At 39.3% G+C, this 253,680-nt stretch overlaps 9 protein-coding genes, 1 long non-coding RNA gene and 1 pseudogene across 19 annotated transcripts; 4 read left to right on the top strand and 7 right to left on the bottom strand.

Annotated features, from left to right (window-relative positions):
- Nucleotides 1–1,977: 1,977 nt before the first annotated feature.
- On the top strand, nucleotides 1,978–5,289 carry LOC120721493 (annotated as a pseudogene).
- A 17,379-nt stretch (nucleotides 5,290–22,668) lies between these two features.
- On the bottom strand, nucleotides 22,669–67,343 carry LOC120721006 (thrombospondin type-1 domain-containing protein 4-like). Of its 2 annotated transcripts, XM_040010992.1 has the most exons (18): nucleotides 67,006–67,343; nucleotides 66,204–66,258; nucleotides 65,892–65,961; nucleotides 64,400–64,722; nucleotides 62,591–63,024; nucleotides 61,680–61,782; nucleotides 57,962–58,098; nucleotides 31,277–31,481; nucleotides 28,590–28,765; nucleotides 28,304–28,400; nucleotides 27,939–28,130; nucleotides 27,403–27,532; nucleotides 26,772–26,976; nucleotides 26,378–26,551; nucleotides 25,469–25,642; nucleotides 25,171–25,350; nucleotides 24,292–24,436; nucleotides 22,669–24,120 (listed from the first exon to the last, which is right to left on the bottom strand). In XM_040010992.1, the coding sequence occupies exons 5-18, from the start codon at nucleotides 62,837–62,839 to the stop codon at nucleotides 23,978–23,980; spliced, it is 2,310 nt and encodes a 769-aa protein (XP_039866926.1). In that variant the 5' UTR covers nucleotides 62,840–63,024; nucleotides 64,400–64,722; nucleotides 65,892–65,961; nucleotides 66,204–66,258; nucleotides 67,006–67,343; the 3' UTR covers nucleotides 22,669–23,977. The 2 variants fall into 2 exon arrangements, with proteins under 2 accessions (XP_039866926.1, XP_039866927.1); XM_040010993.1 differs by lacking the exons at nucleotides 57,962–58,098; nucleotides 61,680–61,782; nucleotides 62,591–63,024; ... (2 more) ...; nucleotides 66,204–66,258; nucleotides 67,006–67,343 and adding an exon at nucleotides 42,378–46,494.
- LOC120721009 lies at nucleotides 67,337–70,312 on the top strand. The gene is made up of 2 exons (XR_005693101.1): nucleotides 67,337–67,523; nucleotides 70,216–70,312. It is a non-coding gene; the product is annotated as an uncharacterized LOC120721009 (long non-coding RNA).
- A 20-nt stretch (nucleotides 70,313–70,332) lies between these two features.
- On the bottom strand, nucleotides 70,333–106,223 carry LOC120721005 (leucine-rich repeat-containing protein 49). Of its 5 annotated transcripts, none has more exons than XM_040010986.1 (19): nucleotides 106,148–106,223; nucleotides 105,919–106,040; nucleotides 105,729–105,794; nucleotides 105,585–105,633; nucleotides 104,928–105,131; nucleotides 104,708–104,798; nucleotides 103,969–104,172; nucleotides 103,089–103,155; nucleotides 100,060–100,203; nucleotides 95,801–95,862; nucleotides 92,897–93,044; nucleotides 90,890–90,973; nucleotides 89,418–89,593; nucleotides 88,401–88,496; nucleotides 81,427–81,661; nucleotides 80,689–80,874; nucleotides 79,988–80,097; nucleotides 76,468–76,621; nucleotides 70,333–73,888 (listed from the first exon to the last, which is right to left on the bottom strand). In XM_040010986.1, the coding sequence occupies exons 2-19, from the start codon at nucleotides 106,000–106,002 to the stop codon at nucleotides 73,673–73,675; spliced, it is 2,376 nt and encodes a 791-aa protein (XP_039866920.1). In that variant the 5' UTR covers nucleotides 106,003–106,040; nucleotides 106,148–106,223; the 3' UTR covers nucleotides 70,333–73,672. The 5 variants fall into 5 exon arrangements, with proteins under 5 accessions (XP_039866920.1, XP_039866923.1, XP_039866921.1 ...); XM_040010989.1 differs by having other exon boundaries at nucleotides 106,163–106,211; XM_040010987.1 differs by lacking the exon at nucleotides 106,148–106,223 and having other exon boundaries at nucleotides 105,919–106,129.
- A 9,377-nt stretch (nucleotides 106,224–115,600) lies between these two features.
- larp6a (La ribonucleoprotein 6, translational regulator a) lies at nucleotides 115,601–121,793 on the top strand. Its single transcript, XM_040010994.1, has 3 exons — nucleotides 115,601–116,435; nucleotides 118,115–118,313; nucleotides 119,721–121,793. Exons 1-3 carry the CDS (start codon nucleotides 115,669–115,671, stop codon nucleotides 120,813–120,815), a joined length of 2,061 nt encoding a protein of 686 aa, XP_039866928.1. The 5' UTR covers nucleotides 115,601–115,668; the 3' UTR covers nucleotides 120,816–121,793.
- A 2,769-nt stretch (nucleotides 121,794–124,562) lies between these two features.
- Nucleotides 124,563–129,202, bottom strand: tm2d3 (TM2 domain containing 3). Its single transcript, XM_040010995.1, has 6 exons — nucleotides 129,057–129,202; nucleotides 128,535–128,621; nucleotides 126,973–127,127; nucleotides 126,665–126,839; nucleotides 125,980–126,055; nucleotides 124,563–125,863 (listed from the first exon to the last, which is right to left on the bottom strand). The coding sequence occupies exons 1-6, from the start codon at nucleotides 129,160–129,162 to the stop codon at nucleotides 125,698–125,700; spliced, it is 765 nt and encodes a 254-aa protein (XP_039866929.1). The 5' UTR covers nucleotides 129,163–129,202; the 3' UTR covers nucleotides 124,563–125,697.
- Nucleotides 129,203–130,667: 1,465 nt separating this feature from the next.
- Nucleotides 130,668–143,742, bottom strand: tars3 (threonyl-tRNA synthetase 3). The gene is made up of 19 exons (XM_040011233.1): nucleotides 143,404–143,742; nucleotides 143,048–143,134; nucleotides 142,749–142,936; nucleotides 142,435–142,558; nucleotides 142,066–142,190; nucleotides 140,455–140,572; nucleotides 140,312–140,376; nucleotides 140,108–140,186; nucleotides 139,233–139,379; nucleotides 137,914–138,012; nucleotides 135,342–135,508; nucleotides 135,038–135,200; nucleotides 134,738–134,875; nucleotides 134,247–134,324; nucleotides 134,033–134,133; nucleotides 133,460–133,564; nucleotides 132,706–132,778; nucleotides 132,463–132,577; nucleotides 130,668–131,176 (listed from the first exon to the last, which is right to left on the bottom strand). Exons 1-19 carry the CDS (start codon nucleotides 143,725–143,727, stop codon nucleotides 131,028–131,030), a joined length of 2,445 nt encoding a protein of 814 aa, XP_039867167.1. The 5' UTR covers nucleotides 143,728–143,742; the 3' UTR covers nucleotides 130,668–131,027.
- A 247-nt stretch (nucleotides 143,743–143,989) lies between these two features.
- On the top strand, nucleotides 143,990–161,769 carry ulk3 (unc-51 like kinase 3). 4 transcript variants are annotated; one of them, XM_040011234.1, is made up of 17 exons: nucleotides 144,003–144,185; nucleotides 144,753–144,895; nucleotides 145,911–146,051; nucleotides 147,089–147,209; nucleotides 147,436–147,531; nucleotides 147,667–147,810; nucleotides 151,283–151,365; nucleotides 152,669–152,824; nucleotides 152,983–153,088; nucleotides 153,230–153,270; nucleotides 153,467–153,569; nucleotides 154,305–154,369; nucleotides 154,733–154,811; nucleotides 156,264–156,304; nucleotides 159,224–159,271; nucleotides 159,414–159,477; nucleotides 161,614–161,769. In XM_040011234.1, the coding sequence occupies exons 2-17, from the start codon at nucleotides 144,791–144,793 to the stop codon at nucleotides 161,628–161,630; spliced, it is 1,410 nt and encodes a 469-aa protein (XP_039867168.1). In that variant the 5' UTR covers nucleotides 144,003–144,185; nucleotides 144,753–144,790; the 3' UTR covers nucleotides 161,631–161,769. The 4 variants fall into 4 exon arrangements, with proteins under 4 accessions (XP_039867170.1, XP_039867171.1, XP_039867168.1 ...); XM_040011235.1 differs by having other exon boundaries at nucleotides 144,121–144,185; nucleotides 144,711–144,895; XM_040011236.1 differs by lacking the exons at nucleotides 156,264–156,304; nucleotides 159,224–159,271; nucleotides 159,414–159,477; nucleotides 161,614–161,769 and adding an exon at nucleotides 155,893–156,257 and having other exon boundaries at nucleotides 143,990–144,185.
- Nucleotides 161,770–165,914: 4,145 nt separating this feature from the next.
- LOC120721136 (growth arrest-specific protein 1) lies at nucleotides 165,915–169,417 on the bottom strand. Its single transcript, XM_040011238.1, has one exon. It carries the CDS (start codon nucleotides 168,628–168,630, stop codon nucleotides 167,881–167,883), a length of 750 nt encoding a protein of 249 aa, XP_039867172.1. The 5' UTR covers nucleotides 168,631–169,417; the 3' UTR covers nucleotides 165,915–167,880.
- A 3,176-nt stretch (nucleotides 169,418–172,593) lies between these two features.
- cplx3b (complexin 3b) lies at nucleotides 172,594–178,825 on the bottom strand. Its single transcript, XM_040011239.1, has 3 exons — nucleotides 178,307–178,825; nucleotides 175,567–175,654; nucleotides 172,594–175,218 (listed from the first exon to the last, which is right to left on the bottom strand). The coding sequence occupies exons 1-3, from the start codon at nucleotides 178,462–178,464 to the stop codon at nucleotides 174,994–174,996; spliced, it is 471 nt and encodes a 156-aa protein (XP_039867173.1). The 5' UTR covers nucleotides 178,465–178,825; the 3' UTR covers nucleotides 172,594–174,993.
- A 26,393-nt stretch (nucleotides 178,826–205,218) lies between these two features.
- LOC120721065 (tyrosine-protein kinase CSK) lies at nucleotides 205,219–253,452 on the bottom strand. 2 transcript variants are annotated; one of them, XM_040011089.1, is made up of 13 exons: nucleotides 253,125–253,452; nucleotides 225,850–225,933; nucleotides 221,938–222,051; nucleotides 221,067–221,179; nucleotides 217,496–217,715; nucleotides 212,698–212,791; nucleotides 212,126–212,191; nucleotides 211,913–212,012; nucleotides 211,628–211,718; nucleotides 211,155–211,228; nucleotides 210,420–210,615; nucleotides 209,375–209,461; nucleotides 205,219–209,046 (listed from the first exon to the last, which is right to left on the bottom strand). In XM_040011089.1, exons 2-13 carry the CDS (start codon nucleotides 225,862–225,864, stop codon nucleotides 208,864–208,866), a joined length of 1,353 nt encoding a protein of 450 aa, XP_039867023.1. In that variant the 5' UTR covers nucleotides 225,865–225,933; nucleotides 253,125–253,452; the 3' UTR covers nucleotides 205,219–208,863. The 2 variants fall into 2 exon arrangements, with proteins under 2 accessions (XP_039867023.1, XP_039867024.1); XM_040011090.1 differs by lacking the exon at nucleotides 253,125–253,452 and adding an exon at nucleotides 226,374–226,595.
- Between the last annotated feature and the right edge of the window lie 228 nt (nucleotides 253,453–253,680).

The raw sequence follows: 253,680 nt of genomic DNA, 5'->3' as shown, positions 1-253,680 counted from the left end.
GAGACCTTCAAAAAGCAGCTAAAACCATTTTTATTTCAAAAAGCTTTTAATTAGACCAGGGTTTTTATGATGTATTTATAACTGTATTGTGTTTTCTTACCTTTCTTGTAAAGCACTTTGTGACACATGTCTGTGAAAGGTGCTATATAAATAAACTTTATTTACTTATTTACTTATGTGTATCTGTGCATCGTGAGGATTTATTAATTGATCCATTACCTGATTTATTTCTAAGGACTTCATACAAACAAAGACAGTACAGATGTACCTGCACTTAGATCAGTCAAATGCTTGCAATGGGGAGAGGGGTCTCTACATCATTTAAGTCAGCCACAGCCACTTCTGTTTTGGCACCTGTTTTTCTGTTCTGTTCTGTTTTTGTATGGTACTACATAAACTGAACATGAAAATGGGAGCCAGAGCTGCAGCAGCTCTATATGCATGAGTCCTTTCATATTAGTTTTAATTAATTATATCTGCTTTATGTCTGCACCAAATGTGGCACTCTAAGACAGACAAAAAGTTAGCCTTCAGTTTTTAGATGATGCCATGTTTGTTGAGATGCTTGGGCACAACTGGTGCAAAGTTTAGATTTCACTTTTGGACCATCTTTGTCAACAAAATACAGCCACACAAACGACTCCTCAAATATAAAATCTATTAATCTGGAGAAGATGTTTAGTAAATATAAACATGAAATAAATTGGACCATTTTAGGTTAGGTTAGTTAAAAAGGTATTTTCAGTCTGATCCTCCTGGTGCAAAAATTAATGAACAAAGATCATTGATGTAGTGTTTTTGTCTTTGGGAGTCTAATGTCGGTGATTGTAGCATATTGATCAAACATTCGAGCAGCTGACCCTGAGACCATAGCCCTAGGCATTAGAGCACCACATACTGTGTTCCTTTGTTCTTTCAGAGCACAAAATGCTGCGTTTATGACATAGTTGAGCAGGCTCCATGCATCTCTTCCGTATCCCTGGTGACTTGTTGGCAAAACAAACCGTGCTCATTAAAAAAAAATACATTAACATCCCCCCTTTAGCTGTGACCTAGCAGCATCATTATGGGTGAAAAATTGGGAGATGTTGTTAATCATGTTCTGGCCTTTTGTGTTAAAGGCCATGTATTGTGAACATTGTAAGGATTAGTTGCCCGTAGATGAAAGCATTTTTCCTGGTTAAACTAGGAGCTTAAAACAAGAGACTGGAATCTGTTTGATGCTTTAATGTATTCTCTTCTTTGAAGATTAATAGTTATTTATGTTTTATTACTAGTTGTCTTTTTAATGTATGCATTGTTTATTCCCACCAGTGTCATTAATCCGTCTGTCATCTATTATGGTCATCCTGGGGCTCCTAATGACAGGACAATTACAAATGGAGATATGTGGTGAGTACCTTTTTGGGGGGTGGGGGCTTTTTCTCCTACATGAGGAATTTTTCCACTCAACAATATTTAGTGAAGGCCATCAAGTGACATGGTTACTGTTCTTGTGACCTTTAGTGACTTCTGAAATCTATACACGTTTTTGCACTCAAGCATGTAAGATATGCAGTCTGTTTGACATGGGTGGAGAGTGCTATTGCTGTCCTCAGACACCACCTGCTCCTTCCCAGCTAACGGCAGGTTCAGAGGACCATCTATGAGGCCATCCTGAAATCTTCACATGCTGTAATGGCCGCGATCAGACCAGGCTATATTATTTTCTATTCAATTATGGAAATGGTCATGTAGAAAAACTTAAGGGTTACATGATAATATATTATAGAAATATGCTTTTGTTTTTAAGTACAAATCATAACTGTGATGTCTTTTTAAAATCTTTCAGTAGTTAGAAAAATATACAGTTGGAGTCTTGAAAAAAATATCGTTGTGAATTACACTGACAATTCAGTAAATTTTAAATAACATGCATAGTTACATTTTTAACACTTTTTCTGTTTATTGACAAAAATGTGTATTTCGAAGGTGTGAAGTGAACCGACATGCACATTTTTGGCTGACAGGGTTCACCTGGAAGAACTTGTAAAGATTGGCATCCTACATGGCAGCGTGGAGGACATGATGAAGGTCCACCTGGGCTCTGTAATCATGCCCCATGGCCTTGGACATTTGCTGGGTATTGATGTGGAGGATGTAGGAGGTTACCCTGAGGTTAGAACACAACTCATAAATTCTTAAGGTGGCCTACAACATAACAACTAGTCAGCAGTTATTTCCAGGACAGTCTTAGACTGGAGACAGTAGAGGATCAAAACGTTTCTGTTCCTGGAATATTGATGTGTCATCAATGATAAAGAGACCAATGGTGCAGACGTGAGAGAGGAACAAAAAGAGGCAAAGCTGTGAAGAACAAGTTCAGGATGAGGGCAGCAGTGAGGGGAAGATAAAATGTTGTTTGAACTGTGAACATAAATAGTTTCATGCTGCAGTGGAGGGATTTGTACTGATATGCAGTAAATAAAGAAGACAGTTAACAGTATTTCCAGTAGAACTGCTAAATCTTCACAAGCTAAAATCAACAGTAAGAGAAACACACTTGGGGGGGGGGGTCAGCTGAATGCAATCAGCTTGTGGATTAACTCTCGCTAGTTAGTTAGCTACAGTCAACTGACCAAATACTTCAAACCTGATCATCCCTGGGAAAAAAAGCTTTCTACAATTTAATAATTTAATAGATGGGGTTTAAAGTTGTTACACAGGTATCTACATAGAGGTATATACTAGATACCTATACTATATACTTTATCAACAGAAATAATGAAGCACACAATTTGATGAAAAATCATTTCTGTTGATGATCCAGCAACAGAATTCCATTTTCCAGCAGTAAATGTATCAACAATAGACAGTATAAAACATGCAAAGATCAGGAAAAGAAACCACAGGAAAGTTTTAAGCCTAACATTAAAAGTAGAGATAGTGTCTGTCTCCTGAATCTAAATGGGAAGTTGGTTTCACAGAAGAGGGGCCTGAAAACTGAAGGCTCTGCCTCCCATTCTACTTTTAAATACTCTAGGAACAATAAGTAGGCCTGCAGTGCGAGACCGAAGAACACTAATAGGGTGACATGGTACTACAAGGTCATTAAGATAAGATGGGGCCTAATTATTTAAGACCATGTATGTGAGGAGCAGGGTTTTGAATTCAATTCTGGATGTAACAGGGAGCCAATGAAGGGAAGCCAATACAGGATAAATCTGCTCTCTCTTTCTAGTCCCTGTCAGGACTCTTGCTACAGCATTTTGGATTAGCTGAAGGCTTTTCAGGGAGTTTTTAGGAATTCCTGATAATTACAGTAGTCCAGCCTAGAAGTAATAAATGCATGAACTAGTTTTTCATCATCACTCAGAGACAGGATATTTCTAATTTAAGAGATGTTGCGCAAATGGAAGAAAGCAGTCTTACATGTGTGTTTAATATGTGCATTGAAGGACATGTCTTGATCAAAAATGACTCCAAGGTTTCTCACAGGGTTACTGGAGGCCAAGGTAATGCCATCCAGAGTAAGAATCTGGTTAGATACCATATTTCTAAGATTTTCAGGGCCGAGTAAAATACCAATAATTTACAATAATTTCCTTCTCTCACCCCAACTAGTCGCAGCATGGCCCCGCCCCTCCCTGAGCCTGATTCTACCTGTTAAAAAGGAGTTTTTCCTTTCCATTGTCGCCAAAGTGCTTGCTCATAGGAGGTCATATGATTGTTTTGGTTTTCTCTGTATCTATTATTGTAGGCTCTACTGTATAATATAAAGCGCCTTGAAGCGTCTGTTGTTGTGATTGGCGTTATATAAATAAAATAGAATTGAATTGGAAAAAAAAGAAACCGAGTGTGGAAATACCTTAAATCTGCGTTATTTCTGACAGCCGCCAGATCAATCCTTGAATGACAGATCATTCTTAAATGGTTTGACAAACAAACAAAAACTTTCTTCTGAAAATGAGCAAAACCACCCAGAGAAAAGCTTTGAATTCTTTCAGGAATCCTGGGGAACTACTGCTAAAGACCAATATAAAAACTACAAGAAAGTCTGGTTTCTTTACTGTACTGTAGCTTAAAAAAAGCCTCAATTTAGTCAGTGTACATTCACCACTACTGTTATTTACTGTTTAGGGCACTGAGTGAATTAACGAGCCTGGATCGAGGAATCTTCTGATGGGCCACCTGGTGCAAGAATGGATGGTTCTCATGGTGGAGGCTGGCATATACTTAATCAGCCACCTGCTGGACCAGGCTGGCTAACCCTGCCCAGAGCTCCTTCATCAACAATCAAGTGCTGGCTCACTTCTTTGGTTTTGGCGGGGTTAGTATGCTTCTTTTTGTTTATGTTGGACCAATATGGTAACAGAACATAGGGCCAACTAATACAGAAATGAATTCAGCACAAAGTATGCACTTGATACTTGTACTGCAGTATGTCAGGATTGGTATTCTTTCATGATTTGCTAAAGGCCACATGTGCAACTTTGAAGAAAAAAGCTATAAAGACAGGATAATGTCACTTTAAGCATGAATACATCAGCGAGTTTAAAATTTAAAGCCCAACTATCTCTAAAATATGTCTATCAGGCCTGACTTTCCATGTCTTTTTACTTTGTCTTGTCTTTAAACACACACTTGCATATAATCACTTGCTTTGGGTGTGGACAAGTCAGACACTGTTGCATGTAGTGAATGAATTGAATAACTAACATTTTAACATATTTTTGATCAATTCAAAGTCATAACAGAACCTAGATTCTTATAGATTTTATAAACAACTTTATGAGCTGGAAATGATTATGGAGAATCACAAATTAGCTTTAACTAATGATGTAAAACTAACTTATTTTTGTGTCAGAACCATGTTGGGAAATTTCAATTTCATATTGTGTTTTCATTGTCAATCTTGTGTGACTTTTTTGTGCAGTAACTGGACTTGGTGATGTGAAGTGAAATGCCATGAGCCATGACATCACTATAAATAACATTAGGGCCTTCAGTTATTCTATTATTTGTAACTCATGTTAGTGAGAAGAATTAATATTAAACTAGTGCTCAGACCTTGCATAGTTGAGCTAGAAGTCAATCAACATATTTTTTTTTTACTTCATTCACCTATTAATTATATAAGTAAATAATGTAACCATGGTCAAGTTAGAATCAAAAATGCTATGCTCAAATTAAGCATCAATATTAACTAATAGGCGACCGTGACTCAGGGGGTTGGGAAGCGTATCTGTAACCGGATGGTCGCCGGTTCGATCCCCGGGCTCTCTGTCCTGGTCGTTGTGTCCTTGGGCAAGACACTTTACCCTACCGCCTACTGGTGTTGGCCAGAGGGGCCGATGGCGCGATATGGCAGCCTCTCTTCTGTCAGTCTGCCCCAGGGCAGCTGTGGCTACAACTGTAGCTTGCCTCCACCAGTGTATGAATGTGAGAGTGAATGAATAGTGGCATTGTAAAGCGCTTTGGGTGCCTTGAAAAGCGCTATATAAATCCAATCCATCATTATTATTAATAATAAATACAAATTCACTTTAAACTGCGGTGTGTTTTGGCCCAGTAGTCGATGACTGCAAAACACTTCATTTTTCTACTTTTTCCACTGTAAGTCATGAAGCATGTGAAACCTGTACTAAATGATTATGAAACGTGAATGAAGCAGTGGAGAATGGGAAAACAAACTATGTCTCTACATGGCTTTGCTATGGTGTCAACAGCCACAAAAGTGTTGGTGTGCTTGACCATGTGATGATAAAAGATCAAGTGTTGAATGAAAATTTTTAAAAGAAGCAGGAAGACTGATAGTTATCAATTTTCTCCAATTTGCTAAATTTGTTTAATCTTTTTTTAGTACCTCTGTTGTATCCATGGAACATAAGGTTTTTAGCTGTCAGCGCACAGCATTGTTATGGATGGAGTGTTTTCAGATGTTGCTTCTAATTTCGATTTAACCTTTTGGTATAAAGGTCACGTGTAATGAATAGTTCCTGGGGGTTTTATTCCTGATCCAAGCAAGCTTAAAAACGAGGACCTGAAAAGCACAGAAGAAATTATCTAGGTTTTATATCCATCCATTCATCCATTCATCCATTCATCCATCGATTATCTTAGCCCCTTATCAAATTCAGGATGGGGGCTAGATTTTCTATTTTCTGCCATATTCACTTTTTACATGTTTTTATAGTTTTTTTTTATTTATTGTTTTTGGTAAATAATAAACACTCAAACTATGCGTGAATATGGATAGAACATTTGTGGCCATAACTGTACAAATAGATAAATTACACAATTATTGAAACTATTATGTGTGTTAGATTATTAACTATCATAGGTTTCAGTACAACTTAGTGCTGAACAGTTCATACACAATGTACAATGTTTGTTAGTGTTTATGGCTGATCTGTTCCCTGACTGGCCCTTGTTCCAACAATAAGTTGCACCTTTGTCTTTTGTGTTTTTCTTTCAATACCCCTCTGCTCCACCTTTTCTTTTTTTTACATTTCTATAACACCAGGAGTCTATTCTTCAGGAAAAGTGGGTATCTTGCATACATAAAGGATAGGTGAGCAAAAGAGAGCAGGCAAATTGATAGTCACATATGATGCATGGATTCTGAGAGCTCCCTCAGCTCTCCTTTAGCTATATTATAACATTGCTATTCAAGCCTTTTGCTTTCGAGACATGCTCTGGATTCTGAAATAGCTGGAATATTGATGTTATGTCAAATCAGGATACAGCCACATTCATCGGTTTAACATTTTTTTTTTTTTTGACAAGTCTGCCTGTGTCTGGTAATTTAAACACGCAATTGTATTTTGCATTCTCTGATGTTCATGGACCAAAGCTGGTGCAGGTCTTTCTGACAACATTAATGAAAAGGTTGTTTTTACCTTTCTGGCTTTGCACCATTCCAAGAGACAAACTCTTGAGTTGAAAAATAAAGCCAACAGAAATGCCCCAAAGTGTTTTTCCTCTAGTGCCAACTTGAGTTAGATTTGTCTCTTTATTAATTTATTGTAATTTTGCCTCTACAGCAGATTTTAAATCAAACAATCAGGCTCCGATTAAAGTGTAGTGTTTCAGCCTTCCCTAATGCGTTCTAACAAATTACAAAGAATTACTGTTTATTAAAGTCTGAAATCAAGTGAAAAAAGTATATATATTTAAAAAAAAAAAAAAAACATTGTCACATTGTCCAGAAACTTATAGGCTTAACTGTAGATGCCAGTTATCTGTGAATTAAATGATGCCAGATAAATCTACCATCACTAAACATTCAGACCTTTCTAAACTATAGACACAATGTGTATTTTATTTATTGTCTATAAAAGTTAAATTTTCAGAGCAGGTCAAACTGGAAGCATGTGAAATATTAATTTTATTTTCTGAAACTAAAACTTGGAGAAGAGACACAAACTGCTGCATCAGATGGTGAATTTTCAAAAATCCAATAAAAAATGTGTATGCAATGAGTGTGACCCCTCAAAACATTTTTTTAAAAACATTTAAAAGTAAGGTTGAAGAGTTTATGGAATTTTAGCATTTCACAAAAATGAAGCAAGAAATTTCACATTGTCATTCTCTATCATTTTTGACACCTCACATCTATCTTTGGAACACTTCAGGGGTTCATAGAGAGTATAGGAGATGTAGCTACTGTAATAACTATCACTGGTTTTGGACTCTGCATTTTGAAGTGTCGGGACACCTGTCAATCAATGTGGCCCTGCCCCTAACTCAATTATCAAGGTGGATGAGTTATAAAATTGAGGACAAAAACTATCCATAGAGCACCAACTATTTCTAAACCAGGATTTAAATCTTTCTAATGCTGTAAAGTTGCCCATTTACACAAGGGCTCTATGGGGATTTATTTCATTTTGCATCTAGCTTCTAGTCCCACTCAGAGAAACTGCAGTTTTTAACACTCCCACATAGGCTTCAATTTTAAGATGCATTTTCCCCCTTGGGGTAATCCTAATTCGAAATCTATAAAGAACTTGAAAATACAGCAGTAAAATGCAGCCTTTTTGCAAATAACAGAAGAAATTAATGCTGCAGAAAATCGTTAGCTCAGCGGTGAAATAAACATTTTAATTTAAGTTTATTATTTTAACACTGAGTGTGCTCTCGCTGCTGTGTATTTCTAATTTGAGAACCGCAGAGCTCTGAAATGAGATTCATTTAAATATTAAAGGTTGCTGTCCCAGAGCCTAATAAAGAAAATGTGAAAATTGCTTTAGACTGTCAGCAAATCAAAGGGGAATTAATTTTATTGACTGAATCCTTGGTGATAAATAACCTGATCGATTTTCTATTGGTGTCTTTGCACATTGGTTTTTTTTGTTGTTGTTGTTTGTTTGTTTGTTTGTTTGTTTGTTTTTGGGGGGGGGTTCAGGAAAATAAAGTAACCTGTTTTTGGTAATTCAGTTATACACTTTTAATTACTCAAAAATGTATTTTCCTGATTTCTAGGCTATTACCATGAAGGGTGGTTGGGTTACTATTTACTACATTGTTGTGTCTACCTTGCTTATTAACGGAGGTCTGTTCTCACAGACGTCCAAACTCATTCAACCCAGAATTACACCTAAACCTGCCAGCCATGAAATTCTATGAGAACATATATTATCCTTTTGAATCAGATATCAGGCAAGATCCAGTCAGACACCAAGATTTATATTTACAACCTCACCTACCTGCTTGTTGATGGGTCCATATCTTGTGTCTTCACTCTTCATGAAGGAAGGTCAGACATATTGATTGTGGAATGAAATGATAACATCACATAACATCTATACCAGTCAGCCAAAAGATTAATATCACTGCCAGGTGCAGTGAATAGCAGCGATCACTTCTTTACAGTGCAGTTTCTGCTGGGAAATCTTGAATTCTGGTATTCTTGTGGATGTTACCTTGACATAAACTAACCACTTAAAAAATGTTGTAGACTAACTCCAAGAACTCCCAAGTGGCATCTACATGCCCAGCAGTGTTTGAGGAAAACAATAAAGAGCCCGGGGCACTGATGATGCAAACTCCCTGGATCCCAATCCGATCAAGCATCCGTGTTATGCACCAAAACAAGCCCAATCCTTGGAGGCCCAGGCCCACAACTCAAAGGACCCAAAGGATCCACTGGCAACATCCTGGTGCCAGAGAGATATGTCACTCTCAGAGGTCCCCTGTCCATGCCTCAGTGGGTCAGAGCTGTTTAGTTGACCTCAAGGGAGATCTACACAACATCAGGCAGGTGGTTTTAATCCATCTACTAGATTAGCAGATTGGATCATCAGGACATTTACCAGTGACCAGGTAAGTCAGACATTAGCTGAGAAGATAAGAATTAAAATCCATTCAGAAGTCAAGGAGGTTCACAAACAGTTCAATTCAGAACAAATTAATTCATTTCACTGAAATCTGACAAACTCTAGAAGGACTAGCAGTTCTTGTGAATTTTGGAGGGACAAACAGATGGATGACTGGCCGTTGCAGAACCTCATCAGTCCTTTGGCAGGATGACCAAAAAAACAAAACAACCAGAAAAAAATATTCTATTGACATCCAGAGATATAATTACAATGAATTCTTTTTGGACACAAGAGTCAGGTAAAGAGCATCAGATGTCTGTGTTTTCTCAGACTTATCTGCTGGCTGGTTATTGTCATGTCGATGATAACTGCGCCACTCAGAGGTTATTTTATTAGAGTGCACAACGATCTCACCTATTCAAAGTCAGGGTTTGAAAATTTCCTTATGACTCATAATCGCCATACTATACTCTGAAACAAAATTGTAGGCCAGCCTGCACACTTTGCATTTTGTTTTGACCAGAAATATTTTGGAATATTAAAGGTTCATTTTTATTTTCACTTGACATACAGTGTAAAGAAAAAAGCATTTTATATTTCCTATATTATGCAATAAATACAAGAAATGTCTGTCATGATCTTTAAAGCCCAGCTGTTCTAGTGTGACCTTCTTTTCTGTGCCATTACTGAACCTTAATGTTAATATCTTAATAACTTAAGACATATCTTAAAGGATATCAGTGCCTTAATAAGCCTTTTTAACACTTGCGCCGCATCCTTGAACTTTTCTAGACATTACCCTACATTCCACCAGAGACATTATAAGAGAAAGAAATGGCACTCAAAGAATCCAAAGTTGAATTCTGTTGTGGTAGACAGATAACTTCCGGCTGAAGAAAGCTTTCCCCAACAATTATTTTTCCCAAAACATTATTTTGGGGAAACTGAGACAATATTTTAAGCAGTTTTTGTCAGATTTTACTGGTGAATATATACATCAGTTTTTATATCCTGGTGACTACTAAAATTAAAGTTAAACTTAGATAACTATGGCCTTATTAGCAGGGCTGCCAAGTGACTAGATCTGCTTCTAGCACACTGACGATAGACTATCAAAAAAAACAGGAAGCATGAGACAAAAGCAGACTTGACACAGAGACGTGGACATGACAGGTTTAACACCAAGCACATAACGTAAAACTGAACAGACTAAACCTTCTCTAGGGATAAGACACCAGGCATACGAGGGAGGCACAGAGACAAGAGTGACAAAAAAGACACCGAACAGAGGGAGCACGGAATCAAAACCTAAGAGCTAAACTCTTAATGGGAATAAAACAGAAACACCAGGTAACAAAAACAGCAATACTAGAGAATCAGAACAAAACCCATAATACAGAATAACACCAGAGCTTAAAACATTGGGTCTCCGACCCAGGACTATGAAAATAATTTTGATTAAATTGTCTTTAACCTGCTAGCTCCGTATTACCTGTATGCTCTACCAGATTCTAAACTACATTTCCTTTGGTGAGAATGTGGTTGGCACAAGTCATCCTATCCTTTGATGGAGGACAACTTCAAAAATTCTCCCAATCTGATTGGCCCAACATTATCCAGAGTTCATGTTGGAAAACAGTAATAGTGTTTGTAAATATGAAAGTGGCCATTTCAATTGTACCTCTTTGTAACAAAAAAAATTATCTGTGGCACCAGATATAGTGTTTGTACTACAATCTTCTAGAAGTTGTGATTGCACGAATCATTAGTGTAAGTCCTGTTCCATGTGCATCTCTTCAATAAAACACGTTTTTTAAAATTTGAATGAACATTCATGAAAAGTCATAAACTTTGATTTATTGGTGAATATATTTTATGGAAGTATGTAAAACCTCAACAGGAGTACATAATGTAGAGATGACATGTGGACAGTGCTTTGGGGTTACCCAGCTAAGAAGCTGGTATTTAAAAAGATGAAAGTATTTTACATTATAAAGTCCATATTTTCTGAACATAGGGAACAGATGCATTAACTCTACAAACACTTGACTGCTCAGAATTTGATAAGAAATAATGTTTGCTTGTAAAGCAGCCCTTCTTTGGGTATCTGGTTTCTCCAGTTCTCCCCCCGTCTCACTAAAGATTCCACCCTTTTGTAAGAATGTGTAATTATGGACTGATCTACACAGACTGTGTTAGTCATTACGCAAATATAAATTGCTGCATTGTTAGTAGATCGCTCTCAAACATTTTCACTCCCATTACCTCTTTTTTGTGATGTAGTGTGAGAACAAATGTAAACCACTGATTCCTGTAAACATTTGAACGCTCTTGATGGGGACACGATGACTTGTTTGCATGTTTGCATTCTTGTTCTGCAGTGACGTCAAAATACAAATAGAGGGAGCATCTGCCATGAGAACTCCTATGATGGGATTAGTTAGTATGTTTAATTGGCATCAAATTGCATAAACATAATTATAATTTGTTTGCTGATCTTGTTTTTCTATTTATATTTAAGGATGCAGCAAACTCTTAGATGTACTGAGTATTGATGATTAACATAATTTCATATATAATTAAATTAAGCAAGCATTTTTACTTTTGTTTTATTTGTTGATTAATAATAATGTTACTGTTGTTTTCTTTGCACTAGTATTTGTTCTTTTGTTAACTGTATGTGCTTACAATTTTAAATCAACCCAATCTGACCCTAAACCCTTTTGGAAAAAAAGTCTGAGATGGTTGTTTTAAACGAAATGTAACCATTTGTACCATATTGCATTTTTAAGTATAATGTGATCCTTTGTTGTTTTTCTGTTATTATTTTTTTGTACTAGCTTCTAAGTAAACAACACTCTTACACACCCAGTCATTGTGGAATGGTAAGTAATTAAAATGTATTACTAAGAAAGCCCATTTGCGATAAGAGCAAAATGGTTTTTGCCTAAGAGGTTGATCAGTCGGATTCTTGCAAACCTTGGCAATTAAAGGAGCCCGGTCAGGTATTTATGTGTCTGCCATCATAATAAGAAATAGAAGCTTCTCTTTTGGTTGTTGTTGTCCTTTTCCCCCCCTCCTCTTAGAATAAGAACTACATAATGGACTCTGTGCTCACCTGGTTGTCCTTGGCATTATTGGACTCTCCAGATGAATTGATGTTTCCTGCCTGTGATGAGGAGAAATGCTTTTCAGGCACAGCTCATGTGGAGCGAGGCTTGACTGAACCCTCTGACCCCTCTTCCTGCAGGGTTTTTTTTTGTTGTTGTTGTTGTTGGTAGGCTTTAATTAGTTAAATGTTTCTTATGAGTGCCTTGTACTAGTTGTGTGGTTTATTTGTGTAGAAATCTTGAATCACAAGTGAACACAGAAACAAATAAGAACAATATGGAATGATAGCAGTTGAAAAAAGCAAAGTTTTGATTTAAGCAAAAAATACTGGTACATTTTATAGTGGATTGAAATATTTCCAGCTCCCCACCAATCAATATGTATTTACTGGGATGCCAAGAACGACATGACAATATCTGTCTTTTCTGGCTATATCAGTGCATGCATGAATTAAAGCAGTCCTTATTTGACTTGACTTTCAACTAGTCCCGTTTTATACAACTTCAATGCAAATGAAGTTACCACACTTTCAATGAAGCATATTTTATGTAAATGCATCTACTGTATGTATGTATAGATAAGTAGATAGATAGATATATTACTAATACCATATTACTAATATTTTAACTACATTCAAATAAGTACTAATTGCCGTGCTTATAGGTGTGGTACAGTATTATGTAATATGTGGCCTGTAATGTCTGTGATAGATCAGGAACTGCCAAGAATACATGAAACAGAGAACTGGTCAGGGATTTGATCTAGATTCAGAAAATGGTTGTGGTCATGTTGGACTCATTAGCAGACATATAACAGACACAGGCTTATAACATTTAGTCAGAGGCTTGAAATAGAAAATAAAAAAAGGATGACAAGGTTAATTATTTCAGTTTGATTTGTTCATGTTTTTAATATTGCTATGTCAGAGCGGCTTTCCATCATGCTCACTTAATTGCATGGAGGAACCATTAAACATCTTACACAGCTTGATCCACGAAGGTGTTTGATGGGCTTGACAGTGTGATGATTTAAGACTGTGTGCAGAATGAATTCTTAAAAAGCAGGGAGTCAGAAAAAGGGCAACAGAAGCTGATTAGTGTTTTCTCTTCTTTCTTTGCAATCTGTTACAGCACTACTGACACACCTCATAACCCTGCCTCTGTACAATGTAATGGTTTATCAGTTAGTTCATTGCCTGTTTTATTTCGGTTGACATCAGAGAGGTGTGCAATCAAATTAAAACTGACTGAAGTTATACTTACATTTTGCAGTGGAAGTATGTACATTATCTGTACATACCTGCTATCCCTATTCGTCTTACTGAATTATAAATAAAATGTCAGTATTTGCAGCATATTACATTTTAACTCCAAGTTGACGAGCTGTACCTTTTTAATTTACAAATTAATTCCAGCAATTGTAGCATATCAACTAGTCTCCAAGACTACAGCTCAATGTTAGAGCACCTTATACATACATTTTCTGTTTCACTGGGCACTCTTGTGAAAAAAAATAAATACTTTTTAGCATAATGCAGAATATATTACAAGTCTCTTTGTTACTCCTACCTTTAGAGAGCACTGTGTTGTTGTTTCCAGGTGAGTTGTGGTCAAAACTAAATCTTTATCACTACAACACTATATTAACATCCTCCCTTTAACAGGGTACCTGGATGAAAAAGCATCAGGATGAAAAATTGTGAGGCGGTGCTAATCATGCTCTGGCATTACTGTTTAAGTCCATGCATATGTACATTCTAGGGATTAGTGGTCAATATTTGTAAATGATTTCCCTGTTTAAAATAATAGCTTGAAACATGAGATTGGAATACATTTGCTGCTTTAGATTATTCTCTCATTTTGAAGAAAAATTGTTTTATATTGTTATTTCTCTTTTAAATTTATTTATTCCCACTAGGGGCAATAATTTTCTATCATATGGCTATCAAGGCTCTCCCCACTGACAAGACAATTACAGGTGGAGATATGGTAGTACTTTCCAATGATTTTTACTTTCAGCACTCCAGGCTTCCAGCTTTAAACTTAAACATGATAAAGATTCTCCTAAATGAGGAACTATTTTATTACTGCCAGACATTCCAACCAGCAGTCTTTTTAAAATACCCTTCAGCAAATCCCTTCAAGTGCTATTGTTACTGTTCTTGTGCTGTTAAGTCCCTTTGCCATCTATTTACATTTCTTGCCCTTAAAATAAAGTCTGCTTAATGACCTGATGTTTTGTGCCCAGCAGTCTGTTTGAGATTGTGGAGAGTACTACTGCTACCCCTCTGACATCATTTGCTCCTTCCCAACCAACAGCAAGTTCAACCCTGACCAGAGGACCATCTAAGACCCCATCCTGAAATCCTTAGACACTGTAATCACTGCCGTCAGGTTATATTCTTTTCGGTTTTACTAAGGACACTTCGTTTAACAACCAGATTTAAGGAAATGTCATTAAAAGTGAATCTTTTGTCCTTCCCTAGAGGGGCCAAAATTAGTCTTTATAGTTCCAAGATTATATTTTCAGGATTTAAGTTCAGTTAAATATGTATTATTTTGTATTCATAAAAGTTGGAGTGATCTGAAAAGTAACGTCTTTGCAAATTACAGTCCTAAGTAACGTGTAAAGCTGCCTGTAGCATGGAGGACATGATCAAGGTCACCATACTGGGTCTGTATTCGTGCCTTGTGCCGTCAGACACTTGCTGGGGATGTGTATGATGTATGAGGTTACATGTGAACAGAATTCTTAAATTCTGAGATTGCCCACATCACAACAAGTAGTCAGTAGTTGTTTCTGTAGCATTCTCGAGACAGTAGAGAATGAAAGCGTTTCTGTTCCTGGAATATTGATGCAGCATCAATAATAAAGAGCCCAATGGTGCAGAAGTGAGAGGGGAACAAAAAGAGGCCAAGCTGCAAGGAACAAGTTCAGGATGAGGGCAGGAGTGAGGGGAAGATGAAATGTTGTCTGAGCTACGAATCCAAAAGATTTCATGCTGTGTTGGAGGATTTGTACACAACACCTCCCATTTGACAAGTAAAGATAGAAAAACAGCTACTCCAGTGAAGCTGCATCAATGTTCACCAACATTTTATGAAAATTGTGAAAATAATAATATTATTTCACCTATTTTTAGGGGCATCAAGCATATTGAACTGGCACTGTTTTGATGGGCCACCTGGTGCAGGATCAGAGAGTTATCAGCATAGCAGAGCCTGGCATATACTTCAGACATCAACTACCTGCTGGATTAGGCCCCGCTAACCCTTCCCTGAACTGCTTCATCAGCAACCAAGTGCTGGCTCACTTCTGCAGCTTTGTAGGGGTTTGTGTACAGTTGTTCCTAAAACCCTTTATGAGCTATTCATACTTGTGTAATTCTCTGTCTGGCATGTTATCAAAGTGAAGGAGAGAAAAAACACTTCAGACATTTCAGTCTGGGGGTCTGTCATTTTTCAATTAAATAAATTATCAAAACCCACAACCTGCATTTTCTTGTAAAGTTTCCCTAAAGCAGCTTCCAAGCAGTTTTGTTGATGGCTAAACCGAAATGTCAGATATACAGAACTGTGTATAATTGAATCCATCACAGAAAGCACTGATCAATATCCTCTTTGTCATTCTGAAACTGAAATTAAATTTATTTGACAAAATGTCAGACACCATGCTAAGTAGGACACATCTGACATTAAATTGCAAGCTTGATTATTGAATTTCCAGGGTGTCAGAGTCCAAGACAAGTTGATAGTTCAGAATTAATTTGCAACCATTACAAGTGTAACTCAACCACTTCAAAGTTAAGTCAATATTAGCTTGGAAACAGTGAGTTCAAGTATTTTCTGGTGTTTAACAGCTTATATGACCTTCATTTTATATTTCTTTCATTTTAGAACAATCACACCAACAGTTGTTACCTTCTCGCCAGGTTCTTGCCCATTCCAGCTTTGTGCAGATCTGCAATGCCCTTTGACAGCTTTTTGGTGTTGCCCACAATGATGGAGAGGTTAGAATGTTAGAGGTTAGAACTAATTCAACAGAATCAGAAAACTTTATTAATCCTCTAGGAAATTATTGTCTATGTATTTACAGTTGTGTTTTATATACATAACGAGTTGGCAGGTCCACGGGAGCCAGACTTCTGGCTGGGTTGTAGGGCATCCTACAAAATTTAAATAGGTTAATGTTTTGCTGATTTAAAAAACAATATTCTGAAATATCCTGAAATCCAGCTGTGTGTACTGTTTCAACATTGGATGTTTCAGGTTGGTGGAAAACACAAGTATTAATAAAATCATCTTTCTTGGGATACAGTTTTTATGATTCAATCAATGGATTCACTTATCTACTCATTCCCTCCCTGTTAGCACAAACACTGCTAAACACTAAGCTATCCCCCCTCAACACATTATTTCCCAGCATCTTTATTTAGGTTTCTGTCTACACAGTGAAGTTAACATAAGATTTAATACAGAAACCCAGACAAGTGGACTAAACCATCTGCTGAGCCATTATAGGAAGAGGAAATAGGTTTCCTTATATTGAGACTGGCATTCTGTTTAGGCCATCTCTTTTATGGTCCACATATTTCTCATTTTCTTTCTCCTATTTTCTTTCTCACACACACAGCACTTTTTGACAATTATGACTGTTTTACTACTAATCATGTTGGTTGGCCCCATCTAATATTGTAGGATATTTACTTTATACTTTAAAGCCATTTGGGACATTTGGATCTTTTACTTGCCTATTAATATCCTTCAAAATGTGAATCAGCAGTACTGCAGTGACTGAACATGACTGCTGAGGAGCCACTGACGGGGCCTCTTGGAAATCCATCCTTTTGGTTTAAAAAAAACTGCATGAGAGCTGTACAATATTGATGAAAGTAAGTCACACTAATCCCCCAAGAGCTGTGTGCACAGCCAGTAGTCATCATCAGCTAGTCCACAGATGTCAGCTGCGAACTAGCTCAAAGGCAAAGTCTTTATGTTATCACCCAAATAATCTCATGACATGTTTGACTACACATGCTGTAAATTTAGTTCATCTCCTCACACGGATCCTTTATCCCCCCATACTATCACATGACCTCTTTTAAAAACAAGAATATGAAACTAAGCTCTTTCTGTAGTTTATTGCACTTTTATCAGTTGTGTTTGCATCTTTTGACAGGATCATTCCTGAAGAGCACTTCAACATGAAAAAGGCCATTTATGAGGTGCAGCGTGATGCAAGTCTGTGTTGGTTTTGGTCTTTACTGCAGGTCTGATGTGACCTTTTTTTCTGTGCAGTAATTGAACCTTGATGATATGACATGAGCCATGACATTTCTACAAAGGACAACAAGGGTGGCTGTGGCAGGAAGTAGAGGAGGTCATCAACATTTGGACAGGCTTCTCTAGCGCACATATTGATGTACCTTACTTGAATCCTAAATTAACCCCAAACTATGTATAGGTGTGTGAGTATGCATGATATATAGATAGTAGCTACAGGAAAATAGTCACGAAGACTCACAAAATACAATATGAATTTCAACTAAATTCTAGGTGAGTAGCCAGACCTTCAATCCATTTTAATCCATTTACTTCATTTCAATTACAAAAGTGAAATTTAAAAATTAATTGCTTTTAGCCAAATATATTTATCACAGCATTTCATTTAAATTATACACAAAGCTGCAGCCTTTCAGCACTCAGGTGGCAATGCTGCCTGGAAAAGACCTTAAAACCATTTTGCTCCAGTCCCAGTGAAATCTCAGATCACACGCTGCAATTCAGCCCTCATTTTTTCTAGTCGTATAGCCATATCTTTGTGCAATTTTAACAGAACTGAACTGACAAATTCATAAAATGCCAACTCAAAACACTAAGCTACCAGCGCCTCCAGGACAACTTTTGCCAGAATAACGTACACACTTCTGCAGACAAACTCACAAGTTGAAAATAGTACCAACTATGCTGTCAAAGCTGGCAATAATATATCTTTGTTGAAAATGTTTCATGATTTTTTTTTTGAATAAAGCTGTCAGTGTACGCTGAGCATTGCCTCGATTAACTTGTAACTACTTTCTATTCTTGAATTCTGTCATTTTTAACGAGTAAGAATCCAAATATTTGGTTTCCCATCAGAAACCTTCCTAATAGCTACTAAAACACGGAATACCTTAAATGAATCAAGATACTAGGATCCCATAAGGCTGCAAACTGTTTAAGTGGTATTGATTTGAACTTGACACAAGTGCTCAGAGCAGAGCAGTTAACACAATTGCCTTTGACCAATAAGCTGTAACATTAGAGCAATATATTTGCAATACTGTCTCACGAAATTTCAGTTATGACCTCTTCTGGAGCTGTGCAATAATAAACAGTAAATCAGTTAGTGCCTGAGGGCTTACTCATTGACTTTCTCAACTTTTTGAAAACTCTGCTCAGGCTCCTCAGGGTTTGTACTTTCTGAGTTCCTTGAAATGTTTTATGTTTACTCTAAAAAATCTTAACCACACATGAGATAAGGACTTCACTTGGCAGGCCACAGTTCTCCCCGAGCCCCACATTGCATCTGAATGTTAAAGTCTCGTGTGGCAGGGGCTTCACTCCAGGAGCAAGGAATCCACTTTGAGGTAAGGCAAATCAGGCTGACACTGGCGCCATCACATGGTGATGTTAGGAATGACATCGTAAAAAGTCTGTTGAAGCAACATACACTATAGCCTTCATCAACAGGATGAGGATATTGTGCTAAATATTTTTTAACAAAGCATTTGAGTCCAGGGCACAGCTTTCTGATAAGACATTTAAGGCCGTTCATACATATTATTAATAAGTAATAAATCATTTCCTAATGTTTTCAGAAGTGTAACTTTATTATCTTTATGAGAGTAAACGAATGGACTGTTTAATCACGTGTGTAATAAGACAAATCCTGAAAAAACAGAGACTAATATCACTTAAAATGGGGCACTTTATGCTCTATAATAGTACAGCTCAAAGACAAAATTATATTCAATGTAAAAAAAATTCTTTGCAAACATTTATTGTTTTAGGTTTGGAAGATTTTTATTTATTTTATGCTGAAATTCACTTAATTCAGATATAGTGTTTTGATAGAAACATGACTTTTTGATTGTACTGAGTGATGATACTGCTATTAAAACCACTAATGAATGTGGTTGTGCTTCTAAGTTTCTAATAATCCCTTAGCAGTGAGAATTTTGTTGTTGTACTGAACATATTAAAGAGCTCACTACAAAAACAAGGAGGATTTTCCATTGTAATAATGTTGGCATCAATAGGTTACAACTGAACTATAATGTAACAGTAAATTGTTTAACAACTAATAGCAAATACATCACCTTATAAACTCATTATAGACTGTGATTTGTTCAAATCTAGTATTATGATTGCATTTTCCCCCTACAAAAGAAGAAGCATGTGAAGGCTAGACAAATAGAGTATTACAATTGATAATAAGCGGTGTATTTTACCAATGGAAACTAATGAGAAGACAATAAAACACCACACGTTGCTGTCAAGAGCCATAAAAGTGTTTGATGTGCCTGACCGTGTGATGATAAAAGATTGAGTAGTGAATAAATTTTTAAAAAGAATGGAGGCGGAAGAGGACAGTATAAATCCTTTATAAAAAAAAGAAATGTGTTCTCTGATCTCTCCTTTGATAAATTATTATTATTTATTTTTAGCTTTTTTTCTACCTTTCAGCTTGTCAGAAAGCTGGAACACTACTGGAGGGATTTGTCGTAATCAAATATCTGTGGGACATAAGGTTTTTAACTGTCAGCACACAGCATTGTCATGGAAGAAGTGTTTTCAGATGTTGCTTCTAGTCATAGTTTGGTCTTAGAATGAAGGCCACAAGTAATGAATATTTCTTGGAGTGTTTTTCTCGGTCATGGTGAGCTTAAAAAACAGAGGCATAGTTGTTGGATTTTTTTTTTCTTTTCTTTTTTTTACTAAAATCTAAGAAAGACTTAAACACTTAAAGGACTGCAATCCATATGATTATGGACTGAAATACTTTATTTAATTGTTTTAATCCCAGAACACATTGTCACTTAGTGATGTGGAAAATTATTCAGATATTCATTCAGATTTCAGACAAATGCTGACTCGACCTCAGTAATGAAATGATCTGGGCAGGGCTACTGTGACCTTGCAGAACACATTTTTACTGGGAACTCAAGTATTAATACGCCAGTTATAGCAAAATTTCACACAGTTTCATGTGCCAGTTAAACTGTTCAAAAGAAAAGTTGTCTTGCATCAACGTGGCATATTTGAGTCCAAACAAACAAAACATCATTTTTTAACTGCTTATTAGCTAAAAATTGATTTGAAAGAGTCCTGCAAATCACATTTTCTTAATAAATGCCACTCTTTTTTAGAGGCATACAATTCTAAAAATGTAATATGCAACTTAATGGAAATCATAACTTTTGTTTAAAAAAATAATTTGGACAATATTTTGATTTACAACAAAACTGTAGTTAAATTAAATAGTTAATTATAACTACTACTGTGCCATTTACAGTTAATATCTGTGTGTATGTGTATTAAATATCTGTAAATTTATATGTTAATGGAGTTATACAACCAAATACATGTAACAAATTGTAAGAAAGGATTTATGATAGGGTGGGGCATGAACAAAAAGAAAAAGTGGGTATTATTTACTGAAGGAGCTGGGATTAAAAGAAAGTATAAATAAAAAATAAATATTATATTTTCTATATATATTGTTGTATTATTTTTAAAATGTTCAAAATAAAGTCATACAGTATATTACAGTAATGTACAGTCTGGTAAAATTGTATTACGTATTTGTTTGTCTTATCAAATTTTTATACCTGAGGTCATTATTATCTTGTCAACTGTATTTGTCAGCAGCTCCCCTATGATACTATGCACTGGTTAAGCAAAGATTTAATCCCTGCATCATGGTCTATATATGAAATAATTTAATTATATTTTTTTTTTCAAAGAAGTTAAATGGGTTTCTGCTCTTTATTTAAGAAGTTTGTAGTCTGACACGCAGCACTTGATTAAGAATTCACCTGGAAGAGATTGTGGAGACCATTATTCTGTATGGCAGTTTGGAGGATATAATGAAGTTTCACCGTGGGCTCTGTATTCATGCCCCATAGTCTAAGACACCTACTGACCGCCAATGTGCAAGACGTAGGAGGTTACCCTGAGGTTAGAACAGAACACAATTCTATGGTTGTCTGCATCACAACATGTAGTCAGTAAATATTCCTCTAACAGCCAATGTCTGAAGACAGTAGAGGATGAAAGCACTTTTCTGTTCCTGGAATTTTGATGTGTCATCAATAATAGAGAAAAGATTGGTGCAGAAGTGAGAGGGCAATAAAAAGGGGTCAAGCTGCAGGAAGAAGTTCATGATGAGGGCAGGAGTGAGGGGAAGATTAGATGTTGTTTGAGCTCTGAATACAGATGGTTTCATTCTGTGGTGATTTTTGCACACTTCCACAATTTCGACAGCTAAATACAGAAACGCTGTCGCTCCACTGGAGTTACTGAATGCGTACTAGCAGAAGACAAATGCTGTGAACCAGGGCTAAGTCAGTGGATATATTAATGGCTCATATTGTGAGCAATAATTTGCTTCACTAATTTTATTTACAGTAATACAATAAATACAGATTAGATGGCAGAGTGAAATGTCATTAGTTTAAACCTGTTAATCTTTTCAATCGACCAGAAACAAAACAAAAACACTTTTGCAAGTTCAATGCTTATGCTTAAGTTCAATGTTTTAAAGTGTTAATATCTTCATAGGAAAGACTATAAGTAATTAGTGCATTGCTCCTTCTCCATCACTCCAGGATCTACCACAATTTCTGTGCTGTGCTGATTATATTTGTTGGGAGTGATGAGCTCAGGGTCTACATGCCAAACTCTAACTGCTGCAAAAAAAGAATGCACAATGTGATGTGAAACTGATTCACAAGGAAAAGCTGCTGAAAAGTCTACTGCCTATTAGAGGAAATTTCCTCAAGAAAATTAACATCGGAACAGCTGGGATCTAAAATAAAGCAAATACAGATGTTTTATTAGTTGCAGTCATATATTGAATACTTAATTCAGTTGTTTCATGATTGAATTAAGATATTTAAAAAAAAATCATGCCATCATGTTGGCACTTCAAAATAGTTATTTCTCTGATAGAGGAGAATATCTGCAAAATATCTGGATACAGTACTTATGAATCAGAGGTAAGTTAATCTTTCTTGGAGGGAAACAATAATAGCTTTTACAACAAGAGCCGAGCATTTCAGAGGTACTGTGTGCACTTTTGTACAAAACTGAAAATGGCTGTTTTATGGTAGAAAAAGATTGGTCACTAATAAGGATTTACTATAAATGCAAACCAGATGTACTGTATGTATCACCATATCAAGAACTGTAAAACACTGAAATGATTTCTCTTTAGAGTCAAATGTAAATAATATATTATAGATAATTCAGTATATTTTTTTCATAGGAATTACACAGTGTGGAATGATCATATCCCACTAGAAATAAAGAAATATGTACAGTTAGTTTCAACTCTCCAAAAATGCAAAAGTTTTCTGATTATCTGCTTCTGTCATCCAGCAGGCTGTGAAATGCCTACACCGAGTTCAAAGTTGTGACTAGTTTAAAGGCAACAAAAGTTTTATCACCACAGCTAAAAAGAGGCCACGGGTGGTTCATGTAACAACAGGGAACCACACAAATAAATAAAGAGGGAGATTTTTCTTTCTCTTCAGTTACTGGCAGAGTGTTGGGCTGTCCAAGAAGCCTGAAAACCATTTTTTTATCATTCACATTGTCATACATACATTTATACATACATATTACATAGGCTGCTTTTGGACCTCGTAGCTGTGTAGGGAGAAAAAGACATGGTTTGCCAGAAAACAGTCAAATATATGCAATCGGCAGCAGGGAAGGTGCACAGTATTTGTTTTTCAGGAAAAGGTGGTGATCTGCTACTGTCGGCAGTTTGGTGAGGTTACATATCTTTGGTCAGCAGTGGATGCGAAATAAGTGATAACATGTGCGATTACATTAACTGCCATAAATCTGAGTTCTGCTGTGTAACCATATATGGTCCATGTTACACAGTCAGCTCGTGCTCTCCTCTTCATAAGTAATCCACAAGAGCCATTGTCAGTAAACAGTACCTGCAAACTGTTCCCACTGAAGCAAAGAAGAGGGATTCTTTGAATAAGACACAGATCAAATCCTTTAAGTGTTTTAGATTCTCCACTTTGATACTGATGCCTCTCACCACAGCTGACATCTGCAGTGAGTGGATTCTTGGCACACACCATTTTCCCCTCATAACAGCTGTCTTCAAATAAACCAACAAAAATGTCCCTTCTTCACTTTCCACAGTTGGCAAAAACAACAAGTGCCTATTTTAGGCAAGGTCCAGCCAGTCTATTCTTCCCAGCTGCCACAGGACCAGAGGGCCTCCAGGGGGTACTGACTCTGGACCACCATGGAGCGGAGTGACCCTGGTAGAGAGCGCTAGCTTTGTCGGCGATAGGTCGACTGTTTGTGGGCCACCCGGGAACATGAAGCACAGCATGTTGTCTTGTAGTAATCATACACGCAGAGGCGAGCCTGGACCACCACATTGCAGTTGAAGTATTTGTCTCTGCAGTTCTCATCTGAATACAAAATAAGAGTTGATAATATAATTCAATAAAGATATGGCAGTGGAGCCACAGAGTTTTCAGGGAAACTGGGAGGACATTCCCTTTATTATGCTCACAATGTGTTGATGCTAAAAATCATCAATAAATATTCATTCAGGTCAATCGTATAAAAAGTTGACTGACCTATCAGAGGTATGCAGGGCTCTGGGTTGCAGTCCTCCTTCTCTTCTGGTTTCAATTGCACATCGCAGCCCTCTCTGGACAGCATGTCATCAGACAGACAGCGCACCTCTCTCACACGGAAACCTCCTTCACATGTTTTGGAGCACTTGAAGAGCAAGAGTCAGTGACAGTAATCATTCTCATATGCTTGCCCTAAAGTCAGTGAGGATATCACAGCGAATATTCTAAACATTACGATCAAAATTTGATCAACTGTTTCAATTACATTTCTAATAGGGAAAATGGGATAATCTGGTTTTGAGGTGTCAGATGTAAAAAGGTGATGCTAGGCACCAATCCGAGTTTAGTGGGCTGCTTGGGTACTATCAGTTAAATCTGACCAGTCAGAATCCTGAAAACCTGCAATCTTTTTAATGAACAGCAGGGAGCGACTCCTCTGCTTTAAAAAGACAGATAGTATAAAAGCCAAGAAAAAATAATTTATAAACTCAAAATCCTGATGAGTTTGCAATCTCACGGGCAAGTTTCAAGAAATTTTAATAAGGCTTGACATTCATTATTATTTAGAGTAAAATAAATGACAAAAATAGGATTGGCTTTAGAGCAGGGCTATGTGTGATTGGCAAGTCGCTGCTATTGGCTATGAAGTCTCCACAGAGACAGATCTACCAGTTGTGATATGCGGTTAAAAAAGTACCTAAGGCTTCAAAACAAAGTGCCCACAAACCAATGAGTGACATCACAGTGCCTACACCACTTTTATGTACAACTCAAACAACCATCTACAATAGATTTAAAGTGATTTCTTATCAGTCGTTTTAAGCACTGTGAGGATTCTAAGCATCTAAACTGTGATAGAGGCTTTTATATCTTACTCACAGCACTCCAGTCAGTGTGGTACCACTTTGCTCCACAGGCCTTGAGGCTACAGCTCTGCTGCCTGAGAGGTTTGTCCAGGGATGAGCACTCATACGGTGGCATGACAGTGAATCCTTCATTTGACTTCATCAAACACACCACTGACCTCTGCTGGGTGCCGGTGCCACACTCTGCAGAGCACTATGTTCAGTTAAACACAAAATCAAGAAAGAAAAACCCACGTGACATATTAATGTAAAGTCCTACATATTTGACAACTTCCCCGTACGTACAATGTAACCTCCAGTTGCGCTCATACCTGGCTCCAGGGTCCTGTGAACCACTCAATTCGATTCTCACAGGGACCGTTGTTGCAGACCTGAGAGTCTGTGGGCCGTTCGCTGCCACATCCTTCCAGAGGGAGACTGCTGATTTGGTTGGTCAGGCAGAGAACTCCCCGTGTCCGTACACCCATGCCACATTCAGCTGAGCACTGTGGAGCAAAACGTGTTAGAGTTTAGGTCAAATTAATCAAGCCAATAAGAAAGTGTCTATGTTTTTATTTTTGCACAAAGTAGAAACATAGGGTGAAAAATACATTAAAGAGAGCGCACACAAGTCAAATGTGTGCAAAAGTGGTATGAGTTTGTGAGGAGGAAATGGAGAACCTAACTGTGCCCACTTTGAAACTTCATATCTTAGCTGGCTTTGTAGTTCATATGTTTCAAATCTAGAGGAATCTAGGCAATGTTGCAAAATTAAAGTCATTCACTTTCCTCTTTTAGTCCTATTGTATTGCCGTAAAGTTAAACGGTATCATCACTGTAAAACAAAAAACACGTGCCCAGTTCTGTTGGATTCTCATGTCATCCACTGAGGTCTTCCTTTCCCTGCAAGAACTTAATATTTGTTCATGGCTAATCTGTTCTGCTGCTTACAAAAGTCATGCAATGTAACCTGAAAGCAGGAACAGCCTAAAGCACAGCCTATGATCGCGTGGCAACCACTGTCTTTATTGATTTTATTTTCTCATAGTTTTCCTCATAGGCATGAAAGTTTCTATCTGACCTTAGTTGTATGTTTCCCTGCCAAAATCATCAAAAGGTATCTATATCAGCTGGCCATCAAGAATAGCTACTTGAGTGATGAAGACAAACCTTCTGTATACAAAGACTAGCTCTGTTATTAGAAATGAATGAAAGTTACTTTGTCTCCTGCTGACACTTACCCTGTTGCCCCACTCGGTGTAGAACCAGCTCTTGGCACAAGCTCCCATATCACAGTTCTCCACATCATTGGGCCGCAGATTCATGTTGCACTCCTCATCAGGAACAAAGTCGCCCACATTGCTGACACAGTGTACCTCTCGTGACCTCTGACCCAGCCCACATGGCACAGAGCACTATGAAGATACATACTACATGGATAGTGTTGTACTATGGAGGTATGTATAGCTAAGGAGACTGTACCATTTTCTTTTCATGAGTGTGCTTATTTGCTCCATTTAGATATAAGATATAAGAGTAGAGAACAGGAGTACAGATTCAAGATAACTTTCATAACTTCAGGGTCAGTTCAGAAAAGTCTTGTAAGTTAAATTAAGTCTGACTGCTGCCACTCACAGAAGTCCACTCTGAGCGAATCTGCCACTCACTGCAGATCTTTAGCTGGCAGGTACTGGCAGTTTCAGGCCGCTCCAGGTGTCGACAGCGGCTCGTGTGGACATTGAGGGTGCGGTTGGCGTAAACCTGGCGACACAAGACCTGCCGATGCTGCATGCCCAGACCGCAGGTTTTGCTGCACTCTGACCATTCTCCAATATCCCAGCTATTAAATAAAATGAAAAGCATTAGTGTCCAAAATGCGACATTCATTTGTTGTATTTTCTGTGATTTGTTCCTTTAGGGACAGAAACTGTACAAAATTAAGAGGATGTAAAAAACTTGGTTCACCTGCAAATCAGCAATTTCTATATTTTAAAACAACAGTTTAAAAAAAAAATTGTATGAATATTTCCACATGGATGGTAAAATTTAAAATACATTCTTCCTCGTCATCTCTCAGTGTGATCTGAAATGCCTGGATAGAAAATTTGCTTAAAGGATCGAACCTTGGGGTGATATTTACAGCTTATATTAAGGCTTCATTGCGTACATGCATACTATTAAGTCAACTTGCATGTAGAATAAAAAACACTTTTTAAATTTAGACGTCTGCAATTTGCACTCTAGAAACAGAGGAGAAATTTCTCACAATGCTGGGCAGGGCTGCAAGTTGCAGGCCTCTTCCTGTGGACTTGGTCGGCTGCTGCTGTCACACAAAGAGTCCGATACCTGGACCTGAGTCAGCCGGTTGACACATTGAAAGATGGAATATCTGAAACCTAAAAAGTAGAAATTTAGGCACTAACTCCTGAAACAAATTTTGATTGTTGTATATACCGTATGGGAAAATCTTTTGTGCAATTAAAAGTTCAGTAAAGTCATATTTTACTCAATGTCATAAAGACCAAATGATTAATGTTTTAGCAATGCAACTTTTGAGTTTTGACTTTAGGTATAGTTTAACATGCACATGGAGACACATAATTTTTACATAATTGATAACTGGATGTAACATAATTTTAATGCCATATAAATGCAGACTTGCATCACAAACAGATATATATACACACACATCAAAAAAACTGTAAAACCTCAAGCAAACTTTTTTCACTGTTTTGTTATTTTATTACTCTCTCTGTAACTAAAAAGAAAAAAAAAAGCTCAACATAAACTTCTTTAACTGACCTTTACCACAGGAAGCACTGCACTCTGTAGCACCAGTCAGTTTCCAGTTGTATTCTCTCTCACGTCTGGGTGGCTGTACGGAGGGTACCTGGTTTTCAGTGGGAGGAGGCGAATATCTTCCACTGCCAGCTGAATTAAAGTTTTCCTGATGATTCTGCTGGTCGTATCCATCCTGTCCATTCACAGCATTCCCTAAGATGTGAAGTGTCATCAATTTGATATACTCTATGGATAGATATAGCTAGCTATATATAGGCCTGCAACGAACACGCACTTATTAATTTATCTAAAAGTTATTTTCTCCACTGGTTGTTTGCTTGGTCGTTTGTACACAGTAGGAGGGGCCAAAAGTGGGTCTTATTTACCTCCCGGCCTGCGGCTTGGTTGCTGAGGGCTCACGAGCTTCTCAGATGGGAGAATGTACTCATAGTGAACACCAGGATTTGGCTGCTGGAAGATCATCTGAGTGAAAGTAGATGAGACTTAGACAACAATTTCAAAACAGAACTGTAAGCCTTTCAACATTTGCACTTTCAAAATTTTACGCCGTTTCTCAGGTCAGCAAAAAACAAAACAAACAAACAAACAAAAAAACCAAGGAGACCCACCACCGTAACTTTCTTGGGATTCAAGCTGATTTTTTTTACTCACATAAACGTCCAGAATCTCATTTGTGGGGCCTTCAGCGAGAAAGGATTCCCCAGCTGTGCTACTGATTTCATTGGGTCGGCGGTAGGTGAACATGGTCCCTGCACCCTCATACTTTCCTGGCCGGTCAATTGCCCAGTTTCCATTAATGATTGATCGCCCTGATCGGCTTCGCAAAGCTGGTAGACACAGAGAGACTGACAATCAAGACTGACAAAGACATGAGGAAAAACATGTAACCAAAAAGCTCTTCTATATACAGGTAATTATTGTTTAATATAAAACTATTTGGCATAATGGGATCTGTATTCTTTTTAAAAGTGGCTCAAACCCAAAAAGGTAATTACAGTAGCTAACTGAATAAAAGCTCTCACATGCACTTTCAGAGCAATGTCTTTTTCAAATGTGACAATCTGTTTGTGCTGGCAAATCTTTCATGCAAATCCTGTAACAAAATCTCCCAAGAGGTTTTTTCCACTGATTTCATGGATTAAATACAAAAGGGCCATTAGAAAGACATTAGAAGTGTAACATTAGACAGGCTTGTAAAAGAGTGTTTGGACAACTAAAAGCACTATTAGAGATGCAGAGCGTAGAACAAAGGCCTATTGAAGGGAAAATCAAGGACGTGATGAGGATATAGTTGATGGCTCCTGCCTGATTCTAGTCTCGTTTGCATTTTAAAACATATGTTGCTCCCTGGAACTGTGTAATCTTTTTATAAATTCAATGCATAACACTTTCAGATCATTCCTCTTTATTTTATCTTTATAAATGTGCCACAGATTTTTAAACTGAAAACATATCCACTTAGAGAACACGTTTTTTTTCTTGCTATGTGTGAATGAAGAATGAAGAGTTTGTAAATGCTGTATAAGGTGCAGCAAAGTTTTTCATATAAATACTAGTATTTTTTGTCTGTACATAACTCTGTGTACTTGTGTATATAAATGGTCAGTTCAAATTAAAGAAAGCTGAGCATACTTGGCATCTAAGCAGCTGGGGTTTGAAAGACAGCCACTGAATTCGTTGTCTTAATGTTTCCAGTTTTTTATTTTTTTTATTGAGTGGCGAAATTCCGCACTTTAATTAAAAAAGATTGTGAGTCCTGAAGGGTAAGATCCTCTGATGAAAGCATGTTTATGCACTTTCCTCAGGGAAAGCAGTTGCGGGTGGGTGGATGGGGGGTGGTGGACTAGAACTGCTCTCCTCTTCCTCTAAACCCAATGCTGAGTCAGGGCAAGGTTCTCATTAAACAATGTCTGACATTCCAACAGTCATTTCTGAATAAATAAGCCTCTACTGTCCCACTGTTGCACCTCAGTAAAAAGTGTGGGTCACTCAAAGGCTCCACTAAACAACAGTAAGACACAGTGGGTGGCGATATAGGCCAAAGAAATCCTAAAAAGCAAAATGCTGTTTAATAAAACAAATGTAACAAACAGCTCCTGTCTGCTCAGGCTTATTTAGTGCTAATGTAACAAACATTTCTCACATTCATCATTTAATGATTTCTTTTCATGACTTTCTTTTCACTGGTGTCATACATGTAACACTACGCATGGCAGATGGAGGTTTTCTGACGTATGTTCTGAGCTGCTGAAAGCAGAACTCTGCAGCAAACTGTGACTAATGAAACTGTAAACCAGGATGGAAACTAAAATGCTCTATTTGCTGCGAGACAGCTAAATTAGCAGTTACCAACGACAAGCACTCTTAGAGGCCTCTTATTTAAAGTATATGGCCAACATTCAAGCATTTCTATACTGTTCACACAGTTTTAGCAACTAATACCTAAAACCTCTTTTCTCAAGCAAACTAGCAGATGTCAAAATATTATTATAGTATGACTGATGTGCTGCTAAGAAACGATCTCTGTTATTTTTTTCCCAAACATAATTCATTTAGCTGTCACATATGCAATGAAATATAATGTGATGTGAACGGAAACATTTTTATATTTGGCATCTGCGTTTAAATAAAGAATATGCCCAGCACAGCATGGCAGAGAGTAAAGACTGACTAGGAGTAAGCACTATGGAGGGAGGTGGGGCTTTTAGATTACAGGTCATTGAGGGCCACTGTAGTCAAAAGAACATTTAAATTACTGTAGAAAGAAATAACACTCTCTTTGGCTCTATTAGGAGAGCACACGTCTCCACAATTCCACAAAGCCAGAGGAGGAGATACCAGCTGTAAGACTGTACAGAACATCAGGCTTCAGTGACAACAGGTATGGCCCCGAAAGAACATGAAAGGAAGATGGAGTCGAGGGGAGTTACAACGCGACTTCAGGCACAACTGTAGTCAGGCTAATGCAGCTTAAAACACAGAGTGTATTAGTTGATATAGAGCATGGCTGAGATCCACTGAAGATTATGACTGATCTCGACTGCCTGAACGAATGCTGAACTAATAAAGAGTATCAAAAAAGTGGGAAAAAAGGGTGTAATTTTAATTTAGGTGCTTTAAATTACTTGTTAGTGCTCATAATGAAAACAGTGAAATGCTAAAGCAGTTCTGTTGGCTAAAATGCTAAACTCAACTAATACATTCACCCAGCTGCAATACAGCAGCTAGAATAAAATTAAGGAAACCAGCCATGAGCAAGAAGACTCAACTGCACTAACTGGCTATTCTTCGTCAGTACAGCCACAGCACAGTATCCTGTGAGTATGTTTACCACCCACCTAGGTAGTTTCTGCTCTTCACCATCTCAGTAACATTGATCTTGGTGGCTCCTTCTGGGATCTCCACTATCTTGTGATAGCCGATCTTGGATAAACTATGTTTGAACACTCCTGAAACCAGCCTACAGGTTGTGTTGTCACCTCCACACACGCCACACTTGTCCACCACCCTTCCTGATCCGAGATACTCATCGCATCCTAGACTCTGCGGGACAGAGAGAGAAGTAATAATGAGGTAATGAGATATAGTGATAATCTTTACTTAGTGAAACAGCAGTAAAGTGGGCTAATCATAAAACATTTTTAGTGAAAAAAATAGGAATAACAGAGATTATGTAGAATAAACACAGATCATATAGATCAAAAAATCTGCTAAATAAACACAATGAAGTCATTTACTTAGCTATAACATAAGAAAGGCTAATTAGCATGATCATCGTTACTTTCCAGAAGGCATTGTTTTGGAATGACAGCCTCTGAATTGATGGCAAATTTCCTCTCGACAGTATGAGGTTTCTTCATCACACTGGTGGCAATAAATTACAAGATACTTGGTCACAGTAAAAATAGAACAGTTAACATCAGCAATCCATAAATTGAGTCAAACCGGCAGTAAAAGTCTGTCGCTGTGCAAACAGGTGGCCCAGAAATCAAAACTGGTTGCAGTGCGCTACCGTACAGTCAGACATGCTAAGCTTTAGCATGTCTGACAAGCTTAAGTCCAGTACAACCACATTTACCAACATAACGGTAGGGAAAGAAATTGTGACATGAAAGAGCCACCTTCAAAACCCTAAATCAGATTACAACTTTCACCAGGCGTTAATGTAAATTCACAGATGCAGCTGATGCATTCCACTTGGTGTAACCCCAGCATACTCCACTCAGCATAAAAAACTGTTAAATATAACCCTCAACGAAGAAGACCAATACTGGTCGATTTCACCATTTCACATATGTTCCTGTAGTGAAATGATCTAAACAAAAATAAAGGAAGTATATAAGAAAAAAATAGGATCATCCCCTTGGATTTTGCAGAAATAGATCACCATAAATCAGTTGCAGAACAGTGAAAATACAGAAACACAGTGGAAAATGGAGAAACAGGTGGAGAAGGGTATAAGAAAGTGATGAAAAGAGAGAGAACGGAGAGGTGGAAGAAGAAATAGTGGCCATGGGTGGACTAAGGGGGTGAACTCTAAATGAAATTCTTGCTCTCTCCCACCCATAGCAGGCCAGTCAGCTCTTGGCCAAAGCATCAGCTGGGCCAAAGCAAACATGAAATGCCTTCTTCAACACAGGAAATAAGTGATGGGAGAAAAGAACAGCAAACTAAGAGTGCTGAAAAAAATTTTAAATAAAACTCCCAAAAGCTTTGGTGGTCAGCATGGAATTATGTTGGAAACTCTGTATGAAAATCACTAAACATAACAGAATAACATTCAGAGAAGCACCGTTGCACTTTATGATCTCACTTTACAGATCGACGAATACAGAGCAATTCAAAAGCTACAATCTGGCTGTAACGAAATGCATAATATATGGTAAAACGCATCCGAGGACATTTAAACTGGCTACAGCACAGCATATCTACCATGGAAAACAAATTAAAATGGAGTCAAGTAAGGCTGTCTGTTTAAATGACTACCAATGAATGAATATCTCCTCTGCATCTCCATTTTCATCGCAAATCCCTTCAAACTAAAACAACACCATTATAGAAGCGAGGCAGCATTTGCCTGAAAAAGGGAAAAAAGTTCCTCTCATAAAACAGATGCTGACATGGTGAGAGGTTATCTGTGGACGTTTGGATGGGAAAATGTTTAAACCAAAACACGTTAATGTAGGAGTGGAGAATTTATTGACTTCAAATCTGAATAGTTAGTGTAATATATTGTGACTGTGGATGTAAAAACAACCAGGATTTTCATTCTTCTGATATGAGGAAGGGCCAAGAGATTCTACTCATATTAGAAAGGTAAGGAATTTCTCGATATCGATATCTCGATTAAAATCAAGTTTTTTTTGGTCTTGTAAGTTGTACAAAGCACTAACATTGCTCTGCATACTTTTCTGACAAACGTGAGTCCATCAAAATGATGTGAAGACGGTGACATTTTAATACATCTTTAACATCTATATATCACTAGCTGCTACAAGTTAAACTCAAACACAAATCTCAGTGTGGTTGTTAAAAAAAAAGAGACAACTTTTAAACCTCACCCTAGTTTCTGAGAACACGTCAATGTTTTTTTCGCCTTCTCTCTGTGGGTGGTTTGTGCCATCTGTTGAGGAAAACCACCCTGTTTTTAGTGGAACTGTAACAGGATTTTGAAAATGTCGCTAAAGCCCACCTTCATCTGGAAATGGTTACATGTGTCGGGACAGTGGAGTCGACCTTAAGTTAACTCATGAACACTGAAAACAGCATCATCTTAAAGCAGATCCTGATGATATTTTCCCACGCAATGCAGCTGGGTTAAAGTCATCACATTGCAGAGTTTTCTGTAACAAACTGAATTCTACACAGTTTTGCCAAAGGCACTTGTCACTGGAGATATCGTCTACTCCCAGAAAACACAACAAGACATTTAGAATTAGACACAGATATCCTGAGAAGTGAGCCTGAGAAGTTAGTCTCTTTCTTATTGAACAGCAAGTCTATCCTTAGTGGCCTATATTTCAATGTACTTCTCGCTGCAGCTTTAATATTTGAATACTGAAAAACAGTAGAGCAGGGACCTCAGGACCCACTGCTTAGTATTGTGGTCATGACTGAAAATCCTAAAATAATTTAATATAAATAAATAATAAAACACTAATAATGACATCATGTAAATGCAGAGACATTAACCTCTTGAACCCAATAATCTATTGTACTCCTTTGCTTTAATGCTTTATTGCATAACCAATACATGTCTTCTTCTTACGGCCACTCATATATGACACTGTTTGTTCATTAAAAGTAGTATTATTGTTCATATTCCAGCTTTATAACTTTGCTGTCATCAGATGATTATTTATGTTTTTAATAGGTCAAGACAATATATATAATTCTATTTTAGATTTGTTATTAAGTCGATTTTGTAGTAGAAGTATGTAAAATAGAAACGTTACAGTGTGTAAAATCTCACCACTAGATGTCAGTAGACTGCAGATTGCAGTCACCTAAGTTCTGTTTTCCCCTCTCAATTAAAGTGCATAATCCTAGCTATGGTGGCGTCTGTAGAGCTCTGTTTATCTGTATTGAGGGAAGGCTTTCGATCTGCTGTCAGCTGTCAATGTGTGTTCACGTCTATTTACTTTGGACAGACGGTTCAAATTGTTTAAGGAGTCCAATGCTCTTCAATTACACCTTTACCTTTACCTAGAACGTTTCTACCTATCTAGTCACATACATAAAGAGCCATTAGGCAGAACAATTCAATTAAATTCAGTTTTAATTATATAGTGCCAAATCACAACAACAACTGCCCTGAGGCACTGTATACTGTAAGGTTAACACTCTATTAACAGGGATAGCTCAGTAGGTAGGGTGGAAGCCCCATGATCAGAAGGTCGGTGGTCCGAATCCACTGAATGGCTACCCTGAGATACCCCTGAGCAAGGTACCGTCCCTACACATTGCTGCCCACTGCTTCACTGAGTGAATGGGTTAAATGCAGAGAGGAAGTATACTTTCTTTCTTTCTATAATAATACAACAGTGATGCTCATCTCAGGCACTGATGGTGGGCAACGTGGCACAAACCAGCACCCCTACCATTGTATTTTTAATGGATTCATTCCAAGTTAATGAGAATGGATCAATTAATGCATCATTTTGTTGGAAGCCATAATTAACAATGTACATTTATGAGTACAATATACTTTTTTTTTTAAACAAACCCAAAAATGGCTTCCTGTGACTTAAAGTATTTCTTAAACAATTTTTATATTAATTATCTTATAATTATTGACCTAAAAAATTATCAATTTTAAACATCAACCACGTGATAACAGTGACTGTAGACCACCATGATCAGCTGCTTTTTCTAATATTCCAGTTTATCTAAACTCCCGTCAGTATACAGTACTGTATAGAGAGTATACGAGGCCAACAAGGGAGTATGTCCTGATCTATAGTTTAGAGCAGGACATTACTAGATATACTATTATATATATTATTTTTGGATGTTTTTTGTACACTGTTTTAATTAACTTAACAACCAGACGACTAAAAAACTGGTGACAGTCGAGACTTAAAAAGGTATACATCTATGTCTGTAATTGACTAATCCATACATATTTGCAGAATTTGAGAACCAAAATGAACATTTTGTAAAACAAAAACAAAAACAAAACAAAACCAGAAGCCATTAGTGTAGCTAGATTAAAATTCAAATTTTTGAACTACAGCAATAAAATTATTTTATGAAGTTAAATATTTAAATCATTATTTAAAATAATTACAGAGCTGCTAAACATTCTAGTCTACAATTTGGCACCAGGGTGATAATTTGCAGTGGATTTATCACCACGCAGTGCTGGATCTTTGTTTCAACAACAACTTCCTAGAAATTAGGATAATAACAAGAAAAGAAAACCAGTGAATGAATTTGAATTATCTACAGTTTTGGCACAGAAAACCAAAATACAAAGTGAGCAAATCTGTACACTGTACTGCAGAGACACGTTGTGCACTGTTAATGTAAAATAATGATTATTGAAGTTATAAAGAGTTTAAAAGAGTCAATATGCAAATCTGATGTCACATGTGCTCATATACACTACTCTTTATTGTTATTGTAACTAAAACCTTTATCAAAACATTGCAACTAAATTCTTATAAGTCTCTTAATGAGTTTAACATTATATTAAAAGGATATAAAGGGACAATACAGTAAATGATTAACACAGCGCCCATGATCAGTTTGTTGCAATTTTGCTCTTACAGAGGCCACGCAGCTATAAGGGCAATACATGTTTAGAGGGAGCGAATGAATAAAATATCAGATTTGCGAAGAATGCAAAGAAATAATATTTTCTTCCTAATAGCAGCTGGCATAATTTTACAATTACCTTGCAATAATATCCATGCTGGAGGCCTGGTTTGTGGCTACACATTATGAATATAATCATGAATAAAAAGTTAATGCTCTGAATGATATCATCCTGAAATTAACAACAGTGCTAGATGTAGCTCATCTCTACTGTAGTAAATCAAGTTAGAAATGTCATGGAAAACAGGCACTCCTTGGCAGAGGAACCTCTCAAAGCAGAAAAACACTGTAACTGCTGCAGAAACTAAATCTTTTGTGAGGTTTCGCCAGGCGGGGTTATTTGTGTTTTTGCACTTTGAAAGTTTGCCACATATTAACAGGAATAACAGCTCTTTGTGACACATGTCTGGAACCTGACAACACATTTAAAGCAATTTAATCCTTGGTTGAAATGATGCTTACTTCTCAACATCATGATTTACTCACATGAAATAAATTCTTGACATTAACAGGCTCATAGAAGGCAGTGGCCTACATCTTATTTCTTACAAACTACAAAGCTCCAAGCTTGGGAAAACAAAGGCACCAGTTTCTGCACATTGTCAGATGGTGTTTAGGGTGCTGAGACAGAATCATCTGCAGCTGACAGACACATCCAGTCCTGGGGTGACAGACTGACTTACAGCAGCACATGCTTGCGGCTAGACCACCGAGCTACACTGCAACGTAGCATCCAGATGTGGGCAGCTGCACTATACCAACAACTAGGAGACTACACGAGGTCCATTGATGTGTTTTCAGTTTTAGGCTCAACATAACACAGTGATTTACATGTTATGCATTGCCAATAGAAATTTGCATATTTCAGCTTCAAAGACTTGTTTATTTGTTATGTCCAGATATAAGTAAATTCTGTCCAACTGTCTTACACAGATAGCATGGACACAGCTACTGCAAGTATGATATTTATGTCATTCCTATAGCTTTCTTCTTTCTGTTTAATGATATGAATGCAGTAAAGCATTTTGACTTCAACAGTACATAAAAGGGTCGGTAGAAAGCACAGACAGCTGGCAGCAAGTTATAAGAAAAGAAAGCGAAAAAACCTTAAAGTGAGTAAAACTGCAGTTCCTTGAAATAGCAGTGGAGACTGGTTTCAAAAGCTAGCATTAAAATAACGATATGACAAATAATTTGTCACACTGTGTAGTCAGGCGGTACAAGACCCCTGTGCTCTGTTTTAGTGAGTAAAATTCTAGTGTTTTATATGTTTTATTTGTACGATACACACGCCTGTAGGACGCACCCACAGTCGATATATGTACTGTGTTATTGTTTTAAGCTATAGTGTTAGTTGATAACGGAGAACTCCATTTGAAAATATGTTTCCTCCAGGCTTGAAAAAACCCCCATAAAACAAATAAAAAGAAATCAGAGCATCAAACAATGACGGTCATAAGCCAGAGGGTGACATAGTGGCTGTATCACATTGTTCTGCGGTTGGGTTTTTTTTATGGCAATTTGAGTTTAAAATGACAACTCTCAGGTTTGACTTTCTTACCCTGAATAACTCACATGTTGCTGGGCCAAACTCTGCAGAGAAAAAAAATGTAATGGAGGCGGTTATGAATAAAAGGATGTTTTCTCAGTCTGGAGAGGCTGCGGTGGTTAAGCCCCCCCAAGTCTTAATCCACATGAATCCACACTGGATCCCCACCATAACCTTTTAACCTGTGTTTTGGCAGTTTTTCCCTCAGCTTTCCTATCAACCCCAAAAGAAAAGCAAAATAACAATACTGTGAGCCATGAACTGCTGTCTCCTTTTCTCTATTTTCATTATACCAAATATACCAAAGCAATATTACTAACACTTGTGTAAACAAAACTGACACAAAAGTGGAGGTTTTAACTCTTTAACGGACAATGAATTAGACATCGTGCTTTCCACCAAGACGCTTCTCACAATAAAACTACTCTTACATAAAACTGCATCCTGTGATGGAATTAGTCCAGTACTGTAAAACATATTTATGAGCATAAGGTTAAAGGAGCCTGTTTGGTGCACATGTTGGGCATTTCTACAGATTCACACATAGAAAGGTTGTAAAATTCTTTGGAAAATGGCCAATGAAGTGATCATGACTTGGTCAGCTGTGACGCTCAAGTTCATCTGGAAATTCAATACAGCCCCGACTTGGCTTCCAGGTTGAGAATACAGAGGCAGTATCATCCCAACGACAAAGAATTTACAGTGGAAGTAATTTCAAGACGTGATGTTGTGTCTGGAAATTACATTATGGATATTGTACAAACATTTCTAGGACCAAAAAACAAAAAATCAGTAAAGATTGATATCAAATATGGTTGGAGGTTTGGTTTGGATTTAAATAAAATACACAAAGCGCACATCAGAGCATAGTAGCATCTGTCCCCCACATGTTAAGATGCTATGGAACTTTAATTGGCTTTAATGAGGAAAGGCCTGCGACACTGCTTTTATCTCAGTCAGCACTTCAAACACATCTGTATCTGTGGAGTTAACATTACTATTGAGCTCTCGCATGACAATCTTAAACATAAACTGACATGACCGAATGATTTACAGTCTTTCCTGTGTAAACAATTTAGTTTAACAACAGAGAAAGAAAATCCTCCTTCACTGTTTTGCAGATCACATTAACCTTTATGCTAATTTCTATATTTAATAATAAACTTTTCAGGAAGTAAATCAACAATATGACCAAAACTTGCAGATTTATTTTAGTTTTAGAAATCTGGTTTACAAAAAAGAGATGACTTTTCTCTAAGCCAGTCCTCTAAACAATGTTTGCCTTGTTTTTATTTTTGAGTTTGTCCACATGTCTGTGTCCTTGGGGTTGTAGTATTTCAGACAAGAATTTAAAGAGACTGAAGGATAGTCTTTTCTGTGTCCTTTAAAACCCCAAAACAAAAAGCTGTTATTGTTCAGCTTATTACCAGCAGAGCCTTAGTTAAGGAGGACAAGGAATATTAATTGCATTAAAATATAAAGCAGCAAGTTACAGTTAAAAAAAAGACCCACTCTGATACCTCAAACACTGTTTACTATTTCTCCCTGCGGTGACAGCTAGTGCTGGATGATAGCATATTCATTAAATACCAAAGTTACAAAAGGCTGCGTAAACAGACTTCCAGCAAACACTCTTTATCACACAGCTTTGCACAAAAACAAAAACCTGCAAAGGTCACCTTATAAGGGAAAGCTAGAGTCTTTTAACACAATATAATGTGTCCAGCTATCAAGCTTATGCAGTATTTAAGAGTTCGTTTACAAGTTTCTCCTTTAAAAAAACAAAAAACACTGAAAGCCCGTCTTTAAGCTTAATTAAACATTAAGTGTACATGGTAGAAAAGAAACAAACTGAGATTGTCCACTGACTCTAACCCTAATTATTTCAAGATAACAATGATATTCAGTTCTGTTTAATTCAATTACATTTATATAAGCACCAAAACACAACAGTTGCCTCAAGGTATTTTATATTGTAAGGTAAAGACCCTACAGAGAAAACTCGAACAATTAGCCCCTAAGAGCAAACACTTGGCAACAGTGGGAAGGAAAAACTCCTTTTTAACAGGAAGAAACCAGGCTCAAGGAGAGGCAGCCATCTGCCATGACAAGTTGGGGTTGACGACTCGTGCAATCAATGTGTTTTCATTATATAGTTACACCAGTCACCTAGAAAGTGCATGTTCTTAGCAATTGGTCAGTTGCCACTATATATATATATATATATATATATACACACACACATACCGCAGGTAATTTCAGCTACATTTATACTTTTAATTTAGCCAAGCACATTTTGGCTAAATATATAGCTAAATGATTTAAATCTGCCATCACAAATGAAACATATTATGAGAAAAAGAATGATGCCAAAATAGCCTAGAGTCTGTTTATGAATGTATACATGAAAATGCCACTTCATCAATATCTCAATACTTGCAGATTTGATCAGTTTAGAACTTTTTCTCAGATTTTGCTTCTATCTCGAATATGCTGGTTTGTAGCCATAAATAGAAACCAAAGCTCTAGTGGGTTTTTTTTTTATGATAATCACTCAGCCTTCCACTCTCCAAAACACAGCATGTTTTGAAATCAATAGCAAAAAAAGTTCAACCAAAATGGGCTGACAAGCTGGAATTAAAGTATTTACTGTAACATTGGATAAGCAGTAAGGACAAAACAGCTGTGGTTTAAAAAAAATACAAATTGCATTGCATTTCTGTTTCTGCCGATAAAATAAACAAATAAGCAACTTACCAAAATGTTATTTTTGAATTTACAAGGTTCCACACTTGATTTCAGGCTACTGCATGAAAGCACATCTGTAACCTTTTATGTACAGAGAGAGTGGCAAGATGTTTGATCCCAACAGTAAAAAAGAAGCCTCATCCAAACCACAAAATGCCCTCACAGACTATAGAGCAAAGGGCACAGTTACTCTTAACTTCACTAAAGGCATCCATGCTTGTAAAACACTCAGAAATAGAAGTGTGATCAATCTACAGCCATTAAAACGTGTAGAGTTTCTCCTGACTTCACAGCCCTGATCTAGAAGAACTGCTTTGGAAAGAGAATCACAGACTCTGAACAGCTCCTGCTGAGAACATCCACAAAAAGACAGAGACTAATCACAGGGGCTGAACAAACTAAATACTGCCAGAATTTTGCAGTGTGTGCCAGTAAAACGTATGTGATATAAACCACAATACTGCTGTAACCATAATATTCTGTTTGGGGGCCTCTGAGACTTCAGGTGGCCTTTAAGAACTCAAAAACTGAATATGAGCTGATTGCTCTGTTGTCTCCATCTGTCAATTACTGTCCCAGTTTTAACAAAAATCAGCCTCAAAACATTCATTACGCATTATATATGCTTCACAGTGGGTGCTTAATGTAGCCAGTATATTTTGGGGTTTCCTCAGCAATACATTTATCAGCCAGTTTTATCAGGATGAAACTGACAATTGTTTTGCAATTATCTGTGAATGGCTTTGTGGCAAGTAAAATCATTGTATTCTACTGTTTTGTCAACATATCTGGTTTACAAAAAAGTCAAAATAAAACTATCTAAAGGAAAACTAAATATATGAATTGAGTTGATTTTAAATGTTGTGTTTGCAAGTAGAGCAGTGGGGTCAGTCTAATATCATACAGATATTCACAGAAAATACAGGCAAATAGTAGATATAACAGAGTTATTCCTGCACGAGGCAGTGTCAGCTGTCTTTATCCTGTAGTTATTGAGAATGTAAATGAACATCAAAGGGGTTTTCATCAATTCAGCCACGTCTTACCAACTGTTTATGTACTGATATATTATAATGTTTATTTCAGCTTGATAGGCATGTAGTTTAAAGTCATATAAAATTTGGAAAGACATCCTCATCAAGCCTGTTGGCACATCATGAGTTTACATTAACACCCGCAGGCATCTCACACTGGCCTCATTAATTCCAGGCAAATACAGGTGATGTAAAACCAGATGAGCTGATGCACAAGTGGTGACAGGCTAATGCAGGATGACAGTCTATCCTTAATAGAGCTTTAAGTACATCTTTATAGTCCCAAGACAGGCCTGACTCACTGAGTCTTCCACTAGGAGGGAAATCTAACTCCACAAGCAGCCAGTGAATGTGCTGTGGAAAAATAAACAGCCCAGAGAGCAAGCAGAGCCACAGTGAGAACAGCAATACTGTAAATACTTCCACTCAGTAGTTGGACCACAAGATCATGGGGCTATAATGACAGTTCAAGTTATGGAGTGACACTGCCCAGTACTAATTGCAACCACAGGACACTAGATGGAAAGAAGTACCAGGCTTACTTGCAACTAACTCTATAGATTTGGATGTTTTACTCAGACCTCTAATCAATAAAGTAAATAGCATTTCTCATGGTGACAGGCATGAAGCCACATATCAGCAACATATCAGCAACTGTAAAGAGTACATAACAAACTGAAAAAAATGAAGAAATCCCCCTTCTGTCATGGCCAGAGTATTGGTATCAATGAAAATCGCCCCTCTCTACCAGGTTCCCCCAAGACTCAGCAGAGGTGAGGCAGATCCTACCTGTGACCGCAGCTTCCCCTGCACACGCATGTGGAGGCAGACGAGCAGCAGAAGAGCCAGTCCTGACAGCATTCTCTCATGTGGGCACAGAAATGTTCAAGCGGTCACTGAGGCGTCCACACGGGTCCAGTGGCTGCTCCCGTCAGCCTCTTCTGTAGCTCAGAGAATGCCAAAAGAACCCTCTCACTATTGAACTGATCTCTATGAGCTCCCCTTGTAAACTGAGCTGGGGGAGGTGCAGCTGGGGGAGGTAAGGGGGACCAGGTTTTTTTTTTTTTTTTTAGAGGAGGGAGGGTGAGCGGTAGAGAATGAACTGGAGGGAGAGAGAAAAGAGATGAAAAGCAGGCAGAGTGTAAGAGTGTGGCAGCTACAACTACAGTAAATTGGAAGTTAGAGAGGAAGTTTTGAAGACGTTTTTTCAGTTTGGCAAAAAAGAGAGGAAGGAAATTCTTGAGGGTCTAAAATGAAAGTGTAAGATAACCCGCAGGGTTACGTGCTACTACAGGTAGGCATGCAATCTTCAAAAGATGCCAAAAAAAGTCAATTACAGAATTACACACTTAAGTAGAAGTTCACCTTCATGCTTGTTGCTAATACTACAATGACACAATGCAGAAAAAACTTCACCTACAAGTGAAAAAGACCCCATATGAAAAACACATTTTGTTCGCGAACAACAACTCAAAAACAATAAGATTCTTGTGTCCTATTGGAGCCACATTGCAGCGCTGGAAGGATAACTGCTGCAGCCAAGAAGACCTGACTCATCATATGGTTTTCCTATATTGCACCACCATTGTTTCCACAACATTAAATCCTAATTCACCAGGACATTTTGAGGTAAGGAAGACACTCTTCATCATACTATGTGACAGTTGGTTTTCACATAATATAATATACACAGCACAAGCACATTGGGGCCGTTGTGGCTGGACCTATCGGAGCACAAAGAGACCCTTGCAAACACAGGCCAGAAATAAGCTTAAGATAATTGAAAACTTTTCTATTTTGAAAAGGCACATGGAAACCATGGAAACATGCTGCTGCAAATGGCTTATTGACTATAAGGTTATACCTCTGATGAGCAAACAAAGGTCAGACATTCTGTTTAATAACAGAAAGAAAAACTAAACTGATAAAGCCCTTAAATCTTGTGCCCAAAGTTCAGCAAGTTATTTCAAGACTTTATGTTTTAATATCTAACATATTGTCATTTATGTTGTATTGTGAAAGTGTGTGGAGACTGTAGGTATAAATAGGTTGTAATTACTACAAACGACCAGTGTCACTCACTGATTCTTTGTTTTCAAAGATTTTGACAGTGATGTGTATTTGTGATCCTTGTGATGAATACCATGTGACTACTTTGAAAACATGATATGTTTGCAAGAAACGGAATCAGACATTTATTCAAACAATCGTATCGTTGTGTAACACAGCATTTTTTTCCTCAATAGAAAATAAATTTAATTTAGTTCACAGTAAGGTATCACGCACATACCAACATTCACAATTACATTATGACTGCTGCACATGACTTGTATTTTGTCCACTCACATCAAATGTTTAACTGCACAACGATTAAAACTACAGACTCTGCAATTTATGCCACTCCTTTTTGGGAAAAACCATGACACCTTAAGCTGAGGTGTGATTCTGCCTCACAACTGTGTAGTGTAAGGTGGTCATATTCAGATTCAGTCACAGCTGACTTGAGGCAGTTTCTGTCTCTTTTTTTTGTTTCCGAAAATGGTTAGAATTACTTTAACGGGGGAGGGGGGGGGGGGTGGCTATGTATATAGTAAAACTCAGTGACATGAACATTTTCAACAGCCATTAGGTGTGCGCTTTCCGTTCTGTCAGCCAGTTTCTTGTCCACATTATGCCGTGTGTTCTTTTTCTTTTGGTTTTCAGAACAAAGCACTCCAACATGCAGCTGTAGCCAAAAGCCCCTTCTGTTTCTGCTCCACTGTACAACAGTTTTGCTTCCTGTAAATTTCCACCAGGGGCAAGAAGAGAAAGAGCATTGTAATATGTTTAGTTATTCTCTACACTGATCACTTGGACTAGTGACATGCTTTCCTCAGAAGTGAAAGTCTTTTTAAAGCCTTTCAGTGCTTGATAGGAAAGAAATTTAACCAAATACATATATGTAACTTGTTTTAAAAGACTACTACAATCTCAGGAAATAGGAACAGGATAAAAAAAACTACACAGGTTTACACAGAAGAACTGAAAATGTTTATTTAATAAACTGAATAACCGGACACCAAGACTCGCTTTGTCTTGATACAACTAACTGCAAATTTGAAATGCTTTCAACAGCAGCTCATGCCTAATCTGCTTCCAGTAAAACTATTAGCTACTATGAAGCTTGGAACCTAAAATTTATGTGTGCAGTCACATGTTTTAAGTGAGCTGAACAGCGTGCCAAATATTTGCTTGGTAATGATATGTATTTTGGCAGTATTCTTAATAAATCACACCCTTCCACCTTCTTTTAATATGCTGTTAAACTGTTTCACAGAGCTAGGCACTGAGTGCAAGAAGGAGGACCAAGAAACAAATATCTGCACACCTGCATCTGGCTTCGATTGTGTTGGAAGCATGTCAGCAAACACACACATGCACAAACACAAACACACACATACACGCACACAAAGTATTTTATTGAACCACTCTAACTGTAAACACAGCTACTACTTCCCTAACCTTCCCCTTTAGTTAAAACTTATCTTCTCCTTAAAACTGATCGATTTCCAGACTTGCTTTTTTTCACCATACGGACGGCTTGAGTACTACCTGGGCCACACACATACAGTACATACCATGAACCAGCATGTACATCTTGCACAGTAAGCAACCAAGTGACAATAATCTCTCCAGTCAAGCACAGCTGCAGACACATAGGATGGGAATGGCCCCTTTCAGCAGCACATCTGTCATGATGAACATACAGACATCATCTTCTTCTCCCTTGAGGTTTCTCTTTCATTACGGAGGCATAGCCCAGAGGTTGGACAGAGCCAGACTGATTCTCCAGTATATCCCAGGATCCTTCCCTCTACAAGTGGGTCAGCTCTGAAGCAAGCTTGGCTTAAGGCGACTGATTCCTCCAGTTTCCAGCCCACACACGCCAGAGTCATGCTCTACTGCAGGTGGGTTCAACATTACTGTATACTGTCAGAGTCCAACAGACACATGCTCATATAACCCTGTATTCAGCTTCTGTTCTTATTCTCTGTCATGTTTTTATTTTCTTGCCATTTACTGTTTGGGTGGTATTTAAATCTAAAGTTAAGTAGCCAAAACTTGACAGGAAACATTTTTAGCAAGTGTGTCCTCAGGGACTGTCTACCTGACAGCTGTAATATCTTTGTTACTACTCTTTTACACTTACATCATTCTTTCCTTGTGTTACTTTAGAGTAGAAAGAAGAATACCTGCAGAAATTCAACCCCTCCAATGATCTTTATAGACCTCTTGTAAACACTTTACACTGATTTTAATTTGGTCAGTAAAAGTCAAGAAAAGGCAGAAAGTAGGAAGGAGAGAAAACATCATCATTTTGGTGCATCTGGGATACATATTAGTCAGCAAGGCCAGACATGTAGGTCCCATGATTGTTCCCTTCAAGCAATGTGTTTGACTGAAGAAGGCAGGTTTGGAGTGGAGGAAGGCAAGTTAATGAATAAAGCAGGCTGAGAAGGGAGTTAGGATGGGAGGGGCAAGGTGTGGCTGAAGTAAGCTGCTGCTTCTATTTGTCCTTGGCCTGTGATGGACAGACTCTGCAGCTGAAGTTATATTCCTGCCACGAGCTGTGCAAAGCCAAGTGTAAAAGTCATGAACGGGAGGTTTGTTCTTCACTAAACACTATAGCAGCCATTGTCAAACATTAGTCCCTCATCGTTGCCTGTGCTGTTTGAATTAGCATAATGGACTACGTGTCCTCCTACGTGGCTATCACTGTAGCTTGATGCTATATTGTACATCTACTGTAAATGTCAGAGGTAGTACCTGCATTCATGTTACAGGTTCATCTTCTTTTGACTTGCTCAACTCCAACCACTTTTATAGTTTATAGTTATAGTTTATTTATTTATATAGCACATTTTATTACAACAGGAGCGTTGACCAAAGTGCTGTACAAAAATACAACACACCTAATAAAATAACTGTACAAGAATACAACACACCTAATAAAATAACTGTACAAAAATACAACACACCTAATAAAATAACTGTACAAGAATACAACACACCTAATAAAATAACTGTACAAGAATACAACACACCTAATAAAATAACTTAGAGTATTGAGATAGCAAAACACCAAATATGAATTAACAAATAACTCTCATGCTGTATTAAAAGCCAGTAAGTACAAATGTGTTTTAAGATAAGATTTAAAAAGATTGACAGTAGGAGCTTGTCTGATGTGTAGGGGTAAATTATTCCACAGCTTAGGCGCTACGACTGCAAATGCTTTTGTGTAATGAAATAAGATTTGATGTGATAGAGTCAAAGTTTACTTTGATTCTTATAGGACTAACCTAATGACATGTTGCCATACTAGATGACAATATCAAATTGTAGTAAATAATATTTCTGCAGATATATAATAATTTGAATTCAGTGGGTCAGTAAATTCAGTAGGGGGGTGGGGTGGGGGTTGGTTCCCTGTATTTTCTTACGGAGCAATGGGAAGCCTCTGCATGAGCAATCACATTCCAAACAAATACCTTTTTGCTTTGATAATATCAGTACCTTTATCTGAGACAGATGAAGATAAAACAGAAGCTGCAGACGGAGGAATGTAACGTAGGAATGATGTATTTTCATAGTTCTTAATTAGACCCTCCCTGTTTACATCATTCAAATGCAACAGCCCAAAGTCTCTAACGAAGGATTCCGTAAACAAACTTCACAACGATATCATTTTTTAAACCAGACTTTAAATTACAAAGCCTGAGGAGATATTAAATCAAAACTCTTCACAATATGTTCACATAAACTACCTTTCTAAGGGCTCCCACACACTGTGAGATTTCATGCAACATCGATGATTTAATGCATGCTTAGTGTACTATAATAATACCTAGTGAATCACACACTACAATAACAGTGACAGTTTGTCTTCCTGCTTTGTTCTCATCAGTACAGTCACGACAACAGCTGCTGTCAAACATAAAAACAAAGTTCTGCTGCCGCAACTACACTAGACTTCTTTACTTCTTTACTTTAATGGCAAACATGTTTTTTTTTTTCATATTTTGTTTGTTGTGGGTTTTTTGCTTTTTTACAATTGAATTGATTGTTCAGTCTTTTCACATGAGTATCTTCATTTTTTGGCTCTGTCATAATTTTTTCCCAGATAATCTTTGGTGTCAGTGTCTTTAAACAACTTTGAACCTCTCTCACTAACCTGGTGATTATGATGTACCATGTAAGATGGACCACAGTTGTGAAACCACAGCCAAAGATATTACTATAATTCTTTTATTGTCTTGTCTTTTGTATGAGGCAGCTCAAAACTGCACAGTGTTTATCCTGCTTAAGTGATAAGTGAAGAAAGTGTATAAGAGTTTTTGATAGCTAATGTCAAAGTCAAATGAGTTTATACATCTGCTGGCGGTGTTTAATTAATAAAGCTGTTAGAATTAAATGTCATCAGATAAAATCGTATTCACGGTGGAGTTTGACCCTGAGCAGCAAGAACCTGGAGGAGAGCACAGAAAACCCATACATACCTATTCACACCCGCAGTTCTTAACTTATTTTAAAATAAGTCCTCCTGACCACATATTGAGTGCTTGAGATCACTGACATTCCAAACAAACCGATGAGGCATTAAATGTCCTCAACTGTCTCTTCATTTGACAGCCACCCAGACAGCAGCAAATTACTGTCAACCGCCGTCTCTCTGAAGAAGACCTCTGTGACTCCTGAGTGCTAAAAATACAGTTTTGTATCCATATATAGTATACCCTCATAAACCTGTATGGGAGACTGGGAGATATTAGGAGTCATTGCTCCATTTGTAGTTCAACAGGTTGTTTATCATCCATCTAATGTACCATACATTAGCTAAAGCCCACTCATTGCTGTTAATCTGTTGCATCAGCCAATTATGCCCCTACTTCCAACAGCCTTGTTTTCCAGCTATATACAGAAACTCCAAAACTGTTCAAAGCTATTTAGAAAGGTTAGTTTCTATCTGGTGTCCTCCTTAACCAAACATGTTGAGCCCACAGCTTAGCTGCAGTCACACAAACATGATCATCAAGGCAAGAGAGGGATCCACTAAAAGATGGAAGGTAAAGTGCCAAACTGTGACAAAAAAAAGCATCACAGGCTGAAAAATGAGACCAATATTAAATCTACAGCTCAGTAGATACAGAGAAACAATGTGGTTCTATAAAACCAATTATGTAACTATTTAGTATATAAATGATAATTTCCTCATAACAGTCAACGTTTTCCTTAGTTTTTGGTTGCTTATCATGTAAAGTTATTTATCTACCAATATCTAGGGAAGGTATTTTAAGAGGAAACGTGCTTGTACAAATAGTTTATTTCTGCTGACACCCATATTTAATGTGCCAGCCCAGATGTTGTTTAGCTGAGCTGTGAGAATATGATCAGGAAATGGAAGTTCAAACACTTTTGCTCTTCCTGTGGTCATATAGCCCCATGTGGAGGCTAAAGACTCAGACAACACAGCAACAAAAGTCTACAGCTAGTCCAGCAGCTCTTACAGTAACCTTATAGCACTGACACTGATGTTTACTATGTTCAGCTACTCAGTTTAATGTGTTAATATGCCAACTTCTCTTAATTTGAAGTAAACAAAAAGCCCTCGATTAGCATTCATTGACATTTGATCATGAACTAATGGACAAATTGAAATGTCGATATAATAATGTTACCTTGTAAAAGTTAAGGAAACCTATTATATAATAAAATTGTCCACAGTAGGCATTAATGAGTATACCAAATTTAATGCCAATCAAAGCAACAGTTGTCTGAATATGATGGCAAAACATAAAAGAATCACGAACCACAAAATTATTAGTCACTCTAGGTATCAGCCATGTAATTAATGTAATTCAATAACTGCCAAGACATTTTCTTATTTAAAAAACAAACAAACCTGACCCCACAAATGGAAAACCGAGCTAAGGTTATCAAGATTCTATCTGAAAATGTCATTGCAACCCCTCACTTAACCAAAAGTAAAATACAGGAAATACATCAAATGGAGATCCCATCAAATGCAGACACTTTTCTTTCTCACAGCTTGATTGAGGCCCAAGGTTAAATACCCCCCAATCTCCCGAGGAAAGACTTTATGAGCTGTAGCAGAAACCAGCAGAGACCAGGAGAGACGTGATGGAGCAGAACATGTTTCTGACCCCGAACCTAAAGTGCTGAAGCCTGCTGAAGCTCCACAGGTCACACAGAGGCAGTAACCAGGCCGATGTGGGCCAGTTAGAGCCGGTGGGGGGCAGCAGGGGCCCATTAAGATCCAGGAAGCTGAGGCCTGACTAAGACATTAATCTTTCATCTCCCTCACATCTTTATATTCATTTGTCTTAACTGTCATCCAACTGGAATTTCTATATCCAAGACCCCTGACAGCGACAAGTGCCATAACAAGTGTCTCAGTAACTCTGGTAGGTCCAGTGCTGCGGCTGTATACATGAACCTGACTTTCCATTCCCTGTATAATAGGGCAAGAACCTGTGTCTCAGGAATTTTGTAAGAAATTTGTGTCTTGTTTTCTGTACATTTTATGCTACATTTTGTTTAAAAAATTGAAAATGCAGAGTTAAAAATGGAATTACAAGCACATTTCAAGAGCTTTGTGTCTGTGTTAGGAGAGACAACTAACATAGAGCCTTGACAACAAAGGCAAGATGGACCACTATACACCATAACGAACTGAAATACACAAAGAAGTAAACGCAGGCCCAACCACACCAAAGAAACAAACAAAACAAAAAAAAACATGGATACAAAAACTCAGAACTGGTTCAAAGTCCCAGGAACTTGACAGAAGCATCAAAAAAGCAACACACCATGCCACAATCTAAAGAAACAGCTGACAAGCATAATTCACACCTATCAGTCTGCAAAGGGTTTGGGACTCCAGTGAACTACACTGAGAGCCATTATCTACACATGGTTAAAACTTCAACAATGGTGAATCTTCCCAGGAGTGGCCGACCTATCAGAATGATTCCAAGAGCACATCAGCGACTCATCCATGAGGTCACAATAGAACCCAGAACAACATCTAAACAACTGGAGGCCTCTCAGCTCTCAGTTAAGGTCATTAAGGTAATTCTGTTTTCTACCAGAAAATCCTGGATGATAGTGTCCGGCCATGGGTTCATGCCCTGAAGCTCAAGCAGTGATTATAAAGACACTAGGAAGTCCACTACTGAATGAAAGAAAATTCAGGGTCCAAGTGATTGTCCATAATCATATCCAATTGTGATGCTTTGAAAAGACATTTAAAAACTTAATGTGCTTTTTTCAAGTTTTATATTAAACACTTTAACCTCCATGCCAGGTCATACACCATGCTGAAGTATCAGAAGAGCTAAAAGTAAGAATTTCATATCATATCTTTTGATGTATGTCTATTAGCTGAAGACAGGCTCTGTAACCATGCAGTGAGTGATGACGGGGAACACCCTATGAGTGTGCAGCTGGGGCTTGTACTGACAGAGATGGGATTGAGGTATCTCCGCCAGTCTGTGCCAGGTTGGCAGCATTGCAGAGCTCTCATCCCCTTTTTAACAAGTCTGTCTGTCCACTACAGTTGGGGATGCATAAAACAGATGCAGCTGTCAGAGTAAAGAAGTGAGGAGTGGCCTTGGCTGTTGTTTGATGAGTTTTGGCCTGAGCCATGCTCTGGGATCTGGATGCTGGGAAACATGCCAGTCAGGGAGGAAGGCCATTGCTAAGACCTCACCATTGCACCGGGTTGGATATCCCATAATTCTGTCATCTTCATTAGGAAAGAACAATTCATCAAAACCTGTACTGGAATCTGCCTGGTCAACCTTTCAGTTCTTATCAGCAAACATTAATCCTAAGAGAGACCAAATTTAAAACATTTTAAAGACCAATATGAGACATAACCAATTTATTGTCCACACAGATCAAGAAAATTTAAACTTCAGCTTTCAGAACTGGATTTCCTGATTTAGATGGTTCCTGCCTAACTGTGTTGAACGGCAGGGAGTAGTGCAAATCCACTACTGCCTCTGTAATAGTTTGGAAAAGATAGATTTTCTTTCCTCAGGTGGGCCCACCACCATCAGAAGAAAAGTGTGTGGTCAGTGATCGCCCTTTAAAAATATACACACCCTTCTCAAATGCACTTCCTCAGTATAAAAAGGAGAGAACTCACAGCTGCACTGAATTCCCAACATAAAGGGATCTTTCTTTCACTGTTCATCTGAAATGTGTAACTACATTCATAGGACCTGGACTTTCCCATGTGCACGTTGCACATACAGCTCATTGGAAATATTAAATGTTTCGGCTTTTAAAAGATAAAGGTGTTCGTACAAAAACTTATCAGTCAGGATATTAAATGTCCTTAACAAGTCAAAAATTCTGATCATAGAGACATAGTCTTATAATTTTACCAAAATTGTTAACCGGTTTCTTAAACTATTATATATGTCACATGTAAAGTGTTAAACAGTCTAACCTAATCCCTATGGAACCAAAAGAACCTTTTGATTACATGTCCATAGCCATTTATGTGTAATGTCCTGAACAATGACTAACTGTTTAGCTTGACTATTCTGTGTGGAGTTAGCATGTTCTCCTCATGCATGAGGACTCCTGGAGCCCAGCTTCCTCCCACAGTCTAAAGACACACACGTTAGGTTCACTGGTGAACCTGAACTAGCTGTAGGAGTCAATGAGAGCATGAATGGTGGTCTGTGTTTCTCATTTATCTTCTCTTTCCCATAGTTTGTATTTTGTCTTTTTTTCTTTAATGGTCTCATTTTTTTTCTCCTTCTCTTACCCCTCACCCCAGAGTGATCACAGTAGACAGCTGACCCATCATCCAATTTAAAAGAGGTTATTTCTCACTACTGTCACCTGATGCTCGATCATACGTTATCATCTGATTGTTGGGGTTTTCTTACTAATATTGTGGGGGGCTCTAGGAATGTTGACCTATCAAGGATGAATGAGATGAGAACTGGAACTTAGGCTAAGTAAATTGCTGGATGGATACTGTAAAAACAAATGGAAAAGCAAGGGCAAGAACAAGAAAGTAATCCTGAAATCTGCCAAGCACTTTACCATACAGAACAAATGATCCATGTGAAGCCACCAACCAAAGGGTCCAATCTCTGGGGCATGTTACCCACAATAATAGACTGACCACTAAACCCACGAGCGGCATGTGTTAAGCCTGTAACCAAGCACATCTCCAAAATGTTATGCCATTTTAAGTGCACATGCAGCAAGAAATTTCAATATAGTCAGTGAATTGAGAATAAAATACCATAAATTTGTCCAATCAGAAGAAAATAAATCATAATCAATTAGGTGTCTGTCCATCAGGTTAAAAAATATGTGACCAAGTCCAAAGGTCAGAGGAAGAGAAAGAACAGAGGAGGGCAGTTATATGCATAATATTAAAGATGTCATGGACCACAGTAACTATGAACTGTGTGGTAAAAGGCCATGTTTTCTCTGTAATCAGTAACAGATCATCACCACAGCAAGCGCAGAACTTTTATGGTTTGAATATGGAGAGATAAAATAACAAACTCATTGAGACACATTTCCTCCTAACCCAAAAATATAGTCCAAATGTTATGAATTAATTTTTCATTATTATGATTAAGTGTCAAAAATTTGCTTGTGGTCACAGTTGCAAACCACAATGAGACCAATATGAATTCCACAGCTAAAATTACGTCCAGACACTAGTGCAAAGGTTTGTGGGGTTTGTTTTTAAAAAAAAAGAAGAAGAAGAAAAAAAAAAAGAAAAACAGCTCAAGATTTAAAGAGATATTAAAGAACTGTGAGGTAGTGCTTGTAACATGAGACTGTAACAATGATTTAAACTCATGACTTTGTTCCCTTGCTCTTCCTGACCGCTCATCTCTGTTGTTACATGTCAGGGGTGGGCAGCCTTTTCCTCCTGCGGGCCACGAGGATTTAGATAAAGCAAAAAAGCCATAAACTGGATGAATCAAAATGTAGGTAAAGGTTACACTGAAACTGTTATTAACGTTACAATAACCCAAATGCTATTTTGACAGTTAAATTGCCCTACATCTTGCCAACTATCTCATGCACTACTGAACAGGTCACATATAAAACACATTGTACTGGAATCAAACTACCAGCAGCAGAGTCGCTGCAGTAATCTCCCTAGAGATTGCTCAGTATAATGTTGCCTTGAGCATAATGCTAGGGGTTATTTTGATCCTTTTTCAGTACGTGTGAGATGGTCTAGTTCCAGCACAATGATGCACACATATTCACACACAGCTTAAAAAGAGAATTTCCAACAGAGGGAAGGTTCACTCAGTCAGAAAATAGACTATAAGCCTAATAATAATTAATTTTAAAAAAAATCACCTGAGGCAATAATTTGCGCTCCTCATTCTACAAAACGAAGAGCTTGATGTATAAAACACCATGTATCATTTGAGAAATGTTATATTAATTTATCTTGTCAGGTGTAAGAGAACGTGTTGGGGTAGTCAATCAATACTGTAAAAAAAAAAAAACTGCCTAAGTTATCCAGTAACAATCCATATACAACAACGTATGCAAGTACTTTTAATCAAGCATCATATTTAATTAAATGTGTTCTTCTTATCAAGCTTTATTCTATTAGAATTTAAAGGAAAATAATGTACTTAGTAGGGCATGACAATTATCTAACAGCTCCAGTTACAAGTACAATTATTTATACAATAAAAGTAAGAAAAATTCATAAAATGTAATGATTGGATATAAATTAAACAATTAACTACATGAGTTAAACTAAAAATAATTAATCTATTAGTTATCTGAAAAAAAATGGGATAACTGTTTGAGCCCTTGTTTAAAGGAAAACATAGTTTTAGATTTGTCACTTTTCATATTTAGTTTAATTTTTAAAAAAGTAAAAAAATTGATACATTATCTAAAAGATCCATAAAAATGATCCTACAGTCCTGTATGAAACATTTGCTCCAACTCAACTAAATACAACAACAATATTCGGCTTTCACTTTATCTCACGATTAACAATAATTTATTGATCTAATCATTGGTGTAATATGCATGAACCTTGGACTTTTAGTGATATTTACCGATGCCTCCCCCTTAATGAACCCATTTTTAATGCAGGACTTGAGAGTATTTATAGTGCTTCAGGAAACACTCTGAACCCCTCTCTCATCTGTGGTATCATTTGCTAAAATGATGAATGCTTTAAATATTTACTTTGGAAACATGATACACAAACACTAACTATAAACAGCAAACGTTACACATAACAATTTTTTCCTTCTCGAGAATAGCACACAGTTGGACAAATACCTTTTTTCTCTGGTAATGTGCTTTGGACGTGTTGAAAAATGTACAACAGTAGTATGTGCTATGTACAGACGAGCTCTGACCTGCTGGATCGACTAAGTTTGAATAACTGGTGAAAAATTATTGTATGATTTGGCTCTCATCCAAATACAGAAGCATCAGAGTCTCTGGCAGAGCTCTAGGAGTATATCCGTAACACTTCTCTGTGCCTTGGGGACAGTTTAACAGTTTGTGCAGTAGCTTTGTGTGAGATATCTTCTGATTAATTTGGTGTCAGAGTCTTTTTCTTCACAGAAATGTAATAAGTATTAAGTTGACTTTATATTAATTTAGTCTAGTCTAGCAAATAGCCAACGAAAACTGTTTGAGGCAAAAGAAAGTACGCAGATTTTGATGAGACAAAGAGAACACTGAAAACTGCAATTAAAGAAACACAGAGCTTTAAGTGGTGCTATAACAACCATCCAAACACAGACCAAACTCAAATTTTTAGAGCCAACATTTCCCATATGAGCTAAAAAATAATAATAATATCCATCTTGGCCTGCCATTGTTGTTGTCTTTTTGGCCTTCCCATATGGAAAAGAAATAGAAATGACTTATGCCAAACATTTGGGGTTTTTTTTTTATGTCTTATAACATTTACTTGTCTCTTTCAAAAATTTCTAATGTAATTATCAGAATTAAGTATTTAAAAAAAAAGGTTTCTGTGTTTTTCTATTCCATGTGGATTACCATGGAGAAGCAACTGAAAACAGCAATGAATGTATGAAACATGTCGTAAAATACAATCTGGTATTTAACTCTGAAGCTGCACCCGTTGTAACTTTCAATCAGAGCAGCTTTAATCTCCAAAAGAACTCAGCAAAGTGGCAATAACGTTATGTATTTCAGAGGTAACACATTACCCACTATCACACCAGCACGATTGACATTTCCTCTCCAATAAAATGCCAGAAATAGTATACATTATAATGCGTTTTAACAGGAAACAATGCATGGATATCCAAAATAGACATAGAGTGAATGGCAATAAAAATATCATTATTATCATCACCAATCTGGGTTTTAGGCCAGTTACTGGTCAGGTCAGGTATGGAAATGTTACTTCCATACTTGACCTGACCTTGCAGTACTCTCTGCTCATCCATAGAGCATAGTAGTTGGTTGGCTCCTGGGTCCAACTGGGCTTTTAAAAGCAGAGCAGCAGCAGAGCAAACTAAATCACTGAGTAATTTGGTATTTTGATCTGTTGCTCGCGTTAAAAAATAGATGAGTAGAAAGTTTTAAAATTTTATGTTGAGTGGGACTTAATATCCTGAGCAAACCACTGAATATCAGTAGCTATGATACGTGACTCTAGAAGACAAAGATCAAGTTAGAGGATCACATTTATGTCAGCAGGACTAATCCTGTGGGGATCAATACAATCTCCATCAGAAAAAGTCTTATTATTGAAATACTTGACACCACTAATACATTTGACTCCACAAACATTGTGCTACTGATTTGATTTTTAATGTATTCTACTTAAAGGTTTTTAGGTTCGTTTTTTATTTTTTTTATCAATTAGTTATTGCAGCATTTTGACAAGCTACAGGGTATCATGTGGGTCAAGCAGAGTGCATCAAACCAGCTGACTATCAGCTGATCCAAAGAGGTACCAATGATGACTGACACTTCAAACAGTCTGTTCAAGCAGCCAGCTTCCCCGCGATTCCTTCCTGCTCGTTGCTGTTGCTACTTATGATTGGATCTGCTGCTTTTCCCCTCTACCAGCCCTGCCTCTTTCTACTGTGGTCTTTTTTTTTATCAATATAGTTGCAATGATATCTCTTGTTTTAGAGATTATGTATATTCCATATGTCAGGTATATATCTTCAAGGTCCTGTAACCTCCAGGAGGGGAGGGAAAACCTTCAGCGTCAACTGCAAACATTTATAAATTCCCACAATAATATGAAATTCCAATCATGGCTCTGATTAAATTAAATTATCCAGATGTTTTCACATTATATCTTGGCTTGTAGCTGGGGGGATGTCCTGTTCAGAAGCCTGGACCAGCTGAGAAAATCTCAGTGGAGAAAGAGATGCAGAACAAAATCTCCTTTTCCGGAAAAACTTCTTATGAGTTTCAGTTTTTAAATAATAAGCCAGAACATGAGAAACTGGAACATAAATGGGCATTTGCAGATTAATCATTTTTTGATTCAGACACGCAAAACACAATTTATTTTTGATGATTCAACAGTACCCATGTGAAGGATGACAATGCCGATGAATAGTGTGCGTTAGCAGTGAAATGTGAGATCAGGAGGCTTTCTGTCTTGATTAAATCTTAATGTCGCAAAGACTGTTGCTGGATTACAGTTCATGGGAAAGACACTGGGTTAAAAGAGTAAGGTCAGCACAACCAATTGTAATTGAGCCGTGTTTTAAACACATTTCTTGGAGTTAAACCCTGATCAAACAACAGTCACAGTGAATCCAGCACAATGAATACATACCTAACTATAAGCCCACACAGCAACAGCGTCCTGTTTCCAGTAGGGTAATTTTTTATTTTTGCTGCTTTGCGTCACAGATACTGTACAGTCATGATTCTTATGCTGTGCTGCCCTCTGGTGCTCAAAGCCATCTTTACACCAGTGCTACCGCCTAAGTGTGTAAAGGTTTACTTATATTATAAATGTTTTACACTCCATCTGTACATTTGAATCACTGCTGCTTTACCCAAAAAAGAGGTCATGAAGAAAAAGTGAAGCTCCACTCTAAGGTCATGAAGGATGCAGCAGAAATGCAGCATGACAACATACAGAGCTTGATGATGACATATTATGTTTGATACAAGTGAGAACAGTTAGAACAAAATGTTGCCCATCTCAGCAAAGCCCTGCAGGATCTTGTAAATAGATGTAATCATGTAGCATGTAGCATTACAATAAATAATACAAAACCCTTCTCTTTTCTACAGTATGTCAGAAAAAGGGTCAGTGTGTGGCCTACCGTACACTTTCCTGCCACACAGAGAGAAGTTTCATTCTGTCCACATGGCGTCCCGTCGATCGCCCTTTCTGACTGTCGCACGTAGAACCTGAACCCTATGGCCCGGCAGTTGAGTTCACACTGCTGCTCAATAGGAACTGTAAACAGATTTAGGTATCATGATATAAAGACATATTTCAAGATATGAAAATATGCTGGTTTCACAATACACACAAACAAAAGTAAATTAAAAAAAAACATCAACACATCACAGATGAATGTGCTGACATCCATCTTTAAATATGTGTAAAAAATTTGACACTATCATTGTGTGAATGAAATAAACGTAGATTTTACCATTAAATGTATTATTTTGTAACTACATGAAATCCAGCTGGATTTAAAGACTGAATCCACATTGAAATAAATTGCATATGCATATATGATACATGGGGAGTAACTGTACTTTGATCATAAATTTAAATTTGCTAATCTTTTCAAGCACATATCCTTTTGGACACTTTCCAGGCACCATTCTGACCAGGCATATTAAACTTGAGCAGAGGACAAATCAGCCATCCTCTCTGACGTTGTCCTCTTCCCCAGAGGAGTTCCAACTGTTAAGCTGCAGTTTTGATAAAATGGAGAATATCTAATGAACACTACATTTGCACAATTGGTCAAAATAGGACTTAAATCAAAAATAGCAGGCACTTTGGAAGCAGCTTAAAGGGGAGGTCATTTCTAAATCAACCATATCTAAATCAAGTGCTGTTTTTGCCTTTTATGGTCATATTCACCAAGTTTTTTAAATCATAAGAGTTGTTATGGTCATAACAATATAATGTTTAAGCGCATAATTTACCAAAACATTAGAGTTCTGTGAAAAAAACAAGTGTTACAGTTTTACCCTGTGGCTGTATTCTGAAAAGAACTAAAACAGCACTGGACTGGCCTTGGCTGCTGTTTTAAAACTAAAAGGAGAAATTCTCTCTCTTTAAAATGTTAAACATGTTCTACAAAAAAAGATCTTTAATATTGACAAAGGATTAGGTTTGATGCAATAAAAGCTGAAAAGTCTAACCTCTGCTTTCCTTTATTCGTGTGCTTTACCAATTAGATATGCTACAAGCCCAAAAGCCAGGCATTTCTTAAACAGATGTACAAGAGTATGTTTAAGCACTGCTCAAGATGGGTGTCAAATGACCCAGACTTAACCTCGTATGTGTACCTGAGGTTATTTAATCTTTATATCTGTCTTATCCATCAGTTAAGGCCACAGCACACAGACAAGATCTCACAATACACATCTGTTTGACAGGATATTAACTCTGGAGGCTGGTATTTCCATTAGCTCAGACAAATGACAGATAGTCAGTTGTTTTGACTGTTGCCTGGATACTTCAGGTGAGTACGTTAAATGAGTTCGTACGTATGAACATTCATCAGTAAGCCTACGGACAGGTGGCATACCGTAGTCCTTACATCAAGCTACACATCAGTTTAAATACGTCATGGGTCAGGCAGCTGAAGGTGTAACACAGTGTGAACATGCAGTTAACTGTGAAATGTGTGACCTCAGGGGGTTAGGTGAAGCTACTGACTTTGAGCAGCATTTATTACTTCTTCAGCAACACTTTACAGGTATTTAGTCATCTCTGTGTTTTAAACTGAGGTTTAGGTTTGCTTTTTTTCTTTTTTTTTGCCTGTCCTGTTTGGATCTTTAGCCATCAGAATTGTTGTCTGAAGGCCAAGAAAGATGCCAAGCAGGTTTAACTTTACCATTTGGATCATCATGGCCTTGCCATATTGGTCCATTTGATTGACCTTTATTGTAATTATGTATTTATTTGATTTGATTTTTGGTTGTTACAGACGGGACAGACATGACTGGCGGATAGGACAGGGAGAAAAAAAATGAAAGAAAGAGAGGGAGAGAGAGAAAAAATAGAGGGGAGAAGAAATGGTGAGAAAGGGGGGGGGAGAGAAAAGAAATGGCCAGCACCTCCTCCCAGCCCCTCAGCCCTGACGGTTCACAGAACAGGGGTGAGTGGAGACCCCAAACCTCCCTCCGCCCGCTCATATGTAGTGTTGCTGGGTGTTGTTCTAAAGTGCATTTAAAACACAGGAGGGCGTGGTGCTTCCTGCCAGAGAGCAGCAGGCTCCTCCCGAAAACCCTCAGTGCATTTAAAATTGAGGGTAGGGCACCAGCACCAGAGGTGGGTTTGAATACACAGACCATCCTGTGGATGCTGTATAACGTGTCCACCCCCAAGGCCCTATATGTATATGTTATGAGAGTATGAGTAATGCAGATGTCTAGGTTGTGGATGGTGTAACACAGTGTGAACATGCAGTTAACTGTGAAATGTGTGACCTCAGGGGGTTAGGTGAAGCTACTGACTTTGAGCAGCATTTATTACTTCTTCAACAACACTTTGCAGGTATTCAGTCATTTGTGTATGTGACATACATACACAAAAGAAGCAAAAAATAATCCTAATATTGACAGCGCTAAAGGCCTGCTTTAGTTTTTACGGGGGATTAATTGAGTACTGTCAGTCTCAAAGTCTGAAACGTTTGTCTCTGTCAAGAGATTTCATGGCTCAAGCCTTTTGACTTAATCATGCCACCCTCAGGATGAACTGTTAGCGGCCCCTCAGCTTTTCATCAAGTGGCATCATTAACTCAAAATTTTTAATAGTAAAAAGTCAGACTTAGTATTAGAATATTTTTTATCTACCTGCAAATTAGGAGAGTGCAAGGGCAAGACCATTACAGTGACGGTAGCCCAAATCAATACTGACTGCAAAATTGACATATGTGAGGAAATTTTTCCCTTTTTGCCCTTTTTGCTCAGTTAAAGACAGTAGAGACACAGTGTCCTTGTTATATGCTATCTGTTATTCTGGGGTAAATATGCATTTAATTCTAAAATAAAGTGAAAATTTATTTATTTGTATCTCTGGCTCTATATACCACTACAATAGATTTTAAAATCAAATCAGTTATATGACAATGAAGCCATGAGCTTTGAGCTTTATTTCAAGGGGTTTAACAAAAACTCTGCATTAACTGTAACTGTCCAAAGTTTTGAATTAGTGTTTTATAGGATTCCACTGTAATTTTAAATATGAGGCCCAAACAGATGCCAGTGCAAGTGAAGGTGCCATCATGAGATTGAAAGACCAAAATAAGCCTCAGAGAGAGAACAAAAAACTGTAGGACTAGCCAGATCAGATCAAAAATCTGGTATATTGTTAAAAAGAAGGAGTGCTTTGGCCAACTCAGTACTAAAGAACACAATGACCATTATTTTCATGGTTAAGAAAAATTATTTTACAACTAGTCAATTAGTCAATACTGCAAGAGTTTCTCAAGGTAAATAAATGGGATCAGTCACCTGATCTCAATCCAACAGAGTATGCTTTTCAGTTATGAAATATAAAAAAGTAGCAACTGAGGGCAGCTGCAGAAAAGGCCTGGCAAAGAATCTCCAGAAGGGAAACACAGCATTTCATGATGTCCATGGGCTCTAGGGTAACACAAAGTTATGTGACAACTCTGAATTAAAGCAGAAACTCTACATTTTGATCATATATTGACTGTCTGATTGACTGTCAACTATGGTGGTGTACAGAGGCAAAACTACAAGAAATTTTGTCTTTGTCCCGCAGATTATGAACCTAACCATATATACAGTTTATGTATGCTCACACTGCTCGTAAATGTAACCTACCCTCATTAAAAGGTTCCCACTCGTACAGTCTGCCCATGAAAGGCTGGTTGTTGTAAGATGAACACTGGACAGCCCGGATGTGCCTGCTGGATGGGGGACAGGCCTGTGGAAGGACCAGTGAAATACAAACATGCATTTATTTTCCATGAAAACACCAAGTCTGACAGGTAAATCCCTTTGTAACTACAACCGCGTCTCACTGTCACGCTCTGTAGCCAGTGATTTACTGATTGCTACAGTGAGCCTTCACTGTTTTAACTGTTTCCACTCCTCCACTTGTAGCGCTGTCTTTTTAACAAAAGCACTTAGATTCCAAGCATATATGAAGGCTCCAGAGTGAAACCCAACCTCCCTTAAGTCTCCATACATTATATCATTTGTCTAAACAAGACTGGTCTGCTTTACTTTACTTGAATATCTGTCATCACACAACATAGAGATAATGTGCAGAACCAGAGGTTGTTTCAATTCATTTTAATGCACAGAATCAATTCAATAACCTAGAAGATTATCCACATATTCATGCATTTAAGCTCTGGAAAAGTATAAACTATTCACACCCAAAGCTAATGAGTCCACTACAGTGCAATAAATAGCATAGGCTTTCTAGTTTCTAATTAATATTAGGTGTTCTTGTTCAATTCTTCAACTCAGTCAATGACAATTTGACTAATAAACTCTAAACACATTTGAACCAGGTCTGATTATCTGAATTAAACTGTTATGGTAGTAGAGGACACATCTACTACATGTCTAAACAGTATAGGGCTTCAAAGTTAAAACTAATGGTTTATAATTTGAATGCTAGCTTTTCCTTTGCACACACAAACAAAAGGAGCATTAAAAATAATGAAAATCCGTATTACTAACAAACCAGTCTGAGAATACAAACAAAACGCAGACTTGCATACATTACTGTTGCAGATCCTGTAGCGAGCATGCTCCCCAGCACAGAGGGAAGAAGGCAGAGGGTTGTAAGGTCTCACTTGATGCTGCTTAGGATTGGACATGTGGCTGCCTGTATGGTGCTCCTGTTGGACCTCAGCCTTGTTGGCTGAACTAGGCTGGTAAAGGGGAGCCCAGACTTGGTTATTTCTGGGATGCTGTGTCCTGGCATTAATGTCAGGGTCTGCTGTAGAGATGGAGATTGCTGGAAGCATTAGGGTTGTTTAACCTGTGGCTACCATGGCCTCTAGCTGTGGGGTGGTGGGAATTAGCTGCAGCAGAGCGTCTGTGTCTGTGTGGGCGAGGGATCTTAGAGCCCTGGCCTGTATCCGTCTGCAGTGAAGCAACATAGGGCGCCCTTCCATAGCCATACTTCCCTGGGATAATGTTTGTTACCCTCCTGAAAACACAAACATATTAACACTTAGTGTGCAAGTGTAGTTATCACTTCATCTCTAGGCTACACATGTCCCTATCGAATACCACAGAACTGAATCCAGTCTGCTACCGTATTTCTACCGACAATGTTTTAAACTTGAATCAATATCTTTTTTTATTGGAAAGGTTTAGGTTTAGCGAAATGCCATCTTTTATTGAAGAAAATGTCAAGGCCCGTCTTCTGAACTACAACTTTTGTGATGCACCAGGATCTCATTGGCAGAATTCTGGGAGCTTTTGTTGTTATTTGGCTCCTTCGACTCCAACTCAAACAACCCCCCATTACTCAGCTGTCAGTGCTATTTGTTTAAAGGCAACCACAACAGGAAGGAGGTCACAAAGCTGCCAAGCACAAGCCGGGCTTTTGATTCCAACCATAAAAGACTAGTTTCCACTGCAGGGCAGTCAGATGTGCCCACAATGATGGCTCCAAAGAGTCACTTTTAGGCTGCGCTGCTCAGCATGCAGCACAGCCATACATGACTCACTGAAAAAGCACAGAAGCTGAAATACTTTTATTTAAAAAAGGCTCATTGTGCCTTATAACACATCAACATAGTCGCATAAAATGCATAGATATAGAAATATGAATTGCAATATTTGTTCAAATGTTAAACATTTTGTATTTTTCAGATAAAAAGTTTAGTAGTTTAAGTAGTCGCAGGGTCATGAATTCTGACAGTAACCTGGTCATAAGTCATAGCAGACTGCCCTTTTAACTAGTGTGTGGTTGTGGAAAAGGGGGTAGGGGAGGTTGTATACAGAAGACACAGAGGGGAAAGGATGATGTTAATTTCGTATAATGGTCTTGACCGATAACGTTGCCAAACAGTTATGAGTTGACTGAAATTAAGTAAAACATCCTCATTCACTCCACCATATTTACATAGTGTGTCTAACCATCAGTGTCACAGAGTATGTCACAGTCAAGCAAGATGAAATATGGAAAATAATTTTTGACATTGTACTTTTTGTCAGGATAGCTCAACCTGTGCCAGATGCTACATTAGTCATCTTCCACCATGACACGCTATATGGACTAAAAGCAGTAATTGCTGGGCCCAACGTCTTTTCATTTGCAATGCCCCTGTCTGTTGGGTCAGATTGCTATTGTGCTGGCAACCTGTAGTCTGTACTCTGTACTGGCATTTATTATTCATCATTTATTTATTATTACTACAGTTATATAGCCAGAGGACCAAAATTCTCCCTCATATTATTTTTCATTGTGGCCTAAACGAATGCCTGGGAATTACAAATACATCTATTAGATTGCTTTTGGTCCTACAATTAATCCCATGTCTCTGTGCAGAATAATATCTGCTAAAAGTGTGTACCTGCGCCCACCAGGCCTGTTCTCCTTCTCTTTTCTCAGCTCTCCACGGCTGCTGCTGTTGTAGGGTCTGACTGTGCTGCGGTGCAGAGGAACTGTAGGCCGAAGAGCTGAAACTATATGGCCTGGTTGATGAGGCTGAACACCAGCCCCTCTGGAGGGGTACTGAGATGGAGCGTACACGGGTAGGCACGGCCTAGTCTGTTCCTGTACTCCTTTTCCACAGGTCTGGGAGCAAGCTGACCAGGGACCCCAGACACCCCAAGATCCCTGAATTTCTCCATGCTCTGCCCTAACTTCCTCGTGGTGCTCTGCCCTCTGAGGAACCTGCATGGAAATGAAACATCAATTAAGGGCATCACAAAGTGCAAAGAAGTGGAAAAGTGCTGCAAGATCTGAATGCCAAAGATTTGTGGAAAGCCTCAGCAAGACTTTAATCTTTAAAGATAATGGCTTTGAATAAAAGCTTACATTGGGGACCTCATCACATCACCACAACTATCCTGCCTCTCTGCCCCCCACCAGTGCTCATGAAATAGACCTCTGTTCATGGGAATAAAGGCCTGATTTGGCTGATTAGTGGGTGTCTGTTTGTGGTCTATCCCCTATTGGCTACCTGTGCTTCTCACTATTGACTGTGTCGCTGTGCCAGGGACATATTAGCAGCGATCACTCTCTGCTCTCTGTTTGAGGAATTTGCCAGCAGGAGTCCTTTTCCAAGCTGCCTTTATCCGCAAAGTTGCGTGGAAATCCTGTCTTTAAGGAGTGCTTTGTCGCCTTTCACAACAACCTCTCTGGGCAAACACATGGCTGTAGTAAAAGCTCAGCTGCCTTTGACTTTTAGTGGATGGAAAGAGAATACAAAAGCAGTAGGGAGAGTTGGCAGGGAGCTTCTTCTGCTGTCAGTCAGCCTGTGCAGCTATTCAGGGAAGCCCTGGACCACCCCTCCGCCTCTTCTGCAGCTTCGGCTTTTGTAACCCAAAGCCACTGTCATCTCTGGGTCACCCAAAGGTCACACAGCTGGACCCCCAGTAGAAACACAAGGAGGCAATTCACACACACACCCTTCTTTCTGACAGTTCTGTTGGTCAGCCATCTTCCATTACTTGTGTCTCTGCGGGGGTCAAGAGGTGGATTGCTGACAACTAAAATCAGCCCTCTTTGTTTGGCTAAGGCCGACAGATGTTTTCACTTTCCGTCTCTACAAGTACAGATTATCACCGTGGTCAGGTTACCCCTAAGAATACGCTCATTCACTGTTTTGGGTGGCATTTGGCTGTGCTGGTGAGAAACAATCATGCATGCCATCTTTGGAGATGAGCATTCCTGTCTCTTTTTCCAACCAAGCAATTAGACTAAAAGATAAAACACCAAAAAGAAAAATTCCAGGAAACATTTGATGGAGGTCTACCATCATGAGAATTAGGACATCAAGCAAATCACTCAAGTTAGAACACTGACATATTTTTTCTAGTAGCTCCATCTCCCATGCTCACCTTTCTGTGGTCTGTTGTGTGCTGGCTGCCCAGGGGATCTGACCAAAGTAACAATAGCAGCATAGACAGTCTGTACGAACCAGAGAGAAGTAATTACTGGTCATATTTACAGCTTTACTCCAACTGGTTTATTGGCTTACAATATAAATTATGATTTGCTGATACTACTATTGAAATATTGCTGAAATACTGACATACTGTTATTCAGCTTCTATTAAGGATAATCAGAGAATGAGTCAGTCTCACAAAAAATGGGAACACAGACATAAATCTGAGGTTAACCACAAACGAATGCACCCGATATTAATTTACCTGACAGTCCAGACACAGCCTCCTTTCATACTTCCTGGTTTCTTAAAGCTGTACACTTAAATGTAAAAAGAGAAGTTGACATTAGCATGCACCTGAGTGGTGGTGACATTTTCAGCTCTGATATGAGGCTACAGTCCAGAAGCTTCAGAGAGTTAGATTCTGTCTAATCACGGTCCATCTACAGAACAGACTCAGTTTACCTTTTTAGCTTGGCATATATTCAAAGGAAACGTTGATTCTATCAAAACGGGTACCTTTTTTTTCCTACCACTTCACTCTAGAATCCATTTGAAAAAGACTTTTACCCACCTGACCCTGTGATGACCTCTTAACTTCTGGAATCTAAAAACTGCATCACCGCTGACAGCAGGTTTGAGTTGCAGTCAGAGAAGAACTTTCACCTGTCACCCCTTACCCTATGACCTAGGCCTTCGTGGCACATTTCCTACATGAATTTTATTGACACAAATGAAATGGTCAAAAAGACCTGAGAACTGCCACTTAGCAAACACCGGGAAAACACTGAAAGGTGAATGGGGGTGGTAGATAATTAGTTGTGCTGAATATCATAGAGTTTAACCTCAGAGCACACTTTTGGATAGAATAATGCTTTTTGAAGGTCGCCCAGCAGACAGTAACTTTTGATTAATTACTGCGATTCTTCCCTCAGAACGCAGGACGCCACTTCCCGTAATACACATTCACTTTACTCGCTGTGAGGATTCATTTATTATAGTTAAAGAAAAATAATAAGAAATGATAATAGTATGACAGAAAGGCCTATAGCATCATCTCCACCTACCTGTACTTTTAGTTACTGACGCGTGTATGGTGAAGTTATTTGCTGCCTCACTGTAAGCTCTAAGTAGTAGGTCCTATCAACGCGCAATCCTCATGGTCGAAACATTAATCCAGGTAGAAATGCAGGGCTTCCCTCTAGAAACCTGCTGCTGAGCCATGTAAATCAGTTAATCCGTACCAGAGTTGTGAAACAAATCCAGGCAGAGTGTAAACTCCAGCCTAATCATCACGGTGACTCCGGTGGTTCTACTTTTACGCACAAAGCCACTGAATGACAGAAAGCTGGAAACTGACACAACCCACAGAATGCGCCCTCTGCTGCGCCCCCTGCCGCTGTGACTACGTTGTCTGACTGTGTGTGTTTGTGTCTCGTGTAAATATTGAGGTGTGCGCCTCCTTTCCAATTCCGCGAAAGGTGGTGGCGAACTTGGATGTATTTATGTGTAAAGTGAAAGGGAAGTGGGGGGTTTATGTTCCTCTCCAAAGTCTTTTCGACACTCCTCTCGCCGTGAGCTGCAGGTAAACGATCTCCTTAATCAAGTCAAAGCTACTCCCATGTCTCTGACAGAGGTCACAAAAAGGATCTAAGTGCTGAAAAACTGAAATGCTGGTGTATTAGCTGCATTTAGCTTTTGTTCTCTAACACTACATAGAATAGAATAGAATAGAATAGAATAGCCTTTATTGTCATTGTACACAGTACAACGAAATTGGAGTGCCACTCCCTTGGTGCAAGTTCCAATAATAAATATAAATGTAAAATATAAAAAGTACAAAAAAAAAACAAAAAAAACAATCGTAAGTACTCAAACAATAGTATGTACAATATATACAGGATAGCAGCATTAATATAATGACAGTATGAATAGCAGCATAATATAATGACAGTGACGGTATGGAATAGGTTCAATTGTTTTTGTGCTTATTTACTACGGTGATAGCTCTGGGAAAGAAGCTATCCCTGAATCTGTTTGTCCTGGTTTTATGTGACCTGTACCGTCGGCCTGACGGTAATAGTTCAAACAGTTGGTTGCTGGGGTGAGAGTGGTCCTTGATGATATTGCCAGCTCTGCTGAGGTACCGAGAGTTTGCAGTGACCTCCAGGCTGGGCAGAGAGCAGCCAGTGATCTTCTGGGCTGTGTTGATGACCCTCTGCAGTACTTTCCTGTCCGCAGCTGAGCACCCTGCATACCATGTTGTTATGCCGTACGTTAGGATGCTCTCTATGGTGGCTCTGTAAAATGTCACCAGCAGCCTCTCCTCCAGGTTGTTCCTCCTGAGCGCTCTCAGAAAGTGGAGACGCTGCTGGGCCTTTTTAACCACCGCTGTAGTATTTGCAGTCCAGGAGAGGTCATCAGATATCTGCACGCCCAGAAACCTCATGGAGTGTACCCTCTCCACACAGCTCCCGTGAATGTAAAGTGGGGCCGGGTCTGCTCTGCCCTTCCTGAAGTCCAAGATAAGTTCTTTAGTTTTCGTGGTGTTCAGTTGGAGGTTGTTAACTGAACACCACTCAGTCAGTCTGTTGACCTCATCTCTGTAGTCCGACTCATCCCCCCTTGAGATGAGTCCAACCACTGTGGTGTCATCCGCGAACTTTATGATGGTGTTTGAGAGATGGGTAGGGGAGCAGTCGGATGTGTAGAGCGTAAACAGGAGGGGACTCAAAACACATCCTTGTGGAGACCCGGTGCTGAGTGTGATGGTGCTGGACCGGTGGGGGCCGAGTCTGACAGACTGTGGTCTATTTGTCAGGAAGTCCTTGATCCAGAGGCAGATGGGGGTGGAGAGTCCCAGGTGAGACAGTTTCTGGACCAGGATCTCCGGGATGATATGATTGAATGCTGAGCTGAAGTCCAGAAAGAGCATTCTCACATAGCTTCCTCGGTGCTCCAGGTGACTCAGCGCAGTGTGGAGCGCTATGGTGATAGCGTCCTCGGTGGAACGATTTGTCCTGTAGGCAAATTGGTGGGGGTCCAGAGTGGGAGGCAGACCGGCCCTGATGTGCTGACAGACCAGTCTCTCAAAGCACTTCATCACTACAGGCGTAAGTGCAACAGGCCTGTAGTCATTTGGGCTGGCCACAGCTGTCTTCTTGGCGATGGGGATGATGGTGGAGGTTTTGAGGCAGGGCGGGACGGTGTTTGATGACAAGGAAAGGTTGAAGATTTTAGTGAAGACTCCGGTCAGTTCGTCAGCACATGCTCTGAGAACCTTTCCATGTATTCCATCAGGACCTGCCGCCTTCCTGGGATTCACTGACCTTAGAACACACCTGACTTGGTGCTCCCCGAGTGTTGTGGCCAGGGGGCTGGGGTCGGTGGAAGTGAGTGTGGGCAGCTGGAGGCCTGGTCGTCTCAAAGCGGGCGAAGAAACGGTTTAGAGTCCTCAGCCAGTGAGGCATCAGTCCTAGATTTGCCTGTTTATTGCTTCTGTAGTTGGTAATTGATTGATCCCCTGCCCACATTTGTTCTGGGTCGTTGTCAGCAAAGTGAGCTTCAATCCTCCTCCTATAGGCACCTTAGCTTGCCTGATGCCTCTCACCTCAGGTCTGCCCTGGCCGCCCTTACCAGCCCTGTCCCCTGACTTGAAGGCAGTGTTGCGGTTTTTAGGAGGGATTGCACTTCGCTATTCATCCAGGGTTTTTGATTTGGAAACACCCTGACCCTTTTGTTGACGGTGACATTGTCAACACAGTTTCATACGACATACTACATACGACAACGCCGCAAGGACGCCAGTAACTCATATTTGTGAGGGTTATTTTGAAATACAACTTTCAAAATATTGCTCGAGTCTTTGTAAAACTTGCAATAGTTTTAATCAGCAGCAATTAAAAACAAACTCAATATATAAAATAACAAAACAGCAAAGTTAAAGGGCAGTTTTATCAAAATAATGTTTCCCCTTCTTGCCACAAATAAAATACAGCCAGGACTTATTAGATAATCTAGTTCATGCCTCTGTAACATGATCATTTTTTATCTAGCTTCTACAAAATGACATAGAGTCATTGAAGAAACTGTTCTGAAAGAAATGCAATTTGCACAGTTTTGTTTGCATGGATTTATTGTTTGGTCATCCAATAAACCAACTCATAGTGCTATATGTACAGCGTCACCTATACTGTTTCAATACTGGGAAAATGCAGAAAACCACAAAACAGTGAATTTAAACTATAATTCACAAGAATTGTCTTGATTTTTTCCAGGATGTCTCAAAGGAGCAGGCTTCATTAAGTGGGATTGGTACTCGGATGCAGCCAAAGCAAATATACAAAAACTGGATAAAAGACTTTTTAGCTAAATGAAAACTGGAGGCATTTTTATATGAGGTAGGTCACATGTGGAGTAACATTTGGCTTCAGGCTTGAATCACAGACATTTGCTGTTTTATTTTTGCAGAGTAAAAAAGCTCAGTGTATTGTTCTCTTCAGTCTGTTTATTTAGTTTGAAAAACAGAGCTATGCATAGCAGAGTGGTTTATACCACAGCAGCTTATTATAGCCATCATTCATAAACATGCAGCCTTTATTATAGAGTATAGCCAACATAATCTACAAATATTGTGAAATCAGTATGCCAATATGTCTGTGCAGCCTAAGTCTGTGCATAGAGATCCATCACCAGTGGTACTAGTGGCACTATGTACCACTGCACTGCAGTATGTGTCTTTGCAGTATGGGGAGTAAAGTAAAGGGAGCTTGCCCCCACTGACTTTTCTCACTAGTGCATAGATGCTGAGACTGCTCAGGCATTTAACCTTGAAGTTTTTAAACCTTTCTTAGACAAACAATACTGTTTCAGATGATTGGCTGACAGTCTGTCTAAACAAGATTTAAAGACAGTGGACACTACTGTCTCACACAAGGTGAACATGTATACTGTCTCTGGACAACACTCAAAAAAAGTTCATGAATGTGTCTAAAGGGAGCAGTAGAATGACAAGCTATAGTAAAGCACCATCTCCCTTTATTTATTTACATTTTTTTAAGGGTTAATGTAAGTTGATCTTCGGGGGAAATATATTTTGCAATCTACATCTAACTCATTATAATTCTGAAATGTAATTGATTAACTAACAAGTCAAACCACTGTTTCAGATCATTATTTTTTGCAGCACATGGCTCACAATAAACAATACACTTGGTTCATTCCAGCAGAAACTAATAGTTGGTTCTGTGAGGTGGAACGAATTGGCAGCCGGCTCTCCAGACTGCAGAAAAATCTATCAGAGTTGAGCATATCAACACTGCAGCTTCTAAACCAGCTCTTAGGATTTTAGCTTGTCATTCACCCAAACAGAGATTATACAGATAATATTGCATGGGTTTAGTCAACTATTTTATAATAAGTACAATAATGAATTCACTCTCATTTTACTCCCCCTTTTGGGTTTACTGTGACCTTCTACGTGTCTCTACATTATAATTACACCATTACACTCATAAACAGACAACTGTAAGCTTTAAACCACAGCTGAATCAATCAAGCCTGTAGCGTGGAGGTTTAAAGTTGTCTGAGAAATCAGAGGTACACAAGGATGGAAAGAAAGTTAGTCCATTATTTGCATTCTGAAAATGAGATTGTCTTCACAGCCTTGCAGAAATCCTCACACTAGTTTGCCTCTCATTATCCAAGCTCTTCTTGGCTGATGGCCACTGTGCATTGGCAGCTGAGACGTACAGTGCTGCTGTTGTGACAGAAAAAAAGTGCATTGATTTACTGTGAGCAAGGATCCAAGTGCTCAGTTTTCAGGCGTAGATAAAAGCTATTTTGATGATCTACTGTAGCCAGTGCTAACTGAGATAAATTGAAAACCTTATGCTTTAATCACCCACTTTAAGTATTACAGCTATTGATTACTATCATGTAACCAGACTAATCCTTGCTGCAAACACAGCAACTCTAATTGAAAAAAGAACTATATATATTTTAATATTCAGACATAATAAAATTGCATTTAATACACATTGCACATTTAATACAAATGTCAGTGTAACGTCCTATGATAAACAAATATGTATTTAATTTGTGCCGCAGATTGATTGACAGTTATTTCTCACCAAGACATATGGAGCACATATTCATGTGTGTAGCTTTCTAGACTGGATGGAGCTCAGGAAATACTAAACTGTCTGGACTTCTCTCCAGCGATGAGACATTGCTCTCATTTTGTGGCTCTGCATCTGTTTGCTGTCACTAGTCACAAAGTTCTGTCAGTCCTTTGGGACTAGACTTTTCTTGCAGTGTTGACACCTGTAGTCTCACAAACTGACAAAATATAACAACAGTGCATTGCTGATAGGCAGCAATGTTGCGCATCAGACGTGTTCAAAGTAAACAAGTTGTCGCTTTCTGATAGCAGACATTTGCACTGAGAGCTTTCCTGTCAAAGCAGAACAATGAGCCTTCATATGAAATCATCATGGGACAGTTGCCCCAAAAACAACACATTATACCGTGTTTCTTTTTATACAACAACTGCGATGTTCTGGTTCTTAGATTTAACTGCTCTATTAGAACAGATGCTGAACTATACTCTGTAGCATGGGCAGAAGATTGTTGTGGGAGAAAAGTAAATATGAATGTCACTCACATTACTTTTTTTTACCAGGAAATAGCCACCGGGCACGGATGTTCTTGCCTTCTTCAAGTCAAATACCCCAAGAAAGGCACTGATCTCCAGTGAGGTGGATGACATATGACAACACGACCCATCAGCTTGTGTGGGGCTGTTTGACACTCGTGGTGTTACTCCTCTGGCTTGGTGCCATTCCCTGCTGACTGTCAGATTAAATAAGGGTTAAGCATTTTTTGTAGGGTTAAAGAGCAGGTGGTGGGAAACAGGTGAAGCCTCTACACCTTCGGGGACATTCCAATCTTAGTTCATGCTACCTTCCTAGTTTTTGGACCTCCTAGCATGAATGTAGAGCCTTCGCCTTCTGAAATACCAATGGCTTGTGACTGACTTTCAAAGTGAGAATGGCATATTTTAAGAAATGATCTAACTGGATGACCTAGCCCCTTCACTGCAGTAGAAACATTTATCAGAAAAATAATTAGGCATACTATGCAGACAATCTCAGTGTTAATGCAGAATTGTTTAATACTAAGCACAATACAGAAATTCAGTGGTAAACAAAGAAAAGACCTTGTCCTTGTTTGTGCCCTTGCATTTATGTCCCGCAGGAAGAAATGAGAGAGCAATGGATGAGACAGGCTTTAAGACAGAAAAATCATTCTAGTCTCAAGAAAAGAGACACTGGTCATTTTCAGCTGATGATATTAATGGTGTAGAAGGGTCATTCAGATGGCTTTTAAAGTGCAGACAATGCTCCCTAGGGGCAACAATGCACATTGAGTCACTAAGTCTCTTTAACATTCTTCAAGTATTATTTACCTTCAAGCTCTGAAGAATCAAACTGTGGGTTTTTAGTGAAAAATCTACATTCAGACAATTTCTTCAGACACCTATAAAATAGTCTACGTACATTTCAAGCAGAAGCTTCCAACAGACTAAGGAAATACACCCTTGTGTTTCCAAATGCATTAAAACTGATAAAGTGATTACGTGTTATCCATTTTGAAATTAAAGGACGAAGATGCCCAAGAAAGCTCTGTCCACGTGTGCATGTATGTTGCCTAACAGTGAACCTTTGGTCCTTTTCACTTGGTCTCAGAGAGCTTTGCCAGGCTGGCTTGGCGGAAGGTCGCTTGGTCCCTCATCTCCAAGACACAGTCTCTCACCATCTCTGCAAACATGGAAGGCCAGAGCTTGTGTAAAGCCTCGCCCTTCAGGTTGGTGTCTGATGCACTTTGGACCAACTCCTGTAGGTACTGCTCTACCATAGTAGCACGCTCTGACGACTCCACACTGCCCTCCTGTGAAAGGAAAGAGAGCTCATTGTTATTGATTCTGTTTTTCTATGGCATGGGAACATGTGAAACCGTTGAGATTGTCTATTTTCTCTATGAACTGCTCACAATGGGCTGAAAAATATAATAAGTACACAAACTTCAGATAATAACACACAGACAGTAATAATCCTACATGTCTTTATTAAACACACCCATAATACAATCATAGTGCAAAAGTGAAACCTTAGATTCTTAGTTCACAAGGAAAATTTGCACTATTCGGATCGGATCAATTCTAATGATCTCTGGTGCAAAAAGCTTTCTTGTGACACTTTCTACTGCTGCAACACCCAACATCTACTAAGCTTTGTTTCAAGGACAGCTAACGACATATTATCCTGTAAGACACACTAATAAAAGATGGGAAGTCTAGAAAAACAAAGCAGCTTATAAATGACATAAAAAGTTGTTTTGTTTTTTCCTTTAAAGTTATCAAAATTTACCTGGCCTTATGCGAAAAAAGCTATTGCTCAAAAAACTGTTTGGCTCAAAAAACAAATTCAAAAACAAATTTAAGGTTTTGGAGTGCCTGAATCACAGTCCACACTTAAATCCTACTGACACACTTTGACATGAACTTAAACAGGCCACTCATGCTTGAAAACACTTCAGTGTGGTTGAATTGAAACAATTCTGCAAAGACGAGTTGGCAAAAATTCCTCCACAGTTTTTTTTTTTCACATGGCATAACTTTTTTCCCCTCAATAAATGAAATCATCTCTTAAAAGTGCACTTTATATTTTCTGGAATTATCTTTGTCTAACATTAAAATGTGCATAATGATCTGAAACATGTAATTGTAACAAATTTTCAAAAAAGGAAAAAATCACTAAGAGGGCAAATTCTTTTTCACAGCACTGTGGTTGAGCAGACAACTAATATGCCAAAGGCTATGCTTCTCTCTGCGGTGCCCTGTGTTTGAGTCTACTTAAGAGTATTTCCTGCAAGTCACTCTCACTCTCTCTCTTCATTTTACGGTCTACCCTACACTGTGTGTAATAAAGATCTTTCTTCATTGAGCATGCCATGCATCACTGTTGGAGATGTTAAGATGATAGTTTACTCCCATTCCACTAAGCTGTTTCTTGAGTCAACATTCAAATGATTTCCATACTTATTTAAACATACGTATAGACTGTGAACAGAACAACATAATTTGCATGTTTGCGTTACAAATTATAATGCATTTGGTTTGTTCATTTTTCTATCTTATAAATACATTTGTTTTTCAAACAGAAATGATAGGAGTGTCTTAGATTAGTGGAAACAGAGGTCTTACATATCGGAGTACGCTTTTGTTAAACATACAACTAAATTATAAAGTCAATGCTGGTGTTGATGTTATAATGAGATTGGGTAAAAAGCCTTTATCTAACTTTAAAAGAGCGGTGAAAGAGGTGACCTGAACATGGGGCAGAAAAGCAAGAGTACTGTCATGCCAAAACAGGTACTAGTGCCTGATCTGCACAAACATGTCAGATGCTCCACTCTGTCCTCAGTAAATGGAGGTTAAATTGCACCCAAATAAAGCAGGATGAAACTGCATTAGTGCAAGTGCCGGTTACTAAGAGGCTACAGTAGCTAGAGGCTTAGGCTTCTCCAATGTGCTGTTATCCCAAGTTCACTGTATTTATTGTTGCTGAATTTAAGAGAAAATAGAGATTTGAGTAATATTAAGTAATCCCAAGTGGAACCATGTTAACTGTATCTGGTTGAGGAAAGTAATTTTAAGATTTCAGAAATTGCTGTTTTTTCTTCGGCTTATAATGTGTGTTTTATAAGCTATGCCATCCAATGCAAAGTTTCTGCAAAGCAACACTGGTGGTATTAGTTGCACTTGTTAGTGAAACCTTCATCAATGATGATGATAAAACAGCATGCACAATATCTTTCCTTGCTATAATAGTTCTATGGAGATATTGCAGTGAAGACCAACTTTCAGCCCATCTCACCCATACTGCTCACTCCTGCTTTATCTGACTTAATCAATGCCTTAACTGTTGTAACAGAGGCCTGCTTTGTTCTCTGAATATAAATGACTGCAGATCAAGATACAAGTTTCACAGTACAGTAGTCCCGCATGAATTAGAAAGGACTGATGTCAAATACTGATTCCTGTTCGATGGTGCATTAATGACCTGTGTGTTATTTGTATGAATGACACCAGAAGCTGACTCCTCCCATATGGAAAAGATATATATATAAATCTTATAAAGTTTGTATCTGTCTTGTGTGAAACTTGTATGAAAAGCATATAAGAGTGAAAACAGATATAAGATCCCTTGAAAAATTATATAGTGAAACTTGTATGTTTTGGATACTTACTAAAACAATATATGAAAGTAATGAGAAAGTGGCCACTTTCATGAGTAAATCATGTAAGCCTTATATGATTTACTCATGAAAGTGGCCACTTTCATGAGTAATCACATATAAGTTTTTACTATTTCTTTTCCATATGGGCTGTTCAAGTCATTGTTTGTATTTTCTCTTAACCTTCTTTTGAAGATGAAGTACAGTCAGCACTATAAATAAGAACTAACCTCAGGGCTCTCTGCACTGCAGTCTCTGCTTGGATAGTTAAACAACGCTCTGCTCAGGCCTTCTCCCAGGAGTTTCCCATTATCACGCAGCTCCTCTGGACTGAGTCCTGCCCGCCGGCCACGCCCCTCCAACAGGAACTGCAACTGCCGCTTCCTTCAGGGTGAAGAAAGACAAGAAAGAAGAGTAAGTCAGATATAGACTGAAAAAACACAAAGACACCTGGGGAGAAACAGTGGCTGCAAGTGAGTGGCACCACTATAATAAAGGCATGTTTTTGTATCCATCACTATCTCAACTTAATACTGTGAAAACAGTTTCTTGAGAAATAAGGGAAAGGGCTCACTTAAGAAGTTGTCAGAAATGACAGCATTTAAACAAACACTGACAGTTCAGAAAGGTCAGCAACACTCAGATACTTTGAACAAAAAAACACCATAATGGATTAAATCCAAGCAAACAGGCAAACAATATGTAAAATGTTAATAGTCTTTTTGAACTATTTCCATAAATATTTTAATGTCTTTAACACAGAGAAGTACCATACACTTATTAAAGCAGTACAGCGCTCTAACATAAACTACATCAAATGTTGCTGTCTATCAAAAGTAAATGTCATGTGATACACTACTGCACCAACATGTACCACAGGTCAGTGCCAGGATGCTGAAACTGTCTTTTCAGAGGAAGCTGGAGGCAAACATTCCTTTTAAGATAAGACAGTTTGTAGAGTGTGAATGCATGTGTATGCCAAAACACATCAGTGTGTGTCATTCACACATTATAATGACTAACACAATAATACAGATGCGTGGAAGTTAGATCTGATAAAAAAATAAAAAATAAATTAAAAAAAAACTTGAAACAACACCTTGGGTTTGATATATGATCCCACAGTTTCAGCCTGAATTTTACAAACACAACGCAGATGGCATCTGTTTAATGCTGAGGAATTTAGTTGTATTTTGTCCATCAGAGACCTTAAGCAATATAGCAAGCATGGCCAGTTACAGCAGTAGTTTCCCTTTGATGTCTTCACTCAGACTGAAGTTAAAGAACCCTGACAGGTGTGGGTGGGGGAGGTAACTTAACTTAACCTAACTGATTAAAGGTACATAGATCAATAAATGGGCCATTCTCTCTCTCAGCTTGTTCACAGTGCATCAGTTCTTTATTACTATATTTTATACTTTATATTACTATACTCTATACTATATTCTATTATCTTTATTACTTATCCAGATAAATGACATTATAACTCTCTTTTTCAAGAAATGGCCACGAGGATATTACAACCATTATAAACGCATACAAACACAAATACAACTGTCACACACTACAAATGAGTGAAAATGAACAGTTGTTGAAAGCAGAGAATACACACTACTGAATCTTACACATGTAACTTTATACTTAGAGGAAGTATGAAATATGCTTAATGCAGGTATAACACATGCTATATGAGAAGGAGAAGCAAGGGACAGAGAGAGGACATTAGCACTTTATAAATGATTTTATAAATGAAAAAATATATATTATTGATTGGTGATAGCAATCTCTGTTCTGGTCCATTAAAGGACTACTCACATATATTACAGGAAAGACAAGAAGCACAGATTTTGTATGAAATTAAGGCAATTAAATGATTAGATAAGTAAGCGATGACTATAGACTGACTCAATGCCAAATTTTAGAGGAGCTCGTGTGCACAGAAAAATCAGATAGCTAATATATGCAATATAAACAGCATCACATGTGTTTCCAGTGTCAGCTCCTTATGATGCAAAACAAAGTGTGATAAACTGAAAGTGTTTATTATAATGAGATCATAAATTCCATAGTGTAGGATGATGTGGGTTTTTTGGGTTTTTTTTACTAGAACGCCTGTGGCGCACAGATAAGCGTAGTCTGAATGCATACCTTTGCCACGGCTACAAATGCTGCATGAATTGAGTCCCTGGATCCAGAGGCATATCTGACTACATAACAAATTATGTACAATAATTTTTAGTATTTCTATTTCTATTAGCTATTTATTTTTTGCAAAATGTGATGCACATGATTTTTTGCCATATCTTGCAGGTCAAATCAGTCCATAACTTTTAAAATCATTTTGCAAAGAAACCCATCAAAACATCTTACTGATGAAGGCACTGATGCAGAGTTATGCAGCCATACATAACTCTGCATCGAGGAGACGCTGCAGTGACAGAATCCCAGTGGGGACAAATCCTGAAATGCGCAGAATGCCTAAACTTACTGACCTCTGCAGGAACTTAATTCCTCACTAGTGTTTCAGGTAACCCCCCTAAACAAAATAGGCATAACAAGAGCTCAGCATTAATTTACCATCTTTTAATACTGTTTGCTCACTCATAATCGCTGTTTCCAGTAATTTCTTTTTTATTATTATTCATGCTGGGAAACTAAAACCACATTTTATGTGAGAAACAATCTACAGCAGATTTTTTTTTAAATAAGTGAGTCAGATGGATACAAATTATTCAAGATCCTGCATTCGGATAACAGTGAGTAAGATTTCTGCACTGATATGAAATTAATCTTTGGCCTTGGGCTGTTGTGTGTTATATATTCATAACAGACTCCATGAAGCAGAGGTGAGATACAAAGGATACAAAGGCAGTTGAAATTGAGTTCTAGGTTGTTTAAAATAAATTTGTTTACATTTTATTCAACGTGCATTAGTGTGCCCATCTCCTGATGGCTGTTTCCAGCAGGATAGTGTCACAAAGCTCAAATCGTGTCAAACTGGTTTCTTGAAGATGACAATGAGCTCACTGTACTCAAATAACTTACACAGTCACCAGATCTCAATCCAGTAGAACCAGATCCAGTAGAGATTTTCAATCTTTTTCAATCTTTTTTTTTTCAATCTTTTTCAATAAATGTTTCCTGTCAATATAACTAAAATCTATGAGGAATGTTTCCTTTGTGATCTATGCAATCAAAAATTAAGGCAGTTCTGATGTCAACATGGGGTAAAACCTGTTACAAGCAAGAGGTATTCAATTATCTGGGAAGTATATAATCCTTAATTTATTTATTATCCAGGTAGATATCACTGAGTTCAAAAAATGTATTTACAAGAAATCTGGCCAAAGTAGTCTTGTGCGTGACAAGCAGATTTCTTTTCCTTGTTAGGATGTTTTTTAATTGACCCTGAGAAACAGACCTCAAGAGTTTTTTGGCTGGGGAGAGAAAGGAATGTTTGTGTCTAAATGCCAAGTACCCACCCTTATCCTGAGACACATAGTCTAATTCCCCTGGCTCCTCAGTGCCAGCCTCTGTCTCACTGTTACTCACACTCATATACCCACAAAACGCTATGCACAGGCATGTACACACATGTACAGAAGCCTACATCTGACACACATTTAAGGATCCACACATTTTTGACATACTTAAACAAACAATCTACATGGTCCAAGACACAGCACACACCTGCCATTAATCTGTAGTTAATGCTATGTTATGGTTAAACATCTGGAATCAAGTTCTCACCTGGACTCCTCAAGCAGCAGAAGGAGCCGGCAACGTGGAGTTTCGGTGGCTGCTATATGGCCCAGTGTTCCAAATACACGTTCTGCAGCGATAATGTCATTCATGGTCACCTAAGTTGAATACACAAAGCACATACATACACACAGCACAATATATTTCAGTGACAAGCTTTTTCATGTATTTCCCAATACGAAATGAAGATTTACAACTTTATTCATGGGTTCGGCTTAGCAAAAAGGTTTGATACCATTTAACAGATGCAAGATAGGATAAGACATGAAAGTGGCAGCTAACACAGAGATAAGACCTTTGTTAAAGGTCATTTATCAAATCAAGTCTAAAATGGGATCTAATGTAGAGGCAATATCCTCAGGTACAGCATTCCAGGAGACACAGACCTATAATTTATAATTGTATCTATGAAGCACCTTGAGGCGACTTTTGTTGTGATTTGGCGCTATATAAATAAAATTGAATTGAATTGAATAGAATTGTATTCATTTAGGGCTGGCAACAGTAAATTAATGGTTTGACATGTTTTTAATTAATTAATTGCCCTTCTGTGAATCGCTACCTTATCATGGTGGAGGGGTTTGTGTGTCCGAGGGATTCCATGGACCATGTTGTCAGGGGGCTTTTGCCAAAATATCTCACTATCTATAAGCACCAGGAATGTGTTAACAGACCAAGCTAATCCTCACCTCCTGGCCATTTATCCTCTGCAGGTTGAAGTGGTGAAGACGATAGATGACAAAGGAGCGCCAAAGAGTCAAACTGACCACTGGGTTGCCGTCTGGGTGTATGGTCAGCTGGTCTAGGCGCCTCACCTGAGCCAGGGCTGCCAGCTGCGGCAGACGGCTGATGTTGGTTTCCAGGAATATCATATGCTACCGAAAAGAAACAAAAGTTGGTACGTGTTAAAGCAATAAGTAGTTGTTTATATCAATAACTCACTAAATTCAACTAGGACTTAAAAGATTGGCCTTTGGCAGAAAGGGTTTAAAAGATATAAACAATATATTAAAATATTAAATGATGTGATTTTTTTATACTGCCTTGATTTACACTGCCTCAACAATATACCTGTGAGGCAGCTATAAGTATAAATTATGAGCCCTACCACTGACTATTAAATTTATTTTTCTATTGTATATTGGATTAATGTGGCGCTCTACAAGATACATTACATAATAAGAGAAATTAACTAAAGGTTCAGGGACAATAACTATGTACTATGATCTGGCAAATAGCCACTAGCCAAGACCGTCTTTTGGTGTCATGTCATGGAACTTTGGTGAGTAAGGTAAATAAAAAATGCAATGAGCGTATTCCTTCCTTCCTTCCTTCCTTCCTTCCTTCCTTCCTTCCGTATTCCTTCCTGATTAATTAATTAATTAAGTCATCACAGCTGCACAGCTAATAATATAACATGGCCTCACCGACAGATTTGGGAACTTGACTCTTATTCGTGGCAGTGTTGGTACTATGGCATCAAAGTTGATGTAGCGGAAGGTTATTACAGTGACAGCACCAGCAGTCTGAACACCCCAGCCCCTCTCCAGGGCCTCCAGGGCTCCAAGTCCAAATAAACGCAGGGTGTCTCCATCCAGCTCTGCCAGGTGACTGTCAGACAAGGACAAGCTTTGAACACTGCCACTCCCTGCCTCCACAAGCCTGCAAATTACATACAAACACACACGAAAACACTCCTTAAGTTAGTTTTCTGATACTAAATGCGCAAATTGTGGGGTTTTTTGTGAAACTTGAAAAATGTCTTCATGAAAAAAGTGTATGCTACATTTGCTTGAAAATTCAGGCATTGTTGCTAAGAGAAGTGAAACACAAGAGAACACTCACTGGTCTAGTCAATGTCCTGTTTGTGCTGCCCAATTACTTTCTATACTCCTAGACAACAGTTGAAGTGCCCTTCTCTGATAAGAGAGTCGTGAGAGTAAAGAATCTTGGCGAGTCTCAAGGAGACATAATCTCCGTCTGGGTCTGCTGACACTCAAGGGACTTTTCAACATAGCAGGGCATCAGATGGCTACTGGCTCCACCCTATTCAACAGTGATCATCCTGACTTCAGGCCGCCAATAGACAAATCACCCCTATTCATGTTTCATATCCTCTTGACGAAATGCAACAGAAAGCCAAAGTACTTTTAAGATTAATCCCTTGATTACTGAAGTCTAATCCAAGATTACACAGAGACCAAACTTTAGAAAGTGTGAGTTTGAGTTGTGACCTTAGATAGGTTAAATAGATAGTCAGGGGCACAAAATATAATGTAAACAAAAAGAGTATATTTAGTTTTCCATAATGAGTCTGTCTCATATATAAGGCTTGTTTAAAAAGTCACCATTTTTAGAGAGTGGCCCTCAAACAAAAGCTTTTTCTATAGTCCCGAGTAGGTGCAGTTTCCTTTCCTAGGTGGAAAAAAGGTTGCCATAGATTTTTAAAAATCAAATAAGTACTGTCAATGAATAATTGAACTAAATCAGTAACATACCTCTTTAAAATGAGCAGTTTGCTACAGGAAGTGTTGTGTCTCAACTAGATTGACAAGCTTGACCAAGTAAAGGAAATGCAAACAAAAACAGGTTTGCACATTTTTGTGTGTATTAGTGTGTAATTTCATAGTTTCAAAATCTGTAACGTGTTTACTCTTTGGACAGAAATATTGGTATTAATATTTTATTTTTTTGTGAATCTGCAGTTTGTTGTCTCAATCTATTAACCACTGGTCTAAAAGCTGTTAAAACTAATAAACAGTAAGCAAATTGGAAGAAATGAAAATCATAAAGTCCATGTGTTGTCTACAAATTTCATACTTACAGAATTCATATGCTGATTAATTAACTGTGTAGCCGCACAAATAAGATGAAAAAAAATGAGACAGAACTACTACATGTTCTACTAATTATATTAAAAAGTGAAGACAGTGAGAATGATTATATAAGATTATCAGAGTGTCATAGTGAAACCTTATAGTTATCAATATAACATGTTCAGCCTGCTAGGGGAATAAGTGACACAACTGACTGACAATGTGCTTCTCATCAGGTGATGGATTGATCTTGGTGATGGATTTATTTTTGTGTTAATGTACAGTCGTAAATAAATACAGTAGTCTACATAAGACTTCTGTGAGTTAAACACAGTTTAATTAGTGTTAAAAATAAGCTCACTTGCTTCAAATTATGCTTTCCAGTAATCACAACAAATCAGGCACTGTGTCATTTCAGGCCGGAAATTTATAAATATATATATATATATATAATTTATATATATATATATATATATATATATATATATATATATATATAAATATATATATATATATATATATATATATATATATATATATATATATATATATATATATATATATATATAAATTCTTGCAGATGGAAGTAACATTTTCAAGCTATACTGTTCCAGGCTGAACTAAATTAATCATGTAATACAACCTGAACCTCTCACAATGCACCACTCACTGATGAGGAGTGTTCCCCTCAATCATTATGTTTTTACCCAGACATATTACTCCAACATAGCGAATGTGATCCACCACTCACTCTGTGGCTTGTTAGTCAAATGTCAAGGGACGGTCATGGTGTGGGGGATTCCACAGATGTATTAAAGAAATTGATATGTGTAACAGTCAGCCTTTCTGTCATTTTTTCCCCAATGGCCAAAAATTGAACTTACACTCAAAAGAAAAACCCTGAAAGTTTAAAAAGCATTTTCTTAAGTACAGTGATTACATCGTATTCAGTCATGTGAAAAACTAGGAACACCCCATCATGTAATAGCTTGCAGAACAACCTTCAAGCCTGGACATTGACTTGGCCATTCAAATACCTTGATTGTTTCCTTTTCAGTCATTTTGTTGTACATTTGATGCTGTGTTTGAGATCGCTGTCTTATACTGTCCAGTGACATGGCCTCACATAAAATACACTGGCATACAGTTCATAGTTGACTCAGTGGCTACATGGTACCCATGTTTTGCAGCTGTAAAAGGAACACAAATCTGCACTACTATGAATGTGCACTACTACAATTTGTCTGAGCATTGCACAGAACTTGGGGAAGATTTGCTAGGAAGGCCACTACTAGGAAAACTGTGGAATTCCGTTAACATGCACTTGAATGCTCCAAACCAGAAATCTGCCACAAACTCTACTCTTATAAAGGTGGTCACACGTGCTGATGATCAGTTAATTAGATGCATTTGATTAGTAGTATCTTCTTGCAACTTATCCTCCTAGTTCCTAAGAATGTTCTTAGTTTTGTACAAGACTGCACAGACTGCTGTGCAAATGTTTTTTTGTATTGTTTTTTTTTTCCACAACTGTTTATACAGTTGTGGAACTGTACAAAAACAGTACAAAAGGTCAGAATTATGCTTTTTATATTAGTACATATACCAACCTTACAAACATGGATGCCAACATGTACAAAGGGTTCAAATAATTCTTGCAACAAGTGCAGTAGAAGGAGTGCATCCATTTTTTACATTTTTATTTTAAAAACGTGTGTGGACATTGATAGATGACTATTTCAGATGACAAAATCTCACTGACTGCAAGCATATATGTTAGATAAAGTAGTAGCAAAGAAGTTTTAAAACCGTAAAATCCAAGTGGATCGTGTTTCAAGTGCACACATGGACAAAAACATGGAACTAGACGGCGAGACGCCAGACTCTGAAAGGCAGTTTAATATATTTAAGGAATATGCCACGCCTCCAAGATGCAAGAATGCCAAAGGCTATAAATCAGAAGGAGTTGAAGAACAGTGCAGGAGATGGAGTGTAGCATGTAGATAAGTCACATCAAGAATGAGAGTAACTTCTAAACACCTGGCAGCATGCCATCAACACAATCTGCACTGTCACATACTGTTCAGCACAGCTGAAGGCTCCCGGTGGCCCTGAATCCCCTTATGACATGAACCCATGTACACATGCTGAGAGAGGAAGAGAGCAAGGCGGGGAAGACGGAGTGAAGAATCTATCACAATTATACGGCTCCTGCTCGCTCAATGAATTATAGAGAACAACATTTAATTCAATTACAGCTATTTAACATAATCCAAAAGAAGTTTTAAAAGGGACATCTGTCATCTCTTAACAACTGAATCCCACCACAGAAACAGCTTGTACAAATGCCTAAATATTGTGAGGTAGTGACACATATGAAACTTTGAACTGAGCTGTTATTTTAACACGCCACTCCATCATTTCCATCTTGTAAAAAGTGAATGCAATTTATTAAGATGCAGGCTTACTGGGTACTTAGTGTTGCACAGAACAGTCCTGTTTCTGTAAAGTATTCCTACAGCTTGCACTGGTTTAAAACGTCTTAAGTTCTTCCTTCACTCATATAGCCCACTAAATCTCTTTCTCACCATTGTTCCGGTATCTAACTGATTTATGTGCCTCAAAAAAACAAACACCTGTTCAGGATCTCTCAATTTCATCAATGTATAAACACTACAAAGCCCCTTCCATCTCTTCCCAACTCAATTGCTGAATTTCTGGGTAATAACTCTTCTATTGCCATGCAACCCTTATTCCATCTGTCAGGGGTAATGAGGTTAATTAAATCTAAGATTTCACAAAAATGAATACAATCAAGCCTACATAACAGCCATAATTTGGCAATGATACAAACCATTGTCCCATAAATTTTAGGAGCACGATGATACTATCAAGCTAAAAGTGGCATCAAGATTTATTTCATTTGTTCCTTTCATTGGATAGGGGTGATTTATCTCTGTATTTAAAGAAAGAACCAGAGATGACATTATGTATCCATGCACTCTATGGGGGAGGATGTTGTAATTTTCTTCAGGGTGTAGTACTTCAACAGCTCTTCGAGGTAATCAGGACCACACTGTGTAGGCATTACAACATTCTGTACACCCACCCAGTGGTGAACAAAACAAGTTTTAAATTTCCTAATTCTCATATTTCCAAGCATTTTGATTTTTTACCCCTTGACCCTTTCATACATGTTGCTTCTCTTTCATGTTAGTAGTGGTGCCATGGTTTGTAAATTCCCTTTGTATTTTGTCACACAGTACAAGCCAAAGTAATTCAAGTCTTAGCTGATAAGACTATGGCAGACTTCGCATCACTATGACCTGTTAAGCCACGTTAGTAAAGTTATAATAGACCAGTAAAAGAAAACCGCTGGCACTGAAGATTTTGCTTTAGGGCCATTTTCATATCCTGGTGCAGGAAGAAAGGGCCCTCTTTGAAACATGTAATAATAGCCCTTAACACAGCGTACACATTCATCTCAACCCTCCCACTTACAGGGAGTGCAGAATTATTAGGCAAGTTGTATATTTGAGGAATAATTTTATTATTGAACAACAACCATGTTCTCAATGAACCCAAAAAATTCATTGATATCAAAGCTGAATGTTTTTGGAAGTAGTTTTTAGTTTGTTTTTAGTTTTAGCTATTTTAGGGGGATATCTGTGTGTGCAGGTGACTATTACTGTGCATAATTATTAGGCAACTTAACAAAAAACAAATATATACCCATTTCAATTATTTATTTTTACCAGTGAAACCAATATAACATCTCCACATTCACAAATATACATTTCTGACATTCAAAAACAAAACAAAAACAAATCAGCCACCAATATAGCCACCTTTCTTTGCAAGGACACTCAAAAGCCTGCCATCCATGGATTCTGTCAGTGTTTTGATCTGTTCACCATCAACATTGTGTGCAGCAGCAACCACAGCCTCCCAGACACTGTTCAGAGAGGTGTACTGTTTTCCCTCCTTGTAAATCTCACATTTGATGATGGACCACAGGTTCTCAATGGGGTTCAGATCAGGTGAACAAGGAGGCCATGTCATTAGTTTTTCTTCTTTTATACCCTTTCTTGCCAGCCACGCTGTGGAGTACTTGGACGCGTGTGATGGAGCATTGTCCTGCATGGAAATCATGTTTTTCTTGAAGGATGCAGACTTCTTCCTGTACCACTGCTTGAAGAAGGTGTCTTCCAGAAACTGGCAGTAGGACTGGGAGTTGAGCTCGACTCCATCCTCAACCCGAAAAGGCCCCACAAGCTCATCTTTAATGATACCAGCCCAAACCAGTACTCCACCTCCACCTTGCTGGCGTCTGAGTCGGACTGGAGCTCTCTGCCCTTTACCAATCCAGCCACGGGCCCATCCATCTGGCCCATCAAGACTCACTCTCATTTCATCAGTCCATAAAACCTTAGAAAAATCAGTCTTGAGATATTTCTTGGCCCAGTCTTGACGCTTCAGCTTGTGTGTCTTGTTCAGTGGTGGTCGTCTTTCAGCCTTTCTTACCTTGGCCATGTCTCTGAGTATTGCACACCTTGTGCTTTTGGGCACTCCAGTGATGTTGCAGCTCTGAAATATGGCTAAACTGGTGGCAAGTGGCATCTTGGCAGCTGCACGCTTGACTTTTCTCAGTTCATGGGCAGTTATTTTGCGCCTTGGTTTTTCCACACGCTTCTTGCGACCCTGTTGACTATTTTGAATGAAACGCTTGATTGTTCGATGATCACGCTTCAGAAGCTTTGCAATTTTGAGACTGCTGCATCCCTCTGCAAGATATCTCACTATCTTTGACTTTTCTGAGCCTGTCAAGTCCTTCTTTTGCCCCATTTTGCCAAAGGAAAGGACGTTGCCTAATAATTATGCACACCTGATATGGGGTGTTGATGTCATTAGACCACACCCCTTCTCATTACAGGGATGCACATCACCTAATATGCTTAATTGGTAGTAGGCTTTCGAGCCTATACAGCTTGGAGTAAGACAACATGCATGAAGAGGATGATGTGGACAAAATACTCATTTGCCTAATAATTCTGCACTCCCTGTATAATTCATCCAGACTTGTATCAGTCTTGATAGGAAAGAATATGAGGGCATTACTTCCACATTATACTGAGTCCACACTACTGATTTAAACTTTTTGCAATGTCATGTTGTAAATATTTGAAAGAAAAGAACTGTTTTCAGACATCTACATGTGCATCTGCTCATCTTACCAGAGTTCAGAGAGCTGAGGAGTAACCAAAGGCAACACGCCTGAAGTAAATAAAGGGGTAACTGTGCAGTAAAATAATATTTTAAGGTATGTTTCACACACCAGCTGTTGCAGTATCTGAATATATTACCAGAATGATCCCTACATGTTCTGTCTAGGCCATTCTGCCATCTGTTAATAAGTTAAAATGGTACAGCAGCTGCTAAAACACTGCATTTAAATGTGACAAACAGTACTTTGTTAATAGATGTTTCAAGAGGGGCAGGAGTCAAATTATGTGAGATTTTTTTCAGTGCCTGTGATCACTTTAAATATTTAAGTAAAATATATCATTGTGGCATTTTTGTCTTACTTGGGGTCTCGTGGGCTGTTTGGACGGCTGTTGGTCTGGAGTCTGATTTCTGTTCCCCCAGATGGCCGCTCTGGTCCTGAACCTGGGCTTACCCGCCTGATGAAAAATAAACAAAAATTTTCAACAACGGACAAAAACAATTCTTTCTAAAATCCTATAAGATAAAAAATAATAAGTAATAAAAGATAAGTAATAGTGATAATAAGCCAGAATCACAAAAACAATCATTGTTATATTGTCTCATCTTTCTACTTAAAAATATCTGCACACAGGATGAACTGTGACAATTATATGCAACACAAAAGTTTACACAGCAATGTATACAGTTCCCTCACTGTTGCATTTTTCACTTTTCTCTCCTCCCACCTACACACACGATGCTAATTTACTTCTATCAGTTACCAAAAAGACTACATTTTTCATTCATGATCACTAATTTAAGTATTAACTGCTCTGCTCAACTTCATTGAATTGTTTTTCATTGATTTGTTTTGTGTACAGTCAGGAAGAACTGCCATATTTAATTTTTTCTTAAATAACTCATGAATGATGGAAATGTTTTTAGTTTTGCATGTACTTGTTTATCAACCATAGAACTAGTTAAATGAAAATACATTTTTTGACTCAGTAGATGAATCATGAGCATAATTACTTTGGTAATTATGTAATTACCAAAGTAATTACAATTATTCCTGAGGGAGGCATGAATCACTGTGCCAAAATTCTGGCTCAAAAGGAAAATTAAAAAGTTGGCTAAAGGCAACACTGTATGTATCCATGAGTTACTTCATTCAAAACCAAGTTGGTAGATCGATCAACTGGAAACCAATTTCCATTGTGAAAAGCTAAAAAGGTAGTAAAAACAGTCAAAAATAAACCATGACTGAAACCACAATTCTAACTAGACCAGGAATATGTAGTATAACATAGTTTGCTCATAACGTCAGTATCTTAACCGGTCACTGTCTAATTTTACTTCTAAAATCCATCTTAATTTTCTGTACATGCTGTGTGTACCTCGGTTCATCAGGGGAAGGTTCCTGTGTAAGGCCATTGGTCTGGGCGGGGCTGTGAGCCGGGCTGTTCTCTGGACTGACTTCTTCTTTAGCGCCATTTGTGGATGGGAGCTCCAGGCAGGCCCTGACACCCTCCCACTGCTGTGCAGCATTACGGATTGCTAGACGCCGCTTCTCCTTGATGAACAGAACACACACACAAACATACACAGAACAAAGAAGGTTTCAAGTGTCAAATCTCCTGAGCAGGACAGAGCTAGCATGCTAATAGAACCTCTGTGTGTTTTCATCAGGTCACAGAAAATCATATCCTTCTTGCCTTCCTCATATATACATTTTACTGGGATACATTGTTAAAGAAAGCATATACAATGAAGTACAATAAACTAAGACATTTTACTAAAGCAGATGTAGAACTCAATTTATATTAGATTTGAAATTATATAGTGATTTCTTAGTCCAATTCATTTGCTTCTTTTGTCACACTACAGCATTATGGTTTAACAGTGTTTGCCTTTTACACCAGAAAAATGTGACATCCCACCCTGCAAGAGAGAAGATTTCTGCCTCTCTGTTCTATTTCAATTACTCTTTCTTGGACAAGCTGGAGTTGCAATATGCTCAGCTAAGGAATGTGCCACTCCTTGAAGCAGGGATGAGTATCAGTTCATGGTAAGTCCTTGGCCTTTGTGAACCCTTGGCTGTGGCATTCACTATAAAATTTTCTCAACACCAGGGATTAAAGAGAGTTAGGTAACAGAGACAATGAGTTTCGGCATAGGGTCCATCTAACAGTTAAAGCAGCAGGAGCTTTGGCACACACACACAAACATATTTACCGCAAAACAGATGCATGTGCAAAGCAGAACATCTTAGATCATTTAAAGCTATAAAGTGTAATTTACAGACTCCTTTACAAATACAGTACCCCTGTGAACTCTGTACAATACTCCAGATTCCATCTAAAAGAGTTTTTGTGTCATACAGAAGAAAAGAGAATGCATTAAAAAAAATTCACGTCTATGAAGCATCCAAAATATGTACACTATTAATGAGCTTCATCAGCCCCAAGACACATAGGTCAGAAGAAATAAATAAACTCATAAATAAAAATCCTTATCATGACCTAAATATTTTAGAGCCTTCTCATTAAATATGTTTTGAAGGGCAGACTGATGTCTGATGAGCTGCTTTCTTTCTCTAAATGCACATTTAAGCCTGAACCTGAATCTCATAATTATGGGTAATTCAGAAGATGAATAAACTACAAATCAGATATCATCACCTATATGTGGCATTTTAAGAATGTTAAAAACCTTACTGCTTATTATTGTCCTTCTACATACTAACTATATAAAGGGTAATTATGAGTTTATTTGCTTCTTAACAGACTGTTGTGTTGCTGTCGTCTACAACGTGCATTTGCATCCTGCCAGCTAAAGACAGCAAGAGTGAATCTTGTCAAACTGGTACCTTATGAATGGTCTGCTTGTGACTCTCCTTCTTCTTTTCCTCCTCTTTTCGAGCCTGTACACCTGCCATGCGCCGATCCTCGTCCTGAAAAAGAAAGCCGGTGCAATCAGAGTGTCGCTCCATTCAAGAGTTCTGAATTATTCAAGAGAGCGGGGAACCACAAAAGACCCTGTCAGGACAACTGTTCTCTACACTAGAAATGGACCATTATGGAGGCTGGTAGATAGTCTCACATAAACCGGCTGCATCACGGGATTATCTGTCTGATTTTCAGTCTCAGATAAACTGAGCCCAGCTGTTGGGGAAAGCCAAAACTCCCAGAATGCAATGCAGCCAACACAGTCTGAGTGTGCCAGCAAAGAGCAGGGGGATATTCAGCTGTCTATGGCGAGCTAGTAATGATGCAAAATGATGCTCAAGTCTGATAAAGACAGGCAAAATGCTGTCAGCTGGTAGAGACAGTTAAGAATCCAAACCCATATAACAATCCTTAAAATTAATTTTATAATAAAAACAACATATAATATCAAAATGAAAAAGCTGTTTTAACCTGATGAATAACTTCTTGACTGCAAAGGATGCTATTGTTCAGTGTCAATACATTCTTTGTTTGTGCACTTGCCAAAACAATGAATCTTTGGACAACAGCTGTCGGTTATGAGGCTGTTAAGATTTTCTATAATGTTCCCAGTTAAAATTTGAATGTTAAACATATTCAGGTATTTTTCTGAAACATAATAGTTGACTATTAATGCTCTAGTCTAGTGGATGTGTGTTATTTGAATTTTATTCTCATTTTCCGTTTTAATTCATAAAGAACAGTCTACCCACCAGTCACCCAGGCATGGGCTTTCACAGCATAGAAGTAGTATGGTTCCCTGGAGACATATATTCCAAATCAGTTATAATATGCTTAAAGAAATAGAAACCCCAATGCTAGACAAACATTTCTGTCATTAAGTCAATGCTGTGTGTCTCCCTAAAGTAAACTCTGAAAATGTAACTGACTTGTATCAGGAATTGGCAGCTGAAGTGTGGTGGAGGTGCTTTTATTGGACCACAATAATCCTGAAATTTGCTAATCCTGAAACCTCTTAAGATTCAAGTAAAAACATTTTGAAATCTGAGTTACAAGTTTTGTTTTTTGGGGGTTTGGTTTTACTTCATATCAGCACTATGTTTTGAGGGCAAGGTGTGTGGTACTTACAGATTCCTTTAAAGTGCAAGCTCAGACCTGGGTGCTCTCTGCCTGACAGCTTCTAAAAGCACGCTGACATTTCATGATAGCACATTTCTGGCAAACTGTACGACAAAAATGATTTCATGTTTTCTGAGAATAATCACTGTTTTGCTACATACACTGTGTGTAAAATATATGTAAACGTGTAGCTTAGAGTCATAACTTAGTCACTGAACCACTTTGCTTTTAGCATAAAACAGAGCATAATGAATGCAGTACCACAGTCAGACTCCAGAATATAGCACTGTAAAGTTGTTCATACAACTCGGTGATACAGAGTGACAGTGAATGGGAAACTATGTGGGTTCAAAATAAATTTGATGTGTGAAATCATAAAAACGTTTATTTCAAGAATGATTCACTCTCAAGAATCAACATGTACGCTGCCTTCAGGAACATCAGAGAGGGACAAAAAGTTTGGACCATTAGCTTAACATGAATGTGTAATGAGAATATGGCATAGGTTTATTAAATATCAACCACAGCAAAGTCATAAGCTGTGAAGGTTTAATCGCTTTAAGGCAGCTCTTTGCTTCTAAAAATATTTGTGAATATTTCTTCCCTAATTTTAATAAGCAAAATATAGCAAAACAAACAGTGTAACACAGTGTTCTCTGATTGTAGCTGTGCAATTTGTTGTAAGAAAAAAAGAAAAATATCTGAAAGGACAACAAAATATCTTAACAGTCACAGCTGAACTGGTTAACTGGTGGCTGGTGTCCTGTTTATCACTTTTAAACACACACAGTCGAACACGTCAGTCTTACTGTGATGCGCTTCATGTCCAGCTGTCTGAGATGAAGCACACAGCGCAGGACGGCCTGCTTGTACCATGTCTCCAGGGCTACAGGATTCCCATCCAGCGTGAGCTCAGAAAGGGAGCACGACTCTCCAAGGCAGGCTAGCTGGTCAAAACTAGAAACAAAGGATGAATGTTTTAAACACACTCATGAATTTCAGTGGGGGGGGGGGTACTTTTCCAGTACAAAGACTGACTACGCTAAATGCTTTACGGTCAGTAGCAAATACTGGGAAGTCATGCAAACACTTGAATTCCTGCACTCTGCCTGAGTGCCATTTAACTCAACGTAAGTTAGTCATATCCAAGTTTGATTCTCATATAGCAAAGAACTCTTATCAATTATAATTTGTTGTATTACACATTACAAAAAACATTGCAATTTACTACTACTGATCAGCACCTTAGCTAAGAAGTTAGACAATCCTTACCCTATGTTTTATGTTCTCTGTTACTGGTTGTCGAAATCAGATAGGCCACTGTTCAATGTGGAATATGCTGCTAAAAAGTGGCTGTCTCTGTATGTTTATATGCTTTTATACATCAATCTCTAATTTTCTGGTTCCCTCTCTGGTTCCCTCCCTTTTTTAAATGCATGTATAAAAAATGAAATTATTATGGCTTTAGCTCTCACAAAATTTCACCAGGATTTTTCCCCAGAGTCAGAACAACATTAGGCAAAAAAGCTTTCAAATATAAGCTACAGATGGACCTGAAATTGTACAGCTGGGAATTTGGGTACTCTTGGTCAATGGACTGCTCTCAAAGCTCTACTGTAATTTATTTGAAAATTGATCTATTTTTACCTTATTGCATTTAATTTGAATTTGTATGACAACTGTGCATGTGTTTTATACGATGTCCCCTGCCCTCAGGTCACTTTTGAAAAAAATTGACAATTTTAAATGAGACTTTGAGTAAATGATATTAAAAATATATATATAAAAATACATTTTGCAGAACCTGAATCATCCACCAGACAATCTCACTATCTTCGTTTTATTCCTGACACATTTTGTCTTGCTTCGTATTGACAGAATGGAGCCGGGCTAACACATGCCATGTTAAGCTGGTAATTCAGCAGGCACTCTGGCAGCCTGACATTACTCAGGGGGCAATGAAGAGAGACAAATCTGCTACACTGTTGATATCACCCTATGGCAAAAGGAAACATGAAAAAGCAAAGTCACGCCATGCACAGAAGGGGATATTCTATCATTGCTAATTTATGATAATAACCTTGATGAATCATTTGCCTGGAACCACTCAAAGTCCTAGTACACTGTGCCTGTTCCTAGCCAGAGGTTTAACTAAATGCTAAACACCATGCTGGAGATACCAGGGGTCTTCCAATCTCAAACACTTGCAGTAGCTTAGACCCTTTCTGATACGGAATATTAATTCCTACCATAAAAATATAAAAGAGACATAAAATAATAAACATAATAAAGAGGTGCTTGAGTGCATCTAACACATTCTGCCTAATTGGTGTATTCATAATAAGGAATAATAATAACATTAATGATGAAGACCAGAACCTTTACAAAAACAGAACTTCTAATTCTTGCACCATCCACCAGTTTCTGATTGCTACTAATGGTCCAATAAAAAGTGAATATCAAAACTATTTTTAAGATGTGAGTACAGAGTGCGGTGTGAATGAAAACTGTAGCTTCAGGCTTTATCTATACTAGCACTACCCTGCACATATTCTTCAATGACTTATTGGTAATTATTAGTTCTGCTTTGATCCTATTTTCATAGGGTGTCTTGTTTTGTTTTGTTTTGTTTTGTTTTAAAAATCAATATCAGTGTAAGCTCAAATGAATATTTCAGTCTTAATATTATTTCATGAGAGATGTTTGATCCAAGATCCTGAACTGGGTAAACTGACTCCATCAAGGTGATGAGTGTGCTCTGTCTCTTTACCTAGCAACAGAGCACAGCTGTTCTCCTATCAGCACTAAAGAGTTCAAAAAGGTGCACACACGCTAACCAGCCTTCTATACTGCCACTACATGAGTACATTAAAGACGATACATTAAAATACCCTATCATGGAGCAGGATAAATGATACATATATGTTTCGCATAATCGAAATTTACTTATATTTTTATTCACATATTATATCTGGAACTAGATGTCACTGTAAAATCAGAAGTTTAAGAATATAGGATTTTATTCCTTGCGACTATGTCATGATTCTCACAATGTGTGAAGCATGGAGACACAAGAACAGCAAAGCTGGTTTGGACTGTCAGCTCAGATCTATCAGAGCACAAGGTGACTATGGTCAAGGGAGCCAATGATCCCACAGAAATTATCCTCCACTAGGCAAAAATAAAGCAAATGGCCTCATTTAGTGCCAAGATGATGCTGTGTTAAGTTTATTCTATGAGGTTTTTACTGCTGGGCTCAGAAATGAAGAAGAAAAGAAAAGAAAGGAGGACAGATACTGGAAAAAAGTGTGTAAAGCTGTCTGACAGTTAGCACTAAGACAAAAAAAATCATACCTCTCATTCATCCTACATGCCCTTACCTAGGTATATTTTCCATTAATTCATCCAACCTCCAAATCTGTCATCAATAATTATCTTCTCACAACCTGCTTCTTTGTTGCCCAAATAACTTTAAACATTCTCACACCCATTTCTTAGGTAACAGATGATTAAATACTAACAATAAAGAACACATCGAGGATTTGTTATTTTCTAGGTTGCAGAAATTACCCACTACAGCAAATCTGTGAGTGTGTCTGGCTGTGGGTGTGTATTCTCTGCCCAAAGCCATGGGAGGGGACGTGGCACTGTCCGGCCACCATCCCTATTTCTATCCTGCGGGGAGGAGGGAGTTAAGCGGTACAAGCTCTTACCTGGTGATGTTGTTGCAGCTGAGAAAGAGGCGCTGCAACAAGGGCAGGCGGTCCACCTCAGTCTATAAAGAGAAAGAGGGAGAGGGAAGACAGAGAGATGGAGGGATGTGAAGATGAGAAGGTGCTCAGGAAGAGGGCACTGCATCGTCACTGTCGTCAAGGCTCTGTATCCCTCTCCATTCCCTCAGTCACCTTGCAGCTTTCAGCTCCAGCATGCAGCATCCCCATCCACCCTGCGCATGCACACACACATACACACACACATACAGCATGCTGCCTTGTCTGCACATGGAGAGGAGGGGCAACAGAGAGAGAGAGAGGAAGAGAGCGAGAATAGATAGACTATGAGGAGGAAAGGGGGGAGGGGAGGGGAGAGTGGAGAATGTGCTGCGCTAATGCAGAGATCCCCTGCTGCAGGAAGCTAACTTGAAATGCTCAGTGGAAAGCATAGTGATATAAAACGAGCAGCTAACTAAGGTAGTGCACCTCATCATGCAATAGCTGGAGAAAATTCAGTGGAAACTGACAGGGATGTGGAGAGTTTTACCATCAGGCAGGCTCAGCATCAAAAATCGATGCACAATTTACTGAGGGGGTGGGGGGAAAGCAGCAGCTGGGCAGCTGGCACGCTGAATTGGACACACAGGGACAAGTGCAATGTCATAATCACATAAACTATTTGGATGACAGCATGGGGTAAATCACATTCTCTAGTATCAAGGTCTGGGCTTTCTTTATGTGTGTCGCTGGACAATGTTGGCTATACTGGAAGCAAAGAGGACACTCCCATCAGCAGTCTGACTGGGCTGCGTCACTATCCACCCACACTGCAGCCAACGCCTCACAAACCTCCTTCAGTTTCCTGCTAGGCTCTGTTCTATTAGGAGGTTAGACTGGTGTTCAGGTCATGCTAGCACCCTTGCAGAAGAACAGTGCAGGCAGGTTTCGTCATTTAGAAATCCACAAAATTCCCTCCCACACAAGCATATAGATATAACACAGTTATGCAACACTGCGTTATCAACTGCATATAAGACCAACAAGCTGAGTACAGTATATTTACTACAGATAGAGTAGTAGGCTATGCAACATCAGCAGTAGTGCTAGAGATACTGATAACTGTGAAAAATTTCTACAGAAAAAACTGGGCTGGGTTAACCTTAGATAGGTCATCAGTCCATCACATGACCAACACAAAACTCACAAGGCCAATGCCAAAGATCATCTGTAGGAAGCTGGAGTACCGAGAGAAAATCCATACAGACACAGTGCTAACAATGGTAACCACTGCATCACTGTGCCGTTCCTCCCCTACAATTATACACATCAAAACTCAGTTAAAAGAAACATTTAATATTTACAACTTGGCTTTTTTAAGCTAGTAACAACCTACACATAATTTTTAAGTTCTGCATGAGATTTTAGCAAGATGTTTTAGCTTGTTTAACACATTAATTTACATTAGTTTACACTATGCCTCCTTATCTAGACTTCTGCGTCATGATAACCAAAAATGTTGAATTAGAAATATGTGCATGAAATAGTGGTGAGACAAGGAGTTAGTAAACACTAAATCAGGGTTGTAAACTCAAATTTCTAATTGGCACATAAGGTGGGTCCTGTGCGGTATATGTAATAAATAATCATTTATACTTTATTGATCCCCGTGGGATCCACCTTGCATAGGGGTACCTCAGGGTAGACGTTCAGTGGATTTGAACCCCTGACTTTCCGATCATGGGGCCAGCAACATCTAACAACACATACGAGAGCTATTGCTCAAAGGAGATAATTCAATAGAACTGAGATAGATAGATAGATAGATAGATAGATAGATAGATAGATAGATAGATAGATAGATAGATAGATAGATAGATAGATAGATAGATAAATAAGCAGGGTTTATTTCTTTCTTTCTTCTATGACAAATGCAAGTCATGCTATGCAGTGCTCAACCAACTCAACTCAACCATCAATCACATTTACAGTCTCTGTCTATGCCTGCTTTTGTATGGATGCTAGTGAACTAGCAGCCACTCCTGGCTGTCTGAAACTAAATATAGCAGCCCTGTCTCAGACAGAATGATGTCATCACTGAGCTGATGAGCTGCATAACAATCGCCCACCAATGTGGTCCTTTTTTAGGAAGTCTCATAAGAGATCAGCTTACAGGATCTCTTATGAGGCTGGGTAGAGCGGTGTGTGTGTGTATTCTTGTTTGCCTGTATGCCTGCGGGTGTGTATTTATGTATCTGTGTGCCCGTGCCTTCACCTCTTTATCCCAGCTCCACCCTCTCTTTATTGACAGCTTGCGTGTCTTCATTTTCACACTCATACTCAGCTCTGGCTGAGGCATTATTCAATAAACACAGAAAAACCTCTCATCACCGCTGTCTCATCTGCATGCAACACCAACACACCACAAAAGAGCAAGAAAGCTGCTCATGTAAACACAGGTACATGTGGCTGCTGGGAGGGTTTTTAAGACCGTAAGTTGGTGGGTTTTGTGGAAGTTCCTTCAATAGCACAGGCTTGAGATGTGATTTCATCTGCTTTATGCGACTGCGCATTATAACTGCAGATGCTGTGACATGGGGCACACTCCTGTGTTGTTCTTGCATGACCTTTGAGACACTTCACATGTCAGCCAAAACATTTTGTGGTCCTCACTTGGCTTTTAAGTTGTAGAAGTTAAGAGTTTCTCCCTGCAACAACATAACATAACACACAGTTTCCATGTTCCCAGGTCATACTGGAAAAACATAGAAATTACTAAGTTGCTGTTACTGTTTACTGACCTGTTTTGGGAAACACTTCAAGCTAAAAAAAAACTCACCTAATTAATTACTCTACAGTAAAACTACCAAAGAGCAATATAGAGTTTCTACATTTTTCTATGTTTTGATGATGGTGTAGTCTTTTGGCTCACAGACAAACCCTTCTGTTAATGCATAAAGTCAGTCTGCCAGTGCCATGCCTTTTTTTCTTAGACTGCTTTATCACTGCTCAAGCTGACTGCGCTCTTCTTTCAAACAAATCATCATTCCCACAGCCAAAAATATAAAATGGATCCCTTAGTGACATGCAGTGAATTTCATAATGGAAAGGAACACCTAAGAGGAAGGATGGATGACTGGGTGCAAAGTAATCAAGTTTAAGAGTTGCTTTCAAAGAAAGACAGTGTCAGTGTTTTTTTCAGGTTAAGAATTTCACTTTTTATCTGCTTACCCTTTCATGACAGAGAGAAAACCTGAGCACCTGGAACGTGGTTATTTAGTTTGTACAAGGTATAAGCACTTGGCAGCAAGCAGCAATAATGACAGAGACCAAGAAACTGCTGAGGGGTTGCATTTTTCCTCTCCTGTGTATCAAATAAAATACAACATCCGATAATTAGGACTGGAAGTGTTTTGTGATCAGAAATTGCAGGCAGACGGCAGGCTGAGTGACGGGAAGGGCTTTCAACTGATTCAAAATGTTGAAATCCGTTTTTATTTTCTATCTTAAAAAGCATGAAAGGGCTTAGGGGATTTGCATACAAATGAAGGGGCCTGTTTTGGCATGCACTGTTGTGTTTATCAGATTAAAACTATAGAAACCAAAGGGAGTAAGTTTCCGTGTTTAGAATATCCAGTTTCTCTTTCAGCGTGCCAGAAAGTCGGTGGGAGGTTGTGGGTAATGAGTTATGTCTCCCTAGGTAACACCAACAGTGATATACTTCACCACCACTTTCTCACAAAGGTTCCATTAATGTTATTTTTATTTTTGTTATTTTGTGGCTGTAAAAACTGATATGTTGATCCATAGCAAAGGTAACAGTAACCATCCAAGGGACCTGGTCCACAAGTGGTAATTTGAACATGAAAGATAAAGTACAATTGCTATTGCTTTCATCTTCAGAGGCACATTTTCTGAACAGTAATAAGAAAAAAAATAATTGGTAGCTGCAGGAACTTCAAAGAACCACAGGGTAGCTGTAGTGTTGGGATATAGCTGTGTGCTGCATCACACTAGGGTCTACAAGTCGGATATAGCTAAGTTAAATCAATGCACAATGTAAGATCTAAGCGTGCAAACATTTTTGTATTTGTACTTTCAAACTGATGGAAATAAGGGAACTGAATAAGGGAACAGAAAGAAAGGCCAAAAAGCAGGAAATGCTTTTGTTTTTTGTTTTTTAACATGAAGGAAAAGGACAGCACGCATGCAAAACACTTACATACAAAAATCTATAATTAGTTGGAAAAGAGTTCCCTCACCACAACAGAGATGCAATTCTGCCCTAGGTTCAGTTCAGTCAAAGAGTCAAGACCCTGCAAGTTTTCCATTTTGGAGATGTTGTTTCCTGCTAGGTTCAACACTCTTAATTCGCTCAGATGAGACACATTTTCTATCCTGCATATCTAAAGGAAAGCACAGTAAGACAAAATTAGTTAAAAACAAAACTAAAATGCATGTAAAAGAGCAATCATATCATATATTACCCAATTCTATGCAGTGAGGCACAGATTAAGGCTGGATTAGCAGAGTATAACATACTTGAATTGTATATTTGAATTTCTTTCTCTAAAATGACACACATGCTGTCTGGCTAACCAAATCATGAAAACAAAAGAAATAACTAAGAGTCAGTCAATGGTGGAATCTTACCCCACCTTCTCCATCACACTGCTTGGAGAAAAACATTTATAAACCTCTGTAAGAGTGACATTTTTAATACTTCACACAAATTCCCAGTGGCTGTTATCAAGATGGTGATGTATTTGCCTATTCCTACTGTGCACACTATAAACATTAAGAAAAGGCGGACAATGCTTTACGAGTTGATGATTCTGTGAAAACACAAAATCCAAACATAACTGCTGTTTAAATGGTAAACAGAACAGATGGATTGAAAATCTATATTGAATATGAGACTAAAAAAGTTCTTGTCTTTGTAGGATATCTTTTCAGATGGTCTGAAATATCAGTGTTTATAAATGTAAAAGCTAAAGAGACATTTATTTAGTAATATAAAGCAGAAACACTGCAGTACGATCTTAGTCAGCACCACAGCATAAATTGCATCTGATTTATATCTTGTTTTGGGAGCTTAGATAGGCGTTCATTAAAATAGAAATAAATAGATTATGAATTTTGGCCCAAAATACAGTCTGCACACTGTAAGTGTTCATCAATTTAAACAATCGAGCCACCATGATAAATGTTGCTGAGAATCATTAAACACAGGGGCAAGTGTAGACTTTTTACCTATATCTCACTTTGGGAATTGATAAAACTAATTGTTCTGTAACACGCATTTTAAAATCAAAGGACATAACCTTTACAACGGACAGACACATGGATATGAATTCATAAACTCTGTATCTCTGTACACACTGAAATAGATTTTGGATAGCCCCATTCTAAAATATATGAGAATCTTAAGTTACAGACTATGAATTTGGTGATTTCCAGTGAAGAAGGTCAGGACCCGGAGTTTGGCAAGAGGCTTCTGTCTCACAGGTAAAGGCCTGTTCTTCTACACTTGGTATGTTTATTTCAAATGACATAGGAAAAATAAGTATGTGTCACAAGTATCGTTGGTCACGGATATTCTTGTGGGGAAATCCTGTCTAAACTTCACCTCATCCCAGAGTGATGTGCCAACCAAACATGGCAGACAGAGTCAAACTTAATCAACATCATCATTTGTAGGAGCGAGAGTTCTACATGACTTTAGCCAACTTCTCTAAGAGAGTGATATTTTTTGTTTTTCAATTCAGTGACCCCACAGGGCATTCTCAGCTATTTCTTGAGAACATTTAAGTCAAACTGTTCAAGTGGAAAACATCACAGCCTAAGTAAAGAATTGGTTATTCAACAATCTCAGTTCACATTGTAACCCCAAGACTTGGTCACTGAGACTGAGTGGGTTGAAGGCCGACTCCCAGAGAGAATATCTCATTCTGAATAGCTCCAGCAAACTGGAAAAGAAACCTCTCGCTGGTACAGCAATAAATGGGTAAAATGGCTGAGTTTTAGATGTTTGTGAGCTTCCCAGCTCAAGGATGGGGGGGAAGAAAGGATAACAGTGATGCAAAGCTTGTGGTCAAAAGGGGGGAAAAAAAGACAAGCAGCTGGTGTTCTGTGGCCAAAAGTCACTAAACAACAACTATAATTCATCCACTTCATAATCTTGAATTATCATTATGCAGCAATTCAGAATACATTTGGGTGGTCAGATCTCTTGTGAGTTTGGAAAATGTGTTAAAAATATGACTGAACAGTTATTGAGCTGCGCAAAACAGAAGGTTTTAAGTTCAGTGTTTGAAAGACAAACTGGCCCTGTGAGAATGATAGATTTATCATCTGCTTCACAATAGATGTCTGCCAGAGTACGAGCCTAAATATAATGTGCTTGCATTACAAATAAGAGCAAAAGAGCTAAAGAAGTTTCATTATTAATTCAACTGCAAGATTATAAAAACTGCTAAAATTAACCATATAGATGTAGTTAGTAAGCACAAGTCAACACTGTTGAGGCAACAGAGAAATCTCTGTCAGGAAAAATAACTTAAAACTAACAATCATTGAATGGCAGCTGTAATGCTTGCTCATGTAAAGAGCAACCGACCTCAGAAAGAGAGCAAGTCTTACCAGAGCTCTGGAGTAGCTCTCTGAGGAGGCGTGTAGGCGGCATTCTGGCAAAACACTAATTTGACCAAGGGAAGCCTTTCTATGTTGTCTTCCTTTTCCATTAGTTGTTAAAATTCTCATTTGACATAATTTTATTTCTCAGGCTTTTAATATCATTAAGCAGGCTCTATTCTCAAGGAACAAAACAGTATAATAATAGATAATAATAGAATGAGACAATTTAGGAACACTATAATCTACAAGAGTTCAAAACATTACCCAGTGCTGAAAACATAAAAAAAACAGTTCCATCTGTTCGATAAATTATGCGATGGCTACTGAGGAAATTAATGTGGGAGTAGGTATTAGACAACAGCTTGTGGGTTCTGATGGTTTTCAGTGCTTTCTTCTCTTAGAGTGGTGTGAACTATGTGAAAAGCTGAAGTTAAGTGCCCAAAACAACGAGCCAGATTTCTGGCTTTAAAAACAAACCTCAGTATTAAAGTGAATTAACTGCTCCTAATACATGGTTTAGAACACGGAAGAGTCAATCCGCTCATACTGAACTTTGAAGCCTACAACCATGATCGGCCTTTACACCACTGGCAACTAAATTAACACTGTTTAATATACATGTCCTGTAGGAGGGATGACGGTAAAGGAACAGCACCTGATTGTCATGCAAATCCAACATATTCAGTTTAGACAAGCTGTCCAGGCAGCAGATTTCATGAATTCTGCAAAGTACAAGGAAAAATGTGACACATAATGGGAAAACACAACATGAAACAGAATTTGTCTGTAGAGTGGCAACAGTTACGTAACACGTATTATGTTAATTCTGGCTTAATGAAAAACCAACAGGAAAATTTAAAAAGGTTGCAGTTTTTGAGGGAACAGCAGCAGTACAGATAATATCCAGTAATATATTGTTCAGAGCTCTCCATGTGGATGGAGATCATATAACACTGAACAATAATTTGCTGTGGTCTTTTGAAAATGCCAACAAATAAAGTAGAGGAATTTCTTACAGTTCAGTTACTATGACCTCAGATACTGATTTGCAAAGACAAATGTCATGTTTGAAAGAAACTGGAAGAAATGACAGAGTTCACCTGTAAGATCTTTATGTCAAAAAGATGTGACTTTGATCCTGAACCTGCTGACCAAAAATGTCACTAAGATGATTGCTTTTCAAATGAAACTGGGTTTAATCATTTCTGATGCTGACCATGTAGCCGTACCTAGTTAATTCAAATGTATTAAATGCTAAATGTAAACAACATTTTCATTTCATGGCAGCACTGTTGAACCCCTTTTAACTATTAATAAATGCTGCAACTTTCATTGCATATTGACCATATTATTAGAGATGTTTAACAAAAGAACAATAAAGCTACTCAAGTGGTTATCTTGCATTAGCACAACTGAACTGCACATTGTCAAAGTCAATTAAGTTTTTATCATACTAAAAATAAGCTTCATAGTATCTATAATTGTACTATCTGTGCTGTCTTTGTTTGTTTACACTTCCTGTCATGGCAACTAACCTGTTCTTCCCCAGTATGAGGATCTTGAGAGACCTCAGAACTTCAATGCCAGCCATGTCACTGATGTGATTGTCATGCAAATTCAGTAAAACCAGCTGCTGCAAATGTGACAAATTTTGGATCTCTGTAATTAGATTGTGCTGAAGGTTGAGAAACTGCAGTTCTTTTACAAAGTCCAACTGTGGGCATTCCTCCAGAGATTGTCTAAAGTATTGGGGGAAAAAAACATATTACAAGATTTAGACTTTAAATAAAATCTATATGTGACAGAATTAATGAAACAAATATTGTCAGCTCAGGTTAATGATTCAAATAACTAGATCAGTTTTTCAATATACATATTAACTAAGTGATTTCTGCTCAGTCTGTCAGTAGAATATTTAGTCAGAATTACTGCCATTTTATCTGGAGATACTGGTTAGTTATTGAAAGAGACTCTGCTGCTCCCTTGTGGCAATCTTAAGCCTTTGCCATTTTAGTTAGTCTCATGGTTCCTACAGCAAATGATGACTGTGAAGGTCAGAATGAGTTAAAAAAAAAAATTCAGTGGCATAAGCATGTCAGAAGAATATGAATGCCTTTGCAGGTAAAAGATTCAAAGAACAGCTGATACATATGACATGTTAAAGATAGTTCAAGCTTACAGTGACTTTAAGCTAGACAACAATGTACTACAACTCTGTACTACAACACATACACTTTACAGACAATATAGAATACATAGGCAGATAAAGGGTACCTTTCCAAGTCAATTCGTTGAAAACTGGATGTGAAAGGTGGAGTGGAGAGAAAACCAGGCACAGCACTGTAATTACATCCAGGAAAATCACCTGAAATAGATATCACAAACTGAAATCAGGGTACACTTAAAAGCAAAGTGCACAACATAAAATATGTCTACAAAACTGTGCATGCAAAGGTTATCTTAATTCTATCAAATTTTTTTCATTGAATAGTACCTGCAGGTTTTGCATTTTTTAAGGCATTCTGGCCAAAAGTTTCCCCCGTACACTGGGTTTGTCTCCTTGCTTTGTGTCTTGCTTTGTATGCAGCATTTGAAACAGCAGCTCCACTGAGCAGCACTTTTTGATTATATGTACATTTGTCACTTGCAAATAGTTCCTGTACAACTCTTTTCTGGATGCCTGCATGTAAACTGTTTTCTACGAAAGATAAAATATAGTAAATAAGTGCAAAGAAAACATTTTTACACAGCAGCTGCATGTCAGTGGTTCTAAAACTGCGGAGCAGGCCCCACTGATTAGACTTTAAGCCACTGCAAGTGGGCTGTGGACAACCAGAGAAATGTGTGATGTAAACTTTGGTTAAATTAATATGACCCTGAAGGGAAAATGCACAAAACAGATTTTGCTGAGACTATTATGTTGACTTTTATTTCTCGATAATCCAAAATAGATACTTACTATTGTTGATGATTTATTTTAAAACTGTAGGATGGCAGATGACCTTTATTGTCGTCTGAAGCAGGGCATCTCCAGAGAAAGTTTGAGAACCACAGCCATGCCCAGTAATTAATATATGCCAATATGCTGCTGAATCACACAAAATCCTCTTGGGCGGTGAGTACTTGAATGAGTTAAGTGGGTCAAACCTACCTAGGTCAGAGTGGTTAAATGTTTCTTTTACATGATCTTGAGAGTCACTCTGAAAAAAGATAAAGAGACCAACCTCTAAACGCCTTGAAAACTATAAGCACTACATAGCCATTACTATTCCAGTGTGCTCTTTTAATGACTCACCATCGCTTGTGCTCTCGCTGGCACGAGAGATTTCACAGTCGTGAGGTGCAACTTGCAGCTGTTGATCTACAAAAATATTGAACAGTGTTTATCTAATAAGACAAGGCAAATATGCTCAGACATAACCGTGTATCCACACGTTAAGTAGTGTTTGGAAAGCGTCCGTAAAATTATTAAAAACGGTATTTACCATAGGGGTGAGAAACATCCATTTTTCGCTTGTGTTCTGTTTATGAGAGCTGATGATTTTACCCTCGGCCAAATCCTGCTCCATCTAGCTAACGTTTACTGAAGATGGCAGTTAAAGCACACCTGACAAAACAAAACAAAAGAAAACTCGTATTATTTATGAATGATTAAAATAAATATGTGAATTCAACTGCTACAGCTAAGTTATAGCCTAGATTCGTTTCTCGTACAGAATAGCTCTTCACCTCTGCAGCTACAAACTTCCCCGAGGGCAACACTGTTACCACGGCAACGACGGGCGTTGCTTGGTTACACTCACTTCCGGTGTCGCTAATAAGCACTGTGCAAGGAAATGAGAACACGTTTCCCGCTTCGGTGGTGTTTAATTAAGTCAACGTGGGTTTTTCTAAGTAATAAGACTTAATAATAATCGGGAATTTACGTGGGTCTCCTTACCCTTTTTCAAAAACTGATCCTGAATATTTCTTATTTAATATTACTGCTAGTGAGTCAAGATACATAGCCTATAGAAAACATCTACTGTGCTCTGGTGTCAGAGTGCATCCTGCCTGATTGATGCTTTTGTGTCTTGTGGGGGTTTTTTTTTTTTTTTTTTTGAGAAATAGCCTGCTGAAATATGTGCATGACAAGGAAAAACAATTCATATTACTTTATCAACTCCCGGTTTTTAACTGCTCATATCTGTTTCAGGAAGAATTCTGCCCTCTTTCAAGTCTTTCCACATATTTAAAACATGTCATTCCTAAGTTTGGGAATAATTTTAGGAATAAATATGATGTAGACTATGTTAGAAAAATGTATACTAACACAATAAGGGCAGGCAAAATTACCTAGAATTATCTAGAAAAGTAGCAACATCTAACAACTTGCTTACTATTTAGACTTTGAGGGAAAACTTCCTAATGGCAGACCTCCTTCTCCTTCTCCCTTCTAACTCCTTCTTAGCTATTATTCTGCTTTCATGCACATAGAATTACAGCAGAAGTTGTGCTGCTTCTGAATTTGATCGCAATACATTCTTTATCAAAATATGTGTCAGGAATAATCACAGTTTGCCACAAAAGGTTCAGCTGTGTTCATGTATTCATATTTTTGTCTTTTAAAAAAAAGCCCAGTTGTTGAAGAAGAAAGACCCGGCCATCATTTAGTGTTATGTAAGTGTTTTTGTCATTCTCCTGTTTAAACATATGTTTAAAATGTTTCCAAATCATTAAACATAAAAATTATAAATACAATTTTTAACTTAAAATCATATATCCTGATCTAGATACTTAAAGTTGGTAAAAGAAAAAGAAAAAAAAGAAAAAAGAAAAAGAAAACCCTCAAAAATAGCAAACAATGGATTCCATATCAAATTGTCATTTTTGAAAGAATACATAATATATATAAAGAACCAAGACTCTGTAACAGCTGACCGCATCAGTTCAGTTTAGCTGACTGTGGACTCTTTAAAAAACTGCTAAAACCTTTTCTATTTAATCATTCCTTCTGTCTACATTCTTTTGTAATTTCAGCTGTACAGTGCTTTGACTGTGAAAAACAATATATAAATAAACTTTACTTACTTACTAAGTAATCAAAATACAATCAAGTACTGTAACTATAACCTGGTCTCACATCTTGCAAATCTAATTCAGGCTAATTATGTTTACTTTTTTTGTATTTTGGGTTATATAATTGTGATTACATGTAATCCATTACTAAACACCCCTTAATTTGTTTATCTTTTAATACAATATATTATTGCCTTGTAAGCTATTATTTCATACCATGTTTACATCAAGGTTATGTCACAAGTTAATTTGTTTTTGGTCAAATTATCATGAAACAGTAGAACTGGGGTACTGAAAGTAGTATCCCAAAGCAGCAGCACTGGCTCTCTAAGCTGCTGTAATTAGTCTTTCACTTTATAAGCTGCATCTGACAAAGTACATACATAACAGAGAGTGGGCAGTACGAGGGTCACTTGGGGCTATCCATGTTTACAGAGTATTGAGTCTTGTTTCCATTTTACATCACACTGAAGATCATTCTCAGTTAAACAGGTCAGGGATAGCATTCAGCCAATCAAATATCCCCTCTCAGAAGACACCTATCTCAAAGTTAATGCAGAAGAAAAAAGCACTGCTTTGACATAGAGGTAGACCAAGCAAAAACTATTAACCTTTGCCCTGGTCAGTCACACCAACTTTTGAGACTGAGGTAGAGTCAGTGTTTTCAAGCCAGCCAACCAACAGAAGAAAGTTAGATAGGTCGAAAGAATATGAGCAGCAGTATCTTCCGCATATCCTAATTGTAGTGTAATGTGTAATATGTAACACAACTAAACAACATTTGCATATAAAACACATTAGCTGTGTATTGTATGCACTTCTCCCATCAAATTTCTGAATACAATTAAACCAAAGTATTTCAAAACCCTGTAATTACTTCGACCTGCACCTGTGAAAATATTGAGGGTTTTTTTTCACTACTTTATTGCACTCCATATAATTGATGCAGTGCTGACAAAAAATAAAATGAAACGCACATTAACACTCGTAGCAGACCTTCTGCACTGTTTTTCTCTGTAAGTATAAGAAAAGGCACAGGTGCAACACATAGCACTAATTATGTTCTATTTAGCTGTGTCGGTAAGTCATAGCTGCAATTTTGGAATTTCTCAGAATGCTGATTCATCCACAGCATTAGCTTCCTGTACCCTCTTAACATTTTATCTGTGCAGCTACCTGAATTAGAATGACAGTTAGTTAGTTAAAAGTATGTGGTGTATGTAACACAGGCCTAATAGATCTAAATTAGTTTATAGACATAGCCATACTTTATATGGCTGCTACAGAAAGTACACAACATGTATGAGTACTAAGCTGAAAACAAAAAAAACAAAAAAAGGGAACTGAATTAAAAACACAAATTGCTATACTGAGTTGATGACTGTAGAATCAGAATAAGAAAATACACTGGCCCTGTTCCCAAACTGCTTTTTTAGTGTCTACTTGACCATTGTCAAGTAGAGATGGAAAAATACTATTTCAAATGTATTATTATTGAGAGGGATTATTATTGATTGGTGTATTTTGGAGAGCATATGTACAGTTTTTTTCTCTTAAAGACAATGAACTAGATGACCTTGTGGTGCTCAAAGGCCAAAAAAAATAATTTTGAAAAACTCATCCACGGTGTTTCTTCTCAGAAATCATCCACTTGTTCACAGAAAATGATGCAGAACCCTTGCTGATAATCCAGTGAATGCTTCACTTCTTTCATCATGTTACAGCCTTATTCCAAAATGGATTCAGTTCATTTTACCTCAATATTCCATTCTCAATACCCCAAAATGACAATGTGTAGAAAGTTTGTTTGCAATTCTTGCAAATCTTTTAAAAATAAAAAAAAATAAACATTAACAAACAGTACATAAGTATTCACAGTGTTTGCCATGACACAAACAAATAGAGGTCACATACATCCTATTTCCACATTTTGTCAGATTTTTCTACAACTTGACTGGAGTCCATCTGTAGGATGCTCAGTTGATTGGACATGAGATTGGACATAGAACACACCTGTCTATGTAAGGTCTCATACTCGACAGTCCCTGTCAAAGCAAGGAAGGGAACAGAAAAATTCCTGTGGCACTGAAGGACCCAATAAGCACAGTGGCCTCCATCCTCCATCATCAAATGGAAGAAATTTGGAACCACTAGGTCTCTTCCAGGCTTGTATTGTAGAGAGGACTCAATAAAAAACACACCCTGTGTGGAATTTACCAGAAGGCATCTGAAGGACTCGACCATGAGAAATGAAATCTTGTGGTCTGAGACAAAGAATGAACACCTTGGAGTGAATGCTGAGTGTCATGTCTGGAGGAAACCAGGCACCACTCATCACCTGGCCAAAATCATCCCTGTAGTGAAGCATGGTGGTGGCAGCATTATGCTGTGGGGATATCTTTTTGGCAGCAAAAAGTGGGAGGGTTGAGTCAGGGTAGAGGGAAAGATGGGTGGAGGAATGTACATGCTTGATGATAACCTGCTCCAGAATACCCCATCTCCCAACAGTACAACAAGCCAAAGCACACAGCTAAGATAATAAAGGAGTGGCTTCAAGACCACTCTGTGAATGTCCTATCAGAACCAGAGCCCAGACTTGAACCTGATTGAACATCTCGTGAGAGATCTGAAAATGGCTGTGCACTGCTGTTCCCCATCCAGCCACATGGAGTTTGAGAGGTTCTGCCCCAAAATAGGTGTGCATTCTTGCATATAAAGCTCGTTGCATCATATGCAATAATTGTTGCCAAAGGTGCTTCAACAAAGTACAGAGCAAAGTCGGAATACAAGTTATATTTTTGTTTTATTCTTGTAATATCGTAAACAGAGGGTATTTTGCACCTTGTCTTTATCCATAGATTTACCAGTCTTTTCACTCTAAGAACCATTTAATCCAGGGGGTGGTTAGTCAGCAGCCTTGCTAAAACAACAATTGTCATAAAATAGATTATGATGTATTTTCAGCCCTTTTTACTCTGGCAGTAATAAGCTGTTGCTAAGTGAAGACAAGTCCAGATTCATCAAAAGGGACATCCCACACACTGCCTGTCATTGTCTATTCATGAAGCACAGGCTGACACATATGATGGGAGGTGATGAACAGTTTGAGTGGCAGGCCATATTGACAAAGTACTATTTAAATTTAGCTCTATATAGACAGATATTTGGTGCTCTAATTCAGATTGTTGTTTCCTGGACAGAAAACAGACACAGCACCAAATTTTTGTTTTGCAAATTTCTGCCATTACATATTTTGTTAATACATCAAAAGTTTAAATTGGCCAAAAAACAACTACAAAAGATTATAATTATAGTTAACAAAGATCAAAGAGGTAGATACGTCCACACATAAATATGAAATGAGTACAGCTTGCCCTCAAACATTTGAAATGTGAACCTGAAAATATCACATTCTGTATAGGTCTGACATACAACACAGCAAAAGGTACATATATTGTTGGTTGCCAGAGAAACGTATACCCTCGGGGGATGTGTTTTTTCATCATGAAACAACAAATAATCAAAATATAGTGTAATTGTACCAGCAGTGCTGATTTGTTGGCAAAAGCACAGTGTGGCCTTTGCCTTGACTGACAGATGAAATCTAGATATACAAACATCATTTCTAAACATTCAAAAGGAAAAAAGAAAGAAGTGTGTGTATGCCTGCATTTCTCATGCTGTGGGGATATAAAACAGATCCCCTTTAGTCATATTGAAGCGATCTGCCTCCCTGCTACGGACAAAAAGCAACCCCCATGTACGTTTACATGGTTACAGTGTAGGGCGAACATTTGGGTTAAAGACAGAGAGACAGAAAAAAAGAGAGAAAGATTGCAAGGGGGTGACTGAGTTCGCGCCAGTTTTTCTTGTCATTCAAATCGGTTAGCAAACATTTTTGGTTAACCCTTAATAGCTGAAACGATTTATGTCACATCACAGTTTGTGTAAAATTAAATGAACGTGACAATGAGGGGTTAATCATTTTAAACATTTATTTCCTTGTGCTTCTTTAAGTATAACTGTAATTCTGTCTTTTTGCCTACAGACAGATTGTATGATCCACAGTATCATTATATGTTACATAACAAGGTCAGTGTTTGAAAAAAAAGTGTAATAAGAGAAAACACACAGTGTAACAAAACTGAAAGAATTACTTTAATGTATGCATGCCCAAACAGCACTTTATTTGTCATGTGGATTGGAATAAGTGGGGACTAGCAGGGTTACAACCGTGACTCATTTCTTCAAACAGGAAAGTAAAATAGAAACATGAAGGGGAAAATTTGCCTGGTTGTTCAGCACCATTCTTTCGATCATGTGAAATCATACCAATAATGGCAGGGTCTGCTAAAGAGACGAGCATTAGTGTACATCCTTACATACTTAAAACAACAACAAGACAGCAACATCAAAAATAGCAAATAAGGTTTTCACAGTGGTACTCTTTCTATTTAAGAATCCTAAACTCAGCTGGATATACTGCCCATCTGAAAGCTTTCTCTGAATTAAATGAGTCATTTTAAGTGGTTCCTTTGCTTTTAAACATTTGCTAGTGGCTGTCAGGCTGCACAGCTGTGCTAACATAAATATAGTAACATTAGCACCAGCAACAAAGATAAAGAACAGGCAACGTGGATCCAAATGTCATAGATTTAGGGGAAAGGTCATGGGGTTACACAAGTTTTTAGGGTAATGTCAGTTCAAAATTTCATCATAACCCATCCTAGAGCTGTTGAGATGTTTTAGTCCAAAGTAATGAAACCCAGAAACTGACAAAACAACACTGACCAAACAGGAAATGTCAAAGTTATTGATTGATTGATTGATTGATTGATTGATTGATTGATTGATTGATTGGTTGGTTGGTTGGTTGGTTGGATCTTTATTTTGAACATGTTGAAAAAGTACAACAACATAGAAGTAAAAGAGACAAATAAACAAAGCAAAACAAAAGGAAAACGAGCAACCACAACTACAAATAACTTTCATGTTCAAAAAGGAGCAGGAAGAAGCACAAGCTTATTTAATCCCACCCCTTTTCCACTATCTAGTAATCAATAGACAACAGAAATACCTCCTTGCAATTACATTATATGTTATGTGTTTTTTTATTATAAATTTTTCATATATATACATATATGTTTCTATCTATCCATACATACGTATATACACATACACACATTTTCAATAACCCCAGTAAGACCTCAAAGGATACACAACCTACAGATATATATACCCATACCAACATACCTGTGCACCCGCACACACATGAAAATATTAGACAAGAACACCCTATCAAATCTCTACCTCCTCCCTGTACCCTGTAAAAACCATATCCTTAAACCGCTTTTTAAACTGCGCCATGCTCGGACATTGCTTCATATCTTTACCTAGTCTGTTCCACAGCTTCACTCCACACACAGAGATGCAAAAACTCTTTAATGTTGTACGGATACAAGGATGTTTTAAATTTAATTCCCCCCTCAAATTGTATCCCCATTCCCTTTTAGAAAACTGTTTTAGAATATTGTCAGGAAGCAGGTTTTTTATTGCTTTATACATAATTTGTGCAGTGAGAAAATGAACCAGATCTGTGAATTTTTGATTTTAATAGAAAGTTATGAGCATGACTGACCTCTGCTTTGAGGTCATAATACATTGATATATTTTAATAATATGGTAACATTTGTCTTCTGAAAGTAAATCTGTAAAAATCTAAAACTGAGAGGTTTCAGTCCTAATGACTGGTTAATAAGGACTCACACAGCATCAGGAATTCAAGCTTTATTTTATAAAATCAATGCCATATTGGGTTGGATTTAAATCAAAGGCTGGACAATTAATCATTGGTGACAGCACATTTGCTTCCTTACCAGAGCCGAACCTTTTCCTTTTCATTACTCTATAACTGAATACCAGAAAATTATTGTCTGGTTTACAAACCTGCCTGTGGGCATGCAGGTTTTTAAGGCCATGGCACCTGACCTATGGAATGCTCTTCCCGCTCACATGAGATTTGCTGATTATACAGACTTCAGAAAATTAGCTAAAGGCATATATGTTCACTGGGGTATTTCAGTAACATGTTTTATATCAAGTCTGCTATTGTGCAGTGCACATTTTGTCATTTCATTGTTATGCTCTTAATGTTGTTTTAATAACTGTGCAGTTTTGAAATCTATAAATATGTCTGTATCTTTTAAATTGTTTCCAGACTTTGTATGCATTAGATTACTTTATATACTCTGTTTGTGACTAATTTAAATGCCCAAGTGGGATTATACAAACAATCTAATCTAACTGAAAACAGAAAAGCTCAAAAAAGTGGGAAAAAAGGAGTGAAAAACTCTTTAAATTCCCTCTTTCATGGTTAATGTTCAGAGTTTTCTTGGTCCAAGAAGTAGAAAATACTCATCATGAAAGATGAAAGAGTAAGATGTGGACAAAAAAGGTGCCTCCAATCAAAGAGTTCTGATTTTTGAAACTCCCCATAGTTCTTTTTTACTTTGTTTTTGTTATGAGATGCAGATGAATCATACAGAGCCACTCCAATCACATAAACAAGATTTTTTTGTACCTCATTGTAAATTTTTTGTAAACACTATAAAGAGATGAACAGATGTTTGAAAAAAGAAATGAAAGTGGCTGTGGACTGCGGGATTATTTAGAGGTTTTTACCATGAACACAATCACCCTAACAGTGTTTTCTGACTTCTGTTTCACAGAAAACTTTTCTAATTCACTAGATTTACAAACCGAAAAAGACAGAAAACACAAATGCAATCCTGGGTATTTCTACAAACTGGCAGGCTCTCTCAGTTGATCCTAGCAGACAAGCATACAATAAAACACTAAATGCTTTAGATTATTTGTTGGCAAACTTTTCTTTCCTTTCTCTCACTCATTGTCTCTCTCCTTCCCCCCTTCTCTCCCCATGTTGCATTGTACACAAACTGGAGCACTGTATGGCATGTGGTGCAGAGAATGAGTCAGACTGCCCACCAGCTGTGAGCCTGGCTTGCCAGTGGGGAGGAGTAAAGATATTTCACGCAGGGCTGCATGACATCGATGTGGGTGATTTGCAGGGTTATTAGCTGAAAGCCAATGGCTAGCTGCAAAAATGGACCTCAAGTAAAGCCTATAAAAAAGTGACCATATGATTATAATTATAATATTCCAGCTGGACACCTACATACATTTCCTCTACAACAGTAATGAAATCAGTGACTCTGAAAATATACTTTATTCTTATTAAGGGCTCAGGGCCTAAGTCAAAGAACAAAAAGTTTCACTTTTATATTACTAGTTTCATTAAAGAGCAAGCAAAGTAATAATTACAACAGAAGTATGGTTTGGTAGGAAATGCACACATTTTAAATAAAAATGTTAAATATTTACTGTTTGTTCTTTTTACTTACATCAACAATGGTCACTGATATTGGCAATCATTTTTGGAATTAATATTCTTTGGATTAACTTATGGTAAATGGCCTGTATTTGTATAGCGCTTTACTAGTCCTTGAGGACCCCAAAGCGCTTTACACATCCAGTCATCCACCCATTCACACACACATTCACACACTGGTGATGGCAAGCTACATTGTAGCCACAGCCACCCTGGGGCGCACTGAAAGAGGCTTATTTCAAATAAAATTTAACAAAAAGTAAAAATCCTGACATGGCTTCGAAACAGTATATTGCAATAACTTAGCAGGAAAAAAATTCTATAACAAGAACATAAAACTGTTTTTTAAAACCTTAAACTGCCAGTTCAGGGTGGGTTTCAGTGGGCCCGTACATTTGGCCAGTTGCATACAAATCTTGAATACATCGTTTTTGAATAAAGTATAACAGAATAAAACAAATATAACGTTTAGTTATCTGTACTTTTAACCCCTTGCCGCCTCTACCGTTCCCGAGCGGCTACTGTTGTTCAACTTTCCTGCTTGCTTTGGGGACATGTACCTGTAAAACTTGCCTCCTGCTTGCCACTATACGCTAAAACCCTATTATCCAATTAGCAGCGTTAGCGGAGGGGTTCGTCCTTGGCACGGCAATTTTCCAATTAGAAACACGTGAATTTGCTCCCCTACTTAGAGACATGTGGCCGGGACGTTCGCGTTTTCGCAGACTTAGGCAACACTCTGTCTGGGGGGAAAACTAAAAATCAAAACATGTACGCTTTGGTGAACGCCTTCATGCGTTGCCTCTCCTTTCTCTTTCCTCCTTCTTGGCTTTGTGTCAGCTTTTGCTTGTGGGTTGGGAATGAGTGCGAAGAGACGCTACAGCGGCCCAATCCCAGAGCTCGTTTCAAAAGCAGAGAGCCTCTTACATATGAGGAAGTAAAAGCAGCAGCAGCAGCAGAAGCACAAGGAGGCTCCAGACCGTCGGTCTCACCAGGTCCAGACTGCGTCTCGCTGGCTGCTACAAGCCCCGCTGCTCCTAAGGGCCCTTCGTCGGGTCTGATTTGGATCGGGGGTCTCTGGCGAGCCGTGGAGCGCGTCTTCGGAGCCCCCTGGGTCCTTCTCCGCCATCACCTGTGCCCGAAAAGGCGACGTGCAGCTTTGGGCGCCCAGTATCCTGTCTGTGCCTTCGAGTCGGGTAAGATTAAAAGCTTCCAGAGAGGCGCTGCTGCTGCTGCTAAAATCGTGGACGTGAAGGGACCGGGTGAAACCACCTTTACTTATTCGAAGAATATGAGCGGGTCCGTGGGGGTACCCAGTGTGAACTCAACGGAATGCGCCTCGGATGCGTCGGCGGAGCAGGGCATCGATGAGGTAATTACCGTGGACCAGCTCTCGCAGGAGATGGGGACGGTGACGATAACAGTGGCCATTCAAGCGGCTGAGGACGAGGAACCCGAGGAAGTGACATCCAATAATGCTGACTTCCTCGGAGGTAGCTGTAGCGAGGACGAAATCGGAAGACATGACAAATCGAGGTTTGTGTTATTTGCTACTTTAAGTTAATTACCGTAATACCTAGTGCTGTGAAAACTCAAACTAATTAAATCATATCCTACACGTTTATGTGAAACCTGTTAGTTTAGTTGTTCAATTCCCTCCAAAGAAGTTCAGCAAGGTTGGAAGTAAAACAAGTGACTGTGTTAGTTCTTACTGGAGCCCCACGAGTGTCTTTGTGCTCTGAATTTTATTCTTAAGCTGATGACAGCACGGGAGCAGCTTTGGCACAGTTGGACTGTTTTGTTTCAGTATAAGAATGCCACTCACATGAAAGGCTATTGTAGAAATGTCACAAATTCCAACAGGTGCATCACAGGCACAACAAAACCCGGCAACGAGTGCAGTACGAGAGATGAAAATAGATGGTTACAATTGGGAGAGTAAATCCTCACAGACACGGGTGAGGGATATTATTATTTATTTTATTGTCTTTTGGGTTGGAAGTGTTTAACCACCTGTAGGCAGCATCATAGCTATAAAGCTAGACACCTGAGACGGAGAGATAAAGGATGGCACCTTCACTTTAATCTAATTCCCCTGCGTCATGGCCTGCTATTTTTATCCTCTGGCCTATAAGGTCCCTACTTGAACTACATGCGCAAAGAGTGAGTCAGTGATAGAAAGGCCAAAGGGGAAAATAAATCTCTTTCTTCATACCAAGCATTTGTTTACTTGGAGCTACTGAGGTGTGACCTGTGTGACAAAGGGCTCGGTAACGCCTGCAAGCTACTGCTTTACAGCACGTTTTTCACACAGCTGGTATTTTAATTGGTTAAGGTCTAGGAATCGTTTTTGGGACGTGTTAAATGTAAGCTGTTGGTTTGTTAGTCTAATATTCCTCCTGCATTCCTCCAGAGAACTTGTGTAGAGTGACCTGAAAATAAATGTATAACTATCTAATAATCTCTTGCGTTGTCTTTGCTCGTGCCTCTCGTCCTATTATTTGAGGAATGCAGGAAGGTATTCTCTTCTAAATTCTTGTCGTGCTTTATCTGACATCCTGGGGAAGATGTGGGCTCGTGCCAGCTGTATGGTCAGTGGGCTGGAAAGCTGCTGAGCGAGGGTGTGTGAGGGAGGAGGCTGGAGGAGGTGATGAGTCATCCACAAAATTTCATTCAGACCCTCACTCTAATCTGTAAGACTACCTGACTGTGCAGCTTTACGGCAGCTGTCAGGCTGCTGTCAAATTATGCCTCAAAGCTTCAGTTATGCACTGTTGATACCAGTTTTTGTAAACGGTGTGAAGTTGATGTGGTGAACCACCATATTCTATGTGGGAGGGAGAGCCTGTGTCTCTGGCCTTCAGATGGAGAGGTCTTGGCAGTTTCAGGACTGGCGGGACACTGGTGTAAAGGTCTGGCACTGAGGCATGGTGACTGTGGCTAGAGACGCAGCTTGTCAACTGCTGAAAGAAAAATCAGGAAGGAGGGAAGCAAACGGTCAAACGCTTCTCATGCCAGCATGTTGTTTGGAGAAATGACAGGATAAGATTGTATTACTGCCAAAAACTTGTAAGCCTCTGGCTTATTGTATTAATGAAAGTAAAATGTGTAACGGTTGTAATGTTGGTGGTTGAGGATATGAAACATTCTGCTATTTCGGTAACGCACTAAAAAAGGTTCTCTGGCCATGATGCATGTTATCTTCCCACACACAGTGGTGCCGGGACCAGCGGAGGAGAACTGGAGGAGGAGAGCTGGCAGCCCCCGGATCCAGAGCTTATCCAGAAGTTGGTTACTCAGATTGAGTACTACCTGTCTGATGAAAACTTGGAGCATGATGCCTTCCTGCTTAAACATGTCAGACGTAACAAACTCGGGTTTGTTAGCGTCAAGTTGCTCACCTCCTTCAAAAAGGTAACGGTGGCAAAATTTTGGGGTAGTCTAGAAACACGGGAAAGGTCTCATTTCAGTACACATCAAACTAAGGTGGGAAAGTACACACGCTCTTCTGCTGCTGGCTAAAACGTACACAGCACATACTAAATTTTATACTAGAGACTCAGAATTTTGTCTTGTATTACTATAGATTAGCCAGTGTGTGTTGCGTTGCACATTGTGATTTATAGTTGACCATAATGAATAAATTAACTTTTAAGTAATGCTGAGAGAAAAGGTAGTCTTAGAATTGAAATATGGATAAAGATGAAAGTCATTTTTATCTCCTAGTGACAGAAGCTTGTGAGAGCTGAATAACAATGACTGGCTGCTTCTAGTGTCAGCATGACTAGCTGTTGCTGTTTGGTGATATTCTCACGTTAATTCACAACAGCTTGTGCTAATTTCAGCTCAATTCAGCTGTGTTGGCGTTTTTAGATCTGTTTGCACAGATTAAACTTAGATTGTATTAAAGATCATTCACACATTTATTACTCTCTACTCAATATCTGTGTATAGAAGACTAAACTCTTGACAGATTACATTGGCCAGAAGAAAAATACTGATGTGCATTTTCTAAAAAAAAATAAAAAAAAAATTCTGAATTTGATAAATAAAAATCTTTCCAGGTCAATATTTTTAGACTCAAACAGAATAGTGCTACAGTTCAAAATAATTATTTGCCTTGCACTTGGTGCAGGCTCTGTTCTGAAAAAGCCAACTGTCATGACTGGTTGCTTCTTGCAAACAGTTTGAACAGCAGGTGGGTGGGACTGTCCTGATGACATCCAAAACTTGTACCTGAGAGGATCATATTGACATTGTTTTTTGTTTGTTTGTTTGTTTTTTTTAATGTAATAAGTATACACCTGTGCAACAGTACATGTGGTAGATGATAAAGAACGTCATACTCCTTACTCTAGTCAGTTTAATTTTTCCTTCAGTGCAGTATCAAGCAATGTACTCTATTTGGGTAGTGACAGCTGTAGACCAGTTTAAGGCATAGTCAGATACTTTAACAGAGTACTAGTCACTACACGTTTGGAATGCACTATATGGCAAGCTGACTATAGTAAGGGATGAGCACTTGCTGATTTAATCTGAGTCAACCATGAGCTCAGAATCGCTGAGCTAAAACATAACTTTGGGCAATATAGTAAAGTCAGAATTTTTGGCTTAAATTAATGGGTATAATTAGAGATTTAGGAAGTATGACTAACAAGAAGCTGTGAAACATTGTTAGTCTAGCCTGGTGACAGACTGAAGTTAGCATGGCAATTTTTACTGAAGCTTAATAACTCATAATTAAAGGTAGTTTCACTGAAATTGTGACCCGATGGTCACTGGGTATATGACTGTAACAAAGATTTTGTTTTTTTTCCCCAGGTGAAACACTTAACCCGTGACTGGAGAACCACTGCTTATGCTCTGAGACACTCAAAGATCCTTGAGCTGAATGATGAGGGGCGTAAGGTGCGACGTAAATCCGCAGTACCAGTCTTTGCCAGCGAGTCACTGCCCAGTCGCATGCTACTATTAAGTGATTTGCAGAGGTGGCCAGAGCTGGCTGCTCTCACTAAGGATAATGGAAGTGCTGAAGGAGGAGCCACTCAACAGGAGCAGCTGATGAAACTGTTACTGAAAGCATTTGGAACATACGGTGCCATTGCCTCTGTTAGAGTCTTGAAACCTGGGAAGGACCTGCCGGCTGACCTGAAGAGGCTGAGTGGTCGCTACGCTCAGCTGGGCACTGAAGAATGTGCCATTGTGGAGTTTGAGGAGGTGGAGGCTGCTGTTAAAGCCAACGAAGCTGCGGGGAGTGAGAACGGAGGACCCAGTTTACTGGGGTTGAAAGTGGTTCTGATTGGCACAAAGCCGCCTAAAAAGAAGGTACCAAAAGAACGACCTCGTGAGGAAGGAGGGATGCGGAAAAGCCGCTCTCTAAACAGCCGGGTACGAGAGCTTCAGTATCATGGGGACGACTCTGCTTGCAGCTCTTCGGAGACAGAGAGCACCCCTACATCTCCCAGATTGGCTAGAAAATCCCAGTCGTGCAACAAGCTCAGCCCCACCACTGCAGGCATTAGCTTCCAGAATAATCACCTGAGTCCAAGTATGTCCCCACGTAACAGCCCCTGGTCTAGCCCTCGTGCCAGCCCGTGTTCTCAGCGCAAATCTCCTCATTCCCACAAGTCTCCCTTAGCTGTTGAGGGTAGACTGAGCCCTGAGGCTGGACGTCGTTGGGCAGATTACTCCTCAGACAGTAGCCTCACACCTTCAGGGAGCCCGTGGGTTCAGCGGCGGAAGCAGGTGGCATCACAGGAAAGCAGCCCGGTCGGCAGCCCGATGCTGGGTAGAAAGATCCAGAATGCTGATGGCCTGCCGCCAGGAGTAATGAGGCTGCCAAGGGGTCCTGATGGAACTCGTGGCTTTCACTGTGTGGCGATTGAGAGGGGAAAGACTGCTGCTACTCAGACTTGATATGTGGAGCCTCATTATGTATTCGCTGACCCCCCCAGAAATAAAATGAGATATTGGAAATTTAAACAGTTCTTGGCCATGTTGCTCAAGCCCCACCCCACATTTCAGACTGTGTAGATATATGATTTTTTTTTTTTTTTTTAGTGCATCAGTTTTGAGTCTTTGTTATATTTTTATACAACATTTTGAGTTACCATGGTAACATTAGTGATTTACTAATGGAAATTTGAGTGAATGTAAATTAATATTGTTTTGAGAGAGAACTTTGAATACACCACTGACATGAACCATGCCACCTCCATTGTATGAGAGCTTGTTCTACTTGGGGTGACCTGGAGGAAAGAATTCAAAATTATTATTTTTTTTCTTTTACCTTTTTTTTTTTTTTTTTTTTTTTTCTTTTTTTTCTTTTCTTTTTTTTTTTTTTTTTTTAAGTTGGGGGGGGGGGGGGGGAGGATTGTCTTGTCCTCTTGTATGTGTTTAAAAAAGGAAAAAAGATCTTGTTTGTGGATGGCGTATAAATGTGCAAGTCTCACAGGCACATGGACTCGATAGAGATATCGCCATATGCCTTTTCTGTGTCTGTCTAATGTGAGTTCCATTTTTACAAACTACTTAAACTGAGGCCATAATTGCTCCACTGCCACAAAGATTGGAATGTTCAAATTGGACATTATTTTTGTAAATTTGTTTTATTTTTATTTTTGGTACACTTGGTTGGAAAGGTTCTCCTTATCCCTATACATGTTCAGCAGTTAGCTGCTTGATTGTTGCTGTGCCTTTTTTTTTTTTTCTTTTTTTTTTTTTTAAGTTTTACTTCTCCTTGCCATGTTCTCATCAGTCTAAGCCCACAATGAGGTTTGAGGGATTTTCAGGTCGGGCAGAATAGATGCTCTTATGTTCTTGCCTTTACATCTGAGATGGGGTATTTGTACACTGCAATTCCTATTGTACAAATAAATCACTAAATATGCACTCTGCCTGAGTTCTTTTTGTGACATTACTTTTGGTCATTTCAAATGAACACGACTAATCTTATTTTTGACTTCAATATGTGAGCAGGATTAAGTGAGATGTTGTTACTGTGCCCAGACTGTAGAAGCTATTCCAAACTTGGAAAGCAAAATTGGCTCATTCAAGTTGTTGGGTTTTTTGTTTTTTTAAATGAATTGCACAGATGGGAGGATGATGACATTTTTTGGATTATTTGATCCTATGACTTTATCATTGGATGGATATATAGCAAACCATCTGAGAAAAGGAAACATGGGGGGGATTATTTAAAAAAATGCAACATGTACTTGCAATAAATGATCAGTATTCTAGTATCTTGCTATGGTAATATGCAAACTATCCATTGAATTTAGATTAAGACAACCTTTCGTACACATACCATTCATGCACTTAACTCTGTCAGGTCGCACAGCGACTGCAAGTGAACGGCTGTTCTCGAGTCTTGCCGCAGCATCTTAATTAGATTGAGGTTTGGATTCTGAAGTGACTATTGGACAGGATCATTGTTTTAGTACATTCCTGTCTAAATTTGGCTTGGTGATTGGTGTTGTCTGCTGGGGAATATCACATCTGTCTTCTTTGTACACTGCAGCATGGTTCCCCCCCCCTGAGTTTGTGTGTTTGCTCAGTTTATGTAAACATTATTTTACAAGCCTTTCAGGGTCTGCTATGGAGAAGCATGTCCATGTTGCTTTCCTTATACATTTACATTTTTCCTGCAGATGTTCCTTTTCTGCATTTTACATACAGATTTTATGTATTTGAAAATTGCTAGCCACTCAATGACTACAAAAACAACTTCCTACCACAATAGTGAAATATCAGAACAAAGGAGGCCAAAACCAATTGTTTGTCCTCAATTCAGATATTTCAGAGCTTTGTTTTCCCTTTTGCACAGATAAATCATCTCTGCTCATTTGTATAAAACTAATTACTCCATTGTGATCCCATGTTGTTGCAAAGCCAAATGAAAAGATACAATAGTGGGTATTACTTTTTATGAGCAATGTAATTTGTGCCTTGTCCTCAGGCGGTTTCCAATAGTTCTGAGCAACCATTTAGATATGAAAGAAGGGACCGTGCTGTTGGATGCTCGTAGAGCTGTTACGACTTTTAAATTCATGTGGTTGCATCATTCTGTTGATCCACTTTTTTGTTAGAAATCTTATTTCCTGTGGGAGTAAGCACAATGGGAGGACACAAGCTCTTAGGCAGTGTTGGATGCAGAGGTTCAGGGACTATGCTCTAAAATTCAGAGATGCAATGGGACTAAGTGGGGTTGCGTAAGAGAGGGATGAATAAACTTTTGTTCTCTTTGCATGATTAGCAATTCAAAATTAGGAAGTCGTGATACTGTCTGCCTTAAACAGATAATATTTTGGCTCAACTCCATGTAACTGTTAATGTTAGCAGTGAGAATAATGACTGTTTGAGAAAAGTACCACAAGATGAAACTATTATTCTCATATGATGATTCTCTATAATAACCATTAGGGAGAGTTTCATACTTACACCAAATAGGATAAAGACAGATAATAGAAAAACCAACTATCACAGGGGCCATTATTTGTAATTGGGCAGTGTGCAGTTACATATGAATAAAATTATTTAGTAAGGTCATTACGCTATTTATTTAGGACTTGAGAGAATTAGAAGGATGTGGAGAGTACATTTGTTAAAGAATAAAACTTCACAGCTTTTCATATGTATTAAGTATTGTATAACTTTATGTAACACCACTGTGAATTAAGCAGTATACTGCTCAATTACTCCATCATTGCATTGCTAGTTATTTTACATGGTTTTAAAAGCCTGTACCATATAGTCATGTAGTCATATTGCACACATTTACACCATTACCTATCTATGCTAAACCCACTGACTAATTGTACCCATCAAGTTCACAGTCCAGATAAATCCATTAATGTGAGTATGTAACAGTACAGCATGATTCAAACTGAGGTAAGGCTGGAACAGTCAGTAGGAACAAATATTATCAAGAGTATATTATGGATGCAGAGTTGAAAAGCCTCTGGTTGGTGTTTAAATTACAGCTCTCCAAGAAGAAATAATCACTAGATGTCTCCTCCTCAACTCAGAGAAGATGACAAACACTTACATCAGTCTGTGGGAGGGAGCTGTAGTGACTACGAGTGGGTGGAGTAAAAATTGGGGAACTAGAATTAGGGTGGAGTAAATTTACAAAGCTCAGCAAAGGAACCAATTGGAAAAGTCGTATCAAAGCCCAAGAACCTGCTAGAAAGGAAATGTTTTTTTTCCCTTTCTTTCATTTTTTTTCAAACCTTGTTATGTAACATGGTGGCATATATATTTATATCAATTTTAGAATTACAGCCTAATGCATTAACTGAAATAACCATTACCCTCTGGATAAACATTTTAGCTACAGTCCCCTGCAGCTATTCAGTGCCTTGTTTATGGGCTCTTTAATGATATTTTATTAAAAGGGGAACATTGCCTGGGCACTGCATTACCCTCCTGGTGTCACAAACCTGTGGGTAATGAAGGTTACTGGCACCTTTCACTGTTTAATATATATATAAAGAAACTGTCCTGTTCAAGTAATTGTAGTTCTGCTGTAATCAACTGAGTATGTCAGTATATTTGTGTGACCCTTCAACTGACAATATTCACCTCTTATTTTTCTTTCAAAAATTCTCTGGTGTTACCATACACTATAAATACATTTAAAAAACACACATGCACAGTGAATTGGTTAGCAGTGCTGTGTACATTTGATAAACAAATATTTCACAATTTTATTTTCTTAACTAAAAAACAAAATTTACAGTGCCCTTACAGAGGAAAAAAAAAGCAACTTAAATTGACACATAAAACATATTTACATAATGTGGGTGAATTAAAAGATTTTACAGTGTTAGTACACAGACTTCTGTAAAGGATGATGACGATTTCACAGAAAATTGCCACTTAAATGCAGAGGATATCTCCAACACGGAAATCACAAGGAGCCGAGTTTGCTATTGCAGCACATTTCAAGCGTTTCAATATTTATCACAAACACAATCATACACCGATTGTTATCTGTTCTGCAACTGAAATCCAACTACATGCTGCAGGAAGAGACAGTTACACTACTTCCTTGTGGTTTACTACCCAATGCTGTTGTGAGACTATAGTAGCTTTCATTTATTAAACATATGAACTTTTATAAAATAAAATGTACCCCTGTTTGGAGAGTGTTCTTACAGTTGTGACCTGCACTGCTGAATGAATGTAGGTGAAGAAATAAAGTACATGCTGAAATAACTGTTCAGGTTGTCCACTGAAATGACAATCAATAAAAAAAAAAAAAAAACGCCTTAAATCCCTTCTGCACATTCATACTTTCAGGATATAAATATCACCTTTCAATTTGTCCTTTGTGTGGTGACACTATAAAATTCTGCATGGCCATGGTTACCATTTGACCCCTATTGAAGCATTTAACTTGCAACAAGAGAGAAGCAATGCACAACTCCAACGGAGTTGCTCCACAGGAAACCACAGCTACCTATCAGCAAGACAGAGCCTAACCACTAGTTAAGTCAAAGAAACTGGACAGAGGTAATTACCGGTTCCTTATACTCCTGCACAGCACCATCTGCGCAATCTCAACAGGACATGGACGCAGAATGATTGGGATCAATCTGATGGTTGTGTGGGTAGAATCATCGTTTGTGTGATGAGGAAAACACTTCCTGCTTGTTAGCAGATGGGATGAAGACGTGTTACACAGCGAGCTTAGCCAGCCAAACGTGCTAAGAACACAGCATCTCAGCTCTTCAGTCCTTTGAGAGTGAAGCAGTGTGAAGAGCAAAGCCAGCCATGTCCCCAGGGCTTTGCTTCAGATATAGAGAGAACCGTCAACGGGTCCTACATAACCAACCCCTATTAGAAGGACGTCAATCAAAGTCCAAATGCCTAGGCCTCCAAAGCTGAACAGTTTGCCCAGACCCTCTCTCCACTGGCCCAGGTAAAACCGGTCCGCTCCAAAACCACCAAGTGTAATGCTATGGAAGGAACCAGAAAAAAATAAGTTTCATCACATATCCTAATCAATAACGTGTCTTTACATTTCCATTATTTAAGCTTGTTGTAATGGTTTTAATATTACTGTCAGTTTTACCTGAGTGCTAACGCTGTTGACCATTTGTATCCACCAGTCCAGTTACAAAATAAACGTTTTGGAAAACGTCTTTTACCTAAAAAGAAGTGAAGACATAGTGAATGCTTTCATGCACAAACAAGCAACATTTAAACAAGCTGACTGAAAATACAACAAACATTACATCAAAGATGTCATGTGGAAATTTAAATAAATCCTCGCCAATCAGCTGATCTTAATGCCAGCTCACATCCGCTGATGTGTTTCCACCCTGCTGATAATTCGCATATGGGGCTATCCTGCATACATATGCTGCTGTGTCTGCAAGTAGCTTTGCAACCCACCCCAACCCCAGCTTCTTCACTTTATGGTGTTTCTGACTTAAATGTCTGCAGTCACAGATGTTTTATTCTGTGAAGAGGTCCTGCTCTGCTGCTCTACCTGCCTGTGCGGTTTCCACAAATGGCTGAGCAACCATAAGGGCTCTCTGGACAGAACCCAAACATAGCTCTACTGCAGATGAAATAACAATCATACTTTGACTAACATTGTCCTGACTGAATAGGAGTTTTCCTTTAATAGCAACCATGAATGAAAACCAGTTTAACTTCATACTGTGGACAAAACAGTTGCTGCTCTAGACTGCATGACTTTAACTGATGACTTTAGAACCTAATTAGGCTTTATAGTGGATCCTTGATCATACCTAAGCAATGTACATGATCTAAGACATCACAGGTGGCATTGTAGCGCTTGCGTGGGCAAGAGACTGTCATACAGTTGGTGGAGTTTGTGCAGCGATACTGGGAAGGGTCCAGCTGCCAACAGAACTGACAGGTGATATTGAGAGAAAAATTGGTTTGCTGCTGTCCAGACTCTCCCTGTAAATACAAAGAAGAAAATAAATTTCACTACACAGCAATTTCCAAATTAAAGCCTTACTAACCCTCTTAACAAACAGATAAAGATGGTACAGAATTACTACAGACAAGAATATTTGACAATATTACTCACTATGCAGTGAACGCCTTTTTTGGGTCTACAGGTAAATAAAGTTGGTTTGCCATATGTGCACTTGAGATGGTAATCGCATTGAATGCAATGAGCTGGCAGGCGGTGACACAAACCCCCACTAGGACATTTGGATGTGTCTTCATCTGCAGGAAACACTACAAAAAGTCCACCACAAAGTTGCATTATCTATTTTAAGACATTTTCAAGCATGAATAATAAATATTTTATGCAAAGTAAGCAGGCTTTCATTAAATCTGGCTGCTGGTTGTGGCAACAGGCCTGTGACTTTCAAAGAGGGCAGGCCATTAAAGAGTCCTTGAGCTAAGCTATTTAGTCTTGATTGCTACATTATAGCTGCATGCTGGGCAGTAAAGGGAAACTGTTGCTGCTGTTGTTGAAAAGCAATTAACTTAACAAATTCTGGTTGAGATCAAGACTTTACTTAATGATATGCAGGTTAACAAAGAAAAAAAACATGCAATACTTAGACAATGGAAATTAATTGTGTCTGAAGTAGGCAGTATTACTCTGATTTTGCACTGTATTTTATTCAGGTTCCCAGACAACATGGACATTCTTAAATATATATAAAAACCTGCAGTTTACATTCGCATTACATACAGGAAATACAAATTTATAGTGATGCTCAAGCATGGGAAATAACCAACTTCAAATATGTCAAGTCCATCACAATTGTATTTCTCCAAGCTTGGTTGTTTTGTTTTTTTAATCAGTGCTGCTATATTACAGCACAACTCAGCACCCCCAAGTCTCATGCTGTTTCCATCCTGTGTTCAGACTCAGAAATAATAATGTTGTATAGATGCTAAAAAGTGTCTAGGTCTACCCTTTTCCCCCCTTACAAATAAGACTGAATTAGGGAATTGATAAATAATCCTGATGTATGAGCAAAATCAATAGCAGCAGTGCTACAATGAAATCTTACCAATATCTTTAAGAAAATGTTACCTTTAAAATACATTTCAAATAATCCAGCATCAACCTGTGACAGGTGTGCCATGCTTTTTGCCCTAGAACAGCCCTAAGTCTCCAGCTTTTAGCCTTCATCCCTCTAAAGAAAGGGGTTTGAGTTCAATTCATGAGGCATGAACTGAAAGTCCTGGTTAACAGGTTATTAATGGAAAACTGAGCTTGCTTACTGCTTAATAGAGCCGCATTTCTTTGTTGTTAAGTGCTAGAAAAAATATTAAACAGAACGTCCTCTTGATGTACAAGTCATATCTTGTCACATAACTTCTTTATACAAATGAATCCTCAATTTCTATTTGAACCAAGCGAGGACTTGTTTTTCTAGCTTCATTTTGGACTACTATTCAAAAACTCACACTCAAAGATTTAAATTTGGAGTTCAGGAAACTCTAATATTAACCGTTGTGAATGCGGCCCTTAGTCAATCTGTTTTTTAGTTTACAAACAGTAAACTAAAAACCACACAATATATAAATTCATTATTAATTAAAAAAAAAAAAAAAAAAAAAAGAGTTAAATAAATAACGTTACAGTCAGTATGTTTAATTTTGATTACTGACTGCAATATTTACCTGAGGCTGCATCGGGGACCACCGGACTAGTGATGAAAGGTCCATCTCTTATGTAGTGGGTCTCAACATTAGTTGTGCTCAGGGAACCTGACAACAAAGCGGACAGGTCATATATGGTTGAACAGAAATTAGAAGTCTAAACACGCGTAAGCAGCTACAGACACTGGTTTTTCTTTTAATAAAACGTGCTAATTATTGCTTTACAATAATTTTAGGAAGCTACTACACAGAAGCTACTCGCTGACATGTTCTGTCATGCTACAAATTAGCATAAACAATGAACTGTTAATTGTCATAGCTTAACTTGCATACGACACAATTAACAAAAGGTGTTTTTGTAAAATAAATTTTGAATCCGTGTTGCTCACTACAGCCAATGTTTTCATTGCTACCTAGCTAAATAAACCAGTGTTATGCTAACTTGCTAGCTAACCACCTCATGCTAATTCAGTTGGGGAAAGGTAACGACCAAAGCGAGACATATATGCGAACAGATCTATAAGTGTATTATTGTAAGCATACCGTTAACACACTGTAACATAAGGTCCATAAACAATACGGCGATAATTCCGTAGCTTTTAAGGCACCGTCCTCTGTCCGGTCTCCAAATCTGACAGACAGTAGCCATTGTTACCGCAGAGCTAAAGAGAGCTGCATTCACGTCATGTAGGAAACTGGAGTGCTAATAGTCCTCTGATAGTTTCAAGCACGGAGATAGAGCAGTTTTTGTTTTGTTTTCTTTCTTTGTTTTAAATTAACAAAAATCACTAAAATAAAACCCCAAATAAGATCTGAAAATATTTTTCGTTTGAGGTCATTCTAATACAAATTAAAGGTTAGGCAATAGGAAAAAAAAAGACTACCGGTAATAATAATAATAAGAAGAAGAAGAAGAATAGCCACTTTAATGTAAAAAAAAAAAAAAAGTAAAAAGAAAAAAGCAAAACTATTATCAGGTTCTTTGGTTATTTAGTTAAAGCTGTGAACATGCAACGGAAATCATATTAAATCTCATATATAAAGTGTTTGATAGAGGACTGCATTAGTTTAATCCTTTACCCATGACAAAATACATTGTGTATTAATGCCATTCCATAAATGCAGGACATTTTCTGCCAACCCATGAATTTGAAAATCTTGAAAAATAATTTGAAAAAGGTCAGTCCTCTTTGAACTGTGTCAATGTGTCCAATTAAAGTGACCCTGTTATGTATATTACCAAAAGCAGACAAATTAATTTCAGGGTTTGCTGCCTTTATCTATACATCTACATTTTATTATTCAAAAGTCTCTGGAATTACACTGCTAGTATCCTTTTCTAAGAAAATACAAATACTCGGACCGATTTGCAGTCCTGTTACCAAACGTATAAAACAAACATTAAAAACATAACATATTATTAAACATCACATTTATATCATAATCTATAAAGAAATCCAGCCATTTTAACTTCAACCTTGTTACTGCATCATACCGATAAAATAAAAACAAGCCTTGAAATAGTTACAGTAATCTTCGAAACTAACTGATCTTGTGACCTTAGTGTAAAACTAGAATAAAACTAAAGCTAAACAGAAATGTGCTATAATAAAAGTTTGAACCTTTCCCATTAAGATTGATGCAGCAAAAACCTTTCCCGTCTTCATCTTGCTACCCCTGGTGCATGTTTTAGAAACAACATTTTGGCTCCGTTCTGTTTTATAAATTCTTAACGTTTTATGGAAATCACCTTTCTGGCGAGTCTATCACATTGTTCTGCATGCTGCGAGTTGTTAGAAAACAGTGAGTAAAACCATGGGTAAAATAAATTTTACCACCTGACACTGGTATGTTCCTGATTTGTTATTACATGCTGTATGAAGAGCTGGCTCAGTCTTGCTTATTACACAATAACAGCTGGAATTCCCATTATTGCCACCTATTAATCTACAGGCTTCATTCCAAAGCAACAGCATGATCAATAGTTATTACTTTGGAACAAATAAACTGATGAAGCATTAAAAAAGTAAAAGAAAATTAACAAAAATGTGAAGACTGTCTCTACAAAATAAACCTATTGTAGTTTGTCATGATATCAAACTACTTAAAGATTAACATCTTCTGTTGTGAAAATAAAGAAACAAAGAACCCACATTTGGAGAATTTTTTTATTATTATTATTCCTGAATTTCCAGGCAGATCTTGGTGAAAATAGATTAGTGTAAAATTCACACAACTTTCATGTCTTCACGTCGCTTCCTTAAGTTATTGAGTAACTTTTCTTGAGATACACTTAGATTTCCTTGACACAATTTCAAACCCACGCTACCTACAAACAGTTTTCCCCCGTTCACTGACGATCACAAGAGCACTGCAGAGTAGTTGTGCAGGCCCAGTCATTACATCCACTTACAGAGTATCAGTTTATTTTGTCTGCACTTTCCCAAAAACCATCTTGTGTCCCTTGTTGCCGTTTCATGTTTGAAGTATTAAAATCCAAGCTGTCTGCCTAGATCAGAACTCCTCTTCTGCATTTTGACAGCGAGACTGTTTGAGCAGGGTCAGGCGTGCCATCACCTCGGACACCGGTAGTTCTCCGTGGACTTTGTTGTCCCTTGTGCGCACATTGACACTGTTAGTCATCTTCTCCTTCTCTCCAACCACTGCCAAGACACAAGACAACAACAACTTTACACGGGCCAAGTTTCACCACACACTCCCACTTTGCGTGCTGAATTTGTCAGCTGTTGGTGGTTAACCAGCTTGGAGGTCTGTTTGGCTTATAATCAATCAATTAAGAATGTTTATTTTGATGACTTTGACAGATTTTCGCTTATTCTCTTCCTTCACTACATCCAAAAGTCTTCTGTGACACACCTCTTTTCTCCTTCCTGTTAGCTCCATATTCAAACACCCTTTGATAATGTATCCACTATCCCTCCTCTGAGAATGTCCAAATCATCTTAACCTTCAATCTTTCACTTTCTTTCCAAACCTTTCAATTTGAGCTGTTCCTTTGTTGTACACATTTCTAATCTTGTCCATCCTGGTCACTCCCACTTGAAATCTTGACTCTACTGCCTCCAGCTTAGCTTCCTCTCCTTTTTTTTTTTTTTTTTTTTTTTTGGGCCACCTATCTCCAAACCACACAAAATGGCCGCTCTCACTAACATCTTGTAAATATATCCTTCCACAAATCACCCCTGACCCTCGACTCCCTCAACTCTGCCAGCACTTTCTTCTTCACTTGTATTATGTATTGTCCATTGCTTTGAATAGTTGACCCCAGATATTTAAACACATCCCCCTTCACTACCTCTACTTTCCTTGCATCTTTACTGTTACAAAGGTCAAACTCCTGCCTGACCTCATTTGATAAAATGTCCATCACCAATAACAACAAGAAGGGCCTCAGAGCTGATTCCTGATGTAATCCCACACTCAATCTTAAACACATCTGTCCTACTCCTACTGCACACCTCACCAAGGTCTCACTGTGCCCATACATGCCCTGCACCTCCCTCACATAAGTCTCTAGTACTGGAACAGTAAAGTTTCAGGTATTTTATTTGAATTCTTATCCATTAAGCAGGATCTGATCATCACAAATTCATTCTGAAGCAAGACTATGACCTCAAGCATACTGACAAAGAACCACTTTTCCTGACCAGAAGAACAATGAGTCCTGCAGCAGATGGCCTGGCCCCCACAGGGCTCAGAACCAACATTACTGATTCAGTTTGGGAAAACATGAAGAGACAGAAGACACTGACACAGCCTAAATCCAAAGAACTGTGGAGAATTTAATTTACTTTGTACTGTGTTAAACTATGTACACATCGTTTTCACTCACTACAAATGTACAAGCATCCTCATTTACCTGTTATAGACCACACCTTTGTACAGTTTGTTACTTAATGATCTAACTTGGGGTTTTATTTTTCCTCACCAAGAATGAAGTTATACTGTGCCAGCTGAGCATTGCGGATTTTCTTGTTTAGAAGGCAGCTGGAGTCCAGATCAGCATCTGCCATAAAACCAGCTTCTGTAAACTGCTTACACACCTGACATGTAGACATTGTATTTGTTAATGTTCAGTACATTTCAAGAACTTTCCATACTTATTGTCATTAACTACTGCATTACAAGAAAGAAATAATCAGAGACTAAGGCCACAATGGGGAAGTCATACCTTCTTTGCGTAATCCTCACAGGATGGGTTGACAGGCACTAACATCACCTGACGTGGAGAGAGCCACAGAGGCCTGGTGGAGGGTGAAACATGGGTATTACAACTTTCACATAGTGAACAGATAGAAACATGACATGATCTGTTTCCTCAACAAAAAGGAGCTAAAATCATGATCTGAGGAGGTAAAAATCATGCCATAGTTGGACAGCTGTTAGTGACAATACAGGTAGAATTTTATAGTAAGCCAAGATGCCTACAATAATTATAAAGACCAAAAACTTATTTCTAAATAAAAGAAAGATCAAAGCAGTGGGTCATAATAGCACTGTATGTTAGTAGTTTTAGTAGGCCCATTGTGCTTATTGCCATCTCTATTTTGAACTCTAGTAAAATAGCTTTGCATAACTAAAATTGGGCTAAATTGGGCTTCATGAGAACCCCTTTAGATCATCATTTGCCTGAAATAAGCAGTTTTAGCTCCTTTGCCTCTTTTTTAGACAGCTTTCTCCAGATTGGCCCAATCTCACAAATAGCTGGTTTGAACATCAGGTAGGTGGGGCTTCTGGTCTTACAGCCAGATGTGTGCCTGGGATCACCACAGGACAACTGAATGCTTGAAGACTGAACTGCTGGCTCACCAGGACTGCCATTTAAAATTTTAACCTTGTTTAATATGAGCATCCACTATTGTGACAGAAAGTACCAAAAATAATGGGTGTTGAATACAAAAGTAACCAGAAAAACAACACATTACCATTTCCCTGCATAGTTCTCTGTCAGAATGGCAATCATCCTTTCCACTGAGCCTAAAATGGCACGATGGATAATGACTGGTCTGGATTTGTCATCCCCATCTTTTCTGTAATTGTAGCAAAAGAAACAAAAAAATAAAAACACTTATGTTAAATATGGTTGAATAAAAACATTTTTGATGTATTGTTATATACACACTGACTTAGCAGCTCAAACTGGTTTTAACGTCAAGCACTCTTTTATTATTAACCCTGCAATCATTCTCATACCTTCCCATTGTCTTTCCATAGACAATACTTTTCTGACACAGACGTCTATACAACTATAAACACCATTTATCCATGCACTGCCTGCTGTCTATTGCTGCACAGCACGTGTATAATTTTCCCCATGGTGCGTATATTAATTGAAGTTCCCTGTGAGTCTATAGCCTGCCACCTGCACACTGAGTTCAGATTTGCATACAGCAGCACAGGCTGAGACATCTTATCCAGGAGGGGCTTAATGCGTAATCCTTGGCGCTGTAAAGCACACAGACTCAGCAGTGTGTCAATATTTTTATTAGGTGACTCACCCTACAAAGGTCAGATTGAAGCGGATGGGCAGCTGGAAGTCCAGCTGAATGGTTGCACACTGGTGGTAACGTCCAATAGCATCTTTGATCTTAATGTCAATCTGCAATAGCACAGAAAGAATTATACTTCTTTCCAGACCACAGAAGGAGATTCAAACTGAGCCAGTGTTTGGAAGGAGTTTAAAAAAATGAAATAAAAAGATTCATTCAGAACCTTGGGTCCATAAAAAGCACCGTCACCAGGGTTCAGTCTCCATGGCTCTCCAAACTCATTCAGGCTGTTTTCCAATTGCTGTCAAGTATGAGGTAGAGGTTAGCATGTACTTTAAACAATACAAGGCAATTACTGTAAATCACGGCAAGTAGAACTACAGTAAAGTCCATACTTGGGTATAGAGTTCAGTTTTAATTGGTGCTCTTATGCAATTTATAGCTGGACACTTGAAGGAATCAAGCCAAGAAAATGAGTAATTCTTTTATTGACAACACACCACCCACAGACAATCATGAAACTTCACAGATTTGACACTACTACTGCATAATTACATGGCAGGAGACCGATACTATCATCCAGAGTAGTTCTGTGTCAACATGAGCTTTTATTTGCTTAAATCTCTGCCATCCCTTTAGATTTATAATTCAGTAGTTGGATTTCCTTTTTTCACACGATTAACTACTTAAACTGTGACTCATGACACAGTTTACCTTCTCAGCTTGATTCCACACAGCAATGTCACCCAAATACTTGTCTGGGCGAGTGGAGAGGTGAAGCTGGAATGAGAATCCAAATACATCGTAAACACAGCGGAGGAAGTCCAGACAGCCCTTCATCTCTGACTCGATCTGTTTGAAAAAAATATATATATATATACACACATATGACTCAGCATTTAGGAAATGACTCATAATAAGCAGGTACATGTTTTTAAAAATATGTTTTTCACATCTTGTTAGAAGCAAAAAACATCCCACAGAAATGTTAAAAACTATTGATGATGTTGTGACCTGATCCATTGTGCAGAAAATGTGAGCGTCATCTTGCTGGAAACGGCGCACTCTGGTCAGCCCGGTTAGTGTTCCTGACAACTCGTTTCTGTGTAGGACCCCAAAATCTGCCAGCCTCAGCGGAAGCTCTCGCCATGAGCGAGGCCTGTGGCTGAACATCAGACTGCAGGAAAACCAAATTAAATTACTTATATGCATGAAGTAGTGTGTGTGATTTTGATATACAAATCTGAGAAGGAAAATAAAAAAAAAAAAATAAAAAAAAAAAAATACAATATTTATTTCCTGAGAGCTCTACATTTACCAGTGCCCGGGGCAGTTCATTGGCTTCAGAGCAAATATGTCATCTTCCACGGAGAAGGAGAACATATTTTCACTGTAGTGCTGCCAGTGGCCAGATGTCTCCCACAGTTTGCTGTTATAAATGTTGGGGGAGGCTACTTCCTGAAAGCCTCTTCTCCAGTACTCATCCTAGAAAAACAACAAACCACATTGGCTAAACACACCATTTAGGCTGCACAGGTACTCAACTGAATCATGACTTCTGGCATGCAACCTTAAGCTGCAACAATGGAAATCACATTGTGTGGGCTGTATTTATCCATTTGTTGCCATTAAGCAAAACATTTAACAGGCTGTTGAGCTGTTTAGCAGCCAACAGTACAAAGACACTAACTGGAAAAATTTCTGTCAATGTGCAAAACTGTGAATACCAAAAAGGAAGTTGCTGAAAAAGAAAATGCTTGCTCACTCCGCTTTCCTAGTATTATTTACCAGAAAATGGAGAATTTCAAAACCTGGAAATAAATGAGTGCATGTACTGAAATACTCATGACACTTCAGTCAAAGTCAGCACTTGTTGTCTATGAATATGAGCTGGGTTCCCTGCAAAGTAACTTCTGACTATTAAATGTTTTGGTGAGATCTTGGAAAGGGAAATGCATAGCATGCTGGTATAATTTTCTCTGCAGTTTTAACAGATATAAGTGATGTGATAATGATCTTACACCCTGTCTGTGCAATGTATGAGTTTGTCTTGGCATGGCTTGGTTTGGGGGTGTGTGCTGCGAAAGTCTTCAAGATGTTAGCATGTCTTTCCAAATACACCACAGAGACAAGTTCCTGTAGAGTCAGTGAACTTGTCTGAGCAGTTGAAGTTACGCTGAAATCTGAAGACTGAACTTTAAAGACCTTTTGAGAACTTCCAAATGTAGAGAATCTGCAGCTTCACAAGTACTATGAATTTTCCTACTTTGACAACATGTGCAGAGAGGACTGGATACAGCTATTATCTTCAACTAAATGTACAACCCCAATTCCAAAATGTTGGGAAGCTGTGTAAAATTTAAACAAAACCCAACTATCTGTATGGTAGTACAATGTAGAAACTGAGAAAACGTACCACTTTCAAAAAAAATACTGTCTCATTTTGAATTTGATGGTATCAACATGCCTCAGTCCCTTGCATACAGAGAAGTCTCCAGACTAACAGACTCAATCTTCTGATATTATGCGCTGCAGATTAGATACTCAAAGTCTTTGCAATTTGTTGTTGGAGAAAATCATTTTGAAATTGTTTACTTCTGAGGAACTCTGTTGCTCCAAGATTCTCTTACTGTTGTCAGTTAACTAGTTGCAAAATATTCACCCAGCTCTTTTTTTTGACCACTTTGTTTTCCCACCTTTTGACACTTGTTGCTTAAATTTAAATTGAGCAAATATTTTTCATGAAATAGTAAGAGGTCTCAATTTAACAATTGGATATGTCGTCAATGATATATTGTGAATACAATACGGGCTTGCAAAAGACTGTATTCTATTTTTATTTGCATTTCACACAGCTTCCCAAAATGTTCAGAATTTAAGAGTTTATGTACCATTCAGTTTGACCTATATTTAGGTAAGAGGGCCTTCATAAGGACCAAGCCACATTTCAGATTATGCACAGGGGTCAGGGTCCAACCAAAGTTTTCTGAAGCTCTGAGGTATTGATGAACAAAGCTTTTCACTTGGTGTTACTGTTAGAGAATTGTGGATAAATATGATTGTCATTGTGCAAGATGATTAGATCGTTAACAGGACGATTAGATCTTTAGCATGAATGCTGACTTCTGTTTCCTACACAGACAGACATACACATATCACATCACATGCTCATAGACACACATCAGATGTTCTCTTTTGCAGACACACATGACACATGTTCACATGTGAGTGTTTTATCTGTTGCATGATTAATGAGATGTTTGTGTGATCACAGAGTTAATAAAAGGCTGCAGGGGAGGCTGGCTCTTTGGAGTTGTTTGGGACCAGGTGAGGAGCTTGCAGCTCCAAGACCCTGGTCCAATCCGCTCCCCTTGCAAGTTAAAATGGATTGAGCTCTGTCTTGCTTTGTTCACAGGAATAAGTCTCTAAACCAGCGGGGCCTGCGAAGTGCAGACCTAACAGTTATGCTACTTATTTTTGAGCTTCTGTGATTGGAAAAGCCACAGCGAGTGGTCTGCAAGCCATTGAGAAGGCAATCACGATTGCTACTCTGAAAATGCAAAGCACAGTCCTCATGGACTGTAAAATGTTTGTAAGGGTTTCTGTGGTTCAGTAAAGTCCTACCAACCAAAACTTTACTGAGACAAACGATCCTAAAAGTCGACTCAGTGTAATATGAAAACACAATGTATATATGAATACTCTGGATCTGAGGCATACAATTATACACAAACAGTAATGATCCAAGCATTGACCTTAAACACTGCTTCACATCTACTGAGCTTGTAATACTGATATTCAGTTAATATTATCTGAATGTTCCCATAACATTTTCTCAAAATGATAAAGATATTGGAGATAAAAATAAGCATTTTAGCTGTATCTCCTACCCTGATGAATTCTGTCAGTGTGTGGTAGATGTAAGCTCCCCGTGGCATGAAGAAACAACTGCCTGGGCTGAGATCATGGAAGAAGAAGAGCTCTTGGTCCTGTGAAGCAGACAATTTTAAAAATGATTTCATATCATCATTATCTGCAGGTACAGCCAGGAATAAACTCCATGCACAGCAGACCATCTGTCAGTGAATGACTGCCCACAACCTAACAAGAGAACAGAATAAACTTTTATCAAAAAGACTTAAGACACAATTTAATCACTATGGTAAGCACTGTTAAATCCAATTGAATAAATATTGTATTAATGACAATAAACTTTGCACTTTCCTTTGAAAAGAGGCTGTGAGATTTCAGTTTCTTGGCACTTACTTCTAGAAAGACCCCAATTACAGACCAATTTAAAATTCAAATCATGCAAGGGATTAAAGGCTTGGAATCTTTTCTTATGAAAAGACACACAGATACACACCCTCATCTCTATGTGTGCCAAAACATAATTGAAGAGTTTTGTTAAATCAACACATTAAGACCAGCTACTGCATTACAAGAATAGACTGTAGTAAGAGATTTAAAATGTACTGGGTCCATGCTGAACTGACCAAATAAAAAAAACAAAAAATAAAAAAAAGGGGGGGGGGGTCAAATTAGAAAAATGCCACCGAACACCGTTTTTAAACACAACATGTCACTTTTGCCGCCTCCCTCCAACTGGCTTTGACAACCTTATAGCTTGTGTTTAATATGGAAACTGCGTTGTAATAAGTGCTGATTGAGGTGTTGCCGTCTGTGTCTCCCATGCTGGGTAACCAGCTGGGGCGCTCTGATGACTCACTCACACTTGTTCTGAATGTGCCAATGTGAGGAAACACAGTGCCCTCAGCTGGTACATAGCAGCAACAGGCGATCTGGTTTTCAAGTGAAAAACCTCACATTCGATCAGTCTTGTATGGCACTGAAAATATAGAGAAGCTGAGAAATCGGTTTGGCAATGAGTTCTGCTTGCTGGATTACATAACAAGAGAACTCTTCTTCAACCTCTCAAATAAATGCATTTCATTTCCCAGTTGTTGTGTGCATGTTCACAGTTAATGGTTGTAGTGTTGGTCCAGGTTTGTTTCAGTGTTTTGACACGTCTATAGAACCACCAAAACAAACTAGTGAGGAAAAACTTCTACAAAAACCTCAAAGTGGATCTGTTTGCCATCATATTACATAATTACAAATTAAATTGCACTTAGTACTGGGTTTAGGATTTGGTTTTAGGCCTGAGTCAACTAGGCATGCTAAAACACTACTGCCTACAATGACTCACTTTTCCAATCTTGCGATGGTCTCTGTTCTTGGCCTCCTCCTGAAAACGTTCCCATTCCTTCAACATCTTTGAGTCTGGGAAGGATATCCCATAGAGCCTCTGCAGAGTCTCCATGTCAGAGCGTCCCTCCCAGTAGGTGGAAGAGTTCTGATGACAGAATTGAAAATGCTTTTTGACTCAGTTTGTTAGGTGCTTAAGCCTATGACAACATTTTGAAAAATCCCTAAAGTTTGCATACAAGTAATCCCTCCAAATCTTTGGTGTCAGACAGGATTTTTTCCTACTTTGCACCTAAATGGTGCATTCCATATTCCCAGTTTGAATTTGATTCTCAAGCGCCCTCTCAAGTCCAATTTCCTACTCAGAAAGTCAGAGCAGACTCAGCAGCCCAGAGCTATCAAGCCAAGATGGCAGGACTGACCATAAAGGGTAGTAAAACTTTTAATCTATACTGTCACTGTTATTTATTTGTGAGTTACCCAGAGCATTGATCAGGTTCTATCTACGAATGTGCAGCAGCATTGTGCTGCATTGCTCTACCTTACTAAGAACCAAAACAAATCTTGATTTTCCTCGCTTTTTTCTGGAATCCGCTAACAAGTTCTGACATCCCAGTTCCAAGGTATCTGGAACACAGCATCAGTGTGATGCTGTAGAGAGGGTGTATTCTTGCTATAGTCATCTTGGGCATAAAGATTTTGCTGTTAAAACCTTCTGTTTTTGAGAAACTGAATTAGATGAAAACGGGCTTAAAGGGAAAGGCTTGTTTGCTTACAGTGGTTGATCTCAGACAATCTCAGATCTTATTTTTAACTGTGAATCATGTAAAGATACTCTACTAGAGTCCAAGAACAAAAATATGCAGTTGGAAATACCTTGTAGATCTTCATGGCCTTGATCTTGCCTGTATGTCTGACATGTGGACCTCTGCACAGGTCAATCAAGGGTCCACATCTATCAAAGAATTGTGACTTAAAACAGTTAGCATTACAAGAAAATAAAACTTTAAAAATAATAACAGTAACACAGTGGACATTTCAAAAACACAGCAGTTCAAGTAAAAAAAATAAACATCTTACCTATAGACTGTAGTAGTTGGGGTGGTGACTTTCTCATTGAGAATGCGGCATTTAAATTTGTTGTACTGGAAGATGGAAACGGTTGGGGTTAGTAAGATATATAAGTCTAAGCAGAAGACACCAGTCTTACCTCTTTCACTCACCTTAAACATTTTTAGTAGTGTCTCCTTGCTGACTTCAAGTCTCTCAAAGGGCTGTTTTTCCTTCACCACAGCTTTACATAAAGCTTCCAGGTCCCCAAACTCCATGCTGGACACACCCCTGGAAACAGCAAACATATTAAAAAGGACTCTAGGGAAAGGGACAGCCAACTGGCACAGTAATCTGGATGACATGTGGGTCAAAATCAAAACCCAAGAAGTAGAAACCATCACAGCTCATATCAAGTCAGTAGATGGGAAAATTAAGTTCATCTGGGAAGATACAAAGGACTCCTCGATGTGCACATTGAGGAGAATGCATTGAGGAGTGCAGCATTGATGTTTACCAGAAACCCACCTCTGGAACATAAACTTTGAGTAATCAGGACCCTGCAACACCAGGCAGAAAACGTTTCCTCTAAGCCAGAAGGGAAAATGAAGGAACACACACACACACACACACACACACACACACACACACACACACACACACACACACACACACACACACACACACACACACACACATGTAAAGAAACCTCTTAAAACATGTGGTTATCCCAACTGGTTTTTCATCAAATAGGCAAAGATGCACAGTAAACAAAGGCAGACATCAACTATGGAGAAACAGAAACAACATTGTCATCCATTATGTAGCAGGTTTATCAGACAGGCTCATGAGAATCTTCTCCAAGCACAACATCCCAGTTTACTTCAGACACAGCCACACACTCAGACAAAAACAGGTTCATCCCAAGGACAAGACACCCCAACACATACTAAACAACATAGTGTATACTGGTATGCTGTGCAGTGCAGCAAGGAGTGCTCAGACCTCTACATTGGAGAAACCAAACAGCCACTCTATAAACCCATGGCACAACAAGAAGAGCCACCTCAACAGGACAAGACTCAGCTGTACATCTGCATCTGAAGGATAAAGATCACTCCTTTGAGGATGCCAATGTTTTCATTTTGGACAAAGACAGATTATGTAAAAGAGGAGTGAAAGAAGCCATCTATGTCCACTGTGAACAACCATCCTTGAACAAAGGGGGTGGCTTATGACACCAACCGTCTGCAACCTATAATCCAGTTTTGAGATCCCTTCCCAGACGCCCACTCACATCTTGTGTCAATTGATCTCAATAAGTCACATGATAGGGTGAGGCAAGGTCTCGCAGTGGTTTCACCTACAACCTCTGCTGATAATGACCCACACCTTGGCTCATGTGATTAGGCACATGATCAATACTGGGCCAACAATCCTCTTAAGGGACAACTCCCAATAGCGCTTAAAATCTGGAACTCTCCACCAACTGGTCTTAGAACTGAAGCAGCTTCTCAGGTGAGAGGTGAAACGTCTTCAAGAAAGTCAAAGAAGTCTAGCCGCTTTTCATTTCAAGCTCCTTAGATTAAGGGACTCAAGGTTAGTCAAGTCTGACATGAGGATGCTGTGGACCACCAGTCTATAATAAAAATCTCAAATGCATACACATGAATAATGATGATTATTGGCATGATTAATGCCAAAATGCCATACCAGAACATTCAAACTCAAATACAAAAAAAATGTATGGAAATATTGAGCTATTAATGGCAATACTTGCTCACTTTTGTCCATCCAGGAACATGTCGTAGTAGAAACCGTTTTCTATGGGAGGTCCATAACATAAACAACCCCCATAAAAGCGCTCCATTGCCTCCCCCAGGATGTGAGCACTGGAATGCCAATACACCTAGGGATTAAATAACATTAACATTCTTGTGAGAAAAAAAAAAGTAGTTACAGTAACTCAGTGTATGTTTATGGATGCCCTCATAAGTTTGTTTTGTACAATACTGAAAATATTTAAGAATAAAATTCATTGAATGATATCAGAAACTGATTTGCAGTGCATTTATGTTGTGTCCCACCAAATTCTGTATACACAAACAATATTAAAAAATTATTGACAACTTTAAAGGTTTAAGAGTACTCACAGCCTGAGCGTCCTCATTGTCAAAGCGCAAGATCTCAAGTGAGCAGGCCTGCTCAAGAGGCCTGTCCAGATCCCACAGTTCCCCATTTACCCGAGAAATCACAGCATTGTCAGCAAGACCCTGACTGAAAGACAAATGCAAATCTGTGTCAGTGGTTTATCTCATTATGATAAAGCATGAGAATTAAGAATATTTGCAGAAAAAAAGCATAAAGAACACAGAGGCAACATTCTCTGTTGTTATTATTAGTAAATACCCACATTAAGTAACACAATTATTAGCTGATTATTAGTGATGAAATCAGTGGTACTAACCTGATATTACAGGCCAGCTGATATGGAGTAGTGACCCAAGCTTTGCCCTCCACCTTTCTCCCATCTGGGAGCTCCACTGTAATGGGCTTACTGTCTGCAGCTTTTTTTGACTGCAGGGCATCGCTCTCTCTCTTTAGTTCCTCATAAAGACTGAGACGCTCTGCAATGTATTCAGGCCAGGGACTCAGCTGAAGCAGATATATAAAATAAAATAAAAACAATCGAAGTCAAGAAATTGTCCACACTTTGGTATCAGCGTTTGGATGAACAGGATAACTTGCAGGTCCTGTGATCAGCACCTCTTTCATGCCTCCATCTCCTTGCACCTTGTCGTGTTTCTTCTCTTTCTTGTTCCCATCACCTGTTTTTGTTCTCACAGTTGCCACCTGTTAATCAGAAAAGAGTGTGCTTCTTCAAACCTGCAATGTCCTCTTATCACGATTTCTGCCAAGCCACATTATCAGCCTATTCACCGCTTAAAGAGTGCAAACACATGGGCTTGACTAGGGTTGCTATTTCTGGAAAAGGGGGTAGCATAGCTTGCCATTTCACGGGACAGAGGCCCGCTACTCATAACGATACAGGACTACTACGGCTCACAGCTTACTCATATTACAAAAAAAACGATTTAAACTACACCGGTCTGTATAATTACCTTGTTATTGTCAGCTCGGTTGTTTGTCTGCTGAGGTTTGGTGGTATTTTTCTGCGGAGCTTTGTCACACTTGGCTCCTTGTTGCCTCTTGCCCCGCGCCTCCTCCAGCTCCAACTCCGCCTGAAGACCCCGCCGGAGGTGCAGCAGCCGATACCTGAGCTTCTCATTCTCCGTCCGCAGGTTCTCCAGCTCCGGAGAGACCACCGCGAGACCGGCGGCGTCTAGACCTTGACCCAGTCCATCCCGGAGCGTGGATATTTCCCTGGTGAGGAGCAAAATTTGCTCCTCCTGGGCGGCCAAACGTGCAGCCAAGCACTCCGCCATCTTTAAATGACCACCAATGACAGCTGACTTCCGCTGAGCTTTTATAGAAAATAAAAGCATCGACTCCAAATTGTGGTAAAAGGACAAACCAAAAAAATGATCTATCTCTAACCAAATTAGATTTGATATAGAGTTTTACATGTTTTACATTAATACTAGGTTAAAAAAAAGGATTTATTCAGTTTTAAGCAGATCTTTTAACTGGTGCCCTCGAGAAGTGAGTAATATTTTTGTGGGTGTTACAATCCTAATTTCCTAGTATACTAAACCGCTATCAAAAACGACTTTTTCATAGAAAGCCATCGCTCCCTTGACTTGCAGTAACGGAGTATCAACACTAGGAGGCAGTAACATATTTTTAATACGTGTTGACGTCAGCTGCTGTACAGCATGAGACAGTCTAACAGCAGGGATGTAAACACTACTTTCCTCATTCATATGCTGCGGCTGGCCTACAGGTTCGTGACAGATATTTCCTGGTCCATTTGTTATTTTTGTGTGAACCAGGAAACCTGTATATACTCTGTGTTTAATCCGGGCATTGGTTTACTTCGAGTACATCTAGTGGCTGTGTACATACTAGCATAATGTAAAAGTGCTAAGTTAGCTTGCTAGAACTTCTGAAGCTAACAGGGTAAACAGGAATGTGTGCACTTTTAAAGAAAAAAAACTGTTTACGGTTCTTTTGTGTATTAAGATGATAAATACTTGCTAGACGAGCATTCCTTAGCCTGTCTGAAATTCGGCATGAATTCAGGATACAACAACCGAAAGTAAACTGAAGCTATAGTCTTCACCAAACTATTGATTTGCCTGCCTGGATAGAGAAGAATAAGTGACGCCAACTCAATAAAATGTTTATACTATAAACATGTATTTGATAGAATATTTGAAATACGCTTTATTGCAATAGTTTTGAAGCGATATGGCTGTGGTCAGACTGACGACTTTCCCTTCCTTCTCTTCGTGCTGGTTAAAATTAGGTATTTGGTATTAACAGGCAGCATATCGATCTTAAATTCCAGCTTAGATCTGTGTGGGAGAATCTCATGCTGGTGGCAACATGGCATCAACTTCCAGCTTTGCTCCTCCAAAACTGTCAGACTTTATTCTCACAGAGCGGCTGGGCAGTGGTACATATGCTACAGTCTACAAAGCCTACAGGAAGGTGAGTTAATCTGTGATATGTAAATGTGGGTATTATTAGTCATTTTGATTATATACCACACATTTTACATTCCTAATTCTTTCTGCATTTAAGGCTCACACAGAGTATGTTATGCACTATGCATAATAATGTCAAAAAGAAAGTTTAGACAGGTGTCCATGCAACCCTGTGCATTTGATTAATTGATCATCTGCAAGTGTGACAACTTCTAAAAAAGCTGAGGTTTTTTAGAAGTGGTCACCTCAACTCTAACTGAATTTCCTGAACTCCGAGTCCTAGCCTAACAGAGGCCTAGCCTAACTCCAAAAGCCTCAGCTAGCATGTTAAATGTTCAAGTTCATGATGGTAAAGTTAGAAAAAGGCGGAATAATATGGCTTGCTAAGAGGGGTTATCAGGAGAAAAGTTCTTATCTCTCAAATCAACATGGCACATAACAAATCAAAAGACTTCTGAAACAATGTCCTTTGGACAGACAAAGCCATAGTGGAGATGTTTGGCTATAATGTACAGCCCCTACTTAGCAAAAAACACAGCATATCAACACAAACACCTGCCAACTGTCAACAACATTAGTGGAGTGGTAATTTGGGCTTGTTTTTCAGCCACAGGATCTCGGCACCAAAGTATTCTAGAGTAAAATGCGAGGCTATTTGACTGATAGCTAAAGCATTGCCTTAATTTGGTCACGAATGGTTGAAAAAGAAAGGCAAGATTTTGGAATGGTCCAGTTAATGTCCAGAGCTCAACCCAATTTAAAAGTGTGGCAGGACCTTAAGAGAGCTGAATATAAATTAATTTCTACAAACTTCAGTTAACTAAAACTACACTGTAAAGGAGAGTGGGCCAAAATTCTTCCATAATGTTGTGAGAAACTGTAGTCATGCAGAAAACGGTCACAAGTCATTGCTGCTGAAGTTGGTTCTGTGGACTTTTGAGTCATGGAGCGTACTTGATTTCTCAAATGACTATGCAGTCCTGTTAAAACCTTTTTTTGTTTGTTTGTTTTTTTTGCAGGGGAACAGTCGAGAGGTGGTTGCAGTTAAAGTAGTTGGAAAGAAGACTCTTAACAAGGCTTCCACAGAAAATCTGCTCACAGAGATTGAAATCCTAAAGACTGTGCGCCATCCTCATATAGTGCAGCTGAAAGACTTCCAGGTAAGCTCATACAAATTCAAATTCAAATTTTATTTGTCACGTACACAGTCATACACAGTACGATATGCAGTGAAATGCTTAGACAACTGCTCGTGACCTAAAGAAAAAAAAAAGGAAAAGGCTATGAATAAGATAGGAAATAAATATGAAAAATTAAAAAGGGTAAATTTAACTAGGAAGGAATAAAATATAAATTAAGGTTAAAAATGAAATAACTGTACAACACAAATTAGATTGAAGGGTAAATTTAACTGGGAAAGAATAAGATAAAATATATAAATTAAAGTTGAAAATAAAATAACTGTACAACAAAATACACAATACACAGTATAGAACTATATAAGAATGTATGAAGAAATATAAATAAATAAATATATACACAATAACAGCAGCTGTACAAGTATTAACTGGAAATGAAGAATATAGTGACCAGTGTTGTGCAATCCACATTATGTCTTGTGCAGTGCAAATATGCTTAAAACATGTGTTTTAGTATAGCTGGTACTTATGCAAGGATTTTTTTTGATGAGCAGAGTTTTGTGTCCCATATTATCCATCCAGCTTTTTCAAAACTGTTCATCTAGTTCAGGAATATAAGGGCGGGAGCTTCTCCCAGCTGTCGTAGGGTGAGAAGCAGGATACACCCTGGACCAGTTGCAGCAATCTCCCAAAATAAAAATAAAAAAATACTGTAAATAATATTTATGGTACTTAAAAATATATATTTTTAAGTATAGTATTATATAAACTTTTCCCAGATTGAATAATAGATTGTTTTAAAACATTTTGTTATTTACAATATTGTGTTTACTATATTTGCACCTTTTTCTACATTAATTGTTTGGATATCACTTTCTATATAATTTTTCGATATAATTTCCCTCTTGTTTATATGTTTTCTTCCTGTTTTCTTTTTTAAAGCTGATATTTATGTTTTTAAAACATTAAGAAAGATATTAATGAAATAAATGTGAAATAAAACGAATACTCTTGCTTTGACTCTGTCCCTCGGTGTCTGAACTTTTCTTTTTCATCAGTGGGATGCTGAAAATATTTACTTGATTCTTGAATGGTGTTCTGGTGGCGATCTCTCCCGCTTCATTCGCAGTCGCAGGATTTTACCTGAGAGTGTGACTCGGCGCTTCCTGCAGCAGATTGGTGGGTGATTCCCATTTCAAACAATATTGCTGAAGTTTTATGTGAATGTTTTTGATGAGAGATTTGTTTGAGAGCAATCAGCATGAAGCAGGTTTTTACATACCAGTTTTAGGAAGTCTGGAAATTAAATCCAATTCGAAAACTTTTTCAGCTGTGCATACTTGTTTGTGGAATAAAATTGCATTCATATTCTATCCTGAGCTATTACATCTGTCCACAAAAACAGCTTGTGCCCTCCAGTTTCTTCATGAGCGAAATATCTCACACCTGGATTTGAAACCCCAGAATATTCTGCTCAGCGGCTCTATCCTGAAACTAGCAGGTGATCACATGCACTCACTAAACAACAAGCACGAGAAGCTAAGTAGTAGAAGCTAATGTTTTACTGTAAACATGCCAACTGGTAGAGAATAAACAGATAGTTTCAGATGTAATTTACTTCCTAATTTGCCCCCAGATTTTGGTTTTGCACAATACATGTCCCCATGGGACGAGCAGAGTGTCCTGAGAGGTTCTCCTCTCTACATGGCTCCTGAGATGGTGTGTCGTCGGCAGTATGACTCCAGGGTGGATCTGTGGTCTGTAGGAGTTATTCTCTATGGCAAGTACTGCGTGTTCACATATTTTATCTCTTGTGAATGTGAAATGCCATCAACATGAATAATACTTTGTTTCATTTGTCACTTGTAATGCAAGTTGATGTTAGACATCTTGGCAACTAATGTGGTTCTGGGTACACAGAATCTGGTGTAATCTGTCCTGTGCCATGTTGTGTGTCTCACTTCTAACAGTAATTTATAATACCTTGACACCACTATTTTTCCAGCAATAAAAGGCTAATCAGCTGACTGACCCTGCAGGCTTAAAAGAGCTCACTCAGTAGGCTAAAAGTAGAATTGAACTATTAATCATCAAGTGACAGAGTGGTGAAGAGCCCTTTATGGGTTTTTAGTGCAGTAATTGTGCAATAATATTGTAATAGCACACAGCAGTAACGTGTGCTATGGGTGTGACACTGTACAGTGCAAAATGAAAAGAATATTTTATATTATGTGCTTTTTAGAAAAGCTAAGTAGAATTCATTAAATTTTTCATTTGCACAGAATTTTTCAATAAAATCCAACATTCAAGATGTTGATTGTTTTATTTATTTATATTTATATATATATATATATATATATATATATATGTATATGTATGTGTGTGTGTATATATATATGTGTGTGTGTGTGTGTGTATGTATATATGTATATCGCTCTCTATACACAGTTCGCGCCATTGCAAAGTGAAAGCAAAAAACAAGCGCAAATTCAAACCCCATTTCAATATGTCACATATTGACAGTGGCTCATCGATGCCAATGACATAATTACCCAGCTACATTTCCGAAAGAACGCAAAAGCATTGACATATATTTTCCTTCCTACAATAGCCCGAGATAGATTTTGGTAGCCCGACTGGAAAAATCGCTAGCCCCGGGACGTCGGGCTAGCGATTTTGCAAGCCCTGTATCTGATTGAGGAATCACTCATCTTTGGAAAAGAGAGTTTATTACAGAGAAATGGCTCTTTCCAAAATAAAAGCTATACTATACGCTTCTTCTGGGCTATATTCTCAGCAGCATATTGTAGCGGGTCAGGGCTGTTCGGGGTTCTGTTTGTACAGTTATGTTTTGTTTATGTTGCCATAGTGACGGGTGACGCCCTCTCGCTGCGACGGTTTGTCCTTCCGGGGTCAGAGGGCGCCCTGTGTGTTGTTGTTGTTGTTGCTGTGCCGTTGCCGCGCTCAGCAGTTAGCTAGCGGTAGTGTTCTTCTGCAGATGTCAATAAACGGCTGTGCTCCCTGGCTAGCTCACGGGAAGCAAGACCAAACGACACCTCCGTCTCCTCCTTGTCTGAGCTCGCCACATTGGTGTCAGAAGTGGGATGATGGTGACACCCCATGTTCTGACCCGAGTGACTTTTGTCACTACCCGATCCGTACCGGAAACCCGATCGGTACCCCGCATGCGCAAATCTTACGTCACTTCCTGTCTTTGCCAACATTGCGACATTCAATATATTTGAATGGTACGGTTAGCGCCCAGTTAGCTCCTAGCATTTCTCAACAGCTCTGCCTCCTTTTCGACTGCCCGGGACATTTAACGAATGGATAATCCGTATACAAAGAAATTCATGCTTTTCTCCTCAACAGAGAGCGTCCCCCGATTGAGCAACAGCGCCGTAAAATAAGAAGAATGGCGCCTAATTACAGAGTTAATAATGCAGACTTTGTAATATCTCACGTGTAGATTCATCAGCCAGATTAAGTGTTTACTGACAATTGACAGTGATAGCGCACATCATCATCACTATTCCAACAATCCTCTCCTCACAGACAAGCATAAACACACTCGACTATCGCTAAATCAGATTTAACACACGTTTGTAATGACGATAATTCAGTTTATAATAGGGTTTATTCCCTCGGTCAGCAGGTGGCGGTATCCTCGTACACTGAGGAGTAAACTGCCATTAAACGAACAGAAGAAGAAGAAAACATCTGCACATGCGCGGTACGGATCGGGTAGACCCGATTTGTACGGTCAGACTTTACACATGCGCAGTAAGGATCGGAGAGTCCTGATCCGTAACTTTCTTTTTATTTTTCGTTTTTGTCTACATTGTACTGAAATGCTTCATTATTGCAAACATTTTAAGATATACTTGTTATTCTTAACATTTTAACAGATACTCTGACCCATAACTATCGTAAAACGCTACGACCGGAAGTAGAAACCTTTCGCGCATGCGGGGTACCGATCGGGTTTCCGGTACGGATCGGGTAGTGACAACTTTTCCCCCGGCGGTGTGCAAAAAGAAGGCACCTGGACATTTGCAGGACTTTGTGTGGGGTAATGGGGTCGTCGGGGACGACTGACCCCTTAGGTGGGGGCTATGTAGCGGGTCAGGGCTGTTCGGGATTCTGTTTGTACAGTTATGTTTTGTTTATGTTGCCATAGTGACGGGTGACGCCCTCTCGCTGCGACGGTGTGTCCTTCCGGGGTCAGAGGGCGCCCTGTGTGTTGTTGTTGTTGTTGTTGTGCGGTTGCCGCGCTGTGAGCAGTTAGCTAGCGGCAGTGTTCTTCTGCAGATGCTAGCTCACGGGAAGCAAGACCAAACGATACCTCCGTCTTCACCTTGTCTGAGCTCGCCACAATATTAAACATATCAGGTCCTCATAAGGAGAATCATGTGCTAACGGCTGTCGAAATGACTCGGGCAAAGTTTGTAGCATGCATGCTTGTTGTTTTTGTCTGCTTCCATTTGTCTTTGCACTAGGATGATGTCAGTGTAAATGTGCAGTCATATTCGTTGTGTTCCCACTAGTGCTGTCAGCGTTAATCTCGTTGAAATGACGTTAACGCCACAACACGGCAAATCTCTTGTTAACGAGCTACCCCTGATCGCCTGTGCCTGGGGCTAGACGGCCAACACGTTAACGAGCTAACTGCGCTAACACACTAGTTCCCACCCATGTAATTGAGCATTGAGTGGCACATCCAACATACTGTTTTACTTTAGTCCATGACCCGCTTACCTTCAGGGTCATACCTCACATGAAAACCAAAATAATTCCAAACGCCAGATCTGAATGAGGGTGGGGGAGGTTCAATTTGCCATGTTGCAAGGAGAGCTTAACTTCTGTCTCGCTAGCTTGCCCTGCACTCTTCCTTCTGAGATGCTGTCTGTGTTGAGCGCTCAGTGGATCTGCGCTCGACAGTGCAGCCTAGGCGGAGTAGTCTCTCTCTCTCTCTCTCTCTCTCTCTCTCTCTCTCTCTCTCTCTATATAATATATAGATAATATAGAGATATAGATATATATATATATATATATATGTTTATAGAGGTGTGTGTGTGGTGTGTTGTGTATGTATGTGATTATATTATGTGTATATGTGTGTTTGGTGTCAAGAACTTTAAAGATTGCTCAGTTGAATCACTTTCTTTATTTTTTTATTATGAAGTACTCAGTAATTATTGCATAATTATTCTTTTGTAATAATCTACTGCCCATTGTTTTTGTGCACACAGAGGCATTGTTTGGCAGAGCACCATTTGCATCAAAGTCATATGCTGAATTAGAGGAGAAGATCAGGAGCAACCAACCTATTGAAGTAAGTTATGAGCAATCTGGTGAATGTGTTAGAAAAATTTGAATTGCACTGGTTATGAGCAAATGTACAAATGACAATCATTATTCCAACTATGGATGTAGAAATCCTGTTGAATGCTATAGTTATGTTTCTTATGTTTATAAAAATTGCTCGTCAGTATGCAAAGGCACAAATTTAAGCATTTCATTTTGTTACATTTGTATAGTATCTCCATAGTATATTGGGGTTGATCAGGTTTTCCAGATCAATATGTATCATTACATCTTCTTCAAATTAGATAGCATAGTAATAATTTCCTAACAGTAAATCTGAAATATGCTGTAGGTGGCCTGTGTAGAAAACACAACAGTTGCAAGTATTTTTCTGCCATGTACTGGATTTAACCACTAGATGGCAAACATTCCACTCAAGAGGAACCAGCAATTGAAGCTCTACTGAAACATGACTGGTCCTCTTAAATCACCGCTACAACATTCAAGACAATCTGACATGTCTCTTCTAGGAAGCTGAAGAACATGACCTTTTAAATGATGAGAAATAATAAAAGATACTAGATGAATTTGAGTGAAATAAACATCAAGACAGCAGCATAAGCTGTTTGTTTATTCCCTAAATAAATGTTATCCTCTCTTAGCTTCATTCCATACTTTTACTCTTCTCATTTGTCCTCTCCTGCAGTGGCTCTGTGGTCTAACCCAGAGTTTGACAAATACTGATTTAAGAGGACAGTCTGGGACTGAAAACTGTGTTTACATACAGAAAACAAGGGCTTGTGATCTCTTAAAAAAGAGACAGAGAGAGATAATTAATTAAATGGCTTAGTAACTAATAACTCTATTTGTGTATTTGTCCTATTTATTGCCACATGCGCAAACCACATTAGGCTTAAGATTAGAAGAATTATCAAGAAAACATGTGCTTGTTTTACCCTTTCTTTAATGGAGACAAGAAAAGGGGAAAGAGGGGCAGAATGACGTGCAGCATAGGTCCCATGACAGTAATGAAACCCTCTGTCCAGCCTTTGTACGTGATGGGCTACTGGGGCATCTGCGATCTGTGCACTTTAATGTTGGAGGACTTTCAAAACACTAGGATTCTTGAATCAAACATTAGGCTTAGACTTAATTGATTGCATTAGCACATGGCCCATTATCCAGGGATTCACACAGAGAGTTTAAAGGTCATCTTTTGACAGAAAGTAGCAACGTGAGACCAGAGGGTCTGTGGTAACAATGTGCTGTCCTTTTTCCTTGTATCGCCATGCCGATTGGATGCAATGCAATAAGGTTGTGTTTTGTATCAGCTCCCTCCCGGGGCCAGGGTATCCAAGGACTGCAGAGACCTTCTGTTGCGGCTGCTGGAGAGAAATCCAGATGCCCGGATTACCTTTGCAGAGTTCTTTACCCACCCTTTTGTGGATATGGAGCACATGCCAGCTGCAGAAAGTATAGTGAAAGCGGTAAGAGACTAGGATTATTCCAGATTTTCAAGAAATATTTTGTATGTGACTGACTTTTATACATGTGTTTGTAGGTCTGTAAACATACTTTTGCTTAATGAATAGACGTTTGTATCCGTTTCCAATCAGTAATACCACTTTCTGTTTCTTCTTTCCAGAAAAAGCTGGTCCTACAGGCCATTCAGAAGGACCAGGAGGGGGAGAGGTCTGCAGCACTCTCGCTTTACTGCAGTGCTCTTGAGCACTTTGTCCCTGCTATTTATTGTAAGAGCAACAACCACCTTAATATCCTGTCTATGACTTAAGGCCCACTATGATGCACTGTCTTTGTTCCAGCACAATAAACTGGCAAAGGAAACTCAATAAATGAAAAACCAACACATCTCTTTTCTTTGCCCTCCCTAGATGAAACAAATTGTCAACGTAAAGAGGCCCTCAGGCAAAAGGTAGGCCTGAAAACAGTCCTCACATTCACATGTGGATTGCCCTCTATTTTCAGTTGCTTTTTTCCCTATAATCCAGTGGCTCTCACTTGTAATGAATTCTTCTTTATGAAAACCATATGTGTGTATAGAGAGCATGAGAACCATATGTTGTGGTTGATGTAATTAAGTTAAGTCAATGTAAGCGGCCTTTCCACAGGTCAGGCAGTATGTGTCCAGAGCTGAGGAGCTGAAAGCCCTGGTAGCTTCGGACAACAGACTGAGCTTCGAGCAGGCGCGGACTTCCAGGGACATCCTCCGAGGTAAAGAAACGAAAAACAAAAACAAAAAACGTACATCTCCGGGCAGAGGCTAAGGCACCACATGGCTCCCAAACTGGATGTAGCCTGCTGTATTTTGTTTTATATTAGCACTGTGCTTGTTAATCAATATCCTATGTTTACACCGCACATTATTACCAAGGCCACACACCAGTCTTTGCAGCCTTCATTCAAGCAACATGTCTGTGAAGTCCAGGTTCACTTAGTGCTGCACTATGAATCAAACTTGAGCCTTGTTTAGCCACACACTGTGTATCATTTTTCTTTTAACTTAGATCAAATAATTAGATGTTTACTTCAAAATGGGTTTTTGTAGAATAGCAAACATGCAAAGATGAAACATGTAAAACTTTAATCAGTATTAGAAGGAAAAAAATGTTCATTTCTCTTTGTCCTGGAGGTGAAACGTCTGTGAAGGTTTTCAGTCATCCAGGTCATCGTAGTCTAAAGAGCTTGGAAAGAAAAGTGTCTGGACTTATTTAGGTTTCTTGAAGACGTTTTACCTCTCATCGAGAAGCTTCTTCAGTCTGAAGCTCAAAAAATTACTCAAATATATAACTAAACCACTGTGTCCACAATACGGTTTGTCATAAGATACATCAATATTTCATGCTAATTTCAAAGTTCTGCATATGTTTCAGTAGAATGAGTTCCGCTGTGTGTCCATCTAAATTCAACAGCAATGCAAAGTAGTTTTCTGTTTTTCTTCATTTGCAGAAATGTCTAAAGATCAGCCACGTCTGCTAGCTGCTTTGGAGATGGCCTCTACTGCCATTGCTAAGGTTAGATGGGTTTATTGCGGGATGATGACATCACTGTAGTTACACATAAAGGCAAAGTGAAGTAAAGGCAATATAATGGAGAATAAGACCTAAGTGGAAGAGTAAAAAACCAAACCCTTCTCTTAGATTGATATCCAAACCACATCTTTTAAACTCATTTGTGAACCAAACAAATGTTTGTTTGTTTTTTCAGTTTTGTGTCTGTTGTTTCAGCAGCCAACAAGAAGGGAATAAATTGTGTAGTAGTAGTAGTAGTAGTAGTAGTAGTAGTAGTAGTAGTAGTAGTAGTAGTAGTGGTGCTAGTTAGTTTTTAGTTACTTGATATACTGGCTTAAATAATTTCTGCCTAACTTTCCTGTATAGGAGGAGAGTGGATCAGATGACCTTGAGGCACTGGATATGTACCAGCAGTGTTTAGGAGAACTACTGTTGGGACTAGCAGGTAGACAAATACATTTCTTTCGTTATAACATCAGTTATTCAGATTTTTATAGATGTTGGTTGCTGAGCCACTTCACCGGTTCTTAAGGTAAGCTAAAGTGCTAAAGCATAGGGAATGCTGAAGTGTCACCAAAGACAATGAAACCATCTTGTAGTCCTCTATCTGGTACTTTCTCTGCACACTGAGACTGTAGCAGCTTTGTTCGTGTGTTTGCAAATATTTGGTACTAGAGAGAGAAAAATAAGAAAGATTTTGAAGAAAAATAATTTTAAAAGGCAGCTTGGCACTTAGAGTTATGTAAAGTGGGGTAATAATGAGTAGGCTAGGACTCAGAGTTCAGGAAATTCAGTTAGAGTTGAGGCTATAGCTAGGTCAAGAAATAGCTAAGGAAAAATGATCCTCAAGGGAAAGAGAGAATAAAGAGTAATTTAACTAGAATAAGAAAAGATACTAAGCATGACAAAGGGTCTTTTAGAGCGGTGGATGCAAAGAAAGGGTGACCGGGGGAGAGTGAAAGGTAATCTGAAAGGGTGAAAGACAAGAGACTGTGAAACCACAGACTTGGAGAGAGATGGGGACACTTAGTATGACAGACAAACAGAGTAACAGAAGAGACTCCAGTGACTCTGTCTGTGGCCTGGCGTCCATTAGGCTGGGTTCATGAGCTCATCTGGAAGATCAGCCCAATGGAAGAGGTGGAATAGAGTGATCCAGATGTGGCTTTGAGCTGGGATGAGACCCGTGCCAGCACCCTGTGTGTGGTATGAAAGCCTTGCCATCTGCTTCCCATTCAGACAGAACACTTCACTTATTTGTGTTTACACACTGGAAACAAACAAAAACTATTATCTCTCTAATAGACAAGAGCTCTAAGCATTCAGACACTGCTTTTGAAACAAATCTGGTCAATTAAAAAATACTGTTACTTTTTCACTTGAAATGGATATTAGTTTCTAAAGCTGTCTGAAGAAAATTTTTACACGTGTAGAATAACGCTGATAGCTTTTTTTTTTTTAGATTTGTTATGCTATACTGGTTTAGTTGGTTGGTGAATGCAGTCTCAACCACCTTCTCTCTCCAGTGTCAGGGAGCCTTGTTGTGGCAGAGGATACCATGAGGAGTATAGTCGGGGGAAAAGATTGGTTCTTTGACTGTCTAGGAGCTCTTTGCCACACAGCTTTCCATCATGCCTAACTACCACAGACTCCTCTTTTTACTCCTCATCTCTCTCCATTTTCTGTGAGTCTTCTCTTTTGGATGGTAGTTGGTGAAAACACTGGCCTACATTAGAAACAATCCCATCTTGAACCTCACTAGTGAAATCCAGTCTTGTAGTTGACCTCTCCCAGAACAAACTAAGTAATTAGGTATTGGACTTCTCTCCTCCTTTCCTCTCCTCATTATTTTCCTCATTATTCTTTTGTCTTTTTTTTTCTCCTCTTGGTGAGCCAGCCGAACCCCAGGGCCGCAGGAGGGAGCTGCTCCACAGCGAGGTGAGTGTGTGAGGAAGGGATTCTGGTTCAGTGCTCACAGTAGGAACGACAATCTCCTACCTCCACTGGGCCCTCAGCTGATCACCTTCCACAATACACACTCCATCACATGACCTGCAAGCATTTTTTCCACTCATCAAATACGATTTTGTTTTTGTTTTGTTTTTTGGTAAGGAACAAATAATATAATTCATCATCTATAGTTCCTGTAACATACCCATAGATCACTGTCCACGTACAGTAGATAATTGGATATCTTGTATTACCAGTGTGTCACATGACCACTCTTGCAGAGGTACACATACTGACAAATTATCAGTTACATAAAGCTTTATGGTGCTTTTTTTTGGTTTTACAATTTAAAAACTTTGCTAAAATTTAGCTAGATGTCTCATTCATAGACTATTGTTTTTTTTATAATCCACTTCAGTTACTGTAGAGGCTGGAAAGCCTCTGTTGCAAATGAGTAATGTCAACTTTAAAGTCAGTCAGCTAAAAATGAAATGTTTTTAAAAATGTGGGGATGTGATGAATCTAAAATGTCAAGAAGGTCAGCATCCATATATTTATTTCTAAACTTTTTGCACTTGCGAGAACCTGGGGGAATAATAGCCATGTTTTTCCAACATCCTCAACGAAGCTGAATAAAACCCTAAATTCTGCAATCCTGTAAGATTGCTTACTGTAACTTTGAGGAATTAGGATCTGTCACGGTTCGAATTTTGAGGAAGAGACATACGACTGAAAGTCCATAGTGGGTCAACACAAATTATTTTATTAAAAACACATATATGTGGTGAAGATAGACTCTGCAAAACATCAGACTCCATCCCCCCTTACAATAGGTGGGTGTAATATTTATACTTATGATGACCAGTACCTCGCGTCACTAAAACAGAACAGTTCCTCTTTCAGTTCCTCCAGATGCATCCTGTTATTCTACTTATCCAGACTTAAACAACACTTGCAATCAGTTTACCCAGACAGGCTATGTGTCTGTGTCGTTAATCTAAGTGCACGACCCCCCTCTACGTCATCTGTTACCAGGCAAACTCCAGTGCAGCCTGCTGAATGCACACAGGCAATATGTAGTAAATTATACTGTAAACATGTAGGCAACCTTTCAATAGCTGAACTTTGCTCCATTGATTGGCCAGACATCGCGCTGCCCGTAGCTTCAAACCATTAATTATGCAATATGTGTATAACATGATTACAGTTGCACCTGCAATGAAAGATTATTATGTGCTTATGCTAACACCTGAAATACAGACTTTAATATAACCTCACCAGTTTCAATAAATGTGTCAATGAAATGATAACAATGATAAATCATAAATGATGCAACAATAATAATAAGGATTATGAATAGTGACAGTAAAATAATATTTCATCTCGATAGATCCTGGATTCTTGCATTGATGAGGTGTTGTGTATGTCTGTTGGTAAAGCTCCGGAGTCTTTTGTTTTTGTGAAGATTGTTAATCCAGAAACTGATCCAACAACAGACAGCCATATTTCAACAACAAAGCCAAAAAAAGGGGGGGATTGAATGGGCCGTGTAGACCTCCCTATTTGAAGTTTTATGGGTGCTTGTCTTAAGTAAATTCAGCTGCGGCTGTAATAATCTAATGCAGCATTAGGGAGGCGAGTTTGGGGTATTAGATTGAAAGCATGTGTGTATGTGAGAACCTAAAAAAGCCAACACATGCTGCCATGGCTGGCCTCCATGTGCGTTCATATCTACTGTTGAGCACACTTTGGTCTCTCAAAGCTGTAATTCAATATTCTGGCTTCTCAGTAGTGAGTCATAGCTTGGATCTAGCTAGTGTATGTTGACATAGTGTCATTATGGCTGAGCATACATGGGATCTCTTTGTCTTGTAGCCTTTGTTGGTAATAAAATTTCTGCAAGTTATCAGCATGCCCCATATACTTTGCTTACCCGTGTAGATTTGTTCCACATTTATTGTAGTTGGTGATTAAAGGGATTGTGATTAAAGTTTTGTGGCTACATAAGGTTGGGGTCAGAGCCGGATACTAAAAACCTGTGGTCAGAATGATTATTTGGCTCCAAAGATTGGTGTTTTAAAGGGACATTATGGACGTCATCAATTTAGGTCTCCCATCATTACGATCCTCAGATGTTACTCCAGTAAGACCTGAGAGAGCTGGCTTTAAATTGTGACAAAGTGGGGGTACAACTAGGTATTAGGTGCAGCCAAGAACCTTCATGATCACCAAAGGACTGATTACCACAGTAAAGAGCACCCTCGAGCCTTGTGATGACAGCAGTTACCGCTTGCACGTGTGTGCCATATGAAATCTTTTCAAAAAATAGAAATACTAAGTTGCAGAGATGATTGGTTTGATCTGATTTAATTCAGGTTTTGCCAACATGCATCCAGAATTTATTGTTTGTTTGTTTGTTTTATGCACAAAAACAGCACAGTGTAGAGTAAATAATAAATAAAATACATAATACACAACAAAAAACAATTAACCATCTGTATACTTCACTTAAAGGCAATTAAGTCACAATAAAATGTAAAAAATTAGACTATATGGTCATACTGGAAGCTGTCTGAGAATTACTAGTGTTATGTAACCACAAACTACAGCTGAGGGTTGTACTAATGTGTTTTATTTTACAGCCTTTTGATAACAAAGAAGACTTTTTATTAAAAACCAGAGAAAAGGGGGATCACTGAAGTCTAGGAACTATGAATATCTGTACAATCTGTTATCTCATCTACTATGGGATGGATTATATTTTAACTAGTCAGCCTTGCTTCTGGATTCATGCTGCAGGCACAGTTAAAATCCTGAGTAGAAAACATGTTTAAAATGAAAGCCACTGTGCCTGTGTTGTAACTGTGTATCTGTTACCAAATTTATTGGAATTTTGTATCTCATCAGATTAAAAGCCTCATGAGCAGAGCTGAATACCTCAAAAAGCATATTAAGGTAAGCATGCACTCCTTCAGCGTACATTCAAGTGAAGGAGAAGAAAAACCCCAGACTGTATGAGAAAACATTTGATTTACAAAAAAACAAAAAAAAAAACAGAGGCAAGGATCTTAAGATACATGTTTTGTTAATTTTTCAGATGCAGGAGACTCAAAGGGACGTTTCTCTGGATCGAGAATCTCTCGCAGAATCCGTCAGAAGTTGTGAGTCTCCCTGTTGTGTTGTGTAATCATTACTTTGCCCGTAAATGTGTTTTTACTTTTTTGATTTTACCTTGCAGCCATTCTGATAAGTAGCTACAGTATATGTAGTGTTAGTGAGGGGATGTGGTGGAAGTTGCTGTAGGTGAGGAACACACATCTCAAGTTGCAATGAAATGTCCTTTCACTGAAGTTTTTTCCACTAGTAAAATATGAGCCATTCTGTTGCTGCTCTGGCCACCCTGCTGGGCTCCCTGACTCTTTCATTTTATTTCCATGCAGCCCTGTCCTCCCGTATAGCCTATATTGTGAAAGTGAGACATATTCAAAGAAAAAAATAATAACTTTAAAAAATCTAAACTCGAAACTTCTATTTAAAGGTTGCTTTTTGTTCCTTTTGTGTCGCTACATGTCAAACATCTCCACAAAGTTAAGTTTTAATATCTGCAAATTTCTGTGGTGGTAACCTTTGAAGACAAAACCTAATTCCTCATATTTTCTAAGCTCTGCTCCTAGATGGATAGTAAATACTTAAAGTCGGGACAATATCCTGTTCTCCGCTAGGAATTCCTGGGGAGTTATGAATTTAAAAAAGAAAAAAAGACAGGAACGGGGGAAGGCAACTGATGACTGTAGAGGCCGTTTAAGTTTCATGAAGAATGTGGCTTCTTATTCTGCTGGTGTTATTTTAATAAAACCACACCACAGTCAGCCTGGCTGGCACTAATCCAACAGCAGCTGTAGCAGAGAGGGTCGCAGCTACGCCCAAGTCTGTCTGGTGACCTTAGACTACACCAACATAAGCATAACCAACTTTTGCTGAGAACTGAGATCTCTAAAATCCTCTAAAAATTCACATGTCAGACTGTCTTGGTAGTCCATGTACAGCACCTTTCCCTTACAAGCCTGGAGCCCTGAATATTTAAACTGGCATCATATGCATGATCAGTGTAGCCCAGCAGGGGATAGAAATGAAGGTCTTGGCAGATGAATATCTGATAACTCCATTTACATAAAGGTTTATTTATGGAAAAGGACTGGACATGTTCTGTTTAGCTCATGCAGCAACAAACAGTAAAAGAGGACTCGCATCTCCTCCAAGGTCACAATTTAGTGTGTTTACAAAAATAATTATATTTTATCAGTGTCAGTGGCTGTTTGTACTGGCTTTGTTCAAAGATGAGTTGGCTTAGAGCTGTAACACCTCAGAAGAAGATTGAATTATTTTCTATAACAAAGCTTCTTTTGTTACCCTGATGCAGAAAATGTCAGCAAGAAAAAAAAAAATACACAAACAAGTATAAGCAATTGGATTTTCATGGAAAAATCTGAAACATGGGGATCATGCCAGAATTCTGATGCAGGCCTAATAAGCGTTGAGTACATTTTATTCTAAATGCAGATGATTATTAGTTTCTGTCACTGCTATAACATCAGTATTAAAAACACAAGAAGAGTATACATATACTGCAAACTACATATACGATTTAGTGGGATGCCAGTCTGTCTATGCTGGAGAGTGGACAGGAGACAACACGCTAAAGCACTTTTCACACATGCACTGCAGCCCTGGACTCTCCTAAGTATTACCTAACAGAGACGCATGTGAGGACTTGAATATCTGATGCAGTCAATTCGGACATTAGCTGGTCTTTAATCTGCCTGTACTTTCATTAAAGTTTCACAATTGAATTTAGATTCAGAAAACTGATTGATGAAGTGATATCTACGTAGTGTAACGGTGATTGCTAATTATGCAGTGGCACAGACAGAACACCTGGGCTGCTGATGTGCACTTCTGTACACAGCAGGAGAAGGAGAAAGACATCACATTTAAGCTCATAGGTAGTAACACAAACGCACATTAAGTTAGATAATTAATTTATAAATAAACTTTAAATGTTTATAAAGAGTTGTTTTTATAAAAATGTTGAAGATGTTTAGTCTAACACACTGTTTTCCTTTAATCAGTCGAAATGAATAACATAAAAGTTTCCTAAGCAACTCTGGAAAATATTCTTCATCTTTTTGGATGCCAGATGTGTTTACCGAACCCTTAGAGAATAATTATTTCAAATGTTGTAGGAAATGTGTTGTAATCTTGAAAAAGTGGAGCTTGACACATTTCTGTCTTCTCAGCCTGCTGTTTGCAGTAAACAGGACAGCCACCGTGGGAAGACTGGAACTCCTCGGCTGTCTGTCAGTGTACAGGTTGGACACAGAGCCTTCACCTGACCAGCTTGCTGCTGTAGCCAAATCACACCACATCCTAACCAACTGAGTACACTATCTGGGTGGGATATTGCACTTGCCAGCCAAATGTGGTCAATGTTTTGGCTGATGCTGTAAAGTTTTTACATGAAATGATTGGACAGGTAGTGAACTTCTGTTTATTATTTTTCAGGAAAAAAAAAGTTGGCTGGTAAGAAACTCTTGAATTTTGGATTTGCACACTGCTGAATGTGAAAGTTCCCTGTTCTTTACACTGTTGTTGCCCTGCTTAGCCCGAATCCCCTCCTACTGACACACCATTGATATGTAAATGGTGGACAGCTTGTATGACAATACAACACTGTCACGGCAACACGCAACTGGCACTGTTGCATTTTGGTTTGGTGCAGAACATTCAAATGTATTTGAAGTTTAACTAAACCTGCGAAAAACTGAAAATACAAATAAGCCAGAGCTGTGACATTAAGATGTTTCAAAAGCATTTTCAGCAAATAGTATAGATGATATGTACGATATATGATATAGAGGCCTGTACAAACAGCTACATACTACTCCGCACCCCCCTTTTCCCCCCACTGCCTTTACTGTGGGTGAACCACAGGCTCACCATGCTCTCTCCACTGATGGAGTTCTCTCCACCGCTATGAGGGGAAAACTGGAGAGGTGCGGCCTCTGCCTTATTTACACTAGACATGCATTTTCTTAGGTTTGGCACTGGCTTTATATTTGAGGGATACACTGAGTTGTGGAGTTCAAGTAAAGCCTTCATAACTGGGCCTCTGTGAAATGGTAAAAAACTTAATAGATGGTGGCAAGCCAATGATCCTCGCTGTTGTAGGTCTTCACGGACCGTTTAGATTTCATTTATTTGAATATTCCAAAAGGGAGCTTTAATACAATTATCAAAAATATTATACTGTATGTTTGTTTGCAAGATTTTCATTCTGCTGTACTGTTTCATTATTTAATTTCTTTATACAGTGTGAATTTTAATATGTATTTATTAAATGACAAATCACAAATGACAGTTCTGTCTCAAAATAAAATCACAATCTTTAAAAATTGTGCAGTCTGAAGTTTCGTCAGCAGCACGTCGCAAACGCTCATTTTTCAGAATCTTTGCAAAGATTTATTTGTCTTCGTGTGAACAGCGCTCCTGGTTCCTCGCCACCGTCATCATCTGGAAGTGCGCTCTGTAGAAACAGCTGGCTCGTGTCCACGAGGGGTGGAGACAGGGAGGCAGGGAAGGGAAAAGTAAGAATACTTGTTAATAATATGATTCATGAGATGAGATAACAGATTCAATAAAATGTCACAAAAACTGGAGAATGGTGAGGAATTTATTTCATCTGCATAATCTCTTGCCAAGAATGCTACGTCCAGGTTTTTTCACAAAATTATGTCAGTTGAAGACCTAACATGATAGATCCACATTTTTATTCTGTGAAGCTTTGGCTTACTGTTATCTTTTTTGGAAAAGTAAAATGATTGTCCCACTCACCCCCAAAATAAGATTTTTGCCTCTTTGGGGGGAAAACAAGGCCTGTCTTACAAAGTGAAAGTTCGGAGTTTGAAAGATGTGTTTACCATGCAGTTTCCAGTGAAACACAGTACTGCTCCATTAATGGAAATGCATGATTCTGTGTGTGTGTGTTTTTAATTTATGCTAAACTCTAAAAGCCAAGATATTTTGATTTCCACAGTTCTTTGATTATTCTTTTTTTTATTTCTGTCACGTTCACTTTTTCCAACTTATTTCCAATATTAAATTGCCCATTTAAAAACTGGATCAGTAGATCAAAAGACAAAGTTTTGTGAAAATCAGAAAAGAGATGTATTTTGATATCTTAAAAAACTGCAGCTGTGGTTGTCATAGGTTTACGAGCGGTCTTCAAAACCAGGACTCAGATTAATGTTTGTTTTCTGTGCTCTCATTTAGCTAATAACAATCACCTGGTCATGCCAGGTGTAAATCAGTACCAGACCGTATGGTTAGAGCAGAAACAGCATGGCCCCGAAGCAACGGGATGAAGAACCATTGGGTGATGAGTTTGTGGCTGTGCTATGGAGGGGGCTGTAATTGGCTGTCGGTGCCCGTGGTGTTGGCTCAGTTTCTTTGCTTTAATCATAGTGCGAGCATGTTGCTGCCAGGAAAACTTTGGATGCAATTTTGACCCTTGTGCTTGCTTTGTTGTTTCTGGGAGTACTGCCAATTTATATTGCCTTCTTAAAAAGTCTGCTGAATAACCTTACAGTAATGCAGCCCAGAATGGGAGCTTCTTAGATGGAAAACTTATCCCACCACCCCTCCTCCAAAACATCACCGATCCTCCTCTCCTAAACCACGACCTACAGCATTGTGGCTTCGATCAGTCTCCATATTCCCTTCCTCCCTCTCTTTTTCTTTTGGTACTGTTAAAGCTACACACGAGTAGTGCTGGTATCACTGTTGCCTATAAAGAGGGGTTTGTATGTTCTGGTCCCTAAGGAGCTGGGTGACCTTGACTCCATCATCCCTCTACATAGAGAGCAGGTCGGCTAGTTGCTATGGCTCCATGGCTGTCATGAATGGAACATTGTATGCGTGTGACATAAGAACCTCCCAAATCCATGGGTCACCCCACTTTGGAGTTGGGGGAACAGGGGGGTTTGTTTTAAAGAAATGTTGAATAAAGATAATTTAGAAAATGGGCTCCAGCACACTGCTCCCTCTGTAACCCCACCCCCCCATTCTCCTCCACGCACAATCCCCAAGGCTCCTCTGTGCATGTTTGTTTTGACTTTGCTCCCAGAATTGGGGGGACAGGGTGGGTTTTTTTTGGAGGACTTTAAGATGCATGGCAGTGGTTAAGACAGACTGAACCAAAGACAGTCTAACTACATGAGACGGAGTCGTGCTATATTGTAGCTGTAGGCTGCATTGTTTCTCTATCTCGCTGTTTTTATGACAGCAGACATTTGGACCTACTTGAGAATTCCTGTGGTTTACAAAAGAAAAAAAGAAAAAATCAGTAAAGGCTGTATAGAAGTTCTCTCCAGGCTTGGAGATGTTACTGAAATTTGCCACCTGCTAGCTCAAGTAACAAACTTCCAAAACATAATTACTCAACAAATGTAGGTCTGTTTTGTCACGCAAGTATAGTGGAAAAACTTTGCTCCTCAGTTTATTCCTTTTTTGTTTGTCCCACTGCTTGTACCATTTGGACATGCCTAAAGTAACATTTGCAGAACAGGTGTGCAGCTCAGCTCACACCTAACTGCTAATGCTAATGATCATTTCACAGTTTGTTAATGACTTGCAAATACCTCAGTAACTGTGGAGGAAGCACCAAACGGTGGCTTGCTCTGAAGTAGTTCATTATATTTTCGGTCATTAGCAAAGTCACACCGACACTGGGAAAGTTTGAAGGTATATGATTAAATCTTTCCAGTATCAGCTTAGCTGCTTTTCTCTACCTTTTTCCTTTTAAAGGTTTTGTGCTTTACATCTACGTAACTATGACTCATGTGTTTGAAATGCAATATAGTACTCTTCAGAACTTCCTAACTCTTACAACCTGACCATTACCGCCCATTTCAAATGAACAAAAGGTAAAATTAACACAGGATCCAGTACTGAAAGCAATACTGACAAAACAAACCCACTCAGTCCCTTAGCTGACTTGAGAATGACTGTTTCCAGGAACCCAAAATGCTAACGTCATATAACTATTTTATAGTGAAACTTTAATGTGAAGAAATATGATTAAAATATAATAAGTGCTAGTATGTGAAGGTTTACACATTATAGCCACTTTAATGCAGATTTAGCTCATGCCACATATACCACTGAAATATCTAGACACTTTTGGATGCTCCCTTATTTCCCAAGGGGTTGCCACAACGGATGAATCTGCATGTTTGATTTGGCACTGATTTTATGCCGGATGCCCTTCCTTTTCCCTTTTATCCAGCTTTGGGACTAGCATTAAGTACATTAGCTTGTGAGCCCCTGAGACTGAGTTTGTTTCCTCTGAGTGTTGGACCGCAGATCTTTTGTGTGTAAGATGAATGGGTTGAAAACTACCGCATGGATCCTCTACATTACTTTTTAAAAAGTATTATCATTAAATATGCACATACAGTCATGAATGCTCCACTGACTTTGAGGTAATGTGCGATCACCAAAATATGACAGGGAAATGATGTAAAAATCAAGCACACATTGGTTAAAAGTTCAACATTATTTATTCCTTTTTATTCTTGGGCTACATTAGGTCATATATGTATTATAAAACGCATCCTCCAGTTTGGAGGAAGGAAGACGTGCTGAAGTGTTTACTGCTATGTTCCCAAAAAATGAGAGGAAACATTGAAAACTACATCCAAAAAACAGGTTTTGTGAACAAACTTTGAGCTACATTTGTTTATATTAAAAGCATTTAAGCGACACTTGTTTTACTGCATATGACGGTAAAATATATACACATTCTTCATACTATAGCTTCATAATTTAACACTTAACATTCATTGTTTAAGACTGCATTTCAAGTGGCAAAGACACAAACTGGCAGCTTCAGAAAAAGTGATCAAAACTAACAAAAAACTTTGTTTTTAATTTTCCCTTTTTTCAGCATAACGTGGAAGTAAGAAGTCAGACTGAAAATCTGCTGGTTTCAGTCCCTGGACCTGCAAACAGGTAAAATCAACCACGCAGCAGCTGTTCAAAGCAATGTGTGCAAGTACAAATATGAATGTGATGTTTTGCTCTGACGTTTTTAGCCTCGAAACACACAAAAGACTTCAAAGTACAATCACTGAGGAAAGGATCCCCAACATGAAAATGTAAAAGTTGTAAAAATCTCATATTATTAACTTGAGTTTATCTGTGTGTGTGTGTCATTTAGAAAATAGCTGGGTAAAATCGTTTAATTTAAAAGTATCCTGACAAATGTATCCTGACAAAATGAAGAAACACTTTCAACTTCAAGCCAACCTGTGTGACATAAAATAAGGAACATATAAGGAATTATAACTATGTTTGCTCACAGTGAACATCAAGACTACTTCTTGATGTTTTGTTTACCATTTACTGCATTGCTGCTTTAGTGTTGCTTGGTGTTACTTTAGGTGTTTTGTTCAGCAGAGTTTGTTTTGTTCATAAAACCTGACTTACTCATCCTTAACTTGCACAGTTTGTTACATATATGTGGCTTAAATCCAACATTGTGCTTTGGAAAAAGAAAGCAAAGCACTGTCAGACCACCTGTAGATGTGAGCAGTCTTGTGGACAAACTGTAAATGTTGTACGCTGACTTGTTCACTCCAGCAGCTGGCAGTTGTTCCTGGAGTGTAGCAGCAGTGTGAAAGCAGTAATAAAGATAGGGGTCTCCTTAGAGGCCTCAAATGGGGTAGGCAGTAGAATGGAGGAAGAAGGGGGTGAGGGTGGTCTCAGGAAAAGTTCAATAAAACAATCTCAAATGGGGGAGGGGAACAAGACAGAGTGCTGGAGAGGCGCTTCAGTTAATTTAAGTACTTGATCACACACCCTTGCCTGTCCTCTCACTGTTCCTACAAATATTTGAAGTGTGGCTGTTGCAACAATGAAAAGGCCCCTGAAATAGAGAGCAGAGCAAATAGAGACTGGATGGATCCAATGTTTGTCCAAGGTCTTAATAAGGCCACACTTCAAGTACCATTGAAAGCAAACCAAATAAACAGGAGCTGTTTGGGGGCAAACAAAGTGGCCGTGCGCTTCAACAAAATACGGTCTGGTTAATTTCCTCTCACTGCTACATGAAAATGTTCTTGATATTTTTGACAAAAGCTTTCTTTTAACTTAAACTGGTGGGGAATTTTAACTCGGAAAACTAAAAGGAGCATGTACAGTATACAAATCGAAAGGAAATACTTCCTGAGTGAGATGTGCATGGAGAATTGGTTGTGGAAATTTTACACAAACCCTTACAGTGCTGTCTGTCACCATGAAACTAACACGAGAAGTCTGAGGGGCCCAGGGACGAAAAAATAACTTTTCTCATCCTGCAGACCTGAATTCAAGTCCTCTGCCAGCAAAGCATCGCCTGCTCAAGTGTCTTTGAGAAAGTTACCAAGTCCTTATTAAATTAAATACGGGATAATTTTGCTTTTGTACAGTACATTTTATTCATAAAACTGTAAAAAATACCCATCCCCTTAGTATAATATCCGTGCTGTAAGAAGAAACAAGGGCAACACGCCTCTGGATAAGCTCTGAGAAGCAGAGGAGTTTTCACTAAAATCCACCTCTTTGTCATTTTTAGGGTAATTGTTTTCGTTTGGATCTTCATAACCTTTAGTCGGGTCTGAAACAACGCTGTGGTCTCCTATGGAGCAAAGTTTGCTCATGTTCTCCTTGACCACTTCACAAAAAGGCCTCTCCACTCCATCGCAAATGCAGCGGTTCAGAAGCATGCCGTTTGGGATGAACAGCATCTGCTGAATGGTGGCTTTACACCTGGAGGAGCACTTCCGGCCATTGAACAGCTGCCCGCAGTATGACAAGTAGGCTGTGAGGGAGGTGTGGCAGTTGCTGTCTTCCTCGCAGCGCTGCCGGGCCTCCATGCACCCTATACCTCCGGCGTCCTTCGGGTGTCTTCGGGGCAGGCACGGCTCTATGGCCCGCTTGGCGTTGAGGCAGTCCAGATCTTGAGCGCAGTCGCAGGTCTCCAGATCTGGCCCACTGCGGGTGTGATTCAGCCTTATCAGCGCGCTGATGCAGTGGCTGGGGCATTGCTTTCTAGTTCCTTTGATGTTACCTTCACATGCTGTCATGTATTGATTGTATGCAAGTTCGCACTCGGGTTCGTCGTGGCACCGGAAAAGCGCCTGCCAGCATATTAGCTGTGCATCCAAGGCCACCAGCACCCACGGGAGAAGTGCCAGGGCGCTGCACCAACATTTCATGCTTGGATGGAGTTGTAGTTCGGTGACGTGCACTTTCTCCACCAGCACATTAGGATCAGAGCGACTCAGGCACAGAAACTTTCACACTGAAGTTCATACAAGTTTTCTTTTCATCCGAGAGTTTTCGCAACAAACAACCTGTTAACACCGCAGCTCTTTCAAAAATTCTCCACTCACTTTTGCACCTTGGATGAGTTTGGCTCCTCCCGGTGAGATTTGCAACAGTAGAAGTCAAGATCTGACGCAGGGGATTCACCACGCGTAGTTGCAAGAAACGGAAAAGTCAATTCGGGAAGCATGTCCGTTCAAAGACGAGAAATCCAAACTCCAAAGTGCAGTCTGTCTCCGCATCACCGGTGCAAATCTGAGGTGGCCACTGAAACGCGCCATTGGGCTATCTAAAGTTTACAACTCTAACTACAATTAATGTACACAACTCAGATATTACACTAGAACTCATCTCTCCTGCCATTGCTAGTTTCGATTCTTCCCAGCGCTACTACTTTTAACATCCATCCACGCATTCATTCCAAACTTGTTGTTTTGTTTTTTTAGTTGAGAGCTATTTCTCTCAGTCCCATTTTGTCCCGCTATGTGCGTCTTTGTCCTTCTTCTGGCTGTTACGCTTCACGGTCCGCCGAGCATTTCCCCACAACACCCCTCCTCCACGAAAAAAAAGAAAGAAAAAGTCGCGCCTTTCCCCCCTCCTCTCATTTACAATCCTGGCCACCGATTGGTCGTCACTGAGGAGTCAGCCGTGGGACCCATTTCCAGGCCCACAGCAGCACAGCTCTGAGCACAAATCCTCTCAGTATATGACGAGATAGGCTGGATGAAACTGTTTATAATTTTCCTTGTATGAAACCCAGGATCTGTGTGGTCCTCCTGTAGCAAAACATAAGTGAAAGGGAGAGGCAGGCAGGGGGAGCTTGCAAAATGCATTCCTTTGCAAGAAGCTCACATCTGCAACTTCACTGCTCCAAATTTCAGCGAAGAAAAACAAATCTGTTTCTCCGGAGCAAGGAGAAACCTCAGTGATGGCTTCCTCGCCGATGAGGATTTTCACTTAAAGGTTCTCGCTAATTGTCTCCCTCCCTCGTCTCCCCATTCTGCAGAGTTTTTTAAGCCTCGATTGATAGAGGAGAAAGGGAGAGAATAGTATTTTCTGGCCCGTTTCACCCTAATTGTGTCAGATTGGCCATGTGGTGGCCCAGTGTCTTTCCAGCCTGAAGATTGTTCACGCACTGCAGCCTATCAATAGAGAGGGGTTCAGCATCAATATATTTTACAGCTATTCCCTTTCACACCACACTTGAAAACTACCAATAGCCCAGGCGTTCCTGCCATTGAAATGGAAACGAACTTTTCTAGCTTCAGGTCTGCCCTCACAGAGGGGCTGTGCCAGTTTTGCACAAACCACACAGAGCAGATGGGTGCCCAACCTGAAATCTGCAATGCAAAAGAACTGATAACATTCTGGTAATTATTGTAGCTCTGTGTCTTTAACAGGGACAGAGTCAGCACTGGAACTGCAAGTAACACTTTAAATAGTAAATTTGGGGCTTTTTAAACTTTAGTTTAACTTACTTTAATTTATTTTAATGTTAAATTAATGTTTGGATGAAATTTATAAAGCTGTAACTGGCAATTATTACTTAAAACGAGTTTAAGTAAGTGCTAAAATATAATTTTGTTTTGTTGGGTTTATACACTAAAACCAGTTGATCATGTTTTGGACAAGAGCAGACATTTTAGAGAAAACATGCAGATCAACACACAAAAAGACAGCTAGTGCATATATATGAGATCAGTCAATTAAAAAACTTTATTTGCATATCACTTTTCATGCAAATCACTGCAGTTCACTGTGTCTCACAGATGATTAACAGAGTATAATAAGTCAAAGCCACTCAAAATAAACTAAAAAGATAAAACATCATGGAAATAACATAAAGAAAATATTCTTTAAAGTAAAAGTATGTCAGTTAAATTAAGAGCAATACAAATAATAAATAAAATAAAACACAGTGTACGGGAACAAGCCAGCTCTAATCTGTGAAAAATGCTGTGATGAGAGCAGTTAAAATGAAAGCATTAAAAATAAAATAAACCTACAACTTAGACACAATGAGGTAATAAAAACAAAGTAACTTCTTGAAAAGAACACTCAGTCAAAAGCCAGATTGAAGGCATATGTTTGAAGTTCAAAGATTTCAACACTTCCAACTGCAGCGCCAATCTGAGCTAATGAAACCTTACCTACACAACAACAACAACAACAACAACAACGACAACGACGGTGGCGACAACAACAACAACTGGTAATCATTAACAAATATATAATATAGCATAGAAATTTTTTAGGTGTAAATAGGAATAATCAAATGAGTTATGGGTTATTATCAATTATATAGTGCAATATAATTAAATTCTATTTTATAATCTAATGATATGAATGGTAATGCCTTTTAACAGTATTCATGATTAGTAAACATGATTAACTACACTAGTTTTAGTATATAAATTTATAAAACGGCACTTTCTAAAATGAAGGAAGTGAACAAAAATAATAGTAGGCCTATATATGTAATAATAATAATAATAATAATAATAATAATACCTCACCAAAAACGACCATCCATCCTTACATCCACCTTTTTAGATCTTCTTAACTGCTTTTCCAGTTCAGGGTCAAGAGTCAAGGGTCACAGGTGAACTTGAGTCTATCTCATCTGTAATAGGATGACATACAGGGTACACACTGGATACATCACCAGTCTGAAATGTAATTTTTGCTGAAATCCTCAGAGCACCCATTTATTGACCTGCAGTGACCCTTCCTTGTAAGAGGACAAAGTAAACGCAAACCATGCCATTAAAAAGCCCCCCACAGGATATCAGAGCCACCAGATTCCATGACTGTAGCGGTTCTCAGGTGCACACCATCCACTCACTCACTCTTTGGAATATGCAGTATGCCCATTTGACTCTACATTTTTCCCCATCTTTGCCATCCTTTGTCTTGTGGATTTTGCACCTTTGAACTCTCTGATGTGTGTATGCCCTCAACCACAATATAGAGTTCCCTCCATGAATCTGTCAACGGATTATTCTTGATGACAGTCTGATTACAGTGACATTTCTCAATCACTTGAAGAGTGACTCCATAATATGGTAGTTTACACATTTGCTAACAAGGAAAAGCTCCCTAGTTCAATCGTGGTAGGACCTGACCCCAAATCCCATCGGGGCTGGGTCAGGAAGGGCATCCAAATCAAATAAGCAGAGTTACCTGTTATGGTAACCCCCTTCCAAATAGCTGTTAAAAGTAGCTTCTGAGTCCTCGGATACTTACTGTCTTTGCTACAGGGATGAATGGACAGTAGTCGCTGTTCCTGTTGAAACAGTGTCTGTTTGAGTCGTTTTTATGATTGAAGCTCCTGCTTTAAGTGCTTGGACCCTATTTCAAAGTCATGACTGCATTCATAGCATTCACATAGAGAATCATCCCTGAGCTAAAAATTATTACTGTGCGTATGTATGCTGTGAACTGGTGCATATGTGAATGGATTCATTGTGTTTCTCCACTTATTTGTTCGGGTTTTTCCTTTAAACTTTCCTCTTTCATGTGTGGATTACTTGACTCATTCGGTCAGCACACTGCTGCCAGAGATAATGAGGATGTTTTTTAGATTCATTTGAAATATTACATTCTGTTCTTAACATCTTTTAATACTAGTTTTAACACTAATACTAGTTAATACAGCCCGGCTTTGACTTGTCAGTCACAATCTATGGGGCTCACCCAGAAGCCTCCCTCGTGAACAAATCTGTAATTGTGAGTGTGTTTTTATCGCCCCCTGGTGTTCAAGCTGCTGCACATTTAACAACATGCACAAATGACACACTAAACCATGAAGCCATTTAAACTCACACGCAGTAGAAATGAATTCAATTAATAAATAGAATATAATTAAAAAAATTTATTGCAGTTAAAACGCAGAAGTCACTGAAATACTTTCCAACAGAATGACAGATACAATGAAAGAAATAAAAAAAGGTCAAAGGAGAAAAACTGCGTGTCATGGCAGCCATTTCCTGAAAAATCTGGACCACAGAATGACACCACAGAAATCATATATATGTGTATATTGTTATTATTATTGAGTTATTGAATTATTATTTCAAGTCACAAACACTCATACAAAGCAAAGAGTTTTGCTTTATGGCTTCATTTCCCCCCATGAATATCGTCTCATGATGAAACATGACATATTCTAGTAGCTCTGTTTATAAAAGGACTTATTGCAACTTTTCTTCTTCTTCGTATTATTGAAATATTCTGAATATATAGATATATATATATAATTGTGTATCTAACAGATGACAATAATCACTGTAGTGAAAAAATGTTGCCTCGGTTTTCATTCAGCGGTAGTGTGGCACCTACAGTGAGGAAATTAAAACTCATACAGTAAATTAACAAAATCTTTTTGGCCACAGTTTAAACTTAAAAGAAAAATATTAAGTAACAAAGCGGGGAAAAAAAGTTTTTGGCCGTAGAACCATAAAAGGAATGAGATCGGGGACAGATGTGAGATCAAGCCAACATCACCTTCATCACCACTGCTACATAAACTGAACACTGGCAAAATGTAGCATATATGAATGTAACATAACATCAACAGCATCCTCCCTAATGTCACCCCTACCTTCACACTTGGCTATTAATCAACAATACCACAGTAAGCCCACACTGACTGAGTGCTCTGTAACACTACGATGAGCACTCCCGGCTATAGGGTGAGTTTTTTTTTCTGTTTTACAAAGACACCACTTGACGCATCACACTGGCTAAACAACACGAAATCCACCAGCACGAAAGAGCACTACTGAGACGGAGGGGTCAATGAGATGGAGGACAGGTCAAAGGTCACCTGATGGTTGACAACACTGCAAGACCCGGTGAGTTGATGGAAACAGAATGACTCGCTGTTGACAGTATAGGCAAACAGATACCTGTACATCTAACAGAACATAAATACTTGAATGCGGACTCTGTATTTGGATTTATACACACACACACTGTCGTTACACATCTGGACATATTTGTGCCTTTTCCTTAATGTTGGTCAGAGTGTTATCAACACAGGCTTTGGCATACAACTTGTAAAGCATTTACATTTCTTCTAACTGAGCAGCTTTTATTCTTTTAACCTATAAATGCAGCATATGTGCAGAAATACTTCCAGTATAGTTGATATTGATGCTAGGTTAAATTTGGGAACACAGGAATTACACGCAGCAAAACTATCTGGACTTTCAGCAAGACATCATCTGTGCTTGCTTGGTAATTATTAATGGTTTTTAATCGAACAGGAAAGAAGAAAAGAAAAAAATTGAAACTTCTTCCAAAAATAAAAATAAAAAAAATCAATAAGGCTCGTCTTTGTAAAAAGTAGCTTTTAGATTTCGGAGCTCAAAAGAAGACAACCTTGTACGGACATCCAAGGCACACTGAAGTACAGAAAAATCTAAATGATATGTCTATGAGAATATTTAAAACTGATGCAGCAACATTAGCAAGCTACTTTTGACCAAGATCAGCCCATTTCTACCATGTTGCGCATTTGTACATGAAAAATAAACAGAGCGAGCTTTTATTTTATTTTACCTACATCAACTCCCCCAAATTTAACATAACACAGCAATCAGTGTCAGCTTCGTTTATGTGTGCTTTCATTCCAACGAAGCAGCTGATCTCACTGATGCGCTTATTGAAAGTGCATGTGTTCATCACTGAAATCAGTTGCTGTGTGTTTGGAAGCAAGAAAATCCTGCACACACACACACACACCTGCGACCTCTGCTGCAGAATCATATTGTGTTATCACAGGTCACATGAGGTACAGAGAGCTGGGGAGGTTATAGGGAGTAAAGGATTTAATACACTGGAAAAACCTTTCTCAGAGGTGAAACTGCTCTAAGGGCAGAGATATTTTAATTGGCTAAATCTCAGTGAGAGGAGCCACATTTTTGGCTAATTGGCAATTTATGTAAAAATATGCATGGCATTCATGACCTTTTAAGATATCGGGAAGTCAAAAGGCAAACAAATTAAGCCGTTTCACCTGGTTGTCATTGTGGCTAGAATTGTATTGTAGGTTTGTAAGATGTGGCCAAGATATCGTACTATAAGGCTTCTGTTTAACTTTGCTCGACCAGAAAAAACTGTTAATATGTGGCTCTGCCAACTGACATTCCACTACAGCAATGAGAAAATGTCTACCCCCGGAGCAGCTCTGCCTCTGAAAATATTTGTACAAGAAAAACTCTAATCTCCTGGGCTTGGAGTTGGCCAGATCACATCAGACTGCAATTCTCCGTCTGCTTTTTGAGGTCTTCCAGTGTGGCCTGGGCTTTGTCTTTCAGTTGGTCGATGTCCACATTCTGGATGTTGGACAGCTGGCCCAGCACCGACTGCTTGTGTGCTTCCTCCTCGTTGTCCTCGGCGATCATCTTGGCAAGCTCTGTGGGCAGCACCACATCGTCCCCTGCCTGCTGGATTTGGGTCTCATCCATCTCATTCTGAGGTGGACACACATGGACAAAGATAATATATATCTGACGTATAGCCATGTCCACCAGGACCAACAAGAGAAAGGACAAGCTCTTCCATGGCTTGGAAAGCATAAGAATATGTGATCTTCTGTCAAATAATAAGAAGTAATAATGATGCTCAAGGTCACCTTACATCATGAAATTAATGAATCAGTAACACTTAAATATTCCAATAAGAAAGAACATTGCTCAGCAATTGATTAAAAGTAATATTAACATAGTACTGTTATTCCTATTGCCTATTCACGATACAGATTTTAAAGGGGAGGATTATCTTTACTTTCTTTAGATTATTGGATATTTCAGTTAATTTACCTTTGGTAGTCTGTACTTTTCCCGGAAATGAGTTCTAACTGTGGCTCGCTCAGCTTTCTTCTGAGCGTAATGAGCTTCTCGTTCTTTTCTGCAAGAGAGGACGAAAAATATTTTGGGGGCACAATTGAAAAAGTGAAGCTTAGGTTCCAACCAGAGGTGACTATATAAATATACACATTTTTAATATGCGCTTTTATTTAAATGAGACATAGAAAATGCAAATGTTAACTCCAAGATCTTTACTTTTGCAGTGGGTATCGCACCAAATATTACAAACCAAATATGCCGTAAAATAAATCTGGTACTTCTCTACAGTCAAGTGAAGTTGCATCTCAGCTGTAAAATAAACATAAGGCTTCTGCTGAATCTGGATCATGGAGGCCTTGGAGCCTAGCGTTACCCCGTGTCCTCCTAACGCTAACTACAGGGCATACAGCGAACAGAAGGTGGAGCAGCAGCAGTGCCGCCATGGGGAGAAAAGTAAGACATGTTTTGCTTATGCTTATAAACCCCAGATGCAGCATCCTGACAGTCCGGCTTTCCTCTGAGGGATTTCAGTTTTCTCGGGTTGTGGACTAATAGATCTGCACTCATTACCACTCACATGCTGTCAGTCTGTCCTGTACTTACTAACTTAAGCGGTACAGCATGGTCTGCCTGATGAGCCTCATTCATGTTAAATACCTTAAGTCTGTAAAGGAAAACCTGAAAAGAGTGAGTTACTCTGCAAAACAGGTAGTTAAACCAAATACATAGGAAGTACTGAGACATTTAAAAAATACTTATCTTGGTGAAACTGAATGTTGGGCCATATCAAATGTCTTTTAGCCTGCTTACATTTGTCTCTTAAAACTCTTAAAAACAGTCCATTATACAGTGTATGAGGCCTCCAGCAGAGGGCAGGCTGTAGGCTCCTGGCAATGCCTTTGCCATTCAGTGTCACTGGAATATTTATGGCTTTAGTGTAATTCGTAATTGTCCCCCATCATTTGCTAAATCAGCTGATATGCCTCTTACAAATTATGAGTCAACAGATACAATCCTTTACAATTTTGTGTGTACAGCCCAAGGTTGAGCATAGCATGATTACAGAAACAAAAAGCAATACAAACACAAAGATTGTGGATGATTTTAATCAAAGCAAAGCTACAGTGAAAGAGGCTGCATTGCATGCCTAAAAGGATTAGATCAGCAGCATCATCTAAAAGCAGAGGGACACTCCAAGACCAGCGGCATGGTTCACAAAGTGTCTGTACCCAATGTGTCAGGGGAAGGTCGTTTTATGTGGCGTTGCAGCATTCATGGAGGCGTCCATGTGAGCCTGAGTTCACTTCATATCAACGTGAGTAGGCCAAACACCAAGGGGCCATGTGGTGCTCACTTGCAACCAATGACCGGGGCTTTGTGCCTTTCTTTCTCAAGGGCATCAGATGACCGGGGTCGTCTCTGTGGTCTTCGCGTTGAGGGTAATAAAATGTGTGTATGCGACACGTCAGCATCGCCAACCTGCCCTCACAAACCATATTCTGCTTCATTCTGAGCAGAACGAGCTTCTCAGTGACCTGTGCTCGTGTTCAGCACCTCTGACTAATAACTCGCCTCCGAAGAAGGTCACATTATGACGGAAGAGCATTAAGCATCTCGTCATGCCTCCTATGGAGCTCAGTGGGCTGAGCTGAGTGTTAATACTGCTAGAGTTAGGACTTCACCTCCCACTCATTTTGAAAATGTCTGCCCATGGTACAGTGAAACACTTTGGATAGACGTGTTAGATGATGGGGACGATACATTTGGATAATTTCCTTTTAACAACAGGACAGAGTATGCAGTGCTGTTTGGGTTCTGAACAAACTTGCAGACAGAAACCAATAAAATCAGGTTTATTTGTCTTGTTTTTCTGATCTGAATCAGATCTGAATCCTTATCCTGGATTATTTATAGTAGCTTATTATATGACGTGGAGTTCTGCTCTGAGGATCACACTAATCAATAGTGAGTTGCTGTCTCCTGGGTGAACTCTGCCAAATGACCTTGTTGTTGCCTTATATTCTCACCTAGTGCACTCTGAAATTAAATTACATGATAAATATAATAATAAAACAACGTGTAAAGAATGAACTTTGGAAGGTGAGGTGAAGGTGATAAGGGAAAGATTGAAATGATATGAAGTGGAAAAAATCAAGTGAATTACAACAATTTAAGTCAAAGGCAATATCTGACATATTTTTGCAGGCGTCCCCTGGCTTTAAATCACTGTCATTTTGAATAGTTACTTCTGTATGATTATAATGACGATGATGAGAGTCGGTTAAAAGCCGAAACTAATTTGTATTATTGTTGGTTATTTGCCCTCTAATAATCACCACTTTAATTACCACACAGTCTGCTTCATTATTCAGCCGCACGCACAGCATTAGGAACATTTTTTGCCACAGGCACGAATCCCTGTAGACATTTCCGTGGAAGAATGATTCCAGGAATCCCAAATTAAAGACGGCGCTACACATTTTTGCCGAAGCAAAGAGACGGAGAGCTCCCTGGGCGAGAGGAGCAGCTGCGCGTGGAGTGTTCATATTATTGCACTGGTGCGTAAAAAAAGCGCGCGGCGCACTGGGGGCTTTCTGCTATTTACACAGAAAAACACACTGTTTAAGCATGCCACGTTTCCACCCCCTCACCCCCGACACACAGGCTTTTTTCATCACAACTTTACAATCAGAAACTTCAATCATTGGCTTACTTTTCCTCCTCTAACTGTTGCTGATATTGTTCAAATTCCTCTTGAGTCATTCCCTGCGCGGCGGCGTCTGATTTCTCCCCTTCGGATTTCTCCTCCGTCAGTCCTCCTGTCAGGTTCTTCAGCTGTCCTCCCACCACGTGTTTTACCATGAAAGCCATAGTTGCGCTTTGGAGAGTCCTCGATTTGTTCGGTTAAGAAGTTGAAGTTGCGATGCGCTCTTGGGCAGAGCGATGATGGGCAGATATCAACCAAGTGCCGTTCAAACGAGTATGAGACTTGTAACTTTCAAAGGATGACTAAGAGCAGTCAAAGCGTAAAAAGTAGAAAATAATTCCGACGATGCGTCGAAGACCGAGAATTTCAGCACCACTGGCCCTGGACAGCTCCGTGCCGAGAAGGATGGAGAGGAGCTGCTCAGCTATGAGTCAACAACTTTGGCGCTGAACTCTACCAATCCTGTGACTCCGTCCGCAGCCACCACTCCCTCCACCCAATCCCAAGCACCGCCGGACTCGGTGTGCGCTTGCACAGCGCGCGTCGGCATCGTGGGCTGCGCGGGATCCCGTGATTCGCCGTCTGATTATAACTTGCAATGGATTCAGACAGATTTCCGGAGGGGGTGTGGGGGGACAAACAACACGTGACGAGCCACAGTATCTCCTGGCTGTTTTGGTGCCTTGGTCTCTGTCAGGGTCATCTGCGCGCTAGAGCCTACTACAGAGTTTGTCAACAGACAAACAGAGTATTAATTGCAAATTAGTGGGATGGTTGTCTGTTAACCCACGGCATTAGCTTGGTTTGTTGGTCTAATTGCTTAGAAATGATGAGTCCTCTCTGTCTGCTGCACATGAATAGGCTCCATTTCCAACAATATGAGTCTGTGTACGTTGTAAATATCCATTCTACTTGTGGACTAGAGTTGGTAAATTTGTCTCCATTGCATCACAGTAATACAGCACAGTACTGTACTGATCCAACGTCTTGCAAGTGAGGTTGTAATGTCAGTATTTTGTGCTTGTTTGGCTGTGTTAGTGTGTCTTTGATGGGGCAGACGGGGTAAATAGTTTAACTTCCATGAGCAGATAATGCGTTTTAGTGAAAGGCTGGCTGCTTCTTGAGGTTACTGGAGATGACGTAGCACTCAACTAGAAAGCCTCATTTCTAAAAATATGACCTACATGTGTGTGAGGGGTGCTTTAAATCTCTCTTCCTGTGAGATTCTTGACATCCAAAGTGTGAAAAGCAACTTTGATCACAAGTCAACAACTCCAGTGTCCTGATCCTCGCAGCAGTCTGACACCGAGCCTGGCCTACTTTCCCCATCCCTGTGGATCAGGAGAGACAGAGCCCGTCTCAGTGTCTTTTTGTCACAGGCTTAGCAAGGCCCTGTTAGCCTATACCTGCCTTGCTTAAAATCTCCCCCTAACTTCAAAGCTGCCATTGGTGAATAGATTGAAACGTAACATAGTGAATAAGATCAAAACTGTAATCTCTGTGAAATTGAATAAGAAGAAAGAATTTGCCTAGCCAGCATGTTTCAACATCAATTTATATCCTTTGGCTTTTGATATTCAAACCCAAGGGATCTGTTCCAAGTGCAGGTCCCAATCACTTTTTTTCTGGATTATTACTTAGCCCTGACTACAGGTGCTCTAGCAGGAGGTTTTAATCCAAGATAACATATATGACATACATAGCTCAATGCTTAAACTCATACATTTCTGTAAAGATTGACTACATCCCTCTCTTGAGGACATGTGGTGGCTGAGCTTCACAGAACAATCACAGCGGCGTGAAAAAAAAAAGAGCCGAGGCAGCGTGTTTATTGGCAAGTACAACAAATTTATGAGAAATACACCAGCTGTTTTCACACCATACTTGTGATGCTCTGTCATCACTGTTATCACCCAAGTTATGAAGACACAGAGAGACAGTTTTTCAGTATTTTCTATGTTGTCCTGTGCTATGTTTGTGGTATTTCTGTGCTCTTCTTCAGTTTGCAGTTCAGTCAGCTTTGGCTACCTGCCATTGTCCAAAAACACATTGGGTTTATTGGTGATTCTGAATTGAGATATGTGGCTGCTTTTCACTCCGTGTCAGCTCTCAATTTTGGTTTACAAAGCGCTATGAATTCCAGTAATTCATAATTCCAATGCTAGTTTGTTGGTTATTAATGATGATTTTTCTGGGTCCAGAACTGATGTGATAGCATGTAGCTCAAATCACAGCAAAGCACTATTTTGCCCTAGACGGTTCGATTACTGATGAAACTACAGACAAGTACAAATTGAAGGAAACACAATCATAAAGCATCTCATTAAGGCGTTGGGTTACCAAATGTCCCATATCATCTTCAATGCTGATTCCCGAGGTATCCTGCAATCTACCAGCCAAAGCAGTTATAACGCAGAAATAGAGGCCCCAAAAAGCAGGCCTACTGAGAGTATAGACCACCAGCTTTCCAATGTGTGGAGGTGTTAAACACATCAGTCCAGAATCTCTCATAGGTGTTCATGTAGTGGGTTGAAAGCTGGTGACTGTGAAGGTCAAAACATGAAAAAAACACTAATTCAAATTAATGTTTTGTTGTAGTTTGAATGTGATCATTCACAGCAACTTCATATTGATTTGTTGTGACCATAATGGCTCAGTCACACTAGAGTAAAAATAGGATGGCAACCTTCTGGCGACTAGCAAAAATTAGTGGTTGCTTTTTGATTGCACTGAATTTGAGACTGAGACTGAGCATACAAGGCCCTTAACCTCTTGGTGAACACTTTTAAGTGACAATTGCAGAGGTCACTTAGTGGGAGGCAACCTGTATCCAAACAGTCTCGCTCCAGCTCAGACTGTCTGGACTCATTCTCAGACAGATTGGTGAAGGTCTACAAATAGCTGCCATCTAATTTATAAATGCAGACAGATTTTCCAGCACACTGTAACCAATCTGAGTCAGTCTGTGCAGATAAGTGTAACTTGTCTGTGACACATCTCTTTGCAATGCGAGACTCAGTTGATTGCCAACTGATTGCATTCAGGTTATATTTCTTTATAAAAGCGAGGTTATGTCATTTTGTAGTTAAACCACTGTCCTGCAGCAGCTCTGCCACTATTTGTAGCGGAATATCCATATTTCTGTTTTAAATCTATGACATTGTGGCTGGACTCTGAATGCAAGAAGTTAATGTGAATTTCTATTTAATGATAATTTCTGTGTCAACAGATTTCATAGATTCGGGATTATTTCATGTAATTGCCAACTTGACCCCATTCAGTCTTATGATCATTGGCACACTAAAGTTGGTTTGAAGATGGCAGGTGTTTTGGACCTGGTCTCCATCTTCAAAGCAACCAGTGTACAGGTAATAAAACTGGAAGTCAAATATGGTCTCCCACTACTGTTGTCTCTTCTGTGACTGTAGCATGGAAAGTCCCACTAGAGACAACAGTGGTAAGAGATTCAACCTCAGGACCGCCTCAATGTAGTGGTCAACAGTTCAGTTTATTCCTGCAATTTGTCAGTCTCATGGTGATGCCATTCATATGAAACTACAAATGAAGCCTAAACACTTATAGTTTAGATGTATTTTGCTACTGAGAGAACTGGCAGAAGTTCAGAAGATTCCATAGCAAAAGGTGTGTCAGCATATATATTGTTATCCAGAAAACCTGTATAGCTGCATGTAGATGTTATTGTTTATTCATACTTGGAGTATATACATGATCTACAAATGTTCATGAATTTTTTTAAGCGCTGTGTCCTGCAACTTAAGCAAACTGGAGAGAATATTAGCACTAAAGAAAAGCCAAACTATATCAACACTGAATCCTGTCAAAATTCTCTTGAGAACAAAAGGAAGCAAAAATGTGGTTGCTGTTTCAGTAAAAGTATCTCAAATCAGAGGCTGTTATCAAGCCTTCACTTACAAAATAGAAACATTAAGAAGGACTTAATCAGCTGTATTTGTTAAATAAGAGCATATGGGATTGAAATGAAACACTCTTAGTCAAATGGAGGAAAACAACATTACTCACAGTTCCTGATTTAAAAATAGACTCATGTTAATGCTCCCTGGCTCCTGCCGGTGCTCAGTTCGTATTACTGCCTACTCAGATTTGACTGATGTTTCATTGTACAATGGAAATCAATCCCCAAGGTCTTTGTAAGACATATTTGAAGCATACATGCTTTATATATGTACGTATAAATGCATGCATAGCCTCTACACAGATGTTTACCGTAAAATTCATGCGTGGTTGCACACGTTGCTCAAACATCTGTGGTACAAAGTCCATATAGTAAAGTCTATAGCAAAGAAAAAACACTTTAGTAAAATGAATGTGGAGCAGGGATAGTATTTGGTCTTTCATTACAAATAAGAAGAAAACTTCAGGCAGCAGTAAGAAAAGGTTAGACAGGCGTGACATAATGTGATTGTCGTGATCACGGTGCGAGTGAACATAACCGAAAGCATCACGCTGGCTTCCACCCAGTCACACTTCCAGTCTGGTTACACTTGATCTTTCAGGATTAGGAGGCTGTGTGGGATTGGGAGAGATGGGCTTATGTACACCATCACTCACGCTCACTGATCCTCAGCAGCCGAGTGTTACACCTTTGTTTCTCCAGACAAGGGATTAGACTCATCAAACGAATGTGCCCTGCAGCAGACAATATGCACATTCAGGGAGTTTTTAAATGCACACAGGCAGAGATGACGCCATTAGCAAGTTACTCGGAGGCCTGTCTTAAAGAAAGCTGTGGGCGTGTTAGTGTGTATGTGGTGCCCCCCTCGTGAGATGACAAATATCACGCTAATCCCATTAGAAGTGCAAAGTGCTCTGTGTGCTCAGTGACAAAACTATTTTTTTTTGTATCAAGCAAGCATCTGACACTATTTGCAAGAATTTGTTTTTGTTCTACCTGCATCAGGGGCGGACCAGAAATCAAAACAGACAAGTGGGGGTCGCAGAATCATGCAATCATATGGTGGAAAAGCAAGTCACCCCAGGGGAGGTGGTTTGATGCACTGCAGGCTGTCTAGAAGGTGTTGAACTACACCACATGTCAGCATGGCAGCTGTCCCAACAGCTAACATCAACTACTTCCACATGACATGAATATTATGGCCTTTTAAGAAACCATTTAAACTTGATGCTTAAATCTACACAGAGCCCGATCTGTATCAGTTCAGCCAGGCAGAAAATTTGGATTTTATTTGCTCAGGTTGTCAGAGATAGATATCTCCCTCTGGGATTTCTGCCTTTTCCCAAATACAGTGGAAGCAGATGGAATTTTGTTTGTGGGGCTTGCAAAAAAAACAAAAAACAACAACAACAAAAATATTGCCTTAAAAATTTCAATGAAATATCTCTTTCCAGAAACTGTGCCTCAGCTAGATTGGATGAGCCACAGAACAGATTGCCAACCATTTTCAGAGAGACTGTTTCTTCAGTAGAAAGTAGTTCAGATGGAAAGGGTTGACAGGGAAGTCTGTGGATTATCCAGGGTAATTGGGACACAGTTTTTGGAAAGCGATGGAGATTTTTTCTGAGTTTCAAACACCTCAAAAGAGATGGACTGGTCCAACTTCCCTTTTTAGTAGGATGACAGAAATATTCGAGACCAAACTCGAGCTGACACACCCTCCATGGGTTCATATCGATCTCATACCTGCTTGTAACAATACCACAAACCGCAAAGGGTAAGTGAGAAGAAATGGCCTACTTAGATGCTTTCCAAGCATGTTTTACCATCAGTGAGCAAGATATTATTCTAAAAATCATTCCGTGAGTCAGCTTCAAGTATTTTTTTTCTTACAGTTTTACTCACATTACCAGGATGTGCCATGTTGTGTGAATGTGAATGAAATCATTCAAATCAGCGGATGTGTGCTCCCTGCTTGCATTTCGACCTCGTGACAAAGTATTCTTTGTGCGTTCAGTAGATTTCATAGAGTCCCTTCGAATTTAACATGAATACGTTTGCATGGGCACAATGGCCAGGAAATGAGTCATTCAGAGAGAAGGAAAATGCTGTATATTGATTACGAAAAGCTGAAAGCAGGAACCAAGGCTGGAATTCTCATTACATACTGGCGTGGTTTAAAGTGTGAAAAGAAGCCGCTAAGAGACACACTCGGTGACAGAATTCACAGCAGAAGGAGGCGCAGATCAAAAGTGAGAAAGATGAAACACAAATGTTCAGAGGATTCAAACTGAAATAGGTTGTGAAATTGGGTGTGAACAGAAAAAAGGACTCAAAATGTGTGCAGCTGCCTCCAAAACTGCAAGCACATTTGAAAATTAGGAAGATAATTTATCACAGGGAGTGTGTAAATCATTGTGATTACTGTTATGAAAAAGTATGTCTTTTGCAGACATATAAAAGCTGAAACCCTTTCGACACAAAGACAATGCCAAAGTATTTCAGCCGATGCTGCTGAGAACACCATCTGCCTAAACAGCCTCACCTAATGACAATAGAGAGTTAAAAACAGGACGTCAAACATAATTGCAACTCTGACAGTGGAAACTCTCACCTGTTCTCACCCATCTAAGAGAGGCACCAAAACCTCCTAAAAAGCAATTCTGCCAAAGAAATAGCTGTCAGGGTGCCTCTGAATATCTAGCCAGTCCACAACAACTCTGGCTGTACTTTTTTTGCGCAAAAAGCCATAGAATCCCTATTACTATTACTATTTGGTGTTCATACCTCTTATATTGCATGTTAGTCAGTCCAAGGTCTAAGTCATTATTGGTGATGACCCTATCTATCTATCTATCTATCTATCTATCTATCTATCTGGCATCCTAGTTAGATACCTGAACCACCTCAGCTAGCTCCTTTTGCTGTGGTGGAGTAGCGGCTGTACTCTGAAGACCTCACCATCAGGAAGCTTATTTACACTGTTTCTATCTGTAGTCTCAGTCTTTCTTTCACTATCCACAGCTCATGACCTTAGGTAAAGATAGGGGATTGCTATTTTCTCTTTCATGCTCACCTCTCTCTTTGCCACGACAGACCATCTGGATCACTGCTGACGCACGTGACAGAGTGTACCAAATGTTCTCATAGACATCTCAGGTTATTACAGTGAGACTCAGTGTGAAAAAACAAAAAAGAAACAAGAAAATGCTTCTGATCACACTACTGATCTCATGAACTGCCTCACAGGCTTAAGCACTGTGGGATCTTGAAGACACTTCTGTGTGGTCTCCAGTGATGATCCTCAAGATGAAAGTCTGCACAAATCTGCACAAATCTGAGGTCTGTGGTGTAATCTGAGAGACACATGTGGTTCTCTAAAAGACAGTCTAAAATTGAAATCGGAGACAGTTTTTGTTTTTTTATTGGTGACGTTTTGGAACTTTTTTTTTTTTCTTCCTTGCACGTGGCCTGCAGTACATTTCTTAACACACACACACAAGTCATGTTTGAACAAGTGTTGTTTCATCCCTGTGCTGTGCCTTTAACTGCTGCCAACCTGTTTAAACCCACATCAAATGCAACCCCTATCTCTATATATGCACCGACTAGTATTAACATTAGCATCCTCCAAGTCTTTGCATTCAAATGCATGAACTTGTATTAGTATAAGTAGCTCTGCTGGCTTTAAACCTTATAAGCATAGCGGCTTTATTGCCTTGCTTGGCTACCGAGTAGGCCGAGTCGTGCATCAGATAATTTAAAAAAATGTCAGGATTTGTATCCATATTTAATTGCAGTTAAAATGACCCTTAGTTGTTCAGTTCTTATATAAACTTAAAGTGAAGATGAAATGCTAAGCAAAACTCAGATATTAGCATGTTACATAAGGAAAGTAGCCATTTTAAAAGTGATGTTAGAGACAGAGAGAGAGAGGATGGCAAGCAGCAAAGATCACAGGTCAGCTCTGAGTTCACATTATGAGCATATGGCTGGCTGCTAAGCCTGCTCAGGCGCTGTAATGTCTCTACTTATTTCCGTTTTCTTTCCTCTCATGCTTCTTTACACCTCTCCTTTGCTGCTCTCACACACTTGCCTTACTCACTCTCATTCCCCTCTACTAACCCGTCCTTCTTATCCACCCCTCCTCCTTCCCCTTTCCTCAACCCCACCGCTCCTTCAAATCCCTACCATCCTTCCTCCATCCCTCCCCCTTCCCTCGTCTCCCCTGCCTGATTTAGACCTCTTGCCTGAGAGGAACATCAGAGCACAATGGGTTAGTGCTGGCTGAGCTTAAATGGAATGAGAAAACCGGAAAATTCTCTTTCATGAATAGATGCAAACAATCGGCAGTGTGAGGGTGAACGGGGCAGAGGAGCATGGGCTGGGTAAGTAAGAAGAGTGAGATGAGGATGGAAGAAAAATGGCTGATGAGGTGGCTGAAGATGGGTGAAGGTCAAAGAAGAAGGAGCAGGGAGGAGTGACTGAAACTCATCCTAGAAGTCATTTTGACAACAAATTGTTTCCTGACATTTGCAACTTAATATACTGTACTATTAATATACTGCACATAATCTTGTGTTTGTGTAAATGGTATTTTTAGGGGAAAGGTCCTCAAAGTACACATAAGCTATCAACATTTCATGTTGAGTTTGAGGTTTTAAAGCTTTGAAAGGATTTTCTTCTTAGTTTCTTAGTAAGGAAGTCAATAATCTTCAAATATATTTACTTCTTTAATTGAAACGTACTTAATAACTTTCCAAAAGTATTAGTTAGATGCCAGTTAGCAGTGTTAAAGCGCTAAAACCCAGTTGAATTATCTTATATGTGATAAATGTTCTTCTGTGTCAGTGGAGTTTGTCTGTGATTAATTTATGCTGTTACCAGATTTAATTAAGAGACTCACAACCATACAATAGCAACTTGTCAATTGCAAAATGGACCCCTGAAGGATAAAGGACGCCGTGCTTTGTTGTTTCCTTTTGACTTTAATATGAACCATAACTCCCAAAGTGAGCAGTGTGTTTCAGTCACTAAGATTTAAAACTAAGAATTGAGACCATAAATCTGTCAGGAAGGTGTTTACTGAGATCAAAGGTCAAGGGAGTCTTAGGCAATTTTTCATAGACTTCTGAACAGTCTGACTGTTCAACCTGAGGAGTTGCCTCCTTCCCAAGGTTGGCCGAGCTGTTAACAAAGGAACAGTCAGTTTGTGGACTCCATCACTCTACTGTGTTGGGTATAAATGTCTCTAAAACATAGCAAAGCATACGAGGTCTAGTTTAAAGCTAAAGGGCAGATTTTCTTATCTTTGGTGTCGCTGAGTTTGCCAGTGCATTTCTTCTTTTTAAGAATGTAACACATTATTGATTTGGCCACTCCTGAAGTGTTTGCATTCTCTCTCTGACAGATTTATTTAGTTTATTCAGTTAGTCTCTCTCACTTCCACTAACATCACTTTGGGCAAACAAAGACAAATACAATACAAATACAAATTCAACACTTTGAACCAACTTCAGATATCATGTTTGCATCATTTGTCATGAAATTACAAGAAACAGTCCTTACCTGGGCATGAAACTGCTTGTCAATTAGTTGTCGAATTAATTTTGAGCTGCCAACAATTGAGGGGCAGGGTTATGTATAAAAATTATTGTGATTCCCAAACACTTATAAAAAAAAACCCCTCAAATTGTGTGATGGAAAAATCTAGGAAGCATCAAAGAAAATTACAGCTGGGAAAAAAGGGAACAACGGCCTTAAATAAACACAAAATCACTGTTGTGGCTTTGGCTCATTGAAGAATGCTAAAACATGAGAAGAGACTGATGACACACAGGAATGGAGACAGCTTTGTAGCTAACTATTACCTTATTACTCTCTTAGTATTGTGGAAATCTTTATATATATATATATAATTAGTATGCATCATAAGTCTTATGTACTACAAGTTTCTCTGTTACTGGCAAATTCTGGGAAATAAAGCTTTCCGAACTCAGACAATACATCTGGATCTAGAAGGTGTAAATGCATGCAAATGTACTGGGATGCAATCGCCAGACAAGTTGTCAGACGGCACAGAATCAGTCTCACAATCACTTAATCGGCACTTTTTCCTCATAAAGCTACAGGTAGTAGGAATAACGTTGACTGACACTGGGGTGAAAAAAAAAAAACACAAAACAAAGCAAATTTTGCATAATAGCACAAACAATATTCACGACACTGTATTAGCAATTACAGATTGCATGTTAATTCCAGGTGCAAATGAAACACCAATGTCATCTGATTAAACTTTCTTTCATTTCTACCTATTTGCATTAATTTTCTACCTGATATTAACCATTAAAACTTGGTGTTCCTTGATTTCATGTCATTAGTGTGGTTTCCGTCTGCAAAAAGGTTCTACAAACCCACAGTAAAATCCTCAGCAGACTCATTACACATTATATAGCCTGCTGTGTGCATACTTTATATCCCCTGTGATGCATCATGCCGTAGCTTTTCCATACATCTTGTCATCTTGTTGTGACCCTGAGGTCTCCCTGAAGCACTCCATGTGTTTTCAGTGTGCTGCACAGTTCCAGCTTTGTTTCTCTTTCTCTCACACATACACTGACAGACAGGCAGACTTCAAAGTAGTCACAGAGGCAAACACTTCTCAACAACATCATCTAGCTGCAGCAGCTATGAGGGAGGTGTTAGTATTCCGATGTACACACAGACACATAAATTTACCCAGTCCCCACATGCGCTGCCATGACGGCTACATGCATCCATTTCTCTCCGTTACATAACACCCCTCCCCAACCCGCACAATGAGAAGTTATGACAGGAGTTATGACCCCCAAGTCTGTAACACATGTCTCTCTCTGCTATTTCTCTCGCAAACACACGCTCACACATACATGAAGGCTTTGCTGTCACTGACATGATGACGTTTCCCAGCCAGAGTCACATGCACAAGAGCCACAGTGGAACTGTTTTTATATTCAAATAAACACAGTCTCGGTGTGTTTACAGAGAGATCAGCAACTCTTACAGTTCAACCTCAGTAAACCTCAGCACTCAGGTCTGGTGTTACTTAGGCTCACACAAAATTTTAGGATTCAGACAGAAAAAAAGAAGAAGAGCGAGGCAGAGGACAAAGCATCTGCCTCGGGAAAGAAAGCAATTTTCTGGACTTTTTGAGATCCTTATGGCAAAGATTCAACGCTCAGAGCCTCTACAGCTCACACTGTCTGCCACACTGACCCAGCTTCCACTAATACGTCCTCACTGCCCAAGTGCGTATGATTGTTTGCCTTTGCGTGTAGCCTCTGTCTGTCCATTCACTGGAAGCTTTCAAGTGCTCATGTTTACATGCTCCCAGTGGACATGGCCAATCTATGAGCATCTGAACCACTGCAAATATGATGGAGTTAGGACAGATAAGAGTGGAGGCGGAAAATGCCTATATGTGATGACATGTGTATTCACACGATAACAGCTCTCTGTCTTACTGTATGCGCTATAAATAGTTTGTTTCTACAGAGGGAAAAAAAAAAGGAAATTTTGTCATCACTTTACAGAATTGTGACCCTAAACATTTTCTTTTCTATCAGCAGTCAAATGTAAAATGTCGGCATCCTAATATATGCTCCAACTAAGAGCATCCTCTCCCCCTCCCTCTCTGCTCCTCTAATAAACAAACACCACTGACTTCCTCACACAGCTCAGGACAGACCCCTCTAAGCTCGCCATCCCTGATGACCTCATCTGATCTCGGCCCTCACACATCGCTGCTTCTGAATCCTAGTTATCCGTAGAGGCCTCATATCTGTAAACACGAAATACGCACACGCAGTGATTTAATGAGAAGCTATGTTGTTCCCCATGTGAGGAGGGAGTATGAGTCAGTGTGCGTGTCTGTGTGCACATGCACTATGGTGGGCGGAGGTGGAGCTAAATCGTCCTCATCCTGTCACTTCCTCTGTTCCTCTGTCTGCAAAGGTTCTCGGACGACTGTACAGATAAACAACAGACTATATACATAGGTTATAGACCTGCTGACAAATTAATCAGCTGCTGTTGTTTTTCAAAAAGATTTGCTAGATGTGCCAAAAGACCAGACTTTCAGGAAAGTACAGCAGATATAATTGCTTTGACTTGCACCACAATAAGTGTGATAATTAGACTTGTGTTATTTTGACCTATAATTAGAAGAAGTACAAATAGAGTAGGAAGACCATTATTTTTCTATTATCTTGAAACTGATTTTCGTGAATATCAAATGCAGCACACTTTCAAGTGAGTCTTCTACATGAATTTTGGAAAATTTGCTTTCTGCAAAAGTTTGATATCAGTGACACTGTTACATAAAGTGCAGTCAGTTTGCTTTTGCTTGCTTTTAAGTAGGGGAGACCGGGGATAGTTGTAACATTTTTGACATTTCTGTCTGTAAATTGGAGCTCTTTTAAGGTAGTGGGTTCAAAATGTAATGCAAAGTATTTACATGTCTCGGCTATTAAATAGTGCAGCTATTTTCTCTGCAGCACAATTACCCATTGCATGGTATGGCCTCAAACACAAAGAGTGAAATGTTACAATTAACCCCATAGTCTGGGTTAGTTGTAACACATCCTGGGGTAAAATGTAACACAATGAAATAAGGGTACTAACAAAACATTAACATGTAATCTTTGTTTATTCAACACATGAATGCACTTAGAGCCATTTATGTAGCTGTGTGTGTGTGTGACAGAATGCAGAAATCTAGCTTTTGAACATATTCCAACCCCCCCCAAAAAGACAAATTATGGAATTTTCTGCAACTGAATATTTCATTAATTTTGGTTGGTCTTCCTTGAGTTTGGCCTCATTGGCTCAGTGGGCAATATAACCTACAACTCTTCCATCAATTTTGAACATAACAATGAAGCTGAAAAAATGTAGTTGTTCACCAGCATCGCAATTCCATTATTTTTTTCATGGCTTACCTTGGTGTGGTTTGCAAAGTGCTTCAGAAAGATGAGGAAATCTGTTTCTTGCATCCATCCTGATTTATTTCCACTACCAGTACTTCCTACTGGTCCATCTCTGACACAGAGGTCTGCATAATGTATGTGTGGGAACACAAACAGTGGAGGAATTGTGTTGCCAATGGCATTAACCGCATATACAAAAGCGACCAGTGAACCTCTCTCTGCTGATGTCGTTGCCCCAACTTGTTTAATATAAGTTAAAGTAATGGTGTGGTAAGTTGTAACATCTGCATTATTGTTACAACTAACCCAGACTGTTGCTGTTACAACTGACCCAGACTCCTATAGCCATGAACTAGCTAACATTACAGCCAACGGCTAAAACATTAGCACTAAAGACCTACACAGAATATATCCCCATAGACATACAAATAACACAATTTAAGTTTGATGAGTTTAACTGCAAAGCAGATAATGCTATTTGAAATTGAAATAAAGTAGAAAAACTTACTTTTTGGCATACAAATTACATTTTTTTGTGTTAAATTGTTTGTGTTTGACAAAATGTGCTGATTTTTCACATGTGATAGCAGAACTGAGTTGGGCATGCAGAGGATGAGTCACATCATTTGAAACTTAGCCCTGATTGGAGAAATTGGAAGTGTTACAACTGACCCACGTTACAACTATCCCCGGTCTCCCCTACCATGTAGTAGCTTGCATCAATAATGGGGCATGAATTGTCCTGCTAGGTTATGCTGCACTCTTCTATGTACTCTATTTTTGGTCCATTGTGAAATCATTTAGTGACCAGTGCAATTATAAATCAGTTTCATTTTAGTTCAATTTATGTAGTGCCAGTTCATTACAACAGTTTATATAGTATATAGTGAGGTAAAGACCCCACAATATTAGAGAAACGCCCCAAACATCAAATGATCCCCTATGAGAAGCACTTGGCGACAGCTGTAAAGAAAAACTCACTTCTAACAGGAAGAGACCTCTGGGAGAAGCAGGCTCAGAGAAGGGTAGCCATCTGTTACTACTGGTCAAGGGATGAGGGCAAAGAGAGCAGAAATGAAGAGGATAGAGAGACCACAGAGTCCTCTTCCTCTGCCAGTCCCTCAGTAGTGAACATAAACATAAAATACTTTCACTATGAGTAATCTTTGCAATGTCAGAGTTATTATTGGATGTCCACAGACCAGAGTAAGTAATTTATTGTCAACTGTTTTATTCAAGGCTGTTTCCTTACAAGGAGAAATTTAAATATTTAAATATTTAAATTCTGCATTTCCTGTGGGGTATTTTGACAAAACATACTAATTTAAGTGGATGGGGGCCCAAAGGAGGTTTATTAAACACCTGTCTTGTCTGTCATTCATTTATTAAAGAACATACCTTTGCAGCTGTCTCAGAAATAAGCTTACTTACATTTCAAAAGACTGTACATAGCTTAAATCCTGCCTTGCTTTTTTTGTTTGTGTTTTCTTTTCGGGGGGGGGGGTCACAGAATCTTAATGGCTTAGTGAGCTTTGCTGAGCTTAAAGTTTTCTGTATCATGAAGAGACTTTGTTAAATCACCATGGTAACAACATGGACCATTTGCATTTTTCTGTTACATTTTTCATGCTCTTCTTCAGTTTTTATTTGTTTCAACATTTTTATCAACATCTGATAACGCCTCTGATTGGAGCAGGCTGCACCAATGGGCTGCACTCCTAGGGACCATCCTGTGTACAAGAAGAGTCATACGATGCATGAACCATCACCTTTTTATGTGAGTGTGCACAGAACCCAAAGCAGAAAGTCAGCTTAACAGAGAAAGTTGATAACCATATGTTATGTTAGGTGATGTGCTTTCTAGTGGGTTAAAAAAAAAACCTCCACCAACCAGTCGTTCATGTGACCCTCTAAAATGTTGCTCATAGAAAAGTTATTCTAACACTGAATTTTGCCCTCCTCTGACATCTGAGCAAGGTTTCTCTATAACAGCTCACCCAGAACAGCACAAGGAATAGTTACATAAGATCCCGTCTATTGGTAAATGAATCTGCTCAATCCTCCACCCCTCCACTCCAACAACGTGAGGCTGGCTTTGATGAAACCCACTGAAAACAGCTCACATGCTCTACTGAATCAAGCCCTCACCCCAAAGGCAAACTCATCATCTCCATCGCTGCTGGAGCGCTAACGTCTCACCCTCTCCTCCTGTGAAACCTCAGCTGAATTCAATCAACTCCAGCTCAATCAGAGCGTCACTGCACCCATCACAGCTGAAGGTGAAGGTAAGGTTAGTCGCTGAAGTAGGCCGCTGACATCTCAGGAGTCAGGGCCGAACGTTGGATTTATGTGACAGGCTGCCTGAAGACGTTAGCATTTCTGGGTGTCATGGATCCCACCAAAGCTATGGCCTCCATGCCAAGTGACTGCATAGGTAGGCTGCATAGATTTCTCTCCAAGCCAGTGGTGTCCGTCACGACTTGTCCCCGCTAACCACGAGACCTGTCACAGTCCATGCACTCCAGTGCACACCTGGCTGATGCATCACACAGCAGTTATATAAACAACAGGGAAAAAAGAAAATGCTTTATTAGCACCAATTGTATCAGTGAATAATACAAAAGTGAACAAAACACTTTTCATGACAACAAACACACAAATCATGTAAACAAAGTAAGAAGATGGCTAAAAAGGAGCAGGAGATTATTCCCCGGTAAAATTATAAGAAGATGCTTTGAAATCTGAAGAGATTTCAAAAGTTTCTTTCTTGATATAAAGGGCAGGTTTGTAGTTTTGCACTGTGCATCACGGATGTCTAACATAACGTCTCTGTGATTCACCAAGGAGCAGGGCCGCATCTAATATAGGCATTGTATACTTGCAGTACAGCACAGGGAACTTGACATGGCTGCATTTTGAACTTTAGATTGGTCAGCTTGAACAGACAGCTACGAGGCACACTGGATACCCATAAACCTTTTTAAGTATCTTTAATTTTAGTTTTTTGCAGAAGCAGCATTTCAGGCTTAAAAGTTGTCATTTTTTGATTGATAGATATGTGTTATTTGTATGCTAAAAAAAAAAAAGGGATTCTAAGGCATGTATGCACAGAGCTGCTATATGTAACATGATTGACAGCCGTGCTTTCACAGCTTTTCTTGTCACATGTTATGAGAGATGATGGAAGCGCTCCGTGTGTCTCTTTCTTGACATTTTTCTCCAAATTCATCCCCAAGTCTAAAGATAAACATTTGACCAATCTCCTGCCATCCTCCTTCAGGATACAAATTGTTCTTGTATCCAAAAGCACAAAATTTGATGGCTGAAGTAATGTTTCTGCAACAGCTTCCAGTGAGTAAGGATCTATTTTGGCTGCTGATGTGCCAGGGTGGTGATTCAACCTGTCAAGAAAGGATATGAGCTAGGAGAAGAGGTAAAAGATGACATGATCTGTTTTAAGAGGATCATGGTGGAGTAAAAGCAACAGTTTGTAGCTGACACGAGGGCTGGACTGTGAAAAAAGGATTCACAGATTTTTAGACTCACGAAGCCCTGTGGACTCCACGAAAAAATATTTTCACAGGTAGATTGTGAAAAAACCTCAACTGGGAAACATGTATGAATTCCCCTTTAATCCTTATGAGTGCTCTCTAATGTAGTTGGAAAGTGGCCATGAGAAGTAGTAATTGGTTCACTTTAATCATTAATAATGGGTTTTCAGGTAAAGTGCATCACTTCCAACCTTGTGAACCTTTTTCATCTCGCTCCTTCCAACTTACACTGAGGTCACAACTAACACTCCCCCCTCCTTTAGCCAGCGTAGGGTTAAAATGAACATTCTTGGGAGCCACGTGAGTCACGCAAGACATCACTGCCTACGTCTGTGTGGGGGGGCTGATGAGTAATCCAGTTTGGACTCAGGCAGAAGGCGAGCTTTTGAAGCCAAATCTCAGTGGAGTGGGGAAATATTAAAGCACAGACCAGGGTAAACACACTGCTAATGCAACACTAATGAGAGTAAAGGAGTCAGTGAGCGACCTTGAATAAAATTTGAATGTACAACATGGATTTGATCACATTTGGAGTATCACGTCTCACTGCGCGACTCACATAATGTCATAATAGGATAGTATTACAGATAGCTGGACAGGAATAAACTCTTGAGTCACGTGACCAAAATGTCACTCAACACAAAAGTGATGATGTAAAACTGGGAGCAGGTTTCAGGAGCAGCAGTGGTTGCGTGTAACTCTTAGGTAAAATGTACTAGTCGACCGAGGTCACAGGGGTCGAATGGCAGAGAGTCACAGTAATCACACCAAGACCGGGAGAGCAATCAGTACTTAGTGAGCTGAAACAATTAGCAATTAATTAATTAGTGACTGACATTACAACAAATCTGAAATAATTTTGATTATGGCCTCATTTATTTTTTTCACAATTTTGTTTAATATTTAGGGATTCCCTCTCCATGAATCGCTACCTTATCGTGGTGGAGGGGTTTGTGTGTCCCAGGGATCCCAGGGGCTATGTTATCTGGGGGCTTTTGCCCCCTGGTAGGGTCTCCCATGGCAAATTGATCCTGGGTGAGGGACCAGACAAAGAGCGATTCAGAAGACCCTTATGAAGAAAACATCGAGGGAACAGTTTACCCTGCCCGGGATAGGGTTACGGGGGCCCCGCCCCGGAGCCAGGCCTGGGGAGGGTGCCCGAGGGTGAGCGTCTGGTGGCACAGCCCGAAAAGGGGAAATGGGCCCATCCTTCCACAGGCCCACCACCCGCAGGAGGCGCCATAGGGGTCGGGTGCATTGCGTGTTGGGCGGCGGCCAGGAGCGGAGGCCCTGGCGGACTGATCCCCGGCTGCCAAGACTGGCAATTGGGACATAGAATGTTACCTCTCTGGTGGGAAAGGAGCCTGAGTTAGTGCGTGAGGTTGAGAGGTACCGGCTAGATGTAGTCGGGCTCACCTTTACGCATGGCTTGGGCTCTGGAACCAGTCTCCTGGAGAGGGGCTGGACTCTGTCTCAGTCTGGAGTTGCCCCTGGTGAGAGGCGGCGGTCTGGGGTGGGTATTTTAATATCCCCTCGGCTTGCTGCCGGTACGTTGGGGTTTTTCCCGGTGGATGAGAGGGTTTGTTCCCTGCGCCTTATGGTCGGGGAACGGGTCCTGACTGTCATCTGCGCTTATGCGCCGAGTGGCAGTTCAGAGTACCCAGCCTTCTTAGAGTCCCTGGGTGGGGTGCTGGAAGGTGCTCCACCTGGAGACTCTGTTGTCCTGCTGGGAGACTTCAGTGCTCACGTGGGTAATGACAGCGAGACCTGGAGGGGCGTGATTGGGAGGAACGGCCTCCCTGATCTGAACCCGAGTGGTGTTTTGTTATTGGACTTCTGTGCAAATCACAGTTTGGCCATAACGAACACCTTGTTCGAACATAAGAGTGTCCATAAGTGCACGTGGCACCAGGACGCTCTAGGCCGCAGGTCGATGATCGATTTTGTAATCGTATCACCAGACCTGCGACCATATGTTCTGGACACTCGGGTAAAGAGAGGGGCTGAGCTGTCAACTGATCACCACCTGGTGGTGAGTTGGATCAGGTGGCGGGGGAGGACGCTGGACAGACCTGGTGCACCTAAACGCGTAGTGAGGGTGTGCTGGGAACGTCTAGCAGAGGCCCCAGTCCGCGAGATCTTCAACGCACACCTCCGGCAGAGCTTCAACAGCATTCCGAGGGAGACTGGGGACATTGAGTCCGAATGGACCATGTTCAGCGTCTCCATTGCCGAAGCTGCTGCATTGAGCTGTGGCCGCAAGGTGGTTGGTGCCTGCCGTGGTGCCTGCCCTGAACCAAATGGTGGACACCAGAGGTGAGGGGAGCCACCAGGCTGAAGAAGGAGTCCTATCAGGCTTGGTTAGCCTGTGGGACTCCGGAGGCAGCCGACAGGTATCGACACCTCGGGGTGTCCTGTGGGAGGTGCTGCGGGAGTATGGGGTGTCTGCCCTTTGTCACAGATTCTGTTCATAATTTTTATGGACAGGATTTCTAGGCGCAGCCAAGTGGTGGAGGGCTTTCACTTCGGTGGCCTCAGAATCTCATCTCTGCTTTTCACGGATGATGTGGTTCTGTTGGCTTCATCGGGTGAAGGCCTCCAGCTCGCACTGGAATGGTTTGCAGCTGAGTGTGAAGCAGCGGGAATTAGGATCAGCACCTCCAAATCTGAGGCCATGGTTCTCAGCCGGAAAAGGGTGGAGTGCCCACTCCGGGTCGGGGATGAGTTCCTGCCCCAAGTGGAGGAGTTCAAGTATCTCGGGGTCTTGTTCGCAAGTGATGGGAGAAGGGAGCCAGAGATCGACAGACAGATTGGTGTGGCGGCTGCAGTGATGCGGACGCTGCACCGATCCGTCGTGGTGAAGAGGGAGCTGAGTGTAAAAGCGAAGCTCTCAATTTACTGGTCGATCTACGTCCCTACCCTCACCTATGGCCACGAGCTGTGGGTAGTGACCGAAAGAACGAGATCGTGGATACAAGCGGCGGAAATGAGCTTCCTCCGAAGGGTGGCTGGCCTCTCCCTTAGAGATAGGGCGAGAAGTTCGGCCATCCGGGAGGGGCTCAGAGTAGAGCCGCTGCTCCTCCACATCGAAAGGAGCCAGCTGAGGTGGTTCGGGCATCTGACAAGGATGCCTCCTGGGAGCCTCCTGGGGTTGGTGTTCCGGGCATGTCCCACCGGATAAGCTGGAGGAGGTGGCTGGGGAGAGGGAGGTCTGGGCTTCTCTGCTTAGGCTGCTGCTGCCCCCACGACCCGGCCCCGGATAAAGCGGATGAAGATGGATGGATGGATGGATTTAGGGATTTGGCAGATTTTTTAATGGTGGAATTCTTGGTGTTTGTCGAGGGCATTTTGCACAATTTTATGATGTTTTATAAATTAAACAATCAATCTGCTAATCAAGAAGGCAGCCTGCAGAGTCATTGATAATGAAAATTGTCCTTTATTTTGTTAAACTGTCAGTTTCAGCCCTAGAGAAGAGAAAATGTTGGGTATTTATTGTTTGTTTTGGTTCTCAATAATGAGGATGTGCATAGAAGATTCCCAAAATGCTGCACAATAATTGCAATCATAATTACTGCAGTTCACAAAGTGATGAGGGTGGCTGTAATCATACAATTATGCAAAATCTACCAGACAGATAATGTAGATGCACACACACACACACACACACACACACACACACACACACACAGATAGAAAAAGGCAGAGGTAGCAGCATGCTATGATGATCAACAACATGATAATAAATAGATGCTTTCTAATGCTCACATTATTACAGTGTCCACACAACACATCCTCAAATAAAGCTGCAGAAAACTACAGTGTGAGACCCACAAATCGGCACAGGAATACAACAGCAATACCACTGAAGCAGTGATCCATTAAATGAAGAACACAACGGGGCAAAGTGGGAGGGTCAAGCGCTGCCCCGAGTGCACTTTATATTTGAGGTAAAGTATACAAGAGAACAGAGCAGGCAAATTATCCATATGATCTCTTGAGAAAAAGGCTCCTGCATACCATCTTTTATTTGTTTTTAAAAAAACAAAACAACCCAAAACATGGAGAACATGTGAGCTTGCTAGCAGCTTGCTTTGACGCGGCTACGTGATTATACATGTCTGTTCACATGTGAGTTGCCACAATGCATCAATTTAATTAATGTGAATGTGCTTGGAGCAGCCCGGAGTCATTCCTGCCCACCGTAGAGGGGCTGTTATGTCACTCACACACAGAGCAGGAAACACACACACAAACACAGAGAGAGAGTTATTTACAGACATTTTCCTGCCTATAAGCGTGGAAGAATGTTCTCCTTGTATCCAACACACATCTCTGGTCATTTGTTTTACTTGGTGAGCCATTACTCATTTTCCTCTTTTATTTTCATTTTCAGAGCCGTTTCTGTGAGGTAGTGTGTGCTGTAGAGCTGCAGCTGCTGAGCCACACACTGACTTCTGGCTGCATTCATTAGCTCCTGTGCTTCTAGGAGGATCTGGCTAACAGCACTGCACAGGCTTTCAGTCCTCATCTGTGTCTCTCCTCCCCCTTCCCTCCTTGCCAGGCTGCAGGAGTAAAATTCAGACGGTGTGTGTGGTCACCCTCGTGGGTAAATGGGGAGACAAGGTGGGAGCTCTGAGAGCGCACATGGCAATTGGCCTCTTCTTAAAATGTTGAAAAGCATGCATTTGTAATCACAAACAAAGGAAAATCAGTCTAGTTGCCAAAGGTTTTTTCCCCTAAACGCTAACATTTTTCAAGCTTTGGAAGAAAACAGTGGAGGGTATTTCATACACATTGCTGCAGGACTGAGCCGATGTCCTCCCTGACCTCAAGGCAGGCCTTAAATTACAAACATCCACCCAAGAAATCCAGTAATATAACTGTGAACATACAGTTGTGACAAGCCTTTGACTGGACGGTTTTATTTGTAGTCTCCCAGGCATTTTGTGAACCTTAACATTACTTGCGGTTGGCTGCAGATCCTCATGTGTCACAATAGTTTATAGTTTGTCTTCTGTGGGTGCTCACAAAGTCACAGAAACAAAGCCTGGGTCATTTGTGAGGGTGGAAAACCCGAAAGACACAGCATTCATTTTCGAGACAGGAAATGTTCAGACGTCTCCTTTTCAGTTTATCCATTACATCTCTGCAACTGTCACACCAGGCATGTCAACATAGGCTATTAGGCTATATATAGTTATGTTTTTATGGCTGGCTTAATATTTACAAGTCAATAATTCTATCTGTAAATCCTGTTTGGAAACTAGTGTGCACCTATTAGTGCCTCGTAGATCCTGTGTGTTCCTTACAGGGTTTTTTTTTTTTTTTTTGTATAGAAAGGTGCTGTGCCTTGTTTGTCAAGTACACCCACTGCAAATGGTAGACAAAGACGTCATCTGCTCAGGCAGCCTGCCACCCAGCCTGCTCCTCGTCTATAAAAAGTGATAACAAACTCCTACTTCTGAATGACAGCAAATGTCAGACTATAGCTCTGACTCACTCTGTGAGGATTCATCAAACCTCACATCATCTGCCAGGCGCCAGGCTGTCAGGAGAGAAGAGTCTTTCAAGCTGAACCAGCAAACTTTGCACACTAGCGTCTCCAAATGGCAACGAGCCGTCCGTGGAAACTATTTGAACTTCAAAACCCATAAATCCTGTGAGGTGACGTCAAGCAAACTAGACTCCGTTTGTTCATGTTTACCGACTGAGCCGGCACACTGGGATGACAAAAGGTCTAATTTTAGTATGTCTCCTCTTTCTCTTGCAGGAGTTGAAACATTTTGCACTATGTTTATGTTGACGCGATATAGTGATTATTGTGAGGCCTTGATTTGTTTTGGTTCTGCAGTCCCACTAATATTTCAATACATTACATCTCAAAACATCTTATTTGTGCAAATCACTAAGCAAACTAGCCATAACTCCAGTTTCCAGCAGCTCTTGTACTACCGCATTAATGGTGAGCAGGACTACTACACGGACGTTGCTTCCAGGTCTGAAAAATTAAATTCGCCAATGAGCATGCGCTTTCACAGTGAGACCCGCCCCTCTCCCCCTCTGAACACCCCTGATTGATTAAAGTCAAATGTATTATCAATTATCAAAAGTGGTGCCAGATAAATTTATGTAAATGAGCGACTGTGGACTTTACACTTTAAAATATAATTAGTTTACGTACAAAAATGGTTATGAAATGGTTATGATACTTAAAATTTTTTAGTAAAATTAGAGATGATGAGTTTAATAACTTTCTTTTTTGAGGGTCACACCTTAATTTAATTAGGAACGCATACAGGATGAGTTACGTGAACTGTCAAGGCAAGTCAGCATTACTTAATTTTAGCTTGAGCTGATTGAAAAGAAACAAAATTATTATTTTCTCTAAGACTGTAAAATGCCTTTTTTTCATTTTAATTTTTTGACCTGTGCTCAAAGAACTTCACAGACACAGAAATACTTGTTTGTTCTTTTGTATTTTTTTTTTTTTTTTTTAATTTCTGGAAGTGATTAATCGCTACATGACTCTTTGGCATGGCGACCTGTTGCTAGCTAAACTTGGAGATCACACATCCACAACAATCAAAGCCCTGACACAGCATATTTAAAGTAATGATCCCAATAAAACTAAGTTAATTATTTAAACGTATGCATTAGAAAAATCTAATTAAAATAAAATTGAACAAATACGCAGGTGAAAAGTTCCAATAATCCAGAAGAGGCAGATAAACCAAGGCCGAGTATAAAAAAAAAGTTCAATTCACTCACTCACTCACTTTAAGGACTTAACAGTTCTGTATTTACAGCTCAGTGTAGTCTGCTTGAAATTCACTATATCTACATGTTTAGCAGTCTTGACTAGTTGGTTGACTTTTGCTAAGAAAATGTCAGTGAAACACAAAAGACAAAACTTAACAATGAATTTAAATGCTTTGAAAAGATGCAGAGACTTTAAATTGATTAAAAAGCTCCAGGGGCTGAGAGACCACTGCAAAGCTGAGTGATAATTTCATATTGTTTTGGTGAGTAAAATATCTTATATTCATTTGATGGATTGTTAGTATGAAAACACTGATTGGAGCAGCTTGAAAAAGAGCATTAAAATTGCTAAATTGTAACCTTTTCTCCACCTATCAGTTTTGATTGTAGCATAGTGTTTTCATCTTTGTCCAGATTTAATGCTTTTCCTCATTTATTTGCTGCAGATTTACAGCAGAAGAGAGAATAATACAGGTAGGAACGTTACCACAGATTATATGATGACTCCTCACAAGGGCCAGAAGGCCCTTCACCCTCTTCTTGTTGGGATGTGTGTTGGCACATTCCCCCCCATGGCTGGTAACCAGCAGGCCGCAGGCCCAGAGCACGAGGAGGTGAAATGTCAAGAGCAAAATGTAAATTCATGCTGACAAGCGATGCAGAAAACATGTTCTCTGCGACTCAGGGAACCTTGATATTTCACAAAGTCAAATGAACATGTCAGCCAACACTGCAGGGCAACCATTGGGTTATTTAAAGAGGAGGCTCAGAAAGCAGGCCGGTGTTACGTTACATGCAGGAGGGACTGTTTTTCATGTAGCTCAGCAGGCAAAGCTCTCCTCTGATTGTGGTTGTTATCCTCCTTCCACAGTCTCGCTCCGCCTGTGAGCCATCACCGAGTCCCACAGTGAGATACAATGACGATGAGACACAAGAGGACACACAGTGGTTCACGTTGGACCGTCATTACAAAACTGCTTCGCTCTCACCCACCAGGTCCGCTGTTGGACCCAGATCCTGCGCGTTATCCGTCCCAATACACCAAGCTCCCCAGAACATCATGTGGCCCACAGCCTGAGCTATGATTAGCAGCAGGACAGCACTAGGACTCAAACCCCCTTCATCCAGGCTGCATTATAAACTGAAAAAATAAAGATCAGAGTCTGGATGCTTTGGAACCGATGACTTTATAAATATGATATCAGAGTCTACTGTGAAAATGTGATCTGGACGGCACTTGTACCTCATGTCTTTTGCATCACTATGATAGAAGAAGCGTGGCTCTGTCAATGTCGCTGTCAGTCTTAGATGCACTTTGGTCCAAACTGAAATATCTCAGCAACCACTGGATGGACAGTTCCGGGGAAGTGGAATTAATCCTGGTTAAAATCCTGACTTTTCCTCTAGCACCACCAGCAGGTTGACATTTTAGGGGTTTTCAACTGACAAAACTATAACAACGACTGAACAGCCTGTCACACTAAGATTCAGACTCTTATATTGGACCTCTATCATTACTATCCAAATAAAGATGTTCATATCAGCCCAAAACTCTATGCTAAGATAAGGAACATGGCAGAGATTACTGTCAATTCCTGCCAGTATGGATTGAGACTATGAGCCTTATGTGCCTCATCTGCTGCCTCTCCTTGATAGCCAGCTTTTCACTACATTTTTATTGCATCCGACTGTTTAAAGGACTTAAAGCTGCCTGATCAGTTAAAAGGTAATCATCAATGCTGTTTCTATTATATTCATAATATTTAAGTTTGAATATATTGATTTTATGTCATTATGTGGACAGGATTTGTCACTAGAAAAATTAGCCTGGGACCAAAATTCTGCTCAAGGTGGCCAGGTCCTGTGGTTGAAATCCTGCATAAATCATCACCCCTCCACTGCCGTGCTCATACTGAACCCTGCACTTCTCCCGATACTTCTTTGTGCTTTGCTCAGTTTTATCTTATGGTGAATTTGCTGGGATGTCCATCCCCGTGCCACTCTTTAAGCACACACCGGAATGAGCCAGACCAGCAAATTGCCAAAAAGGTGATCACACTTGCTAATGATTAATTAATCAAGTGCATTTGATTAGCACTGCCTGACTGCTTCTTTACCCTCTTAATTCAGCAAGGGTGTGCTTAATTTTTCACAGGTCTGCATAGAGCCCTGTTAAAACTCTTTTTCACATGAAAGTACGCCCCATGATAATGATCCTCATAAAAAAAAAATATGATTTTTTTTTTAAAGAATACTACTGAAATTATGGAGCATCATAGTGCTAGAAAAACAAGTAATGTGAATTAAAATATGCAAGATTTGGACCCCTTTGTGCTTTGGACCTGTAACTTATGGTACTTTTATAAAGGTATCCACCATTGCAACACACACTGATGGAGTGTTTTTAAACACAGAACAAGAACTGTGAATTTTTCCACCCATATAGTATCAAAAATGTTTTTGAATGGGATCTTTTACCAAAAACCATTACATCTTACATAGAGGCCAATGAACACTCATGGATATCTATTAATATACATTTCAAATTGATGGGAAAATAAACATAAAACAAAAGATTAAAGTGCTTAATTGATGTGTCTGCTCATTGTTCTGTACCAAATTCTTTTTATGCCTGGGTTAATTCATAGCTAAAGAGCTCTCCTTTCAGCAGAGGATGTCCTGATGACACTCTCTGACATCTGAGATCACGCTCCCTTCTGTCATGGTGTACATGAGCTTTCGCTGGCTGTGCTCACGAGTAGTTCCGTTTCTGATGTCATGCCTGCTGCACTCAGACACGAAAAATTCAATGAGCTCTTGATGTGACTGAGAGTTAAATGTAGCTTCAGTGCCACACTTAACACAAACCGAAAGTTGCAAAGAAGAATGTCAACATTTACAATGCAGACATGACTGCTGATCTCACAGCAAACAGAGCATGCAGTGGAGTAAAGAACATATGTTGCACATGGCCAAGAGGGGAGTGATTCAGACTGCTAAAAACAACCGTGACCCTACTCTGCAGTGATACAGAACAAGGTCCAGAATACAGCATCACACACAAGGACAGAAAAGTGCTATCAGTGTTTGAAATGTTAACATCCTTGTCAGTCCCTAAATAGAAGCTAATTGCAGCAGGAAGCAGCGTGTTTTTAGGCTTTTTAGCGAAGTGGTGAGGGGCACAAAGCCAGACAGAAAAAGACATGTGATGTGACCAAGGGATGTGTCCATGTGAAAAGATTTCTGTCACTGAGGCCACATTTGACACAGCCAGCCACATGTTGGCCTGATAATGTCAATATCATTTCCTTCATCAGCTGTCAGCTCAACGCCCGCTCCTTGTCACTAAAACAGTGTGAAAATAAAGAACTCCCACACTTGGTGACAGTGCTTGAGCTGCACAATAAACCCCCTAGAGTCCTAGAGTCAGTAATTAAGGGGCATCCAAATGTTTCCTCCCCCCCTCTACAGTCTGCTGCATCACTGACAACCGTCTTTAATGGAACAGTTCAACATTTAGGTTAAGACACTTTCTTGCTGAGAGTTAAGATGAGAAAATTGTACAGCAGTCATGTCTGGGTGCCAATACAAAGCCTAAGGCATCAGTCAGCTACTTCAATTTAGCCTGGCTCACTCCAAAGTTAACAAAACACACCTGCATCATTAACGTCTGGTTCAGACCAAGTTTAGCTTGTTTTTTTTTTAAATTAAAGTAATGTCATGTGTTTGGCAGGGGAAAAGTCCGATGACTCACTTCTGTCATGGTGTAGCCTACTGAAGTGCAAATTTTGCAACCTCCAGCTGCTTCAGGGTATTAAAGGTTAACTACAGCGGAGGTGGCCCATCTGCATACAGGCCCTGCGAAAGTACTCATTAAAAAACTGCAGAGTAATCCAAGCTATGCAACCGAACCGGGGGCTTGAAGAACCCTTCCATCGTGAAACCCATAAACAGCACATGATACAAGCTTAATGTTTATGTGCTGCCTGTATGTGAAGTTACACCCCCCACCTCACCCTCATTCTGTCACGCATGTAAGTCTGTCAGGTCCAGCTTGACGTGTGGGGGAGGGACCACACAATGCACATGCCAACTGCACAAAAACATGTGCAGAGCCCTGAGCATCTTCCTCATCCTTCCCTCCCAAAAACTGTGTTGGTGTAATCAGATTACACTGTCAGTAGAGTTGTGCCTGGCTGCTGCCAGTAGCACAGATCCATAACTTATCGAAAGCTGATTAACACATCAACCCCCGTGCTTGTGCCTGCTAAGAACGAGGAGCTGTGCGGTTGTCAGGATTACTTAAGTGTGAACCAAAGACTGAGGCTTCCAGATGTGAGAGCCGTGCATTAACCGTCACTGCTATAACCACAAGCTCCTGTCACTGTGACACTTCAAGCTGGGCTTTACATTTTAAAATATACTTTAATAATCGCACAATAGTTTACTGTAATATTAAAGAAAAACAAAAAACAAATAGGGTATAATGAGGTGGAAGCAGATGAGCTGCGACAGCAAATGGTGTCTCATTAAGAATCCAAACGTCATTAAAGGATGCAGCTGCTTCTGACCTTTGACATGGATTGAGAAAATCTCTCGTTTGATATCTTGAGTGCCTCCTTCAGCACTGCAATTAAATCTGAGCTGAAAGCTCTGCGCTGCTCCTTTTCAGCTCCCTTGGGATCTCAGACTGTAGGATGCCTCCTGGTGGTGACTTCTGGCAGTCAGATGACATCTAGAAATCCTCCCCCAATTCCCTAATGAGCTGTAATTTTCACCAATAGCAGAGCTACTTTAGGATTTTTTTTTTTTGCAGGGTTGGCTTCTGCAAAAGGCCCGTCTTGTGCAGCCATGGCAGGATGGTAAATTGGAGCTGGCGCGATGAGTCCTGACAGCAGTACAGTCTTGGCCACGAGCACAAACTGTCGTGCTTACGTAACCAGCCTATTGTTACCGCCCTGTCACTGCCATTAAAATTCATAGGATTCACATGAAAATGCGACCCAAACAACTGTCTGCTGCTGCAGCGGAAGATTGAGAAGCAGGCGGATGGATGAGATTCAAATGAGCTAAAAGTGAAAGCACCACACAGATGGCCAGTCCACTGAACTCTTGGTCCCGTTTCAGCCTATAGGTCACTGTACTGGGGACAACTGGGCCCTCTCCAAAGAGCAGAGGAGGCACAGTGAAGGCAGCACTGGGAACAACTCAGCTGACACTCCTTCACACCTTGATGACAAACCCCATCTGTTTGTAGCAGTACTATCAAAGAATGATCACATGAGGATTATTTATAGCTGCAGGTGTAAAACACTCCTCTAGATCAGTCGTTTTGCTTTCTGATCTGCATCACAAAAAAGGTAAAGAGTTGAACGGTTATATCAAAGAACTCTTTTCTATTGTTGTGTTTTGATATTATTCCTTTTACAAGGGAAAATAAGCATTTTTCATCCTGTTAGACATCTTTAACCCTTCACATTTACTTTGCAACTCACTGAAGGGCATTACAATGCAGAAAGCCGAGTGTGGATTTAAATGTCTCTTTAATTGGGATCAAGGGATTTCCTCATTATCGGCAGAGACAAAAGGAAAATGGCAAAACAGCAACCAAAAGTAATTTAAATATAGATTCACACAGCTCATACTCCCTGGAGAATAAACCACGAAAGTCGAGAAAACGAAAACAGGATTTAGTAATATTTCCACTAAGGACTGTGATCATGATGTGGAACCCCCCCCTTCTTTTTTTAGAGCCATTAATAGCGCAGTGCCCATGTGGCTTTATTGTACCGGGATGTAAACATGTTAATTTTGTCTGGTGGAATTTACTTTGGAGCCAGCCTCTAGTGGCCAACAGAGGAATTGCAGGTTTTTTTTTGGGCATTTTAGCATTTGCTTTATTTTGCTTGTCAAATGCAAAAACCACACATTCATAGAGGTGGGGAGGTGCTTGTACAGTAAGACGGCACTCCTCCTTCTAAAATATGCTCTCTCTCTCTCTCTCTCTCACACACACACACACACACACACACACTTAGATATAATTATGCAGGTGTTTCCACACTGTTCAGATGGAATGATTTATTCATAATTATGATAGCATAATAAAACAATGAACATTGAAAGCACTGACAGTTGAACCCAAGGCCTCTCACACACAGCATGCACCACCCCGACCCTAGCATTCACAGAGACACTGAACATCCCTAACGGCAAGTTGCTCCTGGCTTCTGAAAAGCGTCCTTTTTTAACTCTGTCCAAGTCAGTTTTTCCTTGTTCTTTTTTTTTAATCCTTTAAATATATTTTGATATAAAAACAAGCCCACGTATGATGAATCAACCATGTTTGTGAACTGCCTCTCCCCCTTCTTCTCCTGTTATTGCCCTGCCACCCAACCACCCACCTACCGCTCCTCTGGGCGGTCTTTAAGGAAGGATGAACATGACACTGGCCCCCCCAAGTCTCCTCAGTTCCTATTCTCGTGCTCTTCATGGACGCTTGGATTAACAAACCAAAAACCAAAAAAAAAAGAAGTCTGATGTAAAGATGGTAGAGGTGAAGGAGATGCCACTTAAAAAAAACCAAACAGTTTCATAACCTCTGGAACAAAGAAAGCAATAAAAAAGATTTTGTTTAAAAAATAAAAATTGAAACCATAACAGTCCAATCAAAAGAAGTGTTGGAGGGAAGTCTGGAGCTCTGTAGACTGGAGGCACTTTGGCACAGAGCGAAGGCCCCACACCTGACAACAAGGCCGAGGGAAAGCAAGGAGGGATGCAAGGAAGGAATGACAGAGTTGGGCTGAAAGGCATGCAAAGCCACATGGTGATATGAGAATCTGGGAATGATCGAGTGGGGTGGACTGGAGAAGAAAAGAGCACCTGACAAACGTGGAGGAAAAGGCCAGCCTCCCCTCCAGTTAATGCCATGTTCAGGAGAGGAGGAGGAGGGGAGGAAATACAAAGAAACAAAAGGGAACTTTCACATAGAAGAAGAAGAGCAATTTGGACCAAGTGACAAAGAGAAGGGAGAGTGAGTGAGCAGTGGCAGGTGTAGGAGGAGGAAAGAGAAGCGGCCCATCGCGAGAAGAGGAAATTGTCTGGCAAAAGCTATACAACACAAACAGGAAAACAGTCCTAGTGTGAAAGCAGAGGACGGCTGGTGGACGGCGGAGGTCGGGGGAGGGGGCACGGCGTAGCAGTCCCACAGGTCAAGAGGCTTGGCAGGTAGGAGGAAAGTGCTGTGGTCCCTCTTCTCCTTCTCCTGCTCCTCCTCCCACTTTACAGCTGTGCTGGGCTGCATCTCGCCCCCGTCCTCTTCCCCCGGTACCCCCCACAAGCACCTCCTCTTCACAGGTAGAGCTCCTTGGCTCTGATATGCTGGAGCTTCTCCCTCAGCATGCGGAAGGAGGGCCGCATCACGGGATCCAAGGTCCAGCACTGCTTCATCAGGTCGTACACCACGGCGGGGCAGCCGTCTGGGGCGTCCATCTTGTACCCTTTCTCTACCCGAGGCACCACTTCTTTCAACGGCTGAGAGACACAGACAAAGAAATGCTGACATTAGCTCAACATTTTGATCAGTCAAACTGATGCAATGGACTCAAAGGTGATGCAATATTCCAGGCAAAGGTAACTACATAACAAGAATAACTAAAAATAACTAAAAATGCGAACGTATCAACCGGTGACACATCACCTGCTTCAGTTGTTTCATGGCATGAATGAGGCCAACACAGAGAACCAGCAATTACACTGATCTTGCACAAAAATAAATAAATGGTTCAGGCAATAAAGCCTGCCATCTGCTGGTGTATGTCAGACGTCAGCGAGCCACAGAAAATCCCATAAAGGTACTTACAATTCTAGGATAAGGCACACGCCCAAAGGAGTAGATCTCCCACAGTAGGATCCCATAACTCCAAACGTCTGACTTAGTGGAAAACCTCTGTTGGATTAAGAGAGAAGCCGGAATTCATACATTATACATAAAGGCATTCAGAAAGCAGATCAGGCTTGCGCCTCCCTCCAGACCAACAAAACCAGGTCGTACAGTGCATACACCCCCACGGTGGATTTTAAACCAAACAATCAAGATGTGACTGAAGTGCACACTTTCAACTTTAATTCAAGGGCATTAACAAAAGGACTGCTTAAACTTAAGGAATTGCTGCCATTTTTATAGACAGTCCCTCATTTTCATTTTAAATATAAAGATTTCCACTCTATAACTGTCCATTTCCACTGCACTGCTGCCACAGCCATTATATTTTGGTCTGCTGCCTTGACCCTCACATATACACACACACCGTCTGTGTTTTTTTTAAACCAACATTAAGATGTTGGCATCAAATTCAGAAACATTTCTCATTCTCAACATTTTCAGTTAAACTCAGGCCTTAATTCATTAACATTTCAGTGAATTTGTTTACACATTGTCCTAACTTTGTTGGAAATAGAGCTGAATAATTATTTCTCCCCCCCATATTTGCAGCTTGTTCAACAGTCATACACTCTTTGCTGGCAGGCTCTGGGTGCCCAGAGTTACTTTATCTGGGCAGAAATTCTGGGCAGCTTGACAGATGATTCGATTAAGATGTTGAGAAAACCTTTGGGCTTGCTTTTACTCTCCAGCAGGAAAACTGTTTATGAGCCACTAAACACCACTCTTTGTTAAACTGGCCTCTTTAAATACTTTTAGGGCAGACAAACACACTATTAATGAACTTGCTAGACCCGGGATCAAGATTATACCACTATTTAAAAGACTGTCTTGGACTGGCACTCTCATTCAAATAAACTGATATCCCGCAGCCTCCCCTTTTTAACCCATTTTAAATAAACCGCCCTTATTCAGATCAATTAAGAGTCGAGTCAGCAACATCAACCCGGTCTCATCCCATCACCTTCTCTCTTAGTGCTTCTGGGGATGTCCATTTGACGGGCAGCTTGGCAGTGTCCTGTATGGAGGATGCCTCCTTGGTGAGGCCGAAGTCGCTGACCTTGGCGATGTTATCGTCAGAAACCAGCACATTGCGAGCCGCCAGGTCTCTGTGGACGAAGTTATTGGCCTCCAGGTACTCCATAGCTTCACACACGTCACTGCCAGGAGAGAGGATGAGTGAGAACTGGCTAACTAATATAGGGCAATAGGTGGTTGAGGATTTTACTTTTATCACCTGCCCTTGTCAGGAAAATTAGCTTGGCTAGAGGGAAAACTAAGCCATTATGATTTTCAATTTACTTTCAGATGTAAATGCTCCAAAATGTTTTTTCACTACTGCAAGTTATTTCAAAACTTACAAGGCTGGCACAGAAAAATGAAACTTGAGCTGATTACTTTGAGACAAACATATAATAATGCTCATCTGAAAGCTTACACTCATTCTTTGTGCTGATCACAATGGACTTAACTTGCTTTAGATAACAATATTAGCTAGATAATTATTAAATTAAAATAAATAAGGATGTATGAGTTGCAGCAAACAACGTTCATGATACTGCTATGACACTTTTCTCCTGAAGTTCAGTAAGTATGCAGAGGGTTAAAGTGGCAGTGATTTAGTTTCAGATCCCGAAAAGAGCAGTTTAAAAATGTTCTTTTAAATAATTTTTTAAATAATTGCTTGAAAGAGACTCACAGTGAGAACTTGAGTAAGCAGTCTCCACCGAGAACAGTCCGCCCTCGAGAGCGCAGGTAGTCCACTAGGCTGCCCTGTGGTGCAGTTTGGATTATTAACACAATGCTTACATTCAAGAAAGTCTCACAGAAAACTGTGTAGGTACATTTTTTAGCATGAATAGCCTGAGTAAAAACCAAATCGACGACCCCGTGCGAAAAAAAGAAAACATGTCAAAGTTTTTTTTTTAATAAGGGGAAACATTTGTTTCATCTGTACAATAACAAGCGTTTTAAAAATCCATTTGCTGTGTTACATGAGGTCACAATCGTCATCATTTCTTGGCTTAGAAGCAAATGCTGTTTCATTAGTGCGGTTTTGACTGTGTTTTATTCTCCTAATGTACTGAACTAGCGTTTAAATCGCAGAGGGTTAATGCGAGCATGTACCATTTCCAGTTTTAGAACTTGTCATAAAAGAGCACTTGGGCTGACCTTAGCCATGTATTCTGTGACGATGTAGAGACTGCCCCTCTCCTCCACGATTACCCCTAGCAACTGCACCAGGTTGTTGTGCCTCAGTTGCCTGTCGAAACACAGAAACAGAGGGGGAAAAAAAATATGCGGTAAGCATGCAGTACAATATTTTTTAAAAATCATGGTCAACTTCTACCCGCAAAAATGACAGAGGATGATCTAATATTTGATGAAGAAACATGTCTGCAGACAGAAACATCTGTGGTGGTGTGAAGTACAAAAAGCAATAGCTGCGGATCTTACGTCATGACAGAAGCCTCAGCGATGAAAGCCTGTGCTGTAGCGTCATTTTTGATGCACTTGACCGCCACCTTGGTCCCTCTGTAGTCTCCTACCATCACATCTGACAAGGACACAGAGGGGACAAAGTTTTAGTACATTCTCCAAGGTGACCTTGGCCTGATGTAAGAAATGAAAATGAAATATGAAAATATCCTGTTTAAATTAGCTTCTTACCCCCAAACTCCCCTTTGCCAATGGTCTGGAGGAGTTTCAACTCTTTTCTGTTCAAGGCCCAGCCACCTGCCAAAAGAGGACGTTAATGACACTCTGCAATCATAATGTAGGTAATAATATTATTCCAAAAAGGCGTTATGAAAAAAATCCTCTTACAGCACGTTCATGACTTTGCAGTTACAGCAGCTATTTTCTTGTTAAAATAACTTTGACGATGATGTATATCCTTTAAGCAGGAGAATTAATCTTTGCATTTCTCTAGTGTAAGAATTAGCCGGGTCAGATGGGTATGTGAGGGTAAATAAAGACAGACAGAGCTGGAGATTGACCTTGAGAGCCGGTGAAGCCCAGCAGTCGTTCCCAGCCACACAAAGATTAACCACCCTCTGCTGATTAATGCTATTAAAGCTCGTAGGAGACGCAGGATTTCTCTGTACACTGTGTGTGTGTGTTCATGCATCTGATACTGTGAGGTTAATGTGGCATATAAAGACAAGCATAACAAAGTGTCCCTGTGTGTATTGGTGCCAGTGTCCCTGTAGGGCTGTGTAATGAGCTCTGTGTGCTCTTACTCCTAGAGAATTCGTCTTGCGCTGCCACTGTTCCCTCCATCAACTTCGGTTTAATCAGCCTGGTACAAAGGCCATCAGCGTCTTTGGTGTAGTGCTGGAGAGAGAAAGTTTGAGAATTAAATACAATCTCCATGCATAAAGAAAAAAAAAAAAAAGTATGTATGCTTCAAGTGTTAAAAGTTACAAAGAAAATCCTCTCTCAAAAGGTTTTCCCTGAATTTAGGTCAGCAGTATATACTGTACTGTGCCACTGTACCTAGCTGAATGATCCGATACGGATGTTCTTGGATTACTTCATACTGTTGAGTCTATATACAAGCTTTTGATATGCAAAACAAAAGCGAGGCTGATGTTCGGGGCCACCCTCTGCAGAAAAATGTGACGGTAGCGATGAAAAGAAGATTCAAGCTGTGTTGTCAGATTTTATGAGAGGAGGCTCCATCCACCAAACAGGTACAGCATGACAGGTTTACCTTTTATCAACATGCATCTTTGTTAAAGACGAGGAGGCTCGTCTTGAGGGACGACAGAATCCCGGCCTCATTTCCATATGAAAGATGGAATAAAACAGGAGCAGCAAAGTTGGGAGGATTTACAGCAGAGTACAAAGCGAGAAAACACAGTAAGGTGTTCGCCTGAAGTTTAAGGGCTGCTTCTTCTGCTCTGTAAAATTTAACTCCAGCTCCATTCAGAAGTACTCTATTAAAGCAGTGTGTGTTTCTAATCAGCTCCAGTTACAAAAGACATGAGTACATTTTCAGATTTGTCTTTTTTCCAGCTCTAAAACAAACCAAAAAAATCCACCAGAATAAAGTTTTATTACTTTAAAAGCTCTATTTTTTTTTCTTTAAATTCGTGTAGTTGAAGAGACAGATGATCCACTATGTCTAAACTTACTAAAGGTCTTTTATGTGTCTTTCACTGCATTTCCATTTGAACTGATTCCTACTCATGTTACGCAGAGACTCTTCCACTGTGTAAAACATTTTAGCTTCCTTTCCTTTAAGACAGATTTCTTTTGATTGGCTGTCCTTTGGTAAAGTTTGTGGGTGGGTCTCCTATGCTCACAGCCTGAGTTGCGTGTCTGAGATGACCAAATTATGGATATCAGCCCTTACTGACATCATGCAGACCCATTAGTAGACTTGTTTGTTACTGGAAACCTTGAACATGTTTAATATGATATGAGCATCCACCATTGTAAAACAAAATAAGAAAAAGAATAAGGTGTAGTCTCTTTAAGCTACTTCAGATGTGGACAGATCAAGGGACAACAACACGGAGGGCAAGTCACTTATAAAATTACATCCCCTGCAGCTTTGGCTACTATATAAAATGCTTAAATAATCACTACACTACAGAAAAGTAACTATCAACAGAAGTCAGTTAAAAAACAAACAAACAAAAAACACAAAGAAATAAAAATCTACACTTTAAAGTCAGACACACTGTGATGAAAAGATCACACTTGGGAAATGTTTAAACCTCTGCTGGACACTGTCAGTATTAGTGTAAAGGTGAGGTTCCTGGGGAGCATTTAGTGTGGGAACAAGGAGGAGGGTGAGAGGGCTGGTGCATTTGCACCAAGCTGACAATACAGGGATGACTCGTCTACCTACAGAGAGCTCTGCTGTCAGATGGAGGCAGCGTGCAAAGTATGTGGTACAACCGGTCTTTGGGCCACTCTGGCATGTACTGTTGTTGGTCTGTCTGCCAGCCACGGAGAAGAGTGAGGTTATAACATATAAACAGCTGAAGTGACAATGACAGTGACAAGTGTCCACTGCAGCTGCTTGTCTGTACTTTTTATACTATATTTCTGATCTTTTAAGATTTTTTTTCACAATCCTCTCATTCAAGATGAACTCTTCTGTCACTCCCTTCCCTATTCTGGCCCACTTGTCAACCAATCGCCTTTCAGCAGACGCATACATCATCTGCTTCCAGCGATGTGCAGATAGGTTTTGGAAGACTGCATGGCAGCAGACCTGACATGTGTGAAAACGCCTCTCTGCTGTCTGTCCAAATGGAAACGTGTATGCAGACACATTTGTGGGACCATATTACACTTTACAGTTCATCCTTATAAAGACAACAAAATAATCTAATCCCAGTCCATATCTGCTTATCAATTTAGGATAGTATTACAAAGGCAAGGACCCTGTTTGTCACGGCAAGTAAAGAAATAAAGACCATCTGCGTTGAATTGCAAAGGCAAAAAAAAAAAAAAATCATGTGAAAAGAAATCAGTGCCTCCTTAAGTGATAGCAGAAGTTACATAAATCATGAAACCCCTTTGTGACCACTGTTACACAACTGTGGACTGATGTGATGACTATAGACTGTAAGATATGATTATAACCACCAGGGGGCAGCATGGTGAAGGAAGGCTGAAGACAAATTAACTGCACATGTAAAATAGCCACAGCTATACACAAATGATGCATTTAGATTATGTATAGCATTCATCCGGTCATTATTTATCATTTCTGAAGCGTTGCCTATATGATCTTGAAAAAGACAGCCCTGAAAGGACCTTAATTAGCATTGCTTATGTAACACATAATCACTGAAATGCAATCTTAGAATGCATGAAAATGTGTTTTTAGAGCACAAGTGGCTAAATCACAATCTTCCCATGTGTAATTAGCAGAGAAAGGTGTGATCACAGAGTTGAAACAGCCAGTGAGCACCCTAACAGACAATACTTTGACTGTGCAATTACACCCCTAAAAATACCATATGGAGCGAGCTTTGCTTTTGTTTTTGTTTTGTTTTGTTATTTTTAAAAACCACATGCATCAGAGGATGCACTGACTGAAGACAGAGGTCTGCCAGCATTTGATGTGTAGGTCTATATGAAGAATAACAACAGAGCAGAGGAACACCGAGCGAGCCGGAAAAACACACAAGAATGTAAGGAATTCTATCATGCGCAATTATAGAGAAAGAAGAGACAAGGGAATGCAGACAGGCTACAGAATAAAGATGTAAAGAGATACCGAAAGAGAGAAACATAGCAGGGTAAAGCAGGGAGACGGAGACAGTGGAGGGCGAAAGGAAGATACTGAGATGAGAGGAGGAGGAGGAGGACAGAAAGCAATATGCCAGGTATCCACCAGGGAACACAAAGAGAGAAAGAAAGGAGGAGGGAGGGAGGTGGAGAAAGGAAGTAGAGGCTGAACCGAGCCCGGAGGGTGAGTGTGTGTTGGAGAGTGTGTGTGAGAGAGAGAGAGATTGTGGGTGGCTGATAACAAGAATGCGCTGGGGATGTAGATGGTCTCGTTGCCAGCTGGCACATTCCTGCCTGTCCACTTCCAAACGCCCCACAAGGCAAAAAAGATGAGGCCCAATTAAAAGTGTGATAGCCGCCAATCCAGCTCTTCTCTTTATCTAAGAGGATGAAAGGCCTTTATCTCGCTCCCTCTCCGTTTCTATCATCATGTCTCCCCATCTTCCCCTTTCCACACTCCGTCCTTCCTCTGAACCAGCTTACAGAGAGCAGTCAGGGAGTGAGAGGATCAGACAGCTTTTTGAAGGATACGTACTTGAGTCAGAGTTTTGGGAGAAGTCCACAGAGATATTCAGCATGTGTGTCCTTTACAGAGTTATGTAATCAAACTGCTGCATCATTTATCACCGTATAACTACCATAACTTATTTCTATTAGCTGTCGTGCCATGAAGTTTAGAAGATGGATTCCAATTGTTTATTCCTAATAAAAAAAACAAAACAACTTTTTTGTTGATTCAAACAGGTTTACATTTTCCTTTTTACCAAACAAATAAAAAATAATCAATAACCAAAGACTGCAGGTGTAATGTAAGATAATCAGCTTTTAATGCAACTGACTGACTGTCACAAATGCTAGGGGAATGTGATGGGATCATTGTGTGACCTAATGGACAATGAGATACAATATTTAACTGTAGAAAATACGTGATATAAGAGGCTTTTAGCTCTGTAATAGACTAGAAACAGGTCTCTCGTACAGTGTTAACTGTGTTAAGATCTAAAACACCTTTGATAGACAGACGAAGCATATCTGAGGGGATAAACAGTTGGCCTGAAACAAACAGAAATATAAATTCTCATAGGAATTATATAACAACCTTTTAAGGGGAAAACAAAAAAACCCCAAAACAAGTAGGTTTGTTTTCCTGCTGCTCTTCAGTTTTACTGAAGAAACTCTGCTTGTTTCGGCTGCTCCCTTATTCACAAGGGGTTACCACAGCAGATGTAGCACATGTTTGATTTGGCAGATTTTTTCCACCAGATGACCTTCCTAACGCAACCCTCCCACAGGAGGAGATTTAGTTCCTCTCCTGGTCTCAAACTGGGATCTTTCATGTGTCAGGCACATGTGTTAGTTGCTAAACTATGGAGCCACCCTTTCTGAAGAAACCCTAAGATGGAATAAACTTTGTAAAATCACCAACTTTTTTACTGTAACAGTTATTTTAAGGATCGATACTACTTAATTTGAGCTACCTAAATAAAATTTAGCCTAACTCTCTGTGACCTTCAGGATAGAGGAAGTATGCACTGGAACGTTAAAACAAGGTGACATTTAAAGTTTCATTTTCTTACAAATCGCTCTCTTTGACGTTCAGTTAAATGCCTCAAGTCTTTCGGCTCTTAAAAACAAAAACCAGCTGGAAATGATGATGATGATGATTATGAGAAGGCATTCATCGTTTTTTTACTGCCAAACTGAATGCCAGTAGTACTATTAAAGGTGTTCTGTCAACAAAATTAGACTACAAATAACAGCTATATGTTCTCCATCCTTCCTCACCTCCACCAGCTGCATGAGGTTCTCAAAATACTCTTCCTCGTCGATGGTGAGTTTGCCGTTGTGGTAGATGATGCGGTAGTGCTCCACCTTGCCATCACAGCTGACACACAGGGTGTAATCTCCAGGATAGTTGGTGCTTTCCCTCACCAGGAATAAACCCGTCTCTGGAGGGTAGAGGAGCCGCTCGGCCTGCTCCCGAGTTATCTTCCCATGAAACCAGCTGGAGAGAGTGGAGAGAGGGGTGGGAATGAAGGACGTGAGGAGACAAAGAGGGAAGAGGGAGAGAGAGTATGTCAGACAAAAAGGACACACAGGATTGACTGGAAGTGTTTTATGGCCGCACACAGAGTGTTTATGTAACAATGACGTTGTTTGATCTATGTACAGAAACTCAACTTGTGCCGTTTTTTAAGAACATATCTCCAAAAAGAGAGAGAGAAAAGAAAACAACTAAATTTCAACCATACAGGGGTACCAAATTCCATGTATCGTGGCCCACAGCCTTCCTCTGAAATGAGAAGTGAAAAACAAGAGGGGGGCAGTAATGGGAAGCCGACAGCAGCACTTCCACCCTGTTCAGCTTGAATGGTGCAGGGGCGAGGCTGTCTGATCTTGGGGAGTCAGTGAAAAAGTACCTGAACCCAAACAACAGGAAACATGGTGCTAAAACGCGCACACGCATGCATGCGCGCACACACATACACAAAGCCTGGGGCAGAGTCGGAAACTGACATACAGGCACTGCAATAACAGGAAAATGCAAAAGCTGCTCAGACAAGGCGGGGAGCAGGATAAAACCAAGTCACCCATTCCCGACTGCGGTCAGAGAGACCAAGAGACGGATTGAACTTTCACCACCCGCTGTAGCGAAAAGGAGGGAGATCAAAAACCAACTCCACCTCCTGTTAAGCTAAAAAGCCGATCACAATTCTGTTGGTTGTGGCAACAAAGAAACGCTTGCTTCCTGATTTAGAAGCTAACTGTTACACAACGAGCATCAACCTCGCCATATGGCTTGATAGGAGGCATCTATATGCTACTGAAGGACGGATTAGACAGCAAGATCACACACTTTGATCTACTCAACCACCATCTTTACAATCATCTGTTACAAAAACAGAATTTTTTCCACACTGCTGTTGCTTTTCAATGATAATGCATCCTCCGTCGAGCTTAAATGGTAAATGTTTTTTAATCTTTGTTAGATACATTTCAGTTTCCTACAACAAAAGCTAACACCCTATTTCAGTATTCTGAATTTCCTTCCATTCATGGCTATTGATCTGTGGTATGAAGCATAAACACAGGGGGTATCCCATGTACCCTGCTGATTTCTGCCACTATTTGTATGAAAGGTCACATTAGCCACCAAGAATTGCAAAGGACAAAGTCTCCTTATCGGCACTGGGTGGTCAATGGGTGGTAATTAACAACTATGAATGATTTAGCCCACTTTCCTGTGGCTGCCTCTGTCACGCCCTCCTCCTCTTCAATCACTCCACTTGGTCTCCTCAGACAGCAGAGGCCCTTGTGGTAAAGCTGCTTAACATGGCTCGAGTTGATTAGATCAGAATAGGGAGCTTCTCCGATGGAGAGAAGCTCTTTAACTCCCAATAATCCGAGAGCAGGCGCCAAGAGTGGATGGCCCCAGTAACACAAAGCCCAGTGGTAGACACACACTTGCTGCTTTGTCTCCAGAAATTAACCGCAGTTTTCAGAAATGACATCATATTGAAATAAAAGTGAACAACATGTTCAGCACAACTTGGAAGGAATGAGTAGGACAGCGCAGATGAATACGCCAGCTTTCTTTAGGGTGGTTTGGTTACATGGGTCAGATATCTGCCACATGAGGGCAGTAGATGGAGCAGAGTCAAGTAAAGGAGGCAAGCGCTGTATCTACAGCCGAGTATCAACCGATACGGGTGAACGTTAAAGCAGAAAACCACAGATGAACCCTTACGTAACCCAGAAGAGAGGGAGAGGTCCTCTCCGAGACATTTGCTGATGATTCATAAAAAAATCCAAAAGTCCCTGCAGGATACAGAGAAACGACTTCTGATGACTTGAGTTTAAAAACACTGAACTATGCAGTGATCTCAAAGGCAGCAATTGGAGCAGAAGGTCAGGATGTGAAAGCATGCTGAATATTTGGGAGTCAAAGAGCAGTGAGTTAGTTTCATAGCACCTTCTTCTTCTTTCCTCCTTTCTTTTAGAAAAGCAACTCTGAGAAGGACATTTGGTTATGGCTGAAAACAAGTTTCATTAAATTCATTCTGAGCTACAGATTAATTACAGCTGTTCCCCACGGTAGCCTTTAATAATCAGTGTTGTTGTGTGCACACAAATCCCTTGTAGCTGCACAAGGCTCATTTTAAGTTACTGCACCACCGGGCCTCCTAATATCACACACAAAACATGCCTGAGCTGCATGACACAGTAATCGAATTTAAAATGGTGTGAACAGACGGTATGAGGTGGCAAATAGAGAGGTCAACGCTTTCAGCAGCAGTTGATGAAGGGAGACAAAGAGGGTCAAAAAGTCTATATAAATGTTTCCTGCCAACATTTTAAGAACATATCACTAAGAATAGTTTGAGCTACACATGCAATGCTGACAAGACTGCATTTCACTTTCTATCCGCAGCTGACACCTTTATTGTGTTAATGATTTCCTTCTAGGAGCACGAGAAGAGTTCATTGTTGCTGCACGAGGTTTGAAAGGTACAAGGAAATAAATGAGCAGCTTATGTATATAACTCCTTACTGTCAAAGAAAATTAGATACTTCCAATACTGGAAACACTGAGAAACTGAAATACAATCTGTACTTCATCTTTGGCTTAATTAACTTAACTATGCCCATTACAAAAAACCACAACTTTGAGGTCCAACTTACCATTCTCTTCTTGCAATTCATGTACTGCCTACTGAAATTAAGAACTTTCTTCTGCTTTGCAAAGTTTTAAGACTTGTTTATTACCATCTCAAGAGTAAACACAAATGGTCTGGCAGCTCTCACAGCTTTCAACATCTTATAGCTCGGTTGTAGCAGCTCGACTTTCCTGTCTCCTTTCATTTGCATATGCCTCTCGTTATGTTTTCCTCGTTTTGAATAGCTGCATTTTCAAAGAGCCCGAAATGTCACTCAAATCTAGTGCACAGCTGGCTGTAGCCTCTATGGGTGTCTGACACAGACAACAGAAGACAGGGAATTTTCATCTTTTGAAGTAAAGACTAATTTCTCCCTCTCACAGCAGGAGACAAAAGTGAATTGTGCTATAACAACTTGTTCATACATAAAGATGTCTGAGATACGAGACACAGACCATTAGTATTTTGATTATAACTGTATTCTGTCGCAATCCTGGAGAACTTTGGTAGTTTCCTAAAATGTTATTTCAGAATGAAACAGTTCTGCAATCCTACAAAAAAAAAAAAATAAATAAAATGCATTTTATCCTCTTACGTTGCATTAAAAAAAATGTTTGTATGGTCTTAAAAATAAATGCAAAACACCACAAACACACAGACATGACAGTTTAACTGGGATTATCCATTCTAGTACTCACGGCATAAGACTGAGTTTCCCTCCTGACTTGACGCCTTCCCTTTTCTGGACATAGTTAGCTGGGATGGTGCCCTCTCTGCCCACCTGGTTCCTTGCTCTGTACCAGTTTGGATCCTGAAACAGTCGAACACACCACAACACAGCTGAAATACCATAACTAAGGCGGGGTACCATTTTTATACCAAGTCATTTTGTAGGTAAGGAACACTTCTGTACCTTAGAGATAACACAACACAGAAAGACACAGTGGAGAATAAAAGCCAAAATCCACTTCAGCCCCATCAGATATTTGTGGGCACAAGCTGTTGCATCAACAGAAACCAGCGAGTGCTTCTAGCTAAAAGGAAACCCACCAACTGAAGCAATAAAGCTGTTTGATAGGATTAAGTTCATTGCAGCTTTTTAAAAGCTGATATACTTTTTTTTTTTTTTTAATGTAGCTCTTTATTTGTCTTGTCATTTGTCATACAAATGAATGAACTAACTACTTTGTTAGGGACAAAACTTTTGGTTGTCTTGTCTTCTGACTTGAAGTACAAAAAACTAGGATTGTCTCATGAAATACTGCACAAAATCCTGTTATAGGTACTGTTGCTGACATTTCAAGAATGAAGAAAAATCCATGTCCTTTTACATCTCTGCATACATCTGTGCATATTTTGTATCTGTATATTGTTTTTAACATACAGAGAACATTTTACAAGTCCAATCATTGGTGAACAATCCAAAAAAAACAACCCTATTAACTGTGAAAACCCATGAAGAAACAGAAACAGCTTAAACAGTAACTCATTCACTGAATAATAATTGCTAGGATGGCAGCTCTGTGGGTTTAGTTAGAACAACCATATTCAAGGCACTTGTTTTCTTACCCTGGTGACTCCGATGATGGTCAGTACGTCTCCTTTACAGAAGGGTAAGTCCTGTTCATTGGCAGTCTGAAAGTTATACTTGGCTACACACTCTGTGCCAGTCGACCATGGTACCTAGATTATAGAAAACACAGAGGAACCAACATTATCTAGAGGTGTAACTCATAAGGAGCTAAATGAAGCAAATTACAGAACACAATAAAAGAGTTTAGAGGTGGAGAGGCAACAGGGGAGGGCGAGAACAAGTCCTAATCAGAGTGTTATGAGACTAGGATCCACTTATTAAAACCAAAGCCTGCCAGCATTACAGTCCTTATTCTGAATGTTTCTTTAGAGAGTTTACTCTTCTTCTTATGTTGTTTGTTTTCCCTTTTCAAATCTTTCAGGACCGTGTTAAATCTGTTCAAATCCAATAAGGCCTCAACAAATAAAATCGTAAGTAACACTTTTTGCAGTAGTTTCCTGGTGCAGTACAGGAAGTATGAACATTAACCTAGCAAGTAATTTTCTTCCCCATGTTTAGAGAAACTGGAGCTTTCATGGAAACTTGGGAGATTACTGTGCTAAACACTGAGCCACTGTTCAGTCATTAAAAGAGTTTATTAATCTAAAATAAAAATTAAACGTTAAATGTTGTGCATGAACAAAAGGTGTGGCATAGATAGTAAGCAATAATTTGTCTGGGCTGAGCTGTGCTCGATATTGCACACTTGAAAGGCAGAGATAATGCACCCCAAGGTAGTTATTTGAATCTTGACAAAAATGTTAAGACTGTAATAACATATCAGATAGAAGCAGTAACTGTATAAAGCAGCAACTTTATTTGTGTAATGGTAGTACCCTCCCCATGAATCACAGGCATAAAACCCTATATAACACCCAAGTGTCTAAAGCCAAAATGTGTTTCTGCTTTGATATCCAAATAAGCATTTTTTCTGGATGATCTACAGTCTACAGTTAAAAGGAAATAAAAGGGACCTATGACACTCATTTCGAGCTCCAAATTTGAATTCTTGGAATCAAAAGTAGCTTTGGATGATCAGTCCATGTTTACATTACACTGGGCCTCACTGCCGCCTTTCATATATAAAAATCATATATGAAAAATGAAAACAGATCTTCTCTAAATACTTTTCTCTTTTAGATTATCAAGCTGATGTCAATTGGCAAACACTTTTACCATTAAAAAGCATTTAAATGTGTAATTTAAAGGAAATTTCACCATTTAAATCGCATAAATTTAACTAGTGTTGAGATGGGAGTTGTTGACAGTTTCAAGCTACTGAAACAAGCATGGAGGACATTTAAATTCAAGAATCTCATTTCAAACTTGATATTTTTCCATTTTCAGACATTTAGAGTTCAGTTACCACTCCATGGGTTAATTTTGTTTATGCTTGTAAAACAAAAACCGGATGAGGCAGATCTCCTTCCTAGATAACAAACAGTAGGTTTATTAAATCTGCTGACCTCAGCTTATTCCCAGCATAGCCCTGCCAAACCTGTACCTGCTTAGAGATAAAATAACCCTGAGAGAAAAAAATAAATACCTGTGTATGTGTGTACCCAAAACAATGTGCTTTCAGTGAGAATTATTGCCTGTTCACTCCACTGCAGTGACTTTGAACCTCAGCTAAAGCTCTGCCATATAGTTGCACTCACTATCAATCTTGACTTGTCTAAAAGCCACAGCTGCAAGAATCACATATAAATGACAGAAAAGAAAGGAAAACAGAGCATTCAGCTCGCACTGTTAGATCAGCAAAGCGGTGTGATCACTATCATGCCTCAATAACGTGAAATGACAAAGCCAGAGAACAAAGCAGCAGGTGTGAGTGAGCGAGTAGAGCCCTTGAACAAGCTGCTTTATTTGCAGTGGAGGCTGTGAATGTGTCTATCGCAGTCAATAGAGCGTTACGAGTTTGATGGCTGCCGTGACACAGAAAAACCCCCAAAAACCATTGCATCTCCCATAGCCTTCATTTCCATGTGGTCACATCAAGAAAAGAACTTTATTAAACTGAGGCTCTGCTAGACCTAATGTGTCATTGGGGGAAATTTCCTTGCGGCTCTTAAGTAATTTAAGACATAGCCTCATGCAACACACAAAACAGCTGGGGAAGAAAACTACGGCTAAATTTAACACCAAGTTGCGTTCATATATTTTTAACAGCAGCATGTTTTCCTTGTGTTGTTTCCTAAGAGGGAAGCGCTCGAGAAGAGGATGTAGATCATCCACCTCGAATTCACCTCTTGGGGGATATACAAGTCAGTTTATTGTATTTGCTTACTCCACCTCTACAGTCCCCACCCCCCCATCCTTACATTGTCAATCTTTACAGAGGACTTAAAATACATTTATACTTCTGCAAAGCTTTGAATTTTGATGCTTAAATATCTAGAATAATGAAACTATTATTAGCTACAACTTGGACTGATTGAGAAAATATTAAAAAAAGCTAATAAGTGCAAAAAAGCATAATCAGCTAGATTTCATTCATCTGATGCAATTATATTTCACAAGATGGTTACATATTTAAAGCGTTAAGCAAAATGCAATTCTTAATCTTCCTAAATAAAAATTCTACTATTTAAATATTGACAAGAAAAAGAGAAGTTAAAAAGTAGTTGTCAGTATAACTCAGATACGTGCAATTTGAACTTCCAGCTTTGTGCTAATAGGAAGCTTCAGTTTACGATTAGACAGAATATAGAAGGAGGATCAAACAAAAGTTAAAGTCTTGAAGTTTTAAAAAGTGCTGTGATCACAGCATCAAGAAACCTCTGGCAGATCAAGGAGGAGTATGCCACAGTGTTGTCTTAATCTAGAGAGAGAGATGCTTGTCATCCACATTAAACAATAACAAAACCAGACAACTGTTGCTTGGACATATTAACCTCCAGAGGGCAAACGTAATGCAGCAACTGAAGACGTGAGGAAACTTTTCTATCTTTACAGAAAGGCATTATTAATTTAATGATTTGTAAACAAAACCACGGGAACTTATTTGGAAGAGTTGCACATGTATTTATATCTAAAGTAAGAATAGTGCTGTTGGAAGATCAGATGTCTGTATTGGTGGTATTTCACAATGTTATGCTAGCAGCTTTTCTTTGTGTGGTTAACATTAGTTTTTGACTGAACTGCAACCTGTGGGCCAGCTGCTTGATGCGACAGAAAAGCTCAGACGATTATGATGTGTCATCGTTATGTTCACTTTAAGACTTGTTGGGAAGCCTTTACTGCACTCAGTTACATAATGTGCTCTTGTCAGCGTGATTAATATTATTTCACTTCATCTATCTTGTCAGCTCCACTCCACATGTGATGCACGTGTGAGTGAGCGCAGGTGCACTCAGTGAGAGCAGGGTAAAAAGAAACTATGGCAATCATAAATGACAGTAGTACGCAGTGAAGACTCGCTGCACTGAACAGAGAGTAGAGCAAATAAATGGGGTCAACCATTGTTTCTCATTTTTATTCACCTAAAATTTACTAAAGAAAAATACCAATTCATTAAATTGGATAAATGTATCTGATCAATTTTATTTTTAAAAGTTAGGAAAGCAGTTTTTAACTGAAACCTGATATTGCCCGATACATAAAATATAAAAAGGTCTCTTCCTCAGGAGTGTACAGTGTATTAATGTAAAACTGGTATTGGGGTGATACCAGCAGATACCCAAAACAAATGTATTAGATTCATAACTGGGAAAAGAGTTAGATCTAAAGCTTTTATAGACTTTGTAACCATCCAGAACAACTAAAACATGCTAATGAGAGAATCTTGTGTTTTTATTTCAAACAGATTCTTTGAAATATAGAGAGGAAGAGGATTTTTAATTCTATTACAAGTGGACACAAAAAGTGTGCAAGCAAAGGTGGAAAAAAGCAATATGTTCTTCACTTACATGGATCCCAGACATGATGAAGGGAATTTGGCAGCAGGTGTCCTCAGGCAGGTAGCGGTCACTGTTCAGCTAGTACCATGAGAGCTGTAAGACATAAAGGTAAAGGCATTAGAAAGACAACAAATGTATTATATAAAAACTGCTGAATGATCACAGTGTATGTCATAACAATAAGAGCACAAACAGCCACAAAAGCAAGTCACAAGCATATCTCACTGGCTGGTTAATCAGCCCAAATGAAACAGTTCCAACAACTCTAGCACTGATCTGATCACTCTACAGCTAGCATGGCTGACAGATTAGTGGATTGTGTCTGCTACAAAGTGTTAGTAGAGATTAGGGCAAATGTGATTTAAATTTAAAAAAAAAAAAAAAAAAAAGATTAAAATAACGTAAAACGCCAATCTATCCATTCTCTTATAGAGAACAGGACACACTGGACAGGTCATCAATCCATCGCAGGGTTAATATGAACAGACAACCACTCATGCTCACGTCTGACCAACTTAGAAATGCCAATTTACCTAACCCATGGATGCCTTTGGACTGTTGGAGGAAGTCAGAGTATCTGGGGAGAACTCTTGTAAACATGGAGAGGACATGCAAAGTCAACACACAAAGGCTTCGGTTAATTCAAACCCAGAACCCAGTGCCACTTTAAGACAATAACTAAATGCAATCATTGCACAGTAGCAATCATAAGTTTACTTACTGTCTAAAAAAAAAGAAAGCATTTTATTAAAGTGCTTAACTGCCACTAGAGCAGGGCGATATGACCAAAAATATTTATCACGATATACATTTGAAAATTTGCGATAACGATATAACTGACGATATAATTGACACTAGACAAAATACTTTACAACTCCACAACTTTATTAGTGCAAAAAAAACAAACAAAAAACATCAAAGTATTTTCACTTAAACGAGCAGGTGTTTTTTAGGTCCATTAAAGTTAAATAAAAATTTAACAGTGCAAATTCCTTGCTGACAGTTGAACCAAAAGGCATTTCCAGTTGAAATTGGCCGACATATCCTCAACATAACCATGTATAATATCCACAGAACTTAAAAAGAGGTTATACACGCACAACACGGTAATATTATGTTGAAGCACAGTATGTATCACTCCGCGAGGCTCCTGCCTACGATAGCCGTAACGCTCCGACAATCCATCAAGCTGTGCGGGTTCGTAGTTTAGCAAAGTCGTACTAAAAGATTTGACAGATTTTCGAGTGCCGTGTACCACATAAAATCGTTTCAAGGTCAGTAAACACAACCAGAATTCATACATAAGGCACACGGGATTATAAAGGGCACTGTCGATTTTCAGAAAAATCAAAGGATTGATTTTAAGTGTGCCGTATTTTCCAAAAAACACGGTAATTATGACGGCCCGCTAGCATGCTCTACCAAAAATAGTGCTGGCCAAACCAGTTCCACACCACTGAAGTTGCAGCATTTTTACAAACCAATTCTGATTCATCCGTTTCATTCAACGATCCGCTTTCGCCCTTCTCATTCTCCGTCGCCGCCATGCTTTTTCCGCCATGTGCATATGAAAACAAAGGCACTGTGCATGTGCGTTTTACCCATATCCTATCACGATATTTCATTTTCTTATCGTTGCCGAACATTATACCGGTATTACCGTGAAAGGTATGATATGGCCCAGCCCTAACTGCCACATTGCATTTTAAAAGATTACTTTTTAAATTTTCTACTGCACAAAGTCTTACACAACACAGCGTTGTTATAATGAAGTAGAAGTAACACTAGGTGCAGGTCTCTCACGGTAGGCTCCATTCAAGCATCTTACTTCCGTCCAGTCCAGAAAACGGCAAGTTGAAACAGGGAGGGTGGAGCATAAGTAGGAGGAAGTTGCTGACGAACAGTTTCCAGTGGTTCTTATGATAGCAGGAAAGGGCTGTATTTGGATACCAATGTGAACATGTCTACACTGCTGATCATTAGACTAATTTTAATGGTCTAAACCTAACTTTAAAATAAAATCAATTTAAAAGAGGTCAGTACTGGGATAAAACAACAACAAAAAACCCTTCAAATTGGACTGTGACTTGTTCTATGTATTGTAGATGGACTTGATGAAAAACAACCTACAGCTTTCACTTGGATTATATTTCACTGAGCATAAGCAGGCGATTCCCCCAACTTATGAAATAACAGAGCTCTGTGTAATTTTAGATCCATGAATATGATGCATCTCCTTCAAAGAGCCTGGCATTCTCCCTAAGAGCATCTATAGCAAAGCTTCACAGCCCTACCATATCCTGTGTTGAAACAGGAAACAGCCTAATTGCAGACCACTGCAGAGCAGTATGCAAACTGACAGAGCCAAATATATCCAAGGCCAGGCTGCTCCTGTGAACCCAAAGGGTACTTCTTTTCCCTTTACCACGCTTTACATCTAAAGCAACCCTGCTGGAACAGAGCAGCCACACTTGCTAGTCAATGGAAAGGAGACAAGTGAGTGCTATTCTTATCTTGCTCCAGCGCTGAGGAATAGCTCCAAGCTATTCAAGAGCTTCAACATTTCACTGATTACATCACTCTCCATAAGTTCATCAAGTGGTACTCCATAAGGGCCTCTGTCTTTGTCAATTCAATTTTCTATAGAAAACATTTGAGCAATAACACCAACACTTTGTCCCACAGAGCAGACTATATATTTCTAACACACATACCTGCATCAACATACATGTTTGATACTGGGAAAGGCAGTCCAGAGAGTGCAATTATACTGTACAGTATTCTTGCTGAGTATCTGTGTAAAAGCCCAAGACTGTGCTCAGTCTGACAATGGCATCCGATTTAAAAACAAGACAAAAACAAAAACATAGGTAAGTGTGCTTGAGTAAGCAGCTACAATTTCTGGCGCAGTGTGACGATTTATCAGATGTCAAGACACGGAACATCTTAGATTCCTCTGAAACAGGATTTTTGATTAACATAGTACTACTTTGTGCAAGAAATTCTACCTGGTGCGTGCCCTTGTATCGAGTGGACTGGATAAAAAGCCAATGTGTTCATGTGCTGTGGAACCAGAGAAAGCCAATCCAAAACAGAAAACCAAACACACTTGAAATTTGTGTTAAATTAATTTAGCAAGACAGTATACACAATACATTTATAAATTTAAAGTTTAAGTGAGTTAAACAATTCCTGGTGAATATTACTTTTTTTTTTGCTTTGCTTTTATTTTTGCTTAAAATGTTTATCCATAACAGACTAGCCTAGGAATGTGAACCTTCAGTTTTCCTTTAGCCTGATGTAAATATGAACCATGATCCTGGCCAGATGAGCAATAAGCACAAACAACAAAATCTTGTAAAGAGAAATGGTTCAAGTGTATGGCTGTTCAAATATCACATCAAAGAGTACATTTTTAATTCAGGCTCACAACCCCCCCCAAGTACCACATGTACCACACATGAATGCAAATCACTTTTTTCTCCACGCCCCTCCTCCTAATTGTCTTCCGTTGTGTGACAGGAGCTGAGTGTTATGGCAACACACCAAGTGATGCAACAGTAGGCTTTGATGCAGCGCTGCTTTTCTCTCTGCTGTGCCAGATGCCAGTAATAATGTTATGGTTTTATTTTATGTGTCGTTTGTATTCTAACCTGCATTGTGTGTTCCATCCTGTTCTTTTTAAACCTTTGTGATTCATATCAGCTCCTGCAACCTACTGCACTTTGGTGGATGTAGATTAAAGAAATTAAGTGCTCGCCTCCCATCTACAATATGCCTGTATGATCTTGTTTCACCACATTAATATTTCAGTGCATCGAAGCTCTTAGACAACTTTCTGCATTTTCCATGACCTCAGAGAATACAGCGATGTTAACTCTTGTTTCTGTACTATACACCCCCAACCTGATTCCTGAAGAGCTGTTGCTCAGTGCACCACAGAACACAGATACAAAGAACCATCAAAAACTATGACAGGACTGGGTTTTTATTATATGGTGTCTATACTTCTCAAATCAGCTCTGAAAAAAAAAGACAACTGAGATAGCGGTAACAAAAGATGATTCATACACCCCCACGTCAGCGGACAGGACAGTTACTGCAAAATAATCTATTGCTTCATTTTATTAAAAAGAAAAAAGAGAGAGAAAAAGACCAAAAATGTCAAAACAGAATTAACAAATGTTTCCTTTGAAACAAATGTAACACTGACATAGGGTCTCTAATTGTGTTATTGGTTTATTTTAACACATTTTTGGTTCATTTGCTTTAAGAAGTTGTAATTTGTTCCAATATAGAAATTTTCCTATTGCATAATTTCATAAAAAGTGAAATGCAAGAGACTGGTTCTGACATAAATTAATGTTGGAGTTAAAGTGCATTTTCGAATTCACAGTTCTTAGAATACTGGGAAATTTGTGTCATCTACATATAAAAGATTAAAATCACTATTTAGTGATTGCAGAGAGCAAAACCTCAGGGTACTTGAACTGATTTAACCACTGACACAAGTTTTCTTTTCTTTTTTTTTTTACCCATTTACTGAAAGATATTTCAATTAGAGTTATTTAATGGACATGGACATAATGTGTAGACTCTCAGCTTTCAATTGAGGGTATCCACATTCAAACAGACAATTGACTCACAGGCTATTTCATGGGCAGGTGTGGGCAATTCCTACGTTATGTCATTAATTATCAGTTAAGCAGATAAAAGGCTTGGAGTTGAACACAGAAAAATACAGATCCGAGAAATTTCTACAATATGAAGAGTGGCAACTTCTACAGTTGGCACATCCTGAGAAAGATGAAACGCACTGGTGGAACAGCTTGTGATCCAAAGCATACCACATCTGTAAAGCACAGCAGAGGTAATGTGATGGCTTGGGCGTGCATGGCCAGTGGCACTGAAGACACTAGTGTTTAATGATGATATTCTGACATGTTCAGAGACATATTGTCTTATCAAATCAGCTACGTGCAGTCACACTGATTGGGCGGAGTTTTATAATACAGATGGGCAATGACCCAAAACAACAGCCAAAGCAACCTGGGAGTTTATTAAAGCAAAGAAATGGAATATTTTTGAATGGCAAAATAGGTCACCCGATTTTAACCCAACCAAGCATGATTTCACTGGTTTAAGAATAAACATCAGAAAGAAAGACCACAAACAAACCGCTGCAGTAAAGACCTGACAGAGCATTAAAAAGGAGGAAACCCAGCATCTGGTGATGTCCATTAGTTCAAGACTTCAGGCTGTCATTGCCAGCAAAGAGTTTTTAACCAAGTATTTAAAAAAATGAACATTTTATTTTCAGTTATTTTATTTGTCCAACTATTCTAATTACAGCCCCCTGATGGGATTGTGTTCAAAAATGATTTTGTTTCTCATATTTTTATGCAATCTTTTTGTTCAGCTCACTGAACTAAAGCTAAAAGTCTGCACTTCAACTGCATCCGAGTGGTTTTATTTAAAATTTATTTTGGTAATGTACAGAATCAAAATTAGAAAATTAAAAAGTTGTTCCTGTCCAAATGTATGTAAACTATATAGCTATGATCTTTGGCTAAAGAGTGAATACAAACAACTGGGCACAAATGAGATTCCTCTGAGAGGTGTCTTGGCTTGGTTTTAGAAATATAGTGAGCAGTTCACTCATTCAGAAGGGGCTCTGAGTAGAACTGCTATTAGACAACATCTAAAGTAGCCAACTGACGATGTTGGAGCATCTGACAACAATGTCTCCTGAACATCTCCTAGGTGGGGTGTTTTGGGCATTTCCTACTGGACATCCCATAGCAGACCCAGGATACATTGGAGTGATTGTGTGTATTGCCTATCCTGTACTGGGAATGCAATAGAGTCTCTTGGATGAGCTGGCCAGGCAAAAGTATGTATGCAAGCACAATTAGGTGGCATTTAGTTAAGACACAGAGTCTGTGTTACTGTTCATTATTTAATAAACAAAAAAATATATATAGTCCTGGTCATTTTCTTTTTGGGGAAGACCAAAACCTCTTTGGGCAGCGCCAACATGGAAGCTACAAGAGCATATTTTTGCGCTGGTCACAAGCTAAAATGTCCATGAAGCTCATGGTTCTAGTCCAGCTCTTATTATTTGACTCAGTCCAAGAAATGCAGCACTGGTTTACTAGACACCTATCATTTGCCTGCAACTATGAGAATGTTCAACTGATTGCTGCCATGTCAGCTTTTCCTGGATAAATAAGAGCTTAAACAGAAATCACCAGAGAAGGCTGGTGTTTAACTGAGATTGCTGTTGTTGATTTCTAAAATTACTGTGACAAAGCCTTGGGTTATGCAAGCTCAAGTCCACAGCAGGCCCAAGGCCATCCACAGATTACAATCTAACAGTAATGCTTCTACAGGAACTTATTAAAGTCTTTTTTTCCTTCTTTTTTTTTTTTTTTTGACTTGGGGGTGGCAACTTAGCTTGACCTAGATTTCTGTCTGTTAAACAGCCAATAACTATCCTGAGGGAAATTTTATTTACTTAGACAGCATTATGCCACAGCTCCCATCACACTCAACAAAGAAGAGTATTATACATAAAACTTGTAAACAACATTCCCAAAGCATTCCAAGACTGGTTAGTCAGGTAATGCTATTCAATCTGGTGCCAAGAAAGCTCCATTCACAACACAAAGTGTTTTCAGTGCATTGCATGTTTTATATTCCAGCTGTGTGTTGGTTCTTGGGAACTGCTAGTTTTCGACGCTGCGCAAACTCTGCGTCTTTTGGCAGGACTCCAAACAAAATCTATATTTTGCAAAAACAGCTTTTTACTTAGTAGTCTTACTAAAAGGGGGCAATTAATCAAATAAATTATTCATCATTTATGACTTCTTGAAAGACCCCATCTTACTCACATGAATATATGTTGGGTAAATTAACTGCAGACACTGTCAGTTTGTTTCGAACTTCAAAAAATTAAAAGCTTATAGAACTACCAAAAAACTAGTTGCTGTCAGTGAGTGTGTGCTTTTGATCTATGTTTATGTTCACCCACAAACTGATGCAGCTGGCATGCTTGGACCTACCAAGCATCTAGTGACATTAACTAATAAAACTCATCTATGGGGGCAATTAAGAACAGAACAGAAATGAGTTAGAGGTGCAGACAAGGAAGAGCTGGTGCAGAAAAAAAAAAAATGTTGTGGGTCTTTTGGTTTCCGTAAAAAAAGACTGAACAAATCTACATGCAAACTGCAACGTGTAACTGCAGCAGCTAATACTGTGTGAATTTGAATTATTCACTGAAGCAGTAGTAGTAAATAAACACTGCAAATGTGAACATACATTAGGCATTGTTCATTCTTGTCAAAGTCAGGACACGGTGGCATTTGCCCACCTGGAGCATTTGGACATGTCCCAGTGCCATGAGTGCCGTTTTGGCCTGCTGTAACCAGCCAACTTGTAATAACATTAATAACTAGTAAGCTACTGCTAAACCAACAAACAGGGTTGAACTACAAAATTAGCAGTCTGGTGGTTTGTGGCGTGGAACAGAGTTGTGGCCTGCTCATGCGTCAGACTATTTTGGGTTCTCTGGCTGTTTTGAAGAAAAGCCACAGCGTTATATGCCAACTTGGGTTGCAGGTTCAAAATTATTTCTAGTTGTGCACAGATGTGTATGATCAACAAATTAAGAAGACAATCAAAGGCAGGCCCTTACACACTACCCCAAAACCCTGTTACGCTTCCCTTTACAACCAAAAACATATAATGCTGAACTAAATTAGACTACATGTTTTACTGTAAAATTAAAAGTGAGTTGATGATAAACCGACTGTATATTTTTAAACAATGACGTATCAACAGTAATGTCTTATCTCTAGCACATGGAGTTATTACAATTATGGCAGTAAGTGTAGTGCAGCTGTGACTATCGAACCTCAACTCAGACTCAATACAAAGTTTGTATTGTATTTGTATTGTGTAAAAAAAAAAAAAAAAAAAAAGGCAGGGAAATATGGAAATGTGACCTACTGGGTATGCAAATATACAGTATAAGCTTAAACTAAAAAAAAGACAGCTTTTGTAGAGTGAACAGTTAATCCATCACTTCCTGACCGCCTGGCTGTTCAAACTGTGAGCTTTGCACTCGAATTGAGTTCCAAAAATACAACCCCACAGAAAATGTTAAAAGCCAATTTTTAGAAAGAAAAACAAGAATAAAAAGAAGGGGCAGTAACTAACCAAACAATGTCGTTATTAGATCACAGCATACAGCAAGTCCAACGGGATGACAGTTAAACAGAAATATTTGGCAACAGAGTCATCCCATCAGAGGACAAGTGTCTGAAAAAAAACAAGTACAGGGTTTTTTTTTAATAAGCTTTTGATTTTCAAAATCAACAGCACACTGGTGCAAAGCTGTACTGAAAGAAACAGGGTGAGGGATTAAAATGGACATAAGAAGAAATAGCAGCAGGCAGGCTTTGTGGTGTGCATTTGTCTTCGTATCTGCATCTGCAACTACACTGATGTGTGTGTATTCAATGTGCCAAGAGACCCCCCACAAGGAAGCAGGAAGTAGGCACCAATTAGTGGAAATGCAGAGAGATGATGTGCCTAGAGATGCAAGCAGCTTCCCCAGACATTTAATAGGCTTCAGTGTCCACATGCCCTTCATCTGGATGAGCTGTCGTCCAGCACAGCAAGCAGCAACTACCGGGGCTCCACATGCTTCACTGATCCCATGACTCTGACTGTTCAGAGCAAGGGCGAGGCAAAAAAAAAAATCACCATACAACATAATTTCTCCACAATTCTAAAATCAAACCACAGTGTTCAAAAAGACCGAAAAGCTTAACTGAGGGTGAATTCAGCTGATTTTCAGGTGGACTAAAAGTAGTGGCTAGTGGGTCATTCAACATGTTAGCTCTCAAAGACAAGCATATGGCATTTTTCACAGAGAAAAACATTTGAAAATATACCATATCAATATACACTGATGATAAAGTACTTTGATCTGATCGACTTATAGGCTGAAGCAGCCAAACAGTTTCTTACAAAACAATTCTCCAACTCATCAAGCACGTTAAAACACATCTGGGAACCTATTAGGGACAGTTAATTTGGATAATTCTTCACAGGAAGTGTCATGTCACTCATCACCATTATATGAAACTACATGTTAAACTGGTTAAAATCTAAAATTAAAAAGAGACAGGCGATCTCTCCAAGGTGTAACCTGCTCCTAGTTGACACATGCCAACACCAGAAAGCAGCAGCAGCGGTCCACAAGGCAAAACGGAGGAAAAGTTGAAGGCATGAATTCACTGAAATATACAACATATGTTTAAGTTTGCATAAAACCCAAAGGAGGAAATGACTTTCTTGTAAACGTTTTTTCATCCAAACACACACACACCTCAGGAGTATGTTTTAACAGTTGCGTAGCTTGTTGCAAAGTGTAAACACAGCTTAGAATTGCTTCGTCTTCCTTCTCAACGCTCTACAGAGCTATTAAAGCTTTTAAGTTAATGGTGGAAAAGAGCTACAGAAAATAAACTGATTCCATGATATAAGCTTTAAAAACATCTGCCTGATTTGTTCCTTTATACTACATGTATTAATCCTAATTCACACCATCTAGATTGTTTAAATCAAAATTAAATGCAATGGAAGAAGACTAAAGTAATTTTTTTATTGCTGAGATGCTGGTGGATGGTAGGAATCTTGGTTATGCTTTGGTAAGAAACTTATTTGAGGTTGTGGCGTAATCACACCTTAATATTGCATAAAACAGCGCTGGTCACATTTTCTGGACACCTGTTCTGCCAGCTGATTGCACCATCCAGTCTGCACACCAGTCAAAACGAGAGGGGGAGAAATAAATAAAAAAAATCAAACAAACAACAAAACCAAAATCGGACAGAGTGGGCAGCGTCAACTGAAGTTGTCGATCACTTGACTTAAACACCCTCAGCACTTTGGCTAACCTTTCAGTGCAGCTGGCTAACAATGAAGAAGTCCCTGGAACTACACATGCTCCAAAAACTACCTTTATTTTTTAATCTTCACAGAGAGTAATAAATCTGCGACAGCTTTTGAAGCAGGGCTCCGTGGTGTATACATTTGGATCGATACATGTAGGGTTTTATCTCCACTTATTCCTTTTTTGGTCTTGAAAGACAGTTCTCGGATTATACCAGGTTGAAGTCAGAAGAGAAAGCCATGTTCTCTCCGAGTGTTTGCAGAGAACCCTGAAATCTCAAGAAGAACAGAGCGGCAGGAGAGAGGGAAGGAAGTTCAGAGAAACTGTGGCTTACTCAGTCATTATGACTGTGTGGCTCCCTCTGCCATCTGCCACATGAAACATTTCTAGCCATCGCCACCACCTTTTCTTTTTTTTTAGCCGAGGTGCTGCTGTAACTGTCCCACAGAAATTCTTGTTCCTATTTTGACTTTCTGATTTAGCATCAACAGAGACAGACGGACGGTTGCAGTGATGTAGGCTGAGGCGATTTTGTGGTCTCAGAAACATTTATCCAGTTTAAAAATAGTGCCCAATACATGGATAATTATAAAATGAACTTAGCAGCTGCAGCTTAAATTATTTTAAGATTTCAAATTAAATTTTAAACATAAGCAAGTTGTGATTTTACCAGAAAACCTGCATAAACCTAAAAGAAATTATTACAGTAAATACTAGTCAAAATCTGAACTGAGGAAGAAAAGACAAAACAAACAAAAAAAACTCCATCCTTTCTTTGCAGAAGATTAAAGGAGTCATGCGTGTATCTAATCCGTCGACCCCTATTTTTATCTGACTCAATAAAAAAAATAGAGCAGCGTGACACAGAACCCTCTCACTCTACAGTCAGACAGGCCAACTGACTGACAGACAGGTGGGAAGACAGGAGGCAGCCGTCCAGTCTGCTTCTCTGACGTAACAAGTGACAGGGTTGAGCTTGCCGCTGATGACAAATTACAAAAGCAGAGAGACAGGAAGTGAAAGAAAGAAAGGAAGAGGGAGAGAGAATACCCCCCTCCTCCTACTCCTCTCCACCTCCCCCTTTGAGTTCTGGGAGGCTGCTGGACTGGAGAAAGCAGAGGGGAGGAAGGGTAGTGGTGACGGCTTATTGTTTGAGCTCTGTGTGCTGCGGTTCCAGTCTCAGCACACACTCATACTAGCCCAGCTATTTATATCCTCTCAATATCCATGCAGGCAGAGGCAGGCTACAGTCATTTTCATCATTTCCTACATTCTGGAGACAAAGAAGAGACTACTTGCTGGGAGTGAGCCTGCTTGGACTACTTTTAGAGGATCGCCCCATTATTAATTGCGTTGCATTTTTGGTTTTCATAAGAACATACATTAGCTAAAAAAAAAAAAATATCCATATTCATACAATTAGCTGAACGATGATTGTTCAGTTAGTAGCACCAAATATATTAAAAAGGGACAATCAACTCTATTAGGACTGCATTTAATGAAGTCAGGGGAGTTGCTAGATAAAGTCTGGTCTAATCTCAGACTATGCAATGCATGCTCTACGAGTTGCCAAGGCACCAAAATGGCTTGCTCACCTGACTAAGGAGAGACAGAAGAAATGTAACAGATGCTTGAAATGTTGACTGTAGTTTCTGTAAGTATTTATCATCACCAGCATTTACCTTTAAGTTACTCTAGGCCTATTTTGAATGATGGGGCACGGAGCTCTTTGCAAAGGTTTATTCTGAGCAATTGTGACGGCAAGAGTCAACAAAGTGAACGCAATACAGGTTCAAAAGTACAGTGCAAGTAGGTGTGTGTGGGGCTGGTTGTACAGACTTAATTACATCCATTAATAAGATAGTAGGTGTGACAGACCAAGGAGAGCTCAGTGGTGATGTTATGCAAGTGTTCATGTTAAATGCAGAGGTGAACAGAAGGAAAAGATGACTTGGGTTCTTGGAAGCTCCTCAAGTAGAGATGAGAGGTCTGAGATAGAAACGGACGGGGAATTGCAGTCCATGTGAAAAAAAAAGTTCACTGGAGAAGCAGTTTAACAAGGGGGCTACATCAGCGAGCCAGGTGGGAACGGAGACATAAAGCCCCGTGTTCAGTGGGTAGTAGTGACAGAAGTCAAACTAATAACCAATCGATTGTCCATTAATCAAATTATCATTGATGGGTTTGTTCTTTGAAAATCGAATGCTTAAATTAGTCCCAGCCATTAATATGGCCAGGCTGCCTGCACAACTAAAGTCTGTAGCCATTTTGCACATGCACTTCAAAACTTTGAACTTTTCTAGATATTCTTTCTTTTGTTAAGTTGTAACGACACAGGAAAAAAAAAAAAAAATACTGAATGCTTTATTGTTACTCCGGCTTGCAGGCTACCACATTTATTACTTCAAAGAAAATAAAGGGAAAATTCCTACCATCACTTATGACAGACTACCTAATTCAAAGTGTAGCTCTATTACCACAAGGTGCCAGCAGCAGCATTACACTGCAACAGATGTTACACAGCAGTATTTACAGTACCACAGCAGAAGTCTAATGTAAACACAAAAGTACCCTAGGTAGTGTTTTCACTGGAAATTTTAAATAAAAGCATAACATTACTGTTAACCTGCTAAGCAGTTAAGTAACGTAACCTTCTAACTCTTCAGCAGCCTGCACAATATGACAAAAGGAACAGTCTTCTTGCATATTTTCAAAGCATTGTGCTTGTTCAACATTGCTGAACTAGCTTCCTTTTTACTAAATCATAATGCGTGCTACGGAACATACACTCATGGTGCCCTCATGTCAACGACACACTTTTAGGCCACATAAAAATTTACACCCGTATTTATTGCAGATCATGTTAAATGTGTCTCCACATTGTAGTGGTTTACACATTTGCCAGAAAAGTGAAAGATCCCGAGTTTTATTTTGAAAGGAGACACAAATCCCATTTAGGATTGCATCAAGGAAAGCATCCAGAGTAAAAATCTGCCAGATTAAATATGTGCGGCTACCTGCTGTTGCAGCCCATTATAAATAAGGGAGCACCCAAAAGTAGCTGCTTCTTCTCCTAGCAATTGTCAGTATTGAGATAATTCTGATCTCAATACTGACAAAACCTTTTTTGGAAATGAGCAGCCCTGTGAAAACATCCCTAACAAACTGCTGTGTGCTAAATGTGACCAGATTCTCCAGATTTTCCAGACTCTGTGAAAACAGCTCAAGTGTGGGAAACAATGCAGTGTATATAAACAAATAAGCACACGCAGTCATGGCTTAATATACTATACCTTAAACGTGCACATTTATATACGTTATTGGTTTAAACATCCTAGGAGAGTGACTGAGGAAGGGGATACACAGGGAAACCGCCTGCTGATTCTGCTGCTTTCATTGCCTCTCCTATTCCTTTGATGCTAAACCGCGACAACTCCTCTATTCAGAGCAGAAGAGGAGACGAGGAGGCAAAGCACGGCGATGGAGACACAAAGAATCTCATTAGAAGCAGCCACAGCGGGGTTCGGGTACAATATGGCAGCAGCATTAGTGGCAACAGCAGCTCAGAATCTCTTCAATAAAAGCAGCATTCAGGGGCAGTGGCACTGAGACCACGCAGAAAAAGATTCAGTGGACAATAAAGGAGGGAATTAGGGAGAAGAGAGGCATACAGGGAGAAGATGAAGCCAAAACCCAAATTGCAAATGACACTTGAAACTATTATGGTTCAAAACAGTGATTATACAGACTGCCTGCACAACGAGTAATCCCAGATTTGGAAATAGCCGGAATATTTTCCGCCTTTGAAAATAAGGTAACTACAAATGGATGTTACTGCTCAAGAGAAAACAACAACAGCTAGAAACAGAGCGTTCTTCTGAAAAAAAGAGATACACTCATCAGGTTGTCGTGGTCAACGAGCGTTTGACTGGCCAGACCAATCACAAAAGGCAGTCATTCATAAATCCTTTCTGCTCAGCAATTACAATATTTATATAGTTTACCAAATTTAATTGACGAATCACTACTATACTTTTGATCTCCACATTATATTTCCAATTTAATATACGTGTGCTATTACATAATGTTTCTTTAACTGCCAACAGATCTTTGTAACGCAATTAAGATGCAGAAAGAGAGAGGAAGATGATACTAAATGAGAGAGAAAAAGATGCTCACAGATGGAGAGGACAGAGATCAGGAGAACAAGGACATAGAAAAAAAAGAGGAGGAGTCAGACGAGCGTAGAGGACTGGTAGGTGTAAATGACAGCGGCTAGAGGCATGGAAGTGTGGTTTCTTGGCAGAGGACTCTATCTGCTCATCCTTAATGCAGTCATCTGTTGGTTCCATCGCCAACCATGAATAATAAAGGCTCCACCCTGCTATGCCAGTACTCTGAATTATTAATTCACAACCACAGACTTGCATTAGCGCACACTATGGGGTACGGACACATTTGCCTGTTTAGACTTGCGCACACAGTGTGTGTGTGTGCACATGCATATTCACCACACTGACAACGAGTGAAATTAGTGTTCTCTCTGAAGCTTCTAGCAGGTTTTTCTTTAGAAAACTGCTGTGACAGAGAGAAAGTGATGTTTCTTTGTTTTTGTTTACTTGGGGTAATCATTACTGTTACTTCCATGTAAATATCAAAGCATGTCAGATTTAATAATAAACAACTGTAGAATTGCTAAAACAAAACTATAACAGGAATTTCTAAAATCAACACATCAAAATAATGACGACACGTAGCTATCCTTTTGCTTTGACAGGGATAAACTACACTTAAAATATCTCGCAAGCATAACCAGTTCAGAATTACTACTGTTTCAGCCATAATAGTACACCCCAAGAGATACTATTAACTAGGTCATTGGTTTCTTTTCATAGGCTTGGTTAAGTGATGTAGCCCAATTAGCTTAAAGGAGAACTGACATGAGATAAATGTGCAATGCTGCTGTGACTGTATGTTAAACGCTCAACACTGAAAATGAGGGACGGTCCAAAGAATGGCTGTGTGCACGACCGAAATGAAAATACTCACATTTCACCATATAAACAATGTCCTACTTTAAGTCCTTTTAAAATCCTAATAAGCATGCTGAGGACGTTAAAATGCAAGCGCACACACACCAAAAACTCCTCTTACTCACCTGCTTTGCATCTGCTGCAAAAAGAGCCTAACTGAAAAGACACTCTCCTACACACTGTGCCTCTGTTAAATCAAAGCAGAAAACATCTCTGCTTCCCCACACAGATACCAGGCAACACAACCTGCCAAACAGTCTATTGTTGGGCTGGAAAACAACACAAGACTAGCAGAAACAAAACAGAATGAGAAACCCGCAGTGAGCACATTCGCTCAGAATATACAGCAGTGTGAACGTTTTAGTGTATGTGCTTCTACGAGAATGTGTAAACTGGAAAAATGCATTTAGGCAGCACATCCAGATCTTGTTTTTACCACTGGACACTGGGTGTTAAGGTGACAGTAATGGTGTAGGTGAGAAAACCCAGGTAGACAGCGAGGCAGGCATGAGGTATTAGGAGACTTTCTGCTAATGCAGAGCCAATGTTTGCACAGACAGCAACTGCAAATCTTCCCTGCAGAGAGTAGGACTTGGGGATTTCTTCTGCAAATTTATGAAAGCTTGACAGACTTCATGCACCGATAACCCCATTCACTCTCACAGTCCAGGGACAGGCACACAGCCTTAAAGTGAAGTTTGATGCACTGTATGACCTTAAATACAGTTTTAAACCTTGGTCAGTAAAATAACATACAGAATTAGAAAATTACAAAAAATGATGTTATACAAAAAACAAACAGACACTGTTTACTCTGCCGAGATTTGCAAGTTGACCTGCAGAGTTCATAATGTTAGGGCGTCCTCCATTTGTGATTAACAAGTACATACGTGATTAACAAATTGGGCCAGTCTTAGGCCATTTTCACACCTAGAGTTCGCTTACTCTGGTCCGGATCAGTTGATGAATTTGTAAACTTGTAGCTTTTACTCATGGTTTAGTTTGTTTTCACACAAAGAAAAATCCAAGGGAACGCGTCACTACAACCCAAGTGAGAGTTTTAAGTCTGTTCTGGGTGGGAGTAACAGAGTAAATACAGGAAGAAGGTGCTGTACTGGATGACTATTGGAAAATATTGAGTATTTACATTCATTTTTTCACAGATAGTTGCTAGTCTGTACAGACCTTTGCACATTTATTGTATCTTCCCGCATTGAGAATTCAAAGTTTATGTGGCTATGGGGCTTTTTATTCCTTACCTCAAACTTGTAATGTACACCTGGTTATTGGTTCGCACAATAAAGAAAGCGTTCTGGAGCTCATTTGGGACCATACCGAGACTCCTCCTCCAAAGGGTCTCAGTGCGATTGTTCTGGTCCCTACCAAAGTGCGATTACTGTGTTCACATCTGCACGAGCGAAAAGTACTAATAAGAGAATTATTTTCACAGTTAAAACTCACCATAATACAAGCTATTAAAATGCACCAACGCTGAATGCTTAGCTATAACACAATACAAATACAGGACTTTTCCACTTTTTCACAATGGGCCGTTGGGGAGTGCCTACACACATAAGGTAGATTGTTCCGCATACAGTTAAGACAATGAATCTACTACCTTACTCAACAAACACATATACAGTCTTCCTCTATTTCTAAATCAACAAATGTATTCTATGTTTGAGGAAATTAACCCCAGTTTAAAAAGCACTGGTTAAAATTATTTCTCAGGAATCCTGATATATCCATGCATAACTATGGTATAACTATGGTATAAAAAAATTGAAACAGTATTTATTAGTATCATAACTTCACAATGAGCGCGAAGGAACCTCCTGTGCCAGTAACAAAAAATCTTCTGCTTGCCCTACTGAGACATAAAAACAGGAAGAACATTGGACAAGAACCACAGAAAATGATCTAAAAGTCTAAATTACTTGAGACAATGAGATTAAAACTCAAAAAGAGCAAATAAATACTTTGGGAGAAGTGTGTGGATATGAAATGACCCTGAATTCTTACATTCCCAGGAGACTCTGCCTTTACAGAAACTTGAGAAGGATGGGTTTATTTTCCTTAGACACTGACCCCATAAAGTTGTCGACATCAGGAGTAACAGCAGATGATCTGTAAATGAGTGATAAAATGTATGTACACAACTCAGAGTGGACTATGAGCCTTTGTGTGAGTGTGAGATGCGCAATTTTATGAAAATTAGGTTCATTTGGATAAGCTCTTAACTGGTTAACATATTCAGTCAGTCACTTTTTTATTTGTTTAGTGCATTGTACCTGCGTCACTTTTTTAAATTTAGACTTATTTATTCATTTTTAATTTGCATGTACTGGTACGTAGAATACAATTCTGTTGCAAATATCAATTTTGTTAAAAACTGTTCATTTCATCCAAGCCTGGAGTCTGAATTGTCAGTTTTAGAGCCTTCTTTCTTTTGTTGTTCTGTTATAGTGCACTGAATTGAGATGGTGATGCAACAAATGTCTTTGTGATGCCCGTAGACTGACAGAATATGGAAAACTGAAGACATACAGTTTAAAAAGCATACATTTTTCTCAAGACATCCCAGGTTGTTCACTTGTTTTGTAGATAAATGGTTTATTAAATATTAATGTTTTCATATTGAAATGCTTATTTATAATATAAGAGAAAAGAATAATCTGGAGGTGTTTTGAATAGATTATTATGGAACTGTTTTATTGGGCCAGGGTGTCAGACAATCAATCATACAGCTTAGTAAGAATATGCAAGAAAAAGGGAAAGAGCTGAGATAGATTTAGAAACTAGTTATACAGTGCAAACTATGCAACCAATAACACCTGCTAACATGCATACTACTAGATCAGCCTTCATTGTATTTCTAAAAATACACGTTTAACATCGAGGTTCCATTGGACCATGTGTAACAAGACTAAAGATAGCCTGGGAATTGAAACTTGCAAAAGAAAAGCCTTGTTTTCAGCCTGAAACTTAAAATGATGGTGGACTTGATTTATAACAAGATCCAAGCCACACAATGCTGAATCTAATGAACATGTAAGATTCACATTGTGTACGTACCCTAAATAAACGATCCTCAGCAACAGATACAGAATGTAACGTAAACTTCCTTAAAGACCAAATAATTATTTTTTATTTTACCCGCCACCATTATTCAGAGTATTAAGTGCAACAAAAATATACTATTTCTCTCTATTTTCAATATTTCAAGTGCTGACTAAAACACGTGGGCTATACTATTAAGCTATTTTTGTGAGGTAGGATTTTAATTTATGAAACACAATAGGCGGCCTTTAATCAGTCCATCTCTAATCTGTAATTATAAACCCATTTACATATACATCTATTCAGCTGCCACCTACTGCACAGAATATTATTTTCTTGAGATTATTAGCTGTTGTATCAGAAACATGCTCAGATGTAGGCCACAGTTAACGATAACCATCTGCACTTTTAGTGTAATCTCTTCTAAGACAAAAAAAGAAAGAATAAAAATGTTGCTTTATTAAAAAGATAGCCTGAGGGAAACTGCACACAAAATAGATCAAATAAAATCTTCCTTGTATTAAAGAGGAGCTAATTCAGGTCACTTTACATCTGAGCACTTTGTGTGACATCATTAAAGCACAAGCGTTTACTGTATCTTTGAAGTGTATCCGATGACTCGAACGCATTGGAGGGTTGGGGAGGGCACATAAAAAGAGGAACTGCTGAAGCCTCCCTGCTAAGACAGGATTCATTGCCATTATCATCAGTGAATCATCTTGTATTCTTTTTAGAACAGTCAAAATAATTCCAGCTGGGTTTAATGTCACCATAACTGAAGCAAAGGAATACACCAACTTCATAGTGACTGCACTACTTCCTCCGTATTTCCCCCCACTGGCCCAAATATGAGGCGCTTCAGTGAACCAGGACGCAGGTGTTATATGTAGAAAGTCAGACTGAACAGGCAAATGAGATTTAACCAAAGGACAAAGCATCCGAACACACAGGGTATACAGCAGAGAGGTGACAAACTAGAGAAGCCTTAAACCACGAATCATATGATGAGGAGATTTGGTGCCCCCTCATCCCGTGGGAAGCATTTTATGATTTTTTTTACAAATTAATACACAGTAGTTCTGAGTCATCACATTGTCCTGTGATTAAACTTTCCATCCTGGTGGAAGTGGTCTTTTCCAGGATGTGCACACCAAGGGTGAATGAGTGGTTTGATGAATATGAAAATGATGTGAATCACATGCTATGCGCCTTGCAGCCACTACATTTCAACCCAACTGAACACCTTTAGGTTGTGTTAAACTCCGCCATTATCAAATAAGGTCAAATCTTTTGGAAGAATAGCGTTCCAGAGACTTGGAAAAAGTGCACTGAAGCTGTTCTGACAGAATGGGATGGCCCAGCAATTGGCTAATAAACTTCGTGTAGACAAAACTGTCAGTTTTTCCTTGTATCGTGTAACGTGGTCCATTCAACTAGTTGGTTTATAGATGAAAACAACCAGACAGAAAAGGAACTCTACTGAAAAAAATCCTGTCAAATAAATACACTGTATCGCAACAAAAATCCTTTAACTGACCTAAACCTTTGACTGGAGATATTACATGGGACAGCTGTTCTGAATACGTCAAAATCTCAATGATCTTTGTGCAATAATCAGGTGGCAAGACTCAGATATTTTCATATAATTTCTTCATTTTCTTGGCAAAAGGAACCTAAACTGGATAAGCAATCGGGAAAGTCAAAATATAAAGGATAGAGTTGCTAATCTATAACAAATGGAGCCACTGACATAACATGATTAAACAATGTTTTAGTCATGTAGCGCATGTTAAAAAGTCTGTTGCCGTGGTTTAAAAAATACATTAACATGCATGTAAGACCTATACAGATATAAACAAATGTATATATATATATATATATATTAATATATATACACATTTTAAGTTCTTGTGTTTAAGTGTTTAAGTGCTGTTGTGCTTTAGCCATTAGTCACTACCTTAATAACATAAGACAGCTAAAGTCGCTATCGGGTGATGCTAATAGCTAAACAGCTAACGTTACCATGTGTGGTGTACCGTTTAATACTTCAATGGGAGGTTTAACGGCCTTCTCCAAATTTGTCCTAAAGTGCTGTTCACTGCTGTGAATGTCGTCTATGTCGTCTACTAGTGAGTGCAGGGGCTGTGTGCCTGCCTGTCTGAAGTGGTGCCTGAACAACAGAAGGCAGAGATCATCCTTTTGGTACTCACGCCGCTGCAAATTAGTATCCAATTCAATGAAATGGGCTTTACACCAGCAGCGAATCATTTGGTCTTGTGCTCTTCTGCATGATTCCACTGAAAGAGGAAGTGTCCAACTGTTTCCCATAGCGAACACATATCCTTTTCCTCATTAATTTAAATCAGCTCTTGCAAAATCCAAAACAACCTGATGTCATCAAGTTGATCTTTCATTTAAATAACCAGTCACTGTGTCTGCTGCTTTTCACCATGAGGTAACTCTTGGTAGACAGGTAAGGTGGTGTATTGAAGGATGATCCCAGTGGTTAAATGGCAGTTTAATTTTGGACTCGGGGGATTCTTTAGCATGCTATATCTAAGGTATTACTTCATGTTAAAAATGGTTGAAAATATCTCATGGGGTTGTTATCAGGCTTCTTTTCTGATGACAATACCTCTTAAAAATATAAAGCAACCACACAAACAGGAAGCTTACATATGAAACCAGAAAAAATATTTATGGACAGCTGTGACTCATCACACACTGAAAGTACAGAAAATGACAAAATTAATAGAAATAAAACTGTTTTCTTGGTTGTTGGTAGTATCGTCATACGTTCAGTAGCAGCATGTGAACAGGCAAACAGGAAAATGCTAAAATGTCGGATTATATCATTATCCTTTTGTTAAACAGTTCCCAGTAGGAAATCTCCGGTGCCCGTGGGCGTAGTGAAAGACTAAGGCATGTGTCAGGCCTACAGCTCTCCTCATTGCCTGCATTGTGCAGCTAGCCAGCAGGCGTGGCGGTAGAAGGCCCCCGGTCGTCAAGGAGCTGTCCAGCCGCTGCCCAGATGGAAAAGCCAAGCTGAGTTTGCATGCAAGACGGCTGCCACAATTACACTATTCTACTGGGATGCATGATCAGTAGGAGGAAGTGGATGTAGAGGTTTTGCCTCTATTACAGCACGGGGGATGGACGGAGGTCAGAGAAGATGCAGTAGTGAAAAAACGGGCGAATAAATCATGAGTGTGAAACTGTGCTAAACATCCATACAGAGAGATTAATATAAAACAATATACAAAAAAATATAAATAGCTACGTCTTCAGCAAGTTATCAAACTGCTCCAGCTCTAACTTAATGGCCTGCAGCATGCAGCTTGTCCTTGTTTTGCTCTGCATCCTCGCAGAGCTCAGTGTGGTGGCACAAGTGTTAGTTCTACAGCTCCTGCAGGTTCTGGTGAGACCAGCCCTCCAGCTCAGTCCAAGACACCTGGGCTAGAATCTATTTGAACGTGTGATTTACAAATAAATCATTGGAGAAGAAGCTACAAAATGTTGAAGACTGCCAAAACAGCAACCTGCCAGCCTGACATTAGTAGAAACACATGAAAAAAAAAAAAAGGCCTGCGCTGCTTATCAGTTACAGTTACTAAATTGAATGAATTGTTACTTAGTCAGCTATTAATATAACTGCACCCAGAAAACGCTGATCTCGATGTTGCAGAGCAATGTTGACTGATATTAGCCTTTCTGTCAGTTGCTGGTCTATCTGCAAATAAGATGACCATTCACATAAGGAGACCAATGTTACTACTTGGTCACATCAATTTTAATAGTTTTTGTGCTCTGGTTTCAGTATTTTGTAAGACTGGCTTTGTGCTCATTCAAAGACAGTGTGATGAAAAGTTAAAAGGTTGTGATCAGTTCTTTAATAAGATGGTAAATTTTATGTTTTCAGGTTTTGGACTGTAACCTGAACCTGTAAACTACAGTAATGAGTTGGATAATGACTCATCAAATAAATCGATAATAAAAAAATTCAACACAAATTCTTTGCTTTAATGCTTTGCTTAACTAGAAAAATTAGCAGGAGACCTTCATCAAACATCCACCGCAGTTTGTTTTACATAGAGAAAAATCAGTAATCCTCCAGAAGTTGTAATTAACATCTGCAGATGAACTGTTAACTTAGTCTGATACCCCATGTTTAAATTATATAGCATGGTGAAGGCTGACGGCAGCCGACCTATTTTACATGGAAGTGACACCTGCAGAAAATGGGGGTGAATCTAAAGGGGAGCATGGGGTGTACTAGACCACATTTATTTCATAGTTTTCGCAACATTTTCAGATTAAAAGTGAAATAATATAAAATATCATATTAATTAAAGTGCATTAATATTTAAAAATATAAAAATAAATGGGGGGGTTTTCACATGCCAATAAAAATGTACATGGGCCAGTAAAACTTTGATCTTCTGACCTGAGAGTTGTTAGGTTATTATTAATTAACATTTACACCATCATAACATCTTGTTTTCAGCAGCACAAAAACTCTCCTTCAAAGTCCAGGGCAAACTTCAGAATGCTGATATGCTCGCTTCTCTTCATTGCAGCCACGATATCCTCCTTTAAAGGCTTATAAAATAACTCATTCACTCGCACACTTGAACAATGTACGCACACATATGCACATTCCTTTTGGAAACCACCAATATGGCTTGGGTTTTGTTTTGTTTTTTTGTTTTTTTGACAAACATATGCAGTTAAACTTTAAAACAGGCCACTCACACACCGACTCTATTCAGACCAAGTCTTTTCTTTGCACTACTTCTCCAATGTGCACCCACAATTTTGTTGTACATGTACAATGACAATAAATGGAAGTTCTATTCTATTCTAATTTCTAAAATGGAAACCAATGAGCAGTTCGTTTTGAAAGACGTATGTCCTTTTACTAATATGACAAAAGTATTTCGTATCCAATTAATCGGTGGAATAATCAATAGATTACGTGATTACTAAAATAACTGATATAGACAACATTATGATACAGTTGTATCATAATGTTATGCTATATGATGAAAATTATGATCACCTACCAGCTGAGACAATTAATCTGTTGTTCACTACACAGTTATATCCAGTGATACTGTGTGATGCACCTAAAAAGGGGAAGGAGTGCAGGTGCAGTGCAGATGTGCTGCCAATTTCCGTTTCTATCATTCTTTCTAATCACGTGTACCACGTCTTGCCACTTTGCATCTTGCAAGGTCTAACATAAAAGTGCATTACTCAGGAGGTATACACAATAAAAGCAGCAGACACAATACATCACACTGAGCTACTAACACACTACACCACGATGCTAAAATGAACACAGCCATGAAATAATTGATGAATTCATCCATGCAGAGTGACATGAGAGCCTACTGTGCCTTGCACTATGTGTGAAATCCTGTTGCTCATGGATGTCAGTATTAGAGACACAACAGTGCAAACATTTCATATCAGAATTATTAGTATTAACCAAGTGCTTCTAAAAAGTGATGAAAATGCTAAAATCTACTGATACACATACCAAGACAGTTTCGCCAAGCTACATCCTGTCCCCTAAACATCTACCAAGGCAGCTCCCTCTTATAAATCAGAGTATTTCAAGTAGAATGTGTGTGAAGGACACTCTCTCCTTTTGGGTGACAGAGGCGAAAGAACAACTGCAAATAATATCCAGTGTGAAAGCAGTTATACTTATACTGTTTTATTTGTTTACTCTTGTCTACACAACACAACAAAGCTGTCAGCTTCTGGACTTTAATAAAATATGTTGGCTGGGTTACTACATAGCACGGTATCATGGGAAATGAGCAGATACAGTCTCCAGACAAAAACCCACCAAGATAAAAGTCACATTAAGATAAAAGGGTACTTACCTTGCGTTCCCTATAAAGTGATAACAAGCAATTTCACAGTGTCTCCATCGTCTTTCAAGGTTCCCGCTATCTCTTAAAAATCTAACTATGACCACAACCCAGAAAAAAAACAAAACCGATCTTGAAATTCTTTGCTCTTTCCTCCGTTTCCCTAAAAGTAACTCTTGTTCAATCGTGTCAGTCTGATAGCAGAGAATTCAAGGCACACAATTCTAAATACTAACAACAACATTGCCCACTACAACACGGATTCAACGCAGTACTATAAAATGTGTTTAAAGTATAAAAGTCTCTGAAGCACTGTCACTACCTTAAGCCTTTTAAGTAAACACATCCTGCCTGCTCTGCTCTACTGTTGCTAACCTTGATTGACAGTATTTACAGAAAGTTTTCTATGGGCGGTAATCAGCAACAGATTTACTGTGAAACAGTAAATACTAACCAGTGGGAATTTTATCACAGTAACCATTTGTTTCACTCTTTGTCAGTATACTGTTGAGCTCTGCACCAAAGTCACCACAATAAATCCCTCCTCTGCTGTTGGAGTTGGCGATTAAAGAGACAGCATGCGCTGAAGAGAAGAGTCCTGTGGGGGGGTGGGGGCAACTAAACGATGTCATTGTGTTGAGGTCAGCAGGGCCTTGGACAAGCTTCAAATGTGCAATGAGATGGTCAGTGTAAAGACAGAGAAGCCATTACTTCCCTGCTGAGCACATAAGCCAGGCACAAAGCTTAATATGAGACAGTAACACAGCTCAGCTTCTCGCAGATTTAGGGATCGAGCAGACATCGTCCCCCCCCCCCCTTCCTTCTCGTAACCCATTGCTAAATAGAAGAAAGCTGACATGTATCCAGGCCGGTGGGCTTGTATTGTCACCTTTACTGCTTGTCAAGCTGCACCTCAATCAGGACTACTCTGATCTACCCATCAGTCATTCAGGGTGACGGGGATGAAGCTATTGACAAAGAGACAATAGGAATGGACAGAACTAAGTGTGGTCAAAGGTTTCCGTCTGTAAGGTGTGGGCCACCTTACTACATAAGTCTGATTTTTCAAATAAAGAGCTGTGTGACCTCTCATCTCAAAGCACAATCTCAGCTTTTTCCAAAATATGGCATTTTCTAACATTTAAGGTAAAGAGTTTTCAGATGAAAACAAGAAAGTGTACTTCCAGGGACCCTCAGTGCACTATGTTGGACATTCAAGCTTATGGGCAGCAGGTTAGCCCTGACAGACACAGCATATGGATTCCTAACATGCTGCAGTCTGGCTCACCAGATTCCTCTGGGGATAACGAATGCCAAGCCTGTGCACCCCCACTTCATGCTTTGTAAAAGAATTTATTTAATAGAAAACCAGAAGCTTCATCCTGCTTTCATCAGCACTATGTGCTCATGATAACTAGCACGAGTCAAGACAGGTGGGGAAAAAAAAAAATAACTTTCTGACAACAAAGGAAGAAAAATCTAATCTTTCAAGTTATTGTTAGTTTTTGGCTTTAATTCCAGTTTTGGGGTAAACTCTTAAACCATCGTGCAAAATGTAGAGGCAAAAACAGGTGTCTATTTTATATTACAATCCAAAAAGAGCAAAGCAAATATCTCTCCCATCAAACAGCTGTTTTGCTTTCATCCAGATTATAATGCAAAAAGCCAATCGCTGGTCAAACCTGCTGAGGCAATCAGTTATTAAAATAGGCAACAAGATCTGGACTGATGATATTTGAGATTTCAAGCTACTACAACATGCTAATGTATTAGATAACAAGAACTGGCACAGAGATAATACACTAATCATAAGATTTGTTCCCTGAAAACAACCCTGGAGTAAGATCAGAACTGATTAGCTGTACTACAAACCATTACAGTTAGACAGTCTTCTCCTAAACTACACAGTAACATTGTGTAAAGTACAAATACTCTATAACCATGCTTTTGGGTACTCAAGTCTTGGCTTGTAAAGGTATGTACGTTTCAACATTGCAAACAGGCAATTATATTTAAGTTCTGTGCATGGAACCTGCACATAATGCCAAAGCTGCAGGGACAAGACGAGTCATAATGCCAATTTTATAAACTACCAATAGGACTGAAATATGAATATTGCAGCTGTGGCTAGTGCAGTTCATGTCCTTTAACCTGTGAATGTATCCTTGAGCCGGACACTAAATCATCCCTATGTAATTTTAGTTTAACCTGACCTTGCACCTTCCGGTGGAGCCATGCCAAGTGAAAAACAATTTCCCCGTGGGATAAAGAGTATCACATAACTAAGTGTTTTTTTGGGTTTTTTTTTTTTTTAACAGTTATCGTTAATTTATTGGTCCTGCCCTAAAACCAAGACAAATGCTGAAGTGAGTAAGGATGTTAGCAAGCTTATATTAAAACATGAGAGATACGAATTAGATTTTCCTCAGGAAAGGGGCTGGACCTCAGCTCGATCCCTGTGTTCTAGTGCAAGGCGGACGAGGCTAAGATTACTGGATCCATTATCGGACAGAACCAGTCTTTTGTCGCCCTTAATTCCCAGCAACACGCTGAACAACACTAAAAGGTCAGACTGCAGTATTTGTGCACAGGGTTGTAATTTCAACGACACGTTAGCTGAACCTCTACCTTTAGATCCACCACAAGTAAAAAAACAAAAACAAAAAAAACCTGGAAAAACGGTACATCTGCCTGTATAACAATGCTGTACTTTTTTTTTTTTTTTGCTGGACCCATGTTTTTATTTTTGGGCTTCCACGCGGTATTGCACCACAGCGTTTCCACAGACAAAGACTGTCAAAGGAAATGGTCAAGTACCCAAGACACGACCAAGGTGTCCGACTATGGAATCAGATGAAAGAAAAAGGTAGTGACTCGGGAGATTTTCAGCACAGGCGCGTAAATCTGGGTAACACAAGCATACAAGGCAAAGATCATTTTAACAGATGCTTTATTTATCAGTCTTCTGCTGTACTGTCAAGCTTACTGACTGCATTGGTGGGGGAGTAAGGAGTTGTAAGTAAAATCAGTTCAAGCCTAGCATAACACTGAATTGCGTCCGATAATGGATCTCGTGACGCTACGTTGCTCGTTAACTAGCAGCTCAAGCTAACACTCCCATTCAGGTTAGCGCTTCACAGCAGCACCTATTTAGAACAAACGGCACTTTCATTCTGTTAGTGAATGTAAGATAAAACCTGACTCTAAAACGTAACAGAAAGCCCAGTAATGACACTCCTGTGTGGTGTAGCTCCTGAGCCACCCCTGTGCTAAAACCCTGTGTTGCAGCGGCAGCAGCAACAAACCCAAGACAAAACAGTCAATGCGCTGTGGGCAACTCACCCAAAAGATACCACTGTGCTGTCGACCATATGCTGCTGCAGTTCAGCGATGAACACCCATTAGAATGATTCCTGCGGTTGGGGAGCATCCAGGTGTTGCGGTGTTAAGATTACACTATTCCAAACCCTGCTTCGCTTTGACGGCTGTTGTCTGTGCTGAGACCGCATATGTGTGTATGCTTATGTGTTTGTGTGTGCGTGTGTGTGTATGGAGCTTTGTGAGGCCTGCTGCTGGAAGGAAATGGTCTCCACTCCGTCAGTGCAAAGCGCATGCGCTTGGGAATGGGAATAGCACGGCCAACGGGCGAGCGGTCTGTGAGCACAGCCGTGTGGCCAACAGGTGAGATTGTCAACCGATGGCTGACTTGTTACAGCGGAAGGTTACCCGCTAAATGGCCACCTGCTGCCCTTTCCAACGGGATAAAGCCGCGGTGCAGTAATACAGGATACAGGATAGATATACGCTGTCATTTACTAGTAATAGACTGCAATTAAAACAGATTATTAAGAATGTCAAAGTCTTATTTGGTTTTCATAGACATATAATTCTTTTCTTT

The sequence above is a fragment of the Simochromis diagramma genome, unplaced genomic scaffold (genome assembly GCF_900408965.1).
Source record: "Simochromis diagramma unplaced genomic scaffold, fSimDia1.1 OVJJ01000603.1, whole genome shotgun sequence".
Lineage (NCBI taxonomy): Eukaryota > Metazoa > Chordata > Actinopteri > Cichliformes > Cichlidae > Simochromis > Simochromis diagramma.
This window is presented reverse-complemented; position numbering and strand designations above follow the sequence as displayed.

What these genes read in the sequence shown, in the direction of transcription:
- LOC120721006 (XM_040010992.1), bottom strand. Translation starts at nt 62,839, where the DNA reads ATGCTTCCAGCAATCTCCATCTCTACAGCAGACCCTGACATTAATGCC. An exon ending in GTGGGAACCTTTTAATGAGG is followed by an intron (nt 58,099 to 61,679) that starts GTAGGTTACATT and finishes ATCTGTTTACAG; the next exon opens with TTCCTATTGAGCAGCAGTGT. An exon ending in TCACAGGACCCTGGAGCCAG is followed by an intron (nt 25,351 to 25,468) that starts GTATGAGCGCAA and finishes AACTGAACATAG; the next exon opens with TGCTCTGCAGAGTGTGGCAC.
- LOC120721005 (XM_040010986.1), bottom strand. Translation starts at nt 106,002, where the DNA reads ATGGAGCAGGATTTGGCCGAGGGTAAAATCATCAGCTCTCATAAACAG. An exon ending in TCAAGTTCCCAAATCTGTCG is followed by an intron (nt 80,875 to 81,426) that starts GTGAGGCCATGT and finishes TCTTTTCGGTAG; the next exon opens with CATATGATATTCCTGGAAAC. An exon ending in AGAGGATAAATGGCCAGGAG is followed by an intron (nt 80,098 to 80,688) that starts GTGAGGATTAGC and finishes TATTCAACTTAG; the next exon opens with GTGACCATGAATGACATTAT.
- larp6a (XM_040010994.1), top strand. Translation starts at nt 115,669, where the DNA reads ATGTACGCTTTGGTGAACGCCTTCATGCGTTGCCTCTCCTTTCTCTTT. An exon ending in GGAAGACATGACAAATCGAG is followed by an intron (nt 116,436 to 118,114) that starts GTTTGTGTTATT and finishes TCCCACACACAG; the next exon opens with TGGTGCCGGGACCAGCGGAG. An exon ending in TGCTCACCTCCTTCAAAAAG is followed by an intron (nt 118,314 to 119,720) that starts GTAACGGTGGCA and finishes TTTTTTCCCCAG; the next exon opens with GTGAAACACTTAACCCGTGA.
- tm2d3 (XM_040010995.1), bottom strand. Translation starts at nt 129,162, where the DNA reads ATGGCTACTGTCTGTCAGATTTGGAGACCGGACAGAGGACGGTGCCTT. An exon ending in AAAAAGGCGTTCACTGCATA is followed by an intron (nt 126,840 to 126,972) that starts GTGAGTAATATT and finishes TTGTATTTACAG; the next exon opens with GGAGAGTCTGGACAGCAGCA. An exon ending in AGATCATGTACATTGCTTAG is followed by an intron (nt 126,056 to 126,664) that starts GTATGATCAAGG and finishes ACTTCTTTTTAG; the next exon opens with GTAAAAGACGTTTTCCAAAA.
- tars3 (XM_040011233.1), bottom strand. Translation starts at nt 143,727, where the DNA reads ATGGCGGAGTGCTTGGCTGCACGTTTGGCCGCCCAGGAGGAGCAAATT. An exon ending in CACTACTAAAAATGTTTAAG is followed by an intron (nt 140,377 to 140,454) that starts GTGAGTGAAAGA and finishes TCCATCTTCCAG; the next exon opens with TACAACAAATTTAAATGCCG. An exon ending in ACAGTATAACTTCATTCTTG is followed by an intron (nt 131,177 to 132,462) that starts GTGAGGAAAAAT and finishes GTGTCTTGGCAG; the next exon opens with TGGTTGGAGAGAAGGAGAAG.
- ulk3 (XM_040011234.1), top strand. Translation starts at nt 144,791, where the DNA reads ATGGCATCAACTTCCAGCTTTGCTCCTCCAAAACTGTCAGACTTTATT. An exon ending in GCGCTTCCTGCAGCAGATTG is followed by an intron (nt 147,210 to 147,435) that starts GTGGGTGATTCC and finishes CCACAAAAACAG; the next exon opens with CTTGTGCCCTCCAGTTTCTT. An exon ending in GGAGCAACCAACCTATTGAA is followed by an intron (nt 151,366 to 152,668) that starts GTAAGTTATGAG and finishes GTTTTGTATCAG; the next exon opens with CTCCCTCCCGGGGCCAGGGT.
- LOC120721136 (XM_040011238.1), bottom strand. Translation starts at nt 168,630, where the DNA reads ATGAAATGTTGGTGCAGCGCCCTGGCACTTCTCCCGTGGGTGCTGGTG.
- cplx3b (XM_040011239.1), bottom strand. Translation starts at nt 178,464, where the DNA reads ATGGCTTTCATGGTAAAACACGTGGTGGGAGGACAGCTGAAGAACCTG. An exon ending in CAACAGTTAGAGGAGGAAAA is followed by an intron (nt 175,655 to 178,306) that starts GTAAGCCAATGA and finishes CCTCTCTTGCAG; the next exon opens with AAAAGAACGAGAAGCTCATT. An exon ending in AAAAGTACAGACTACCAAAG is followed by an intron (nt 175,219 to 175,566) that starts GTAAATTAACTG and finishes TGTCCACCTCAG; the next exon opens with AATGAGATGGATGAGACCCA.
- LOC120721065 (XM_040011089.1), bottom strand. An exon ending in GCAAGACGAATTCTCTAGGA is followed by an intron (nt 212,192 to 212,697) that starts GTAAGAGCACAC and finishes CTCTTTTGGCAG; the next exon opens with GTGGCTGGGCCTTGAACAGA. An exon ending in GCTGAGGCTTCTGTCATGAC is followed by an intron (nt 211,719 to 211,912) that starts GTAAGATCCGCA and finishes GTGTTTCGACAG; the next exon opens with GCAACTGAGGCACAACAACC.